Source organism: Chrysemys picta, chromosome 2 (genome assembly GCF_011386835.1).
Source record: "Chrysemys picta bellii isolate R12L10 chromosome 2, ASM1138683v2, whole genome shotgun sequence".
NCBI lineage: Eukaryota > Metazoa > Chordata > Testudines > Emydidae > Chrysemys > Chrysemys picta.
In genome coordinates this window covers 75,576,468-75,803,433 of record NC_088792.1, presented here as the reverse complement: position 1 = coordinate 75,803,433, position 226,966 = coordinate 75,576,468, and the positions used below count along the sequence as shown (strand labels likewise).

Here is a 226,966-nt window from a genome sequence, read left to right as displayed (position 1 = left end):
CTTGTGTGAGATGAGTGACACCAGACAGGAGCACAGTACTCTGCTGTTGAATAGCAGAGGACAAAGGCTGATGTTATAAGCATCCAGGCGCTCGCACCCCAGGTTGACCCAGACAGTTTTCTGAGCAAGTTGTTCCGAGTGTTAACTTTGACTGCTATCTTCTTCAAGTGGTTGCGGTACGTCAATGACCTATCCAATGTCGTACCGAGATAATCCAGGTTTGGGTCGTGCTGCAAGCGTTGGCCATTTAAGAAAATATTTAACTCATGGCTTGCGCTTGCATTATGCAGATGGAATATGCTAGAAACTGTCTTGAAAAAGCTCGGCTGCAGGCACCATTGAGTACAGTAGTCTGCCATGAGCTTCATATCATCATTCAGGACCTTGTCAATTTCTGAGAAGGACTGAGCTTGGTAACTGCGGCAGATGTCGTCAGCATAGATAAACTTGTGCAAGAATGTTGCTGGCAAGTCATTGATGTGCACATTGAACAGTATTGGTGAAAGAACTGATCCTTGAGGAAGACCATTAATCTGACACTTCCAGGAACTGCAGCAGTCACCCATGTGTACTCTGAACCACCTATTTTGGAAGAAGAGCTCTACTACTTTGACCACCCAATGAAGGGCAACTTGAGGGAGTTTCTACAGAAGGCCTCTGTGCCAAACTGTTTCATAAGTGGCAGCCAAATCCAGGAAGATGGCTCCTGTCTTTAGAGTTTGTCGAAAACCATTTTTGATAAAGATGGTCAAAACCAAGACTTGATCACAGGTGCTATGTGCATCAAATGCTCAAACATCTTGAAAAACACTGACAGCAAGGATATCGAGTGGTAACTCACCACGTTGTAGGGGTCCTTGCCTGGTTTGAGAATGGCAATAATCTTTGGTTGACACCAAGTGCATGGTAGCTTCTTCTCATTAATGGCCTGTATATAGAAATTAGTAAGCCACAGTGATCCCTTTGGTCCAAGGAGCTTAAGGAATTCCAGCAAGATTTTATCATTCCCCACCGCTATGCCTTATTTGCTGGAGGTAAGGGCATTATCTAGCACGTCGACCGTGAATGGCTCTGGTTGATTCCTGCCCACGTTCTGTTGTTGAAGTTACTCATAAACTTTAAGGCCAGAAGGAATCATTGTGATCATCTAGTCTAATCTCTGCACATTTCAGGCCACAGAACCTCACCCACTTCTGAAAGAGACCCCTAACCTCTGACTGAGTTACTGAAGGCCTCAAATCATGGTTTAAAGACTTAAAGTTATAGAGAATTCACCATTTACACTAGTTTAAATGTGCAGGTGACCTGTGCCCCATGTGGCAGAGGAAGGTGAAAAACCCCCAGGATCTCTGCCAATCTGACCCAGGGGAAAATTCCTTCCTGATCCCCAATATGGCGATCAGTTAAGCAAATTGATGCCATTCATCATATGCTTTGTGTTTAAATTGCTTCTCTAGTGAAACCTTTGCAAGCATGTCTGTGATATAGGAACAAATTATGCAATCTTACTTAGTACATCATTCAGTAATATATTGTTTAAGTGGTTTTCCTATTTCTTATCAATTTCAAATTTGCTATCTTTTAATTTCAGCACGTCCTCTTTCTTGTAAGTCAGCAAAGGGAAATAGAAACATCAAAATAACTATTTGTAACATTCATTTTATATATATATATTTTTGCGCTGAAAATTTCCCCTCCCGCACCCCAGCACTACTGATGTAAGCAGACAATTCCAGTAAAACCAACAATATTGTTCTTTTTACTTTAATTTTTGAAGCCTTCCTCCCCATAACCCTGTAAACGTTGTTGTCCTTTTCAAAACCTCTTTATGCTGTACTTTGGTAGAGAGGAGATGACCACAACCAGATGTACTCAGAATAAGGACTTGTCACCATTTTTATATAATAATGTTTATAGAGAGAGAGTTTAACATTTTATTTTACAGCGAATAACTATAGAGTATAATCCTGCCCCCACTGAAGCTAATGGGCATTTTGCCATGAACTTCATTGGGGCAAGGTTTTTACCCACATTTATTTTTAAAAAATAAGCCCTGACCGTTAGCTTCACAATTTACTTCTACCAAAAAGTGAACCTCAGCAACAGTCTTTCATTCTGCTGGTGTTAAAAGTATACATATTTGCAATTGATCTTTTTTTCTTTATTAATGAAGATTGAAATTATGCCAGGATGCTCAACACAAGAGCTAAATTCTAGTATCCATGACAGGAGAGTAGATTAAATGGAAGCATCCCTGGTTCTGAGAGCTAAATTCTAAAACAGTCCAAGAATAGTCACGTTTTATGTATGCAACACAACTCTCCGAGGAGAGAAGAGAACCTGTAGGTATCTAAGTTTCCACCAACCAGCATTTACAAAGCTGCCTAAATGTTGCTGCCTCACAGGTAATGAGCTGTACAGTGCATTTCCCAGTGTAGGTCACTCACCTAGGATGCAGGAGTCCCAGGTTCACAATCCCTGCCTCATTCAAAGTAGTGACTTGAACCAGTTTTCAGTTAAAGTAGCCTAACCAGTGGGCTATTCTGGAGTGGACCTTTCTGCGTCTCTGCTTTTGGAGCTGTTCAACTTTTTATAAATAATTAAATATTCATCATGCCAGAAAAACTGACCCTGTGGTCCACGGGTTAGGGCACTTCCCTGCAATGTGGGGTTAAGTTCCTACTATAACTCAGCTATAGCAGGGATTTGAATCCAGTTCTCTCACAGCCTGAGTACCCTAACCACCAGGCTATTCTAACCACTTTGACTCTCATTTTTCAAAAAAAAAAAAAATAATAAAGTTTCATTCTGATGGGTTTAAGTTGCTAAAGAATGGGCATCCTAAGCAGCTGACCTGGGTTAGACACCTAATTGCAGGACAGCATTCACAGCTGAGGATCCCAAGCTGACAGAGATGTGCCTGTCTCTGATGTGGCCTCTAAGCTGCTGTCTTCAGCATTTCACTCCTGACTAGTTTAGGCAGCTCTCCACTCCAGTTGCTGGCTTTTGAGAATCCCTTCCTTAGGCACTTAACATTCCCCATATCTGTATCGGGACTTAGGCACTTAACTTGGGACTGAAGATTCCAGTAGATAGCAGACTTCCTAGGGGTTAGGCATTGCATTGCAGAGTGGAGCTATGCCTAACTCCCTTTGAGGATATGGGTCTTTGTGAAAAGAAATATAGGCGCTTTCAAAAGAGACAAAATACACTTCTACAATTTCCCAGTGTTTTTCAAGCTAGAAACTTATTCATGACTAATTCCTCTGAAACTCAGTTATAAGATTTGATAGCTATAGTAATTGCTCTATCGTAAACCTTATGCTGTATTTCACAATTACAGTTTAATGAGTGATATAATACAGAATTTAAAATTGAGCCAACATGACCCCAATTGAGTCTCAATGAAACCATCTACACTTCTGTTTTAATAGGGCGTACATGAGTGTAACTGTAATTTGGAATAATATAAGCATCAGCTTTCAAAACTTGTGTTAAAGTTTCTTAAATCTTCAACTTTTAGGTCATTTTCCTTTTTTCAGCATAACTATTTGCTTTTTTTTAGTATTAACACTATTGCATCATTCTATTTTAATATTAAAATTTACTGGTTGCTACTAGAGCAGAGTCTTACCATTCTTATCCTTAAACAACAGAAAGCCACTATGTCAATAAAATATAAACTCATCCTAAAATATCTTCCTAATCATAACCAGCCATATGACTTTGCTCCCTCAACCACTCTATTTAACCGCCCCCCCCCCCTTTTCTAGTTACATGGGTGCTCTCATCTCACTTATATCTACTTATATCAAGCCGCACCTGCTTCAGTGAGTCAGCAGAAATCAGTCTGGTGTGTTCTAACTCCAGCTAATAGGGTCATTCAACATAAAAACCGTGCCACCCTGTTATGTCCACCTTTTTACTTAGGCTTATGGGCCCATTCATATTAAAACCTATATTTACTGTGAGTGTAACTCTGGATACCTTATTTGAATTTATTTTTTACATCTAACAAAATTATTGGTGTGTATAAGAAAGGAACAAAGAGTATCAAACATACACCCCTTCACATCTCACTATTTTACTTGGTTGGCTATGGAATTTTTTTAAAAAATCCAAACGCACTTAGATCCTGATCCTGTAATGAGCTCTTCAGGGATACAGGGGTATGCTCACATATTGCTTATTGGAAGATGAGGTCTTTAGACTGTAATTCCAAAACTTTGCACTAAGCATTATATCACATTTACTCAATGCTCCTTTTTGCCTTTGAACAATTTAATAGAATTTCTCTCTCTCATTTTGCATAGGTCTACGTGTATGCCATTTATCTCTAAGAGACTGAAACTCATTTGATACATTTTCATTGTGAAAATTCTGTAAATTACAGGATGGCTGGGATAAATTTAACATTACACTAACTGAATGCTAATGAAGATTTGGGGGAAAATGATATTTAAGTTTAACATCTTGTATTTAGTTTGTCATTTTGAGTATTGTATTTTAGAAAACAAATGTGTTCCTTGTTTTGCAGCAGAACTTGTATTTAATTTCACACTAAATAGTAAGTGCACAATCAGGTATCATCAAATATACTTACTATTTAAATCAGGGGTCGGCAACCTACGGCACATGTGCCAAACACGGCACGCGAGCCGATTCTGAGTGGCACGCTGCTGCCCACTGAGAGGAGGAGGAGGAGGGGCCGGAATGCACCACGGTGTGGGAAGAAATGGGGGAGGGGGAAACTTGGCTGCCGCAGGATCAAACTTCTGCCTCCTACCCCTGCAGGGGAGAGTGGTGGGGAGGGGGTCCCGGTCCCTCCCCCCGCCCACCCCTCTCCCCTGCGGGGGCAGGAGGCAGAAGCTTGGTCCTGCGGCAGCCAAGCTTCCCTCCTCCCCTGCTTCTTCGCACAACGTGGTGCATTCCGGCCCCTCCTCCTCCCAGAGGAGCAGAGCTGAGCGCAGCGTGTTTGCTGCTCCGTAGAGCAGGCAGAGAGAGGTAGGGATGGGCCTGAGGGAAGAGGGTGGAACAGGTCATATCCCTCCCAGCCCCCTGCCATGAGCCGCTCAGGGCACGGGGCTGGGAGCACCCCCACAAGCCGAGCACCCCAGCCTTCTGCCCTGCACCTCCCCACCCCAACACACACCCATCCCTCTGTCCTGCACCCCCCAAACACACCCCAGCCCTCTGCCCTGACCTCGAGTTGCCCCCAACACCAAGCCTTCTGCCCTGCATCTCCACACACACCCCAGACCTCTGCCCTGAAACCTCTCACACCCAGCCTTGTGCCCTGCACCTCCACACACACCCCAGCCCTTTGCCCTAACCTCGAGTCCCCCCCCAATACCCAGCCCTCTGCCCTGAACCCCACACCCAGCGGGCTGAGCAGGCTGGCGGCGTAAGATCAGCATTTTAATTTAATTTTAAATGAAGCTTCTTAAACATTTTGAAAACCTTGTTTACTTTACATACAACAATAGTTTAGTTATATAATATACAAGAGAGACCCCTTCTAAAAAAACGTTAAAATGTATTACCGGCACGCGAAACCTTAAATTAAAGTGAATAAATGAAGACTCGGCACACCACTTTTGAAAGGTTGCCTACCCCGATTTAAATGTTGCTTATGTTTAAAGCTAAGATTTTGTCACAGAAGTCACAGAATCCATGACTTCCAGAGAGCTCTGTGACATTTGCCGCTTCAACCCCAGGGTGGCTGGCAGAGGCCCCCACAGCTCCCAGCCACTGTGAGCAATGGGGGCCCCTCGCAGCTTGTTTGGTTGCATAGTATGGAAGCTCTTTTCAGTTCATTTGTTGTGTCAGTCTCTATTAGTATACTGTGTTCCATTGTGTGTCATCTGGCTGGAAAGCAGTCAGTAAAAAAAAAAAATGCTGAAATTAATTGAAGAATCCACCTCTAGTCCCCAATCCTTTATCAAGAACTGCTAGCATGTACCCTTGTTCCCATGTAGATTCCCATTAAAGTCAATGGACTTCCCAGGGTCTGTGCTAATGGCTATAGTAGCCTCATAGTGGGCTTGATCCTGTAGCATTGAAATCAATGGAAGTTTTGCTATTTACTTCCACAGGCGCAAGATCACACAGAGTGTTACTGCAGAAACCCTGTATTTCACATGGCAGAGCAAGTGTACAGTGAGGTATCATTAAATACGGTAGCTGTTTAAGTATTCCAGGAAAAGCCTAGAGAAATGCATGGTAAAGATTTTAGCTGCTTTATTTAAAATTAATTAGGAGGCATAGTAAGATGGTGGTTCTTACTCCATACTAATTTTTGTAGCATTTGTGAGCGTGCAATCTTTACATATGATTCAGTTATAATTTATGTTACTTGGGTTATTGACATATTTAAGATAAAGACTTTAATGAGTTTTAACATATGTGCACAATTTTATGATTATACATTTTGTATGAATTATGCTTCTTAATATTCTCATTGCTAATTATTTTATTAAATCTAATACACTAAGAAAGAGAGAGAGATTTTTGGAGCCTATGCAGCTCTAATAATGACAAAAAACATCTCTGACCCTCTTATCACCCAAAAATTGTTTGTTTTTGCTCTAGAACAGTTGTTGATTAATAAATACAAAACCTTGTTCAGATATTATACTGTAGCTGTTAGCCATACAAGTTGATATTTCCTAACCTTCCTGTACAAAACCTGGAATGCAAATATCTTCCTGTTTACTTTTTCAATCTTATACTTTGCTTTATTTGTATTCTCTTAATTGTGAAGGAATACATATAAGTTGAGCCCGATCCTCAGTTGGTATAAACTGCCATAGCTCTATTGGTTTCAACTGAGTTATGACAATTTACGCAAGTTGAGGTCCTGGCCCAAGGTGTCTTACTTGGATTGGGCCCTAAATGCTTATTGTTGTATTTAAAGTCCCTAATTTCATACTCAAATCTGAGTATGTTGATGGTTTATCGGATTTGTTTAAAAGATTAAAAAAATAAAGTTGCTATCTTCAGATAAGAATTATGATCTGGTCCTGCAGACACTTAAGCACATAAGTAACTTTACATATGTGAGTAGTTTCACTGAGTTAAAATAATAAGCCTTGATCTTGCAAGTGCTGAGTACTCTGGCTTTAATCCATTAAAACATTTACATTCAAACAATATGAAGCGCAATTGAAATTAATGGGACTACTCACATACTTAAAATTAAGCACGTGCTTAAGTGTTGTATTACTCAGGACCAGAGTGATCAGTAACTTGTGGGATCAAGCCCAAAGAGCATTGTGAGACCCTTACTTCAACATAACATGTTGCTGTCTGTATCTAGTGCTGTTGACTCTGAGATTGGATACATAAATATTGAACAAAATATATTTTTCAAAAAATAATCAGGTCTCAATGAACAAACTCCAGGGTGGCAAGGATAATGACATGCTGAATGCATGTAAATACACATGAAAACTACAAATGATGTCTACTGATAATTTCTCACGTTACAACATAAAAGTCCTGGAATTTTGATTTGTTTATGTTTATTTTCTAAATTTCTGAGGCACATTCATTATTGGAAATCAAAGTTGAAAAACAATTGGGATAAATGGGAAGCTTCAGTTTGTAATTAAATTGAATATACTGTCGTCTTTCAGCAACATTATATCTGATTTTTATATCCAGTTATTACTTTGTATGGTTTTTATCTATATCCCACTCCAGTAGTTTGCATTTATCTCTGCTCTTGCATATTGGAGCAATAACTAGTCAGTTCTTTTAATTTTGAATATATGGGTGCATAAGTCAATATTGGAAGAGTATTTTTTCAGAAAAGTATACAGTATCAAATTAGCTAACCCAGTGATAGTCAGACTGAGGTTCGGGAGCCACAAGTGGCTCTTTAATGTGTCTCCTGTGGCTTTTTGCAGCACATGATATTAAAACACTGTGCGATTTAATTGTAAACCAATCAGGCTGCTTTTACTATGTTACTAACCAATTGTAGTTGATAAAATAATACTTGGTCAGAATAATATATATATTAAATGAAACAATGAATTCACACTACTGTGCCTCTTTTGGGTAATGTTGATCGCTAATTTGACTCCTGAACCACTGAGGTCTGAGTATCACTGAGCTAACCTATCATATTAAGCAGAACAAGATTTGATTTTAATTTAGCATAGATCTAGGATGACCAGACGACCCGATAAAGTTGGGACTGTCCCGATATTTTACCTTTTGTCCCACTTCCCAGCCGATGTACGATTGGGATGCCATTTGTCCCGATATTCAGGTGAGGGGGTGGGTGGTGGAGTAAGGAGGGACACAGCAAGCCAGCGGCAGATGCGGGGGTGAGGAGGTGAGCGGCGAGCCAGCAGAGGGCGGGGGGAGTCTCGTGGCGGGTGGGGGGGGGTCTGGCGGGGGAGTGAGGAGGCGAGCAGCGAGCAGGCAGGGGTGGGAGGAGGCAGGTGGGGGGTCTGGCGAAGGAGTGAGGAGGCGAGTGGAGGGCAGGCGCAGGGGTGAGGAGGCTGGGAGGGGGTCTCCCCCAAGCCAGAGTCCCGACTCCTGGCGATCACTGAGCAGAGCGGGGCTGCCCTCTCCTTGAGGCTGGGAACAAAAGTTGCGCTTCAATTCAGCTGTCACCTGCCAGCAATTTGTGACCAGGCTTAGCACTACGCCGGATCCAAACCCTCTTTGCAAATGAGCTTTGGGATCCAATCCAAAGTGAACTGAAGTTGCACATTTATTTTAAGGGGTGGGGGCAGCACCCTGCAGAAAGCTCTGCCGTCCGGGAGACTCACTCTGCAGCGACAACAGAGAGGAAAACCCATCTCAGCCAAATGAGCCCGAGGGGACTGCTGACTCCCAGCCGAGCCCCAGGGCTGGAGCGTTCCAATGGCTCTTGGCACCCAGGGCTGAGTGACAGCCCTGGAGCGGGACACCTCTGCGCTCGGGGTGCCCCTAAGAAGGGCTGGGTAGGGTAGCTCGCACCCAGAGCCAGGCAGGGAGTCCCCTGGGGCCAGCTCTGTGGATGCAGAAGAAGGGCTAGAACCGCCAGCTCTGAAATGAGATGTGGCTCCATGTTCGATTGGGGAGGCTGCTAGAAGTGGAGCATTGCCATTTCCAAGCTTTTCTTTCTCAACCTGTTTTTACATGGTTGGCGGGGAGGGGAAGGAGCAGGTGCCCTGCAGAGGTAATAGCTGCATCTACCCCCAACAGAGCATGTGCAGACAGACCCACTGAGCTCATGGTGGAGCCAGGGCTGCAAAGGCTGCTGCTGAAGCTGTGCACTTTCTGATTCTGCCCAGGGCAGGCCAGGGTTGAGTGCTGCTAAGCTGCTGCCCAGGTCACTTACCAACACTGGTGAGCAGGAACTGCACCTGGAGGCGTGCACCTGACTCAACTCGGTACGAGTGCCCCACACGTGGCAGCCTTGCTGTTAGCCTAGCTCCCTGACCCCAGCCATTCCCAAAGGCACACAAATCGCATGGCCTTGACATCATGAGTGGCGATCCAGACACTGCCTCTCTGGGCACACGTGGCTGCTCTAAAGGGAACCAGAGTCTTCAGAAATCAACCCCCTCTCCAGAATTATTTTACTGCAACAGGAGTCTCTGTGATCACCACTGACAGACTCCTGCTGTCTCCTTCTGAATGCTCCATTCCAGAGGAAGGGCTCCAAGTGTGCACCAGTTATTGCCCTGGCTTCAGTGGAATCACTCCGAATTTGCGCTGGTGTAAATGAGGGTAGAATCTGAAGTTTCAGGGTGGGTGCTGCCTCAGTCTCTAATTGATTCCCCAGCCTAGGCGGAGCGTGGGATTTGTGATGAAAGACACATTATCACACTGAGGAGGTGAGCTCAGAAGTTACAATTGGTGGGGTCATTACAGACTCCTAGAAAGTCCTTCCCAGTGAAGGTAAATATTTCTAACACACTGTCCTGACCTCAGGGCACAGGTTGGGGTGTGACTGTTGGCAGTAGGGATTTGCTCTGTGGTTTTGCTTTTACGATTGATTCAAGATATTTAGGGCCAAATCCTGATACATAGTCTTCTCTTGGGATCACAGGTAGTAACCTGCTAGCATGATTAGGCTCCCAGGGTATACTGTGATTTGGAAACAATATAGCCTGCTCAAATCCATGTGGCGCTCAAGGACACCAAGAGGGGACATGGCTAAGGGGAAGGGGAAGGGAAAGGTGTATTAGGGGAAAGCCAGGACACTCTATGGGCCTGACCCAAAGCCCATTCAGGGTATTATTATCATTAATCACTTATATTGTCTTGCTGGGCGGAGGGGTTGGCAGGGGGAGTGAGGAGGGACTCAGCAAGCCGGCAGTGGGCGGGAGGTGTGTGTCCGGAGTGACGAGGAGGTGGAGCCTGGGGTGGAGTGGGAGTGGGGCCAGGGGTGGAGTGGGGGCGGGACCGATGGCGCCCCAATGTGTCCCAATATTTTATTGTTGCGATCTGGTCACCCTACATAGATCAGTTCCTTTAGGGTGTTTTTAAACCCATACAGATCTTTACCACAACCTTTGCCAATATTGGCCAAACTCAGGTTCCAGATTGGACATAGATTTTATACTTTAGTTAATAAAAATATTGATTTAATAAGGTTCCAGGCTTGTCACTCTGTGTGTCACTCCAAAGCCTAGAATATCTGTTGAGTCAGTGTGAAACGATAGAAACAGCTACAATCATGGTTGAAAGCTCTTTTTCTTTAGAATATCACCAGGTTCAATTATTGCTGGGATTGATGGTCTGTTATTGTGCATATTTTAAATTGTCAGTAATTTTGACTTTACAAATTACATCTGTGTGGTGTACAGCTACCATAAAGCACATATCTATGCCAGTAGTATAGACCAGTGTGATATCAGAATTAACTCAACCAATCACATTATAGCTAAGTTGCATGCAACCGTTTCATTGGTTGCAGAGGAGAGACTGCACAGATGGTGGATTATTTTGCCCAACTGCAACATCTGTGTTCAGCATGGCGTTAAGCTAGCAGTATTCATTATGACTATGATGAGGTCTTTTAGAAAAACATAACTGAGTGAAAATAGGAGTCTAACATGGGTTTTCTTTACAGTGAACTTAGTGATCATGCATAATAACTGAAGTAACACATCTAAATATAAGGACAACATTGGCAGCAGCAGTGCAAGCTTCATCACATTGCCTTATCAGTATGCCTGCCTCGTACAGAGAGAGGGGCTGATTCTAAAAGAAAAGAACAGTCCTTCATGTCCATTTGTAACCAAACTTAAACTATATAGGCAATTGAACAGACCTCAGTTTTTAATAACTTTTCATCAGTTAGGGCCAGATTTTCAAGGTAGTTAGGCACCTAATAGTACAGAAACAGATACGTAGTGGGATTTTCAAAAGCACTTAAGCAGGTTAGGTTAACCTAATTCTTAACATGTATTCTTAGATGCCCACATAGTTTTGACAATCTGACCCTATCTGACCAGAGCTGATCCTGAGCCAGTGACCTAGAAGTGGAAGATTCCCATTACCACCTCCTTGAGTCATCTCTGTGGCCAGATTTTTAAAGGTATTTTTGTGCTTAAAGATGTAGTCAGGAGCCTCGTGGGACTTTCGGAAGTATCTAGGGCCTAGATCCACAAAAGGACTTAGGCACCTAGAAAATCACTAGAATCCACAAAGCCTGAGTTAGGCCCCCAGGCTCTCTATACAATGTCTGGGGAGAGATAATTGCCTAAGGCCTTGGCTACACTTGCAGTTGTACAGCGCTGTGAGTTAAACCTGTCTTCGTACAGCTGAGTAGGGAAAGCGCTGCAGTCTGTCCACACTGACAGCTGACAGCGCACTGTCGTAGCCACATTTGCAGCGGTATTGGGAGCGGTGCATTATGGGCAGCTATCCCACAGAGCACTCTTCCCATTCTGGCGCTGTGTGTTGTGGGAAGGGGGTGCGGGGTGTGGGGCATTCTGGGTCCTGTCCCAATGCCCCGTGATGCATCGCTTCGCATCCCAGCAATCCCTGTGTTTCCGTCCACATTTGGCACCATCTTTCAACAGTTTCTGTGCAGCGCGATCTGTGTTCCATTTCGGTCTGGGGGAAATGGAGCCCGAACTGCTGAGGAGTATGCTGACGAGTCTCACCAGCACATCACGTTTGGCAGTCGAGCTATTCCTTAAGATCCAAAGTGACAGTGAGTAGTCCGACGATGATATCGAGTAGCGTAACGCGTACAACACGAGATTGCTTGTAGCATTCACAGATATGCTCAGCACCGTGGAACGCTGCTTTTGGGCTCGGGAGACAAGCACTGACTGGTGGGATCACATATTCATGCAAGTCTGGGATGACCAGCAATGGCTGCAGAACGTTCGGATGAGAAAAGCCACTTTCATGGGACTGTGTGAGGAGCTTGCCCCCACCCTATGGCGCAAGGACACGAGATTGAAAGCTGCCCTGCTGGTGGAGAAGCGGGTGGCTATTGCAATCTGGAAGCTGGCAACTCCAGACAGCTACCGATCGGTCGCGAACCAGTTTGGAGTGGGAAAGTCGACCATTGGAATTGTGTTGATGCAAGTTTGCAGGGCCATTAATCGCATCCTGCTCAGAAGAACCGTGACTCTGGGTAACGTGCAGGACATAGTGGATGGCTTTGCACAAATGGGTTTCCCTAACTGTGGAGGGGCAATAGATGGGACGCATATTCCTATTCTGGCACCACCCCACCTAGCATCCGAGTACGTTAATTGGAAGGGGTATTTCTCTATGGTTCTCCAGGCACTTGTGGATCACCATGGGCGTTTCATTGACATTAACATAGACTGGCCTGTTCAGGAAGCTGCACGCATCTTTCGGAACACTGGCCTGTTCAGGAAGCTGCAGGCTGGACTTTTTTCCCAGAGCGGAAGATCACAGTAGGGGAAGTCGAAATGCCCATTGTGATCCTTGGAGACCCTGCTTACCTGTTAATGCCGTGGCTCATGAAACCCTACACAGGGAGCCTTGACCTGAGCAAGGAATGGTTCAACTACAGGCTGAGCCGGTGCCGAATGACTGTGGAGTGTGCTTTTGGCCGTTTAAAGGGCCGCTGGCGATCTCTGTATGGGAAGCTGGACTTGGCTGAACACAGCATCCCCGCGGTTATATCCGCGTGCTGTACCCTCCATAATATTTGTGAAGGGAAGGGTGAAAGATTCAGTCAGGCATGGACCTCTGAGGTTCAACACTTGGAGGCTGACTTTGCACAGCCACAGAGCAGGGCTATTAGAGGGGCCCAGCACAGGGCTGCAAGGATTAGGGATGCCTTGAGGGAGCAATTTGAGGCTGAAAACCAGCAGTAATGTCTAGTGCCCTGCATGGGAGTGAAGTGCAGTGATTTCAATGTTAGTAGGAATCTGTGTTTGCTAATCTGATTTTCAGTGCCTGTTTCTTTCCTGGGCTAAGGTATCTTTTACTTTATGCAATAATAAAGAATGTTTTCAAAGCCAAAAAATCCATTTATTGAAAATAAAATTCATTTATTGAAAAGAAACACAACTGTTTGGGAATCAGAAAGGGCAAGGGGGTGTGGGGGACAGTACAATCACAGATTTGCGTATGTCCTGTCTGGAGTGCTGTGCAATGAGGGCTGCACTTCAGGATGGCTATACTGCATGGTGATGGGGGTTGAGTGCAGTGGATAAGGGTCGTAGTTTTCAGGGCTGGGTGGTGAAGATACAGGTGTTGGAGGCAGCTGGTGGCAGTAAGAACCCGGATGTTGGGGAAAGTGGTTTGGAGGTGACATGGGGGCATAAGGGAAAGAGTTTTGGGACAAGGGCTGCGGGGGGGGGGCGGGGGCGGTAGTGCTCCGCCTGCATGGCGACGAGCGCCTGGATAGAGTCCGCTTGGCGTTCCAGGATGCTTATCAGCCGGTCCGTGCTTTGCTGCTGGTGCTCCGTGCTTCGCCGCCGGTGCGCTGCGTTTTCCTGGCGGATCCTGCTTTCGCTCTCTCTCCACTCCTGTGCTTTTTGATTCTCTTTAAGAGATTGCTGCATCACTTCTTGCAGCATGTCGTCTTTGTTTTTTCACAATCTCTTCCTGAGTTTTCGCAGTCTCTCAGCCAGTGATAACACGGACGGCTGAGGTTTCAAGGTTGCATCTGTAAAGGCAAAATGCAACACTTAAGAGGCAGCATTGTTTATAGCAGACAGAGTAATGATTGCCCGGCACTTAAGGAGGGCACACACAGTCTACACAATAGCATAATTTTCCCGTTCCAAAGAGAGTGCACATAACCAACGGGAGCCCCAAAATGGTGAGTAAGGGGGACTGATTGTTCACGGCTGTACTGTCCTCTGAGTTTCTGTGCCTTGGGGAGAGCCAACAGCTGCAGGGGGCACCTACACTGAACACTGTCCCAACTTTTTCTACAGGAGTTCGTCCTGAACGATATCTCACTGCTGAGAGTGACCTGGGAAGCAAGGGAGGGTCTTCTACTGCAATGCAGCTTCTGCCCTGGCCCATATGCCGCTTGCCTGTGTGCAGCAATGGCCTCCCCGCCCCTCGCGGCACAGTGGCGTGGACACGTTAGCCTGACTGGGACAAGGACCACGGCGGCTCTCCCAAGAAACCTGCGCAAGCGCATTGCTCACGTTCTGGATGACACTTTTGAAGAGATTACCGAAGCTACCATGATGTGATAGACCACATCAATGCGCTATTCCGCATCTAGGCATGCATGCAGCCCTAACCCACCTCTCCCAAAGAGCCCGCACCGAAAAATTCCTTCCCCCCCAAGAAAGCCGCTTACTGGGAACCTGCTCTTCTGTTTGTCCTCCACCAAGTATCAGCCGCTGCGACTGGCTACCTTCCTCCTGGCTCGAGAAGAGCTCCTGGCTGCATGCCTCCAGGAATTCCGGGGTGTTTCCCCCCGCCCCAGCACCCTCACTCCCGCTTTCCTCCTCCTCGTCCTCCTCCCCCCACTTTGAAGTGTCCATGGTGTGCTCGGAGTGGAGGTGGGGTCACCCCCAAGTATCGCGTCTAGCTCTTTGTAGAATCAGCAGGTCGTGGGGGGAGCACCGGAGCGGCCGTTTGCTTCGCGGGCTTTGCGGTAGGCAGTCCGCAGCTCCTTCACTTTAATCCTGCACTGCAGTGCGTCCCGGTCATGGCCCCTTTCCATCATGGCCCTTGATATCTGCCCGAAGGTATCGTAATTCCTATGGCTGGAGCACAGATGGGACTGGACAGCTTCCTCCCACAAAATACTGATGAGGTCCAGCAACTTGCCATTGCTCCATGCTGGGGCTCGCTTGGCATGTGGAGGCATGGTCACCTGGAAAGATTCGCTGATAGCACTACACACCTGGCTGAGCAAACAGGAAGGGGATTTTTAAAATTCCTGGGGTATATAAAGGGCGGGTCTATCGGTTGGTCACCTGAGGCCAGGGCACTAGAGTTCGAACTGATGACCAGAGTGGCTAGAACAGGCATTGTGGGATACTGCCGAATACTTCTGGAGACCAATCAGAGCGCATTGGGCAGCCACGCTGGCGCCGCAGTGCAGCAGTGGTAGCGCAATACTCTTTATTCCTCTCGGGGAGGTGGAGTACAAGCAGCGCTGTAGCCACGGAGATACAGTGCTGTACTTGCCAGTGTGGACGGGGAGTGAGTTACAGCGCTGGGGGCGGCTTTATTGCGCTGTAACTCTCAAGTGTAGCCAGGGCCTAAGAATTAGATCCACAAAAGCCTACATGTAAGGCGGGGAGCTGCCTAAGCTAGCCAATAACAGATGCCACTAAGAGGGGTGTGTTATAAGCCCAGCCCCTTTCATGGAGTTAGGCATGTAAATATGGATGGGAGGTAGGCATCTCCTTCTCCTGAAGTTAGGTGCCAAAGCTGTTTTGTTCAGGGGAAGTGGGTTGCTTGCAAAAAGTAGAGGAGGTACTCACCCAGGATGTTGGCGATCCAGGTTCAATTCCCCACTCTGCTTGAAGGGGAGAAAGGATCTGAACAGGGATCTCCCTTCTCCTCATAGACTTTAAGGTCAGAAGGGACCATTATGATCATCTAGTCTGACCTCCTGCACAACACAGGCCACAGAATCTCACCCACCCACTCCTGTAACAAACCCCTAACCTATGTCTGAGTTATTGAAGTCCTCAAATCGTGATTTAAAGACCTCAAGGTGCAGAGAATCCTCCAGCAAGTGACCCGTGCCACATGCTGCAGAGGAAGGCGAAAAACCTCCAGGGCCGCTGCCAATCTGCCCTGGAGGAAAATTCCTTCCCGACCCCAAATATGGCAATCAGTTAAACCCTGAGCATGTGGGCAAGACTCACCAGCCAGCACCCAGGAAAGAATTCTCTGTAGTAACTCAGATCCCATCCCATCTAACATCCCATCACAGACCATTGGGCATATTTACCTGCTAATAATCAAAGATCAATTAACTGCCAAAATTAGGCTAGCCCATCATACCATCCCCTCCATAAACTTATCAAGCGTAGTCTTGAAGCTAGATGTCTTTTGCCCCCACTACTCCCCTTGGAAGGCTGTTCCAGAACTTCACTCCTCTAATGGTTAGAAACCTTCGTTTAATTTCAAGTCTAAACTTCCTAATGTCCAGTTTATATCCATTTGTTCTTGTGTCCACATTGGTACTAACCTTAAATAATTCCTCTCCCTCCCTGATATTTATCCCTCTGATATATTTATAACGAGCAATCATATCTCCCCTCAGCCTTCTTTTGGTTAGGCTAAACAAGCCAAGCTCATTGAGTCTCCTTTCTTAAGACAGATTTTCCATTCCTCGGATCATCCTAGTAGCCCTTCTCTGTACCTGTTCCAGTTTGAATTCATCCTTCTTAAACATGGGAGACCAGAACTGCACAGAATATTCCAGATGAGGTCTCACCAGTGCCTTGTATAACGGTATTAACACCTCCTTATCTTTACTGGAAATACCTCGCCTGATGCATCCCAAGACTGCATTAGCCTTTTTAACGGCCATATCACATTGGCGGTTCATAGTCATCCTGTGATCAACCAATACTCCGAGTCTTTCTCCTCCTCTGTTACTTCCAACTGATGTGTCCCCAATTTATAACCAAAATTCTTGTTATTAATCCCTAAATGCATGACCTTGCACTTTTCACTATTAAATTTCATCCTATTACTGTTACTCCAGTTTACAAGTTCATCCAGATCTTCCTGTATGATATCCTGGTCCTTCTCTGTATTAGCAATACCTCCCAGCTTTGTGTCATCCGCAAACTTTATTAGCACATTCCCACTTTTTGTACCAAGGTCAGTAATAAAAAAATTAAATAAGAGTGGTCCCAAAACCGACCCCTGAGGAACGCTACTAGTAACCTCCTTCCAGCCTGACAGTTCACCTTATACAAAGGGGTAATTAAACCTGGGTATCTAATATCCTAGGGGAGTACTCTAACCACCGAGCTAAAAGTTATAAGAGAACCCCCTCCTCCAACTGGATTTTGTGGAGGGTCCAATTCGATAGGCATGCTCTGAGAATGCCTATCACAGGCCTGCACAACTCGTAAAGCGGCGAGGGCCATATTACTCCGGCTCACTTGCTCCCCTGCTCGCCTCCTCAGTCCCCGCTCCCCCACCGCCAGCTCAGCTGCCCCCCGCTCGCCTCCTCAGCCCCCCTCCGGCTCACCTGCCCCCCCGCTTGCCTCCTCAGACCCCTCCTCCCCCACCACCAGCTCAGCTGCCCCCCGCTCGCCTCCTCAGCCCCTCCCCCTGCCTCCCCCCGCTCGCCTCCTCAGACCCCCCTCCGGCTCACCTGACCCCCGCTCGCCTCCTCAGCCCCCCCACTGGCTCACCTGCCCCCCCGCTCGCCACCTTAGCCACCCCTCCCCCACTGCCAGCTCACTTGCCTGGTCTCTTACCTCCTGCCACTGGCTCACCCTCACTCTCCGGAGTCCAGCCTCACACTGGCCCCTTCACACCCCGCCCACCTACCGGCCAGTCAACCAGCTGGCTGTTGGCTTCCCTACTCACCTCATGCGGGCCGCACAGTGAGCCCAGCTATTCACCCCCCCGCGGGCTGCACAGTGAGCCCACGCGGGCCGCATGTGGCCCACGGGCCGTATGTTGTGCAGGCCTGGCCTATCAGATTAGGCCCTGCAAGTGAGATAGGCAGGGAAACACCTATTTTCACCGGATTTGTGGGTCCCTCTGAGGCTTAGGTATGCAGTGAAACATTAGAGTGAAACATGATGTATATGACCTGAGGCAGAAACTTCTGGTATGTCTACACTGCAGTTAAACACCCACAGCTGGCCTGCGCTGGCTGGCTCAGGCTCCCAGGGCTCAGGCTAAGGGGCTGTTTAATTGTGGTGGAGATGTTCAGACTCAGGCTGCAGCCCGAGATCTGGGACCCTCCCACCTCACAGAGTCCTAGAGCCTGGGCTCTAGCCTTATCCTCTACATCGCAATTAAACAGCCCCTTAGCCCAAGCCTCTGGATTTTTAACTGCAGTGTAGACATACCCTTAGGCATCCAGGGGTCTCTCATGGCAAAAATTGGGTGCCAAGGAATTCTAAGTGCCTACAGTGTTAGGTGGCAGGTGAGTAGGAGTTTTGAGGATCTTAGTGGCACCTAAATTTTGGATTTAGGCATCTAAGTGGAGAGATAGGTACCTAAGACCCTTTGTGGATTCAGCCTACCTCCCTAACTCCCTCACACATATGTGCTTTTGAAAATCCCACTAACTGTTGATTAAAAAAAACCCTGCATTTTTAGGCACCTAGATATCTTTAAAAATCTGGCCCTTAGTTCCCACTCTATCAACATATGTTTTCCTGATTAATTTTTTAAAGCAAGACTGAAAATTTAAAAAATGTGTGAAAGTAACAATAGATATAAAATTATGCTGTTGATTCACAGAACAAATAGGGCAGGGTAAGGGGAAATACTCTAAAGTTAACTGTCTTATATGTTGAAAATCTTATTTAAAAAAAAAGCAGGCATATTAAAGTAGACAGGTCAAATCCTTAGGTCTTTACTCAGATTTAATTCTGGCTAATTCCCATAGAAGTCAATGGTAGTTTGCCTGATGGTGCCCTGATCCTCAATGTAGAACATACAGATAGACTTCTGCACCTGCTCAGGGCCCGACTGATGTTAGCACATCTGCATGTACAGTGTAAATTGAAGGACAGGGGCTTAAGAACTGATCTCAGGATTTGGTGCAATGGTTTAATAGCATAGAAAAATGGATTCTAGATATAGCTGAAAATAGAGATCTATTCTTCTCTGAGTTTATAAAAAAGTCAGGCATTGTTCTGACCTAAATTTTTGGCAATATTTCTAACTGTTCTTGCACAACATTAAGAAATTTCTTAAAGATATATGAACAATAAAGATTGAAATCTTTTTCTCTTCTTTCCAAAGGAGATTTTTCTAATTTAGAATACTCAGATACTTTTCTCTAAATGAGACATTTTTTTCCAACAGATGTACACAGAAGAAACTCTGTAACCACACTACTACTCTCTGAGACACTATTTCCAGCTATTTTCCCTATCCTTATTCACATTGTAGTGAGATCTTGTGTGGTGGAAAGTTAGGTATGTACAGTTATACGTATAATACGGAGCAATTTCTGTACTCAGATGCACATTCATTTCTCCAGTTCACTTTGTGACATGGTGTACAGTCCCTTTGGGCCTCAGTTGGAGAACTCAAAAGGGACAAAAGCACTCTGCCTTGATTTTGACACAGAAGAAAACTCCCATCAGTCTTTTAAATAGTACAGGACAAAGTGGTGATCTAGGCAACCAGCTGCCCTCCCCAGGGAATCTATGTGGATTGGGTTTGTTGAATAAGGGCTTTCTGGTACCTGGAAGGAAACTCCTGTATAGTGAGTAGGTGGGAATTATTCCCTCTTCATCTTGAAGTGGACTGAGGAAAAGCAGTCATGTTTCTGCTTGACAAAGGTCTGGGCTACGCTAGTGGGAGGGGTTGAACTAAGATACACAACTTCAGCTATGCTATTCGCGTAGCTGAAGTCGAAGTATCTTAGTTCAACTTATCTGGCCGTCCTCACAGCGGCGAGTTGACCGCTGCGGCTCCCCGTCGACTCTGCTTACTCCTCCTGCCGAGGTGGAGTACGGGAGTCGATTCGGGGATCGATTTATCGCATCTAGAGAAGACATGATAAATCGATCCCCGATATATCGAACACTACCCACCGATTCGGCGCGTAATATAGACGTACCCTTAGTCAGGACAGTTGAACCATATTACAACTAACTTAGCACCAGATATAAACAGCTGGGGCCAGATCAACAAAGGGACATAGATATTGCAATGATCAGTGTTGTGGCATTTAACTTTTAGGTGCCTAGAAAATCACAGGAACAACACTGCAATCCACAAAGTTTGCGTGAGGTGCCTAGGGTCCCTATACAATGGATAGGGAGAGACAAGTACCTTAGATGGAGCTTCACAAAAGACATGGCTAGGCGGGGAGCTGCCTAAGCTAGGCAATGGGAGATGCTGATGACAGTCCCATTCTTCTCATGGAGATAGGCACCTAAAGCCAGGCTGTGTGCAGGTGCCTTTTCCTGATTATTTAAATATTTATGGACAGTGGAACAGTCATTCAGAGAGAGAGAGAGAGAGAGAGCTTCTATAGTCCAATGGTTATGCCACCCACCTGGGACATGGAAGAGCCAGGGTCCAGTTCCCCTATTCCAATCCCTCTTTCACTATTTAGCTACAGTGGAACAGCTTCAACAGGATAGATCGAGAGAGTCCTGTATCAGATTATCCAGTACCTCAGTGGCTTGAGCATTTTTCTCAACTGTGGGAGAGCCCTGTTCAAATCCTTTCTCCCCATCCTGATGGGGAGGGAGGAATTGTATCTAAGTCGCTCAGGAGAGTGTTCTAACCAGTGGACTAAAAGGTAGGGGGCAGTTCTACCTCCTATGGCAGCTCGATTTTGATTAGGACCTGACCCAGTAGGCAGTCTCTGAGCACAGCTGTGATGCTGGCAGACCAGGTGCCCCAGTGGAACACTGATGAATGTATAGCTCTAAACCAGTCTGGCTCACCTGTGTGTTAGTATTATTAAAATAGGTATTAGATTTATAAAAATGTGTTTAGTGTTTAGACTTTATAAAGGATGCTGCATGTATTAATCTCACTTAAGAGCTGTACCCAGTGATGAGCTGCCAAAATCTTAGGAACCGGTTCCCTACCGGATCTTCGGGGGCACGGCGGCGGCGGGTTCTTCAGTGCTGGAGTGAGTGAAGGACCCGCCGCTGAAGACCCGGTAGGGAACCGCTCGGTGAGTACAAGCCCCATCCGCCTCCCAAAACAGCCTATCCCCCACCCCATCCGACCCCCACCCATGTCCTGCCCCCGAGGGCCCCCCTCAGAACCCGCAACCCATCAACCCCCCCCGCTCCTTGTCCCCTGACCACTCCTTCCCGAGACCACCCCACCCCCTATCCAACTCACCCTGATGCCTGATCCCCTGACTGTCCCAACCCCATCCACCACCACCCCGACAGACCCCCCACCCTAACTGCCCCCCAGGACCTCCCACCCCCTTGTTTTTATTCAGGCATGGTCTACGCAGTTAGAGTAGCTGGATTAGAAAGTAGCGGATGTTGATTAGATTTATTGTTACCTAAGTGGTTTGTTTTTCTTCTGTTAAATAATTGTTAATTGTATAAAGGGGAATATGGTTTTCTGACTCTCAGCCATGATGATTTTATTTTGAGTCACTAGAAAAAAAAATCTAAATCTCAGGAAGGGAGTTTTTTCTTTTAACGAAGAATAACACTTGTGTATCTCTAATAACAATGCCCCAAACTTTCTATTCACTTCATGAGGAGATGTACCTGATTGTCCAAACCAAAGGCAGAACTTAGTTTGGAATATTTCAGTGGTTGCTTGACAAAAGAAGTGATTGTTGTACCGTATACTTCATTTCCATTTTCTTTATTGTTATAACATTGTGCATAAGCAGTAAAAATGATCGTCACATTGAATCATTGTGATTAAGATACCGCATAATAATTTTAAAAAATGCACAAGCTGTTCTGCTTTAGCAGTCAGCCAAGAAATGCTACTTACAAAATGCTCATCTGACAAGCCACAGCTTCCCTGCAAAAACAAAGAATTTTATATATATATATATATATATAAAATCAATCAATTTATATATACATCAAGGCCCATTTTACAATGTTAGATGCTCTAAAACCAGATCCTGATCCTGCAAATACTTGTGTACCTAACTTCATTAGGTCTATTCACATGCTCAGAGTTAAGCACCTATATAAAATGTCTGCAGAATCAGGGACCTGGAGCAGTACTTAGAAATAGTTTAAACTTTATGAGACCAAGTGGATGTATCAGTTTCTTTAAAAAAAACCTAGGATATTGATCAGAGAGAAATCTTTGTAATCATTGAATACAGGCAGTGGAACTGGAACAAATTTTATAGTAAGGATGCTGAAAGCCATTGAATAAGACCCCCTCAAGCCACACCTCTAGTTCCGGCACCCTTTAATACAGGTATGAAATGGCTGTGTTTGGATAGCCAATTAATAATTTTGTTATACTTCTTTGAGTGTATGTAGTTCTATGAATATACTCATCTACCTCCTTTTAATATTTACCCCTGCCTGTGTGTGTAATGTCACGTGTGAGAGAGGGGTGAAGAGTAATATGTAAGGGGGGGAAGCATGTTAAGGAGTGGGCTGGGAACATATTGAAAGACATGCAGAGGGGGCATGCACGACTTTGGGCGGCGTCCAATGCTTGCACAGGAACACAAAACTGTCCTGATGTTCCAGGGAGCAGCAATATTTTCTAAGGGCCTCGTGTGCTGTTCAAGGGGGTAGCTGTTGCAGCACTCGGGCAAGCGGGGGCGCTGGCGCCTGCATGAGAAGGAGGTCCCTTAAGAAGGGGCGGCCACCAGGCAGCAAAACCGCATAGTTCAGTGGCTACAAAAGGGGGCGGGACTACACCTCCCGGCATGCAGTGCGCGGGAGGGCCGTGAGTGGGTGTAGCACAGCATGCCGGGAGGTGTAGTCCCGCCCCGTTGTCTTCCGGGACCCGCCGGTGCCCTTCGGGAGAGCGCCGTTGGTGTCACGTGAGGGGTCTGTTGACTTCCTCGAGGGGGCGGGAGGTCCTGGTAACGGCGTCGTCAGGCCGGGCCCCGGGCGGAGGTGATGGGAGCCCGGAGGAGCCCGAGTGGACACCGCGGCGGCCGCTGCTTCCTCTTCGCTGAGGCCGCCGCCCGCCAGTGACCGGAGCTGAGCGGAATCCCCCCGCTCCCCGCCAGGTCAGCTCCGGCCCTTCCCCAGAGGGGACAGGGGCAGATGGGCCGGGGGCGGGAGGGGATAGCGGTGACAAGCCTCTCAGCAGGTGACTCGGGCTGACGTGGACCCGCAGCCCCCGACGGCTCCACGCTCGCAGCGGCCTGCAGCGGAGCGTCTCTCTCTCCCTGCCCCGGTGTCTGCTCCAGGCCCCCCGCGGCTTGTCCGCATCGGGGTGGTTATTGTCTCTCCAGCGAGATGCGGGGCGCCGTGCCCGGGTCCGCGCTGACTGCGCAGTCACGGGCAGTGGCGCCTGGGTCGGCCAGATGGCCCCGGGCCTCCACAGGGAAGTTTCCTTTAAATCCACCCAGTGAGTATTTTAAGCTCTTTCCTGTAGAGAGGAAGCTGGCAGGGTGACGGGAAAGGGGCAGCGAATAGACTGTTCTGGCGCTTCGTGTGCGGTTGCCCCCGCCGGAACTGGGTATGTGTCCGGGGATTATGCAGGGAAAGTGGCTGCATCAGAATGGCACCAGGAGAAGGCTCCCTGCAAACGAAGCCCTTTCAGATGTAGATGCATGACGCTCACAATTCCATAGCATAGGTAGTGAAAGGGAGAAACTGGTCAGGGGGAGAAAAATGTTATCAAACACCATGAAGTCATATAACGCACACCCAAATACAACTGTCCTGATGCATTATAAACGTGGGTGTAATACTCATAAGTGTAGAGGAATGTTTATTGTAATGGGCTTGAAAAATTCATTTGCAAGTGGGGAATGAGCATGTGTGAAGGATTGGGGGGATGTAATTTGTCTGATTGTGCAGAATTTAAACATTCTGATAAACTTCGTGTTTGGTCCTTCTGGTTGTCAAGATAACCACCTAAATGTGAGCCTGTGCAGTGTGTGGTTCTGAGTCTGCAGATAGACCTCTCCAGTTTCTCCACTGCTTCTGCTAACTCTTCAGCAGCAAAATTAAATTAACAAGGATGTCAGAGATCTTTGCTGCCCTTCCGAATCCTGTGAGCTGGGGTGAAACTGAAAAGAATCATGTCCATGTCACTGCTAACATTTGGAGAAAGGTATAAGCAGCAGCAGCCAAGGCAGCCACTGGAGTTATTCTCAGAGGAGGAATAATGGAGACTTGGGAGACTCGAAACCCTGCTACCATATGGAGATCATGTGCAATATAGTGCGAGATCAAAAATTTTGATGTTGGAAATTGGTGAATGAATTTTCTGTTTTTTCACTAATATCACATCTATGTGATGAAATGTGGAAAAAAGAGAGAAAGGATAGCTTCTTGTTCGATGTTCAGATCTGATGATGGGGAAGTGGGACCCTTTGTTAAAAGGGAAGTCTAGTCTAAGCACAGGATTAGGAACCAGGAACTTTAAAAAAGTTTTAATTCTGACTGCCACGTGAGTCCTCTGTGCCCTTGAGCAACTTGCTTAATCTATGTTTCAATTTCCCCATCTGTAAAATGTGCATTACACTTAACTACTTCACATAATGTTGATAATTGTGCAATGTGTATAAAGACCTTTGAACAAGAAAAGTGTAAGTGCCAGGTATTATTACTAAACAAAGGAGAAATGATTATGTCCTAAGACAAGTACATGTTAAATCTCAAAAGCCATTTATTACCATTTAATATAAATGATAGAACAACCAAAAATGTTTTTATAAGCCAACAGCAAATCTAGGGAGGCATATGAAGTGTATGATCTACAGGTGTATGCTGGCAACATTTTAATGTCATGTGCTCTTAGAAGTATTTGGTTTAATTACTTGTAAGAGGGGAGAACAGTAAAATAGGATTGGGGTTTTTTTTAGACACAGACTTATTTGGGATATACATAAGGCCTACCAAATTCATTGTCTATATTGGTCAATTTCATGGTCATGGGGCTTTTAAAAATCATAAATTTCATGATTTCAGCTATTCAAACCTGAAAATTCATGGTATTGTAATTGTTGGGGTCCTGATCCATAAAGGAGTTGTGGGGGGATTGCAGACTTTTTGGAGGGGGGTGGATTTTGTAGTACTGCTACCGTTACTTCTGTGCAGCTGCTGGTGGCGGTGCTGCCTTCAGAGCTGGGCAGCTGGGGAGCGGCGGCAGCTGGCCAGGAGCCTAGCTCTGAAGGCATAGCCACCGCCAGCAGCAGTGCAGAAGTAATGATGGCATGGTATGGTATTGCCACCCTTACTTTTGCGCTGCGGCTGGTCAGGTGCTGCCTTCACAGTTGGATGCCCAGCCAACAGCTGCCGCTCTCCAGCCCCTGCCCCTCCCAGCTCTGAAAGCAGTACAGAAATAAGAGTGGCAATACCATGACCCCCCTAAAAGAACCTTGTGGACCCCACTGCAACTCCCTTTTGGGTCAGAACCCCCAATTTGAGAAATGCTGGTCTCCCCCACGAAATCTGCACAGTATAGGGTAAAAGCACACAAAAGACCAGATTTCACAGGGGCAAACCAGATTTCATGGTCTGTGATGCAATTTTCATGGCTGTGAATTTGGTAGGGCCATAGATATACAGTAACACTTCTATTTTGTTTGCTTTGTCTTATCTCTGGAAGTAGGAGTAAAAAAACAAGTATCTTTTCCATTTCTAATGTATCTTTTTTTGCAATGGTGCAACCAGAACTGCATGCAGAACTCAAGGTGTGGGTGTATTGTGATTCATTTCACTAATACTACTGTTTAATTAGATCATTATACTTCTAGTGGAAGGACTTCTTATATGTATAACTAATCTCTGTCTTCTTTGCTCATTACTCTTTAAAAATTTCCTTTCTTTGTATGCCATTTGGGGCAGGTTTCTAATATTTCTCTCACTACTTTATCTCCACCTCAACTGTTTTCATGAAAATGAAACCGCCTCAGAGCACGGATTCGGTTTCATTTTGAGAGACACAACTCCCTCTGCTCCTTCGTTGTGCTGTTTCAGCAATAGCCTTTATAATGTAGCTAATTGTGTACTGTGTAAAGGACAAATGTTGCCCTTGTATATGCTTATAGTTCCTATCCTCTTTAGTAAGAGCTTAGTGTATTAGCTGAGGGTAGAACTCAGTCCCAAATCTTTTTTCCTTATGTCAATTATTTTAGAAGCTTTCTCATGAATTCACGTAGTGTAGACATAAATTAGTAAACTGTTGATTTTGCCAACTGTGAATATTGTGATATCTTTCATAGTGTTAGCTTATTCCTAAATTATGATTCCTTCCCCATCCCAAATTACCATAGAAATCACAGCTAGAAACATAAACGGGGTACAGTGCACTTGGCCAGCTGGCAGCTGTTTAATACAAAATGAATCATTGATTTCAGTATCACTTTTTATTGGGCAAGAATGCATATCACATGTAACTTCACAGTAGGCACCTTTATTGGCAGGTTGAGTAAAGAGAATTCTCAGAGCACAGAAACTGACCTACATTTGCAATTAAAGGAATCCCATTATGGCCACTGTTAGACAAAAATGTGTTTTAGACATAAACTCTTACTTTTTATTTTTCTTTCCCTCTTTGCCTATAATTTGTTACTCGCTTTTGGCATCTTTTCTTAAGTTAGATTTTAAGCTGTTTGGGGGCAGTGACCACATCTTCCTGTGTGTGTGTGTTCTGTTTGTTTTCTAACATTGCTTAGAAAATTGAAACAATAAGTATATCTTAAGAAGGTGGTTCCTTTGAGATTTCAGGGAGGCTTATGCTACCACTGTCAATAGTGTATCTGTTCAGTGGATAAACAGATCTTCAGTTTTTGTGGGTGTCCTGCTAATTTTCAAAATCAGAAAACTCTCTCTGACAGAGCAACTTCCTGCAATATCTTTGGGAGACGATATTTTATTAAGTGTATGAATGGTTTATGAATCATATTGGTTCAGGTTTGTATGCACTCCATTGGGGGAGGATTTCCACAGCTCCTCCAGGAAGTGAAAACAGTAGGGGATTATTAAGGCAAATGCCTCAGATTATAACACCTTGAGAGAGGAACCTCCTCCTGGGGAGGCTCCCATATTCTGCTTCAAAGTGGATTCTGCAGAGACCAACAGACAAAGAACTTTTGGATAAATAGCCCAAGGCTAAACTGACTAAGGGCTTTCTTCCTGATCCAGCAATAGACAAGACCTTCTGTTCAACAGGGTCCCCAACCTTTGTGGAAGGGTTAGAAAAATTTTGGCTTACTGGAGCCCCATAAGACTGATGGATGATACTCTGGTAAGCTGTTAACGTGTGTACAGGGATGTTTATAGTTTTTTATGTTGTCTCTGTAATACTTTTACCTGAGGAATAAATGTGCTTGCTTAGAAAGAGCTCTGTTGTAACTGCTGGCAATTTCTCTGTTCGTCGCTCTCAGAGAAAAGTCAAAGCACAGGTACTAGCCTTTTTAGGCAGACTGGCTTGCTAGGGATCTTGCAGTGTGATCCAGGGGGCTGTGCAGACTTAAAACCCCTGGTCAGGAGGCAGTGAGACCTGAGTTTCCACCTAGGAGAGTTGAAAGCTAGGAGCTAGAAACCTCTATGTGAGTGCCTTGGAGAGGCCATAGATGGGGAAATACAGGTGCAGTTACCCTGAAACTGACACTCGCTTTTCCTTACCTATCTTGTTTTCTTTAAACAGATGCCTGCAGAGCTCTTGTGCAGTGTATGCAAATATTTCAATAGTGCAACAGTAGATTACAAATCAAAGTCCAACTTTAAATCACTTGATTTCATCTATCTATATGTATTATGTGGATGTTTTTAGAATTCTTAAACAGATTCCACTAAACCAAATTTAGTTTTCTATTTATGTAGATTGCTACCCATTTGCTAATTGTGAAAATGGAGTCAATCTGATATCTTGGTTCTATTTCCAGTTCATGTGCATGAGCACTGTGATATTGCCACATTAATGTGCAAGTTTGGAACCTCACTTGTGCTGCTTCCTTTCACATTGTAAAGGATCAGTATTTTTCCTGGTTACTGTGTTTTGGTTTTGTTTTTTTTATGATGCAGGGATATAGTTAAATATGCCTTGTGTTAATTGAGATATTTAATGTTTTTCTTTAATTTCATGCAATGTATATGTTGAGGCAGAGTCCTAACTCTAACTTTCTATCCCTTAGCACCTAGAGGCTCTTAATCCCCAGTTGAACAGGGCACAGTTATACTTCTTTCCTCCGGTGTGCCCTTGTCAATTTCTCTTAGAAGCAAACCATCTAAAAATCACATCTGTCCTCCTGAACTTTATACTTCCTTCTCTGCTCATCACCCTTTCACCAGTTTTCCTCCCCATAATGATCTGCTAATAAACTCCCCTGCCCCCCGCCCAAGGGGATGAAGCTGAGGGAGTTAGTGTTGGCCATCCTAACATCTTGAGAAGTGTGGGGGGGAAGTGCCTGGTTGAGCACCTCTAACTTAGCATAAGCAGGATCTTTCTCATGAATGGATTGTCTTCATCTGCCATGTAGACTCAGCTAAAACATTCCGTACCAGATCTGTTGTTGTAGCTGTGTTGGTCCCAGGATATTAGAGGGACAAGGTGGGTGAACTAATATCTCTTAGTGGACCAGCTTCTGTGGGTGAGAGAGAAAAAGCAGCTTTCAAGCCTATACAGAGCTCTTCTTCAGGTCTTCTCTCTCTCACTAACAGAAGTTGGTCCAATAAAAGATAATACCTCACCCACCTGGTCAGTATCAGATCTGACTATAGTGGTGTTGCATGTGCAACCAATCCTATGCTAATTAAAAAAAAAATACATGTAGCCTTTCCAAAAAAAATTTGGAGGCTAAGCTGGTTGTCTCCTAACTCTCTGGAGTTTGTGGCTTGGATTTCCAAAGTTAATTTCTTCCAGAGTTTAATGATTCTGTAACTTTAGGAAGGATATACTCTATTCCTACATTAGGCAGGGATTCAATCATTTCATTAAGTGTAAAATTCCACTTGGCTAACTAAAGAACCACAACTGTGCTTCCATATAATGGTCAAAGACAAAGCACCAGGGAAGGTGTATGAGGTACCACGTTGCCAGAAGAATCTAGTGTAGGATTTTGAGAATATTTTTTTAGAGTAAAGATCTTTTGAAACAAAATTTTAATGCAGCAAAAAGACTCTCGACATGCACAGGAGAAATGTACAATCCCTGAATTTATAAAGCAGCATTTGTACATGCTATGTCTCTTATTAGGCTGGAGAGTCAGGTCATAAACTTTTTGAAAGAGAGCTCAAAGACAACAATAAAGATTTAATTATCCCCATGCTATTCTCTTAACTAAATATAGGACATGACTGTCATGCTGGCTGGAGTGGTTCTCGTCTGTGAATGACTATCTCAGGCCAGACTGTCAGAAAACAATGGCAGACACCCCAAACTGGTGGCATGTTCTATAATTAGATTTCACCAAGCCAGTAACATATTTGAACTCCTGGATCACTATACCATTCTTACTGTGGAGTCGCAGACAGTTCCCTTTAGCCTCTCCAGCCTGTCTTGCCACCCAGAGAAACCGAACTTTGTGATTAAAAGGTAATTTAAACCTAAAATCACGCCACATTAGGTTTCTCACGGTCCCAAAAAACCAGCCACTCACCCCAGATCAATTGATATTCCAGATCTTACAGCAAAGACAACACTGGCAGTCAGTTCTTTAAAGCTTAAAAAAAAAAAGTGTTTTGAGAGGTTAAAGAAGGTAAAATGTAATAGGTAAACCACTGTTTGTAACTCCAAATGGTGGCAGTGATGTAATAGACTGCTAGTTTCCTAAAAATATTCTGGATAGCCCTGGAAAAGATTTTTGGGGCTCTCCATCTACTCATTCAGTTATTCTTCCCTGTTAGAATCCCAACAGTCCAGAGATAAAGGATCTTTCTTTGAGTTCCATATTTATATCTTCTCACAGAAGACAAGTTGGCAGTCTCTCTACCCACATGGGTTTTTGTGGGTTTTTCCTTTGACAGTGAGTGAGGAAGGCACTTAGACTTTTTACCTTTTGCTTTTGACACAATGGCCACTTGTTGTGAAATTAACAGCAAATGCTAAAGTCTTTAAATCCTTCATAATCATTTCACAAGATTTCTTTGATGGGTAACTTAGTTGTAAGGGTACTTACCATGTAAATATTTGCTATTACATTATGACAGGAATAGATAAGCGAAAACAATTCAAGTAACCTTCCATTAGTGTTATGAAGTTTAAACACCCAAAACACGAACACACTTAAAATCGCTTTGATCTAATCACGCAAATAAATTGACCTGAATACACTCTAGCATGACCTGGTCAGCTAGCGTCACAATGACAATAATGAAAAACAGGAGACCATATCTGAAGTTAGTAAAAGATTATCAGAATGGGTGCTAATAAAGGAATAGGGAGGATGCAGAGCTGAAGGTTAGGACTACTTGAGTATGCAGAGAGAGAGGACTAAAAGCTGACTAATGCATATACGTAGTTATCCGGTCATTCTGGTTTTTCCTAAAGAGATTGATAATTGGATAGGAAATTGTTCGGCTGAATTTGAGTCTAGCCCAACTCAGTTGCTCTTTGATGGCTATTGGAAAGGAGCTGATCTCAGGCAAGCTTTGAAAGTCCATATCCCATGGGATGACCAAATAATTTTTTCTCTAACAGCCAATTCCATAACCATAAAATCCTTCCAATGGCCAAGCAAAGTGAAGTCTAACACTCAACTCAGTGGTGTCTATCTGTAAGCCAATAACTATGCAATGCCACATCCTATCAACTGCAAAATTTTAGAGAATGTTCTAGACATTGATGGATAGAAGAAGCCTATTGATTTTGTTGCAAATTAGAACACCAGAAAAGCCTGATTCACAGGAAAAACAGGGGGCCCAGATTTTCTGGAGCGGCAGGCTGAGGTAGAATCTTTCTTCCATTGCTTGAGATATGTGCCAACACATATCTCAAGCAGCAGCTTGTCTTGCTGCATGGGGATGTCAGCTGTAGACTGGACTCTATTAGAAATAAGAGAGCCTTACTGGGAGGGTTTGGAGGGGGCTAAGCAGGGACTTGCAAGGGAATGAGGCTGGGAAGTGGTGGTAAGAGTAGAAGGGACTCAGAAGTGGGGGAACTGGGTTGTTGAGTGTGAAAGCAGGGACCGAGAGTGGAGATAAGATGGGGAAAGTGGGGCCTAAGGAGGGGAACACCGACTCTGGCATGGGGGGAGACAAAGACCTGAGAATGGAACAGAGGCACATAGAGCCCCTGACATGAGGGAGTGGCTGGGATAGTTGTGGGAAGTCTCTGCAGTAGGGGAGGATGAGAGGGTGGCACACAGGCAGCTTGTGTGGTGGACATTCTCATGGGGCAAAAGTAGTAGTAACCCATTCAGTCTTGGCAGTGGTTCTTCCAGATTAAGTATGAGTAAGGCTAAGATTTAGTCAGGCATGTTTAGTAAAAGTAATGGATAGGTCACGGTCAATTAACACAGATTCCTGGCCATGACCTGTCCATGACTTTTACTGTAAATACCCCTGATCTGCTCTGGGGAGCCGCAGGGCACCACTGCTCCAGGGCTGACCCCTGGAGCCAGTTGCCCGGGGCACCCAACCAGCGGCTGGCCTCAGGACAGAGGTGGGCAAACTACGGCCTGTGGGCCACATGCGACCCACAGGACTGTCCTCCCCGGCCCTTGAGCTCCCGGACGGGGAGGCTAGCCCCGGGTCCCTCCCCCGCTGTTCCCCTTCCCTCACAACCACATGGGTGGCGCTTTGGGCGGCGGGGTTGCATGCTCCTGCCGAGCAGCGCGGCAGCATGTCTGGCTCCGGCCGGGCGGCGTGGCTGCCAGACATGCAGCTCTGAGCGGCATGGTAAGAGGGCCACGGAGTTGGATAGGGGGCGGGGGGTCCCGGGAGGCAATCAGGGGACAGGGAGCAGGGGCGATTGGATGGGGTGGAGGCCACGGGGTTGGATAGGCATGGGGTCCCAGGGGGCCTGTCAGGGGGCAGGGGTGTGGATAGGGGTCGGGGCAGTCAGGGGACTGGGAGCAGGGGGGTTGGATAGGGTAGCTGCAGCAATGTGATCAACAGTGAGAAAATTTGAGGAAAAACCTGAATAAAGACAAATGCCTGGACAGTCAATCCTGACAACTTTCACCAGTACTAAATTAATTTGAAGTGAAAGATTGATATAGTCTGGTGTTGAATATTAAATGCAAGCATCTGGGTCTTGTTCCATCAGTGTGTCTACTCAGAAAAGATAAGTAGAGATGATGTGTCTGAGGTGTGACCTGTGATATGAGCTGCTTTTGTTGCATAGCTGGTTGTATTCTCTTCCCCTCTTTTGTTTGTTTCAGAAAATAATTTGTCATTAACTGTGTTCTGGGGGGCATCTTACTCTAAACACTTAGGGTACGTCTATACTTACCCACTGGTTCGGCGGCAAGCAATCGATCTTCTGGGATCTAAATCGATCCCGGAAGTACTTGCCATCGACGCCGGTAATCCTGCTCCGCGAGAGGAGTAGGCAGAGTCGACGGGGGAGCCTGCCTGCCGCGTGTGGACCCGTGGTAAGTACCTTTAAGTTCGAACTAAGATACTTCGACTTCAGCTGCGTTATTCACATAGCTGAAGTTGCGTATCTTAGTTCGAACTGGGGGCTTAGTGTGGACCAGCCCTTAGAGCAAGAAGTCCAACCAAAGTGTCTGTTTCTCCCAGTATCAGTCAGCATGAGCTAACTACCTGTCAGGTTTCTTTTTAAAGAAAAAAATATTTTGAACCGCAAGAGTCATAAAGCAGTTACAAAATAACAAAATACAATAAAACATTATTTTTCATAAAGTTTTTAACTATTCCAAAGCCTTGTTTATGATGATAATCATTCATCAGAATTAATTCCCCTCTGTAGTGACATGATGAGAACAAAATGTTGTGTTCTGTAGCTCACTTCCATTTAGGGTCCAAAGCTCCAAAGTGCACAGAAATGTATTTAAATGTGCCATTTATTTATTGTGTATTAAGCCACATTTAAATGTGCTTGCAGAATAAAATACATCAATCCAGGATAAAATATAGATGTCTAAGATAAGTAATTTTTGTGTCTGTGTGTGTGTGCATTTGTCACACAGATGTACTCTAGTCTGCTAGGGTGACGTTTATTCATACACTTTAGGACAGAGTATGCATGTCATTAAGTGTGTTCTGCATCTTTTTTGCTGTTGCAAAATAAAGAACGGCTTTGAACTGCTGTGCAGTAGGGCACTTGTGTACTGTGGCCATTCTACTGCTTCAGTGGCCTATAGTAGATGGTTTCAAATTTGGGTTTGTAGATGTTAGTATTTTTGGGTTGAGAATGTGTATTTAGGTTTTTCTAGAATAAAAGTTCTTTCTGTACAAAAAAGTGTGCATTCCTTTTGGCACTGATGCTCCAGTACTATGGTGACTGGTGGGGAGGGGCACTAAATAAATTACTAGATTGCTTAAATGTATACCTTTTTGAAAAGTATTATTATTTGATGTAGTTCAGAGATGTCAGCCCTGTTTCTGTCATGGACTTGCAAAAGCTCCAAAGACTGTTTCTCATTATGGTCCAGATATAACTTGGAACAAGCCAAGCTCTAAAACAGCAATAATAATTGTTCCATAAGTGTTGTTTAAACACATAAGAGATTATGGATTTTGGTCAATGGAAAATATTGCAGACAGTGAAAGTTGTTGAAGTTTATAAGTACAGAAGAGTGTAAATAGGGAATGAGAAATGTAAGCATATGGAAACATCTGACTGTGTAACTTGAGCATTTTGATGAAAAATGGGTGTCATGGATTCTCTGTAAACTTACAATGACATGGCAAAGATAAATAAGAAGGAAATATATTTTTTAAGTGCCTATGGCATTATGCCTGAAGGCTTCTTAAACTGTAGTGCTTTTGGCATGTATCTTTGGTGAGAATTTTTTTAACACTATTATGTCTTTTCAAACAGCTGTCATGGAAGAGCTGGGAGAAGATGACATCTATATTTTGAATCATGAAAAAGCAGATGGTATTCACAGAAGAGAGAGAGAGATTCCTGTTCCAGCATATGCAGGGGATGAGTCCATTGCTTCACATTTTGCACTTGTCACTGCTTATGAAGATATCAAAAAACGACTAAAGGAGACAGAGAAGGAGAACTCCTTCTTAAAGAAAAGAGTAAGACTCTTAGAAGAAAAGGTAAGTGCAATTTTTTTACTACTTTGTAATAAGACTTTTTTCCCATAAAGTTTGGATAGATGAGTGTCAGTTCATAATATCATTAATCCATATATCCTTTAAAGAGGAAATACTGTGTTTGTAATTTTATTTATTTTTATATAGATAGTCTTTTAAAACACAATTTGTTTTCCTCTGACAGCCTAGTTTACTGTTTAAATAGCCTTTGGCTCTTGAGTTCTATAACCCCACTTTTCTATGAACAAAGTTTGTAAATAGCAAAATCAAAAAATGTAACTAGAAATGTAAAATAAAAATATTTGACTCACAAGTTCAGAGCCTCAGAGAAAGGGCCAAAATTGATGTTGAGAGGGAAACAATAGTTGTTCTTATCCTGGTCTTCTGAAACTTTATTTAAGAATGTAAAACTTTACCGAGTTTTTGTGTGTTTGTTTGTTTAAACTACCCAGGCTATGAATTCCCTACAACTTGAGCAGGTATATTATCTAGTCATCTCTCTACCTCCCTATAAAACTCTAAAGTTGCAAGTGGGGAATGTCCTTGTCACAACAATGTAAACATTTAGTGAATATTTTGTTTCACTGGCCAGATGGGTTCTAGATTTGAATAGACAAATAAGATTGTCTTCACATTAGTTAATGACAGGCAGTTTCTAAATGAGTTAGGAGTGACCTGATGATGTATTCAAAGACACTCATTTACCTTTATCCATCTTTTTATAAGGCACTGTAGACTGCTGACACCCAGAACCTTTTGAAGCCTCACGTCACTTTGATTTGTGTTGGAAGAAAGAACTGAGTCGTGCTTAGGGCTTCATAAAAACAAAACAAAATACCTCCAGTTATTGAAAAAGTAATTTTTCTCGAGGGGTAATTCTTGAAATAGTTATGCTGGCAAAACTTTTACTTCAGTGAGGTTTTTTTGCTTTAGTAAGGTCATTATGATTTGGCCCTGAATTTGTGTAAACTTCTTGAGAAATTGTAAAATACTTAATTTATTCATACAGATTTCATAATGGATTGATTTAAATCAAAGCAGTTTAAATCACCAATTTTAATAATGATTTAAATAAGCAGGCAGGAAACCATGATTTAAATAATTTATTTTAATCCAGTTGTGGATTTGTACTTTAGTTGTTTTCCTGAAGAGAGGTTAATTCTTATTGGTTGGTAACCATTAAAAGATATTGATTTGCAGCTAAATATAGCTTTTACGCTAAAATTGTTGCTTTTGTTTTTTTGTGTGTGGGTTTTTTTTTTTTTTTTTTTTCTGGCTAACCAGGAGGGTACACTATATCTATCCATGTTTAAACAATTATATAGTCTAATTTACATTGTATTCAAATTATGACATTTTAGATTTTTTTTTATTATGTTAAGAAATGCATCGTTCACCATTTTCTATTTACTAGATGATAAATCTTAGTCCAAAATTAATCAAGGTCTATTGGGATTGAAATTTTAATTTTTTTGTTATATAAGACTACCTTTAAATGTGCTGAATATATAAGAAAAGTTTTATATAAAAAATAGGGCTGTCAAATGATTAAAAAAATTAATCATGCAATTAAAACAATAATAGGATTCCATTTATTAAATAGTTTTGGATGTTTTCTACATTTTCAAATATATTGATTTCACTTACAACACAGAATACAAAGTGTACAGTGCTCACTTCATATTCAATTTATATTCATTGTAAAAAACAAGAATATTTTTCAGTTCAATAATACAAGTACTGTAGTGCAATCTCTTTATCATGAAAGTTGAACTTACAAATGGAGAATTATGCACAAAAAAATAACTGCATTCAAAAATAAAACAATGTAAACTTTAGAGCAGGGGTCGGCAACCTTTCAGAAGTGGTGTGCCGAGTCTTCATTTATTCACTCTAATTTAAGGTTTCGCGTGCCAGTAATACATTTTAACGTTTTTAGAAGGTCTCTTTCTATAAGTCTATAATATATAACTAAACTATTGTTGTATGTAAAGTAAATAAGGTTTTTAAAATGTTTAAGAAGCTTCATTTAAAATTAAATTAAAATGCGGACCGGTGGCCAGTGTGAGTGCCACTGAAAATCTGCTCGCTTCCCGCCTTTGGCACGCGTGCCATAGGTTGCCTACCCCTGCTTTAGAGCCTACAAGTCCACTCAGTCCTACTTCTTGTTCAGCCAATCACTCAGACAAACAAGTTTGTTTACATTTGCAGGAGATAATGCTGCCCGCTTCTTGTTTACAATATCATCTGAAAGTGAGAACAGGCCTTCACATGGCACTGTTGTAGCTGGCACCACAAAATATTTATGTGCCAGATGCACTAAAGATTTGTATGTCCCTTCATGCTTCAACCATCATTTGAGAGGTCATGCGTCAATGCTGATAACGGGTTCTGCTCGATAACCATCCAAAGCAGTGTGGACCGATGCATGTTCATTTTCAGCATCTGAGTCAGTCAGATGCCACCAACAGAAGGTTGATTTTTTTTGTTTTGTTTTTTGGTGGTTTGGGTTCTGTAGTTTCCGCATCAGAGTGTTGCTCTTTTAAGACTTTTGAAAGCATGTTTTATACCTCATCCCTCTGATTTTGGAAGGCACTTCCAATACTTAAATATTGGGTTGAGTGCTGTAGCTATCTTTAGAAATCTCACATTGGTGTCGTCTTTGCGTTTTGTCAAATCTGCAGTGAAAGTGTTCTTAAAATGAACAACATGTGCTGGGTCATCATCCAAGACTGCTATAACATGAAATATATGGCAGAATGCAGATAAAAAGATTAGGAGACATACAATTCTCCCCTAAGGAGTTTAGTCACAAATTTAATTCATGCATTATTTATTTTTTTAAGGAGCATCATCAATCAGCATGGACGCATGTCCTCTGGAATAGGGGCCGAAGCATGAAGGGGCACACGAATGTTTAGCATATCCAGCACATAAATATCTTGCAACGCTGGCTGCAACAGTGCCATCTGTATTAGATATGTTGTCACCATTTCCTATTGTGCGGCACTGTGGGGATGCTAGTGAAACATAGAAATCATTTAAGGGTAGAAACATTCAGAATACAAGTCACTATCTTTTGTGTGCCATCACTTTTCACAAAACAAACTACAGTATTGTAATAACCCATAAAAGGCTAAATTTTCAGAAACCAACTTGATTGTTCATAAAAGGGTTTTAAAGGTACTAAGCCCATGTGCAACTCTGGAAATATGATTGTATGTATAACTGTTTTCTGTGAGGTGCTGGGCGTTTCTTTAGTATCTGTGCATGTACAATTCCACTTAAGGCAAGTTATGCATCTACCTAGCAACCTGCAGGATCAAAACTATGGGTATTCAGTTTAATCTTGAGTGCACATACATACCTAATTCTCTGTTGTTGTTGTTTTGTTTTTTAATTACAGTATCTGGGTGCCAGCCATTGTGGGCATGCAGTCTTGTCCACATATATTAGAATATACCAATAACTCTGTCATGTTAAATATTGTGTGTACCAATACAATACGTACAATATGTGTCCACTAAGTCTACTGTCAAACTGACAAGGAAGCCATAGTGGTGCTGATTCATTGTAGGGAGGCAAGGTGGATTGATTTAAATCACTGATTTTAATTCTGATTTGATACTCACTAGTTGCAAATCAACATATTTTAATGGTTATCCACCAAATATAGCATTTACACTAAACTTGGTGCTTCTTGCTAATCAGGGGGATACCTAAATAAAGGTGTATAGATACAGTGTAATTGAATAAATGTAAGTTAAGCTCTACAAATTCTTAATTTTTACATTTTTATTAGATAATGGTGAATGATGTGTTCATTTACTAGATCATCCTTCATTTTTTACTTGTGATTTGTGTTAGGCTTTACTTAGATGGAAATTCAGTTAAATTGCATAGAAACAGCATTTTAAATTATTTTAATTAAATGAAGTACTATTTGCCCAAAAGAGGTGGCTTACAAGTCATTAAAAACTTAAAACATGAAGGGATTAAGCATTCGGTTGTAAATGTTAGTAAAAGCTAAAGCAAAGAAGTCATTGTGTAATGCACCTAATTGATGTTTACTGAACTTCATTTTGTCTAATTTTATACTGTAAAGGTGTTATGGCTCATATAACTAGAACTGGGCAAGTGATTTTTCTTTTTTGGTTCAGCTAGAAAACAAAAAAAAAATCAGAAAAAATATTCACTATTTGTTTCTGAAAAGGTTTGTAATTAGTCAGCAAATTAGAAAAATCTGTTTTGGACCAGCAGAGTGTGTCTGAGTCTGTCTAGTCATCTTCCTTTATTCCAGTGATTCAGGCACTTGCCTGAGATGTGGGAGACCCAGGTTTGAATCCCCACTCTGGAGCAGATACTTGAACTGAACTCAACTCCCCCACCCTCCAGCCAGGTAAATATCCTAACTCCCCAGGAAGTGAACTAATGTGGGGTGGGTTACTCTCCATCTCTCCTGTTGAAACTGTTCATTGTGTATAAATACTTAAATGTTCTTTGGGTCAAAGCGAGAGAGTGAGTGACTCTGTTCTGGTGATTAATTTGCTCATCTGGGTGGGAGGAGATGTGGATTCACATCTTCTCTCTGCCTGATTCAGAGAAGGGATGTGGAGCTTCATGCAGGGATTCACGGGACCTTCAAAAGGAGAGACTGAGAGCAACCCACCCCACATTAGTCCACTGCCTGGGGATTAGGATGCTCATCCAGGAGGAGTGAGGAGAGCTGAATTCAAGACCCTGCTCCAGAGTGGGGATTCAAACTTGCACACATGCATTTTCTTTCTTTCTGTCTTTCTTTCTTAGCTACACTAAACCAGGAAATTCAGGAATATTTTTGATTGGCCAAATCTGCATTTATTTATTTTTTTGGCAAATAAACTATTCTTCTGGAAACTTTTGCCCAGCTCTACTTGTGATAAGACACAGAAACTTCTGGATTATCCTTGAATTGAGTTTTTAAAAGGATCATTCTTACATGTAATCTAACCATCACTAGTGATGACTAGGAATAGACTGCAGAAGTCATAGGTAATTTTTATTGCTCTCTTAAAATTTTGGGTGCATATAAATGTACATGTGTGACATGACTTAATGGCAGCTTCATATTCTGGAAAACTAAGTTTACAGTTGCTGGCTGTAAAATATCAATAGTTTGATAAGAAGACAACACTGACTGTTAAAAGCTATTTCGAATATAAAAGGTGAGGATTATTTCTTTCGCCTACTAAACACAGCTTCTTGGCTCCCGTTTGGAAGAAGAAACAAGCTCAGTTGGACGTGAGCAAGTAAACAAGGCCTATCAAGCCTATCGAGAGGCCTGCATCGACAGAGATAATCTGAAAAGCAAACTGGATAAGACGGTATGTCTATTTGCATAACAAATTAAAAACAGATGCACATCATGCAAATATATTCTAGAGTAAATGTATAATAAAGAGGGAATTCTTGGGTTTATTTTACTGACTTGCTGAAGACCTGCATTGCTTAAAAATCTAAACAAGTGAGCATATGTGTTAAATACGTTTTGATGGTGTTTTGGATAGGTATAAGAGATAAAGTTCTTAAATAATGCCTCTGGCTGTGGGCCACCATTGTTGATGGTCTAGTTTAATATTGTGGCTAATCTCCAAAAGCATGCAGGAACTGTAAATAGTTTTGTAAATAAGAGTTAGCATTATAACTAGCAAAGTGCAGAAAGTTCCCTGACACATTTTTTTTCTTAAACTAGATAAAAGAGAATACAGAGTCCTTCAAAAGCTTGAGTGAGCAGTTACAGTCTAAAGAAATGGAGCTCCTACAGCTAAGAACTGAAGTGGAAACTCAACAAGGTATTCGGTTTTGTCACTATCTGCTTGCCTACACAGTATATTAGCTAGCACTAGAGAGGTGTAAATTCTAGTGTGCACAGGATTGTTGTTCACTAATTATCTGATGTGGATCTTACTGGCATGCAGTAAGTGTTTCCTAGTACATGTTAATGTCATCCCATTTGAAACTACATTGGGACTACATCAACATGAACTAGGGAACTTTTAATGCACGCCATCAGGATCCACATTGGGCCAGTTAGTGTGCAGCACACTAATGAGCACTAGAATTCAGTGCTCTAGTGCAGGCTGACACACCGTGTAGACAAGCCCAGCGTCTTGGCATACAACTGTAACTAAGTGTCTCGGCATATGCAATGCAGACTCTTCAGAGCTTTAACACTACATAGTGTTGGCTTGATGTGTTAATGAGTAAGATTGTAGTGCATTGTAATAGTGGAGGAACTTTGGGTTAGCATGTTGTGTGTCTATCCATGGTCATCAGTTTATTTTGTTGTATGGCAAGTCACTTGCGTGAAAGAGTTGAGGCTGACAAACTTTTTTTTACCTCCTCCATTGTTCTAACTTTTATTTACAGAGAATAAAAAACATCAGGTTTAACAAATCAGTGGCAGATACATACTGCATAACTGTTTAGTTTTTAATAGACATCATGGCAAAGGAGAGATTTAAGAAGAGATTTGAAGGAGGATAATGAGGTAACTTTGCGCATGTTTGTGGGGAGCTTCTCCCCATCATGAGGGGCAGCATGGGAGAAAGCAGGAAGGTACTTGCAAAATTTAACAAGCGGGTGATTGGAGGCTAACCTCATGGGCTGATCGAAGGCAGGAGTCAACCTCTCGATACTGAATGATAGAGGAAAGGCTGGGTGGGGATAGGTTGTGAAGGACCTTGAAAGTGAAGACAAGTGTCTTTGGTTTGGGTGCAGTACAGAAGGGGAACCAGTGGAGGAATCAAAGAGAGTGGAGACATGGTCAGAGTGATGGGCTAGGAAAATGATCTATGAGCCGCATTCTATATGGGTTGAGATGCGTGCATTTGTCAAGGTCAGAGAAAAGAACATTGCAGTAATCAAGACAAGATGAGTTTCAGCTGAATGGGTCAGTAGGAAAGTCCATAACTTAGAGATGTTATGCAGAAAGAATTGGCAAGACTTACACATAGCCTGGATGTGAAGATCTGGAGATGGGTCAGAGTCAAAGATGACATTCAAGTTCAGGCCTGAATGGTGATAGCATTGTCCTTAATGATCAAGAAAGGAGGTAGCAGGGAGTCTGTTTTTTTGTGTGGGGATGGGAGAGACTAACCTATGTTTTAGTCTTGCTGAGCTTGAGCTGATGGTTAGACTTCCACACAGAGATTTCTGGCTGAGATTTTAGTTTTGATAAAAGGGGGCAGGTCTGGAATAGAGAAGTGGATCTGTGAATCGTCTGCATAGAGATGGTAGTTGAATTTGTGTTGGTGGATGAGATTACCCTAAAGATAGGGTGGAGAAGGGAGACCAAGGACGGAGCCCTGTGGAACCCCCACAAAGTGTTGGTGGATGAATGAGGAGGATCCACTGAAGGAACAATTAGAAAGCTAGGAGGAGACCAGGAGAGGATGACATCACAGAAGCTAAGGGAGGGCAAGATTTCAAGAAGAGCATGGTTGATGGTATCAAAGGCACTCACAAGTCAGAGGAAGAGGATGGAGTGTTGCTTTTGAGACTTGGCAAGGAGGAGGCTTTAGTTTCAGGGGAGTGGGGTGGAAGCATAAAGGGGTGAAAGCTGGATTGGAGAAAGTCTAGGGTGGAATTGGAGGAGAGGAATTCCAGACAGCAGTTGTAAAACAGAGTGGTAGTTGGAGAGGAAAGTGAAGTCAAAGGTGGGATTTTTAAGGTTGGAGAGACTAATGTATGCTTGTATTGTGAGGGGAAAGAGCCAGAAGAAGTTGAGAAGAGTATAGGAGGGGATAAGAGTGGGCACAGGGAGATAAGAGCAAAAGGGAGAGGTTCACTCGGGGAAGTGGTTGGGTTAGAGGAGAGAAGATGAGAATCTTTTGCATTTGACTGCTGAAGTAGAGAGTTATGGGAGGCGGGAGGGGAAAGGCTACATTATATTTTGTCAGTTTTCTCTTGAAAGAAATTTAGTGAGATCCTGTGCAGAGGAAGAAGTAAGGATTTGAGTAGTGAGTCAAAGCTGTCTGGGAATGTGGGCGTGGGATTCAATTAAGTTGGAGAGGTAGAGTTGTTTTGCTAGGAATATGGCAGAACTAAAAGGAGAGATTGAATTTGTACAGGAGGATGTCAACCTAGTGATGGGATTTCTGCCTGAGATGGTTTGCAGCAGGAGTGGAGGAGATGGATGTTGGGGTAAGCCAGGCCAGGGTTGCCAGGGTGGACTTCGTGATGTGAAAGAGGGGTAAAAGAGATAATGGTGGAGGAGAGCAAAGCTTGGAGAGAACCAACCATATCCGTGGAAGAAAGGAAGAAAAGGGCTGAGAGTGGATGAGAAGTTGGAGGTATAGAAAGCTGTATCCTGTACAAACATTTGAAAGGCTTACAGAAGAACTTCAGAGTTATGGACACCTCGAGAGTGGAGGTTTTCCATAACTCTGAACAAAGCACAATTCGGGCTCCAGATCCAGCAGCTGACACTCCAGGCCAGGCTTCAGAAACAGCAGTGCTCCCTACTCAGCACCTGGCCTGAGTTTGCAAGCTTGTCCTCCTCCTGGCGGAGAGGGGGTGTGTGTGTGTGTGTGTGTGTGTAAAAACAGCGCATCCCCCTCCCGGCTGGGGGTGGGAGGGGTGAAAGCTGCACAGACCCCAACCCTGCGCCTGTTCTGCTGGCTCTGCCTGCCTTGGGCTGGCAGCCCCTGCATCTTCGCCTCCTAGCTAACTGTAGATGGCAGCCCTGCACGTGGAGGTGGGGTGTGCCTATCTTTAAGATGCAATACAGGCACAGTACTGTATTTTTCTTATCTCTGCTGCTGCCTGATTGGTTACTTCCAGTTTCATATGGTGTCTGATTGACCAGTCAGTCTGTAACTCTGGTATTTGTATCTTTGAGGTTCTTATATATATATATATATATATATATATCAGAATACAAATGGCATATACATGAAATTTGGGAATGCTCCATTCTTCCATATTGGAATCATGCTACCTTCTATGGGGAACATTTTGGGGTATTTTTTTTTTAAGTGGTGCTTAGGGAATTATAGTTCAAATTCCACCCTAAGAAAGTTGTTTACAAAAGCCATGTCTATATTTATGGGGACTATAACAGCATAGCTACGGTGCTATAGCTATGCTGGCATAACCCCAGAATATAGACACCTACAACAACAGGAGGGGTTTTTCTATTGCTATAGAAACACCACCTCCCTGACTGATGGTAGCTAGATTGAGGGAAGTATTCTTCTATTGACCTAGCTGCAGCTATATTGGGGGCTAGGTAGTCCATAGCTATGGCACACAGGGGTGTGGATTTTTCACACCTCTGAGCGCCATAGCTATGTCAGTCAGTGTTTCAAGTGTAGAATGGGTCTCAATGTGGATTATTTTTATATTGCACTGTATCGGGGTTCACTAGTCATTGCTGGTGCGCCTCTTTGTGGCTCATCTGGGGATTAGCTCGCCACTGATAAGATGGATGCCCCCTCCTGCAGTGGCTCAGCCCATTGACCCTTCAGGACTCTAGGTAGTTGTTAGGTACTTTTGTGACTCAGCTGCTCCCTCTCTTTGACTTTGCCCTACAGACAGTCACTCTAGTCCTCGCCTTCCAGGGTATGTCAGTCTCTCAGGACAAGCTGTCCCTCTGCCATTGAGGACAGTACTCCATTCTCCATCCACACACACTGCCACTCAGACAGTGGCTGGAAGGGGAACCTGGGCCCACTGTCTACTCTGGGTTCCATCCCAGGGACTAGATAAGGGTCCGCAACTATGGTCTGTGTACCCCAGACCTGTTTCCTACTTCCCTGGACTCTGACCTACTATCCTCTGGCACCGCTGGGTTTACCCCCTCCTCCCCCCCCCCCCCCCCCCGAGTTTCCTCCACTTCCCGGGGCTCCTCTTCTTGCCAGACCCTATCATCTCCAACACACCTCCCTTCTGTCAGGAAGTGACTGCACACTGCTTCCCCCTGCACCTCCTCCTGGTCTCTGCTTCTTAGCTTTATAGAAGCTCAGTCTGTTTCTACCTGGGTGAGCTTCATCCTTAATTAAGCATCATTGACCCCTATCTCCCACTCAGGATCAGCCTACATGGCTAAGTGGTCCATCTAGCCTACCTTAACCCCTTCAGGACTGGTGTGGAGTGAACATCCTATCACGTACACTGTATGATAATTCATTTAAAAACTAAATCCTTCAATTTATCTTGAGTTTGGATCAGTGTTCTGTGTTAACTTATTCAGATAGCTAATCTTGCAGTGAGAGCCTGTATGCTATGGAAAATGTTCTTTTCCACCTACTGCATTGATATTGGGATGTTCTCTACTTGGGATTAAAAAAGCCTTGCATATATATTAGTCTTATTTGTATGTCTAGGCCACCTCTGGATATATATATTGTTTGTTTGTTTGTTTCCAAATAAGAGGCAAACATGACTCAGGGTTCTTTAGCTAAACTTATTCCATGGTAGTGTATTGTGCACTTCTATTTGAAACTTCCCAGTAGGCATAATTGTGAAAAACTTCTAGTAAACCTAGCTTATATAAAACTGAGAGAAAAGGAGCAATATTTTCCTATGCATGCAAGTTGGGCATGCACTAGCTTGAGTATTTGGATCTGATCACTTCCCAGTATCAAATCTGTGTTCAGGTGTTTATGGTGTGTGTGTGGGTTGTTTTTTTTTCCTCCCCCTTCCTTCAATCCTGTTTTTGTATTGAGGCATTTTACAATATGCTTTTGAGAGGTTATGTAAAAGAAAAACGGGGCTACCTGCATTAAAGGGACAATCTATTTTCTGAGTTTTCCTCTGTCAACAAGTTTCTGTTAGCTCTCTTGATAAATAACCATTGGGAAGCCTATTGCTTTCACTTCCTCAATGTGATCTTTGTACAAGGAAGGCTAGTCAAGAAAACGGTTTGTTTAGGAAAGGAGATATGAAATATCAGATGGTAAGTAATGCCATATTACACAAAGTAAGATATTGTCAAATATATTTAAATTGTGATACTAAATATTTTTAAAGTAACTTTATTGATGAAAACAAACAATCTTTGAGACCTTTTTATTTTGTCTGATGCAGATGCTCATCATGAGCCATGACATGATGTCTAACTCTGAAACCTTATAACGGGAGTGGAAATCAGTCTGTTGTTTGTTTGTTTTTTTTTGTAGTGATGAGGAATCTAAACTCTACTCCATCTAGCTGGGAAATAGAGAAGCTGAATAGTGACCTGAAAGTTCACAGTCTGGAACAGGAACTAGAAAAGCTGAAAAAAGAGTGCAGTAGTCTCAGAAAAGAACTGCAGAAGGTACTGTTGAATTATGGAATTGAAACATTAATAGACTTGTAAAATTAAAATTAATATATAATATTGAACCTTGACACTTACCCCAATTATGTTCACATGAGAAATATATATATGAAATATATAATGAAAAATGAAAACTTTTTTCTTCATAGTAAAACTGTAATTGGCTTCCCATGAAATTATTTATCTCTTATAAATAATACTATATTATATGCAAGGCGGGTAGGACTGCCAGTTAAGGTTGCCCAAAACCTGATTATAAGACCCTGTTTTAGTTTTAGTTGCTTATAATTTTGCCAAACTTCAACCATGTGAGCTGAAATTTTCCATGCCCAGTATCTGCCTCAGGTTGAATGTGTGTGTGTGTGTGTGTGTGTGTGTGTGTGTGTGTGTGTGAGAGATATATATAAACAAACTTCTGCCAGTACAGTTCAGCTGTTTCAGACAACAAAGCTAGAGGGAAAATATGTTTTGCCCATCTTTAAAACAAAACACAAAAACAACTGATGACCTTTTATTTGAATACCTCTATCATCCGCATGCTTAATGTAAGGACTTGAAACTTGGCAGAGCAGTGGCTTTGTATCGGGGATATGTTGTGCTATCCCTATGAAAATCTGCCCCAATAAGCTTCAAAGCCTTCGAAATACTGCGGTTTGCACTTGCTGATAGAGACTTCTTAAGATTTATTAGCAGCAAAATTCCCAAAGATTCTGACTGCACTGGGCATGTCTGAGTCTCTCAGCTCCTGGTGCTGACCAGACTGTATGTGCACCATTCCCTCAGAACAACGAGCATGCACCAACCCAGGACTAAGGGGGTAAAGCTAGACTTCCCCTGCAGTGGCTGCTCCCGCGTGCTCTGGGCCTTGTGGGTCCAGGACTTGAACTCTGAGACCAGAAGCCTGTTTCTTCTGCGTTCCCAATTACCCCTTTTTTGGCATGTAGGCAGCCTGAAGTAGGAAACCATCTAATTTTTATGTAGAGGGGTCAAACACTGGACCAAGGGGGCAGGAAAGGAGCAAATTGGGAAAAGGAGTCTGGTGAAACTGGGACTGGAGGCTGATGAGGGAAATGAGGTGTGAGAAGTGGGATACAGTTGGCATGAGGAGAAACACTGGAATTGAATGAAGCACTGGTAGTGAGGGGGGGAGACTGGGACTCTCTGGGCAAAGAGACTGGAACAAGAAGCCAGGGAAAGGGAGAGACTAGGACATGGAAATGTGGAGGCAGTTTGTGGGAGACTGAGAATGGATGAGAATCCTTGAGAGGGAGACTGAGAGCCAGTGGAGGAAGGCAAATTGAATGAGGAGCTGGGAAGGGGGGAACTGGGACTGGCAGGGCAAGGAGACTGGGATTGAGATAGAAACTAGACTAGTGGAGACTAGAACACGGTAGTCAAGGCGAATGGGACTGGGACAAAGAGCCAGAAAGGGGAAAGAGAGAGGATGGGGACAGGGAAGAGGTGGGTCAGAAGGCTTTATGGTTGGGTGACTTGGCAGAAGTCTGCCCACTAGAGCCTGTCCCCTCCAGAGCCTGGAAAGAAACACAGGATTTTTACCATTCTTCTGTTGGCAAATATCATCTGTGAAATCCGCTGGCAAAATATGTGCTTCATCCCCATCTAGTGCAGGTCCACAGAGGTTGTCAACCTATTACTGTCATCAGTTACTGTGTTAGTTCAAGGGCAGAGGCTGTGCAGTGGATCTAAAAGTGTCAACCCTACTGATGAATCATGTAGATGTTCATATGATGCCACAAAATAGAATGTCTGTCTCTTTTTTCATTTGCTATTTTAACAACCCAAGTGACAAACTCAGCTACTTTCAGAACACTATTAAGGTTGTGAAGTTAAGCACGCAAAAGTTAGGAAATGCCAGAATTAAGGTTGCTTGTGCAACCTTCATTTGGCCCCTTCTATGTATGAATTACAATAGTCCTTAATTACATGATAACGTACGAATTTTTTTCCACAGGACCCCTGCCTCATTTAGTACACAGAATGGACCTGCTCTGTGGATGAATCAAAGCTGTGCAGTAAAAGAAGCTGTTGTCTGTAGGACCCCTGCCTCACAGAATTTGCAAGGTATACAGTGAATGAGACAGGGATTGCAGGAAGAAAAAGGACAGTCTCATGGTTAAGGAAGTAAAATACTTTATTGCATGACCCTATACCCAGTTTTACTACACTGCATTCAAACTCAGATCTGAAGACAGAATTATTAATTTCCTTAAGGGCTTGTCTATGGCAGTGGTTTTCAAACTGTGGGTTGCGACCCAGAACTGGGTTGCGGAATGTAAGGCACTGGGTTGCGGCAGCTCTGGTCAGCACCGCCGACCAGGCAGTTAAAAGTCCCATTGGCGGTGCTGCCCTGCTAAGGCAGGCTAGTCCCTACCTGTTCTGACACCACGCTGTGCTCCAGCAGTAGGTCTAGCTCTTGGGCGGGGTGACCATAGGGCTCTGCATGCTGCCTCCACCCCAAGCACTGGCTCCTGGCCAATGGGAGTGGGGGGTCGCGCGGTGCCTGCGGGCAAGAGCTGCGCGGAGCCACTTGCACACCTCTGCCTAGGAGCCAGACCTGCTGCTGGCCGCTTCCGGGGCGCAGCGCAGTCTGCGGTGCCAGGAGAGGCAGGAAGCCTGACTTAGCACCCCCGCTGTGCCGCTGACTGGGAGCCGCCCAAGGTAAGCCTGCGCCCCAACCCCGCACTCCAAACCCCTGCCTGAGCCCCACCCCAAACCCGGAGCCCCTTCCTGCACCCCAACCCCTCATACCCAGCTCCGTTGGGTCACAGGCATCAATTTTCTTCAACTGGGTCGCCAGAAAAAAAATTTGAAAACCACTGGTCTATGGCATTTATCACTATCGAGTTTTTCACAAACATGAATTTATCTTCACAACATCCCTGTGTAGCGAGGGGATGGTATTATCCCTAGTTTATATGTGGGAAGTTGAGACAGAGAGAGTAAGGTCAAAAGTTTTCACTAATTTTGGGTTCTAATTTGAGATGCCAAGGGCCTGATTTTTTTTTTTTTTCCAAAGTACTTAACGTTATTTAGCATTTTATATGTTCAAAGCACTGCTCCTATTAACTTTGGTTGCAGTTGTGAATGTTCATCGCACTTCAGCAAATCAGACCCCAGAGTCTCAAGTTTGGCTCCCAAAAAATGAAGAACACAGTTAGTGTGGAAAGCTTGGTTTAAGTGACTTGCCTAGCATCACAGAGGAACTCTGTAGCAAAGGCAAGGATAGAATCCACTTTTCCAGGACAGCATTCAACTGCCTTAACCACAAGACTTTTCTTTCTCTTCCTGCAATCCCCTGCCTCATTCACTCTACTGCTTCCAGTTCTGTGAGGTAGGGGTCCCACAGACAACAGCCTCTTTCACCATACAACCCTGAGTCATCCACAGGCAGAGGCTCTGTGGAAAAGATAGTAAGTGATCATGTAATTAAAGACAGTATCATGACACATAAGCATAAGGAGGCTGAATTAAGATTGCACAGGGAGTCTTAATTCTGCTATTTCCTAACTTTTGAGAATTTGATTGTGCAACCTTAAATGTTCTTTTAATGTAGTTTTTTGTGCGTAATGCAGTATATTTATTAAATGTTTGTTTTATACAGTTCTGTACATTTACACAGCTCTCTTAGAGTAAGACACATTCCTTGTCCTGAACTTCTTATATCAGACGTGTCTGCATCCAGCAAAGGGAGGGAACGGGACAGCAAGCATAATTTCTTAACTAACCGTATTATATAAACTATTAACAGCAAGTCTGTACTGAAGGAATCTTAATGTTCTTTTCCTTGAAGATGACTCCAGAAATGCAGTCTTGTTAATGAAATGAGAAAGCAGCTCGTGCATCTTAAAGGAAAGACGTTTTCGTCACCTTAACTTCCATCTGTATTCTGTATTGTGCCTCATTTTAGGTCTCCGGTTGAAAGCTACAACTTTCCCGTATTTTTTTTTTTTTATACAGGACTGTATTAGAAATGTCTGTGGAACTAATGGTAATATTTAGACCTTGTTTTTATGCCCAGCAATGCCAGAAACAGCCAACGGGTGCTGAAGCTTTGGTTGATCTCATTAGGAGAGAATCAAGGAATTGAACGCTTCATGTAACAATTTTTCATACTCTTGGTATGTTCCTCTTCGGAGGGCTGACTTTGAGGTTTTTCTTCAGGATTAAGACCAGAGCCCAGAATCTGATTTCTTTTGGTGTTGTAAGAGCACCATTAATTATTATTACTATAATAATAATAATTATTAATATTAATATTACTTTCAACATTTGCTGTAGATGTATTAAGTTACTGTTTGTCTTGGTCTTTAAAACTTGGCTCATGTGGAAGGGATGTGGTTGCTTCTGCACATAGTTTTTTATAGCTGTTCATTAAAGACACTGTTTTGTAGCACACTGCAGTCATGAGTGAGCTCTCAAATTAAGCTACTGATCTGCTAAATGCAGCTACATGCTGCAGATATTAAATTAAAATGCACCTATAATTTTAGAAAAAGGGAAAACGGAGGCAGATGAAATGATTTGACTTTTTTAACTTAAAACAGAGGATATGCTACCTTTGTGAGTAGAGTAAGTTCTCTGTTTTTCTATTTATTAACACTATTAGGTTAGCCCTATGTTAAAGATTAAGCATTCATTTTTTTTGTTAAGATACACACCATAAATACTGGCTATCAGTCTTTGGGGACGTTGTTGGACAGTCTGATCAACTGATTGCTGTCATCAGTCACCTTTGTGCAAACATGACATGGTTTAATGTTTTAAGAGCATTTGAGCTCTTCTTACTGAAAGTGTTTTATTTCTTCAGTATCTACATGCTCATATATATTATGTCCACTAGATGGTGCTAAAGGGAATTGATTACCTTGAATTGAGCGTTTACTCACTGTTTGCTTTCCTCTCCTTAAGCAGGTGGTTCTTGTTTTTTGTTTATATCTAGAGTTATTGTAGGTGCCTTTTCTGACTAACTTAATAAATTTAAAGAATTAAAAAAATTGCAAACAAAATCAAGTATTTTGTTCAAAATGTTTTTGACACACTGAGTTTGAGTAATGGCAACTCACATAAAGGGATTTATTGCTTGTGTGATGCATGCTGGGAGAGCTAAAAGACTTAGGCAAGTTTTGTGTAGATGGTGCACAGAACTCTGAATCAATAATTGTTACAGTAACTTTTGTCTTAAAGAAGAAATACAAGAAACTACTTCCCCTCAAATCCGCTAACCGATCAAGAAAGGAGGCACATAGTGTACCCTAGTTTAAAATCTTGTTCATAATTTACAGTAGCTATTTTTGTAGCACAGACACTGAATATCTTGCACATGAGCAGTAAAGCTTTGGAGGAAGAGGAAAGTGACATTGCCGGTTGAAATATTGAGAGCGCTGTAGGATTTCTTAATACAAAGACCAATTTAGCAAACCTAGTTTAAAACCTAGAATTAAAGAAAAATGGCTGCTATCGTGACATTCTAGTTGTCTTTTTTCTATATTTTTAGTATTCTAGATTTTTTTTGTTTCAGATTTGCATGGTAGGTGTATGGGATACTCATCCTGCATCAACTAAAAGCTATGATAATAATAGAGTGGGGTCTCTTAAAGCCACAGTGATAATTGATAGCATGTTTAACAGAATCTAATTTTTTTTTGCTCTTGTAATTCTACATTATATTTAAAAATTAACTAAATTTTAAATGTTTTTAATGCCACTGCAAGTTAGGGTATCCTACTTCTACAAAACTGCTATAAGCAAAAAACAATTTTTTAAAAATTAAGGCTCTGATACTGTAAACACTACAGCAAGTACATTACCTTATGCAACATTTTATTTTAAATTTATTTTATTTTTTAAAAATTTAGTGGGATAAAATCTGTCAGATGAAAACAAAATTGCTTCAGTGTTAATAGAAAAAAGTAATTTAGATTTTTTTAATAAGTTAGTTATTGTGAACTTTATACAGAAGCCAGAATTTTTCAAATCTAGATGTCCAAAGTTAAACCAATACTTAGGTACCTAAAGGTGGGATTTTTCCAAAGCATGTAGGTGACACAGAAGCACAAATCCCATTGACTTTAATCTGCAAAAACTGATGGAGTATAGCCTGGTTGAAACACTTGAGTTTACATGTCTTGTGGAAGTTGGATATATTGAAAGGTGGTGTCTGCAAGTATAGCCCGGACTATTTAGTTACCAATTTTGTGGTTGGTTTGTTCTCTCAGAAATAATGTTAATGAGACTCTGGATTTGCCTTTTTCTGTATAGATGAGCATTTTGTGTGAAATTTCTTACTAGGAAATCTCTAGACCCCATAATGTTCTGAAACATTCAATGTGGTGATAGTATTGTTGCATTTCACTCATTTTCTCAACACAATTGATCTTCTTGTTCGCACATTAATTCGGGTAGTCACAATCTATGTAGGAAACTTGTGAATTTTTACAAACTTTGTATTGTAAAATGGCACATCAATCTCTTCTTCCCTTCCCAATGTACGTCAGCTAATGAAACTGAAGACCCTCATGCTCGTAAGATTAGATTTTTGTTACAAAGGTTTTGGACACTAAATAGAGTTAACTGTTCGCTTTTTTTTTCTTTTCAGGACCAGGGTCAGGAATTAAATCAGTTAAATGGAGACCTCCTCCAAAAACAAAATATTCAGAGGTATGAATATTTGTGGTGGTTCTACGTTTCGTTTTGTTAGTGTGTGATTTAGAAATGATTCATTGAACTGGTGTGGCAGATGGTTCTGTGCGTGAATTTATTTGAATAATATGCTAACTCAACCAAGGTAGCTTGCTATATAAATAGTTACCAACTCAAATGCACTTGATATTTGACAAAATTTATTATTTTTATTCATGTTGATAAACTATGATGAAAGTTAAATCTACTTATGTGAACTCTAAGATAGAGAAGATAGTGTCTAAATCTTCTGGATTGTTTCCAGATCACATAAGTTAAATATCAGATTTAATAGGCAGTTTTAAAAATAAAAAATAAATAAAGCTTACTACAGTCAAGGATGAAAACACTCTAGAGTCAGGAAGAGAAATGGATGTGTCTCAAAGAGGTGGGTTAGTACAAATTAGAGATCCAACACCCAAGAGTAAACTGAGTAGACAGAAATTCAAGATGAGAAGTTGATTTGATGGAGTAAGGGATTGGATAAGACTATAATGTGAGAAAGATAGTGTAGCAAGTGTGTGGAGTTTTTTTGCAAACTTGTATCATGTTTTGAGTTTGCTTTGGTAGTGGCTTCAAGACTAAATTTGGTGGAGGAAGGGATGTATGGTTCTAATTTTTACATCTCAATAGTATATCTGGATTCCTTTAAATTTAGTGACCAGGAGTTGCAATTACTTTTTGTACACTGTTGAGTAGACAACATGGAACACTCTCTCAGGGAGTGAGTTGGCCCTTTAAATGCAGTGGGCCCAGCTCTGCCTTTGGTCTGGTTTCTTCTGAATCCTAGGACTGATGTGTCCTTGGGTGAAGCATCTGATTGGAGGGAGCATGTGACCAGGAAGGGTCACCTGGATTAAGGTTGGATGCTTAGGCTGGAAGAAGAGCCTGCTAGAAAAGACTGTCTTCTTCTTAGACTGAGACACCAGGATTTGGGAAAAGTTCTGGGTGAGGCCCTTGACAGTGATCAGACAAAAGGCTTGTGAAGGGCTTATCCAGAAGAGGAGTTGGGAATGTGTCTGACTCGGGGTGGAGGGACAGATGTGGACGGGGGGGCAAGGACACATGGGGATGCAGGGACATGAGGATAAGGGCAGATGTGCCTGACTGAATGGGAGAGGCTAGGGGTCAGCCAGGGTCTGCATGCAGGAAGCTCCCTAACAATCCCTCCCCACCCCAAAAAAACCCTGTTCCATACTTTTCCCACCCATACCCAATGACCCTCCAAGTTCACACCCAGGCTCCTTCCCAGCAATTACTTCCCTCTCCCTCAGGTCCTCTGTTACCCCTGACTCCCACAAGCCTTTGCACTGCTTCTGACGGGTGTGGGCAATATGGTTCTGTATTGTAGTTTTAAATGAATTCTTAGTCAGAGTTCTGTATTAATAGGCCTAGTAAGGAATCTATTTGTCAGTGGTTTGAGCATTGGCCTGCTAAACCCAGGGTTGTGAGTTCAATCCTTGAGGGGGCCACTTAGGAATCTGGGACAAAAATCAGTACTTGGTCTTGCTAGTGAAGGCAGGGGACTGGACTCGATGACCTTTTGGTGTCCCTTCCAGTTCTATGAGATAGGTATATCTCCATATATTTAATTAAGGAGAATAATAGTGGAATCACAAAATGGGATTAGGGCTCTGTCTAGAAGTACTTCAGTTTTTGGCAAATTCAATTGTAGTTAGAAGACATTCAAGACAAGCAGATGTGAGATGATATTTGGAATGTGAGTCAACAGACATAACTACGTGAAGCCACATATAAGTGGTGGTGAAGGTAGAAGATAAAGGATCAAGGAATCAGCTGTGGGGTGCTCTATTATGGAAAGTGTAAAGTCTCCACCTGAAACCTTAAAAGGCGTGGTTGGAAAAGGAGCATTCAAGGCAGGAGATGAGCATGCTAGAGAACTTAGCTGCTTGTTCAGTGCCATTGAAAAGGATAGTGTGAACAACACCTGAAAAGCCACACTGATATCAGGATGAGAAAAGGAATCTGAGATCAGAGATAAGAGTAGACTAAATGCTTCTAGTGGTGATATCAATTATGTGCAAAATGCTGTGTCGTCTAAGCACATTATGTAAACTAAAATATTAGCCAGAACTGAGCATATTGTGGAGCAACAATAGCCACCCTCATCAACCACCATAACCTGCCACTTGATCTTAATCTCCATAGTTTTATCAAAAGGTTTAAAAAAAAAAACAACACCTTTTGAGCAAAAAGAATGAGTCTCATGTGCCACCCTTAAAGCCATCTGGAAGTTCTCAAATCTTTTAATAGTAGTCAAGTGAAGTATGTAGAAGATTCATGGGTAGCTAGATTCCAACCTAATATAGGGTTTAAAAGATTAACACCTTGCATCATTCCAGGAAGAGAGAGAAGCCAGCAAAAATTCATGGATGATGGTGACCTGTTCCATTTAAGTATGTGGCCCACTGGAGTTTGCATTGGCTGAAGCTTAACTGACCTTTGTGGCTTGCCCCTCATAGTGCATTGCAACCTGTAGATAACAATGGCATAAGACATCAACTAAAATAGTTCCTGGCTTTCCTATCTACTCTTCTCCAACTTCCCAGAGACGTTCACAGACACTAGAAGAGGCTTGAAGGGTAAAAGAAATTTGTAGCTGCTAACAGGAAGGAGCTGAGTCCTGCTAGTAGTATTGAAGCTTTTGAGGATCTCAAAGGTTTTCCCTCAGTACTCCAGAAACAGCTGTTTGTGAATGTTCTCCCAGTTGAAATTTACCCTTTTCTCAAATATAACACTGAGGTATCTTCAAGCTTACATCGTAGAAGATGGAAGCAGAAGTGGAGAATGCAGTGACCCAGACTAACCTTGCTTCCACTGGTCTGTGCTGCCTGCCTTCACCAAACAGGAAATAAGGAAGATGTTACAAATGATTCCTTCTATTCACTTGACTAAAACACATAGTAGTCCTCTTGAAAAGTGTTGGCAAATCAGATGACTGCTTTTCCTGTTGGAATAGCCCCAAAACATCTTTGCTCCATAATTGTGTGTATTGTAATCTGATACATTGTTATTCTGCTTGACTACAGGGAATGCAGTATGGGGGAGAGTTCAAAAATACTTTGGAAAATATTTGGGTTTAAAGGAAAGTAGTTGTTATACCGATAAATTTGTGAGCTTATTTGTACCTCTTATCCCAACATAGGCAAATTGTGTACTTACATAGTTTTCCACAAGAGGGGGGAATAGTACTTACTAATAAGAAATTGTTATGGAGTCATATTGTGTTGAGTCTTGCTTTGCCTGTTGAGAGCGGGAAGGAAACAACATATTTTAAAGAATGAGTAGTGCTACTGGCGTTCTTTTCATTTACTCTTTAGTATTTTTATTATGACTATAATATAGGGCAGGCTGTATCCAAACTACTGCTACTCACCCTTCATCTTAAACTTGTCACATAGCAAACAGGTTTTTTTTCTTGTGGTTCCAATTGCAGCATCTTGCATGATCAATCTTGCATGTCTGACAGCAGAAGTGTTATCTCAAGATAAAGTAGTTATCTGTCCTTCAGTCTAGTAGAGTAAATTTTGGTTTTAAAAAGCAGCTTCCAGGTAGCAGCCCTCTGCAGGAATTAGCACATGTGCACTGTGGTTTTATATTGTAATGTGAATAACTATTTGTAATGCATATTAATGTATAGAACTGTACAGAGCAGTCAGCAACTCTTTTCACACCCTTAGACAGGTTCCTATGTGAAACATTTATTGTAGCAAACAACCTTATTGTTTACTGGGGGAGGACATATGCCGTTAACTAATTTTTTGTGACGTAATTATTTCACACTTGTCAACCGCTTGCAAAATCTCTGTGATTTAATATACTACCTGTTTTGGAAATCCAGTTTGCTGAAGACTTAAACAGTTGTGTTGGTGCTAAGAGCTTGCCAAGTAGTATTTGTAAAAGGATTGTATAGTGGTGGATGACTTTACTGGTGAGAGGAATATTTTAGTAAAATAAGTTGTAGTATTTCACAAATGTTTGCAGTAAACATACCTTTTTAAGATGTTGCAGTAGTGGGATGTATGTGTAGTGAGTGGATCAGATTTTTTTTTTATGCTAACTCAGTGGTTCTCAAACATTTGTATTTTCACAGCAAGCACACTTTTTTTCAGCAAGCCTCTGAGTATCACCCCCCGCCCCCCAATAAGTTTTAAAAAAACCCTTTTTTTTATATTTAACACTATTATAAACGCTGGCGGCGAAGTGGTGTTTGGGGTGGAGGCTGACAGCTTGCGACTGCATGTAATAACCTCATGGCCTGCTGAGGAGTCACAACCCCCAGTTTGAGAACCCCTGTGCTAAATTAACAGATCTGAGAAAGTTAAAATAAAGGTATGTTTATGTATATCAATACAGCTGCCACTGTTATTTAGTAATTACAATTTACAATCTGGGTATATAGAATACTTAATAACTATGAAGAAAAGGTTTGTAGTAATTAAATAGTTAACCAATACATGCAAGGTTCCATATTGTACATTCTCATCTGGCGGAAAATTGTACATATGACGTGAAATTTTCATAAGTCCCATTGACTTTCAGTGAGACTTTTGAAAATGGGATTTAGGCTCCCAAGTAATTTAGGCATTTCTGAGCATTTTACTCTTAGTCTGTGGCAGATTTGGAGCTGTTTCCAAGTTTTATATAACTTGGATACTGGATAGTTTTTGTTTGGTGAATGAGCATTGATCCAGTCATTTTCAAAGTTGAGAGCTTCTGAATAAGTGAAGCATAAATATGATTATTTGTCCTCTGTTTAAAATAAATAAATAAATAAACTTGAGATAGTTACTTAGTTTCAGTTTTCAGGTGTCTCATATTCTGCAGTAGATATCCACAAATTTAGGATATGCTTTTTTGCTCTCCATGCAAATGTGTTCAGAACATAAGAATGGCCATACTGGGTCAGACCAAAGGTCCATCCAGCCCAGTATCCTGTCTGCCGACAGTGGCCAATGCCAGGTGCCCCAGAGGGAGTGAACCTAACAGGCTCTCTCCTGCCATCTGTCTCCACCCTCCAGCAAACAGAGACTAGGGACACCATTCCTTATCCATCCTGGCTAATAGCCATTAATGGAATTAACCTCCATGAATTTATCTAGTTCTCTTTTAAACCCTGTTACAGTCCTAGCCTTCACAACCTCCTCAGGCAAGGAGTTCCACAGGTTGACTGTGCGCTGTGTGAAGAATTTCCTTTTATTTGTTTTAAACCTGCTGCCCATTAATTTCATTTGGTGGCCCCTAGTTCTTATATTATGGGAACAAGTAAATAACTTTTCCTTATTCACTTTCTCCACACCACTCATGATTTTATAGACCTCTATCATATCCCCTCTTAGTCTCCTCTTTTCCAAGCTGAAAAGTCCTAGCCTCTTTAATCTCTTCTCATATGGGACCCATTCCAAACCCCTAATCATTTTAGTTGCACTTCTCTGAACTTTGTCTAATGCCAGTATATCTCTTTTTGAGATGAGGAGACCACATCTGTACGCAGTATTCAGGATGTGGGCATACCATGGATTTATATAACGGCAATAAGATATTCTCCGTCTTATTCTCTACCCCTTTTTTTTAATGATTCCTAACATCCTGTTTTCTTTTTTGACTGCCGCTGCACACTGTGTGGACATCTTCAGAGAACTATCCACGATGACTCCAAGATCTCTTTCCTGATTAGTTGTAGCTAAATTAGCCCCCACCATATTGTATGTATAGTTGGGGTTATTTTTTCCCTATGTGCATTACTTTATATTTATCCACATTAAATTTCATTTCTCATTTTGTTGCCCGATCACTTAGTTTTGTGAGATCTTTTTGAAGTTCTTCACAGTCTGCTTTGGTCTTAACTATCTGGAGCAGTTTAGTATCATCTGCAAACTTTGCCACCTCACTGTTTACCCCTTTCTCCTGATCATTTATGAATAAGTTGAATGGGACTGGTCCTTGGGGAACACCACTAGTTACCCCTCTCCGTTCTGAAAATTTACCATTTATTCCTACCCTTTGTTCCCTGTCTTTTAATCAGTTCTCAATCCACGAAAGGATCTTCCCTCTTATCCCGTGACCGCTTAATTTAGGTAAGAGCCCTTGGTAATGGACCTTGTCAAAGGCTTTCTGGAAATCTAAGTACACTATGTCCACTGGATCCCCCTTGGCCACATGTTTGTTGATACCTTCAAAGAACTCTAATAGATTAGTAAGAAATGATTTCCCTTTAAAGAAACCATGTCGACTTTTGCCCAACAATTTGTTCTTCTGTGTGTCTGACAATTTTATTCTTTACTATTGTTTCAACTAATTTGCCCGAACTGACGTTAGACTTACCGGCCTGTAAGTGCCAGGATCACCTCTAGAGCCCTTTTTAAATATTGGCATTACATAACCTATCTTCCAGTCACTGGGTACAGAAGCTGATTTAAAGGACAGGTTACAAACCATAGTTAATAGTTCCACAATTTCACATTTGAGTTCTTTTAAAACTTGGGTGAATGCCATCTGGTCCCGGTGACTTGTTACTGTTAAGTTTATCAGTTAATTCCAAATCCTCCTCTAATGACACTTCAATCTGTGACAGTTCCTCAGATTTGTCACCTACAAAGGACACTCAGGTTTGGGAATCTCCCTAACCTCCTCAGCCATGAAGACTGAAGCAAAGAATTCATTTAGCTTCTCCGCAATGATTTTATCATCTTTAAGTGCTCCTTTTTTATCTCGATCGTCCAGGGGTCCCACTGGTTGTCTAGCAGGCTTCCTTCTTCTGATGTACTTAAACATTTTGTTGTTACATTTTGTTGTTACAATAACATTTTGTTATTTTGAGTTTTTGGCTAGCTGTTCTTCAAACTCCTTCTTGGCTTTTCTTATTACATTTTTACACTTATGTGTTGATAACATTTCATACCCATTGACATCACTGATACCCAACAATCTTAGAGCTGGAATGAAGTGAAAACTATTGTGCTGTCACATCTGTAAAGCAATTTTGAATGTGGATTCAGAAATTCTGATTCTTATATAGCACATAGCACAATGGGGTCCCAGTCTAAGACTTAAGACTCCTAGATGCTATGATAATACAAATAACCATTAATTCCCACAAATAAGTTTGCCTTGTGTGTATATTTACTGTTAAGTGGTATTTCTGGTCATATTCTGTTCTGAAAGAAAATGTTAAACACTAATGGTGCAGCTTTCTTTCTGAGAACTTGTGGTGATCCAAGGATTTTGTTAGAGCAGGATTCTTAATTTAAAAATTTCTTAAAAAGCTGGGGATTTTCTGTGGCCAGCAGTTGACTGACAAAAGAGTAGTAGCCCAATGCCTCTACATCAAAGGTAACAGTGCATGCATATTTTAAAATATTCCAGTAGGTCTTTCAAAATGGTTGTTGATATACAGTTGCTGTTCAATATGTGTAGAAGCATGAATGATACTATCTAATTATTTCATTTGAAAGTACAGGGACAGGTTTTCAAACCAGGTTGTGTCTCAGCTGTTCTTCTTGTTTTCAATAGGAGCTGCAAGGTACTGAGCACTCTGAAAATAGTCTTCATGCACTTGCATAAACAGAAATGGAATTCTCTTGAAAATCTGGTCCCGGTTGTGGGTGCTAAGCATTTCTGAAAATCTGGTTCATAGAATTATGTTCTGAAATAATGTGTTTCAGTGGGGCACTAAGTGTACCTTAAGCATTTATTAAATATCAGAAAAATACTCTGAAGACTGAATAATCTGCTTATTGCTTAGATTAATAAATAGCTCTTCATAATTGATATATTTTGCTTAGACATTCTCATAACTCTTTCTTGGGAAAATTTGACTTGCTGATTACCTGTTTAAGTCATCATGGATAATAACTGCCTTAAATAACAGGAATCTTTAGAGGACAAAACAGCTCTGCCCACCACATCCCGCCCCTTCTCTGTCCAGCACCAAAAATGAGAACTGGTTCTTGATAATTTACACTGTCTTGTCACATTGATTTACATTCAACAGCATGAGACAGCCCAGTCAGACATAAAGTATTATTTTAATTTGGCCTGGGCATGTGTTCAGCAATTTGGGTATCAAGTACCTAATTAATCTGAAATCACTGTGGCAAACGGAGTGGTGTGAAGACTAAAATACCAAGTTTGAAATATCAGATGCTTAGTTTTTGACTAATACTGTAGCTCTATTAACATGATCTGTAATATTATGTTAGTTTGTGTGTGGCAATTTGCTAAATCACAAACAAAGCAATTCATATTTGATTTCTTTACCACATCTATTTCAAAGTATCCATTGTGTGTATTTGAAATGGGCACTTAGAATATTTTTGAGGGTATTGGCTTTACATCAGGATTATAATTTAATTTCAGATGTGAACCTAGCAGAGTATTCTTAATCTTAATTTTCCATTTGGAGAGTTTTGGAATTATTGCTTTAGTTCAGTGTTTTTACATACTAGTATGCACAGCATTAAGAGCCACATAATCTGATGGCCTCTGCCTTACTGGCTATACTGTCCTTTGGCAATGTCAGATTGAAATGATTATTTTAGTAAAACTGAAAAGAGCCTATATTACTCATTAAGCAAAATAGGCATTGTTCAGGGTTAATGTTTTTTTGTAACTCTTAAGAACTGCAGTAGAGTTGGGGTGGCCAGTTGCAACAGCAGCAGAAATTTAACTTTTTAAAATGTCTTTCAGTGAAAATGTGCAGCAAGCATACTGGGAACTGAAGAGGGAAATGTCTAACTTGCATCTGGTGACTGAAGTGCAAGCTGAGGTTCTACGAAAACTGAAAACCCCAACTGCAACCAAGAAAGGCAAGTCAGCGTTTGCAGGAATAAGCCTTACAAGTACAAACCACTGATCCAAGCTATACCATTTTAAAGAGAAACTAGCTATCATATCTTATCAAAATCTCATCAATTGAAGTTGATAAGCCAGAGTGTATTATAGTTCCAGCCTAACCATTTACTGCTTTGGCTTCTGTCTCATACTGGTCAGCTTCACACATAAAGGTGTTGCTGATGTGTTTTTTCTTCAGTACTGTATTCTGTTCCCCTTGTGGCTTTTTTCTCAGTCAAGTGTCGCTGATGTGTACAAGGCTGAGGTGTTAAGTTTACTCATATTTGACCTTTTACCACAACTACTTCATATTTAAAAAAAAACAAAACAAAGATTTCACTTTTCAAATGCATTTTCTTACTTTAACAGTATCAAATATATAAAACATTTTGGTAGCATTTTAAAATTCAGGAACAGATTTTGAACTCTTTCCCTATAGCTATAATTTTTCTTACTAGTGATGAAACCATCCTGAAAACTTATCTCCCAGTGAAATAGAACTCCAGATGATGACATTCCCTGTAATCAAAATATTGATGCTGCAAAACTGGTTTACCTCCACCACCCTCTTAAAAACAATTGACAAAATTGGTCTTTTCCATTGCTCTGGGTTTACTGCAGATTTTATACATTGCTGACTGAAATTATTTCTATTTCAAACTCTTGTATGTAATATTTCCTTCCAATGCAGGGGTTTTACAAAAGACCAATATTTGGCACTGTCACCTGTGATCTAATGATTGAAAGCTAAAGAAGAGAACGTTCGGTTAGTGAGTAGCAGTATCCCTATTTTTCACTGGGTAGGAAATTCCAAAATGTAGGTAATAAATAGGATAAGCAGCAGTCACTTGTTTATAGTATGTTTGATGATTGGTGACGACATCTGATGGTGCACTTCTTTGATAAGATATAACCGGTCAGAGAGCTCAGATGACAGATCCAAAAGGCTAAATATTAGAGGAACACTTTACTAATACAGAATTGGATGGTTCAAGGAATTGATAATCGGATTCACCTCTAGGGCACCGGTTTGACTTTGGTCCTGGTCTGTGACTGATGATTACTATCTGAGGTATTCTACAAAATGAGTTGGTAGCTTCAGTCCAGTTTCCAATGGATGCGTGTTTGTCTTAATTGAAAAGATACACTAGTGACACATTTAACATCCAAGTTCAGAAGAGAAATCAAGGATTGCTTGGACTGTGAATAATTCTCTAGTCCTAAGAAGTCTGTTCTGGCCACAGTGTGTGATGGTAGTGTAAGGAAGCATGCATTTGCTGTGCTGTAGTGGTTGTGTGGCTGTTGTCTTTCTCTCATCTGCACAAGTGCTAACAATTCATTTCCTCGCCAGAAAACTCATTGCAGCAGCATTTTCTGCAATCAGTAGTGGAGTTGTGCATCAAGGGATATAGAAGGCGGCATCATAAATTGGTCTGTTGGGTCTGTGGATTTTTGCCAGGCTTATTTTGTAGGTTTCTTTGCCTACAATCATTTATTGGCACATATAAGCATCTGGCTTTATTTCCTGTTGCAAGCATCCAGTCTTAAAGCTGGACTTGGCTTACTGATTCAATAATGTCTTGTATTAATGCAGTGCAGTTATGATGCACCTGTATTGTTAACATGCAGAGTATAACCTTGATTTGAACCATGTCTTGGACTATTCATGGGAGAAAATCAGTTTGCCTCCTAACTGTGTTCATGCTATCCTCATCTCCTTCTAAACATGAATTGGCTTTTAGGGGTCATGATTAGGATAAAAGAAACTTCTAGAATTAAGAGAGCTAATGGACAAACCTGATCCTCACTTTAACAAATGTTTCCAAATATTCCATGACCTTCTAAAATGATATCCTTGCATATTATAGGGTTGACTTGTCACAAATTGGGCAAGTAAAACAGTGATGTAAAGGTGACAAGACTGTGAATTAATATAAGGGAAAACCTGTGACAACAACAAAGTCAATTGCTTTCTCTGCTTTCTTTTACAAGGACCACTGTATTTTCAGAATGTTTCACACATGTAGTATAGTATGTTCCCAAGCAGGCATTTTGTTAAGGAAAAAGCTGGTAGAATCTAGAATGTTTTTGGAGAAAGTCATGAGGCAATGTCTATTGAATCTTGTTCAAAAAGTTATGGGCAGGGGTAGAATGAACTTCCTCTCCTTCCCACAGTGTTTTACTCACTATTGTAAGTTCCATTTTTGAGCACTTTGAAGTTTGTTTTATAACAAGTGAGGCTTTTTTTCAGAAAGCCTTTTACTTTTCAACACCATAGTTCATACTCCTCAGAGAAATAGAGAGGGTAAGCAATTTATAGAGTTCAAAATAATTGCTACACGTTAATCTTGCCAACAGAATGTCAATTGCAACATGTATGTGGATTCCATTAATCTATATACAAGACACTGTTCACAAAAAGCAGCTCATCACTTCTTGAAGCACTTTGGAAATCTTTACCTGTAATGGTGGATGAAAAACAATGAGAAACTGGGGTGTTTTCTGATGCTTTACAGTACCTTAAATTTAACAAATTTAAGATTGAAGCCTATATAATGCTGTAGCTCCTTACATGAATTGGGCATTATATAACTCTTAAATGTTGAGAGAGATCCACCGTAGGAAACTGTCTGAATTGACACACTTTTGCTGTTTGTGTTTAGAAGCAAAAATGTTCTTGAATAAGGAAGCTGCTATCTCAGAAAAATTAACAAAGTTCATTCTTGTTTTGAGTTCTTGCTTGGCTGATACAGTTGGTCAAATCTTGACTACAGCCAGCTTATACTATTTACTATTCAGTTCTCTCACTGCATCATAAGAAGGATGAAATGGAAGGTTTCTCTTTTGTTGCGGTCACTGAGAATGCCCTCTGTCTGTGGAAACAAACATTTTCCTCAGAATTTATCTCAATATTTCAACCATTTGTTTCTGTCCTGAACTAGCTCCAGACCACTGAGGCTCAATCATCATAAAGTGCACTGATTTTTTGAATGCGTTTTCTCATCCTTACAATTTCATCTAGTTCTCAGTAGGCCATTTCCTTGAACGTGAGTATTCCTCCCCCTATGTGTGTGATAGATATAAAATACACACACATGCTCATAAGCAAAATATAGCAAGCTCCTCAGGGATCACTTAATACAACAGGGCACCAATCCTGATTGGGCCTATCCACTGCTACAAAACAAACAGATGGTATATGTTATATACATAACTACTCAATAGTAGGACAAGGCTGCCTAAGTGGCCCTGTGTGCTTCTCTTGTCAAATAATCTTAGTCTTTTAGAGTGTAGAAACTTGGGTCATTTTATTGAGCTGTTAATGTACTTTCAGGTTGAACATCAGAAATATTGACCTTGAAATTTTTATTAAGTTATAACCCAGACTGTTAGTCACAGACAATAGACAGGTTGCATTGTCCCACAATTTTTTAGATTAATAGCTATGCTACTAATAGCTTGGTTGTCAATAGAAGGTTCAGTTTAACTAGAAGTATCCAAGGAGTAATAATACAATTCCCTTTCTGCACTTCTGACTGAATAGCACTTCATCTGCCCTAAAGCTTCTCCAATCCCAGTATTCACAGCATTTGGACTACAGTACGTGGTTGCCATTTGTCCTTGTACCTATGAATAGCTTACATCTCAAGCACTGCTTTTTACACCTATCAGCACAGATGGGGTGAGTCACAAATTTCCTAACTATATCTTCCGGATGTGACAAACCAGCCATTGGAAAGTGCTTTTTACTGAAATTTGCTAATTGGTCACCATTTTTTCACTTTCCCTGGCAGGGTGATACTACATCCTGCTGAGAGGGCACTGACTCTTCTGTTTGTCCTTTATGAGCATTGTGTTTATAAACCAGAGTTTGTATTCTAGATCATAGCTATTATAGGAAACTTCACCTCACATGTGAAGTGCTTAACTTGTAGGATCTAACTGGCAATCCTCATTTAATAATCCTCATTAGATTTGTAGTGAAATGAAGAGAAGTAGAGGTGGTATGGGCAATTCAGCCCTGCCCTCTCCTTGGCCACATGTTGGGTGAGTATGTGACCAGTCCCATTCCCACTTCTGGATAGTTGCTGCCTGTTTTCAAAAGGCCATCCTCTCCTTCTTAGCCTGTTTGAAACCTGGCCCTTGAACAGAGAAGCAATAAGCTCCATGCCATCTCCCCACTGTTGCTTCATGGATTGAGGATGAGTTCAGGACCTGGCAGCAGAAGGAGACTGCTCATTCAGAGACAATAAAATAGGGTGCAAGATTCTTTGCAGGCAAGCAACATTCAGAGATTCCAAGGCCAGAAGGGACCATTGTGAATCATAGACATTTCTGAGCCCACGTAGATCATCCTGGTGCAACACACTCTATACTTGCCTCACCAAACTCCCTAAGATTCACCAGTCCCTCCCACATCTCATAGAATATCAGGGTTGGAAGGGACCTCAGGAGGTCATCTAATCCAACCCCCTGCTCAAAGCAGGACCAATTCCCAACTAAATCATCCCAGCCAGGGCTTTGTCAAGCCTGGCCTTAAAAACCTCTAAGGAAGATTCCACCACCTCCCTAGGTAACCCATTCCAGTGCTTCACCACCCTCCTAGTGAAAGTTTTTCCTAATATCCAACCTAAACCTCCCCCACTGCAACTTGAGACCATTACTCCTTGTTCTGTCATCAGGTACCACTGAGAATAGTCTATATCCATCCTCTTTGGAATCCCCTTTCAGGTAGTTGAAAGCAGCTATCAAATCCCCCCCCTTATTCTTCATTTCTGCAGCCTAAACAATCCCAGTTCCTTCAGCCTCTCCTCATAAGTCATGTGCTCCAACCCCCTAATCATTTTTTTTTTGTTGCCCTCCGCTGGACTCTTTCCAATTTTTCCACATCAATATGGGAACGAGTTGATTTGGTTTTTGAGAACTCATTAAAATAGCACTATAGTGAAACTTGCAAAATATATTTGAATAAAATTTGTGTTAACTCGGATTAATGAGCACTCAAAAGCAGGATATGGGATCCATTAGCTGAAAAGTTGTCCTGTTACACTAGGCACATTTCTGAATGTATGTACACTATATCTTCTAGATACGTAAATTAAGAATTACATTTAGTTGTCTTCTCTCTTCAGCTTCTACTAGTGCACCAGTACAATGTGTTGAAGACGTGGAGAAGAACCTCACAAAGTTATATTTGACTTCTTCTGGGGCAGTCTACAAAAAACCCTCTCTTTCACAAAATGACAAACTTCTCTGCAATGCCGTAGCTCCCCCTCTCCCAAGAGATGTAAAAATCCTGTCTGAACAGGCAAATCTCCAGTCGTGGACAGATGAGAGACCCATCCCGATTGGCAGCACAACCTGTCATGAACAAAACTCATATGGAAAGAGCTCTCTGGAAGATAATTCCTGGGTATTCCCAAGCCCTCCAAAACCTAGTGAGACAATGTTTTGGGAAATGAAAAATAAATCATCCTTGTCAAACTATCCAATAGATTACCTGGATCAGTGTAATCAAAACTGCCTGTACAAGAGCTAAGTAGTTCCTGAGACTGGGGTTGGTTCTGAATAGGTACCTGAGTACTAGAATTTTTTAAAGAGAAAAGTAGTTGGCTGAAATGTGGTGGCAACTACTTTTGTCTTGTTCCAAGACCGGGGGGGCCGGATCACTCATTGCTGTAAATCCAGACTAAATCAAAAGAGCTGTACTGGTAATACAGGTGTAAGCAAATCAGAATAAGCCCCTAAATGCTTGGTCCTCTTATACGGAGCATGACACACACTTGCAAATATTATACAGACTGAATATTGAACTCTTGGAATAAATCAAAATAATCCAGCTCTGCATTTCAGTTCGCTGTATGTACATAACACTGCTCATAAAGGCATTTGGTATCCTGTTATAAATGTCTAAAAGCTGTGAGCTTACCTCTGACAGAAGTGTCTTTCAGATATAGAACTCTCAGGTAAAGAATGGAATTGGAATGTTATTTTTACCCCCTCTGGTTTAGGAATAGTCACTGGATTTATAATGTGTGAGATATGCCAGGAAGAAAAGGTGAGATTTATAGGTTTCCTCCCGCCCCCCTCCCCAAATCATGTTTCTGTAACATGTATAAACCAAAACTGCTAGGATACACTGTTTAGACTGCACCTTTTCTTTGGCCTTACTGTAAGTATTTAAAGATCATAAGTAGATGCTGCTGAAAGCTGAAATTCACGGACATAGTTTTTATTGGTCACCACTGACAAAGGAAATTAATTGTATTCTACGCACACTAGTGCCTGTTATAGAATCACCCTAGCCAAAATGCAATGATCTTTGTGTGCCTCATTTGTATATCACCAAAATCTTCATTTTAACTGTATCGTTTCTAAGGTCACCAATTTTTTTTTTTTGTCGCAAGAACAGAAGCCTTAACTTGAGCAGCTCAGATATTAAGTATTAGTGTTCGAAATACACAACTGTGCCATATTGATAGGGGTTTTTCATCTGTTGTGTAGAAAACTAAAGTGTTTCAAATTATAAATTTGCCAACTTTATACAGTTGAGTGTCCATATACTGATGTATGTGGTTAACTGGGAAAGACCAATTTCTCTTGAAACCAAGGAAGCTTCTAGGCCAGAAGTTCTCGAACTTTTGTATTGCTGACCCCTTTCACACAGCAAGCCTCTGAGTGAGACCCCCCCCCATATAAATTAAAAACACTTTTTTTTATATTTAACGCTATTATAAATGCTGGAGGCAAAGTAGGGCTTGGACTGGAGCCTGACAGCTCACGACCCCCTGAGGGGTCATGACACCCAGTTTGAGAACCACTGTTCTGGGCAGTTTTAGAACTATTTGGCTTCATACACCAGGTTTAAAGTGAAATGGTTGAAATGTACAATACTTACAAGGAAAATTCTACATTGGGTATTTCATATTCTCAGTGAATATGAAGTTTAAGTGGGAGTAAAATGATTAGTACTGGTAATTGTTCCCTGTATACAGGGAACAAGCATCCAAATTCACTGGTCCACCTTAAGGTCAATGTAAAGAAAAAATGGATTTCACAAGAGTTAAGCAGTAAAATATAAAAAAAGCCAGTAACTTCTGCAGGAAAGTTACGACTGTAATGCAGCCATATCAGTGATGTACTATAAAAGTGTGATGAAATGTGGGCACTACGTGACTTGTGGGTCCACTTCCCCCTCCTCCCCCCCCCCCCCCGCATTCAGTACTTCATATGATATCCATCTCCTTTTTATGTATTAGAGTTTTGTCTATCTTGAAGTCAAAAGAATGTCTTTGATACCATCTATTTTATTAGCAAACAGCATACATAAATAATATGCCTACCTTTCACCAGATATGTTTTTATCTTTCTGTTATCTTGCTCACGTATAGTGGTTTGTCTGTGATTAATGGAAATAGTGTCAGATGCTGAAATTTATTCTGACCAATGAACATGGCTGACTCAAGGGAGTACAAGCTCTTGCAAAGTAATAGAACAAACCCCAATATGCATAAAACAAATCCAAGTCACTAGGCTTTAGCTGATAGAACCAACTACCTGTGTAATAACAAAGCAGCAGAAACTATTTCTCATGTGGCTGCACTATATTGTATCTAGTTCTAATGTAATTTACTGGGTTTACTCCCTTGGTTACAAAGATTTTTGGTAAGTTTTAATGTATTCAGCAGCCATCAACCTGATTAACAGTTAAAATTATGCAAGGAAGGAATCCTGTTGTGTAAAATTTTAAATAAATTTATTTTTATTTGAAATGGACTTCACTTATAAATCTCCTTGGGCTTTGGCAAGCAGAGTGTTTCCTTTGTTGCTCTCTAAATTCCTTATTTTTAGGTTGTGTGCAAAACGGGGAAGAATTTTGAATCTGAGCACAGATCAGTGAAAATATAAAAGATTAAATTCAAGGTCTCTTCTTAGCCCTTAGGAGGAGTGTATACCTCCACAGATTGTTCTGACATGTGGAGGAGGAGTATTCTCCTCCTGGGCACATGAAGGTAGGTTCTCTCTCCCCTCTTCTAGAAGTGCCCCTTTCCAATCTTGTCCTACTCTTCACCTGTTTGTAAACAGCTAGCCTGAACTTCAGGATGAAGCTGCTCTGTTCTCTGTGCAAGGAAGTCCTTGGGCCTAGGCCTCTGCTACAGATATGTGCTAAGGCAGAGGAGAGGAAGGAAAAGCAGCACTCAATGAGGGGGACTGCTAGATTCTGACAGATGAGACAAGGTGGGGCTTGCTGTAGGCTGGAGTTGCAGTCCACTAATAGCAACAAGCAGCTCTACCATAACCCTTGAAAGGGAAGCTCTGGGTTTGGAGTAATTTAGGAACTGGCCAGTTTCTGAGGTGGGAAGGCATTTGTTGGACTGACACGTACAATCAAATCTTGACTAAGAGCAATTTAAATCATGCTTTTTGTGGCTTGGAAGAATTCTTCCATTTTCAAAAATCAAAGGTTCTTATTGCACAGGCTCACAAATTGCCTGCTAATGCCATCACAAAAGGTAAAGAATGGCTGTAGTTTTTTGGGGGGTTTTTTTGTATAAGAAATCAAAATTCAGTCCAGTTGATCAATGTATAAGTGGGGGTAGAAAGCAAAAATCCCCACAACACAGAAAAGTAAAAATTCCTCAGAAAATGGGTAAGTTTTATGAATTTAAAAATACTTTTTGAAAAATCAAATGTTATGACTCATGTGAACTGGTCACTGCTGTGGCTCACAGCCCTAATCATCCTTGATGGAAGTAGTATGAAAATGTTACAGAATATTGACACCGTTAGTATTCTGTCCTAAACATGGTTTGTTGCTTTTTATATCAAGTGAACATAAAGCAAGTTGATTCCATACTAATTATCTGGAAAGTCACTTATTTCCCAGGGTTTTTTACTAATTGTTAACACTGGCATAGTATAAACTTAGAGACACTGTCAATTTTAAATTCAAAAGGTAGTAATAGTTTCAGGAACTTATGTCCTGAGTCTACTGACTGGTTTTCTCCTCCCTTGTTGCTGTGTGAAATATCCATGCCCAGAGGGATGAGAAGTGAAGCACCAAAACTAGCTTCCTCTAACAGGTTGTCAAATGTATAAAGCGAACAGATGTTTTTTTTCATCTGTTCTAGTTACAATAAGCTTGGTAGTGGTTGCAACGATAGATTTAAAAAAAAAAAAAGCCCTTTAAGTTGATTGTCCCTTTTTGTTTTCAATGAATAGTACAAATACAAACTAAAATCGTACTTTCCCCCATAAATATAAAGTAGGGAACAGTCTTGTTCTAAATGCTGATCAATGTTTGTGGGAAAGTCTTACACAACTTTAACACTACTGCTCTTCTGAAGATCTAGTACATTTAGTTATAGAGTGAAACACCTGTTAAGTTGCTTAGGGACTTGAGGCAAGCAAGATGTGGATCATGTACTAAAAAAAAAAATCTCTTCATCTAAGGGACAGTATTTTTTAATAAATACAACTGTTCGTGTTGCTCAGAGCAGCCAAATTTGGAAGGTAAACATGCCTGTGTAACCTGAAATGAGAGGTGAAAGTTACAATTGAGGGGGATGGAAGAAATAAGGTGCAACTTACCTGGGGTGGTGGTGTGAGCAAGTTGGGGCCCCTTTTTAAGCTGAGGAGGAAGCATGATTTTTATATCCCTTCCCCTGAAGTATCTAGCCTGACACACTGGAGTGTGCTTGGCTCGTCTTTGACTTTCTCTTCTATTCTTTCTACCTTGAGTCTTCAAACAGGAACTGGGGGGGGGGGGGGGGGAAGCATAGGAGGGCTATGGCATTGCTCCCTGCTTCCATTGCAGGTCGGCAAACTCTGGAGGGGGAAAAAGGAGGCATCTAACTATTGCAATCTGTCTTCTTGAATGATGTGTTTTTTGCTTCCTTACTTCCTGGTAGGTGGGGATTCACTGCTGAGTGAGTGTAGGAAGAGGGGAGGCTAGACAAAAACACTTTAAACATATCAATATGTTCACCTTCCATTAAAACTTAACCAGGTCAGACTTTTCCCATTTCAGAGACTGACAAGCAAGTGTGTTAAACAATCAAATAATGGAAGGGGCTCTATAGGAGCAGAACTATACTGCCACACAGTCTGAGATTGGCTCCTGGGCCAGCAGGAACTGAGCAGGTTGTAAAGATACTAGTGGGGGATGAAAGGCAGAAGCACTTAAGGTGGGTCTCCACTTATTCCATAACAGCTAATGCTGGGAGTAGCACTGAGTGGTGTTGGAGAGGCAGAGTTCAACACATTGTCCATGGTGATGGTAATGTAGTGGGGGAAACTTTCATAGGCAAAAATTAACTGTGCCAACCTTACTGATGTGTGGTACCTACTTACTCCTCAAGCAGTCCTAAAAGGATTTCAACCTAAGCCCTCGCTGCATTGGAGGCTTGCATCTCTCTGCTACAAGTGCTCAAAACAGCTTCTTCTTGACACGGCTGGTGTGGTGGTTACCTCTTATTTTAAGATAGAAAACTTTGCTTAAGACGTTACAGTGCTAAGTGGAATTAACATGTTGGAAAAGTGTACAACTAAATCTTCCATGGTGAAGGGGGAAATCTGAATCTCTTTCACACTTTTATCCTGAACTCAATGCAGGGTAAGAAGGATGGATATGGCTGCATTGTCATTTCAGTCCTGTACAGGAGACATTCTGTGACATACTGCAGAGATGTAGGCAAAAGAAAGTAAACTATAGAACTCTCTAACGTGAGAGTCAACATAATTCCATTGATGGTACTGCTCTTACTCTGCTGGTATTAGTGTCTCTGGCTCACATAAAAAAAACATAACGACAGAGCAACAATGACATATCTATATTCAATCACTACCAACTGTTTGCAGCACCTACTATGTTAAAATAAAAATTGAAGGCTTCATAACGCCTCATTAGGCCAAGTTTTGGGAGATAGTGGGTCTGATTCTGATCTCACACTGGTTTAAGACCCTTGAGTTGACGTACTCCAGACTTGCTCATCTCACATAGATCAATGTATTAGTCTCCTTCACTTTAATGCTTTATATTTAGACGCCATTGTGTTTCTCAACTTAGCTGCTACATTTTCAAAACACTAAGGATGTACCTGCCTTAACGCTTTTGCCTCTTAGAATTGGCAGCACCAAGAGCCAGGTTCAATATCTAGGGCTTTCTCTAACAATACAACACAAAACCACCTTGAGTCCTCACCAAGCAACCTGGGACAACTACAGACCATCCCATGGACACCACTAAGGCAATCCTTCCCCTCTCAGAAATACAGAATGTGAGTGTAGAAAATAAACTTTTAATAAAAGGAGGGAAATAACCTGGCTTTAAGTTGGGAAAACACCACCACAAACATGGTTCATAAACAAAAACCATCAGCAAAAGACCCACCCCCCCAAATAAGTTGAGTAGTGTCCTTTTCAGTCAGGTTCTTAAGTCCAGCAACCAAAAGTCCCTTTAACGTGCCCATCCCGTCTCTGCACCCTACTCACAGTTGTTGTCCTTGGTCAGTGCAGACCCAGAGTCCAGAGGTGCATCCACAGAGTTCACCTGCCACCCTGGTTGGAGGTAGGGTAAGAAGGCACTTCACTCGCTCGTTGCCCTGCCAGCTGATCAGCGCTCTGCTCCTCTTCATTGGCAGCCCTGGCACCGGATCTCCATGCCACCCTGCCGACCACTTACTAATCTGCTGGGATGTCTTCAGGTCCCACCACTTAACACAGCTCTCTGTGATTTCAGCTGTCAGTGGGGGGAGCCTCACTGCTGGTGCACACTGGGCAGGCTCTTGCATTAGCGACACTGTCCCAAAACAGTCTAAAATTTAGACCTAGGTATCAGTGATTTCAGCTTTGTGGTGTGTATCAAGACTCTCAATTGAGTCTAAATTAGCTGTTATTACACAGTGGAGAGAGGAAGGGTCAAATGGTGTCTGAGGCCTCCCCATACAAGTACCTATCCCCACCCTCTCTCAACTCATTGGGCTTTGGAACCTCTACCTAGCGAGTGCCATTTAAGTGAGGGTGAGTCCCTCAATCAGGATATGCCAAGTACAGTTCTGCTGCCCTTGATTCACACAATAAGGATAATAACTGTTTATTACTCCTGCCCCAATAACAAGGAGACTGGGAATCCAACACCAGCCAAAAGTGATCATTTGGACAAACAATCCCATCATGCTGAGCCCCTAGGCAGGGTAGGTGTGCCCATATAAACAAGATCACTAGATGTCAGGGGAGGGCTCATTCAGACTCTGCTTACACATTTATACACACTCTGTTTAGCAGATGCCATGTTGTTTTTCCTAGAGCATTTACATGGCAGCTCCCACTATGTTTAAGATTCTGAAACTTTTCAGAACAGCTTACTTAAAATGCACCAGCCTCCTCCCCCCTCCTCAAATTCCTGAACAACTTCTTACAAGGACAAAACCTGCCTTATCCTTAAAAGATGTAAGGCGCCAAGCTAAGACTGTTCCATGTCACCATTAACACACAATTTACAAGCACTGGTAATACTATAGATTTCATATTTTTATACTGATTAAAATCTAAAGTTGTTTCCTGTTAACTTCAGAAGGAAGGAAGGGCAGTGACAAACAATACTAAACTTGCTGTTGGGAGTTTGACCCTCTTTCATAGTTATTTTCATAAAAGACAGCTACTTTAGTGGATATAGTGACATGATTTCTATGAGTGGCTATATAAAATATATTCAGGTACACACAAAACAATACATTAAAAGAATGTTAAGGTTGCAAAATGCCCAAAACTTACCAAATGCCTAAGTTAAAGTTGCGAGTGCATTGCACTGGAACAGAACCCAGCTGGCATCCCATCCTGGACACTGAATGAAGCAAGGATCTAGTGGTTGACAGTGCAGTCAAGCCAAGGTTTGGAACAGTCAGCATAGATCAATCAATGAGATTTGGGCCTGCCGGCATAGAAACAATGCAAGTGCCAGCTCTGCCAGCAGCGAGCTTGGACAACCCCTCAGGTTCCATATCCATAAAACAGAAGGAGAATGGTACACATAGGAGTGGAAAGGCTTGTTGCATCTGAACTGTGGACTGCACAGAATTAAAACTAATGAATGGAAGGTCATCTTCTGCTAGGCTGCAGGAGAAATTCCTGCTACTGGTGTGTCTGTGTCCCCTGAAGCTCCAGCTCCTACTATGCAGGAGGCTGAGTGGGGGCCTGGGAGCACGCCCAGGGCACCTGGTTAGTAGAACTCCTGTGCATTTGGTGACTGCTGAGGCCAAGTCCCACAGGCCTTAAAAGAATGATCAAGAGTCAATTGTTGGAGACTTTAGCAGCAAGCCTCTAAAGAGCTCTTTTAGCATGTGCAAATGGTGATTTTCAGCAGCTTATAATTGGGCCAAATCTTGATAGATTTTCAGAGGGACAGTAAAAAGCATCTGTTCGCGGGCCATCCTACTGCTAAACTTAAAATTCCTTCTCCAAAGAAATGGTTGGAATTAACATTGGAAAAAAGCTCTTCTCCCTATCCTCAGGAATGGCTTGTCTTCTTTTGCTGAAACTTCCCCCAAAAGATCTGTTTGCGGCAGACAGCAAATGTAGAAAACCTTAGCATATAGTTAATTTGGCAACTGAAAATAGAGTGTTAAAATAGAAAAAGTGATAGGCAATCCTTAATAGGTGTCACTGCCAGCTCTATCTGCAGATGTTCTCAGGCTTCCCAGTTCATTAGGGTACACCTACACCCCATTGATTTCAGTAGTTTCAATGCCATTGAGACAAAAGGGTGGTGTCCTTGATTATTCAGGTAATAAGCATAGACTTCAGAAGGATAGGACTGTAATTTCTACCTATAATTTAAGATATTCACATTTCCAAATGTCAAGGACAAACATATGACCAAGCAGACTTTCCATTTCAATAATTCAGGAGCAATCCATACTTGGTGGTGATAAAAGATACTGACAGGCAACAATTAAATACAAAAATCACCGAACAAATCTCTTCAGTAGGGGAAAAGCATTAGACGCTTCCCAGAGTCTTGCGTACTCAAGTAATTTGTTCATCTGAAATGTACTTACTGGTTTTAACAGTGCAGGTAAGTCTCCGGCTGTAAGAAATGTATTCTCTTCCAAATAAAGTTACAAGCAAATTCTTTACAGGAGAGAAACTCCCCAAAACATAGCAATCCCCAAACTGCCTTTTACTGCTTAGACAAGATGCTGCAGTTTCAAGTTATCTTTTTAACTAACACACCTGTGTAGGGTTTTTTTTTCCTTCTTGGATTTTTCAGATTCAGTAATCCAAGTGAAAGACAGCATTCTAAAGAGACAGCTTCTTTCAAACAGTAAGCAAAGGCAGAGAATGCTATAGAACGTATCTAGAAACAATTCTGGCTTTGTCTATCACTTTCATTTTCTTGATTTATTACTAGACCCTTGCCTTACCCATAGTTTTGTTTCTTATACACATGTTGTTTGGTTGCTTACTTACCACCATCCACAATAATTTCGCAAGTACAGCAACTCAATTCCATTGTGTAAACTAGATTTTTAATGATATAAGCATTATCACTTCTTTTGAAACAGGAAGGTAGGGGAGGAATGATACTAAACTAACTGCAGCTGTTTTGACACTTCAGTAAGCACCCTCTCCCCTTCGAAAGACAGAAGTGCTCTTGGTCTTGATCTAAATTTTTCTGAGGCCAATTTCAGATTGTGACAGCCATTTTCTTATTCTATAAAGCAGTATCTTCGTCTGCTAACACCTTCTCTTCCAGCCAAAGATGCTGAGTTTAAAAATGAATGAAATGGAGTAACACTGCCTGACAGGAAGAGACAGATTACCAGTCTCCGCCCTCTACTGGCTGGACCATTCATTCCATCATGCAAACTTCAAAATAAACCCTACTGCCTCTTGTTTGCTCTTCTCTACCACTCTTTCTTACCTCCTAGCATTATCTTGTTTGGGGCATGGTCTGCTTTTTCTTTAAGCGATGGTTAAAATTCCCATTACACTTTGTGCCTTGTCTCTCTTCTGGAGACTTCTTTAGCCTAGTATGTTCTTGTTTCTTTTCCGCTCTTCCCGTAAGCCTTTTCTCACAATCCAGCTTTCACTAAAAAGAAACCTTATATTGTGAATACCTTTTCCTTAAACTATGCTCCTGCCAGTATCTCAGCTGCATTCTGTCTCTGAATGAGGTTTCCTTAAGATGTGAGCTTCCTGAGCAGAGAAAACTACTCTAAAGTAATGAGCAATGGGGCAGTAGCCCGAGATATAGAATTGGGCAGAAGGGACTGTAATGAAGATTGAGATGGCATGTTCTCAGGAGCAGAAAGTTACCGGTGCTCTGTGCGGGCCTGACTAAACCTTTAGTTATTATATTACTTACTCCTTTTAATGATAATCTCTATTATAGTGAGTTATATTATCATCACACTTTAGCTGAGTAATAAGAAACAGAGTCATTAAAATCATTTGATCCGAGTTAAATTAGTCACAAGTAGAATTTTAAAAATATTGTGTTTGAACAGTTCCTGATAGGGCACTTTTCCCAAGCTAAATTCAGAATATTTTTTCAAGCCTAACTGGTTCATGCATACACAGTGTTTTGTTGTACAGCAGCTGTAACAATGTTAAATGAGAGTAAAGACACACCTTAAATTGTTCTTTTACATAGACAATAGCTGGAATTTATTACCTTGGGTAAACAGAAGCAGAATGTCTTCCTTTGATTCTAAATTCTACAGAGAGGAATATTAGTGGATGGAGGGTAAGTCAGGAGAACGTTCAGTAAGAATGGATTGGTCTAACAACTTTTTACTCAAAATATGCTACACAACAGAGTTCCTCAAACCCTTGGAGCAGGTCAAAAATATATCCTAGTTATTTTGGATTCATTCATAAAAGAGTTTATTCCTAATACACAAAATACAACATGAGATACATTTATTTCAATCAAATCCTGCCTCAGACAACTTGATTTTTTTAAACAAAATTGAGTCTGCTTATTCAATTAACTTACTTATTCCACCAAATCAACGTGTCGATAACTGAAGTAAATTTCCAAACTTCATTTTAGGATTTAGCTACATGCTTGTAGGAAGCTTCTGTTGTCTTTGTTTAGCAGGAATTCCAGTAGCTCTGAATTCTTCCCTTTCCTTCAAGTATTCGATTTTGCATTCTTCATAAAATGCTGGATCATTATAGCTACAAGAAAAACAAACAATATTGTGACTTCCACCTTGATCCAAAAAGTTAACATTTGTGGAACTGAGATGCTACCTACAGCATTAATAACTCTTTACGTTTTGAGTTTAATGACCATACACAAGTTGATTTTGAATTTGCCTCTTTCCAATAGAAATTAGCTTAAATTTGCATGTCTGTCTCCTCCCTAACACTGCCTTCTGCTGGAGAGTATGTTGTTTTCAGACCTCAAGTATGCCACTATGGCTGAAGGACAAAGCCGAGGAACTACTTCTGATATCACAATCCCACTAACCACTGCATTTTTCCTGGATACCAGCTGCTATTTTCTCAACATTTATAGTTGTACAGTTGCTTATCTTAAAATTAAACCACTTTGATAACTTGTGTTTCATGGAATAATATACTTATTTGTAATAGAAGCAGAACACAAATACCTTTTTACTCAAAAGTAGGATTTGTGATTCATGTATACAACCTATTGCTAATAACCTAATCATTACATATTAAAAATGGTTTAATTAAAAAATGACAACTGCAGATCATCTCTTCAGGGGGTAGGTTAGGGCTTCTCTATAAAGGGGTGTTAGTGCAAAATAAGCTAGGGTCGGCATTCAAAATGCAATAGATTTTCTGCACTAGCGGATATTTACTGCACACAAAGACACTTTGTGTGGTTTAGCTTTGGAAGTGGATTTAAGCTAAACTGCACAAAGGTACTCTTAGTGCAGAGCGCTAGTGGGGGCTATTTCCCCACGTCAACAAGCCCTTCATATCTGCAGGAATACACGATTTGTGCCTTTTTTTCAACTAAGGGCTTGTCTACTGGGGAGTGTGATTTCTAAAGCGCACAGTAATTGGTCAATGTAGACCCTGCTGGTGTGCTTTAACATAGTGCTATTTCAGCAGTATCATATTAAAGCCCAAAAGGGAACCTTTAGTGTGCATCAGCAGGGTCTACACTGACCAATTAATGTGCAACACTTCAGTGTGCTTTAGAAATCACATCCCTGAAGAGCACATTTCCCCATTATAACCCTAAGTAACCAAATCTGCCCTGTTATGGTGAAGGGCACAGTGTGTTTGGTCCTGTACAAACAAGACAGGGCCCATAAACAGTAGATTTAACTAACTTTTTGAATTCACCTTCATTTAATTTTTAGAAATACCACTTACAATTTAGCAATAATCTGAATTTCACATTTGTTCTATACTGGTTCCCCTTGTAGCACATCTGCTATACACCCAATACTCAGATCTGAGTTCTCCACAGTCTGCTGCAGAGGCCCCAGGAAATGAAGTGCTTATACAGATATATATACACACACCTCTGAAGGCAGTTTTCAAAATTTATTTTATACAACTTCCACAAGGAAGTCCACAATTAACATACAGATTAATATTTACAGTAATGCAAGCTTCCACTACATAAACAGAACTGTTCACTTGTGCCTGGCAACACATACCTTTGATATAAAGTTGTTATAAAACAATGCTGACTGTTCTGAACACCAACAGAGTAATTGTTACAGTTCCTTGTAAGGACGTTAATGTATTTTTTTTCCCTTTCAGTTTTAGACTTTCGGCCCTAGAGTGACATAATTAATCTTCAAAAACAGCCTGGCTGCAGATACTGACACCTAATAGAGTACAAGAGAGAGACTAAAGAAATTTCCAGAGTCATTGATCACATTCATTGGACAAACAAGAGCTTCAAAAGAGAGCTCAGTCCAGGTCTCTTTGACACCATGGTAGAATATTAATATCTACCAGCACTTTGCCTAAAACAGTGCTACCACCAGCAGAGGTGCAGCAGTGTTCACAACCATGGGAATTTTTTCAGAAAAAAATGCTAGTGTAAAAGGTGCCTTGCTTTCCCTGATCCATGAAGCTGAAGATATAATTGCTTTCCTTCAGAAAATACCCCAACCTAGATTCAGTAGTGGAAGGCCCAAGTCATGAGACCTTGCAAACTTGCTTGAAGTGGCTTAGCATCTCCATGCACTTCTGGAATCATCTGAAGATACGTGGTACCTTTTTGAGAGCACCTTGAAACTACATAACGGACTCAGGCACTGTCTAAAGGACTTGGTTGTTGTTTTTTTCCAGTTTCTCAATAGCATCATGACTATAGCAATATACATTTATTTTTTTTAAGTCTCATGTTGACTTACTATGTAGTTAGACATTCTTTCAATGCTGCATTTTCCTGTTGACATTTCACTATCATAAGAAAGCCAGATTCTTGGCAGCATTTGGTAAAAGCTGAAATTAAAAAAAAATTAGAGTTTAGATTCTTTTACTATGGATCCACATTAACACAAGTACAATACACTATTTTAAAAGGTTATCTGACTCCCAAATTGACCTCTTTCTGGCATTATGGCAAGCTTGGAACTTTTGTAACTTCAGTATATCCACGCATTACACTTAGGTCAGTGATGAACTTCATTCATTTTCTTTTTTTAAGACACAACTGCAGGCTGGCAGAAGTCAAGGCTTCTCATTGATTTTAGTTGAGCATCTTAAAAGCTGATGCTAAACTGTCAGGAGATTACTACTCTTTTAGCTGTTGCAAAAGCAAGCACATACACTGTGTGACTATGGGTATGTCTATGCCGCATTGTAAACCTGGGTCTGTGGGGCACAGGCTTCTGGACTCGATGTTTCCAAGCCTGCGCTTGAGTGTCCATACCAGGTTTATAATTGCTGGACTCAGGTCTCACAGCCATACTAATATGTCCATACTACAAATGACAGGGCTTGGGCCCAAGTCAGAGTGAGACTCAGGTTCTGATCCACCTCCTGAGCAGCATCCTAGGATCTGAGTCCCGAGTGCTTGCTGACCCGAGTCAATCTGATGTATGTATGTGGATAGGAGGGGGGCTTGAGCTCAAACTTGAGTGAGAGCCTGTGCTTAGTGTACAGTGTAGACATACCTATGTAACTTAATCTTTGCCTTTGATGTGGATGATAAATACTCAAGGCCTGATTTGCCTCTCAAACCAGTTGTACACCAGTTTAAGGCCATTTATTTTAATGGCTACACCTGATTGTTGCTGCTGCAAGTGAGAGGACTATGTATTCCAAACTACACATTTTGGGAACACTATGTGCTGCTTGGCCAGGGTGTTCTTTGAGCAAAAGCTGGTTCTGAGCTCTTGAATACCGGGGGGGGGGGGGGGGTCCTCTGCCAAATACAGACCTCACAAACACGCAGCCTGAATGATAGTGAGAGACCTTTAGTATCCAACTAATAATTTAATTGGGTCAAATACCATGCAGATATACCTGTTCTGATATTATCTAATGTCTAAATGATATGGCTCACTCCCCCAGCCACTATGAAATATATCCAGAAATTGCAGTATGTATATTAAGCTGAATAAACCCACCAATGCTGCTTGGTTATATTTTTGTGTGTGTTATGAACAAAACAAACCACATTATAAACATTTTCCCATTCACTGACCGAGTCTGATCTTCAAGCCCAACAACGGCTAGCCTGGAGCCTTAAGCTGTTTGTAAGGTCTTTGTCACTTGTTTAGCAACAAGATTTTAATTAGGATCTTTCCTTCATACTATATAACACATTAACACTCTCATATACAGTGCTGTTGCTAATACCGCCAACCAATTTCTGAAGCTGTGTATTCTGTGACAAATCCCATTTAAAACTCTACTCAGTATGAAAGGCAGAGAGAAGTCAATGTTATTGTGGTGAAATAGCTTGTGTATGTTAAAAACACTAAATCAATGACTTCATTAGTGTTGTTAAATGAAAGTTAGGACTCTTAATGTTGTTTTTCTTCTATGACTAGGGCTTCCAAAATTTGCTAAGCATAATAATTACTACAATCTAGTGTAGTAATGACAGTAATTACTAAACCAATTAAATACTGGATAATTTCCTCTTGTGAAAGAGCCCTTTGGAGAGGAGCTGGGAAACACTGAGGTGAGGTTTACGCCGTGGAGTTTCCAAGCAATCCTCCCTTTGGGTGACAGGTCCTAGGGGACCTGGGAACATACAATGGGCATGGTCTCGCACTCCTACAGCTCCTGAGGCTGCACGAAGAAGGAAACCACTAGTTCCATGGAGAAAATATGCTGCCCTGCTGATTCTTCTCTATAGCAGCACAGCTCAGAGTCCTTGCTACTACTAGCTGTATCTCCTCTGGACTGTGCAGTAGCATGTAGCAGCATTGACTCCAGAATGCATGTCCTCTTTAAAATCCAAAGAGTCAGCAGGAGGTAATGCCAAGGAGAATAGCTGATCTACTGTTCCGCTCCCTATCCCCAAATCCCACCGATCACTCTTAGGGGTGTCTCAAAGAGGGGAGAACACAGAGTAGGTACATCTCCCCGAGAGAGAGAGAGAGAGAGAGAGAGATGATGGATCCCAGTTCCATCTACTTAGAGCAGTGAAAGGAACCACCCAGCCTTAAGAAAAGTATCTTATTTTGTATAACACAAAGACAAACTAAAAATGGAATGTATGAGGTTTTTTAAATATCAACATTTATAAATAACACCCTATAACTAATTTCCTACTAATTAGTTACCCTGTGTAGTGTGCAATTCATTTTCTTTCCATTCAATTACTTTACAAAAAAAAAATCTAAAGAATATAATTGAATAGGTTTTGTTAAAATTAATTGGCATTTGCTTAAAAGTACTTATGACTAGCCTAATAATACGATGCTTACAAGAGGTGGTGGGTTTTTTAAAATGCTGAAATAGAAAGCTACTACGATTGCAAAAATTAAAGCCATTGTTAAGCTATATTTTTATGCTCAACAATTATATGTATTTTTAGAGGCCAGTTAAATGTGTGCAGATATTTTAGTGAATATAATTGGTAAACTGACTTTTCAGAACAGTTATTTCATGCCAGATGAATTTAGGACACCGTTTAACAATATAATAAATATACTGCTGATTCATTAACAGTATAATCTACCAAAGCTAAACAAGAAAGAATAAATCAAATTATGTCAGCTGAAAATTGGAAATATACTCTTTTGTTGAAAAATGTAAAGTAATGAATATTGGAAAACATAATCCCAACTATACAGACAAAATGAGGTCTAAATTAGCTGTTACCACTACAGAAAGAGATCTTGAACTCATTGTTCTCTGAAAACATCCGCTCAATGTGACCCAGCAGTCAAAAAAGCTAACAGAATGTTAGGAACCCTTACGGCTAATAAGATAACAGACAAGAAATATCATAATGCCACTACATAAATCCATGGTACACACACATCTTGAATACTGAGTGTAGTTCTGGTTGTCCCATCTCAAAAAAGATACATTAGAAATGAAAAAGATACAGAGAAGGGCAACAAAAATTATTAGGGATATGGAACAGCTTTCATATGAGGAGAGATTAAAAAGACTGGGACTTTTCAGCTTGTAAAAGAGACGACTAAGGGGGGAGGGATGTGATAGAGGTCTATAAAATCAAGAACGGTATGGAAAAAGTGACTAAGGAAGTGTTATTTACTCCTTCACATAACACAAGAACCAGGGATCAACCAAAGAAATGAGTAGGCAGCAGATTAAAAACAAACAAAAGGAAGTACTTCTTTACACAATGCATAGTCAACCTGTGGAACTCCTTGCCAGGGAATGTTGTGAGGCCAAAACTATAACTGGGTTAAAAAAATAATTAGATAAATTCATGGAGGATAGGTCTATCAATTGCTATTAGCCAAGTTGGCCAGGAATGAAACCCCATGCTCTGGGGGGGTCCCTAACCCTCTGACTGCCAGATGCTGGGACTGGACAGCAGGGAATGGATCACTTGATAGTTGCCCTATTCTGCTAATTCCCTTTGAAGCTTCTAGCACTGGCCACTCTTGGAAGACTGGATTACTAGGCTAGATGGACCATTGGTCTGACCCAGCATGGCCAGTCTTATGTTCTTATCTTGTTGCTCTGATTTTCCATGTTTCTCCTCCACATTTGTACACTAATGTTTTTACTCCCATGTTTTTTTTGCAAATGGTGATCAATGTGAAATAGTTACACGGTAGCAAGTCACTGGATCAAATACATTTTATAAATTTAGTGTACATATAGATACTTTCTTGGGTAGGCTGATGCTGGAAACAAGTTAGACGAGAAGGGAGCTCAAGGCTAGGGCCAGGCTCAAGTCATTGACTGTAAGTGCAAATGTAGCTGAGTATCTCTTCATTTGCATGCATAATCACAGTAATCACATTCTTTAATATAGGTGTACATTTATATGCAGACCCCCAACATAACTCCTTAAAAAATTTGGCCCTGCATATTTGCCAGGACACTATTTCCAGTGGTTCACGTTGACTTACTGAGCAGTTGCTAGTGCAATGTTATTCTGTTAATGTACCCTCCACTGGCTCAGCTCTGCACGATGCTGGTACATAAGGAGTAAATATAGATAGAGTCCTGTGCAGATACAAAATCTGTATCCACAGCCGATCCGCAAACATGGTCCGCGGAAAACCGCATCTGCAGATATTCGTGGCTATAAAGCAGGTATCTGCAGATTTGCAGGGCTTTACACATAGGGAGATTTGTCTCCACAAAAGTAGCAGGGCGAAATCTTGCTGTTTTGCTCAAGAGTGGGCTGGCTGTGGGTTTGATCCTGATTCTGTTGAAGCCCTATCATATTATATACTGACTAAAGAGGGAGTGGGCTGCCAGTTAGACAGTTTCAAGCCATCTGAGCAGGCTAGTTGTGTACTAAAATAAGAAGGACTTCTCCAATTCACAGGAAGGCAGAGAATCTATCTGAAATTTCCCCAAATATTGATGGAAACCTTTTTACAGGCTCATTTTGAGAAAAGGTAAGGTCAAGCTTTACATTTTCTTTTTCTTTACAAAAGATCTGTGAATGAAAAATACAGGAATGATGCACTGCCTATTCTGACCATTTTGGGGGAAATTTTCTAAAGGGCCTCAGACTGCTTTCTAAAATGTTAGATGCTGTTTTGTAGTTTTCCTGGGGCAAATTTCTGCTTGGGCAAACTCAGAAGTGTGTATGCAAACCACTATTTTATCTGCCTATACAGTACCCATCACCATGCTATCTTCAAAATACCCCTGTGAGTTGGGAAAGTATTCATATCTAAGGAAGTAACATAAACAATATCGTTCAGATGTATAATGTACCAATATCACCAGAGGATGGTCAAACCTAAAGGCAGTGCAGGCTATATACTGATATAATGCACTTTTTGAGGGTGAATGAACACTGAAAAACTTTCCAAAATAAGTGTATTTTAAAGTGGGATTTGAGTGAAAAGAAGGTGCCACGTGCCCAAGGGAACATTTTCAGGCAGAAATTGAATACAGTCTTAAAATGCCAGACTACTTGATATATGTACACTAGTTTCAATTTTAGCAAGTTGCAAAAACTTAAAAGTCCACAAAAATGAAATTTTAAGGCTGCTTTTGAACAGTTGGACCTACATGTATTATAAAATGGTGTTACTAGTAAAAATCAGAGCAATATAAGATATGCAAAATGTGCTGTAATAGCACCCAGGTATTTATTAAGCTTCTTTTTAAGATAATGCTATTACTGAATTAAAATGTATAGCTTTTTTGTTATTTCTTGGAGATTTGTACAATGTGGCCCCATGTCACCATTTCATAGCAACGTGATAGCTATAATCAGGATAAAAAATAAAATGTGGTTCTCTCATTAAAAGCCTTCTAAAGCTTAAGACTTGTATAGTGAACAATCTGATTTCTAGTCCCCACAGGCTCATGCCTAAGTGCTGTGCTGCTTTTTTGTAATAATCAGTCCTTCTGGAAGCTGCGAAGTAAAAAAAAAAAAAAAAAAGCTGAAGACAACAGGAGGTCCCTCTCACTTGTTAGCTCACCAGTCTTGATTGGTTAAAGGCGTGATGTCCCAGTGAACAAATCTGGAAATGCATAGCACGCATTCCCTAGCTTCAGAAGGCCCTGCTTCTGGTATATGGCCATGCAAATAGAAAGCATCATTACAAAGTGATAAAACTGCTTCAAGCTATATAGCTTTAATGTTGCCGACGCTTAACACAGAAGGAAAAAAAGGAGCAGGTTAGAGCATATTAGACATCCCCACATGAACACTCACTACTTAATTACTCACCCTAAGCACTTTAAAATCCGTGATAATGGTGTAAGGGTCTACGGTGCAAGACCATTTTAGTTAGAAATATTTACTAGAAGCTCTCCAGCAGCCAGGAAAGCATTGTTCTAATTTTAGTTGTATTCAATTTTATATTTTTTTCATGAAATATCTTATGATCTCTAAATGCAGAACATCAAAAATTCCACTGTTAAAAATCTGCTTTGGGGAATAACTGCACAAATTGGGAGCAGTATTTTCAGACGTAATCTCAAATCAAAATCTACAGAAACAGATATTAGGTTTAGCTGTCACCACAATTTTCTGGTTCTAGCTATTTTCATACTGCAGACCGATAACTTCAAGGTACATAATGGGCTACGACCAAAAAGTAAATACGTAAGATCTGATTAAACTCAAAATAGTTTAATATTTTCACATTTTTAACAGCTACCAATGTAGACTGTAACTCCAGGGGTCGAACCTTTCACATTCAACAGAATGCAGCCTGTTTCCTGATATTACATGCTGAGTGAGGAATAGTTCCTCTTTCAATAATGATCTCAGCTCTGGTGATGGGAGGCACCAGAGTATAGAAATACAGACAGAAATTTGACAATTTGTTGGTACAATAAAAAAAATTTTAAAACCTGCCCACTGGTTTGTGTGTGCAGCTAATGAGTACTCCCCTTCCTGTGGGTGTCAGCCATGCATCAAAAGACCAGGCAGGAGCAAGTGATGAGAAACCAAGCTTGTCCCATTTCAGACATTCTGGGTGCAATCCTGGCCCCACTGAAGTCTATTGTAAAGCTTCCATTAACATCAATGGAGCACTCTCCATTTTCACTCTCCAGTTAATGACTTCCAAGCTGTCAAACAAACCTGGTTAGCCTACACCAGTGGTCACCAACCGGTCGATCGTGATCGTCTGGTCAATCGTGATCTCCAGCGGCGTAGCGGGGCTGCCACTAAGACAGGCTCCCTGCCTGCCCTGGTGGTGGGGGGACGGGGGTCTCCCTCTGTATGCTGCTCCTGCCTGTAAGCACCACCCCCGCAGCTCCCATTGGCCGGGATAGGGAGCTGTGGCCAATGGGAGATGTGGGGGCGGTGCTTGCAAAGATGGGCAGCGCACGGAGCCATGTGCCGCCCACCCCTCCACCCCCAAGGGCCGCAGGGACGCGTTGGCACTTTCCAGGAGTGGCATGGGGCCGAGGTAAGCAGGGAGCCTGCCTTAGTGGCAGCCATGCTGAGCCACAGGCAGGGAGCTGCTGGAGATAAGTGCTGCCTGGTGCGAGGCCACAAACCCCAACCCCCAGCCCTGAGCCCCCTCCCGGAGCCAGCACCCCAAGCTCCAGCCTTGAGTCCCCTCCCAGAGCCAGCACCCCATACTCCCTCCTGCACCCTGAATCCTCTCCTGCACCCCAAGTCCCAGCCCTGACCCCCCTCCCAGAGCCAGCACCCCGTACTCCCTCCTGCACCCCAACACTCTGCCCCAGCCCGGAGCCCCCTCCTGTACCCAAACTCCCTCCCAAAGCTTGCACCCCTCACCCCGTCCTGCACTCCAACCCCCTGCCCCAGGCTCAGCCCAGAGTCCCCTCCCAGACTACGAACCCCTCGGTCCCAGCCCAGAGCCCGCACCCCCTCCCGAACCCCAACCCACTACCCAAGCCCAGTGAAGGTGACTGAGGGTGGGTGAGAGCGAGTGACGGGGGGGGACAGAGTGAGTGGGACGGGGCTTTGGGGAAGGGGCGGGGCCTCAGGGAAGGGGCGCGGTAGATCCTAGGTTGCCCTTAAATTCAAAAATTATCTTGGGCGTAAAAAGGTTGGAGACCACTGGCCTACACTAATCATTCTTTGCCCAACTCCTCATCCCAAAGGGCTGCCTGGGTGGGTGTCCATGCTTGCTCACCAAGCCAAAGAAAGCCAGTTAGAAGGTAAGAAATGTTGTTTGTCCGAGGCTTCTCTCCCCAATGTGGATGATGGATCTGGCTGGCAGTACAAGCCCAGAGAGAACGAGGACATGAATGACCAGCTAGGTGGGCAAAGATGACAGAAAGTGGGAGAAAAAAAGAGTGCCTTGTTGATGGGACAACAGCTCCTTCCTACTAGGAAAGTGGGCAGGATTGTGGCATAATGACTGGAAAGCTCTATATTTAAATGCTACACCTACTGATGAGGGCAGATCCAGTGAAGCTTAGTGAAGATATAGACAGAGTTGCAGATATCTGATCTGCAGAGCTTGGCCATGGAGGCTTCTGGTCTCTTAGTCCAAGGATTATGGCTCTGGGCAACAGGATTTAAATAGATCAGGCTAGGGAGGCTTGCGGAGCCACAGGTAAACCAGATTCAGGAATTAATCCAATGGGCGGAGAGCACAGATGAGAACATTATGGGTTTCTCTCAAGAGTCTGAATGGGGAATAGGACCTTCTGAACTCCTGTGTCCAGGGCAAGTTGGCCTGGATGGGGGGGATGAGTGCAAAGGACTCCAAATCATCGTCCTCCTTGAGGGGTTCTGCTTCCAGGGTGAAGGAATGGGAGGGAGAGACTCTCTTTGGCAGTGAGATAGCAGCAAGCTCTCTGGAGAAAGTGAGGGAGGAGAGAACCCAGGGTGGATAAAAAAAAATCAATGATTTAAAAAAAAAATCATCTTTTTTTATTTAAATCAGATTTTTTTGATAAAAAATTTTTTGAGGAAAAAACTTATCTAAAAATAGTTTTAATTAAGATATAATGTATCTCATAGAATCTCATCATGGAATTATAATCAGGGATTATAAATTCTAATTCTATAGTATGAGACAATATATTAATATAATGTTTAAGAAAAGTTTTGTAAGTGAGTTCCAATAGTTTATGGATTAGGGACCCAATCTTATTGGGTTCCAGGGGCTTCTGTATAGATTATAGAAGCCAATATTTTAAGTTTCTCATGTTGACTTGGCTGACATAGTCGATTTAATTATTATTATTTTTTTAAAGATATTTCATGTAACTATTTTAGTTAAAAACAATTTTAACGAACGCAAACCTGATTTTAAAAAACTTGAATGTTTAACTAAATTCAAAAACATATATGCTTGTTTTGTTAAAATATTATATGTTTGCTCTTAAAGAAAAAAATCCAGAATGCATAAAGTTGTTGTTTTAGTTAAATAAAACAATTTAAATGTCTGTCTGGTGATGTTCTCCTCCTAATACAGCATGGCAAGAAAATCCTCCAAATATTAATGATTAACCTGTTGAATTGGAGATGGTTCACCTCCCAATGACTTCATAAATATCTACTTCAATTACCTTTGGTAAATGAAATAACCAATCATTCATTTTCTGATATAGCTGTAAGACTAATCTGAAAAGTTTTCAAAATAAATCACTTTAAAATTGTATAGTGTGTACCTTCTAAAAATGAAACCTGCATCTATCTCTGAGTTGTGAAGAATATGTATTAAGGTTATAACAACCAACAAGAATGTACTTTTATATAGAAATCCATGATTAAATCGAGTCTTCCTGACTAGTGATTTAAATCAATTTGATTTAAATCAAATCCAACCTGAGAGAACCTGTGGAAAAGGGGCCCACTTCCAGAGTTTCTCAGGGAGGAAAGTGGAAGAGAACAAAGGCCCCCCTTCAAAGGGGAAAGTAGGGAGATGATGTAGGCTCTGTTGACGCAGGCAACGGCTCCAGAATTAAGACTTTGTTTTGAGGGACAAGCAAAGAGTGAGCAAATGGGGGCAGCCCTGGAAGGAATCCCTACTTCCTCTTCCCCTCCACTATCCTTCCAGATCTGGATCTGGAGGAACACTGAAGCAAGGTGAATTCATCCAGTTTCACCCCGGTCCGTGCCTTCTGGCAAGTTGGGTGGCGAAATTGCAGAGTCACTGCTTTGTTGGACCTTAGCCGCACAAAATACACAGGAATATAAGAAAAGATGCTTCTTGTAAGTAATCAGAAAGATGTGACTTCCTGCCAAAAAGCGAGGATGGATAGGACTCAAAACTATAGGGAAAATAGCCTCACAACATGTGGCAACACCAAAACAGAAACAGACCATCGTTAAACGTAATATAAAACTCCATTTCTAGTGTGATACCCTATCCTAGGCAAAGCCACTTTGAGGCATATTGACTTTGGTAGCATTTATTTGCTTAGTCATGCTTAGCCGAGTTACTAAAACTGTAACCACCTCCAGTTTTACTGATATGTATCCAAAGATAACATCTCTGATTCACAAGTAGTGAAGCCATACGAAAATAATAAAAGGTATTTCCTCTTAAATATGCCTCTCAGAAGTTCTTCGTCACAGGCACAAGGGCCATCTCTCATTTTCAACACCAATTTATCACCTCTCTCCATTTCAGACAAAGCTGACTTACCTCATTTTTATTGTTGTAAAGAAATTAAACCCAAATTAACTAAAGCTTTAGACAGATTTCTCATGTATACCTCATTCTGATTCTCTCTCATCCTTATCACACTGAGGAATATGATCTCGAATGCTAGGATAAATGTACTGTCCAATTTAATATCCTTCCTGATTCCCTTATTTCATTTTTACATCTATTACACAACAGTTACTTCACTGAAACAAATCAGCATTTTAACGATTATTAAAACATTTTGTTCCTCTTACGGTTTTAAAAATAGATAACCTAGTACACCATTCTAAATGTCCTCAATTTGGTGGTTTACTTTAGAGAGAATGAAAATATATTACAATATGGATAGTCCTAGTATATAGTGCAAGTACATGTATTTCAGAAGGGTCGAGACAGGCTGAACCAGGATCCAAGTTGAGCCAGAAAGAAATGAGTACAAAATACGAATTTCTAGCCAAAATATCTGTGTGTGTGTGTTTGTTTTAGCACATGAGATACACATTCTGTTTAGCTTTATAGAGTATCATTATTTTTAGTAACAAATTATAAAAGAAATTGGACTATAATTTATGAGGTTTGTTAACATACTGTATTGCATTTCTGTGATGGACAGATTTGGTATATGAAAGAGTTTGGACTGGTGTGACACTAAAGGGTAGGAGGCAATAAAGTACATGCAACTATAATTTTATAGTTTCTTCAGTGCTACATCAAAATGAAAGACTGGAGTTACATATTGTTCCAGTACGTATAGGTACACTAAAGAGTTCTGAGACACAGTAAATGCATTAACAAGTGAATACAAGTGAGTCTTAATAGTCCTCTTTGAATTATAAGCTTAAATTACTACCAATGGAGAAAAAAAAGCTCTCTGTGAACAGTTGACAAGTGGCATGCAACAGAATCACCTATCCATTGAATTATTTTTATAAAGATGATTGATGTGTCAAGGTAATGTGAGAAAAAGATCTTGAACAGGTAAAAAAAAGATCAAGATACTGAACATTTTTATATATATCATGGAAAATGAATATGATTGTGAGACCTTTTGGTCCCATCACAAGGCTTTAAATATAGTTTAATGCTGTTTAAAAAGGGTTCCAACTAAACTGATTGCCAATGCTGTTAGACAACTAATTTAGGATCAAATTATGCTCTATGTTAAAAAACAGTGCTATAGCCTAGCTTGGGATTCATATCAGAAATTGGTTTGAATGGAATCACATTTAAACAAAATTTGAACGTATTTCCTAAACTTTGAGTCCCAATAAGTACTGGGCCTTTGTTTCTGGCTAGATGCAGAAAAATGCATACTAAAACACTAAGGGTGGAGGAGGATGGGTGTGTCGATTATATAACACACACTTGAATTACAAACATTTATTCCATTTATGGTCACATTCAGTGGAACAAATAAAATATTAAAATATTTTATAAAGTTTTAATATGTATAAGTTTTTTTGTTTGATCATATAGAAAAAAAAATCCTTTGAACTTACCGAAGTGCTCTCCACTAAGAGGAAGAACTGCCTGGACTTCGATTTAAATGTGGCAGATCCATATCTGGTGTAAATTGTCAGAGTTACATGACCCTAGATGAGGATCTGCCCAAAAATCTTTAAACCAGGCAAAGGTTGAATTTATGTGAGATTAACTTGCTATCACAGATATTTCTCTTCTTACTGACTGATGGCAGATAACCAAACAACACAGCAGAGAATGACAGCTGCGCAGTAGGGAAAATAAAACAAAGTATTTGTATTGTCTTTTAATTGTTTATCTGCCCTATAAAATTAAGGGGTGATGGATTTTTCCAACACTTTATATATAAAGTGAAGTTCTAATACTGGATTTTAATTTATTTTAAAAATGTTCACTTTGTATTAGATTATGACAGTTTCAGTTAAAGATACACAACAAAAGGATTTTTAATAGGAAAATTACTTTCCACCCAAAAGTAAATTTAAAATTAATCACAGAAGACTAGCATTCTCTGGCTTTAAACGGAGGCCATTCAGAAAGCTAAAAGTGAATTTGAGGGGAACAATGTTGCTTTCTTCATTTTTAAAGTGTTCGTGTTTGAATAATATTATGGATTGAAGAGCTCCCATGTACAAAGATGGTGAATACTAATCCGATTACCTATTTTATTACTACACTTTATCACGTCTGGACAACAAGAAGCACGGAAATACTATGCCCATATATCAATGCACAAAGAATAGCATTATTCTTAGTGTTCAGGCGTTATCAAAAGTCACATTACAGGTGTGTCTGGAAAATTCATTATGTTGCAGATTCATGACAATGAACCTATTAAAATACCTTGCTAATAAATTGTTATAATACTACTACTTTGCACTTACCTAGTACTTTGTATTGTCAAAGTGCTGTGCAAGCTAATTAATTTATCGCAATCAGCAATTATTGTACACCCATTTTTAATATCCATTCAATATATGTAGTATTACCCATTACCAAGGTCAATCGATCCTCAGCTCTGGCTGTAGTTTATTTAAAGACTTTACAATTTTACTACTTAAGAGCAAGCCCTATTGAGGTGTTATCTCACCATTTATATTTTCTCAACACTTATGATACCGCTATCACACTCTTAAAATAAAAAAAAAGCCTGTATCATGATCCAGACCAGGTTTAATGTTCTCTCTTTTTCTTTTTTGGAAAAAAAATAAAATAAGAAATGACATATTTCTAAGATTTGAATCACTCTCTTAGCGCTATCAACACAGGAAAAACCATCAAAGCAGCAATGGTGTTTAGGAAAACAGCAGAATCTAGCTGATATTTAGAAGAGTGCACAGCCAAGGCTTTAAATCCTTTGTTTGTAAAATGTGTACAAGATATTAAAATGATACAAAACTTTGTATATCAATAATTATTTTATGACAGTTATGCTTTTAATTTTGTATTAAATTGTGATTTATTAGCTTGTTACTTTGAAGATTACTCAGTGTGCACAGAACGGATTTACTGGTGCATTTAATGAGCCAAGAAGGTAGTAGGATGAACATGAAAAGATTGTTTTTACATTGTAGTGCATGAGCTATTTGATATTTCTAACACAGTACAAAAGAAAGCTTCTCTGTAGATTGATCATGGTTCAGTTAACATCACTGAATATCTAATACCTCCAACTCAATTAATTCTCACCTGATTAAGATCAGACTGATATTCAAACTAAATCATCTCTCCAGTCAAGTAGAAATCAATATTTCTGATTTTACTTTTAAATTACAATAACAAATAAAATATATGCATCTCAGTATGCCAAGAGTGGCTTTCTTATTCTAGTCTACGATGGCATGCATAACACAGCTGATTAAAGAATTATTCTAATTTGGGCACCAATATATATAAGAATAAGATTAATTTGAATACAGAAAGATGGAATGAAGTAATTAAATACATCTTATATAGGGAAAACAAAAATTACATAAAATAAACCCTGATTCTTTTAAATGGATCTCACTGTTACCAGATCAAATATTTTATTTGCCTCCAAATGTTCATGTTATAACACACTAATAATATTATATTTATATAATGCTTTTCCTCCCAAAGTATCCCAAGCTATATACCAGCTTCACCAGACAAACACCTCCAAACTGGGGGTGGCAGACAGGCAGACAATTAGATCATAACACGCTCCGTGGAAGAGGGAAAACCAAGAATCCTTTGGGGGGGGCGGGGAGGTTATTCACAATATCAAAAGCCACTTTTCCTATCCCAACAGTGCTCTCTCGGCATGGAATGGCAGCCACCTCTTGAAGTGACAACATGATCAGTGGATCCTACAATAAGTTGGAGAAGGTCTCTTATTCTCCAGTATGAAATGTTGAAAAATGTCTCATAGTTGAAAGGGGAATACACACACAGAAAACTGGTAGAGGCAAAATCGGGATTAAATCACAGTGTGTAGAGGAAAATTGCTGGAATCCTCTGAATTAGACTGCCTCTTCACATCCACAGTGTAGCAACTGCACACATCAAAATACAGGAACCAATCTCAAGTAGTTGAACTGCCAGGGACATAAATGCTGCCATATTGGATCAGACCAATGACCCATTTATTCCACTAACTTGTTTCCCTCAGCAGTTAGTAACAGCTGCCTCAGAGGAAGATGCAAGAAATCCTGCAGTAGGCATCTATGGAATAACCACTCCTCAGGGGACATTTCTTCTTTACACTCATCTGGTAGAAGCTTGGATTATGCCCTGATGCATGAAGTTTTCTGTCTCTTCCAGAACACTTGGGAACACATCTTTAGGTTGTGTAAATAGGCATATCTCCACTAATGTTAATAGAATTATGTCAATTTACATCAGCTGAGTATTTGGTCCTTGGCTATTTGGTGGTGATCTTTTAAATCCTTATCCATATCAACGTCAAATCCTTTTTTGAACTCTTGGCCTAAAAGATGTATTCAAAGTTCTAGAACATCCCTGCCTGTATGATCATATCCACTTCCTCCCTGCCTGATCTTTAAAGTAGCTATACAATGGCAAAGAAGTCAGGAGAAGAGACAGCCCATATGGATCTGCAGAGGCAATATATTCACAATATTTCAGGTGACTGATAAACTTTCTCATCTAATTGCCTCTGTGAAGCCCCACCATAGGAGATTAGCAGCAGTAGTAACCATCAGGAGGAGGGCTGAGAAGTTAACTAACTGAAGACTAAAGGACTGCCCTCCTGGAATGAGAACGCAATTTGGCTCTACATTGGAAATAACAGTTGAGTAAAGGAGTAAACCAAACTCTAATGGTGCCCTTATGAATCTCAGAGACCAGCTACAGACAGGGCTCTAATGTCCCTCTGGTAGTGTTACACTAAAAGTTCATAGCAGGGTTGGACAGAATTATATTTGGATTATTGGATAACCTCTGGGCTGAGACAGATTGTTCTTGGCCTTTGAAGAAAAGCCCGAGAGGGAAGCAATCTCCTGAAATGGCTTGGTCATTTCCAAGTAAGAACTCAAAGCTCTTTTGACATGCCATTGATGCCATCTGCCCTCTCCAAGCATGCTAAGAGACTTGTTTCTTTGTCTTGTATTTTACAAGAGACATAAGACAACATGGCATCTCTTCTTTACTTCCCCATTTGCTTACCAGCATCATCTAGAATGTCAGCATAGCTCTGGGAATAGGATTGGTTAATTTTTGCTTCCTCTGCTTACTGGCTGTATAGCTGCTGGGTACAATGAAACCCTACTTTAGTTTCTAAACATGCAAAGATCACGATTCTTAAGCCATGTCTACACTTAAAATGCTACAGCAGCACAGCTGCAGTTGCGTCACTGTAGCACTTCAGCATAACCACTCACTACAATGATGGGAGGGGTTTTCCTGAGAGGATGGAGCTAGGTCGAGGGAAGAATTCTTCCATTAACCTAGCGCTGTCTGCACCAGGATTTAGGTTAGCATAGCTAAGTTTCTTAGAAGTGTGGATTTTTCAGATCCCGGAAAGACACAGCTATGTTGATGTAAGTTTTCAGTGTAGACCAGCCCTGAGTTTGTTTTTTCCCGCCAATAAAAAAGCACTAGGTTTTTTAAGAGATTTATTTTTTTTAAAAACAGTTTGGAGAATTCTCTTAGTTAAATTTAAAGAACCCCCAACAGTCAGACTATGGTCTTAAAACGAGTTGCCTTTAGATAGACATTACAAGACAATGTGCATTTTATACAATGAAAGGAAACAACAATTAGTGTTTAATTTGTGCCAGGGCTGAGCCCCAGCACGTCTAGCTGTGGCAGTGAATAGCCCCAGCACCTCTGGCTTGCTGAATAAATTATGAAAGAAAAAAAACTGTCTGATCCCCGGCACCTCTTTCGTTACAAATTAAGCACCGAGTACAATGTCCATAAAGTTTATTTTTTTTAAAAATCAGGGTAACGAAAAAAAGTAACATCTTTGAAATAAAGACTTTACCATTCAACTACTCTTCTACTTCTCTTTTTACAAAAAGTTTTAGCAAATGTTAAACTTTTCAGGATAGGGCCTCAAATTATTAGAGGCATGGAAAAACTTCCATAAGAAGAAAAAGTCCTGATCTTTTAAACCTATCTGCCCACTCATATTCTTCTCCACTCTAAAGATGTGCAAAATAATTAATGGCACAGAGAAGGTAGACTGGGAACGTCTATTCTCCCGGTCTCATAAGACAAAAACAAAGGGATATTCAACAAAAGCAAAAGGCAGTGAAAGGAAATTTTTCACACAATGCACATAGTCTGTGGAACTGATTGCCACAAAGTATTACTGAGGCCAATAATTAAGCACAACTCAATATTGGACATTTATATAGATAAGAATAACTACAGTTATAACAGTAAGGATTTTAAAAGGAATTCTGGAAGGGCTTCAGGGCACAGTACAGACTTGGATTAATGGGGTTTAGAAAGAACCTTTTGGCAGGACTGGGGTTATTCCATAACTGCCTGATACAAGATTACTTCCATCTTCCGCTGATTCAGCTAGTGCTGGCTGCTGCTGTCAGAGATTGGACAGTGACCTAGATGGATTAAAGGTGTGATGCAGTAAGGCAATTCTAATGGCCATTTTTAACTCTATTGGTGCAGCACCTTGTACAATTGCAACTGATTAATTACTGCTGTAATATTAATACATAATAATTTATGTTTATTTTTCCCACATTACTTGCAAACTCTGTTTATCCTGTGTTTCATACCATCACAGTATACAGGTGCTGAAAAACATGAAAGATCTTAACTTTTTAAATAAATGCTCAAGAAAGAAAAGGAATAGCCCAGTTTCACCTGTGTTTAAAAAAGCAAAATATTTAAAAGACAAGATGTCATGAAAAGCAATCTGATTCAAAATCAAAATGTAAAATTGAACATGAGTGGGGGTAAGTGCTTTACTAAATAACAACATAGCTAGACAAAAGATGTTTTTAAATGTTGTATCTTAAAAATGTAACCGAAGTTTACTTTTTGACTACATCTGATGGTTCAAGGGACACTTGGCAGACACGCACCTATCACTGCTGCTAAAAGGTAACTGGTATATCTCAATAGCACTTCAATTTCAATAGAATTTCAACTTAAACAGTAGCAAAAGAGAGCTGGGGCAGAAGAAATGATAAAGAGGGCAAGAAGCAAATAGTAAAGTGCATTGTCAGGAGTTACCAGGCTCAACATTTGACCTGACCTGATTTCCCTCTATTCTGTATGTGGTTTTTGCACAAAATAAAAACGCTACCATATATTTTCTTAAATTAAAAAAACCAGTCGGTTCCAGCACCTCCACCTAGATGTGCAAATAAACCAAAAGAACAGCGTAAAAAGCAAACACACCCATTCCCCACAATGAAAAAAAAGACTTGTGTTAAACCTTTAAGTCTCATTAATACGAGGAAGAAAGGCTTTTAAAAAATATCATGAAAAACATCTCGATGTTCTTTGAAGTGCACATACTTTACACTTAGTTGCTTAGGTTTTTGTCCTCTCTAGAATGCCTGCTTTACAAATAGGTTTCTGAGGTCAAAATAGCTGTAAAAAGTGAGTAGGCTTTGTCAGGTTGCAAATATATAGTATGCAACAAATGTAGTCATCTTCAAGCCTATTAGTCCAAATTGCTTCAAACAAGTGCTACCTTTAAGAGTGTGGATTTAATTTAATTTTTCTCCCCACCCTATGCTAATAATCCTTGACATCAAATGTTACAATATCAGGCGCTGGAAGAGGCAGAACTGGAACAAATGCAAGTTCCCCCGTGGCTACTGCCCGTCAATGCCTGGTTCTATATAAGCAACCTACATCGGACTTGAGCAGTGCAACGTAGCCTAGGTGCTGATTTTCCCCTCTCCTTTGGGAGAAGCTGTCCCACGCACAGAGGCATCTGAAAGCAAGTGTAACATAGCTGATAAAATACAACCACTTCATAGTGACTGACTCCTTAGCTGAACTCTCTGCCTAAAGGAAGTCATTCTGTAAAAGCAGAGATTCATGGTGAGTGGCTACACTGGCAATAAGCCAGGAGCACAGTCTAAAGAGAAGACCTCTTTCCACCACAAGATGGAGATAAAGCAGACAATTTGTTCTTCTCCTGGAACAGCAGTCACATACCAAAATCTGTACAGCTACAGCAGCTGAGGCTTAACAGTGACTATTTCATCTTTGCTTAATCAAGTTACTGTACTTTCTGTGGAAGGACCTTTTCCATTCAAAATTAAATGGAACACACAGGGAATATAATATTGTGTTTCTTTCTTGTCTGAATGAATAACAAACCTTCCATAGTTGGAGCCAGATCATGTCCTGTGTCCCTGCACAGGTGCAGGGGATAGCCAGGAGTGGGGAGTTGTGGCTGGCTGCAACCTGGCTTCCAGCCACCACGTACCCCCATGCAGGAACTGGGCAATCACAATCCTCCTTTTGCTCACAGGGCCACAAGCCACCCCAAAGTGTTGCATGAAAGAGGTAGGACCATAATCGCAGCCAGGGCTTGTCTACACTGGCACTTTACAGCGCTGCAACTTTCTTGCTCAGGATGTGAAAAAACACCCCCCATGAGCACTGCAAGTTTCAGCACTGTAACATGCCAGTATAGACAATGCACCAGCGCTGGGAGCATAGCTAGCCCCTCGTGGAGGTGTTGGGTTTTTTTAGAGTGCTGGGTGAGCTCTCTCCCAGCGCTATGCCGTGACTACACAAGCCATGTTAAAGTGCTGCCGTAGCAGACGTGTCCCCAGACAGTTGACCAGGCTCTTTGTGGAGTATGTGGCACCATCCTAGAGGGAAGCAATTGTGCATCCCAAGTCAGAGTCCCTCATGGAACTCCCCATGAATTGTTATGGCTCCATCCCCAGTACAGCATGTGTAACATATTATTCTTATCATCTTGCTTTAAACATATAGAGCCAAATATTTAAGAGCAGCCTCCCATTTTACAAATGTACATGGCTGAGGACTGGACTGTTTGTGAAGTAAGCTACTACTCAGTCGAGTAAGAGTGACAGACTCTGGATCATATATTTTAATGTTTCTTTTTCAGAAGCATTTTATGCTGTGCTTACATACTGAAATTTGTCATTAAAAAGAATATTTTGGGTCCTTGTTACAGCTCCCATGTTGAGATAAAATATGCATGTATCATTACACATACACATTATTGAAAAGAATAATGTGTATGTTTGATTATGCAGGGCAGTATAAGATTTATGATTTCCTTAACTGTTTATTTCCATATTTTTAAATAGTTGGGTATTATACATTTAGTAATAGTTGAGAACACTATCACAGCTTAGTAACTTGAACTGCTTTTGAACAAAGTACTTGTGGGTTGGGGATTTTTTAAGTGGTGGTGTTTTTTTTTTTTAATTATACTTCCTTCGTTCATTTACACACACAAAACAAAGGTACAATTTTTAAAAGTTCAAATACATGGCTTGGAGGAGCATCCAGCTTATTAAGAAAGAGTGAATAATACTGGCCAACTTAATAATGATTGAAATTCCCCCAGTAGCTTTGAAATTGTTGTGAAATTATTTTTTCGGCAAAAATGCACTATGAGCAAGAGTGATTCGTATTTTGTAAGGGTTATGGAAAATAGTGAGAATGCACAATATACAAGCAGTATATCACAAGACTTTCGGTCCCTGATTCAGGAAATGACTTTAGAGCACGTTTAACTCTAAGCAGCATGTGTGTTTGTCCTGCTGACATCAATTTGCTCAAGTACATTCCTGAATCAATGCCTGAATCAAAGTGCTCTTAGAGTACTTTCAATCACCTTTCCAAAATACTGCTCAGTTCTGCTTGTAATCAGTGCACTTGGCTCAGTTATCACCCATTTTCTTCAAATATGGTTGCTAATGAGTTTTCAAGGAGATGTAACCAAATGCAATCTTCAAAGGGATAACAAGTTATTTTTGATCTAGAGCGTGATGACGACACATTAGACAAAAGCCAAAATTTCAAACCAGTGTAATGTTTGAGTTACTGGTCACTAAAACACCTTAATTTTTATTTCAGACTTTTCAGAAATATTCTCCTTCAGCATAAATCTGGTTATTTTCAGGCCAAAGCAATTTTCTAAGCCAAATCAGCATGGGGTTTATTAATGGAAGTTTGTGACCAAATTCACTATGGAGTTACCACTGCTCTATAACAAGTTTAATAAATAGACATGTGTGTAAAAATAGGGAGTAAGCCTGAGCTCATCTGCTCAGTGACTCTGATGAGGACCTGCCCTGGTCAGCAAGACTTCTGATGAAGGGGCAAGTCCCCTTGGGGACCTAGCTGAGCTCAGGGTGTAGGAGTTTCCTGCATCACTAGTCCCAGGGCCACAGTCTGGATATGAACTGCCAGGTGGGGATGGACAGGGGAGAGACAGAAGCAGGAAGAGGCAAAACTGCCACCACAAATCCAAGGTCTGCAGCCTAACAGCCACTGCTCAGAGCAGAATTGCTGGGGGAAGTTGTTTGCTGTGACTGGTGGACAGACACAGACAACTGAGGCTGTGATACAGTGCCCAGGCTTATAGGGAATACCACCACACATTCTATCAATGGCTGCTTCTGTGGCATTAGGGCGCATGGTAACCAAACAGTTAGTACTAGACTAAAAGAGTATCTGTATAGGGCTTTATTAATAAAACCTGGTTTTAACTTCGCGACACAGGAGCTACCACTTCTCCAAAATAAACCCAGTTATTAGATGCTTGTATAAAAGTTATGTGAACTGAAACACTTAAAGACAAGCGGAGGGGTTGAAAACAAGCCTTTGTCCCAAAAAAACTTCTTAACTATGAAAGAACCAGATTACAGAAAGATCGGAAGTCTGTTTGTCAAATCATGGCACAGTGGACTTGGGTCTGATCTCACATCAATATAAAACCTGTGAAGTGCCACTGACTAATAGAAATACTCTTGATTTATACCAATAGAGGCAATAGCAGAATCAGGGCCTACAGCTACAACACCCTTAAACCCCCTCATTAACATACAGTTACCTCATCTGCATACAAACACATTTGGGGTTTGGAAGGAGACCAGTGCTTGCATATTCATTGTGAGTGCACCTGTAGTACGTGTTTTAAATATTGGATTCCAGTAGGTTTTTGAAAGCTTTATTTGAAGGGTAGTTTTTTCCCCCCAAAGCTTTTAATTTGAATGACACAAATAATTTTAAAAAATATTATACCCCAAAAGGAATACGTATCTTTTCATAAGAGTAATGAGACAGGAAGAGCTAAAAATGTTTGCATAAACAAAACATATTAAATATTTAAACACACAACTGCACTTTAAAGAATGTAATTGAAATATTATCTATACATCCCATTAGAAAACTACTAGCAAAACCTGCATGTTTATAATTTAGACAAAGAGATGGTATAGCTTTGTTTTAGAAGAGCATTCTGGTCATGTCTCTTTCCACAGCACAAACATTCTACACCAGACAAAAATGAGAAAGACTGCTCAACTCCAACGAATTGCTCTCCAAGCAGTTTGGTAATGAAAAGTCAGTCATAATGATGCCCATGCTGCAATTAAACTACAAAAATGAATGCAAGTTCAATCACAGTTTTAACACCGCTAGGTGGCTTCTATGAGGAAAGATTCAGAAAAAGTTCTCCACATAATGACCTCACTCTGAAACCATAAGATATTGTTATTTCGCAACAGATTTATCTGAGACTTAATTTTTGGTAGACTATAGCTGGGAATTGATACCTGGGTGTCAGAAAGATGAAGATGAGAAGCAAATATGGAGGGGAGGGAGAATGATCCAAAACAGAACTAAAAGACATGAGTGAAAGGGGTTGTTGAGCAACAAGATCATGAACTTGTGGAAAGCGGAGAGCCTTTAATTCTCACAGTCAGTGGGAGTCAGGGCCAGCTCCAGGCACCAGCCGAGCAAGCTAGTGCTTGGGGCGGCAGATTGAAGGAGGCGGCATTCCGCCCAATCCTAGGGCGGCACGGCCACTTTTTTTATGTTTAATTTTTAATAGTTTTTTTATTCCGCTCCGGCCGCCCTATAGGGGGCGGCGGCGCAGAGGACGGGAGCGCCCTGCAGCAAGCCCAGCAGGGCAGTCCTTGTCCTTCCCTCCCCGCCGACTGGAGCGGAGCCCTCCTGGCAGGCAACGTGGCCCGGCGCAGCAGGAGGGGCCGCGTGACAGCACCCTGCTGTAGCCCTGGCCGCCCCCCTTCTCTCTCTCTCCCGCCCGCTCCCTCCCTCCCCCCCCCCCCCGCTAGCTGGTCCCCTTGCACCCACTTTTTTTTTTTTTTTGCTTTGCTGTTCTGGCCACCACATTTTTTGTTTGTTTGTTTGTTTGTTTGTTACTTGGGGCAGCCAAAAAGCCAGAGCCGGCCCTGGTGGGAGTTGAGGGTACTCAGATCTTTGCAGGATGTGAGAGAGAGAGAGAGAGAGCGAGCGAGAGAGAGAAAGCGAGCGTGCAGTATCTAATGGACAGAACACTAGACTGGAGACTCAAGAGATCAGGGCTCTCCTCTGCCACTGACCCGTCGACTGACCATGATCAAGTCACTTCAACTGTTACTCTGTTTCCCTTCCCACCCTTTGCCTATCTTGTCTATTTAGATAAACTCTCTTGCTACGTGAGCTCCAATCATAGTTGAAGCATTTTGGTGCTACCGTAATAGAAATAAATAATAGCTGGGCCCCACTAAAGGATGAAAACAGAGCATTATTCTGAACTTGTTTACAGTTGGATAATACGGGGTAACTCCATTGATTTAAGTATAATTACCATGGATATGTTCCCCCCTGGAAATGAATTCAGAATCTAGCACAAAGTCTTTACTTAACTGCTTCCAGGCGCTGAACCAGATGAACTATTTATTAAAAAAACAAAAACAGAACACCCTCTTCACATGGTAGGTATTTCAAGGATCTCTCATACCTTTCCTTTCAAAATCAAAACCTAACATGTGCTGTATTAACATAAAACCCCTAGAGGGCAACTAAGCTTCAATTTCAACAGTCTTAAATATTCAGCTGCTTAACTAGTTTACAGATTATGTAAACTATTTCCTTCAACCTTCTATTTTTTCATTTAAAAGAAGTGATCCCTTTTCATGCTCAAATCACATTACTGCTGCCCATTTAATATAGATTAATCACTACTGCCCATCCAGAGACAAAGTTCTCAATTTAACAAAGCTCAAATGCGGAACAAACTCCTTTCAACTGCAACAGTGAGCCACAATATCAAGGACCTCATTTAAACAAAAACTCACAAGACTGAAGTCATATTGGCATCATTTCTTTAATATAAAGGTTTCCACAATATGAGATTTATTATTCAGCTCAGATTATTCTGTGGTTTTGTTGTGGTTTTTTAAAAGGTAGTAGCGGGGTGAAAATATATTTGCCTGAGACTGTAACAAGTGTGAATTTGGGTCTATAATGATGGGCTTGCCTTGGAATGATATACAGTTGAGAGGAACAGATGGAGGACATGCTGGGATATTTGTCTGGCCCTCCTTGCACACTATCCATGGTTTAAGTTTTATATAGCAAGTATTTTGTGAGCACTGAAAAGGAAGAGGGGGCAGCAGGTATTAAAATAAAAATCTAGAAAAAATAGATTCATCTCTTCTTTAGACTGTCTTAGATGACATATGCAATGTTATTGTAGCCATGTTGGTCCCAGGATGAGACACGTAAGGTGGGTGAGGTAATATCTTTTATTAGACCAACTTCTGTTGGTGAGAGACAGAGCTCTTCTTCAGGTCTGGGGAAGGTACTCAGGTGATGTACTGAGGGCTAGCCACACAGTGAACTCAATCTAGTCCCATCATTAAAGGTGAACTGAAACACTTGGGGGAAATAACTCTAAAGATCTGGGATCATAAAAAGTCAGATTCTGATACCCTCACTTTGTAGAGTTCGGTTTCTGTTACTGACTAGGGAGCAGAGCATTCTCCTGAGGTTGGTGAGGGGTGAATTCTTTCTGTGCACATGCGAACTCTGTTCATGAAGACAGTAGGAGGATTCATCGGTCTCTGAAGCACCGTCCCCACTTTCCACCAGACCTTGCTGCACAAGGGGGAAGCATGCCAGAAGGGGACATTTTGTCTTCTCAATCCACCTTGCAAGGAATCCGCTGACGTTAATGTAGCTGGGAGATGCATGACATTTCACTGGAGTTCCCTTTCACACTGTGGAAGATCCTTGAAGTGGGGAGAAAAAGGCAGCTCACTGAGGAGTCTGCAGCAGGTGTCCCCAGAGCTCAAGGGCCCCTCTGTGGATTTTGTAGATTCTATGACCCCTACTAGGTCTGTGTTTGTGCTGTGGAAAGAGACATGACCAGAATGCTCTTCTAAAACAAAGCTATACCATCTCTTTGTCTAAATTATAAACATGCAGGTTTTGCTAGTAGTTTTCTAATGGGATGCATAGATAATATTTCAATTAAATTCTTTAAAGTGCAGTTGTCTAGGTCTATAATGTGGAAGAGACGGGAGAACAAAACCTCCTCCACCCTATCTGGCTCCCATTACCATAATATCACAGCTCATCACCATCTTTTTAATGTGTTATCCTCAGAACACCTTGTGATGTAGGGAAGTACTATTATTCACATTTTACAGATGGGGAACCGAGATACAGAGAGACTAAGTTACTTGCCAGCAGTCACACAGGAAGTCTGTGGCAGAGCAGGGAACGGAACATGGGTCTCCTGAGTCCCACACTAGTGCCATAACCACTAGACCAGACTTCCTCAGAACAGTCTAAGAAAAGCCAAAAAAGGGAGCTCTGGATCATACCCTTAATGAGGTTATCACACTGAAATTGGAGAAGAGAGAAGAAGGTACTAAGAGATTTACAAAACTTCATGAGCATCAATTATTGCCAAATCAGCCATTAATTTGAAAAAAATTAATCCTCATTACATTCTGAACTGGTGCCAGAGATCCATACAAAGCTTCAATCAGTGCAGGTTTTAAAGACCTTGAGAGCAAGAGGACTGGACAGTTCAGAGTATTGTTACTGCCATGCGGACCATTTGTACTGTATAAATCACCCTACAGAAATAATTAAAATCAAATGCCCATTTAATGGCTTACGTGAAATAAACTGATGAACAGTCCAATGTCTAATGGAGAGCTGCCCACATCACCAAAATCACTATATACAATTAAAAGAATAAATGTGGAGGGTAAAGAATTGGTGAAAATGCAGACTGAACTATTTCTAACCCCTAGAGGTGATCCCTTGAGGTCAGAATTGAGGTACATTGGTGGGACAGCCTAGGAAAGCTTGCATTTCAGTTTCCAAAGGTCAATAAACAGAAGACTTCACTTTCTAGTGCTGATAATCTGGCAACTTTCATCAGTCAAATAAAGACAACCCCCTGCCCCCCAATCTTTACATTTCCATGTTTCCCTATTCATGATAATAAAAATCTTCCACTTTTTGTCACCAGTGACACTAGTGGGATATTCCAATTAGAGCCTTGATTCACTTAAGCATGTGAGTGGCCCCAATGAAGTGAATGGAACTACTCATGTGCTTAAAGTTCAGAACGTGCTTAAGAAATCTCCGAATAAATATGTGCTTAAGTTCATCCCTAAGAATTTTCCTAAATTGGGGCCTAAATGAAGAAAGGCAAAACAGCAGAGGAGGTTAGGGTTATTATTCATTTGCTGGGAGAGATGACCATGACCAAAACCCATGGTCACAATTAAACTATCCCCACTAAGTAAACATCTAGCGCTGCCATAAGAATTCTTTCTGAGTTGCAGAGTCCATGCTTGGTCTCAGCCCAACAGTGAATGTTTCTGGAAAGTTAAAGCAAACACAGTTCAGCCATTTTGAATTATGTGAAAATCTGGGGGAGAGAAACATCACACTTTATCCATATGTTCCAAAACTCTTGCATTCCCATAACTCCAGCATAGCTGAAGAAATAGACGTCAAAATCGGTTTGTATTGAAGTCCCCACTGAGGAAGGAAAAACAATTCAAGAGTTGAGAAAAATCTGTTCAAGTAATTTTCAATGTTTAAAATTAGCATTTTTGTGCACATCTGCTGGAATTTTATATTCCACCCTCCCCCGCCCCGACACGTTTAACCAACAGTAGTTTACAAAGCTGAGAGGTGCAGATAAGGACCCTTATGCTAAGGACCCCTTCAGTCAATGCCTCCATTAAGGACACCATATTTTAAAGGTCACTGATAAAATGATTTAATGGAGTTGAAGCATCTTTACAATGATTTGGAATCACCCTATCATTTGAAAAGGGAAAATGAAAAACAAAACAAAAAAATCCAGGATATTAGATAGAAGACATTAATATGCCACTGAATACGAGAAATCGAGCACTTAAGGTTTAGGGAGTTCCAAAAGTTAAAATTCCATCTTTAGCCACAATGCACATACAGTATGTATCATTTTGTCTTGCTTGCCGTGTTAAAACCTTAGGGTATTACGGTTTATGAATTAGATTATGCCATTTACACATAGCCCATGTTAATGGGGCAATACAAAGTAGCACCACCACAGCGAGAGCACCAGGACGCATTCTGCCCTGGCAGAGGATCACCCTGAATCCCCTGGCATGCAGAGGGTACACACTTACTATTACACCCCACTATGGCCTGGTCTATAGTGTGCAGCTCCCACTCTGTGGGCCTGCCCACATTGGGAAGGAGGGGGGTACGAGGGTTTTGGTCATGGTCATTCTACCCCACTTGGGGTGTCATCCATCTCCAACTGCCCGCCTCATTTGGGCTGCCACGCATCCTGAGAAAAATGGGATGCAGCAGTCCCAGCACCTCTTGAACGAAGGGAGTGAAATTCTGCTTTCCCCTTCAGGCTGAACTGGGTGGAGGTGAAATAGAAGGCCCCATTAGCTCTCCACTCCCACCCACATAAGGGCCAGACAGTCTAGCCTTATGCTATTTAATCTATACCATAACATTTACAGAAAGGAAAACACGGCTGAATTAATGTTGTGGCAAAGGCCCTAACTTCTGGAACTCCCCGTCTTGAGTGCTCGATTTCTTGACCTTAACATTACAAACTACAAATTGTTACCTCTGACGGAATTTTATGCCAAAAAAATAAAAATTATGCACACAATATTTTAAAATTCTGAAAGTTGTATTTGTCAATAAATAAATGTGGCTCCAACATGACAGTGGGGAGCACAGGCCACTGACTGCATTGAGGTGGGAGATCACCCTGAAGCCCCCCATCTTCGCCAGTACAAGGACTCGGCAGTGAGGCTGCACCTGACCCTAACACAGTGCAAGGGCTGGGCCTGCCCCCAAAACATGCCGGGGCCCTGACCCTCTGCACCATGTGTGGATGGGCAGGCTCAGCCCAGCAGGATCCAAGTGTGGAGGGGCTTAGTGTTGGGGAATCCAGGTGTGGGATGACTAGTTTCTGTGTGGGGCAATCTGGGTGCAGGCGGCTCAATGGGAGATCTGGATGCCCAGGAACTCATCGGGGGGGGGGGGGGGAAGGGGTCTGGGTGCAGGGACAATGGGACTCTACAGGGGATCCAGGTGAAGGTGGTTAGGGCTCAGCGGGGGGGGTGGCGAGATAAGGGGGATGGAGCTCAGAAGGGGGAGGGTCTGAGTGTGGAGGGTTCAGTGGGGGGGGGTCTGGATGCTGGGGGAGTGGGGCTTGATGGGGTGGAGGTCCAGGTGCAGCTGGTTGGGACTCAGTATGTGTGGGGGTTCTGGGTGGGGGGACTCGTTGGCATGGTCCAGGTGTAGAGGTAGGGTGAGGGTTCAATGGGCCTGCTTAATGGGGGAGCCCCAGCTGCTGCCAAGAGGACACTGCATGCCAGGCTCCTGCTTCCCCCGCGATTCCCCCATCACCTTTTTCTTCCCCATCTCATCCCCCTCCCCACATTCCCCTCCTGCTACCCTATTCCACCCCAATCCTTCCTCACTGCCTCTTTCCCCCACCCCCTCACCCTCCTTCCCTCATTTCCTCCACACCTCCCTTACCCAGTAGGGTTGCCAACACTCCAGGACTGGCCTGGAGTCTCCAGGAATTAAAGAGTATGTCAGGTGATTAAATCTCCAGGAATATGTCCAATCAATATAGGCAACCCTATTACTCAGCCCCTCCGTGGGCACTCAGTTGCACAGAAAATAGGAAGGCTCCCAGCACACAGAAGGAGAGCACAACTGGCACTGGGACCCAGGAGGCGGCGTTTAGCTGCAGAGTCAGCGGAGCTGAGACGCAGCCTCCTTCAGATGGTCAGCTTTGCGCTCGCAGAAATGGGGGGGGGAGGGAGGGGCAGTGGCACATAACCCCGTGCACCCCCCATGCCTCGCCTCTGTTTGGGGGGGACAATCTCCTCCCCCCAAACTGCACCCATGGTCACCCCCCAGCGGCTTCACTTTGCTTCCCTGCCATTTTCGGCAGGGAAGCACAGGAATTTTGCAGGGGATAGGGCGTTTTCTGCAGGCATGCGTCCCGCAGAATTCCCCCAAGAGTAAAATTGTGTATCTAAATTAAATACCTGGTCATCGTCATCATCCCCCCCCCACAGCAAGATGAATGGAAAGGAGACTATCAAGAAAGTTTATATATGTTAGCAAGGATTGTTTAAAAAAATATTAGTGAGACAAAAGCAAAGAGAAGGAAGAAATGAAGGAGGAAACCAGAACAAGGGATGGCAAAGATTACCTGGGGGGCGGGAGGGAAAGAGTAGTTTTCACTGTTGCCCTTACCAATTATTTTGACTAGAGTTCAGATTCACGCATAAACTACCCCAAAGCCTGAAAAAAGCCTGAAGCCTAATACTTGAAGTTGCAGGCTAAGAATTCAAATATCCTGCTAAAACTTCTCTATTTTAAAGTCACAAGGTCATATGCCTCTCCTAACCAATAGTGGGGAATGAGCAGTAACAACACCAGCAGCCATCCTGCAAAAATAAATGAACAGTTTCTTATGTTTTTACAGACTGTCCCAAACTCTTCCTTTAAATTTTTGGTTTTTATTCAGACCATTACTGGGAGCCCTCCAGGTGCACAGGAGTGTTTAAAAGTATTTCTATTGACTTATTTTCACACCATAGCTGCTTCATATGCCCCCCCCCACCTCAAGAAATATTGACTGTTTTATTTAAAATAAAACATTTGCTCATTCTTTTGATAATGGAATAACAAAAGGATATTTTTAAAAGAAGAGCCCCTTCAGTTGCAGTAGTAGAGTACAACAGGGATTTGCCACTATTTTCTGCTACTGGTGGAATTTTTATAACACGTAAGGACATTACTCTCAGTGCAGGAAATTGTTGCCTGTTAAAACATGCTGCATTTAAGTCTATTTAACACTGCAATCCAGATATTAGACATACACAGTCATTGACCCTGTTCAATTAGCATATCACACTAACGCAGGGCAGGATCTTCCAACGCACCCTGGATTGGCATAACTCTGGTCCCACAGAAATCAACAGCAGAGTGCACAATTAGGACAATCCTGAGCACTTCTGAAAGTCCTACCTGTTGTCTTTAACTGTTTATCACTGTGAAATATTCATCCACCAATTTTAACTGTAAGAGTAATACACTACTAACATAGTATGTAGACTATGTATTACGTGTAATAAAAGTCTATATGCAAAAAACTCAAAGTTGCATTGTTTGCACAGAATTATTTTCTTCTTCTTGCAGTAGGTGATGACAAAAATTAGGCATCAACACAGATCAACATAAAGAAGTCCACGAGTAATGTGCGTACAAGCTAAAGAACAGTGTCAATATCAACGAGTACAGGCTAGTAATCCTCCCTAAATAAACTAAGATCCCAATTTAGCAAAGTATTTAAGCATATATCTGAACTGAACTGCATTTCACTGTTGCCTGATGGGAGTTGTAATTCTGACCCACATTCTCTCCTATGGGCCAGGGTCCCTGGCTAGATTACATTTCCCATAATGTGCCCAGGGACATGTAATGATGCACAACACAAAGGAATGCACTTTTATGGTTTTTTGAACTGATTCAAAACCAAGCACTTCAGGTCAGTTCAGGACATGAAATATTCCAGTTTGGGTTGAACAGGCCTGAAATGAAATATTTCATTTTTATTTTCCTGGTGGAGGTTTGAAAATTTTCTACAAAAATCAAAATTTCAAGTTTGAGATAACTGGATTTTCCATAGGAAAATCATTCCTGAAGAAAATTCCCAACCAATTCTAGTCCCAATCTTTTCTTTTACCTAGTCAATCCCAGAGGTGATGCTGGGCAATTACTTAAATGCCCCAAGGGTTCTGTAATTTGGCATTCCACAGGGTTCTGTTGGGTCATCCATCCTGTTAAATGAGGTGGGCTGCAGGGGAAAGATTGGGGACAGTTCAAGCTGAAATACTATCAGTAATTGGATGACACAGCACAACCCTTTTTTACCTGACCTGAATGGTGGAGTCTCTTTGCTTTGTGTGTGTCTAGTGGAGACTGGGACTTGAATGAGAGTGAGCTACAGTCACGGCTCAGGCTACATGAAAGTGAAATCTATTTATCTATCTAGGCTCTGATATGGCTTCATTGCTGTGGTAGCTGATGCTGGTGGGGAGGCAGAAACATCTGAAAAGGGTGGTAATGTTGAAGTGTCTTCCCATTGTTATTGAGGGTTTGGAGCACCTTTTGTAAGGGAGGTTTCACAATAAAGTTGATGCTTATGGGTACCCAAGAATCCCAGGATTTTCGGGTAAAAGCTGTAGATGGAAGCATCCTTTTTATTTCTAGTCTGACTTTGGGTGCATTATATCTGCTTTATGAGATCAACTTGTTAGCTATTTGAGAGCTCTTCTGCTATTGGTTTGTAGTTTTGAATACACAATAAGAATCACGTAACCAATGGCTCTTTTGATCAAAAGCATAGTCAATTTTCCACTGTTGAAATAAATCATTTCCACAGCAGACACATTGACTTCAACAGGAGAAAAATAACCCATTTCCAGTGTGAAAGTAACCCCAGGGTAATATTAATAATGTATACAGTATGTAAATATTTATGCAGATACATAGGGAATATAGCACGACCTCTTGAAATTTTAGGTTTATTTACACAAAGTACTAACTGCATTTTTCCTGAATGTAGAGTGAAAGGGGGGAATTACTGTTTAAGTTGCCAAGGAACAGTTTTACTGGTTAAGCAGATGCAGTTAAGATAGCAGTTACTGTGGAAGTCATATGTTGCATTCCATAGTACTGTAGCAAGCACTCATTAACAATATGCGTTACCATGTGCTGCTTTTCCATAGTAACACGTTATTCCAATGTTATTTTCAGAGTAGCTATATGTGACATATGCTTCACATGTCAGAGTATCTGTAGATTTCTATTCCCACCAATGCAAGGTGTAATATTAATTACCCTGAAAGAAAACCAAGCATGTACTCACAAATAAGTGGTAAGAGTGACAGACAAGTGACTACCAGCGATATAAACAAGACCTGAATCAAGTACTAAATTTCTGGGAAAGGAAACTATGAGGAATTAGCCAACACTGTATATAAGCTACCTCATTATGCTTCTTCTAATATCTCCTTAAAACCCTCCTTTGCTGTGATGCCTAAATAAACCCGACAGTGGTTAGGCCACTGGAGTGCTGAAATCAGACCACTTCCTATTATGCTGACCAACAGTGTTTCATTGCTTCTTTGTAGTCCTTTGTCTATCTATAGATATCTGATGTCTTGTTTTATATTTAGATTGTAAACTCTTTGTTGTGTAGGTGTACAGTGCCTACAGCAATGGGATTCTGGTCCATGACTAGGGCTCGTAGGCACTATGGTAATACAAATAAAAAATAACAAACAAACAGACACTATGGAACAGATCCTCCAGCACACTCAGACAGCTTTACATCACTCCACCACTGCGCAAAGCTGTCCTAAAATTGACTTAATTGGCCACAAGAGCATTCCTTAGTATAAGACAGTGGTTTTCAACCTTTTTTCAGTTGCAGACCCCTATAAAATTTCACATGGAGGTGCAGACCCCTCTGCGAGATGGGAGGGTGCCAAAGCCCAGGCTCCAACCCAAGCCTGAAAGTCTACACAACAATGAAATAGCCCCGCAGTCCGAGCCACCTGGCACTTGTCTAGTTCCTGTGTAGACATACCCTAAGTGACAGAGAGGATGGTTGCATTGTCAATAACAATGGACAAATAAGGGAAGGGAAGTGATTTAGGGGGAAATGCAGGGCCCTCAGCTCTCACTGTGTTGGTTTAAAGTAGTGGTGAGCTATCCAAGTGATGACAGAAAGACAGTCAGAATTGAGAGAATGGACAGAAGCAGGAAGATCAGGGTGGAGAAGCAAGACCTGTGAATCATCAATACAGAAGTAGTTGCTGAGCCTGTGGGTAGGTCTACACTTACCTCCGAGTCCGGAGGTAAGCAATCGATCTTCTGGGATCGATCCCGGAAGTGCTCGCCGTCGACCCCGGTACTTCAGCTCGGCGAGAGGAGTACGCGGCATCGACAGGGGAGCCTGCCTGCCGTGTCTGGACCCGCGGTAAGTTCGAACTAAGGTACTTCGAATTCAGCTATGTATTTGCGTACCTTAGTTCGAAGTGGGGGGTTAGTGTGGACCAGGCCTGTGTGAATAGTTGAGTTAAGATGACTGCCCAGGAATAATGTGTAAAGTGAAAGGAATATTTCCCCAGTTCTCATTCTCCCTTCACTGTTTAGTAATTGTTAACTCCATCTCTGATATTTATGCCTTCTATCAATCCAACCATTGGAGAAAGTTATGAAAACCAAACAGCTACCAGTATTTTCTCCCTCTCTTTTTACAGGATAAAAATGCATCAGTTCGGCCAGAGTCCAGGCACTTTTAATCAATCTACGCCCTGGAAGAACAACTTCCCTCCTGAAACTGGATCTCCAAGTTAAACACCTCAACATATTGCTTGTATATCATCACAAAAGCTGAGAAGAAAATGCGTTCATAAGAAATTTACTGTTTAACCCTAAGTCAGCTGGGTCAGAGTTCCTACCCAGGGCATTAATGCAAATACATTAGAGCAATGTCTCAGGCTATAACACCCTCTAGTAAAAGGGTAGTTGTTAACATGATGGCTTACAGTGCCAAACTTACAGCATGTATATTGTGTAGGGAGAAAATTATGTAAGATTCTGATTCTTAAGTATAATCCAAGATCAACTTCTTAAGAAAGCCCAAATGAAAGATTTAATAAATGGAATGTAAATAATCTGACATCAAATGTGTCATCTATGGGCATTAAACTATCAATTCAGATAATTAGGTATAGATAATTAAAATATGATAGAAGGTAAAAGAATCAAAATGAAGACAGTCCTGGTAGGAATACAGCAACCTGGCTGAAATTGATATTCATTAGGGTACTCTTTGCATGAATAGGGAGCATTTGGACTCTGTGGTCTTTATCAGAGCCCCAGCTGGTAATGGCTGAAGGTTAATGCCTTACCCCATTCTGTTCAATTTTCTGTCCTAATTAGTCCTCCAAATCTATAGCTGTGAACACCAAGTGTCTGTGCTCAAAAGAAACTAATTAATGCTAGCAAATTAGATCAAGTCCAAAGATCCAACAGCCAAACTCTTAAATGCTCCTTGTTAATAGGAAGTGTAGCTGTCAATAACTGCTGTTGGTGGCTATAATGAGGCCTCTTTCTTTCATTGAAAGTGATTTCATTTCTCTTTGTCCTGGTAAAAGCTGTTCCATTCCCCCACCTTTCTCCTTCCCCCTCTCCCCCCCAAAAAACAACCTAAGTTGCGGTGGTGAAGCTAGCAGTCTGACCCATTTCTTGTGACCAGCTGGGTTGAAATGACATGAGAAATCAAATAGGAAAAGTTCCCTCCCTAAATTATGTTTTATACAAGTCTTCATGAAAGTCCTATCATTTAGTTAGACTATCTAAATTTTCATTAATGAATAATATACTCTCATATTTCCTTGAAAATTTCTTAATTAGTTAAACAGAGCTAGGCCTAAAAGTATCAGAAGTAAATCAACAGAACTAGGTCCAATTTCTTCAAATTGTAATTTACATATAGCTGTTCTGTTTGCCTAGCTTGTTGGAACAAAACTCAATAACGATAATCCCTCTAGAGGTTGTGTTAATTCACATAGTTAAATGGGATGAGAGTAAATGCTCATTGGAAGTATATGGGGCTGACTCAGTATTTCTAAAATAGAAACTATTCTGCATAAAATGATAGTATAAAGATTCAGCATTGTATTCTCAATAACAATGTTCAGAGGAAAAAAGCTAATTTATAACGACTCACAAAATAAGACTAGACACTACTAACATAATCAAAATGAATCTCAATTATACACATAAAACTCCAACACAATATGTACAATACCATTCACGGTAACTACATATATAAACAGAATGGCCACATTAAACATTATTATAATACAGGCATTTTAATATTCTGGATAATAAATAGAGCAGCAGAGGATAAAGTTTTTCTCCCTCTCTCTACCTGCAGCTTTGTTGCTGGATTGAAATGAAGTTCTCAAATTATATTGATTTTCTTTTCTCACAAAAATCAGACTGCAGATAATAAGGCAGCATACTCTTTTCACCTTCACATGGAAGGCTATACCAATCATATAATCCATGATTTGTCTAATTTATCCAACCAGACTTTGCATTCAAATCTCAATTATGTGTCTTCCAACCAGTCAAAAACACAAATGAGCAACTTCAGATTAAAAAAAAAGAAAAAAAGAAAAAAAACGAGAGAGGGAAAAAGAGCTCTAGCTGCATAATCAAAAAGTGGCAATGTCAGCTGGCTCAGTTTTCATTAAATAATTAACTAGATATTTTTATTTTTATCAGCCTCAATGTCTGATGTTGCAACGCAAGTTACTCAGTTTACTGAATAATCTAAATCCTGAATAGTTCCAATATTTCTATTTTAATGATTAAACAACAATACATTTTCACCACTACACAAGACAGGTGAGCAAATTCCATTTATGATGATGGATAGTGTATTCCTTAACTTTAAAGTCATTATATAGCTTTAATTTTCCCAAGAGAAACAGGATCAATAAAATTGTAAACATGCTAGCTATTGGGCAAATGTATCATAAAACTCTTGGTGCTGTCAGTCATGGACCAACGAACCAATGTCAGCTGTGCTTCAGAACCCTGACTGCAGGAACCAACAGGTTAATTTGTCCCAACACCTGAAGAGTGTTTGCATTGATTAATGGAACTTGGTCCTCTTTATTACAAAAGAGAATGAGCAATGCCAGTGAATAGCATCAAGCTAAGATCTACTAAGTATTTCACACATTTTTTTATCTACATTTCTTGTAAGAGAACATAATAAGCCACTTATTTATATGGAAGTAAGTGCTACTTAAGGTGTCCTTGGGCATTTAAATATACAGCACCAGTGTTGTCCAAGCTTAGGAACTGCTCTCCTTTTGTGGGTCTTGATATGTCAGGTACAAGGGTCATGGTCTGGAGCAGGTGGCCCCTAGAGGGACAGAAATTATCCCAGTGACAGGACTGTTGAGTAAGTGCATATAACTAAAACTATGGTTGACACTGGCCATGCTCTACTGTAGGGAAGCCTGCAGTAGTGTTGCATCCCATCATCTTCACTAAGTATCAATATGGGCCCTGGGCAGAGGAGGGCTAATAGGGAAATTGGGGGAGGGGAATTAGGAAATGCCCTTTGCCAGCAACACTTTCCTAACTCTTCTTTGATAGCACTGCCAAGTGTTTTTAAGAGTTTATTCAGCCATATGTATCTACAGTTGCTCTTTCTAATTATACACTTTTTACTGACCACAGAAGTCATTTTGAGATTTTTCACATTGGTCACTAGAGTGTACCATTAGTGACCAGGTTCAGAGAACGTACCTATGTATATTTCAGACAGTCAGAACATCTTAGCTGTAAAATAGTTTTTCAACGGTATTACTTATTAATTCATACAGCACCTTTCACCAGGAACATTCTTTTCAGTTATATATAGGGATCACTTTAACCCACCATTGAAATGTAGCCAGCTCTGGAGAGATACACAGCAGTCAAAACAGTGTTAGCAATGCCAAACTCTTCAATGCCAGAAATTTAGATATGCAGTGTAGTCATAGCTGTGTCAGTAGCTGTGACAGTCCCAGGATATTAGAGAGACAAGGTAGGTGAGGTAGTATCTTTTATTGGACCAACTTCTGTTGGTGAGAGAGACATTTGGATAGACAAAAGTAATTAACCAAATTAAAACATGGCCAGGTGAGATGCCACCACTCTTACAAAAAGCTGTTAAACTACAAATGCAATCAGGACTAGGGCCGGTGCAACCACTAGGCGAACTAGGCGGTTGCCTAGGGCGCCAAAAAGTGCCCTGGCTCGGTAGGGAGGAGTCGCCTTCCGGAGGCACCGGAGAGCCAGAGCGTTGGCTTGCGGGGGCGGCGAGCCCCAGCCATGGAGGAGCCGGCGCGGCGCAGGGGGGCAGCAGCCCTGCAAAGGTGGCGGCGCCACTAGCAGGAAGCAGCTGAACTCCCTGCCCCTCCTGCCCAGGCTGCGGTCCGCCCTCCCCCCGCCCCTCCTAGGGCTCCTGCAGGCTGCAGCAGATGCATGCAGGCAGCGGCCCTCGTGCACCCCTCAGCTCCCCCCTTGCTGCGCTTGGGCTCTGCGGCTCCCAGCAGTGGCTCACACTCCCGGGAGCCGCAGAACCCGAGCGCGGTGAGGGGGGAGCTGGGGGATGCACTGGGGCCACCGTCCGCATGCATCCAGTGCAGGAGCCCCTGGGGGGGGCGCCAGGCCGCAGCCCGGGGGGGGGGCGTCCCCTGGCTCCCCCCTCACCATGCTCAGGTTCTGCGGCTCCCGGGCGTGTGAGCTGCCGCTGCCCCTCCCGGAGAAGGCTTAGGGCCCTGTGCTCCGGTGGCGGCTCACACGCCCGGGAGCCGCAGTGCCCAAGGACGGCGAGGGGGGAGCCGGGGGATCCATGGGGGCCGGCGCCCGCATGCAGCCGCTGCAGGAAACCCCCCCCCGGGGGGGGGGGGCGCGCTGGGCCGCAGCCTGGGCAGGAGGGGCAGGCACGGCTGCTCCCTGCTAGCGGCGCCGACACCTTTGCAGGGCTGCTGCCCCCCTGCGCCACGCCAGCTCCTCCATGGCTGGGGCTCGCCGCCGCCACAAGCGGGATGCTCTGGCTCTCCGGTGCCTCCAAAAGGGGGCTCCTCCCTGTCGAGCTGCTGCAGCGTCCCAAGCCTGGCAAAGCCAGTGAGTGGACTTGGGGCGGGGAAAGCTCATGGGGGGGGGGGGTGTCTGTGCACCCTCCAGGGGAGTTTAGGGGGCAGGGAGGGGGGAACCTGGTCTGAGGAGCAGCCCCTGGGCACGGCTGGCCCCCCGGGGGTCTATAAAGGCTCATTGGGATTTGCCCCTCAATGAACCGATGTGCAAGGGGGGGGGGGGAAGAGGCACAAGATGGAAGTTTCGCCTAGGGCGTAAAATATCCTTGCACCGGTCCTGATCAGGACCTTGTTTTTTCTCTCACTCAAAAGATGGCAACTCCAACAACATTATGCCTGATAACCCCATAATGGGGTATCAGTTTAACTGTGATTCAGATCAAGATGTATTTAGCTGTGACACTCTGAGTAAGTTTCCCAGATGTGAAGAACAGATCTGTGTAAGCGTCTCTCTCTCACCAACAGAAGCTGGTCCAATAAAATATATTACATCACCCACCTTGTCTCTCTAATACATACATGAGGACTTTTGAGTGCTTGATGATACAATTTCTGTTCAAATAGAGCTTATGCTTTCTTTTTTTTTACAAGGAGTACTATTTACTCTGATTAGCACCTCTCCTTAGGCATATTTCTGTCCAAGAACTAATTTCACAATGGAATTAAAAACAAAAACTAGTCCCCCACAGAAACTATTAATTTAAAATAGATTATATTTGTTTTGCTTAACGATGAGAATGAAAATACACCTCTTCTAGCATTTTATTTTATGACTTATAAAGGCAAGAAAGTAAAGGAGGAGCTGCTGGATGTACTACAGGGGCTCTGAATCTATACTGGGGGGGGGGGGGAGGGTCCTATTTGTAATTGAAGCTTTGCCTTATTTTACATAGAGCAAATTCTACAAAATCATCGTTTCTCTGGTTTATCCCCAACACTCAAGATTAACTAAAAGAAAACAATGCAAAGCAGCTCCTATCTGAAATATTCTTGATATCCCTCTTTGGCAAGAGCATATTAAAAATCACCCCATGACAACTAGTTCATGAGTGAAACATAACCCTAAAAAACTCATATCACAAACATACTGAATTACTATATTTGCATAATGTGAGGGTATCATCAATCATACTTTAACAGAGTTTGAAAAGTTTTTACTCTGAACTCTCACTTTCTCTTTCTGTGACACTTTTCTTCATTTCTAAAGATAAATCCTGGCAGATTTGGAACCTACCCATTACATGATCCCATTTCCCTTTGGCACTCTCAGTTCCTCTCTTGTTCGCAGAACTTGGGTTCTTCTTGCATTTCTTAGAGCATCCCTCCCCTTTTCCCTGTAATTCCAAAATACATACAGAGTAGCTCCTCAGGTTAGGTGTTTGGCCAAACTGACAGAGGTGAGAGGCCTGTGCCAGTTCCTTTCCTTTTCTCAACTGTTTTTTCACAACTGACATGCTCCATTAAAGGAACCTCTTTACTTTAAAAGGGATATCACTTCAGAAAGTATTGTCCTGTTTTGATCAACTGGACTCCAGAGAAGACTATTATTCCAAGAGTGGCCACATATCCTCTGCCATGATCCTCCATGTCCTAAAGCAATGCTGTATTTCCCCTGGTGTGTCCATATCTTTGTAACACTAGTGCAGGTTCTCAGAGTTCATTTTCTTGCATATCCTATCTACTGAGAGAGTGGCTGTGCATGCTTTGGAGGTTTTTTTGTTTTTGTTTTTTAGATATCCATTACCCTATTCATTTATTATATTCTAATGTTTACTTCTTTCCCCTTAATCAGACCAGGCTACTTCTCCACCAGCATAGTTGGATAAGTTGTGTGTAATCTTTCTCTAACTCATGGGTTCCCAGGGCTCCTTGCAGAATGAATTCTTCTTTGGGTCTCCTCCTAGTCAATTCCTTCTTGTTACAGAACTTGATGACAGACAGTGAGCTCTTTCTGTTCAGATCTATTCTCTCTCTCTCACACACCATGAGCACTCATGCCAGATGTACTGTATATCAGAGCTATGCTCAGGCTCTGTGGAGGGCAGGCTCCCTAGACCCCCTCCCTCACGGGTCTCACTGTCCGTCGTTTATCCCCCAGTTTGCAGCCTTTGCAGAATCTCTCTGTGGGCTACACACACAAGCCGGCGTTTAGCTCCTGTTCTTCCCTTCCCTTTGCAGGAGGAGAATGTCTGGCTGGAACAAGGACCAGCCTCTCAGGCAGCCCCTCGAGAATCAGTTCTAAGGGCTCAGTCTCACATAGTCTATTGCCCCTTCATGGGGTTCACCTTTTACCCCTCTTCCTGGGGCCACATATTGCTATCGGTCAGGGCAGCTTCAGCAGCGGTGCATCTCACGGTTGTCCCCTCCTCAACTGGACTCCCTCTGTTACCAGCACTCCCTGAGCGGCACAACCTTCTTACTGTTCACTGCCCCTTCTGGTGGTAAGCTTCCCCCTTTTAAGTTCCTTCCCCTCCAGGCAAAGCAAGCTTTGCAGGTGTGTCTCGTTAGCATGGAACAGGCCCAGAGGAGCTTGTTAGCCTCTTTCATTCCAGGATGAGGGAGTGTCCCTTCACAGGCTCCCATAAAGAAAGTCTTTTCTCACTGAAGATCTGCTTGCTCTTGTCTTTCTCATAGGCCTGGTCCCCACTAACCCCCCACTTCGGACTAAGGTACGCAAATTCAGCTACGTTAATAACGTAGCTGAATTCGAAGTACCTTAGTCCGAACTTACCGCGGGACCAGACGCGGCAGGGAGGCTCCCCCGTCGATGCCGCGTACTCCTCTCGCCGAGCTGGAGTTCCGGCGTCGACGGCGAGCACTTCCGGGATCGATTTATCGCGTCTAAACCAGACGTGATAAATCGATCCCAGAACATCGATTGCCTGCCGCCGGACCCTCCGGTAAGTGTAGACATACCCATAGTGACTTTCTCTACTTAGCTGGAGGTAAACTAGACTATCATTCAGACAGTTCACAAAAGCGTTCCAAGCTCAGGCTTCCTGATTCTTAACTACTACTTATTGTACAGGTCTGCCACTGAGATATATCCCAGTTAAATTTGGACAGACTTGTTGACTATGTCCCACTCTATATCCTTACAATTCCTGGAAGAGAAAATTAATCAACTCCAAAATATTTAGCAAAAGAAATAGCTAGAAAAATTTGCTTTATAACTATTAGCCAGTATTACCACCCAAAAATGTTTGTCATAGAAAAATAAATCCAACTGTTAGCACGAGAAAATAGTCATCTCTCTCTCTCATCTGTCAAAACTTAATTTTTCCAAGGCACATGGAAAGCAGAGAACATCTGCAAGAAACATTCTTTTAAACAGAGGTATGTAATATTACAGCCGGGAAGCCCCCTTGTAAAGTGATTACATGTGGGAATTCCACTTTCACTAAAGGAACACTGAAGAGATTGTTTTGGGGAAGCTATTGCTGTTGTTTTCCTCTTCCATCACACCCTCCAGACAAAGGCTTGGAAAGATTTCCCTCAGCCTAACTCAGCTTCTATCCAAGTGCCTTCTAACTACATTAGGTTGGTAAAGAGTTTATATTGTAAATCAACTAAAGCCAGTCTTGACATTTTGTAAGCTACAATAGTGGTCTCACAGCAAATGGATGAGAAGCAAATCTTACATGATAATTCACTGACTATTTGACTGAGGTGAAGCACTGAAGTCAGGTCTTCTGATAAATATTTGAATCTTACCTTGCACTTTATCTGAACATAGCTCTCTGGCCTTTTCTCTCATTATTTTTGGAATTAACACATCTTTTTCTACATGTCTCAGCTCAGGTTCCTCTGCAAGAGAGCAAAAACATTGCTATGTTTCAAGGAAAGCCAAATTTCTATTTGCAGAAACAACGTAATACTGTTTATAGATGACACACTAAATCTGGCACAAACAAAAGAATAGTGAGGTAGGAGAAGCACATGAAGATATTAAAATCAAGAGGCAAGCAAGTCTGATTATCACAAGGGATGCAAAGTTATATCAGATAGAAATATGAATATTATCTGAACTTTTTTTGTTTTGGTATTATTTACTGTGCATAAGGAACCAGAAACAACTGCTGGTAAGGCTGGTGTCTATTTCTTATTAGCTAGCTTGTTAATATGGTCTGGAGATAAACTACATAGTACTTCAGAAAAAAGTTAGTAAATTGAAACAGAACATTATTTTCTACATTTACTTCCATACTTCATCATTGTATATATTCTGTGGATTTTTCACTCAGGGTCATTGAGAGTGGAGAAATGTAACATACACACAACTTTAAACTGTGTTTCAATTTACTGTGTTTACTCTTCTAATGATATTAGTTTTCTAAAAAGATTGCTTAACCTAAAATCTCCTTTTTTGGATTAATTTAATCAATAGGAATAAATACGAATGACCGGAACTCAATGTTTAAAATACTGTCCCAATTCTCATTTGACTCTCTTTGATGATGGAATTCAGATCTCCAAGTAAAAATAGCATTTCGGACCATGATTAATTCAACATACACCCTTTAGTAATACTATACTCCTTTTCATCCCCAAAAGACATTAGCACTCATCTAACAAACAGAGATACACTTTTCAATCTTTGAGTGACTAACTGAAAGAGATTTGTCAAGAAAAGCCTACTGTCCACCATGGTTCTACAGACCATCATAGTCTGTCTCCTAAATGCACAGTTCTCAGTCTGCATAGATTATTTTTCAGAACAACAGAACAGTAAAACTCACATTACACTGTTATACTTCCCAGATGTGCTCATACTCCAAGTGAGTGTATCTGATTTAGAATATATAAGTGAAAAAGAAGTGAAATAATGAGGTATTCAAGAATAGGCATCCTTGATCAAATATTATATTATACAGATTTTCAAATATCAACTAATTTACTTCTCAGACCGAATCCTTGGTTACTTTGTAGATTAAAGGGCAATACAGAGATCAACATTTGTCAAAAGCTCCCCTCTCATTCCTATCTCACCATCTCTTGACGTTTGCTAACACCATGCGGTTACAGAGTACTGAATCTGTGATATTACTGTGGGAATCTGGCAATGAAACAGAGGATTATAATATAGCTATATACAGAATCAAAGATAAAGACAGTTATCCTTTTGCTCACAAAGCACTCTTACCTTGGAGTTCTAGGGCAGGCATAAAAACAACCCCCAAAACAACCTTCTACAGAGGTGAAGAGGGAAGTGAAAACCCCTTATTTTGATTTGAGTTTATGTTCTAGTTTTCATGACAAAGATCACCATTACAGCTATTTTAGCTAAATCAATATTCTCAATTTTAACTTTGTTTCATATACCAGCATTATTATTCTATATAGAGACTATTTATACTGTTACTCAGTACAAAAGTGATATTTAGGCACCATGAGAAATTATATTGGTCTTGTCTACATGGGTAGTTATTCTGGAATACCTATGGTTGATTAACTACTCCACTTTGGAAGTGGATTAAGCTAATTCAGTATAAGGCACTCTTATTCTGGAATAGGAGCATCCACTCATGGAATTAATCATGAATAGTTAATTTGCTATTAATTCACGTCATATTATTCCAATTAACTTTCATGTGTAGACAAGGCTCAACCAATCAAAATCTATCAATGTAACATTTGGCTGCTGGATAAAGTGTACATGAAGCAACACAGCCCTTTTCAGCATCTTTTTCAAAAAAATATTACCAAGTCAGTTAGTGCTGAGAATGGTACTAACTCTGATTTGATAGTGTTTAATACTCGCTTTGTACAGTTGTAAATAACTATACAAATGCGAAGCAATGGAGAATCAAGGCCCAGTGTCTCAAATTTGAGTAAAATCTGTAACTTCAACACTCTGGGAAAACTTCCACATACATCAATAGCTCCAAGATTTCACCCTAGGAGAACAAATATTCCCCCTCAGCTTTCTAAGTCTTTTCTCTCTCTCCCTGTCCCTCCCCTTTAAAAAACCCAAACAAATAAAAAACTCCCTTTTTTCTATAGGCCATAGGAAAGCTAAATGGTCTAATTATGATTCCCCAAATTAAATTAAACACAGCAGCAAACGTGGAGGAGATATTGACCACTAAGGGCCACTTATGTTACCTGGCTTTGCTCCACTTAGTATTTTTGATTGCCAGCAATCAAATTAATAGTTAAAAATTCTTGTTACATACTACATTCAAACTCTATAACTTTAATACAGTGACCACAATTATAAAGTGTATGCTGCATATGAATGAAAAGAGGAAAAGGAAAATCCTAAAATCATTATCACGTGAGATCAAAGAATCACTAAAAATCTATAGATTCAACCTTTAAATAGAACAGTAAACACACACACACACACACACACACACACACACACACTGACTTGAGTTATTAAGCCAAAGACATAGGACAAACCAATAAACATAGCTGCTGTATATTAACTGACTACGAAATGTACCAACTAAATGACGGATATGTTAGTGTTATTCGCCCTCCTTTTCAGGACATGATCCCTACATAACAGTCCTTCGTTCTGTTAGGGTTTGTCTCTTCTCAATTACACAACTTGTTCTCTTGGTGTCATTAATTTCAAAGTCAACCTGACGTTAAACTGCAGTTTCCATATTTTTAAGTTCCATGAACATTGCACAAAGACAGTTAAATCACTTGTCTGTGCTCTCTCCAATAAAAGCCTAAGGCCTTATCTACACACAATTTGAGAGCTCATTTAAATAAATCTGTAGACCAGGCAGTCCCCTAGGCTACATCTACACTACAGCCAGGATCAACACTCCGAGATCGATCCATCGGTGGTCGATTTAGCGGGTCTAGTGAAGACCCGCCAAATCAATAGCAGATCGCTCTCCAGTCGACCCCTGTACTTTACCCCCCGACGAGAAGAGCAGAGTGGATAAAAATCAATGATTAAAAAAAAATTTTTTTTTAATTTTAAATCTGATTTTTTTTAATAAAAAATGCTTTTTGCAGAAAAAAACCTATCTGAAGATAGTTTTAAGTAAGATACATTATAGCTCAAAGATATCTCATCATGGAATAGGGATTATAAATTCTAATTCTATAGTATGAGACAATATATTCATGTAATGTTTAAAAAAAGTTTTGTAAATGAGTTCCAATAGTTCATGGATTAGGGACCCAATCTTATGGGGTTTGAGAGGCTTCTGTATAGATTATTTAGGTTAATCTTTCTATCTAGCCAATGGGACTCAGTGCTCAGTCTGGAAGATACCATCAGAGATGCTTCGTTTTGCAGTTCTCAAACTATGGATTTGTGTCTCCAGAGATATTATGCTTATTAACAGCAAAAATGTTTTTAAATACATACATACAATAAAATATAGAGGTGAGAAATAACAGACCCCAACCCTATTGTCCCTCTGCAAATTTGTGTACACAGAGTCAATCCCTTAACTCTCTAAAAGTGCAAAGTTTCAAAAAGTTCAATGAATAGAAGATTGTTGGGGGCGGAATAGATCTGGACAAGGAGAAGAAGTGTGGAGATCAATGTGAGAAGGGAGGGACAGGCAGCAGAAACAAAAGTGAAACTGTTTGAGCAGAAGTCTTGAGGTCTTTCCGAGTGTAGCCTTCATTGATTTGAGATCTACCTTACCATTCTCGTATTAGAAGGGAAAACCTATAATGGCCGCAGGCCGTAAAAGAGACCCAGTTTGGGAATATTTTAATGAAGTTCCTCTACTTGTGTGTAAGACAGGCATGCGTGCAAAATGCAAACAGTGCAACAAAGAAATGCAAGGCCTGGTTGCCCAAATGAAACAGCATCATGAGAAGTGTTCCTTCTCAGGAAGAAGCTGCGCTGAAGATGATGAAAGTAATATGTCTGAACATGCAGGATCTTCAGGTTGGTAAACTTTTTTATTTCATACTTCTTTCTTAAGGACTGCCTGTCTTCCTTCTAGACTATTCTTGAATTCTCATGTTTGAGCAAAAAATATAGTTGTTACTCTATGGTACTATCATTTTAGATGCAGTTGTGATAAAAAAATAAATAGCTGAAAGAGGCAGATCTTCCTCTTACAATTTCACCTTTAAAGTAGTACACTCAGTACACCTACTTTAAAGGTGAAATTGTAAGAGGAAGATCAATGAGTGCAAAGAATGCAATGAGTAATACTCAATGAGCAGTATGGTAATAATAATTAAATAACTGCATTGACTTATTTTGTTTAGGAGCATCCATCCTCAACATACAGGACTCTGAAGACTATCCACCTTCAAGATCACCATCATTTTCTATAGTTTCAGAGTTATCTGCCAATGATAGTGTTTCAGTCACATCATGTATGTCACATAGCCACAGGATATCACCTGTAGCAAAAGGAGAAATAAAATCTCCATCATCCAGAAACAACCACAGATAAGATTGTGATAAGAACCAGCCACTTACAAAAAATTATGAAAAAATTGCCCAGTTTGTTTATGCAACAAACTCTCCTTTCCGTATGACTGAGAACCCACACTTCATTAACATGGATCAGTCATTAAGACCAGGATACAGTTCATCCAACAGAGCAGATGTCGCAGGCAAACTGCTGGATAAAGTGTATGAAAGAGAAATTGAGCAGTGTGCAAAAGGTCTAGAGGGTGAAATTGTTAACCTGAGTCTTGTTGGGTGGAGCAATGTCCACAATGATCCTGTTGTATGTGCTTGTGTGACAATAGAAGAAGGGAATGTCTTCCTTACAGAAACAATTGATACATTAGGAAATGCACACACAGGAGAATACTTACAAGAAGTAGCTGTAAAAGCTGTAACAAACTGTGAAAAATAATTAAAATGTCTGACCAAGCTGCGTACTACAGACAATGCTGCAAATGTATCCAAGATGAGAAGAAATTATTTAGAAGAGAGTCCCAAGCGAATAACATATGGTTGCAGTGCTCATTTGATGCATCTCCTAGCCAAAGACTTCAGTGTTCCAGAAATAAAGGCTAATGTTGAAACTGCAAAATACTTCCATAACAACCACTTTGCAGCAGCTCCTCTGAAAATAGTGGGAGGAACCAAGTTAACTCTCCACAATGCAATGGAACTCAGTAGTGGACAGTTTTGAGCACTATATCAAGAACTGGCCTAATCTGATGACAGTTTGTGAACAAAATAGTGAAAAAAATAGATGGTGCTGTCACAGCCAAAGTCCTCAACATTAGGCTTAAGAGAAATGTTGAACACGTGCTGAGTACCCTGAAGCCTATTTCTGTAGCCTTGAACAAAATGTAGGGAAATTGCTGTTTTATTGCTGATGCTGTTGAAATGTGGAAGGAACTGAGTGAGATCTTAAAAAAGAAATATGCAATGATAGAGTTAAATTACAAGCATTAAAAAAACGAATGGGACAAGCACTATCTACAGCTCATTTTCTTGCAAATATTCTCAATACTCGATACCAGGATCAAACCTTAACTGCTGAAGAAAAGGAGTTAGCTATGACATGGACATCCAGCAATCATCCCTCCATAATGCCAACTATAATAAACTTCAGAGCTAATAGTGAACCATTCAAGAAATATGTTTGCTGATGATGTTTTAAAGGAAGTCACACCAATGAACTGGTGGAAGTCACTTAAGCACTTAGATTCAGAGACTGTTGAAGTGATAATCTCACTTTTAACAGCAGTAGCTTCTTCTGCCGGTGTAGAAAGAATAATTTCTTTCTTTGGACTAATTCATTCCAAATTGAGAAATCGTTTGGGACCTGAAAAAGCAGGAAAGCTTGTTTTTCTTTTCCAGATTATGAACAAACAGGAAAATGAAGGTGAAGATGACTGAGTTAGCTGCAGAAGCCAATATTTTACATTTCTCATGTTGATCTGGCTGAACAGTCAATTTAATTTTTTTTAAACTATTTCATTTAACTATTTCAGTTAAAAATAATTCTAACAAAAACAAACCTGATTTTAGAAAATTTGAATGTTTAACTAAATTAAAAAATTCATATGCTTATTTTGTTAAAATATTATATGTTTACTGTTAAAGAAAAACGTCCAGAATAAATAACATTGTTTTAGTTAAATACAACAATTTAAATGTCTGTCTGGTGATGTTCTCCTCCTAATACAGTATGGCAAGAAAATCCTCCAAATATTAATGATTAACCTGTTGAATTGGAGATGGTTCACCTCCCAATGACTTCATAAATATCTGCTTCAATTACCTTTGTAAATTAAATAACCAATCATTCAGTTTTACAGCTATATCAGTTTTACTGATATAGCTGTAAAACTAATCTGAAAAGTTTTCAAAATAAATCACTTTAAAAATGTATAGTGTGTACTTTCTAAAAATGAAACCTACATCTAGCTCTGAGTTGTGAAGAATATGTATTATGGTTATAACAACCAAGAAGAATGCACTTTTATGTAGAAATCCATTATTAAATCGAGTCTTCCTGACTATTGATTTAAATCATGATTTAAATCAATTTGACTTAAATCAAATCCACCCCAGAGAAGAGTAAAATAAGTCGACGGGAGAGTTTCTCCTGTCGACTCCCTGCGGTGTAGACCCCGCGGTAACTCGACCTAAAGTACATCGACTCCAGTTATGTGAATAACATAACTGGAGTTGCGTACCGTAGGTCGACTTACCGCGGTAGTGTAGACATAGCCTTAGATCTGGAGACTCTTAACCCATAATTAAGAGTGTCTGCACCAAGGGGTTGCACTGATTTACCTAAACTAGTTTCTAAACCAATTTAGTTTTGGTGCTCAAATTGCGTGTATACCAAGGATGGCCTAAGTTAGAGTATAAAGGTAGAAAAGGTGGCAGTTGAAAGTATCTGAGAGAACACACCTAATTCATATTTTGTGACAGGGTCTAAGAGAAAAGATTGTCATAACTATTACACTTGAAAAACTGTTTTTACTCAAAAGAATAATTTGTTCATGTTACTCCAATCTTACTCACATTATGCCATATTACTTAGCTCTTTGTTCTATTAGAAAATGAAGTTGTTTTCTTTTAACAGGAAATGAAAGTTGTGACAACACTGATCAACAATCTCCCCAGCTGTACCCCTTGTCACTCTGTATTGGAATTTTAAGGTTACGTGACTCTAGTAAATAGACAGGGCTATATCCGCAAAAGGACCTACATGTGTAATTACCACTTTAGGCACCTAAATCTAACACTGAGATCCTCAAACCTCCACTCATCTGCCACCTAACCATAGAAGTGCCTAAAGTCCTGAGGTGTCCAAATTTCCACTGTTAAAAGTCCCCTAAGTGCCTATGTTTCTGACAGTGGGCATGGACACAGCTGCCTCTCTCATTCCTAAGCCCCAGCAGCATCTTCAGACCAGGCATTCAGTAACTTTGCAAATGTCATGCAGCAAGTCAGTGGCAGAGCTAGACATACAACACAGACCTCTGTCTCCAGTTCTACCCCATTATACAGTACACCCTCCAACACAGTAAACCTATTGGGGCAGATCTTCAGCTGGTATAAGGTGTCCTAAATCAACTATGATAATTTACACCAGTTGAGGATCTGCCCCAATGTGTGATACAGTATGCACTTCTAGAGAAGTTAGTGGCCAAAAGGCAACACTAACCACTTTAGTATCAAGTAAGATAGCAGTTAAGAAAATAAAAATCAGTTGAACAATGTTTGGAAAAAATATTCACTTGATATATAATGTAAATAGTTTTTCCACTTCGAGTCTGACAAATACAATAAAAACATAACTTGTGACCAAGATCACACTCTACCACACAGAATAGCCAGCAATAACTACAGTGAGCTTTACCATCAAAAAGGTTATGCCCTCTGAAATCACTTCATTTCCACTCCTTTCACCTCTTCCCCCACACTGTAGACTCTCTCTCTCTAAGCCTTGTTTACTCAGAAGACCATTAACATCCAGAAAGTCAGTAACAACTGCTGCCATGTATGAAATGCAGGACTTCATAAGGGGATACCTGAAAGTAGAGTCACAACCCATGCTGTTAAGTCCGCAGTGCCTTTTGCCATTTCCAAAGTATTACACCTTCCCAAAGAAAACGCTCACTATTCTGCAAGTTTACTGTTCAGCACTGAGAGCCAGACAACACTTTTTATTCTAACAAGTTCATTACAGAACAGTCCGTTCATAACTATGTTATGACAACATATTATTGTTTTGTGTTACGTTTCCTTTGCAAAGGGACATTGGAAATCCCACAATAGTGTAAATGAAACAAACTGCAGCAATCTAACCATACGTACTCAGAAATTAAGAAAACTAATACCAGAGCTTCAAAAACAGGTGAGTGGCACCGTTCATCTGAGGGAAACTGTGTTGGCTCCTTTCAACAGAGTAACCAAGCACTACTACTTCAGCTAGAGAGATGGTAAGAGAAAGGGTATGTCTACACTATGGGATTAATCCGAATTTATATAATTCGAATTTGGGAAACAGATTGTATAAAGTCGAATGTATGCGGCCACACTAAGCACATTAATTCGGCGGTGTGCATCCATGTACCGGGGCTAGCGTCGATTTCTGGAGCGTTGCACTGTGGGTAGCTATCCCATAGTTCCCACAGTCTCCCCCGCCCATTGGAATTCTGGGTTGAGATCCCAGTGCCTGATGGGACAAAAAACATTGTCGCAGGTGGTTCTGGGTACAGCCTCACCCCTCCCTCCCTCCCTGCATGAAAGCAGTGGACGGCAGACAACCATTTTGCGCCTTTTTTCCTGGGTGAACACTGCAGACTCCATACCACAGCAAGCATGGAGCCCGCTCAGCTCAAGACAGCAGTCATGAACATTGTAAACACCTTGCGTGTTCTCGTGGAGTTTATGCTGAGCCAGGACCAGAAAAACGAGGTGAAGAGGCGGCGGCAGCGCAGCGACAACCATGAGGAGGACGAGGACACAGACACAGACACAAACACAGACACAGACACAGAATTCTGTCAAACCACGGGCCCCAGTGCTTTGGAGATCATGTTGTTAATGGGGCAGGTTCTAGCCATGGAACGCCGATTCTGGGCAAGGGAAACAAGCACAGACTGGTGGGACCGCATAGTGTTGCAGGTGTGGGATGATTCCCAGTGGCTGCGGAACTTTTGCATGCGTAAGGGCACTTTCATGGAACTTTGTGACTTGCTGTCCCCTGCCCTGAAACGCTAGAATACCAAGATGAGAGCAGCCCTCACAGTTGAGAAGCGAGTGGCGATAGCCCTGTGGAAGCTTGCAACGCCAGACAGCTACCGGTCAGTCGGGAATCAATTTGGAGTGGGCAAATCTACTGTGGGGGCTGCTGTCATGCAAGTAGCCAAAGCAATCACTCAGGTGCTGCTACGAAAGGTAGTGACTCTGGCAAATGTGCAGGCCATAGTGGATGGCTTTGCTGCAATGGGATTCCCTAACTGTGGTGGGGCGATAGATGGAACCCATATCCCTATCTTGGCAACGGAGCACCAGGGTACCCAGTACATAAACCGCAAGGGGTACTTTTCAATGGTGCTGCAAGCACTTGTGGATCACAAGGGACGTTTCACCATCATCAATGTGGGCTGGCCGGGAAGGGTTCATGACACTCGCGTCTTCAGGAACACTACTCTGTTTAAAGGGCTGCAGCAAGGGACTTACTTTCCGGACCAGAAAATAACTGTTGGGGATGTTGAAATGCCAATAGTTATTCTTGGGGACCCAGCCTACCCCTTAATGCCATGGCTCATGAAGCCATACACAGGCAGCCTGGACAGGAGTCAGGAGCTGTTCAACTACAGGCTGAGCAAGTGCAGAATGGTGGTAGAATGTGCATTTGGCCGTTTAAAAGGTCGCTGGCGATCGTTACTGACTCGCTCAGACCTCAGCCAAACCAATATCCCCATTGTTATTTCTGCTTGCTGTGTGCTCCACAATCTCTGTGAAAGTAAGGGGGAGACTTTTATGGCGGGGTGGGAGGCTGAAGCAAATCGCCTGGATGCTGATTACGCGCAGCCAGACACCAGGGCGATTAGAAGAGTACACCAGGAAGTGCTGCGCATCAGAGAAGCTTTGAAAACCAGTTTCATGACTGGCCAGGCTACAGTGTGAAATATCTGTTTGTTTCTCCTTCATGAAAACCCGCCCCCTTTATTGACTCATTCTCTGTAAGGAACCCACTCTCCCCCTTCCCCCAGCTTGCTTTCAAACCAAATAAAGTCACTATCGTTTAAAAATCATTTATTCTTTATTAATAGATTATAAAAAGAGGGAGGGAACCCTGGTGGGGTTTGGGAGGAGGATCGGCGGGAAGGAAAAGGCCACTAAAAAAAGATTAAAAAAAATGACAGCCTTTTGCTTGGGCTGTCCACTGGGGTGGAATGGGAAGGTGTACGGCGCCCCCCCGCCCCTCCCCGCATTCTTACACGTCTGGGTGAGGAGGCTATGGAACATGGTGAGGGGGGTTATACAGGGGCTGTAGCGGCACTCTGTTATCCTGCTGCCGTTCCTGAAGCTCCACCAGACGCCGGAGCATGTCTGTTTGCTCACGCAGCAGCCCCAGCGTTGCATCCTGCCTCCTCTGATCTTCCTGCCGCCACCTCTCATCTCGAGCGTCTCTCCTCTCCTCACGTTGGTCCCTCCTCTCCTTACGTTCACTGGCTTCTTTCCTATACTTTGAAACCGTGTCCTTCCACTCATTCAGATGAGCTCTGTCACTGCGGGTGGATTCCATGATTTCTGCGAACATCTCGTCTCGCGTCTTCTTTTTCCGACGCCTTATCTGTGATAGCCTTCGGGACGGAGGAGGGAGGCTTGAAGAATTTGCAGCTGCTGGAGGGAGGGAAAAAAGGAGAGAATTTTTTAAAAAGATACATTTTGCAGAACAATGCTTATACTCTTTCACGGTGACCAACACTATTCACATTACACAGCACATGTGATTTCTGTGCAAGGTCGCATTTTGCCTCTTAATATTGAGTGCCTGTGGCTTTGCTGCTAGAGATCACAGACGCAGGTCCGGGCAACAGAATTCGGCTTGCATGCGGCCATGGTAAGCCATTGTCTTTCAGCTTCTGCGCCCTCCTTTCCCACATACCAAGCAAAGCCCGTTGAGTGCTGCGGTTTTCCTGTTAACATTCAACAGCAGCAGAAAACAAACTAACCCCCCCCCCCCATCCAATTCTCTGGATGATCGCTTTATCCCTCCCCCCACCGCGTGGCTGGTATCAGGGAAGATCCCTGCTAGCCACACGCGAAAAGCTCTGGGCCAATTCCCACCCCCCTGCGCTTGGCTAACTGCATGGAAGGATTTCTTTTCAGCCACAGGCAAACAGCCCAGTAGGAACGGCCACCTCTGTCCCCTTAATTAAATTCCCGTATTTCAACCAGGTTACCATGAGCAATATCACTCTCCTGAGGATTACACAGCAAGATAAAGAACGGATGTTGCTTGAATGCCAGCAAACACCGGGACCATATGCTGCCAGACTTTGTCATGCAATGATACCAGATTACTTGCTGCAAGCATGGCGTGGTCAAGTGTCCTACCATGGAGGACGGAATAAGGCTGCACTGACCAGAAACCTTGTGGCAAGGCTTTTGGAGTACCTCCAGGAGAGCTTCATGGAGATGTCCCTGGAGGATTTCCGCTCCATCCCCAGACACGTTAACAGACTTTTCCAGTAGCTGTACTGGCCGCGAATGCATCCCAAGTCCTCAGGGAAAATTAATCATTAAAAAATGCTTGCTTTTAAACCATGTCTTATATTTTAAAAGGTAAACTCACCTGAGGTCCCTTCCATGGGGTCATGGTCTTGGGTACTGGCTTGGGAGGGTACTTCAGTCAGGCTGAGAAAAAGATCCTGGCTGTTGGGGAGAACGGAGTGCTGGGTGCTCTCTGCAAGCTCGTCCTCCTCCTCTTCCCCGTCCACAGAATCCTCAGGTGTAGCTGATGAGATTATTCCCGCCTCGGAATCCACGGTCAGAGGTGGGGTAGTGGTGGCGGCCCCCCCTAGAACTGCATGCAGCTCGTCATAGAAGCGGCATGTCCGCGGCTCTGACCCGGAGCAACCGTTTGCCTCCTTTGTTTTTTGATAGGCTTGTCTGAGCTCCTTGACTTTCACGCGGCACTGATCTGAGTCCCTATTGTGGCCTCTCTCCATCATGCCCTTGGAGATTTTTTCAAAAGTTTTGGCATTTCGTCTTTTCGAACAAAGTTCTGCTAGCACTGAATCCTCTCCCCATATAGCGATCAGATCCAGTACCTCCCGTACGGTCCATGCTGGTGCTCTTTTTCGATTATTGGCCTGCATGGTTACCTGTGCTGATGAGCTATCTGTGGTCACCTGTGCTCTCCACGCTGGGCAAACAGGAAATGAAATTCAAATGTTCGCAGGGCTTTTCCTGTCTACCTGGCCAGTGCATCCGAGTTCACATTGCTGTCCAGAGCGGTCACAATGGTGCACTCTGGGATAGCTCCTGGAGGCCAATACCATTGAATTGCGGCCACACTAACCCTAATTCGAAATGACAAAATCGATTTTGGTGCTACTCCGCTCGTTGGGGTGGAGTACAGAAATCGATTTAAAGAGCCCTTTATTTCGAATTAAATGGCTTCGTTGTGTGGACGGGTGCAGGGTTAATTCGATTTAACGCTGCTAAATCCGAATTAAAGTCATAGTGTAGACCAGGCCAAAGAGAGAGGAGAGAGCAAGGGCATAAAAGTAAAGAGGTAAACAAAAGAAGGGAGACAAAGAAAAATAAAGTGAATGTGTAGAGGGGAGAAAGGAGACACAGAAACTATAGCCAAGACTGGAAGAGAATACAATGTAAGGGATTAAAGGAAGGGATTCCCTTCCTTTAATTCTAGAGGGGGGAAGCAGATATACTGCTGAATCAGGGCCTAAATTTATTCAGCAACACACCTAAGCAGGCACATAACTTTCTTCACAAAAGAAAAGCCGTCGGTTTTGTCAAATCTCATTGCTTGAAACGGTTCTCTTGTCATATGCACAAGACAACATTTATAATAATCTTCTGTGGTTGATTAAAAGCCTCAGCTGCAAAAATTATTTATTGCCTTGGATGGCAAAGAGCCATGGCCATTTGGTTTAACGGTTTTCATTATTTTTATGAAGGGGGGGAGGAGAGAGGAAATAGATACATCAACAAGAACCAGAGTATCAGGACTAAATTCTAGAGAAGAATAGAAACCACATGGAATTCACAAAACATGGAGTACTGGTAACATCCCCCATCCTCCCTCCCTCCCTCCCCACAGAAGCCAGGAAGCTACAAAGGAAATAATACTGTAGAGGGGATCTTTGCAATAGTCAGGAGGCTCTTGAGGGGGGGAGAAGAGACAAAAAAAAAAAGCTTCTTTTTGCTTCTAGGAGCTGAAGTAAAGGGGACTGTCACATTTAGTAGACAACTACTATTAGCCAAAGGCTGTTATGACAATGAAGACCCTATAAGAACAGCATCCTAATAAACGTCAATACCCTCCCCCATTTCATGGCTGCTGTGGTTGCATTGGAGCAACTCACCAGGGTGTGGTCCCTGAACCTTGCTGAGGGCCTCCCAACCTACCACTGCCTTTCTTATCAACCTCCAGCTGGCAGGGTTTTGGGGGTGAAAGAGGTGGTGTGTTATTGGAAATACATCCTGTTAATTGTTGTCTTCTTCCTGTTTAGTTAAAACTGGCTTCATGGGCTCCTATTTAAGTAACCTCACATCTTTCTTTCCTTTGCTCCTATAAAGGACAAACGAGAAGAAAATATTGATCCGTCTATGCAAGTATTTATATGGTCCTCATTACTGGAGTATCAAAAAGTAAAAGTGGTGGGGGGAGGAAGGAAAAAGAGGGGGGAAATTCTAACAATACTGATTTCTCTCTCACTCACAATGAAACAGAGTTCACAGCATCAGCCAAAAATGGCTAACAAAGATAAACAGAATGGAGAAAACTAAGTCAATTAATCTCTAGGAGGAAACAAGAGGACCAGAGAGGTGTTTTGAATATTTTAGATGACTTTGTATCATGGTAAGAGGAACGAGGAAAGAGAATGCTAGTGTTGTCAACTCTCATGATTTTAGCATGAGTCTTAATATTTGGGGCTTTTCTTTAAGCCCCAGTTTCTGGACTCATTTGATGATGTACGAATTTCAGCTTTCATTTTTTAAAAATAAGTCAGTTTCTAATATTTGGGTTGCAGATAACATGAATTCTAAAATGTTCAAAAAGCAATAAGGGCAATAATACAAATAACGGTAGGTTTCTTTAAAAAATCTGTTTTTATGTCAATTTCATTTTTTGGGGGGACCTGGGTCAGGATTGCTGAATGCCTGGGCTTGGCAATACTGTAGCACAAAGGTAAGTGACAGTGTTTCCACACCTTTCCATTCCCTGCTTCCTATCAGCTGGCATCCAAGATGTACATCTGCCAGTAGCTAGTTTTCCAGAGGACAAGCTGCACTTCATCCAATTCTTGCAGGCATCCAAGGATCAAAGCATGCTAAACAGGTTTATTACAAAGTGACAGACTTTAAAAACATCTGCATTAAAAGAAATAAGATTCATTTTCCTGCTTACTTGTACGTTACAAACAAAAATGGAAAAATTCCCCACAAACACGCATCACATTTTAAACTCTAGATTATAAAGCTGGGAGGAAGGGCTTGCCTTCACCTTCCTCCCACGCCATTTCCCTTAATTGACACGTGTGTGTGTGTGTGTCATATTTTATATATAAGAATACATACACCTCTACCCCGATAAAACGCGACCCGATATAACACGAATTCGGATATAACGCGGTAAAGTAGTACTCAGGGGGGCGGGCTGCACACTCCGGCGGATCAAAGCAAGTTCGATATAACGCAGTTTCACCTATAATGCAGTACGATTTTTTGGCTCCCGAAGTTATATTGGGGTAGAGGTGTAGTATATACATAATTTAAAATGATTAAATTATGAAATATAGTAATTACTTTAAGTTAAAATTGTTCCATTTAGTTGAGTTACACAAGCTTTTTAGATAAATTTTTGCTTTTACATAATTTGAAAATTGACTCAGTTAAAATAATTCCTGAATCATAAGACTCAATATTAAGTTTCAGCCCAGAGCTTTGTTTGTTGTTTTTTTAACCACTGCTCCTATGTTCTAGTTAAAAATCTTTTAATACATGGTTTATTGATAAAAGTGATAGTACGTTAAATACAGACGTACTAGTGGGTACTTCCTTCCTGTTCTATTTTTATTAAAACACATAATCTGCATTATTTAAATTTGGGGAAGGGGATTTTAAAGCTACCAAAGAACTCAGATTTCTTTTAATATTCTCATTACAGTGTTTTTGAATGTACAAGAATGAGTATGTCTTGCTATCCCTCCAGGGAAATAATGCGTTCCTCCAAAATTTTTATCTCCTGCTTACTATTTTATGCCTATAGTCTCAAAATTACCAATTTGTGTGTCAGATCTTATGTTGGAGAATTTACCATGTTTAATTGTTTTAAAACATTGGAGGGGAACTGCACGATGGTGTTATGAAATTATAATTTTCATGTAATTTGTATATGTATGTATGTGTATATATACACACACATGTATACACACACACACACACACACAAGTCATGATTTAAAAACATGTAAATTGTTGTATTAAAAAAATCTCTGCTCCTGATAGTAATTAATATTGCGAAAAATGGGATACAAGAGATTTTTTAAATGAATAATGTTGACTAGATTACACAGATTTCTTAAAGATACGGAATATGAAGATGACATTTCTAAAGTTAGGATTTTTTTCACCCCTACAATAGATAATGATTAAAAATCATTTATGTTTGAACACTAGTTGAATACACAGTTGACACACCAAGGCCCCAATCCTACAGCCTGTGAAAGGATTAGTGTACCCACAGAGAGCCACACTGAAGTCAGAAGGGCTCCATTGAGTGCAAAGGTCCTCCCAAGCGCTACTGGTTGCAAGGCTGGGGCCTTTAACCCCAATTCTGCAGTGAACTCTACCCGCAGTCCCACTGAAGGTGGTGGTGCTCCATTGAGTACAGAGGTCTACCTGTGAAGAGCTCATTGCAGAACTGGGATCTTAGGATCTGAATCTGCAGACACTTACTAAGTGAGCAACTTTAGGCATGTGAGTAATCCTATGGAGTTCAGAGGGCCCACTTGTATATAAATGTTTGCAGGATTGGGCTCCTAAGTAGCTTGCTCTTTACTAATGAAATTTTGATGATTTCATTACCTAAAAACATAAAAACAAAACGAACAAAAATAACACCAACTATACATACAATATGATGGGGACTAATTTATCTACAACTAATCAGGAAAGAGATCTTGGAGTCATCGTGGATAGTTCCCTGAAGACGTCTACGCAGTGTGCAGCAACAGTCAAAAAAGCAAACCGGATGTTAGGAATCATTAAAAAAGGGACAGAGAATAAGACAGAGAATATCTTATTGCCCTTATATAAATCGATGGTACACCCACATCTTGAACACTGCGTACAGACGAGGTCTCCTCATCTCAAAAAAGATATGCTGGCATTAAAAAAGGTTTAGAGAAGGGCAACTAAAATGATTAGGGGCTTGGAATGGGTCCCATATGAGGAGAGATTAAAGAGGCTAGGACTTTTTAGCTTGGAAAAGAGGAGACTAAGGGGGGATATGATAGAGGTATATAAAATCATGAGTGGTGTGGAGAAAGTGAATAAGGAAAAGTTATGTACTTGTTCCCATAATACAAGAACTAGGGGCCATCAAATGAAATTAAGTATGGCAGCAGGTTTAAAACAAATAAAAGGAAGTTCTTCTTCACACAGCACACAGTCAACCTTTGGAACTCCTTGCCTGAGGAGGTTGTGAAGGCTAGGACTATAACAGGGTTTAAAAGAGAACTAGATAAATTCATGGAGGTTAAGTCCATTAATGGCTATTAGCCAGGATGGTTAAGGAATGGTGTCCCTAGCCTCTGTTTGTCAGAGGGTGGAAATGGATGGCAGGAGATAGATCACTTGATCATTGCCTGTTAGGTTCACTCCCTCCGGGGCACCTGGCATTGGCCACTGTCGGCAGACAGGATGCTGGGCTGGATGGACCCTTGGTCTCAACCAGTATGGCCATTCTTATGTTCTTAACAGTAAATCTGACATGAAAACCCTGAAATCCTAATTAAACAACAATTTTAAACAGTCTGGTTAGTGCAGTTGCTCTATACAGCAGTATATTTAGGATTTTCTTAAAACCAATGGTAGTATATATCTTTGTATTTAAAAAGTTACAGATTTTGAGATTTCTCTATCCTATATTCACATCAATTCAAATTAAGATAGAGTACAAGGATGACAACACCAGGGAAAATTTCTGAAGCTCTAACTTCTCACCATTCTATCATCACCTCGAAGTCAATTTTCACCTTTTTCACTGGCTGAATTTGTTATCTTACATTTTGCTTTGGGGCTCATGTGTTCTTGCAATATGGCAGTACTGGATTATAAGAATACTGACAAGCATGTTTGCTAGTACAGTAATCCACAATGGCTATACTGCAGTAAGTCAGAAATCAGTTTCAGCAATACTATAACACTTGGAAAGAAAAGGAAAGGCAGACAAGGCAAAGTGCCATATATTTGTTAATTATAGGGATTTTAAATACTCAGGTATCTGCTTAATAACTAATACAGCCAAACATACTTCAAAGAAGATTCTAAGAAGACAACTTTATGATCCAGAGAGTAGAGAACTGCCAGAGCTGAAGCCATTCTCTATTTGCTTCTTATTAATAGTGAGGAAATAATTAAGGGCCTCATCCTGCAAACACTTACTACACGGCATAACGGTTACTACTGTGAGTAGTCCTTTCTGTTCAGGTTCATCAACAGCTGTCCTAGGCTGATGGAGTTGCTCAGATCTGTCAGGTCAGGACTCCCTCCTGAAGGCTAAGTAGAGGTGATGAGGAGGATCAAGTGGCTGGCTGAAGTTTGCATGAGCAGCCTGGAAAGAGACTGCCCATCCAGCCTACCAGCCGCATATATGGCAGGGAACCTATAGGGAGTATGGCATTGGAACAGGTCTCCACCATGTAATTCCATTCTCACACTGTCTCCTTCGCCCCTCTGCTCTTCTTGCCTCCATGAGGAGCGGAGATAGGGAGCAGGGAGACAGGCTGGACAGCAGGACCATGGAGTACACTGGGACCAGAAGTAAATCTCAAATGCTAACAGATCCATCAAATGAGGCAGGTATCCTATGGAAAAAAACAGTCTTTAATTACATGATCATATACTATCATAATGCATATTCACAAGGGGACAGAATTAAGGTAGCACGGGCAACTTAATTCTGACATTTGCTAACTTTTGTCTTTGTAACTTAAAATTCTTTTAACATATTTTGTGTTATATGTATGACACAGACACACTCTCTACATAGGTGATATTACAGTCAAAAGATATACACAAATACGACAGCAAGAATAAAATGACAGCATCAGTGCAGATCAGGTCCCAGGTACAACACTATTTAACATTCCTGAAGTCAAACCTGAACACTTCAGCTTCTCTTGCCAGAACAGCAGTCCCAAGAGTAACATCCCTATTACCCATATACCCTCGATACACGTGCCACAGTTATTGTTACATTTATTAGCTCATCACCAGCCCCAGATGAGAAATTCTTGGCAGAACATGGCATTTAGAACTCCCCAAAGACAAGACAATGGTTTGATAGTGCAGCTGAAAATATGAACAAGATGCTCTACGTCGCAAGTATGACAGCATGATTGGAAAAAAAGGAGGTATGCAAGTCATATGAATTAATTGGTGTACATAAAACAAAGCCATTCTGCTCCTAACAGGCATGGAAACTAACGGACAACCTGGAATACAGCCTTTTAAATCAGTGACAAACTCTTCAAGAGAAATGCTATATGTTTACGAAAAACAAAGAAAACAGGAACAAAATGAGACTGTAGCATAAAATTAACATCCCAGTGAAAAGCAAAAACAAACAGCATCTGGGTAAACAGAAAAACTAACTTGCAGGAAACGGAAACCAAACTATTTAACGGCATCAGCACTAAATCAGAAATATAAATAAGATGGGGTACTGTTGGATTAGGTCTCACCACACAATAAATCCAATCAGTGACTGAGTGTAATGTTGTATGCACCTCATTCCTAACATACATAATTATTTATGATTTATGCCATCTATTTTATTGGTGGCTTTTATTGATGACTTTTTAATCCATATTCCAAATACTTTTTTGTACAAAGAAATCCTGTCTGAAGAACTATTTGAGTGCTAGACCCTTTAATTTAAGTCCAAAATCTCAAGGATACTTTCTTTTTTAAAATAGTTTTGTCACTAATATATTTCTTTCAAGATCCAGTAAGATGCTACTTAACGAGAGAGCCCTCCTACAGCATATTCTTTCACAGCAGAGATAAGGAGTGCTGTGCATGCGTTTTAAAAATTAAGAGCAATGAAGCGAGTACAGAGGAACCTGATCCTGTTATTTTTGCCTAGAAAGAGAAAGGCCTAAGAGAGGAAATTCTTAGCTATGTGCCTAACTAGCTCACACTTAACTTTGCTTGCACCTACACAGCCTTCCATTTTCTCTAAAGCACAACCACCTTGAATTACAATTACAAGCCACACAAAAAAAAAAATTAAAAATCAAGGATGCCCACAGTAAATATATACGTACACATGTAATATAATAATATTTAAATGCTCAAAACACACTTGGTTGTGACCATCCCACTCTTCACATATTGCTATGGGCAGCTATCCCAGCATGCAAGTGACTGGAACATGCTTTTCAAATGGGGGTGTGTGGAGTGGAGTGTGACAGGGAGTGTGTTGTGTGTATAAGGGGGGAGAGAGAATGGGTTTTTGGGGGGCTGAGAGCATGTCAGCATGCTATCTTGTAAGTTCAGACAGCAGCAGGACCCCCCGCCCCGTCTCTCTCTCTCTCACAGCATTCCACACTAATCTGTCTCGGAGCACACTTATCTGTCTCAGAGCAGATAAGCAGCCAGCTGTCAGAAACGGAGCTTTCAAACAGCATATCTGCATTCCTACAGCGAGTTCAAAACAATGAGAAGAGTGGCCACTTGACTTAAGGGGATTATGGGACATTTCCAAAGGCTGACCAGAGCGCAGTAATGCAACACCTTGTCCACACTGGCGCTCCAGCGGGGGTGCAGCAAACATTATTCCACTCGCCGAGGTGGAGTACCAACAGCGCTGTAGCCGCAGAGTCAGAGCGCTCTATGTGCCTTGCCAGTGTGGCTGGGTAGTGAGCTAGTGCGCCCGGGTAGTGAGCTAGTGCGCCCAGGGCTCCTTTACTGCACTGTAACTCACAAGTGTAGCCAAGCCCACAGTGTCCACACAGGAGAGTTCCACCGCAGCACTTTAGTCCACATTGCTATTCACACCCCTATAGTCCAAACTGCAGAGCAGTGTAGACATAGCCTGAGTTTTATTTAAAAAAAAATTGAAGCAGAGTTACTGGAAAACAAAATAGCAATATACTGAGAGGTAGCAATATGCGGTGACATTGCATAACAGCTGAATCCAGGGCCTGGCCTCATACAGCATAGCAATCCCCCAACTGCATCCTGAGGAATTCTAAAATGTGTTCATTACCATCCAAGCTATGTAACTGTAGAATAAGGGCAGATCAAATGCAGGTTTTTAATACTGATGAATGCAAAGAACAAACAATTTTATTAATCTAACAATGAAGATATAGTTGTATATCACCATTTTCATTGATTCTTCATTTTAAAAATTGTGTCTATGTATATAAATAGCAGTGGAGTGCTGCTGAATGCTAACTCCTGGGGCTGCCCTTGTTTCACATACATCGACCATACCACAGTTGAAACTGAGCCAGCAACAATGCTTCCAGTACCACCTAGAAGAGTACAGCAATTTTTATAACATGTTCTTAAAACCCATTTACACTGCACTTTCTGCTGAGTTTAAACTTGATTTATAGCTATGTGTTTACCATAGGAAATCAAACTTTTAGCAAGAACTATGAACTCTGTTGCATGGACAAGGCCTTAGGGCTTTTCTACACAGGAAAATTTTGCCAATGAAGCTAGGTCTACATTACAATCTTCTCCCAGCATAGCTACATCAGTCAGGGCAAGGTATGACGAAGTGTGATTCCTGACCAACACAGATGTGCTGATAGACATTCCTACTGAAAACACAGCTATACCAGCAATGCAACACTTTTATCAGTATTACTTACTTTACTTGTGGGGGTGGCCTTACTATACCAGTACAAAGTGTAGACTTGCTGATTTAGCTGTGTCTACTCTAGGAGTGCTTTGCCAGTATAAGCCGGTATATACTACACACACACACAATGCAGGTAAAACACTCCTACTGTAGGCATGGCTTTATACTGATATAGTTAAACTAATATAGTTATGCCAAAATAAACCCATGTGGAAGTTATTATTCCAGTATAAGAAATGGCTTTTTGTTTGTTTAGCTTGAACCCCTTCCCAAGCAATATAAACTAAACTGGGAAAAGGCCCTCTTATGCCAGAATAAGAGCATCCACAGGGGGACTTATTATGGTATAACTATATTGGTTTAAATATAACAATATAGGTTTAAATTCACACCTTAACTTGTATCAACATAATTTTCCTGTGTAGACAAGCACTTAGTCATCAATTGTGTTTACACTCGATATTCCCCCTCACATTCCCCAGTATCCCTGCCTCTGGTGGAGCAATAGGAATGCTAACGTAGACCAGATGATGACATTTCAGCCATCTAGTCATCGAACCCAGCCCAAAGCTGGTTTACACAGCACAGTGGTTAAGAGGCAGGCAGCTGCCAGCACCTTGTCTACGCTAAAACTTGACCCCAGTGGTTACTGTTGGCAGTGGCAAGTGAAAGTCCAGCAGGGGAGTCACAGGCCGGTATCAGGAGGTCATACCAGAGCTGCCTTCCCCGCATTTCTAGGCCGGGGAGGGGGGGCCCTGCTGTAGAACAGGTTGCGAATTACAGGTCTAGCATAACCAGGGTCAACGATAACATCAACATCCCAGCCAGGGAGAGGGCGCAAGCTCATACCAGCACCCACCTTGGGCCACGTGGCCCCAAGGCGGGGCAAACACAGGGTTACTTTCACTCCCCAGGGCGCCCTTCAGCGTGACCTTTAACGTCAGCTGGCAGCACCACAGGCCAGCCTACCGGTACGTTTCCCTCCCACCACCGACCCCCGAGGCGCGCAGGGCAGGCGCGGGGCTTTCCTGGTGCCCTCAGCACAGCACAGCACAGCACACCTTGGGGCGGTGAGAGCGGAGCGGCACGGGCAGGCGGCGACGGAGGCGGGAGGAGGCGGCAGCGGCAGGCGCTTGCTGCTGCTGCTCCTGCTCCCCGCACCGGGAGGGGGGAGGGGTACAGCCGCCCCTACCTGCTGTGCCCGGGGGAGGCTCCATGTGGGGCTTCTCACTACAGCAACCGCCGCCACAACATAACTACTCCCGAGAGCCCACGCTCTTTGCGCAGGCGCAGAAGACGAGAAGAAATCTGCAGGCCGCCGTGGGGGGGCAGAAGAACCCAGAAGCGGGCGCGCGCCCGTGGGCCGAGTCGGCGGGCGGAAGACAACTGGCCTCCAGCGGGGGCGCGGACAGAGCGGAGCAGCCCGCGAGAGAAAGGCCGCGGGTAGACGCACGCGCCCTGGCGGGTGAAGGGAGGCGGGGAAGGGGGCGTGTGTGCCGGCACCTAGCCAGCGAGACGAGCGCAAGCGCTGGCAGGCGACTGAGGCGCAGAAGGGGGGTGCGGGGGCGCGTGCTGTGAGGAGGCGGGCGGCGCCCACAGCCTGGTGGTTGCTGTGCTCGGCTTAGGGGGACTCAGCCCCTTAGGAAGCCCGCGCTCGCCCAGTCCGAATCAGTAAAGTGCAAGGGACTTGTGGCCTCGGTGGTGTCTTGGAGCGGGGTGTCTCTGAGTAGTGCCAGGGTGTTAGGGAGCTGATCCCACAACAGCCACCAATTCACTGTCTGACCCCGGGCAAGTCACTTATCCCTTCTGTGCCTCAGTACCACATCTGTACCATGGGCATAATAACACAGCTACCGTGAGGGTGGCGATAGGGAGATGCCAACTAGAGGGAGTTACTGAAGTGTGTTTAATAATTACCACTTATGACTAGTCAGTGGTTAAGGGATACCCTCAAATGCATGCACCTGAGCACAAAGGCCTGGGAGCACCCTCCCTGTTATTATTTAGTATCTGTACTATTAGGGGCTGGGTTCCCACTGTACTAAGCACTGGTCTCAATGAAAAGAGAAAGGATCAGTGAGTTTACAGCAGCGGTCGGCAACGTTCAGCATGCGGCTCGCCAGGGTAAGCACCCTGGCGGGCCGTGCCAGTTTTATTGACCTGCTGACGTGGCAGGTTCGGACGATCGCAGCCCCCACTGATTGCGGTTTGCCATCCCAGGCCAATGGAGGCGGCGCGGGCGAGCGATGTGCTGGCCGCGGCTTCTCGCCACCCCCATTGGCCCGGGACGGCGAACCGCGGCCAGTGGGGGCTACGATCGTCCAATCCTGCCGCATCAGCAGGTCAATAAAACTGGCCCAGCCCGCCACGGTGCTTACCCTGGCAAGCCGCGTGCCGAACGTTGCTGACCCCTGGTTTGCAGTTTAAGGATACGCTGAGCTGTGGATGCACAGATGATAACAAGGAAATGGAGATGATCAAGATGTGTCTCAAGCAGTGGTCAGAACCATTTTTGTATGCATTATAGCATAGGTGAGTTTTAAGGAGAGATTTGAGGTGGACCATGTGCATATATGAAGGGAATTCTTCCATGCATATGGGAAGGCATATAAAAATAGTACTAAAATGCTTGTTGGGAAAATTCATTATTAGCTCTTATGAGAGCTCAAAAATTAGGTTATTTAAAAAGCATAGACAGTTGTTCAAACTCTCTATGTACCTTGTGTGGGCTGAGTTTGGCCCCTTGTGCCTTTTAAAAGTAATTTTGGGATAGTCCATAGTTTTTTGAGAGATGAATGATATTGACACAGTGGGTAGCAAACAAAACAAAAGTGATGCTAGGCTGTCTTCATAGAATCAGAATATTAGAATTGTAGGACTGAAAGGGACCTCACTAGTGTCAAACCTGCTCTTTCTTTAGTTACTGTAAGCATGAGTTAGGATTGCCAACTTTTAGAGAATGAAACAATAAGCTGTTATAAAATATAACATTTAAGGGCAAGCATGGACCCGGACCCTAGAGCGTACTGGAATAGCGAGCTATCATTTTCCCTGGTCCTGCTTGTAGGCTACTTTACCTTCTATAGAGAAGCATGTGGTCAGAGTCTCAGCAGTCTAGAAAGTGTCAGCCTAAAACAAGGTGGGGTGATCTGTGCCCCTTGGCCTTAGGGAGAAGCCTGCTTTGTGTGTCTCTGTTTTGGGTTCTTGTGTGTTATCAGTCTGAATTCTACAAAACTTATTTTGCAACCTGCCAGCAAGAGTATTTTATGTTTTTATCCAACTTCTCTATGCATGGCATGAACATAACACCCACAACATTAAGAAAAATTAGATATTAGGGATACAGGGCAAGAGTTGAAACTTCAGGAACTGTTGCAAGGTATAAAAAACAGGCCACTCTCCTTCCACCCCACATGACCACCCCTCCCCCCAATAGCAAATTGACCAATTGGCAGGAAAAGATACTATACTTGGGGAGTGCTGCAAAAGTGAATTTTCATTTAGCAACTTTTCCATTATTTTGCATGCTTATATACTGCTCCACATAGAGAGTCCAAGCTGAAGAATTATATTTCTGAAGGCTTAACATTTTCAAGCAAGCAGGAAATCTAGGAGTCTTCTCGACAAATTTTTTCCAAATAGATGCAGATGAAGGATCATTTTTGTGACAACCTGTGTTTTTCAGGGTTTTTGTTTTGTTTTATCTTTACTGTGGAGGATCCTCTCCATCCTTGTCACAGTTGGGAGAATCCAACCATTTCTATTTTTTTAAACACCCTAATTTCTTTAAATACCTGTGTGCTTCTGGAAGGGATCTGGGAGCAGATGATTGGGGAATCATGTGGAAAAAATAGAACACAAGGTTAGGGTTATCTATTCTGATCATTCATGTTCATTAAGGAAAAAAAGATCTGAGGCTTGGAACAGCTTATTTTTTTACAGACCCACTTCATTCTCCTCTTATGAGAAATCAAGTCCTTTTATTTGGAAGTAGATTGTTTCAACTTTTGTGGCCACATTGAGGATCAAATTCCTCATGCTTATGCATTCACAGTAATTAGCAGAGCATGAGGTAGACAGAATCTTCCAGCTGATCACTCATGGTCTTGATGACCTAGAGCATTTCTTTTAAGACTATTGTGTGCCCTGACACTTCCTACATCCACAAATTTGAGCTTAGTCCTTTAAGTTGAGTAGAATGGACTTTGTTACATCTTCCAGAGTAACAGCCGTGTTAGTCTGTATCCGCAAAAAGAAGAACAGGAGTACTTGTGGCACCTTAGAGACTAACAAATTTATTAGAGCATAAGCTTTCGTGGACTACAGCCACGAAGAAGTGGGCTGTAGTCCACGAAAGCTTATGCTCTAATAAATTTGTTAGTCTCTAAGGTGCCACAAGTACTCCTGTTCTTCTTTTTGTTTCATCTGTCTCTGTAAAATATGAATTTCACACCAAAAATGGTACCACCACCACCTTGCACTCAGAACCCTCCTGATGAGCCCCACTCCCTCTGCACCTGGACCACCCTGATGAGCTATCGGGATCCCACCCCACTGAGCCCCAATCAGCTACACCTGAGCCACACACACTCAGATCCCCCTGCCAACCTCTATTCCCCCCCCCACCCAGACCCCACCACCATCACTGAGCCCCAACCACTTTCACCTGGACCCCCCTGCAGAGCCCCATTTTTGTTGCACCCAGAAACCCCCAACAAGCCTGTGTTTATTCAGAATCCCCCGCACCTGGATTCCCCCACTGAGCTGCCCGCACCCTGATTGCCCCACACAGAACCCTCTCAACCCATACCTGGATCCCCCCACATTAAGCCCCTCCACACCTGGATCCTGCCTTGCAGAGCCTACCTGCCCACACAGAGTGGCAGAGCCCTGGGGTGTTTCTAGGATAGGGTCCTTGCACTGTGTCACGATTGGGTGCAGCCTCACCCCTGAATCCATGTCCTGGGGGCAGTAAGGGGGAGAACTGCACAGTGATCTCCCACCTCTGCAGCTGGTGGCCTCTACTCCCCAATGTCATGCTGGAGCCTCTACATTTATTTGACAAATAAAATTTGCAGAATTTTAATTTTTGGCACAGAATTTTAAAATTTTTGGTGCAAAATGCCCTCAGCAGTAAGCAGCTTTGCAAATATTTACCATGCGCTCATTCCATGCATAAGGGACAATATGGGAGAAAGTGTAAAAAGGTGCTCAACAGAAAATTTGACAAATGAGCAGTCAAGATTGACATCACTTGTGGAGCAGAGTCATGGGACTGACATCACAATAGTGTATATGAGACAATAGGTTGGGGATTGGCCAGAAGGGGCCTTAAAAATGAAGACAAGTAGTTTGTTTTAGCTGTAGATGGGGCAGCCAGTGGAGTGCAATGGTTGAAGCAGTAAGCCAGGAACATGGCAATTGCAGCAGCATTTTGAATGCATCTAGGTAAGGCATATAGCATTTCTCTAGGTCAGAGAGGAGGCGGTAGTTATCATTACACAAGAGGATGAGGGCCTAGGCAAGCATTTTAGCTGCCTACACAGAGAGGAAAGGCCAGTCCTTCGAGATATTTGAAGGGAGAAGCAGCAAGGTTCGGACACGGCCTGCATGCAGGGGTCTAGAGAGAGGTCTGAGTCAAAGAGTATACCCAGGTTACAGGCCCTAGTGACCCAAAGGAGGGTGATGTTGTCCATAGTGACTGAGAAAAGCAAGATGGGGCAGGCTTAGGAGGAAAAGAATAAGAGCTCTGTTTTTAAGCATAAATGAATAAACTTGATATCTTCAGGTTGGTATCAGAAAGACAGACCAAAATGTTAATTTGGATAGGAGACAGGTGAATGTCCTACAGTTCAGTGGGTGGAAAGAAAACAGCCACATTATGTATCCAGGTATGATTAAATGGTCACATCTACACTGCAAAAAGTGAGTGTGCTCAACTGGTTGCCAGAATCAACCACATGCCAGCCAGTGTCACTAGCAAGGATGAAACACTATTAGGTGCTATAATTAATTGAGTATTAACTATATTGTGTGTCGTCAAAACCCTGCTTAGGGATAATGAGATGTCACTAACAGACTATGTACTGGTTAAGTTATAGCTTAGCCAAGGCTTTAGCAACATGTCACTTACCAGTTTGGGCTCAAATAGCAATACAAAAACTGGAACATGACAGGTATATTATCCTCTAAGCTAAGTAGGTCAAATAACGGTTGCCAACTTCTGATGAACCAGATAAAGAACATGGTAAAAAGTTTCAGCACTACCCATGTTTGATAAAATCTGACTTGCAGTGAAACCTATGTGAGCACCGATGATGATTCACGTAATCAGCATTGAGGGAAGCTTTTAATTGAATTCATTGAGACACCTCACTAAAACATGAAAGTTAACTAAACTGTGATTATTTTTTCAGCATTTACAATATTTCCTGGTAGACAAATTAATTACAAGAAATTTGCGTGATTGATTAAAACATGATTGCTTTAGTGAAGGTCTTTTTCTTTTTATCTTTTTAAGATAAGCACTGCTTAAAGACTACTTGCTGATAACATCCAACTAAATATTTTTAGAAATGACAATAGGCTATGGTTTAATAATTGCATTCTGAATTCAAATAATCACCTCAGGTATATGAAATTTATAAGATAATATTGTAATACTCCATTTCAGAATTATCACATCTAAATTCCCTACAAATACTCAATAGGTCTTTTTGAATCATATGACAAGGTGGCTTACATTGGATTTCTCTTGTTAATTGTGATAATTGTCAACTGTACACCAGTGGTAACCCTAGCTGAAAATTTTCGACTGGTTCCTATTGTCTCTAGCTGGCACTTACATTTTGGATAAGTACATTGATCTATTCGTCCACTGATTGCTCATTTCTGTTGGAAGACTCATAGACCTCGGAGAGACCAGCAGAGACTAAAACAGCGGTTCTCCAACTGTGGGTCAGGAGCCCAAAGTGGGTTGGGACCCTGTTTTAATGGGGTCACCAAGGCTGGTGTTTAGACTTCTGGAGCCTTGGTCCAAAGCCCAAGCTGAAGCCCAAGCTGCACCCCTCGGGGACAAAGTCCAAAGACTTCAGCCCTGGGGGGTGGGAGGCTCGGGCTTTGGCTTCAGCCCCGGCTTGGACTTTGCCCCCCTCCCTCCCTCCCCATCCGCCAGGGCAGCAGGGCTCCGGCGGGCTCAGGCTTCAGTCCCCCTTCCTGGGGTCGTGTAGTAATTTTTGTTGTCAAAAGGGGGTCATGGTGCAATGAAGCTTGAGAATCCCTCGACTAAAAGAAACCAAAAGAGTCCAGTTGAAGGGTCTAATGGATTCTACTGGAATTTCCACTGTGGTAGGCAGGGCCGGCTCCAGCATTTCTGCCGCCCCAAGCAAAAAAAAAAGCCACAATCGGCAGCTCAGTGGCAGGTCCTTCGCTCCTAGAGGGAATGAGGGACCTGCCGCCCCCGAATTGCCGAAGGTGCCGCCCCTCTCCCTTGGCCGCCCCAAGCACCTGCTTGTTAACCTGGTGCCTGGAGCCGGCCCTGGTGGTAGGTTAAAGGAACGTTGTTAATTTGAAAAATCAGATTTTGGTCTGAAAATGTTGGCTCAACATTTTCAAAGTATCTGGTTATTTTGGATTCCCGCATTCTTGTGTGCCCAATTTGAGACACCTTAGCAGAGATTGATTTTCAGAGTGTGTATACTCGGCACTTTCTGAAACCAAGCCACTTTTGGAAGCCTTTAGGCACCCAAATTCACTCACCATTTTGAAAACTTATGCTGTTGTACATACTAGAGTTACAAGTAACACCTACAATTACCATAAAGAATTTAGCAGGAAAAAATATTTTTCTACGGGTTTTGTACTGTTTGACAGCACCCCATGTGTATTACTTTTTACTGTTTCTCCTATATAGTGAGTCAGTTTCTCCTCTGTTAATGAGCTTTACAAAAAATAACAGGGGGACTGAAAAACACAATTTTTATTGTAAGGATTAAAAATATCAATGCATCATATTTAAAGGATGATCTATTAGAAAATGGAATTTAAACTAAATCAATTTGACAATGTCTCCTTAAATACTATAAATACAAAAAATCTACATTAATGAGAGATTTTATATGCTCAGCAGATGCTTTCCACAGCAACTGTAACTTCTCCCCACTATCAGCATAATGTTTGTAATAGTGTGATCCTAGTGTTTCAATTATACCAGGTGCCTGGTTGCAGTCAGATGTAAAGTTGCAAAGCATTATGATCCCTTGCTTTCACAAAATCAAAAATTCACGCACAGTCACTTCCTGAAATGTAAATGTAAAAGAAATAATTATGTATAAAAAGAAATAATTATCAAACAGCAAACTGCTATCTTGACAGTCTGATTATATAGCTTAACAACTGTTAACCAAAAAATATTTCTGAATAGTTGCAGAACTTATCTCAAAACAGTTTTGTAATTTTCTTGCTTTTAGTGTGCATCCAAATGGTGACCTGCATTTCTCCCGTGTTTCAAACTACCTCATCAGACCAGACTTCCTGCTGGAAATTATCAGTAAAATTGACAACTCTTGCTAAGAGAGATCAGCACTATTCATTTGTATGGAGCTACTGGAACATTAGTAGGTAAGAAATTGTTTTGAAAATCCTATTTGAAGTATATATTTTAAATGTAGTAAATAATTATTTGAGTGTGAATCCGCCAACGAGCTCTGCACCCATGTGGAGCCCTGTTAAAAGCTGTAAGGTTCTAGCTGCATAGAACTCGTATGTAAAGGAATTACAGTATGCTCCACTTAACTGGAACATACTTTTCCAGGAAAGCCGCTTAATTGGGAAATCTCCCAGGGAAGCGATTTAAGATCAATGATACTTAATAGCACAACTGTTTTAACAGAGTCTCTATGGGGCAATGACTGCTGCTTAATAGCATCTGCCTGCTGGTGGTCTGATGGTGCTGAGGTCATCTGTCTCGTGGAACTCCTCTATGGTAGGAAAATGTTTGCTAACACCAGTTTAGCTCCTCTGGTGGAGCAATGTTAGGAGCACTAGTATAGATAGACAGCTGGCTGCTGCCCTGATTTTCAGCACTTTTGTGTGGATTACAGTGGGAAAAACCTGCTAATTTTCCCCATATGTTTGAGGAACAATGCTGTTCAAAAAGTTTGAGAAACTGCTTGAGATGACTGAAAAGTGCAGCTTTTAGGGTTTTTTCCTAAATGTTACAAAGAAAAATATAGTCATAAATAGCTCTAGCTTGCAGTCATTTCTGTGTTTCTGTCTGAGATTCATATTGTCATTTGATTAGTTAATCACCCATTTTCTAAGGTGTGAATGTGTTTTCACACTTCTACCAAGACAGTGTTAACTATGAAACTATAGATAGCAATAGAGATTAATTATCTATTGCACAAGTCTCCACACCTTGTTCTTACCAGATAAAGGAAGAGAGAGTATATGTCTGTACACAGGTGTGATTTTTAAAAAACCCCAAATAACCCTGGTCAAATGAGTTCAAAGGAATATTTTCAAATGTCATCTCTTCAAAATGTAAACTATGTTTGACACCTTTGATCTTGTTTCATAAAATATTTGATTTCCAGTTAAAGGCTGTGATTCTTGACTAAGCCTACTTGTGTGAAGTATATCCACTCATAGGTGACATGTGGGGGAGCAAAATGAGAATTAACATTTAGTGGAATCAAAGAAGAATAATGGCTTCTCTCTTTTAAGGGAGGAAAAACTGATGTGAAGCCACTGTAAAATTGCTGATGGGGCTATTGCACTTTCCCTCTGAGATTTCTGGAGATACCCTTCTCAAAAGAAGAAAAAAAACCTAGTAGCTAGTCTCTTATGCTGTCCATGTCACTAAATATTTACCCACCCATATGAGCATAAATCCTAACCCAACTGCTTCTGGTTCTTGGAGGCCCACAAGTTCAGGGTCTTTACAGGAGAAATTGTTGTTTGTGGTGGAAGAAGAAGTCAGACTTGAAGAGCTGGGTCTCCCTCGTCTGATTAACCTGTAGTTAGGAGAAACAGGGTCACCAGACGGGAGAGCAGATGATCCATCGTCACTGCAAGAAGCTGCTGTATGTGCTGAGGAGTGGGTAAAAGTGCTTTGTGGTTCCCTGAAGCCACTGACCTCTGTGTCTACCTGCTGCCCTGAATTCTAAAAGCAGCCCCTGTACTAGCCAGCCTTGTAGGCAGCACATGGGGAAGCAGCTTTCTGCTCATTTAGGGAGGTAGCCCCAAATAACAGTCATTTGTGTCAACCACCAGCAGATGTGATAAATGGGAGGTGGGAGATCAGTAAAAAAATCCCAGGGGAAATAGGTCTGCATCACCTGGGACATTGAGGATTATAAGGGGGTCAGAAGCTTAAGAAGAAGTGAGGAATGCAGAGCTACCAGGTACATCATATGGGGTAAAGGAGAGAATAAGTTAGGATGTTGTGAATTAGGACATCTTAAGTGGGGGACAAAACAAGCATGGAGTGGAATGGCCCTACAGAGTTATGTAGGGGGTCCATTTTGAATATGTTTTCAGAAGCCCACCTGAATATTGTGTATCAGGGCATAACCAATTTAAATGAAACATCTAGTGTAATAGTTCTTAAATCATAGTCTGTGGTCCACTAGCACAGGCAATGTCTCAGAGAAAATATGGAACTCATGGGGGCTTAACCCCCATCTCCCCCCACCCCAGCCTACACCTAAGGAACAATCTGTCACCAGCTTTTGATTCCTTGACATTTCCCTCTTCATTTCAATATTTTCATATGTAACTTTAGCACCCTCATGGCCAAGATGGAATCTGCTCTGCAGGCAGCTCTGGCCAAGAGAAGGTGCATGCAGGAATGCAGCAGGGAAAGTCTCTTCCACCCCAGGGGCACCTGTTCCAGACCTCCCAGAGTGAACACACATTCACCGGAAGAGTACAGTGAATATAGGAAAGAGAAATATTCATTCACAGAGGGATGAGGGGAAAAACAACAAGGGAAATATAGGGGGAGCAGTAAAACAGGGTTGCATGGCCCCACAGGCCCAGTGGCACAACAGGGCAGGCACCGAGCAATGTGTCTGCACACAGAGATCAAGAATCCTGGGCAAAGTTCCAGTCCAGTGGTGAGTCTTGGGTGCTCCTGGTCATCTTTGGCGCCAGTAAACTTTCCCCAACAAACCCCTCCAGTGCCCTCTTCTGGTGCTCTCTACAAAGCCACTCAGAGCAACAACCTCCCCACTTAATTAGCTAATAGCGTCCCTCCTTATTCCCAATGCAAAGTCACAAGCCCTAGTACTCACAGCCCCATGCAGCTCTGGGCAGAAGTGATACTAGGTCTGTCCTTCTCGGGCGATTCCTCCCTGGCACAGTGCTCCTCCTGACTCCTGTCCTGGGGTGTCCACGATCAGTCGTTCTGTTCCTCCCAGGCTTCAGGCACGTTCTTGGCTGCTTCACTCTGTGATGGCCTGCTTGCTGCAGCCCTTCCGTCTGGAGCTCCCGACACACACCCTCTTGCTCTCCCCCCTCTCTCTCTGCTCCCCCTCACAGTTGCCAACTGTCACGTGGTAAATAAGCACCTTGTCTTTCACAATAAGCAAAAAATCAAGCTAATCCCATTTCAAAACAAGCCAATCCCTAAGAACCCCAACACTCTATGTGACTAGATCCCCCTGGTGTGCAGTCTGGGACTGTGGTGGGCCCACTGTGCACCCCGACTCTCTCTCCCCCCCCTTATCCCTGCTTACCCCCCTTTGCCCCTGCTTGCTGGGAGCCGATCAAAAAAAAGAAGCAACAAGCTACAAGTCAAACAAGCTACAAGCCAAAAACTAGCCAACAAGCAACTCACAAGCCAATTAAGCCAAAAACAAGCCCAATTTCTGCGTTTTTTCTGTGGGTTTGGCATATCTGTTCCCCAACAGCACTTCCTCCTTCTGGAACAATCGGAACTTCCCCCCTCAGGAAAAATATTTAAAGGGCCATGCTCTCTGAACCCCAACAGGGTTACACATATTTACCTCAATACTAGGGCATCCAGGAAAAAGGGGTAAAATTAAGATTTTAAAAATTGTGGTAGTTCATTAATGCAAATGAGAGGAGGTCAGGCCACTACTAACCACACTCCCTCCCCCCTCTGAAAAGAAACAAACCTAACCACCAACAGTAATTTGATTTCCTCTGCTTACAAAAGAAATTGTTCTTCACATCATGGTGAGGACTCTTCCTTGTTATACAAGTAATTAGAGCAATGATGGGTGAACCTCACTTTGTTTGAAGGTTCGTTTTGGAAATGTATCTGAACTCCAAACTTTTAGAATTTCCCTGCTTCCTGCCCCTTATGCAGACCCCAAACTTCTCCCGTTTTACGACATGCTCTCATGTAGTAATCCCCCTAGCCATTCCTTTATTTTGTTCTTTCCCAGGTGACAACACAACCTTGAAAGGAGCCAGTTCCTGATAAATATTTGTAGGCTCTTTCCTACAAATATTTATTTCTGTCTGTCTGGCTGATCCACACTCCCTCAGTGTGGGAGAATGACTGATGGAGCCACTTAAATGAGAATCCACTGGAATCATCCATACTATTTTCCTTGCCAAGCCACTCCTCAAAAATCTCCTTTGTACGGGGGCACAGGAAATCCCAATGGAGCATAGGTCTGAGGTACACACCATGGTCTCTTACCCTACCCTTTCTGCAGTGGAACTGCTCTAATTTCTCTGGGTCAGGAATCTCTGTAATCATAGAGGTCGGTGCAGGGTACCGTCCTGAATGACTAACACAGGATATAGTGATTCCTCCTTGAATGGAAAAAAACAGGCACAACAGAGTTCATCAGCAACAAAAAAAAACACAGACTTTTTTAAAAGCAGTACATCCCTCTTTAGAGCTTTAAATTCTGTTTTATTGCTGAACGGTTTTCTGAGGATTATTTGCAGTTTACTTAGATCTATAATTAACATGGAGCCCCCATTGTCTGGAATAGTTGCTGTCCCTTGATTTTAATAATATTAATAATAATCATTAATAATCTTTTCATCTGTAGATCTCTAAGTGCTTTACAAAGGAAGTAAGCACTGTTTTCCTCATTTTACAGATGGGTAAACTAAGAACAAAGAGTTTATAGTCAGTGACTTGTCCTAGGTCACACAGCATGTCAGTGGCAGAGGCAGAAATCAAATCTAGGTGTTCTGATTTATAGGCTGCTGCACTAGCAACTAGGCAACACCATCTCTCTATGTTTAAGACAGAAGAAGCCTAATTTAGTGTGATCTTGGCCATTGGATATGGTTCCGAAGAGTGGTTTACTATCCCTGGAAGAGATAAATGGTGGTGTAAGTATCAGCTATCAGTAACAGAAAATAAACGTGATACAACAGAAGCAACTCATTGGTTGATTGCAAGAGAATTTTGAGGAAGCTATCACAGGTAAGTCCAGTGACTTGGTGATTTCAGTAATTGGATATTTCTCTGATATATTCCTCAAAAGTCTCTTTCCTTCCATTCCTTGTGACTTTTTACATCAAGTGAATTTTTGGATGGATGAATGAATACAAATTTACACCATATCTTTTCCTAGTGTGTAGAACTTCAGGAAGCCTTTTATCTAGCAAATCTCCACTGTTATCCACATCTGATCTTACAGTAGGTTAGTGGTTGTGGCATCATATAATTCATCCTATGCACATCACAGTAGATTTAATATTTGAAAAAAAGATATTGCTGTTTCCTTCATTCTTATCATCAAAAGAACAATCTACGATTTGGTTTCCCTTGTTCATTTATTTATTTATTTGTTCATTTGATTAGATATACTCACTGCATCTTATGTGTTCCAAATTTAAACCTGACACCTAGATAGAAAAGTAACAAACAGGATGTGAGCAGGGGAAGACTCTTTTCCTACCGTGGCTGATCAAAACATGTTGTTTTTATAAAGCCTTCCCTCCCGCCTCTATTTTCTTTGGGTGTATAAAAAGGTGATACAGCAATAACCTATTTTCTTCACATTCACCAGTCTGGAAAATTCAGTCTGACTTAAATTCAGCATCTTTCTGCCAATGACCCTTTGCTGACCAGCAATAATTTCTGCATGTTTGCTTACTAGAACATGAACCTCATCAAGAGACAGTACTGATAATCATAAAACCACATCATTTTAGTCACAGCTAGGCAAAATAATTTCTGCCTCTATGTACTTCTCTGTTGGGCAGAACATTTCAACCATTGCTTTTGAAATGAACCTATTGGGGTTTCACTGACTAGTATGTTTTATATTCTGTATACCTAAGACCCCATTTTCAGTAAGGTACTGAAGCACTCTGACTTCAATAACATTACTCATGTGCTTAAAGCTAATGAGATTCCTCATGAGCCTAAAGCTAGCCAGGTGTTTAAGTACCTTGCTGAACTGGGGACTAAATTCCCTCTGTATTTTCAGCTGAATATGCTTTGTATTTTTTCTCATCCCAACATTTTGTTTAGTGTTGCTGTCTGCTGTTAAAACTGCTGCTGTGTTCCACTCTAGCAGCTGCTGCATTTGAGTAATAGGTAAAGTGATCCACGATACAGATTCGCCTGAGCTGTTAAACTCAGATCTGAATCTGTATTTCCTCAGAGTATTGAGCCCATTTCTAATTGCTTACTTCATAAGGATGTTCTGAAAATTAATATAGGTGCTATGTAAGCCCAATTATTATTATTATTATTACTATCTTTAGTTGTTGTTGTTGTTGTTGTTACTCGTGTTGTAAACTATGATACTGTTTGGAAAAACAGATATCAAGATACTGTTCAGATTACATTTAACTGTATCTAAAAATTCAAAGCTTCTTTGCGGCCCGAGGACCTCTAGGTTATAAGCCTTTAGATTTATTTTATTAGTAGTAGTATTGATTACTTTATTTATTTATTAATTTCTAAAGAACGCTCAGACAAATTAAGCTGTTTTGCCTTCTTACCTTCTTTGCCTTCTTATCTTAGCCCCAGGGTGGCCAACCTGTGGCTCCGGAGCCACATGCAGCTCTTCAGAAGTTAATATGCGGCTCCTTGTATAGGCACCAACTCTGGGGCTGAAGCTACAGGCGCCAACTTTCCAGTGTGCCGGTGGGTGCTCACTGCTCAACCCCTGGCTGTGCCACAGGCCCTGCTTCCACTCCACTCCTTCCCGCCCCCTCCCCTGAGCCTGCTATGCCCTCGCTCCTCCCTCCCTCCTCCCCAGAGCCTCCTGCACGCTGTGAAACAGCTGATCAGGAGGTGTGGGGAGGGAAGGGAAGGCGCTGATCGGCAGGGCTGCTGGGTGGGAGGCACTGGGAGCGGCGGGGGGGGTGGAGGAGGAGGCTGATGGGGGCTGCTGGCTTATTACTGTGGCTCTTTGGCAATGTCCATTGGTAAATTCTGGCTCCTTCTCAGGCTGGCCACCCCTGTCATAGCCCATATTGCATTATTAAGAGCTTAATCCAAAGCCCAAAAGAACTTAATGGAAAAATTCCCATTGATTTCAGTGGGCTTTAAATAAGGTCCTAAGATCCCAGCTACTGTAATGCTTAAATCACAGTTACATTCTTTAATTCATCAAGTGTTTTGCTTTAAATGGGTAAAAGGTAAATTCCACTTTTAATTCTACCCAGAATTGACCAGTGTATCAGGAAGTGTAGTTGAATGAAGCTGATTAAAATCAATACAGTTTGGAAATCCTTGTAGGAATTATTGAAAGAATATTATGAGGTTTTAGAACTGCCCAAACAGTTTTGCATTTTGAGTCATGGTGGCAAAAACTTAATCTGTGAAATTAGGAGATAAGTAAAGATACCATTACTTGGTGTCTCTCAGTAAATAAACAGTACTTAAATCGGAGTGGAAAAGTGATGGTATGTTCAAAATGTTCTTTTTAGCCAACTAGCAGCATTGTGAAGGTTGAAGATTTGACATAGACACTAATGCACTTTACCTTTCCTCAATTCAATCACTATATGTTATATTTAATGTATTTATTTATTTGTATTGTGGTATTGACTGCAGCGAGAGATCAAGGCCCCTTTTTGCTATGCACAAAAGAACATCTCTTTTCCAAAGATCTTACAGTTTAATCATGTAACAAGACACAACAGAGTTAAACAAATGGAAAGGAGGGCTAGGTAACACTAAAATTATCGTATTTGGTATAATAAGGAGCAGTCACAGTATACCCACTGCCTAGCCATTGTTCTCTCATATATATGTTTGTGTATATATTTGAAGGTGTAATTAGCCCTCCTCTTTTCCCCTCCACACCACAGAATGGAAAGGAGCCGAGGACCCAAAGTTCTGTCATTTAAAAGTGACGTGTACCGGAAAAAAACAATTGAGCATTTGCCCTTTTTTGCTCCTGATGTATAGCTGAGGCTTTGCTTTTTTTGACATGTTTTTACATGAAAGAGCTAAAAGAATGAACATTGAGGGGGAGGGGAGAGATTTTTGGTTTAACTAAAACTATTGGACTATTTAAAATTTTTTGGTTCTTGTTTTTTTTTAATTGATTACAATAACTAATTAATATTTTAGAGAAAGGAAAGCTCAACACCTTCACCCCTTCAGTGAAGATGTTAGAGCTGATAACATCTCCAAGACCTATCACAGGTTCTTCAGCAAAATTAGGGAAGACCAAACTTGATATTCCTGATAATTCGAAGGTAAAAAACAAGCAGGGGAGGGAAACAAACAAAAAAAAATTACAACAAACCAAACAAACAATCCCCCTCTTAGTGTTTATCCTTTGTATGCAGCGTAAAGAAGAGCATGAGCTCAGTTTTTAAAAACTCCTTCTCAATTCAACTTTAAGGGAAGTCTGTATTGTACTAAATCCACTGCACATGATAAATCAGTTTTTCCTGAGCGCTGTCTTCTACAACGCAAACATGTAAATCTCTTTCAGTATCTTAATTTGTATTCAGATAAGTACCGAAAGGACTGATTGCAGTGTGATGAATCAATTCCCTTGATGAGACCTAAGCTGCAGAATGGGGAAGCTGATGCCTGAATTTCATCAGTGTCTGATATGTAACATCAGATTATGGGTAACATCTAGATTTTAACCCCTATGTTTTTTAAAAATGACATTTGGCTTTGTAACCAAGTAACTCCCTTTCACTTTAGGGAGAGTCACCTAACTCATCACTGCTTTGAAACTTTAGGAGTAGGGGCTCTGTTCTGAGAATACTTTCTCTGTGTACATGCCAATAAACTAGAGGGTTAGGGATTGGAAAGTAGTTTTGGGGCATTGGTGTCCTAAGTTATAAAAAACATGGTAAAAATAATTGAAAAAACTCAGACCTTTTGGAGAAATCAAACTGCCTTTGCAGAATCACACTTCTAAATATATTTTTGAAGATGGTTTTGGGGTTCTTTTCAGTACCCAAGTGCTGTTTCCCACTTTTCTTTTGTGCTCAGGTTCCTAATTTTTCATTCCACAAATATTATGCGACAATTTTGTGGAATACTTTGCCACTATATATTTTCTTTCACCAAAACTTTTGTAGTCTTATATTTGTCAGTGCTTTACCCTCCATTACAAGCCTCATAGTCTGGCCCTTTTTGTCCTTGCTTTTTACATTGTGTCAAATTCAAAGAAAGTGTAAACCTACACATCAGTAAGTCAGTGGTGTTCAGGCTCAATGCTTTATCTTATGGTTTATTACAGTCTCTTGGCAATTATTTTTCCTGCTATCACCCCATCTTTCCACCCTTGTCATGTTGATTACACTAATTTACACCCGCTGTGATTTACCAATGTAAAACTTACACCACAATTTACATCTTCTCTGAATTTGCCCTATTTTTGGCCTCCTCCACCATCCTTTATAGCAGGAGTGGCCAAAATTACTGACCCCCCAAGCCACATACAATAATCTTCAGAAGTTTGAGAGCCGCAAGACTTGCACAACCTGTCCCACGGGGCAGCACCTGCCAGGGTGTGGGGCTTCTGCCCCGATGCCCACCCACAGGGCTAACGTCCTTAGACCCGCCCCCTCCCTGCAGGACAGAAGCCCCTAGTCCCACCCACTGTAGGGCAGAAGCCCCGAGTGTCCCCTGCCCAGTTTTATAGGCGGAGAATCAGGGGGAGGGTGTATGGGGGACTCCGGGAGCCACACTTTAACTGTAAGAGCCGCATGCGGCTCACAAACCACAGTTTGGCCACACCTGCTTTATAGGCTTGTAGATGTCATAAGATTTTAAACAAAGGAACAGATTTCCAAAAGTGCACATGCACAACCCCTGATCTGCATGGGTATATAAGGATGTATGCGTGCAAATAAGGTTGTATCAATGCATTGAAGTTTCTGCATGTGTACTTTTTCTCACTCACTTTTGAAAATCTGGTCCAGTGCAGGGGCATAGACAACATTTTTTTATGGGGAGAGGAGATAGAGTTAAAAAATAATAAAATGATAGCTGTTGAATATTCCTTTAGTGATGATTAAATTTGTCCACTTTCCATAAGATGAGATAAATGAGCTTCTATTCAACGACCAGTGTATTTTTTCTTTCTTAATGCAATCCCTACATTTTTGGGGGACTAAAGTCCCCGCCCAACCCCACTGTTGTCTACACCAATGCATTGTGCGTCCAACTCTTCACCTTCACGTACACCTGCCTTCTCACTCACCCATTATGATGGAGTATATCAGGTCTTCATGGCCCCTTGCTTGAAGCCCCACTGTTCTGCTGCACCCCAGTCCAGGAAACAATTATCTGTGAAGAAAAGAGCAGCCGTTTTGAAAACTAGCAAGATATGGTTGTCCAGCAACCAGAAGGGCTGGGGACCGGCAACAGCCAATCAAGCCCCAGCGCATACCGAAATAAAAGGAGCTGCATGCTGCCAGTGAGTCAGTTCTTAGCTGGAGCCAGAGGAGTGAGGAGGGAGCTCCCTACGTTGGAGCCAGAGGAACCAGGCTGAGCCAGCACCTATCACTGGCCACCTTCAGTGGCAGAGACTAAGAAGGAGAACCCCTGCTGTTTCTATCCCTGAGAGAAAATTTAACCCAGAAAGGGTAAGAGATTATTTTGTTTATAATTGACCCTGAAGGGCAAGGAACAGTTTCAGGTTTTGTTTGTTATACTCCAGAAAGGGTTTTGGATTGTGTGACTCAGTGGAAGGCTGAGTCACAGAAGACCCACAGAGGCTTGCTGACAGCCTGCAGGAGGTGTTGGTAGCCAAAGAGAATGACAGCACTGCAATTGGATGGCAAGGGTGTATTCAAGAGGTAAGTGAAACCCACCATGCCCATTTACTCACAACTTGCTTATTACGGCACACACACACAATCCTAATATGTCAAAAAGTCATTAACGTAATAATTATACACATTAATACAAAGTTACCATAGACAATAAAGGGGAAGGGATCAGGATAAGTAAAAAACACATCAGAGATCTTCTGACCAATATGAATGAATTCAGATCAGCAAGTCTGGATGCTATTCGCCCGAGGGTACTGGAAGAATTATCTGAAGAAATCTTGGAGCCACTGGCAATAATATTTACAAACTCAATGGATGACAGGAGAGGTCCCAGAAGACTGGAGAAGGACTAACATAGTGCCCATCTTAAAAAGGGGAAAAAGGAGAAGCTATGGAACTACAGACCAGTCAATCTGACTTCAATACCTGGGAAGCTACTAGAGCAATGTATAAAATATTCAATTTGCGAATACCTGGAGGATGAAGGGGTAATCACTAGCAGCCAGCATGGATTTACCAAGAACAAATCATGCCAGACCAGCTTGATTTCCTTCTTTCACAGGATAACTGATTTGGTGGATAAGGGGAATGTGGTGGACATAATATACCTGGACTACAGCAAGGCTTTTGACACAGTGCCACATGACATTCTGATAAGCTGGGGAAATACAGGCTCATCAGAACTACCATTAAGTGGATACATAATTGGTTAAACAACTGCTAAGAAAGAGTAACTATTAATGGAATGATATCAAGTTGGAGGGAGGTCTCAAGTGGAGTTCCACGGGGATCTGTTCTGGGTCTGGTCTTGTTTAACATCTTCATTAATGACCTGGATGTAGGTATAGAGAGCATACTGATCAAGTTTGCAGATGACACAAAGCTAGGGGGATTGCCAATACTTTGGAGGATAGAGCTACAATTCAGAGGGATCTAGATAAATTGGAGAACTGGACTATAGACAACCAAATGAAATTCAACAAAGACAAATGTAAAGGGAAGAAAAACCAAATGTACAAATACAGAATGGTAGAAAACTGGCTTGGCAGCAGCACTGCTAAGAAGGATCTGGGAGTTCTGGTGGATCACAACTTCCAGGTGAGTCGTCGGTGTGATACTGCTGCAAAAAAAGCAAATGCAATTTTAAGTTGCATTAACAGAGGCATAGCATGCAAGTCACGGGTGGTGATAGTACCACTCTACTCAGTGCTTGTAAGGCTGCAGCTGGAGTACTGTGTGCAATTTTGGTCACCAATGTATAGAAAGGATCCAGAGGCAAGCAACAAAGATGATCAAAGGGCAGGAATGTAAGCCATATGAGCAAAGGCTGAAAGAACTGGGTATCTTTAATTTGGAAAAGAGGAGATTAAGAGGGAAATAATAGCAGTCTTTAGATATTTGAAAGGCTGCCATAAAAAAGATGGAGAAAAGTTGTTCTCTTTTGTCACAGAGGGCACGACAAGAGGCAATGGGTTCAAACTGCGGCATAGCTGATTTAGATTAAATCTCAGGAAAAGCTTCCTGACTGTAAGAGCAGTAGGATAATGGAACAGACTGCTTCAGGAGGGTATGAAGGCTTTTTCATTGGAGGCTTTCAAAAGGAGACTGGATCGCCATCCATCTTGGATGGCTTAGACACAACAAATCCTGCATTTTGGTAGGTATTTGGCTGGATGACTGTTGTGGTCCCTTCCAACCCTGTGATTCTGTGAATATCACAGAATCTGGACACTCGTGACAGTGATGGCAAAACTTGTCCTTAGTTCTACCGCAAATAAAAACCCACATACTGCTATTCTTTTATTGCTTGAGCTGATTGGAAAATCTAAGATGTTTTGACAAAAAAAATGGAAAATATTTCCATGTAACTTTTTGAGGATTTTTCTTCATTTACATAAAAGAGAAATATACACTAGTTTTAAAAAATTCCCCATTTAGGGCCAGATTGTTATACCCTGAGGCACACTGAACAGCACCTGGCTCCACAAAGTGGCCCTCTGAATTCAGTTTAGTGCTTCTCAGTGGAAGTAAGGGAAATAGAATCTAGTTCATAACTAGGACCAACTTAAATGAAGAGGAAGAGGTTTGTTGCATACTTTTTTTTAATAAAGGTGCAACTAGCTGCTACAACACACCTCTAATTCAGGCCCCATTTATTCCCAAAATGTTTTCAACAAGAGTAGGCATATTAAAGATGTCCTAAAACCAAAAATCCTAGCTTCTTGTCCCTTCACATGTCGCTTAAAACTAGAATAAACAATACTTAGCTGAATTTAAAATAGCCTGTTTTTTTTTTAACAAACATGCATATCCGCACAAAGGAAAATACTTATAACATTAAACATTTACATTAAATTAGACTTTATGTAGCCTTAGTTCTGATTGCTTTAAACTCAACTAGAACATCATGAATTTCCAGACATAACTGTTTTTCTACCACTGGAACATAAACTAGCCCTTTTATTGCTCAAGTTAAATACAGTAGACAAAGTTCAAATTCCTTCTTTGAGCCCAGATATTTCACATGGGGAAAATAATGTCCATAGGTAATTTTTAAGGCATCACTATTAGTTGTAATTTAGCTCTCTGGGCACAGCAGCAGTGCAGTGCACAGCCATCTGGAAGTCCTGAACACAAATCAGATTAGGCCACTGCAGGTTCCAGCCAGTGAGATCTGGTTCCATCGTGGAGGTGACATTCTCAGTCCCTGGAGAGGGTGGCCACAAATGGTACATTAAAGACACCTCCTAATGGCTACTCTGTGAACCAGCCCTAGAAAGCAGCTGTGGAGAATGCTGCTCGCCAACCTGCCAAGATGGAGGTGTGGTACTATGGCAGCAGAGAGCTTGGGAGAAAGAAAGTGGGAGCTCTGATAAAAGGGGCAGAATCTCAGTGGCAGTGTCATTGGCAGGTTAGGGAATGTGTAACAGAGCAGCTGTTGTGGTAACTGTCATTGTATATCCAACAGTGGCTTTGGTTGCTGGCAGCATGGCTACTAAAGGGGGGTAATATATGGGCTACTCTGATCAGATATTCAGTGAAGGGGGAAAATGAACTTCCTGACATTCAAGTCCTTGTGGGTCTTGCAAAGAGAACAAAAGGATACAGTCATTAAAAGAACTATCACTGGCTGCTGACTTGCCTAACAATTAGCATTAGATAACTGTGGTGCTCTTAAGGTGAAACTATCACATTTGTTTTGATAAACCAATAGTGCCCAATAAAGCAGTTCAGTCTGTAGCAATGCTGATTTATGAGGAGTGTCAGGATGCTGAAAACAAAGAGGTGTTGACCATTCTTTTGTATGCTGAGCTTGGGGGTTCCCCAGGTGACATCATCCAAGATATAATTGCCCTGGAGATGGCAAGGAGCTGCTGCAGGAAGTGGGAGGGAACAAAGGGAAAAAAACTCTCCACTCCACGCTTTTGATCAATACAGGTAAACGTGGATTGTGCTCCAAGAGCAACCACCTGGCCTGCTGACCACGCCCTGGTGCTGATCAATGTGTGGTTGGAGTAAATCATCCTCCACGACTTCTCCCAGGGCAGCAGGAACATCCACCTCTATTGGGAAGTTTCATGGAGGCCAGAGTAAGTGGAGATTGAGCGGACTCCAGTCCTGTGCTGGGAATGTATAAAGCACTTGAGGCTCGTGTACCAGAGAGCAGAAAAAATAACAGTTGCTGTGGGAGGGCTCATCATACATGCACCTTCAACAGTGAGCTGGAACAGGTCATGTCAAGACATTCAGTGACATGGCTCACGAGTCATGACCTCCTCCTCAGCACCACTGGCTCATTGTCTATCAGGATGCCAATGAGGGCCAGGGCAAGGAGGCAGCAGGGACTGCAGAGGATGCACAACATGTGGCTTTGCATCTCTGCCTTGGGGAACTGGTTGATGAAACTCCCCAATTATCCTGAGGAGGCCCCTAAGCCGCAGCAGGAACCAAAACCCCAGGCTGGTTAGTATAAAAGACCCCCCCCCCCTGAAAATATCCCCTCTTGCTTTGGCACTACATTCCTGATTTTAAGATCCCCAGGGCATTTAAAATAGTGTGCACTGATTTTTTCCTCCAGGGATAATATGCCATGTATTGCTATGTCTCCTGAGTTTGAACTGCAGTGCTGAATCCACACCGTTGTCATGCACCATCCCCTTACCAAGCTCCTCCAGTATTCCTTCCCCTCCATCCAGCCCCCAGTCTGCTCCTCTCCAAAATGGTCCCTGAGCACGACACAGCTACAAATCACTGATTTTATTGCTTTCTGATGAAGCACTATTACTCATTTGGCAGAAGCTGTGGCTTAAAAACAGATTATTGATGAAAAATCATTGTATCCCTGTGTTTGTGCATTACTTAGCCAGCAGACAGGCAACAATGGTTACAGGACCACATAGACCAGGGGAAGGGAGGGTCTGGGTTTAAAAAGCTTCCAGCTGGGGATGGCACAGTTGTAAAAAAAACCAACCTTATAGTTGTTTGTTTAATGTTAGTAACAGCTGCCTTTTGTTCCTTGGAAGATTACACTGTTTCACTGCTTCTACCACACACCTCTGATCTTATCATCCCCTTACAAATAGGAGCCACGCGGAATGGAGGAGGTTAGATCTGGGCAAGGAACACTTCGGTTGTCTGTCACAGCAGTCCTTTCTCCCTTGGAAGATTACAAAATTGTTACCATCTCTGTCCATGGTGTCTGGCCTGTCCCAGCACTGAGCCATGCTGCACAAGCTGGGTGGGAGAAGGATACAATCTGGTGGCTGGATAAACATAGTGCCACGTCCCTTTGCAGTGAAGAGGTGAGGGTTTTGTGGTGCTGATCTAAAACTTCAGGGAATGAAATAAGGTTGTAATGTCTCTTTCTTTCCCTGTCATTGCACTGTTGTTAGGCAGGCACAGGGGCAGGATTTTCTCATGATGCTGGGAGTGGGTGGGTGATTTTTTTTGTGGTTCGCATCTCTCTTTACATGGAAACTCTGTATGTGAGTTAAGAATGTAATAAATTTCCAGTCAAATTGCCTCCCAGTCCTGTAAGCATATTTGAGCAAAATTTTGGTGTAGCAGAAACTCCAGCTGGGTCTTGAGGTTCAATGGAAGTGCAAATTTGATTGGTCATAAGAACATAACAGCTGCCATACTGGGTCAGACCATGGTCCATCTTACCTGGTATCCTGTCTCTGACAGTGGCCTCTATCAGAGCTTCAGTGGGAGTGTACAGAACGGGGCAATTATGGAGTGATCCACCTCTGTCTTCCACTCATGGCTTCTAATAGAGGTTTAGGGTCACCCTGAACCAAGGGGTTGCATCCCAGATCATCTTGGCTAATAGCCATTGATGGACCTATCCTCCATGAACTTTTCTAGTTCTTTTTTGAATCCAGTAATGCTGTTGGGCATCACAACATCCCATGACAATGAGTTCCACGGGTTAGTTGTGCATTGTGTGAAAAAGTACTTTTTCTTGTTTATATTAAACCTGCTGAGTGATCCCTCATTTTTGTATTGTGTGAAAGGGTAAATAACACTTCTCTATTGACTTTTTACAAACCATTCATGATTTTATAGTCCTCTAAGATGACCAGCCCTGATGTTTTTAGCCTCTCCTTGTATGGAAGCTTTTTTTTATACCTCTAACCATTTTCATTTCATTCAATCTTTTCCAGTTCCACTATATCAGAGGTCCCAAACTGTGGGGCACACCCCCCCTAGGGGGGCATGGAGGAACATTTGGGGGTCGCAGCTAGGGCCTAGGCCAGCCCCAATGGGGTGGGGAGGGAGTGCCACCAAGCTCCGCTCCTGGCCTCAGCCCTGGCTGCCGACCTCAGCCCCTGACCTTCACTTCATTCCCCTCCACCCTGCCCCAGCCTCGGGCCCCGGCCTTACTCCTGTCCACGTCCTCCCCCCCCTCCCCCACACACATACTCCAGAAGCCATGGACAAAGGTAAGGGGGGCACGAGGTAAAAAGTTTGGGGACCACAGCACTATATCCTTTTTGAGATCGGGTAACCAGAACTGGACACAGTATTTAAGTGTAAGTGCACCATGGATTTATATAGTGGGATTATAATATTTTCTCTTATATTCTATCCCTTTCCTATTAGTTCCTAATGCACTGTTAGCCTTTTAACCACTGCTTCTCATTTGAGCAGAAGTTTTCAGGGAATTATCCATGATGACTCCAAGATCTCTTTTTTGGGTGGTAACAGCTAATGTAGAACCCATCATTATATATATATATAGTTGAGATTATTTTTTCCAGTATAACTTTGCACTTAACGTTGAATTTCATCTGCTTGTTGCCCCATTACACAGCTTTGTGAGATCCCTCTGCAACTTCTTGTAGCCTGCTTTGGATTTAACTATCTAGAATAATTTTATATCATCTGCAAACTTTGCCACCTCACTGTTTACCCCCTTTTCCAGAGCATTAATGAACATGTTGGAACAGCAAAGGTCCCAGTACAGATCCTTGGGGGACCCTGCTGTTCACATCTCTCCATTGTGACAATTGACCATTTATTCCTACCCTTTGTTTACTATCTTTCAACCAGCTACTGATCCAAGAGAGGACCTTCCCTCTTATCCCATGGTCACATAGGGTACACATACACAGCATGGCAACAAGTAGAGTCCAGGTCAGCTGTTTTGGTATAGGGCTAAAAATAGCAGTATAGACGTTCCCACTTGGGCAGGACTCAGTGAAGATGGTGTACACCATCTGGTCCTGATAACTTATTACTATTTAGTTTATCAGTTTACTCTAAAACCTGTTTTACTGACACATCAATTTGGGATGGTACTTCAGATTTGTCACCCAAAACAATAGCTCTAAAGTGGGAATCTCTCCCACATCCTCTGCAGTGAAGACTGATGCAAAAAAATAATTTGGCTTCTCTGCAATGGCCTTGTCTTCCTTGAGTGCTCCTTTTAATGCCTTTATTATTTGGTAGCCCTGCTGCCTTGTGGCAGACTTCCATCTTTTCATGTGCTTAAAAAAAATTACTGTTAATTTATTTCTTGGCCTACCTTATTTTTACATGTTACTTTCCAGAGTTTGTGCTCCTTCCTATTTTCCTCATTAGGATTTGACTTCCTGATTTTAAAGGATGCCTTTTTGCCTGTAATGACCCCCATTGCTTTGCTGTTTGGACATGGTGGCATTCTTTTGTCCTCCTATTGATTGTTTTGGTCCAAACCCCTCCATTCAGCAATATTAAGAGGGGTGACAATTAGCGGAAACATCTCTCTGGCATCGACCGCTGAATATCCTCCACTCTTTTCCATTCTGGTATCTTGAAAATATATGTTCTCCAAATGTTGGCCAGCCTTTAAAGAAGAAATTGCAAACTGGTATCCTAGACCCTGGAAAGAACTGCCACCCCCTTTGTAATACAATGAACATTTAAAATTTTTAAAAACATGAGTACATTTATCTTATCATTAATAGCCTCTGGTTCTTCCCCATGGGCTGCAAAAGTTGTCCAAAAACCAAGTCTAGTCTAACAGTCACACTGTTGAAAAGCTGAAAAGTTTCAAAACTTTTACAGCAAAGTGGTTATCAGAGGAGATTTCTTGGCTTCTTCCAAAGGAAAAAATATATATATAAAGCTACTGTTGTCTTTGAATTGACAGGATCTTCAGCTCCTGAGAGGGAAACCTTTCCATTGGGAGGGCAGTAGCAACACCCCAGAGACAGCAGAGGCAGACAGAGAAGAATCCTGGAAGATCTGCTCATTGCATGGGGAAATCTGCTCATTGCACAGGAGGAACCAGTATCAGTTTGAATTCCTCAGGGAAAGGGAGGATTCAGGAAGAGACACCGATGAAATGGTTCCTGAAGCAAGAGGCACGTCTCAGGAAATGGGAGCCTTCCCGAATGGAGAGGCTCATAGAACTGGTGGCCAAACAAGTTGGGAGTCTGCCTGCTGCCATGACAACTACACCTGTCAATGAACTGCCATCACTACCACCATCTGCTCCTCCTCCGTCTGCTGCCAAGGGCACTGTTGAGGTGAAGGAGCCAACACTCCCAACGGACTGGGAGGAGAACATGGAGGCTGCAGTACTCCCCAGACCAGACGTTCCACTGATGCCCAAAACCCTTCACAGGGGGGCCTCCCTGAGCTCCCAGGCAGGGAACAGTGAGCCTGCAGAAGTCTCTGAATCCGACTAAGTGCCCACCCTCCAAGCCCCATTTAGGAGACATCTTTCTTTGTCCTCAAGAACAATTTTACCATGTTAGTCCTCTTTATCAGGAGGTGGGCAAGGAGACGGGTGCAGAGACATTAACATTTGCCCTGGTTGATGGATTCAGACCCATTATGTTTTAAATATTTTTGCTTTACATTTCTTTAAATAATATTTTACTTATGAGTTCCATGTAGTACTTTTAATAAATATTATAGTTTCCTTGACTTGTGCGATGAACATAAGTGCGATGAATATAAGATGCTTTTCAGGTTTGGGATTGGGCCGCACAATTCAGAGCGCATGAATTGGAATGGTGCAACTGTCTGGTGCCATCTTACTGCAAACACTTTTTTTGTCCTACATCCATAACCTCCTCCCCTCTGCCCCCCCACTCCCCGAGGTTCAGAAATATCGAAATTCCCCACAATACGTGGGATGGATGGGGAAAGTGCAGTTAGTGATATGTGCAAACAGAAAACACTGCTAGTTCTAAATGCAGCAGAACTCACAAGTTAGAAAATGGGCAGATAAACATCTTTATAGTTTAATTCTCATGCAGAAAATCAAAACACAATTCAAGTAGCAATACAGGCATCTGCCATTACCCTGGGATTAAACAGCCCGTCCTTCCCCCCAAAAACCTTGATCACTTTCAACAGTAGTAGCTATTAGTGCTTTGTAACAGCCACTAAGTGCAGCTAGCACTGCTGACAATAAACTATTTTAAAAAATGGCTGCATCCCCCTCACCCAATCAAATGTTGATAAGGTGGCTAAGAGAGATTGAATGCTCCTGATAACATTGGTTTGTAAACAAATGTGAACAGTGAAGATTAAAACATTCCACAATGACCAAATCACAACTCAGCCACCACCTTCTACCACAAAAACCCAACCCTAAAATGATAACCCAGAGGAAGTGCCCTGTTATAATTGTCTGTAATGTGTCACTTATCACAGGAAAAAATGGCTATAATGACCCTTGGTTACACAGGAAAAAAATCACTGACAAAGCTATGTAGATGCATAAGTTGGTACCAGTGTTCCCTCCTGTGCTTTTCCAACAGCTGCACAGTGTGAAGATGACTCATCATGGGCAAATGTCATCGTCTGCCTCCTTACTGTGCCATGATGTGCATGTATGTGTGAGGCTTTGGGGTTTAACCCAGACCGGTAAGGGGTTAATAAGGGATCTCTACCTGCCCTGAGTGTTTTAAATGCTATGCTGCTGTTGCTCACAGCCCCGACCAACAGCCAGCCTACAAACTGGGTTCCACTGCCTACTTAGTCTTTACAAGGTGACCCCAACACCCTCTGACTGCCAAATTTCCCAAAACCATCTTTTGGGGTTCCCAGAATTGTGAGTTACTGTGTCACCCCTCTCAGCCTCAACTGGTGAGAGTTTTGCTACTGCTACTCTGTGAGACAATTCACCAGTTTGTCTGCCTTGCCAGCAAACTCCTCAGGGCTTTGCCAGTCCAAACCTTGCCTTGCGGGTAGTAAACAGTAAACTCCAACTTCTGAGTTCCCCAGATACATCTCCCTGTAGCATCCAGCCCGCTCCTGGAACAGTCACAGAAGTTATTAAGTTTGCTGCTCCTTTAAAGAGACAAGACACTTTGGCTTATAATGTAACTGGGGTATGACAAACATGCTTATTTCAATCACAGCATTGAATTGATTTATAGTAAAAGTTAAATAAGTTTATTTAACAAAAGGACATAGGATTAAACGATGCCAAGTATAAGGGGAAATGATAGAAATAGTTATAAGGAAATAAAAATAAGCTTCTAAGACTAAAAATTAATTTCAGCAAGCTACAATCTTTGTCTAAGTAGGTTTCTCACCTAACTCAGTTCCCACAAACTTCAACCCCCTTTGTTTAAGGATCCAATATGCAGTGATCTCTGGCCCCTTGAATTCCCCAAGTCACAGACAGCTCAAATGTCTTTTTACCTCCCTTATATCACCCCAAACTTTATTGTGTCTGTTTTAAGAGCCAGGATGGCTTCCTGCTGTTCTTTCCTTCCTGTGGATTTATTGTGCGCCTGCTGATTGGTATGTAAATTAGGCTTCCATTGTTTTGATTCCACACTGCTTAATTTACATAGGAGGGAAGGCAGCTGTCTGTCTCTTATCTGGGAGAAAACTTGTTTCTCCTTTTGTTTGGTCACAAACTTTAAAGCATAATATCAATTAGTATCTATAATTTCTCATATAATTTTAATACATATATTTAACAATGATATTAATCACCAGTGTCACCTGCTTTCATAAAATACCTTATTAAATACACTTCTATAGTTGTATACAATCAGTTGATTCAGTTGCTTGTTCTTTGGGGTTCAGCTCCGCCTTGTTTTCCCCCTGGGATGTCTGGACCCTGTGTATCACAATATGGCATCCCTGATTTCCCTTGCCTCCTAGGAACCAGGACCAGTGTGCACATGGGGGGTATATGGCTGTCTGTACAGAGTGCCCACTCAGGATGGAAGCACTCCACCTTTACCCTCATAAATATTATGGAGTGCGCAGCAGGAGATGATTATATGAATGGCATATAATTTGCCACACTGGCATCCAGACGAGTGCATAGGCAGCACCAACAAGAAATCTATCAAATGCTCACTGCATGACAATTCTGCAGCCTTTGAATTCTCTTTTTTCCAGGGTCATTGATGTTGGGATACAGTTTCATGAGCCAAGTTAGGAGCAGGTATATGGGGTCTCCCAAAATAACAGTGAGAACAGACACAACAAACAGACCAGTATTGTTTCTGGGTATAAAGTCTCTTCTTCCCTCTTCAAGTACAATCAACAACCTGGCATCATGAATCTTTCCAGTGTTTCCCACATCTATATTAATGAATCTCCCTCTGTGGTCCACTAAGCCTTTCAGAATGAGTGAATAGTAAGTGACTTTTTTTGGTTTGCATGCTCACTTGGCCATTGCAGGGGGCAAAGTATTAAGATATGGAAGCCATCAGTGGTCCCTGCACAGTTTGGAAACCCCCCATCCTCTCAGATCCAGCTGTTACTTTTGGGACTTTTCTTATGACACCAGCTGCAGGTAGATCACAGTGTTAATTGCCTCACAAACCTGCACAACTGTGATTCCAGCTGTGGACAATTCCAGTCCCAAAGTAGTTTGCAGTGGACCTGCAAATGTCTGGAGCTTCCACAGCTTTCCAGCTTCCACAGGGCAATAACCACCTGCTTCTGCACCGGTATGGCTTCCCTGAATTGAATGTTCTGGGACTGGAAGTTTGGTGCAGGCTCCTCACGCAGCTCCATGAAGGTCTGTTTCCTCATTTAGAAGTTCTCAAGCCACTATGGTTTCCAAAACGATGTGATCCCACAACACCATACTGGCTCTCCTGCATGAAAATGACAGGCCACCGAAGGTTATATCATAGCAAAATTGGCATTCACCATATCTGTACCATGTGAGCTGAATGAATTGTCATTGACCCTCAAGGTCAGCTGTATTTGATGTGTCAGAAAGTTCTGCCCAAATTCCATCCAGCTTCTTGCTGATCACCTACTCCACAGCATAACCATTTGTCCCGCAATAAAGAGCAGGAGCAGAACCACATCATCCTCCCATTGCTCCATGTCTTCCACTCAGTTTGGTAGGGAATAACTGTGAGGGGAGATGTGATCAGAAACTGCCATCCACAAATGGAACAGCAACAGTGTGAACATAAGAATGGCCATATGAGGTCAAATCAGTGGCCATCCACCCACTATCCTGTCTTCTGTCAGTGGCCAATGCCAGGTGCTTCAAAGGGAATGAACAGAACAGGCAATTATTGAGTGATCCATCCTCTGTCGTCCACTCCCAGCTTCTGGCAGTCAGAGCTTAGGGATATCAGAGCATGGAGTTGCATCCTAGCCCATCTTGACTAATAGCAAATGATGGACCTATCCTCCATGAACTCATCTAATTCTTTTTTGAACCCCATTATAATGTTGGCCTTCACAACATCTGCCAATCAGTTCTACAAGTTGACTGTGCATTGTGTGAAGAAATACTTTTTTTGATTGTTTGTTTTAAACATGCTGCCTATTAATTTCATTGGGTGGTCCCTGGTTCTTGCATTATGTGAAGGAGTAAATAATCACCAGTCATGATTTTATATACCTCTATCATATCCCCCCTTAGGCATCTTTTTTCCAACCTGAAAATCCCAGTCTTTTTTCTCTCCTTATATGGAAGCTGTTCTGTATCTTTAATCATTTTTGTTGCCCATCTCTGTACCTTTTCCATTTCTAATGTATCTGTTTTGACAGGGGGTGACCAGAATAGCACACAGTATTCAAGATGTAGGCAAACCATGGATTTATATAGTGGAATTATGATACTTTCTGTCTTCTTATCTGTCCTTTTTCTAATGATTACTAACATTCTGTTAGCTTTTTTGACTGCTGCTGCACATTGTTTTCAATGTTTTCAAAGAACTATCCACAATGTTTCCAAACTTTCTTTGAGTGATAACACCTAATTTAGATCCTGTCATTTTGTATGCATAGTTTGAATTATGTTTTCCAATGTGCATTACTTTACATATATCAACATTGAATTTCATCTGCCATTTTGTTGCCCAGTCACCCAATTGTATGAGATCCTTTTGTGACTCTTTAGAGTCTGCTTTGGACTTAACTATCTTGAATAATTTTGTATTGTCTGCAGGTTTTACCACCTCACTGTTTACCCCTTTTCCCAGATCATTTATGAATATGTTGAACAGCACTGGTCCCAGTACAGATTTCTGGGGGGCACCACTATATACCTCTCTCCATTCTGAAAACTGACCATTTATTCCCACCCTTTGTTTCCCGTCTTTTAGCCAGTTACTGATTCATGAGAGGATCTTCCCTCTTATCCCATGACTGCTTACTTTGTTTAAAAGCCTTTGGTGACGGACCTTGTCAAAGGCCTTCTGCAAGTCCAAATATACTATATCAACAGGATCACTCTTGTCCACGTGTTTGTTAACCCAATCAAAGATTTCCCTTTACAAAAGCAGTGTTGTCTCTTCCCCAACAAATTGTGTTAATCTATGTGTCTGATAATTCTGTTCTTTACTATACTGAAGTTAGGAATATTGATTATGAAACAATTACAACTGTGTGTGTTTTTGGGGAACACCCACCAGCCAGTATGCAATCAGTCTGGATAGACCATTAGAAAGGACAATAGGACTTTGAAGATACTAATCTCCCTCCTTCCTGAGAAGTTTCCTGGGACGCTGCTTTGATGCAGTAGGGTCATGTGATCATGTCACCTGGTACAGGATACCATCTTGAAATGCTGGTACTTTTCCACAGGAAGAGGGTGGGGGTCAAACTGGGAAACCAAGGATTTCCACCATATGCAAATCCTATTTAAGGCTGGGGAGTAAATTAACCCAGGCTCTTCTCCACTGCCTCCCCACCCAAGAAGGAAGACTGCTGAAAACACCTGAAGAAACAAAGGAACTAAGTTGGGGAAGGCAGGAGCTGAGCCCAGGCGAGAAATGTCAGCCTGTGAAAGGTATACCTGGAGATATAAGCTGCAAGCAGTGCAGTTTACCTTCAAGAAACTCTTCAACCTGTATAAAACAACATTTAGGGTAAGAAATTACTATTTGTAGCCAATGTCTTAAGCCTAGTTTGCGTACTTTGTTTTATTTGCTCAGTCATCTGCTTTGTTCTGTTTGGTATCCCTTATAATCACTTACAATTTACCTTTTGTAATTAATAAACTTGTTTTTTGTTTATTCTAAAACCCAGTTTGTTCAATTGATAACTGGGGGGGAGGCAAAAAGCTGTGCATATCTCCCTCCATATTGAGGGAGGTGGTGAATTTCATGAGCTTGTGCTGTATAGATTTCTATACAACACAAGACAATATAATTTTGGGTTTACCCTCCAGAGGGTGTGTGCATCAGAGTGCTGGGCAATCCCTGAGCTAAGTCCTCCCACACAGAGCTGATTGCAGACTCTGCGTGATTCTACAGCTAGGTGTGTCCCTACCTGTGTGTGTGCTGGAAAGGGGCTTGAGAGCCTCTCACAGCAGCACGAAGTACGGGGAACCCAGGCTGGTGGTACAGGTGGGCTCAATAGGACCCCAGCACATCAGGTGGTACCCCGGAAAGGGGCTCCAACCTGTCACACATTCCTTCTGATTCAGGGCAGGAGTTATAGTCTGCTAATGGGGAAAAAATAAGAAAGTGTTATATTTTATTTTACAACTACATGTTTGTCACAGTTCAAAATGGGTAAAGGTTGTGCTGTGGTAAAAGAACTTGAACTAGGAAAGGTGTCGTAAGACCCTCGTCAAGGGAAGAGAGAGATGGTATAGTGGTTTTATTTCTTCAGACCTGAATTTCTGTCCTCATTAGGGTGATAAGAAAAAATGACATTGGTGGTCTCTAGTTCTGACTGGCTTTTGTCCACATCAGAAACCCTCCCTCTTCCACCCCAAACTGTAGTCTCTTCTGATTAGAACTCCAGAATTATTGTAACTAGAGTGCTGCACTGCTCTGGAAATGTTGCCTTGGCATGAGCCCCCTCCCGCCTAGCTTTTCTTACTGTTCTTAGCTTTTCCATCAACGATTTCAACAAATTTGATTTGATATCTGATCATGTGATAGTCTTGTGCTATATGTAAACACGCACAGTACTTCTTTAAAATCAGTTTCTTTAGTTCTTTCCATTCTGTAGCATTCTTCTGTTGTTGTGATGGTTAGTCAAGGGACCACATAAGACTTCTGGGCCTCTGGGAGAAATTCTTCATGCATTTCATGTGAAAGCAGGTCACTGCTCTAATTGATTTCTGTGGGCCTATCACACATTCTCTGTTTGACTGTCCAGTTTTTGGTCTTTTCTCATGTTGGTATTGATAATGAATTGAGTTAAAGAGTACTCTTGTTATATAGGGACAAACTTAGGTAATTTTACTTATGCTTGTTTGAGTATCAAGTATCAGAGGGATCAGAAATGCCCTATTGCTTTAATTTTCCAATGTCATAATGGTGATAGAATATCTTAAGAAAGTTAATTCAAGGGTTTGGAGGCTTTTTTGTTTTTGTTGTTTGCTTTGTTTAGTATTTCTAATAGAAGCCCTATAAAAATGGTATTTCTGGTACTATTTCGGTAAGAAACTGATCAGATGGACTCCTGGAATTTTAAAATTGAGGTCACCAATGTCAGACATAAAAATAGAAGTAGAGAGAGGCAGCAAAATATTCTTGTAGGAAATGCCATCACACAGAAATGATAAAAAATGGCCTTTGGATATGCACAAAACTATATAAATCTGAAACAAGAATACTCAGTAATAATACATTTATGAGTAATCATCCAGTAATATGAGAATCTTCAAAGAACTGCCTCTTATTCCTGCCCAACCTTGATTGCACAGGATGAACCCAATTTTGGAAAACATGTATTTTCAAAGAAGGAGCTTGATTTTTACTTACTAAAATTTTGGATATCTTAATATTACTATTGTAAATCTTATACAATATTTTGGTTAGAAAAAATTATGGAGAATTCTAAGACACTCCAGATGGATTTAAAATTGCGTTAAGACAACTTGGTGGCAGTTTAACTTGACTAAGTTGCAAGTAATTACTTCACATTGTAAAAATAGGTTAATTATCTCCTATACATTGGTGGGCTCTGAACCTGCAGGATTCTTGTAAAAAAAGACTAAGGATGAAATCTCCTTGCCTCATTGAAGTCACTGGAAGTTTTGCCACTGACATCAATGGAGCCAGGATTTCATCCTTAAGAGTTATGGGGTATGTCTAGAGTGCAATCTCAGGTGCTATTGCAGCATGCATAGACATACCTCAGCTAGTGTTAATCTAGCTAGTGTGAGTACCAATAGCAGTGAAGCTGCAGCAGCGCTGACTTTAGAGCAGGCTAGCCGCTTGAGTAAGTACCCAGAATGCTGGGTGGGCTGATAGAGCCTGCACTGAAACCTGTGCTGTTGCAGCTTTGCTGGTATTGCTACTTGTGCTAGCTAGATTAAAGTGCTTAGGTACGTCTACACATGCTGCAATCACACCTCCAATTGCAATGTAGACATACCTATAGTGGTTAGCTCACTGAAGAGATCTATCAGTGTACAGCAGCAGCTAAAGACTGGATGCATTTAAAAATGGAAAGAAGATTACATGAAAAATACTGTCATGACATTATTGTATATAGCTAGAATTTTCAAGGGAATTGTAATGGGCTTTGGCGACTAACTTCTTCAGCCTGTTTTAAAAATCCTAGCTTGTATCATAGGCGGAGATGGTAGTGTTGCTATGTTAAGGTTGCTCAACACTTTCCATTATAAGACCCTGTTCTGAGTATCTTATATCTTTGCAAAACTTTAGCTGGGCTAAAATTTCCCATCCTGGTTGTCTACCTCAGGCTGAATTGTTTTGGGGAAAGTTTCAGTGGAAGTGGTTTAGCCACTTTAGAGAATAAGATTAGGGGAAAATACATTTTGCCCATGTAAAAAAAATAATTAAAACCATTTTCTTGAGAAAATGAGGTTCTAGCATCTCCATGCTCTGGAACAAATACTTTACATTTAACAGAAGTTCACCCTAGTGTAAGGCAACTGTGGTTTACCATCCCTGTGAAAATTTTCTCAAACTTGGCCAAGTTTTGAGCAGCTGAAAAATCTCAGTTCACACATGCTCAATAGAGACTTGTTAGAATTTGGCAGCTAAATTCTCCAGAGTCCATCTGCAATGAGCATGCATGCTTCTTCCTGGAGCTGCAGGGACTGAATAGAAGTTTCCCAGTAATTTCTCTTCCAAGTTGCCAGTGGCTGCTGTGCTGACAAGCATATAAACTGAGAGCAGGATGGCTGTCTCCCCTGCTGTTTCAGTGACCCACTGTAGACACCCAGGCCTCATGGAGGAGGAGGAGGAGGAGGTGGAGAAGCAGTCTGATTTGAATATGGAAGGATGAGGAATAACATTAGCAGTACATGGGGAGAATAGAAGCAGGGGGAGAGGGGCCTACAGGGGCCAGAGATGGCAGCACAGGAGGAGAGGTTTGGGGGCAATATAGGTGCAGAGAAGGAGGGGGCTGGGTCCACGAGTTTAGAAGATTTAAAGGATTGGACACTTCTATGTGTAATGAGTATCCAGAGTTCTAATAAAGATATTAAAACTAGAGATTTGGAAGTTCTATAAACCCCCATGATTCAGGGCAAAAAAACCAAGAGATTCTTACTAATGGGGGTTAGGAAGAAACTTTTTCTGTGGGCAGGTTATAACATAACTGCCAGCTGCAGGGTTTGTTGCACGCTCCTTTGAAGCAACTGGTATTGCAGGATACTGGGCTAGATGGTCCACTGATCCGATACAGTATGGCAATTCCTGGGATCCTATACTGAGTGAAGGTACACCTTAGTTTAGAGTACCATGTACAATTTATTTTCTTGCCTTTTGTAATGTTACAAAAAATATCTGAGCATTTGGCGCACTTACAGAGGGCCCCCATCTCCAGGGAAGCCCCCAACCACCAGAAAAGAAAAAAACTGGGTGGTGGTGCTGTAACCCTGTGCAGCAGGTCACAATGTCACTAACATTTGGTGTGGCTGCCCCCCCGTCATGATAGACGGGTGGCTGAACCAAACCTGAGTGGTGCGGGGCTGTGTAAGTACAGGGTGGGTACTGGGAGAGACTGGAGCTGAGTGGCTGGGATAGGGAGGAGCTGACCTAACCCAGGATGGGAGTGGAGCATTGGGCATGGGGGCGTCAGTGAGTAGCCAGGAAGATCTTGGGAGTAATGGGTGAGGGGGCTGAGGGTGCATTGTTGTGGACTATGGGGTGAGCGGGGAGCATTGGGGCTACAAGGGGAGGATATGAGGGTAAGTGGGAGATGGGGTGAGGTGAGTTGGAGGGGCTGTGGGGGGAATGGGGATCTTGGGGGCAGTGGGATTGGAGGCTGCAATGTTAGGGGTGAATGGGGGATGATGGGGGTTGCAGTGAGTGGGACATATGTCAGGGCTGCTGGGATGTGTGTGGAGGCTGTCAGGGTGAGTGGTGGGGTTGTTGGGATATATGTGGGATGAGAAGGGCATTTGGGAGTCAGTGTGCAGTGGGGGTGATTTAAGGACAGTGGGGGGGCTGTAATTTCCATAGTGCACTGGGCTCCAAAATTCTTTAAGCTGGGCTTGTATCTGAGAATAGAAAGGTCCAGAGAAGGGCAATAAAATTTGTCAGAGATATGGCTGGGTTTAGCTATTATGAAAGATTAAAAAATTAGGATGATTTAACCTGGAAAAGAGAAGAGCGAGACGGCTCTTCCTTGAGGTATTCAGAATTATGAAGGATGTAGTGCGTGTGATCAGATCCTTCTTTTTGCAATGTACTACATAATAATAATAATAATAAATAATATAATATAATTTTAATAAGTTGTATTGCTCAGCGTCATATGGCCAAAGGCATCCAAGCACCTTATAAAAATCTAATTAAATAATGTTGCAAAAAACTAACACAAAATTAATTAACTAGCAAAGCTTGTTGGAGGGACTTTCGGCAGGAGGGTTGTTTAGAATTTATTGTATGGACTTATGTGCAGAGGTAGGATGTTTTGGATAAATACAATCAGGTTAATTAGGAAGATTATTAGTAAACCAGGCTCCTTATGTTGAAAACATCATAGGAGAAACAACACTCTCTTATGGGAGCACATACAGTTTTTCCTGATCGTAGAATATCAGGGTTGGAAGGGACCTCAGGAGATCATCTAGTCCAACCCCCTGCTTAAAGCAGGACCAATCCCCAGACAGATTTTTGCCTCCGATCTCTAATGGACCCCTCAAGGATTGAACTCACAACCCTGGCTTTAGCAGGCCAATGCTCAAACCACTGAGCTATCCCTCCTCCCTCACTACTCTTATGAAGAGATGGGCCAGAAACGACCGGTACCTGCAGATAGCGGGGGGGCAGAGTGAGAACAGCAAATTCAGCAGATGTTACTGAGCACGCTCAGTCCTTGTGAGCATGTTCAGTACAAGCCAAGCAGCAAATCAGGGGTGAGGCGGGGTGGGGAGAAGGGGATGACATGACCCTGCATGCTCCTTTCACGCATTGCCTCTGAGCCTTTATCCTTGTGAAATATACCTTCCAAGTGGGTAACATTGAAGATATCGGTAACAGGGCAGGTTGCCCAGAGAGCTGAAGAGCCCGAGGCTAAGCCAACCTGATTACAGAATAAATCCCACCTGAGAGGCATCAGGTAATTCCCCATAAAGAGCAGACGGTGTCTGCAGTGAAGGGGGAGAGCCTGGCTTAAGTGGTGAGAAAACCCAGCTGGGAAAAGAGCTGGAGAAAGAGCCTGGAAGGAAAGATCTCCAGGCAGTGGGGCCTGAGAGAGAGTCCCTGTCTAAGTGGAGAGGGGATTGAAAACCTCCGCAGGCAGAGAGGCCTAGGAAAGACCCTGTCTAATGCTGGGAAGAGATGGAGAGACCCTCAGGGAAACTTAAGAGGCTGAATAGGGCAGCCCAGGGAAAACTACAGCGTAGCTGTTCAGTGTGGGCCCTGGGCCAGAACCCAGAGTAGAGGGTGGGACAGGGTTTCCTTTCCGACCCCAAGGAAGGGGGCGTACAAACCCACCATAAGGGTTATTGAGCCCAGCAAGGGAGGTAGAGGCTGAACCTAAGATAGGCTGAGGAAGAGCCCCAGAACGGGGGAAAGATTTTTATTTGTGTTAAAGATATTTTGGGGACTTTTAATTTAGATAATTGTGACCCTGGACGTGGTGGGTTTAAGATGGTGACTCAGCTGGAGGGCTGAATCACTGGAAGAGGAACCTCCGGTGTGACCATCAACAGGGGGCACTAGCCCACCAAAAGAACTGATACACCAGGGGTAGGCAAACTTCTTGGGCTGAGGGCCACATCTGGGAATAGAAATTGTATGGCGGGCCATAAATGCTCACAAAATTGGGGTTAGGGTGCAGGAGGGGGTGAGGGCTCTGGGTGCGGGCTCCGGGGCGGGGACAGAAATGTGGAGTTCAGGGTGCAGGAGGGGGCTCCGGGCGGGAGGGTGTGGGGGTGGTGAGGGCTGTGGGTGCGGGCTCTGGGGTGGGGCTGGAGATGAGGAATTTGGAGTGTAGGAGGGTGCTCTGGACTGGGACTGAGGGGTTCGGAGGGCTGGAGGTGGGATCAGAGCTGGGGCAGCGGGTTGGGCTGCAGGAAGGGGTGCAGGCTCTGGGATGGGGATGGGGATGAGGGGTTTGGGGTTCAGGAGGGTGCTCCAGGCCTGGATCGAGGAGTTTGGAGGGCAAGAGGGGGATCAGGGCTGGGGCGTGGGGAGAGGCTCAGGGGTGCAGGCTCCGGGTGGCGCTTATCTCAAGTAGTTCCCGAAAGCAGTGGCATGTCCCTTCTCCAGCTCCTACAGGGAGGCACGGCCAGGCGACTCTGCACACTGCTCCGTCCTCAGGCACCACCCCTGCACCTCCCATTGGAGCACCGGGGGGGGGCCATGCTGTGGCTTCTTGGAGCTGTGTGGAGTGGCCCCTGACCCTGAGCCCCAGCTGGAGCGCAGGAGCAGGGCAAGCCCCAGATCCTGCTCCCCACTGGGAGCTTGAGGGCTGGCTTAAAACAGCTGGCGGGCCAGATCTGGCCCGCGGGCCGTAGTTTGCCCACCCCTGTGCTTCCCCATACCTGGCCACTAAGAGGTGGGGGAGGAGGGGCTAGGGTGCTGCATAGATATGAGTGAATTCGTTTACAGTACCTTATTGTACCAGCCAAACTAATGGTGAAATTCAGACAGAAAACATCTTTTCATAGACTCTCAACCTGAGAAAAGTTTACTGGGAAAAATAAATGAGGAAGGACAATAAGTTTGTGAGGGTATACCACAAATAATGAAGGCATTGGAAACAGATAACATCTGGCATGTTAAGACTGATAATATTTGTGACTCAATCTTGATAGGCACAAAATGTTGTTCTAGGTTTACAGTTGTTTGAAATATATGGCATTTAACAAGGATGACCTATGTGTATGTCATGTGCTGTATTCATCCACAGTTCTTGATGTGAAATATAGTTTGTACTGTGCCCACATACTTTAAGTGTGGTCAAGATCAAAGGAGGTTCTACGATGCATGCGGAGCCTTATTGTAAATGCTGAACCATTCTGGGACAAGTGCTTTCTAAACTGTTCTTTGAATCATTAGCCTTATGTCCCAAAATGACAAACACACTGGGACGAATTCTGCTCTCCATAACAGCAGTAGAACCCCACTTTATTATTTCATTCCACCTTTTTAATTATTTGTATTTTCAGAGCATAATATGAAGGCCATGATTGATGGCTCGTTTGTAATGAAAATGTGCTTTTGTTTGTTCAGTAAATAAATAACTTGCAATTATTTTAAGACCCTAATTGTTGAAGACTCATATTGGGACCATTGGCTATATTATACACTAGTGTGAAGTGCAAAAAATCCAGACTACAGCTAAGTATCAAATTAGAAATAATTTTAAATGACAGGAAGGGTGGGGGAAATCAAAATAATTGAGATTCAAAACCAATTGGCAGGCTACAGTGTGTAAATAAAATGACCAGCTAATTGTATTCCCTGGTGAATCCAATCCAAATGGACCAGACGGGTTGAGTGCATAATAGAACACATGCACTATGGTTTGAAAATCTCTGGGAATACTGAACTACCTTATGCCACCCCAATGGAGCTGAAATTGTAGTGAACAGAATGCTGGAACTATGTTGTATTATCAGAGGACATGGAACCACTTATTTGAACTAAACACTTAGTGCTGTCATGCTGGTGCGACAGAAAATGGCACTAAAGCACAGATGAGTGACTATTTTAGTCTGGATAAATATTCCAGTTTGTCAAGCCATATCCTCAGATCTGCTAAAGTATATAGATATAGTTCAAAATCAGACGTTAACACTTCACTTTTTATAAGCTCAGGAAGAGGTATTGTCTCAAGATTTCTTCTGGCTGCATGAAGCTGTACTGGTTTTTCAGACTGTTCCCCCCCAAAGTGGATACTTCAAGTTGAATTTTGTTGTGTTTTTAAAAAAACATTTTGAAATTTTGTTTAAATCTGCTGTAAGTCTGTCGGCTTTTTCAACTTCCGGCCTTACCATCTGGGAACATATGCCCTGATTCAAGAAAGAATCCCTGTTCAGGATACTGCTTAAGCATGTACTTAAGTATTATTATTATTATTATTATTATTTATTATTTTTTATCATTTACTTTTTGTGTTACCATAGTGCCTAGGACCCCATTGTGCTAGGTGCTGTACAATCACAGAACAAAAAGATAGTCCCTGCCCTAAAGAGCTTACCATCGAAGTATAAGACAGGATGCAACAAACAGATACAGAGTCAGACAGATGGGGGAGTGTACAACAAAATGAGACAGTATTGGTTTGCATGACAGGCAGTGATCTCAGCACCCCAGCAGCCTTATAAAAATTAAGCACAGGCATAAGTACTCCCTTGAATTGGTCCTAAATCTTGAGGTTTTGTCAGGTCTCAGCTCTCCCCTACATGGGAATAACCCGAATAACACTGTAACTTTGACTCATAAAGGACACTAGGAGGAATTCCAGATTTATAAAATGTGCATGGGTGTGTGCGCGTATGCTAACATTTAATCACTTTTGGCCTGATTCTTCTCTCTCACAAGTGTGAACCAGGAGTTATTCCACTGAAGTCAGTGGAGTTACGCTGGTATAAGTGAACTCAGAATCAGGCTCATAGACTTAGCCCTGGTCTACACTACGAGTTTAGGTCAAATTTAGCAGCGTTAGATCAATTTAACCCTGCATCCATCCACACAACAAAGCCGTTTTTGTCGACTTAAAGGTCTCTTAAAATCAATTTCTGTACTCCTCCCTGATGAGGGGATTAGCACTGAAATTGACCCTGCTGGGTCGAATTTGGGGTAGTGTGGATGCAATTCGATGGTATTGGCCTCCGGGAGCTATCCCAGAGTGCTCCATTGTGACCGCTCTGAACAGCACTCTCAACTCAGAAGCACTGGCCAGGTAGACAGGAAGAGATCCGCAAACTTTGGAATTTCATTTCCTGTTTGGCCAGTGTAGCGAGCTGATCAGCACAGGTGACCATGCAGAGCTCATCAACACAGGTGACCATGGAGTCCCAGACTCGCAAAAGAGCTCAGCATGGACCGAACGGGAGGTACTGCATCTGATCGCTGTATGGGGAGATGAATCTGTGCTATCCGAACTCCTGGCATTTCGTCTTTTGGAACGAATATTTGAAAAAATCTCCAAGGGCATGAAGGACAGAGGTTATAACAGGGACCCGCAGCAGTGCCGCATGAAGCCTACCAAAGAACCAGAGAGGCAAACGGCCACTCCGGGTCAGAGCCCCAGATATGCCGCTTCTATGATGAGCTGCATGCCATTCTAGGAGGTGCCCCTACAACTACCCCACCCTTGTGCTTCCCTCCTCCCCCACCCCCTCCCAGGCTACCTTGGCAGTTATCTCCCCATTTGTGTGGCGAATTAATAAAGAATACATGAATTTGAAACAACAATGACTTTATTGCCTCTGCAAGCGGAGATCAAAAGGAGGAGGGGAGGGTGATTGGCTTACAGGGAAGTAGAGTGAACCAAGTGGGCAGGTTTTCATCAAGGAGAAACAAACAGAACTTTCACACCGTATCCTGGCCAGTCATGAAACTGGTTTTCAAAGCTTCTCTGATGCACAGCGCGCCCTGCTGTGCTCTTCTAACCACCCTGGTGTCTGGCTGAGCGTAATCAGCGGCCAGGCGATTTGCCTCAACCTCCCACCCCGCCATAAACGTCTCCCCCTTACTCACACAGATATTGTGGAGCACACAGCAAGCAGTAATAATGATGGGAATTTTGCTGAGGTCTAACTGAGTCAGTAAACTGCACCAGCGCGCTTTTAAACGTCCAAAGGCACATTCTATCACCATTCTGCACTTGCTCAGCCTATAGTTGAACTGCTCCTTACTACTGTCCAGGCTTCATGAGCCATGGGAGCAAAAGGTAGGCTGGGGTAGGCACGACCACGCTGTGCTGCCGACTGGGAGAGCAGCCTGAGGCAGAAGCCTCCAGCTGGCATGATATTCCAGGCAGGACTGAATCTCCATTAGACGAAACTTAAAGAAGAGAATGACCTGGAGTCATTCCCATTTTTGTCCAGGTGCCCCCGACCGACCTCACCGAGGCTGGCCGGGAGCACCCATGTCTGCCCAGGCACCCCCGACCAACCTAACCAAGGTTGGCCAGGAGCACCCACGGGATGACAACGTATTGTACCGTCTGACGTCCACAAGGCAAGGCAAGGGGATGCTGCTATGTAGCACTGCAGTACCATGTCTGCCAGCAGCACCCAGGCGACATACGGTGACAGTGAGCTGAGCGGGCTCCATGCTTGCCGTGGTATGTTGTCTGCATGGGTAACCCAGGTAAAAAGGCGAGAAACGATTTTTTGCCGTTGCTTTCACAGAGGGAGGGAGGGGGGCCAGACGACATGTACCCGGAAACACCCGCAACAATGTTTTTGCCCCATCAGGCATTGGGAGCTCAACCCAGAATTCCAATGGGCTGCAGAGACTGCAGGAACTGTGGGATAGCTACCACAGTGCAACGCACCGAAAGTTGACGCTAGCCTTGGTACTGTGGATGCACACCACCGACTTAATGTGCTTAGTGGGGACACACACAATCGACTGTATCAAATCAATTTCTAGAAAATCGACTTCTTTTAAATTGACCTAATTTCGTAGTGTAGACATACCCTTAAACCTGATGATGACTTAGACTTGATAATGACTTCAGTTCACTTAACAGCAGGATACCAAGGGAGGAAAGATAACTTTTGAAATGGTAATGAGAGTGGTTCATTTCAGACGGTTGACAAGAAGGTGCGAGTAACAGTAGGGGGAAATTAGTATTGGGGGAAATAGGTTTAGGTTTTGTAGTGACCCAACCACTCCCAGTCATTATTCAGGCCTAATTTGATGGTGTCCAATTTGCAGATTAATTCCAGTTCTGCAGTTTCACGTTGGAGTCTGTTTTTGAAGTTTTTTTTGTTGAAGAATTGCCACTTTTAGATCTGTTATTGAGTACCAGAGAGATTGAAGTGTTTTCCTACTGGTTTTTGAATGTTATAATTCCTGATGTCAGATTTGTGTCCATTTATTCTTTTGCATAGAGACTGTCTGGTTTGGCAAATGTACATGGCAGAGGGGCATTGCTGGCACATGATGTCATATATCACACTGGTAGATGTGCAGGTGAACGAGCTCCTGATAGTGTGGCTGATGTGATTAGGTCTGATGATGGTGTCCCTTTGTAACGATGCTGGTTCTGGCGGGACCCAACTGAGAGTGCCAATTCAGGACAAATTGCTTAAACAGGGCAGTTACAGCCCAAGGCTGGGGTTTTTCCACCTCTAAAGCAAACCAAACCAGCCAGACTAAGAGGACTTTGGTCTCATCCCACTGGTTAACCACAAGTCACACAAGCAATTCCCTTAGACACTCCAGTTTCCCAGTATCACCACCAGTGCCACTCATTATGGGGACAAATGGTTATGAAAACCAGTACCCCAGTAAAAGAAAAAAAATGGTTCTCTCAATCCCAAAGGACCAAGCCCCAGACCCAGGTCAATATACAAATCAGATCTTGCCTACAAATCACACTGTTGCCAATCCTTTAGAATCTAAAATCTAAAGGTTTATTCATAAAAGGAAAAAGATATAGATGAGAGCTAGAATTGGTTAAATGGAATCAATTACATACAGTAATGGCAAAGTTCTTGGTTCAGGCTTGTAGCAGTGATGAAATAAACTGCAGGTTCAAAATCAAGTCTCTGGAATACATTCCCAGCTGGGATGGTTCATTCAGTCCTTTATGTAGAGCTTCAGTTTGTATCAAAGTCCCTTCAGAGGTAAGAAGCAGGATTGAAGACAAGATGTAGATGAGGCATCAGCCTTTTATAGTCTTTTCCAGGTGTAAGAACACCCCTTTGTTCTTGCTGTGGAAAATTACAGCAAAATGGAGTCGGGAGTCACATGGGCCAGTCCCTGCATACTTTGCTGAGTTGCAAGGCGTATCTGCCTTCTCTCAATGGGTCAATTGTATAGCTGATGGTCCTTAATGGGCAATCAATCAGGCTAGGCAGAGCTAACACCAACTTGTCTGGGATGTCTCCCAGAAGCATAGCATAAGTTTGAAATACAGACAGTACAGAGCCAATATTCATAACTTCAACTACAAAATTGATACACACATATAGACAGCATAATTATAACCAGCAAACCATAACTTTGTCTTAGACACCTCATTTGACCCCTTTTATACAAGATTTGGTGCCACTACAGGACTTTGGTTGTAACCATGTTCTATATAGTCCCAGTTTATATCAATAACGTCACACCCTTGAATAGATATGTGGACAGAGTTGGCACTGGGGTTTGTTGCAGGATTTGGTTCCTGGGTTGGTATTTTTGTTGTGTGGTGTGTAGTTGCTGGTGAGTATTTGCTTCAGGTTTGGGGTGGGGGGCGGGGGCTGTCTTTTCTGAATGAAGCATACTTTATACAGCCAGATTTCTGCATGAAGATCTATGGGGAAATTTTGACCTCTAGTCAGTTTTATGCTGAGTTCTGGGAAACCTCCTGTTCACTGTCTGCTAAGAAGCAGTCACAAAACAGGGGGAGACAAAAAGTAAAAGCTTAAAGTAAATAGATCAGGATAATATATTCATAGAAGTAGAGTGGAAGGAATTTCATGGGTTATATTTCCCTGTCTTAATTTAAAAAATAGGGTGGCAAATAGAAGATAAAGCAGGAATCAGAATCTGGCCTAATATCTCTGCTACCGTAGCAGTCCAGTTAGAATATCACATTGGGCCAAATCCTACAATCCTTACTCCTGAATCTGAAATGGACTTTGGGATCATGGTGGATAAACAACTGAATATGAGTTCACATGGGTCGGCTAACACAATCCTTCAATTATGTTTAAACAGGGACTATTTAGTAGGAGTAGGGAAGTGGTGTTCTTGGTATTGTTGAGAGCATTACTAGAATACTGTGTCCAGTTCTGGTGTCAGTGCTTTTAAAAGATTGTTGTAAAATTGGACAGAGTTAAAAAGAGAGTCACAGGAATGACTTGAGGTTAGGAAAACCTGATTTACAATGAGAGTCTGAAGTATCTCAATCAGTTTAGTTTATCAAAAGAAGAGGTAACAATGGTTTGGTCATGGCTTATACATGCCTATGTGGGGAGAAAGTATCTGATGTGAGAGAGCTTGTTAACTTAGCAGATACATGCAGAACAAGTTCCAGTGACTGGAAGCTGAAGCTGGACAAATTCAAACTGTAAATAAGGCTCACATTTTAATAGTAAGGGTAACTAATTACTGGACCAACTTACCAAGGAAAGTGGTCTTTTTCCCATCATTTAGGGCTGGTCTACACTTAAAAATTAGATTAATTTAGCAATGTTGTTCAGGACTGTGAAAAATTTTGTGCCGTGATTAGGTTGAACTATCCCTGGGGTAGAAGGCCGCTTTCTTCCATTAACCTAGCTACTGCTTCTCTGAGAGATGGACTATCTACATCAGGGGTGGGCAAACGTTTTGGCCTGAGGGCAGGAGCATAGCTGGGGGGGAGCAGAGGGAGCGGCCGCTCTCCCATTGACCACATTCTTCATAAGTGGCGCCTTAGGCGCCGACTCTCTGGGTGCTCCGGGACTGGAGCACCCATGGGGAAAAATTGGGGGGTGCTGAGCACCCACCGGCAGCCCAGATCCCCGGTCCCACCCAGCTCATCTCCTCCTCCGCTTCACCTCCTCCCCTGAGCGCCACCACGTTCTGCTTCTCCCCCTGGCTCCCAGCGCTTGCGCCGCAAAACAGCTGATTCGCGGCAAGCCTGGGAGGGAGGGGGGAGGAGGGGGACGTAGCGTGCTGGGGAAGAGGCGGGGCCAGGGCAGGAATTTGGGGAGGGGTCCAATAGGGGCAGGGAGGGGGTGGAGTCGGGGCGGGGCCGGGTGAAAACAAAACAGCGATCTGGTAGGAAAGAACATTGAATATTAGAAACATAAAGCTTTTTAAAAATCCATTTCACCTGTCACTATTTTCGTTGTTTGCTTTTTGCATTTCTCTCAATGCTGACAAGGGAAATAAATAAAGTCAGTTCCACCTTTGTTTACAGTCAGATTCTCAGGGCTGTGAAGTTTGCGTTCCAAACACTGCAGGGGAACCTTTATTTGTTTGAAAACCCAAACTGTTTCAATTAGAATGCTCAGAAAAATTCATCCCAAATCTCTCTTCTGACCTTGTTTTTACAAATCTAATCTTGGGTCAAAATTTGAGTTGTGTGGTGGATCACTGTTCTCTCCCACAAACAACCTTTGTTCTGTGTCGTATTGGCACGTATTCCATAGTAATAAAGTCTGCCCCTGCTACCAGAGGATCTGAACCTGCAAACACTTACACACAAGCTTAACTTTACACAGGTGAGGAGTCCCATTGAGTTCAAAGTTATGTATGTGTATATTTGCAGAAACTGGGTCAGAGTTCCCTCTATCACAATTTAGATAATGTCAGGGCAAGCTACAAGACAATGATTTGCTACCAATACTTCAAAACAAGGGCTCCCAAAAAAACATCTCCTTAGCTTGTGTAAAAACTAGGTGTGTGGGTGGCTGCTGAAAGGACATTTATTTGCTTCCTTCCTTATGGAAAGGTCTCAGAATTTAATAGGGATTAAACCAATACAGGGAAGACATTAAATAGGTTTCTATAGAAATTGCTATAAAAACTTATAGCTAAGAATAAAAAACTAGAATGTTTTTTGTAGATGGTTCAAACCATTGTAACCCACAGACCTAGCTTTAGCATTTATTTTATTTAGCAATAATGCAAGTAACCTACAGGACTGTATCCTGTAAGACATTAGCTTAAGCAGTTAGGATGAGGCTTGAGGCCTATGAACTTCGTCCGCCACACTTAAGTTTTGGGGAACTGTGAATAGAGTGTTTATGGGGGAAGTTTATACATAACAACACCAGGCAACCTCAGGAATATGAACTAACACAAGCTTTTGGATATTTAGAGGTTTATTTTTATTTTTTTTTGGACTAAATGGCACACTGGAGAGAGGTGATGGATTGATGACTCTGGTACCTAGAGTCACCTCTGTTCCTGTAGAACAGGAGAGCAGCAGGGCCAGCCAGCCAGCCCCCCCATGATTTCCCAAGATAAGTATCTAATAATTTTCATATGACTTTACATTGTACCTCTTCATATAACCTTGTAGTGGGTCTACCCATGTGTGACCTCTGTTTTCATGAAACTTTGTATCAAAGCCTCATATACAAACCTTATACTGATGAGCTTTGGTATATGAAAACTTTGTATCAAAGCCTCATGTAGAAACTTTGCATTGCCCTTTGTATAATGTTATAGCCCCTAAGGATAAAATAAGATAGAAGAAAAATGTCTCTTTGCTAAGAATAGACTAAGATTTTCCCCCACCCCTTAATCAATTGCCCTGTTGAATGAATGAGGAAGGCATGAAAGGCAAGCACCTCCAGACAGCTGCAACAGTTGGAGAGGGGATGGAAGCCAGACCCAAGGACAATAAAACTTGTCAAGTGGGCTCACATACTTGTAAAATAATATAATTCTTGTGTTTTTATTTTAAGTACAAAATAAATATGTATAATGAATTTAAAAGTATATAATTAGTAATTTGATATGTCGGCTGGCGCCTTTTTTTATGTGTTCGCTCCCCCTGATGTTAGAACCTGGCTACGCCACTGCCCGAGGGCCACATCTGGGTGGGGAGATTGTATTCAGGGCCATGAATGTAGGGTTGGGGTGCGGGAGGGAGTGCGGTGTGCAGGAAGAGGCTCAGGGCAAGGGGTTGGTGCGCAGGAGGGGTGCGGAGTGCAGGAGGGGTGCGGGGTGCGGCAGGGGGCTCAGGGAAGGGGGTTGGGATGCTTGGGGGATTCAGAGTGTGGGAGGGGGCTCAGGGCAGGGGGTTAGGGTGCATGAGGAGTGTGGCAGGGGCTCAAGCCAGGGGATTAGGGGGCTCAGGGCAGGGGGTTGGGGTGCAGGAGAGGGTGCAGAGTGCGGGGGGTTCTCAGGGCAGCGGGTAGGGGTGCAGGAGGGGTGTGGCAGGGGGCTCAAGCCAGGGGATTAGGGGGCTCAGGGCAAGGGATTGGGGTGTGGGCTCCGGCCCAATGCTGCTCCCCTCTAGCAGCTCTGGGGTGGCTGTGGTGCACAGCGGGGCTAAGGTAGGCTCTCTGCCTACCCTGGCCCCGTGCCGCTCCTGGAAGTGGTCAGCATGTCTGGCAGTGGCTCCTGGGGGGAAGGGGGAGCAGGCAGCTCAGTCATGCGCTGCCCTCGCCTGTGGGTACCACCCCCCGAATCTCCATTGGCCGTGGTTTCCCGTTCCTGGCCAACGGGAGCTGCAGGGGGCAGTGCCTGCAGACGAGGGTAGTGCCTGGAGCCTTCTGCCCCCCGTCCCACAGGGTCCGCAGGGACATGGTGCCGGCCGCTTCCGGGAGTGGTGCGGTGCCAGGGCAGGCAGGAAGCCTGCCTTAGCCCTGCTGCACCATGGGGCTGGCAATTCTGCGGGCCCGATTGAAAGCCTTGATGGGCTGGATCCGGCCCGCAGGCCGTAGTTTGCCCTCTCCGATCTACATCTCCAGAAACCCCCCTTCTGTGGATGTAGGAAGCATCTACGCTACAGCTCCACCACTGTAGTGCTTGTAGTATAAACATTGCCTTGGTATTTAAATCAAAACTGTAGGTCTTTCTAGGCAATATTCTCCAGCTCAACCATAAGTTATGCCCTGTGTTATAGATCCATAGATTCTAAGTCCAGAAGGAACCACTGTGATCATCTAATCTGACCTGCTGTATAACACAGGCCATAGAATTTACCCCAAATAATTCCTGTTTGAACTAGAGCATATTTGGGGCACATATCATGCCGGAGGTCAGACTAGATGATCAAAATGGTCCCTTCTGACCTTAAAATCTATTTGAATCTATGCTAATAATGGAAGTTATATCCCCACTGAGAACAAATTAATGACACATCTACATTGGGAGACTGACCATACTGAAGAAGGGGACAACGGATCTGATAGAATACATTCACATTTTAAATGGCTACACTCTTGTCCCATGTGTATAACTGTATTTTTCCATATTGAATTTGAATTGTAGTATTCTCTATCCAGTCTTTGAAGTTCTCGTCATTGTTATTTATAATACAGTAGTGCCAAGAGGTTCCATTGTGGCTCTATTATGCTACGTGCTGTATCATACATAGATTACACTGATAGTGATGTCTATAGTTAAGGTTGCCTGACAGTTTGTATTATAAGACTTTGTTTTCAGTTGTTTATAACTTTGCCAAACTTAAATCATTCCTGCTGAAATTTTCTGTGCAGGGTGCCTGCCTCAGGCTGATTTTTATTTATTAATTTTTTTAATTGTTAGCTAAACCAGTCCAGCTGTTCTAGAATGAAGTTCGAGGGAAAAAATGTTTTGTCCATGTTAAAAAAAAATCTTTACTGCTGTTTCACTAAGAAGTTCCAGTGCCTCCATGTTTTGGAGCAGGAACTTGAAATTTGGTAGGGGGATCACCCTGTCACCAGGGATGTGTTGTGCCTGTAAAAGAATTCACCCCAAATTGGTCACATTATAAGTCTCTGAAAATTGTAGTTCACACATGCTTATGAAAATTTCATTACAATATGCATGTAAATTGTGCCATGCTTCCATTTCCTTTGCCTCTTCTATTCTTAAGAACCACGAGGTATTGAAATAGACAAGACTCTTGCTCTCTTTCAGCTAAATTCAATCCTCAGTTAGCTAGGGTTACCATACGTCCGGATTTTCCCGGACATGTCTGGCTTTTTGGGCCTCAAATCCCCATCCGGGAGGAAATCCCAAAAAGCTGGACATGTCCAGGAAAATAGGGAGGGAGGGACCGGCGGTGCTCGGACGGGGGCCGGAGCCTGCGGGGCCAGCGGTGCTCGGCCGGCGGTGTGGAGCCAGGGGCCGGGCCGGGGGTGCTCGGCTGGGGGCCCGGGGCTGGCGGTGCGGACCCAGGGCCAGCGGTGCTTGGCCGGGGGCCGGGGCCGGGCCTGGCGGTGCGAGGCCCGGGGGTGGCGGGGGCCAGCGGTGCTCGGACGGGGGCCGGCGGTGTGGGGCCAGGCGGTGCTCAGCCCGGGGGTGGCAGTGCGGAGCCGGTGGTGCGCAGTTGGGGGCCAGGGCCGGTGGTGCTGGGCCGGGGGCCGGCGCCCCAGGGCCCGAGCCAAGCCAGGCGGGAGACGCCGGGGCCAGAGCCGCTTGGCCTGGGCCGGCCGGCTGCTGGAGGGAGCCGCTCGGCCGGGGGGGCCGGACTGGGCCGCGCCCCCCCGCCCCAGCTTGCCTGCTGCTTCAGGCTTCCGGCGAATCAAATGTTCGTGGGAAGCAGGGGAGGGGGAGTGGCGGGGGGGGGGGTGAAGCGTCCAGGGGAGGGGGCGGAGTTGGGGCGGGGCCGGGAAGGGGCGGGGCTGGGGTAGGGGGCCGGGAAGGGGCGGAGTTGGGGCGGGGCTGGGGCCCATGGAGTGTCCTCTTTTTGGACACTTAAAATATGGTAACCCTACAGTTAGCAACTCCATGTTGCAGACATGTAACTGAAGGCTCTTTGAGTGCTTCAGAAAATTAGATCCCTCTCAGCTTGATCCCCATTGGCTCATAAGGTCAGAGCAGCAAGGGAGAATCGGACAGTATGACATATGCATGTACTCAAAATAGAATAAAAACCTGAGTTTATGGTTTGTCCAGGTCTGCAACTGGAATAAAAACAGTGGTTAAACTGTTAATTCCTTTATCTGAAGAACAGATTAACAAATAATTTTTATGGGGATGGATTACTAAAATTTGGGCCCATCCACTTTGACAGCATCCATTTTTAATTCAAATCTTCGTTCTAGCCTTAGAATAGGAGATGAAGTCATCAGTTACTTGGCTGCATACTCTGACTAGTAACATTGACAGATACCGTTTCAGAATTATTGTATCTTCCCCAGGACAAACCAAAAGCTAGTGTAATCTTCATTATGTGCTGTATCTTGTACACACAAACAGTTTTTCCACAGGCTATGTAGACATTTCAAAATGAATTCACTCTGATGGTGCACTCGAGACTAACATGATGCCATCCTAGAGGATTGACAGGGGGCATATATTCAGATTCTGTTAAATTTTTAATTTTTAAAGAACATTGTTATGTATTTCTCTACTAGGTAGGATAAAGCATCTTACTAGCAATACTGGAATGCCCTGAGGATCCCCAAAAGCCTTTTAAAGAATATTTTATTTACTGGGAGGAAGATTCGAGGTAAACCTTTTAGATGTCTACCAGATTTGTAAAGTTGGGGGTGAGCCCCAATTGGTAGTGGCTATCTTCATCTCAAACTTCTTGCAAATGGCTTACTCCATTCCAGTTTCTTGATAATGACAATGCAGGTGGCGTTAAGGATTTCTCAGTAATATATATAGTACTCAGAACCAATGGTACCTAACACCCAGGGCTGAAGTTGAAACTGATAGGCACTGACTATAATGGGCAATGAATAGCCCTCTGCCTCTTCTCAGTCAGCCCCACACCAATACTGAGGAGCAGAATTCTATCTTCCCTGCTGCTTTAAGGTCCACATCTACATTTTTACACATTAAATACTAATAATGTTGGGCTAGCTTGATAAGTATTTGATTATGTGCTGATGCTGGCTAGAAGGGATGATTGCATTTTTTCTTTGAGATTTTAAATAGTTGATAGGGTGCGCAGGATGAGTGCTTTCTGTTTGTTCTAAATTGAAAAAAAGAAACAAAAAGATAACTTTGGTCTCTTGCTTCATCAAGAAGCAAATCCTATCTCCAGTGTCCAAACCTTGGCTGCTTGTGTGGGATCTCTGTGCACTGACACTAGTTTTTTTAACATGGAATTATTATTAAATCCTACTAAATTTCAAACAGGGAATGTGTTGATCTTGTTTTTGTCAAATAGCTTCAATAGCTGTATGATTTCTTAATCCAAACTCCTTTAAATATGCTCAGCTCCAGAGAGTGTATAGTAGTGTGTGTTGATTCGTTGTACACTCAGGGCAATTTAGGTTATTTATGAAATCTATTCTGTTTCTTAGATGGTGTATAATATAAATTATATCTGAATGCTTTTATATAGCATATGAATATGATGTGCACAAATTAAAGTTGTGTGTGACTGAGCAAATGCCTTCAGATTCTGGTTATAAAATGCTTTCACCTAAACCTTTCACAAGTAACTTTGATTTTTATGGAGTACTTTGAAGTGTAGTAGTTTACCAAGCAATTGATTTTTGATACTGGTTTTTTACTTGCTCTCTCCAGTGTCCTAATTATATATCTGAAGGAAAACTAGAACTAGAGTTTGGAAAGGAGGCGAGTAAGAACGATGTGATAGTGGTATAAATATGTTGTTAAAAATGTCGATCTGGTGTTTCCCCTCTTCCATTATACAAAAGGCAACTCACCATTGAAAGAAATTAGAATCAAGTCAATTTATAAAATGAATAAAAATACTTTTTATGCAACATATTAATTAGAGGAACAAATTAATTTCCACAGGATGTTTATTTGTGGCATATAATTGAAGTGACTTAAATTACACAGTCATAGGAATAAGTCCTATTCTGTTACGTTTCCAGGATAAATTTACAATGGCTAGCTAAACCTTATACTTTAGAATATAAGATAGTACAGTGCTAAGGTTATGGTTACAGTCTCTCCTGAGTGCACCTTTTGGGGAAAGGTTTCACTACCTTTAACCTTCTCTGGATAGAACCATGTGGTCCTCCGACTGTTTGTCTGCATCTCTGGGCTGCAGCCCCCCAGTTTACCAACCATGCTAACAAGACAGACCCAACTGGATTTGGCATCTGTAAACCCTTTTCCTGCAGGGATCTGTGACCAGTGAGATGATTGAAGTGGCTTAAACACAGCTTCTTCAAAACTAAGTGTTATTTATTCACACAAAGGTACATAGCACATAGTGCAACAGGTAAAAACAATAAAGGTCTGTACACATATTTCCTCTTCCTTTAAACCTTAATGTTTCTTTTCCAGCTTTATTGACTTTCACTCAGACCAGTTACCTCCATCTCTGAGCTGGGAGATGCAGACTGTTCTCCTGCAGAATGTTCTCTGTGTCCCTCTGAGTCTCTCTTTTTTCCCATATGCCAGGGGACCCACCTTTTATCCAGTTCAAATATCTTTGTTCCTTATTTCTCCCAAGACTCCACCCTCCAAGTCCCATGGTTTGCTTTTGGTCTGGGCAGAACTGGTTTATTCCTTTGCATTAGAGAGATTTTCAACGGCCCCTGGGGTTGTTTGCCAGACTTTAGCTGGAGGTGAACTTCAAAAGAATTCGTGTGTATTATATTTACAATATAATGATTGGGCTTATCTAAGATTCATTGTCTTCACTTCTTGCATATGGCCATCCCCAGCTCAGGTCTGATTTAACTCTTTGAGTGTGGATAGATAGCTGTACAAAATTGAGCCGGTAAACTGAGGCACATATAATAGCTATAATATTTTTTATTATTAACTCCCTCATTCTCTATATAGGGCAAGGAAGGAAGTGTTTTACTTGCTATAGTATTGTGCAATCAGGTGTCTTAAGCATTCAGCATTAGCTAATGTCAGAATACACTGTTGACTTGTTCTGACATAGCCATTCCTATGGCTTTATATTCTTAAGCTGTCTTCCCAATGCAAATGTCTTTTCCATGATTCATCTGGCATATAAAAATCTTTGCACTCAATGTATTGGTTTTGAACATCCGTCTCTATTTAAATAATGTCCTTTCCCAATAAACAAATGAGACAAAATTGCCAAATATAAATAAATATCATATAGCCTTAATTCCGTTTTTCCCTTTTTTCCAAGGAAACCTGTCCTTCAAGAATTCATTCTAATTTAATTTTATCCAGACTTGAACTGTTCACATTAAACTTTCTGAGATCTGAACAGCTCTGCTCTCTACAACGCTCTTCCTTTCTTATGACTGAGGTTTTTGTTAATTTATGGTGCATTATTTTGTTTTAAAATAGCTTTAAAATGTCCTTGATTTTTGGATTATGCTGAAAAGCATTTAATAAATATATATTTGATGTAACTAATGCACTGTAATGAACTTGTTTTCTTAAACAATAGAAGCCACAAACTTCTAAATCTGATAGTTCTCCTATGCGAATGGATTACATAATGTTTTTGCATAAACTGAAGCAAACAGTTTTGTAAATGAGCAGAGACCACAGGAAGATATCTGACTGTGTTACAGAGATAGTGTGAGGTTTAGCCATCTTAGACTTTGTGTGTGAAACAGCACACACACTGATTAATCAGCCCGCATTACATATGGAACTGCTCATCTTGAAGATGCATAAAATCAGTGGGTTGATTGGGTTTATGATATGAAGAGCAGGGAAGGATGAACCTATACAGATAACATGTCTGAAATCCTTGCCCAAAATTAAAAGTAAACCTGAACCAAACATTTTTGAGGTTCAAAAAATATATGCCAATCTTTTAAAATTAAACTTTTAATTTCATATAACTCTTCTTAGATCTGGTCAGGATTGGAAGTGGAAGCAAGACTGCTCTTGTAATATGTCTGACTTGAACAGAAGCAGGAAGTACTTGCAGTCTTGCTAGAATGCCTGTTCCCATACAGATTTCAATCCAGTTTTGTAGATCCAAGAGGTTTATGCAGTTTGAATGAAGTTTACAGAAACACCTTAGCTCCTTAGCTGCTGAACTGAACAGCAGAATTTTCTGAGAAGTATCCGTCACTATTATTTCCTAACTTTGGATAACATCATAAAAATTAGAAATGTAAACACAAAATAAATAATCTGGTCCACTCCATATCTCTGCAAGATTCTCCCTACAGTATATGTTTGAGAAGATTATAAAATATGGGGGAAATTCATTCTGATGTAATTCCACTCAGTTCAATTTAAACACTGAACTCAGTGGCTTTACAGAAGGCATGAATTTGGTCCACAATCTTCAATCTCATCTTTCAATATGTAGAAGTTATCAAAATATACTTGTTGGCTGCAGTCAAAATATTTTTAATGCATTTAATTATAGTGACACTAGTAGTCAAATATCCTTTAAACATTTGACAGCAAAAATTAAGAATTTCTGAAATATAGACTGCGATTAGTAAGAAGACAGGATCTGTGTAAAATTATTTAAACCTATTTAGTTCAAGTTTCTGACAAATATTTGTCAGAAAAGTGCTGCCAGAGTACCAAACACCTTTCAGTTGATGGTAGAGAATTCTCCCCCTGCCCGTGCTCTCGTCCTCCAAGCAGTCCTTCAGCAAAAAGAGGAAAGCAAGACTGAGTAAGGTAAATAAAAAAGCCAGAAAAATGTAAAAACAAATAAACAAACTTCCATAATGAATAAAATATCAGCAAAGGAGGGCACAAAAGTATTTTTCTTCCTTTGTAATTCACCATTAAAGCAACTCCCTGAACCATCGCTGCTTCAGATACATGCTCTCTCCATAGAAGCTGCAGGTGTGCAGTAAAAACGTATAGGTTCTAGGATCATTTTCTGGGTATTTGTCTTCATTTAAAATTAAATAACAGAAAATATAGACGTTAAACATTCTACCTGCTATTTTTTGCCAAAAATTAACATTAGAGGGAATAATGATATTAGGAAGTTAAATTGTGTCATTGCAATAATGCATAGCTTGATGCCATCTCTGCCAGTTTTCCAGTCTGTCTTGTAAATTTCCATATTTATACACACATCAATTAATACTGTTAATATTTTTTAGTGGCAGCTGTTCATAAAGTCTTTCACTTCAAGAAAAATACTACTATCAGAAATAATTCAAAATATTCTTTAATTAAAATTGTTAGCTATTACTATTTTGGAATTATTTAGCAATTGTATAAAGTATTTCTCTCCCTTAGCTGTAAAATTTCCTCCATCCCCATTTACATTTATGTGACTTCTGTGAGACTCAGATTCTTTTAAAATAATTTTAAAAGCAGATATGCAAGTTATCTGACCCAGGCTATACAGCATATGGCTGAAGTGAAGAACATCTCCTTTGTTCAACAGATGATTTCCCTCCTCCTCTCCCCAAGTCTTCTACTTTCCTAGTCCTCAAATAAGGCTAATTACAAAAGAAAAAAAAAGTTGGAACTGCTAGAGAGAGATCCTTTAAAGCCATTCCTTTTGCAGAATGGAACAAAGGAAAGTACCAAGGGCATGGATAGGCCTTGAAAAAAAGAAAAGAGAAAAACCATCTAATGAGGATGTTGAGATAAGTGCTTGTGAAGAAAACTGGCAAAAAAGAGCTTTTAGTCTAAAATCCATAAATAAGTGGGCATCAGATGGGTACTAGAACATTTTTAACAAGAGAGGCCACCAAACTGTATCCTCCTATGCAAGCGCTACAACCCTAAAAAAATCTTTTTCTTCGCAAGATTCTTTTTTAAAATTAATATCTGAAAGAAAAAAAGTAATACTTGAAAATTAAGGAGTTTTATTCATGTCTCTGAATCCTTTATAGAAGGGGACACCATCAGACCTGCTTTAGATATAATTATGAATGCTGTAGACTTTCTAAAGGTCAAAGATCTCAAGCAGTATGAAGAAATTGTATGCTAGCTCAGACAGGATTTGTCCTTTGATCTCTCTTTGGGTCTTAAAAGCTGAGGGAAAGAAGCAGCATGTACAGCATCAGCCAGATAGGAGTTCAAGAGTCAAATCATTTGCTCCTCCTCCCACCCTTTCCCTTAATACTCCTGGGTAATTGGGTACTCTGGTCTGGTTGGTATCCAAAGATGTGCAGGGCAGGTGTTTGAGACTCAGTCTAATTATCTGAGAACGACTGTCAGCTAAGCATTGTCTGATTCAGCAGTCACTACTGCTCTTGTAAGAAATAAAGGAGAAAAAAACAAACCTGAAAGGGAGAGAAGATAAAAGGATAGACAGAAGAAAAACATAGGGCCTGATCCAAAGCCTACAGAAATCAATGAAAATAGTCTTGTTAACTTTCATAGAATCATAGAAGATTAGGGTTGGAAGAGACCGTAGGAGGTCATCTAGTCCAATCCACAGCTCAAAGCAGGGCCAACCCCAACTAAATCATCCCAGCCAGGGCTTTGTCAAGCCAGGCCTTAAAAACCTCTAAGGATGGAAAGTCCACCATCTCCCTAGGTAACCCATTCCAGTGCTTCACCACCCTCCTAGTGAAATTTTTTTCCTAATATCCAACCTAGACCTCCCCCACTGCAATGAAACCATTGCTTCTTGTTCTGTCAGACTTTGATAAGCTTTGAATCAAGTTCCTAGTTTTTAACCATGTGAATTTTCTCTCCTACCATAGTTTGGATCCCCTACCTCACCCACTATTTGTCAAGCAATTGACATGTAGTATAGATGACTCTGTTATGGGACTTATGTACAGATAACTTAGTTCACATGTCAAATATGTGATGCCTAGACTCTAGTTCAACTTATTCTGTGACAGAGAAATTGAGTTTCTTAAAGTTTACTGTATGTGGATGCTCCCCCGTGCTAGATGCAGCCCACTTGTCACTCCTTAACACAGTACAGGGGCTTTTCTTATACCTGTAGACCTTCCAACTTGGAATAGTCTTCGATTAATGTGAATACAGACTGACATCGATGATATAATGCCATCGTGCCCTGGAGAGATGACAAAAAGCAATATATGTAGCTATGTTATGGATATGAAGATTTTTTGCATACAATGCTTTTAAATTTCTAGGAGTCTGCTAGAGGAAGCTGCCATTTTGTATTCTGTTCAGATACACTCTGTTATAGAGTGTTTTCTCATTTACCGTTGTTTGTTTTCGGCTTGTTTCCTCTGAGTCTAAAAGAAATAATTCGGACTGAAAGTTTGTGGTGTCCTCCTTTCATATGAATCAACATTTCAGCCTACATAATTGCACCATCATATTGTTATGCTTTCATTCAACACCAGTGTCTTGTTCTGATTCTGATGTCGCCCTTCTGTGAGTAGTTTGACAGGTGTCTGGGGCCTTTCAGGTCAGCTTCCCAGGTCAGTTAGGGTTGCCATGTGTCTGGTTTTCGACCGGAACACGGTTGAAAAGGGATCCGGGTGGCTCCAGTCAGCACCACTGACCGGGTCATTAAAAGTCTGGTTGGCGCGGGGCTGGCTGGCTCCCTATGTGGCTCCGCATGGCTCCTGGGAAGTGGTAACATGTCCCTCAGCTCCTAGGCATAGGTGTGGCCAGGGGTCTCCATGCACTGTCCCCGCCCCGACCACCAGCTGGGAACCGGGAACCGTTGCGAATGGGAGCTGTGGGGGCACCGCCTGAGGGTGGAGGCAGTGCACAGAGTTGCTTAGCCGCCCCTACCCCTAGAAGCCAAGGGACATGTTGCTGCTTCCAGGGAGCTGCTTGAGGTAAGTGCCATCCAGAGCCCGCAACCCGAACCCCCTCCTGCACCTCAACCCTCTGCCCCAGCCTTGAGCCCCTTCCATACCTAAACTCCCTCCTGGAGCCTACACCCCAAACCCCCTCCTGCATCCCATCCCCTGCCCCAGCCCTGAGCCCCCTCCTACACTCCGAACTCCTCAGCCCCAGCCCAACCCCAGAGCCTGCACCCCCCAGCCAGAGCCCTCCCCCTCCCCCCCCACCCCAATCCCCTGCCCCAGCCTGGAGCCCCCTCCACCCCAAACCCCTCATTTCTGGACCCACCCTGGAGCCCACACCCCCAGCCAGATCCCTCACCCCTTCCCATACCTCAACCCCCTGCCCCAGCCTGATGAAAATGAGCAAGTTACTGACGGTGGGGGAAAGTGAGCACAGAGGGAAGGGGGATGCAATGAGTGTGTGGGGGGTGAAGCCTTAGGGAAGAGGCAGGGCAAGGGTGTTCGGTTTTGTGCCATTAGAAAGTTGGCAACCCTGTAATCCCAGTGGAGGAGAAATCAAAGTTGTAGAGTCTGGGTATATTCTAAATGTAACTTGCTTTATTTACACACATACATCAGTCCTGGAACAAGGTGTTCAAACAGCATGCAAGGCAATCCCTTCTTTCAGGAATCTCAGCTCAACACCAGTGTTGGACTCCCAGAGAAAAACTCTGCCTCAGGAACTAATCAGAGACCAAGGCAGAGAACAAACTCTCCTGCTCCTCACACAGCTCCTCCTACATAGAATCTTGAATAACCAAAAAGTAATATCAACAGCATGTCTTCCAAGTCTAAAAATATGTTCACATGCTAAGAACTTGAAACTCTCTGTGTAACATCAGGACTTGGTGCTGCTTGCCTAACAATATTTTTGCTGCTTGTGCTGCTTTTGCTAGCGGTGTGGTGGCTGAGTGGTTAAAGTGTTTGATTATAATAATCAAGGTTGTGGGTTTGAGTGTTGTATGATTTCACACTAAAAATCACCTATAGTTTACCACACTGCACAATGGGTACCTGAACCATTGGGTTAGGGCAGTCAAAGGTGGTCAGACTTAATGCTGGGTACAGCATTCCCTTGTGCACTATTGGCTGTGAAACTGATGTCCTTAACTGTGTCAGCCAGATGAGCCATTAGCTTTGGGGAACTTTGATGCTATTACTGCTTCTTTTGCTGTTGTAACTGCAACTGATTGCAGGCAAACAAACAACAACCAACAATAAAATAACATCAAAGGCCTATGAGAAATATATGATGCTTTATGTATTTGCCTGACCTGCTCTCTGGAGCTGGACAAAAGAAGGTAGTGAATGGTATTAAGAACTACATTGTCATGACCCACAGGTCTCAAGCATGTAGCTTTAGGGTTTATAGGAGCAGCCATACTCCAGCTCTCTATTTGGTAGCCTGCTGATGCTGGCTCACCTAGTACCCATGAAGCCCAGCTTCAGTTTGAGGCTCTGCCCCTCCAGTCTAATTGGTTGTCTCCTGACTCTGACCCCCTGGTATCCTGACCTGGCCTGACTTGTGGTTCTTTTCTACAGTTTGTCTCCTGCTTCTATCCTGCTAGTATGCTGACTCCTGACTGTGACTCTGACTACTAGGTCTGGCTGCTCACAACCTGGTTGTGATATACACGAGCTACATCATTTCACTAATGAAGAATCTTTGTAGTGCTACTGTGTATGTCCAGAATTAGCCATATTCAGTGAATTTTCAATATCCCTGTTCTCTTGAGGTATGTCATGTGTAAGTGAATTTAATCAGTGTATCATCAGTGCTGTGTATAATAATGGTGCTTTTCCTTTCTATGTATGATATATTGGCATCATTGTCTGATTAAAATAAAACAGAGGACTCAGAGAAATGGCTCTAAGCCACTCTCTACTGTAACTGTTTCCACATCAGATGGAGATCCTTTTCCACAAAGTACTGTATGTATCCTGATTTTAGAGCTAGGCAAGGTAGGAATATCAAACTGGCAGATAATCCAGCAGGCTGTAATGGACATGTAATTTACTACTGACTGCTAATTCATATGTATGGTACTTTGAAGACCTCTTCTTCCCTTACATGAGACTGTATGATCTTTCATAGATTTTTAAATCTCCCTGCCATAATTTGACTCTATCTAGGATGCAGTTCATTTTGGCTGGAATAAGACAAGTAACAAAATGCTCAGTATATCTCTTTGAAAACATGTTTCCTAAATGTAGTGTACACTTAGCTTCTTTTCTATTCACCTTAAGTAAAGAAGCTGGCATATGATGCATACTGCAGATGGACCAGCAAAATACACACATCTAGTGCTCAGATGTTTCAGCTTGACTGCCAACTAGCCAGCAGCTTTCATTGTGTTGGAAGATTCGTCCACAGGTGTCCCACACACAGGAGAGTAGTCTCTTGGCACTAATTTTTCATAACTGTCTCCATGCTTGGTCTGCAGCCACTACTCTAGTTTCCTTGTCCCTTTTATCTCACTGACTACAAGATTTTCCACCTTTATCGTCGCTAAGATGACCCAATATGGTACCACAACACTGAATGGCTTAATATAGCTCTTCCAAGTAATTCAGTTGTTTCTTCTCTATGTCTCAGGGTGTACTCACCGCTTGCAGCACCTCCTGCTGGTCATCCTGGGGATTAGTACTGCCAGCTTACACTCTCCCTCTAGTGATGTCTTTCCCCAACCTTTCTGACTCTGCAGCCCCGCTCACTCCCAGATCTGCAGTTTCCTCTTCATGGCTTGGCTCTCCAGCCAGGTCACTAAAGTCCTCCCCTTCCAGGGACTGCTGTATGTCTGGTGTCTCCAATGCCTTTTGCCATTCTCCAGTGGCTGGTAGGGGAACCCAGGCCCGCCTGCTACACTCCAGCTCAGGGACCCTATAACAAGCAGCCATAGTCCCTGTGCAGTCCTACGCCTTGCTGCTGTTTCTGTGGGCTTCTTCCTATATCACTGTCCCCCAACCTCTCTGGGTTTGCCAGTGTCCAACTCCCTCCACACAGGGAATGACTGCAGCCTACCTCCTTGCAGCCTTTCCCAGCAGCAGCCCTTAAACACTCCTCCCCGTTCCCAGGGAGTGACTTTCCTATTTCAGCAACAGCCACCCTTATCTGTAGCCAGCTACCTGACCTTATACAGGCCCTGCCAATTCCTGTACAGGTGACCCTGTGCCTCTAAGTAGGCCTTTCTTTCTAGCCTCCAATCTGCTAGGTTAATTAGCCCATCTGGCCTCCGTTTACCAGTTCTACTCCTGTGTGGCATGGACACTCCATCACACTCTACAATAATTCTTCGTTCTTTAACTGTACAATCAGTGAATTTGGAGGATTAAGGTCATTGGTGGTTTTCAAAAATATCACTGGTTTTCTCAGGCTGGGCCATCAGCGCTGACATTTTCAAAGATTCCAAGGCCAGAATGGACCTGTGATCGTCTAATCTGACCTCTTGTATAACAGAAGCCATATAACTTCCCCAAAATAATTCCTGCTTGAACTACAGCATATCTTTCTTTAAAAAAGAATCCAATCTTGATTTAAAAATTGGCAGTGATGGAGAATCCACTACAACCTTTGGTAAATTATCCCACTGGTTAATTACCCTCACTGTAACTAGATAAATTCATGGAGGATAGGTCCATCAATGGCTATTAGCCAGGATGGGCAGGGATGGTGTCCCTAGCCTCTGTTTGCCAGAAGCTGGGAAGGGCAACAGGGGATGGATCACTTGATGATTACTTGTTCTGTTCATTCCCTCTGAAGCACCTGGCATTGGCCATTGTTGGAAGACAGGATAGTGGGCTAGATGGACCTTTAGTCTGACCCAGTATGGCCATTCTTACGTTATTTCTACTTGTTTCCTTTTGCTTCCTTTATCAATTTTCTACAGTTCCTAGCTTCTGATTTATAAGCATTTTACTGATTTTAAGTGCATTTTATTTTATTGACAATCGCTGGACACAGTTGAAATCATCTCCAGTTGCAGCAAGGGTTAGAGTAATCTCTATCATACCTATCTAACTCAGGTTTGGCTTGATGTTACACAATCTGCCTTTCCTGTGAGTCAGACAGTTTTTTTTGCTCAATGTAATACATACAATATTAATGAGGCATCAGTTGTAACCTAAGTTCCCTCTAAGCTGCGCAGCTGCCTATTAAGCCCCGTGCAGGAGTTCAGGGCTGTGGGGGGAGAGATGCCTCTCCCCCCACATGGACTTGCTGCACTGGGGAGAGGCACCCCTCCCCGCCAGCCCCAGGAGGGATCTGCCGCAGCCGGGGGAGAGGTGCCTCTCCCCGCACCCCAGCCCAGGTGCTGCAGCAGGGAGAGAGAGTTGGGGGGGAGTCCTCTCTCCCCACCATAGCCCCCGGGCAGCCTGAACCCTAAACCCCTCATCCCTGGCCCTGCCCCAGAGCCTGCACCCCCAGCCAGAACCCTCACCCCCCTTGTACCCTAACCATCTGCCCCAGCCCTGAGCCCTCATTCCCAGCCCCACCCTGGAGCCCTCACCCACCCACCCCATACCCCAATTCTCTGCCCCAGCCTTAAGCCCCCCTCCCACACTCCAAATCCCTTGGCCCCACCCCACCACATGAATTTTTTTATGTCCACCAATATGGAGGTGATGTGACACGTCACCTCCATATTGGTGCACATAACAAAATTCATTCCGCACATGCATGGGAAAAATTAGAGGGAACACTGAATTCATAACTCCTTGAAGCTGTGTTGAGTTTTACAACTAAAGCAGGATTATAATCCCCATTTAATAATTGAGTTTGTCTCCAAATTTGGCACAATAACTCATCAGATGCTGACTGAATTTTCTTTGTAACTTAAGAAAAATATTTACCAACTCTAGCAGAGAAAACGTGTAAAAATACTCCTTTTTTGATTTGTTGCCCATTTTCCTCACATATCTTTGAGTTTCTCTAGCTAAACAATCACAGTCTGCACAGACTTTGCACACTTACCTAAACTCTAAGAACATTTTGGCCATAGGACACTTTTTGAACTTTTAAAACTATAAACACTGTTATCTCCCTTATCCATCATAACCTAATCAAGTTTTGCCAAGATTCGCAAATGAAACTGCTCAGCTCTATTAGCTACTTCTGTTTTCTGTGAAAAATGCAGTTTCCATTTTTCATGATAATTTTGTATTCCTAGAAGCTTAATGACCAGCTCTGTTCCCCACTCATCAGTGGAGAACGGTATGTGTATGTGTACTGGCGTATTATATTTAGCTGCATGTTGGTTATTCAGGATGAGGGAGAAGATATCTGTGCTGTAGGTAGTGGAAAGGAGGTGGTTGAGTAGTGAAATGATGAGAAGAGTATAGATGGCATGTTAAATATATTAAAAGCTTATTCCTTTGCTTTTTATGTTTTGCGTTGGCCAGACAGCCTTAAATCAAAGCTAGCAAAAAAAAAGTGTGCAAAGTATACTACAACTTTTCTTTTGTTGAAATGATATGCTCTTTGTCCTAGTCACATTTCTTGGAGTAAAGATTGACAAATATTACAGGAGGCTGTGCTGGAATCATTTTTCAATCCCTTTTCTCCTCGCTGAGAGAAAAATAATTCATTTTATATTATTCTAGTCCCTTTTCTACTTTTGCCAGTGCATAGTCTCTTAATCAGGGATATATTTTAGTGAATCAATAATATGGAACACAACCATTATGTACAGATAGAAGCTGTCTTGTGAGTCATGCAGTAAAAAAATTCTAAAATACAAGCATAGTCTGTTACTGATATAATCCTCAGTCAATTTGAAACATGTTTTTTCAGCAGCTACATCTTTGTTAAAGCTGGGTATTTAATTGTGATGTATCCCATTGCAAGCTGTGTTTTACGTTTTATGCTACATTGTAGTATGTTTTCTGTCACATCATGTCTTGTTCCCTTCCTTCATCTTAGCTGACATGGTGGCATTACCTGGTGTAATGCAGCATGCTAACGCACACATCAAAGGAATAATGATTCACTCCATCTTTAGAGTGACTTTTTAAGGTCCGACTTGACAAAGCCCTGGCTGAGATGATGTAGTTGGCGTTGGTCCGTCTTTGAGCAGGGGGTTGGACTAGATGACCTCATGAGGTCTCTTCCAACCTTAATCTTCTATGATTCTATGATTTCAGCTCAGATACCTGCTGTCACTAAGGGGTGAGAATCCATTCTGATGTGGAAAGTGAAACTGTATTAATGGAGGAAACTGATAAACTTGGTTCTCAAGACTGTTTAACTTATTTGCTGTTTCTGTTGTAAGCTAAAAAAGAACAATCAGTCCAATGATCATTTTCATCCTGGACTCTGATAATTTGTTTCTGTAAAAATAAATGAAAATGAGTGATAGTTATAGAAACATCCAATTGTTTCTGCTTGGGTTTTATTTGAACTTGGACTGGAATAAATGCAAGTCAAGAATTACTAACTTTGCTCTGATTTTGAAGAATGGGCTTTTTTTTCTTTTTTGCTTAATTTTTCATTTAATTTTTTTAAATTAAAAATTCTATTGAGATTGTATAATTAAATGACTATTTTAATTCTTTCCCCAGTTTAGCAATTTATCTAAGACAGTAACATTTTGCACAAAAAAAAAGAATAGGTTGCCACTGTATAGTGTGGCTACAGCCCTGCTGAGCTTGGGAGGCACTTCCAGTAAAGCCCTTCCCTATGTCGACCATAGAAGAGAATTCCCAAAACAGTTAGAAATTGACTACCTTTTTCCAGTGAAACAATGGCATTAATATTCTGTACTATTAAAATTCGGCTACCTTTGCGTATTTATTTGGAATTTCACCCAAAGAAGACAAAACGCAGAGATAGAATGTGATTTCTAACTGTGTGTGGACAGCAGAGACACTGTGTGAACACCTTAGATAGTGCTTCTCCTTTTCCTTCTAACTGGAATCAGTTTCCTTTAAGGTCTCTTGTTGGAGACTAGGCTTCTTTTGGTCTATCGGCTGGTGTTCTGCTGTCTAATACAGAATCCAGAGAAGCACTATCAGCTTCCACCATTGCTGCACTTGCACAGATACAGACAGACATCATCTTCCTCTCCAAATGCAAACAGATGGACATCATACCAAATGGACTGAAGGTAAAAAATCCATTGCAATCAACATACTACACTGACTATGGTGAGAGACTGTGCTACACACTCTCAAAGAAACTGAGGAACCACCTGATCAGCATCCTGTACAGAAGAAGATCAAGAATGAGCTCTCAAAACTGGAGACTCTCATACAATACCAACCTTCCACACAAACTTCCACGTGGCTGGACTTTACAAAAATGAGACAAGCCATTTACAATGCACACTTCACTTCTCTACAGAGGAAAAAGGACAGTAAGCTATCTAAACTCCTACCTGCCACAGGGGGCTACAACAGTGGTACCCTCAACTCATCTAACAACATTGTCAATCTTTCCAACCACACACACAGCCCAGCAGAAGAGTCTGTCCTATCTCAGGGACTCTTTCTGTCCCACCATCCCCACGAACACGATACAGTTCTGCAGTGATCTGGAAGCCTACTTTCATCATCTCTGACTCAAGGAATATTTTCAACGCACCACTGAACAGAGCACTGACCCACAGAAACCCTCCTACCAACACTACAAGAAGAAGAACTCTGCGTGGACTCCTCCTGACGGTTGAAATGACAGACTACACCTCTACATAGAGTGCTTCCGCAGACGTGCACAGGCTGAAATTGTGGACAAACAACATCACTTGTCCCATAACCTCAGCCGTACGGAACGCAATGCCATCCACAGCCTCAGAAACAACTCTGACCTTATCAAAGGGGCTGACAAAGGAGGTGCTGTAGTCATAATGAACAGGTCAGATTATGAACAGGAGGCTGCCAGGCAACTCTCCAAGACCACATTCTACAGGCCACTATCCTCTGATCCCACTGAGGAATACCAAAAGAAACTACACCATCTTCTCAAGAAATTCCCAGCTACAGTACGGGAACAAATCTACATGGACACACCCCCAGAACCCCGACCAGGGGTATTCTATCTGCTACCCAAGATCCATAAACCCGGAAACCCTGGACGCTCCATCATCTCAGGCATTGGCATTCTTACAGCAGTATTATCTGGCTATTTGGACTCTCTCCTCAGACCCTACGCTACCAGCACTCCCAGCTATCTTCGAGTCACCACCGACTTCCTGAGGAAACTACAATGCATTGGTGTTCTTCCTGAAAACACCATCCTGGCCACCATGGATGTAGAAGCACTTTACACCAATATTCCACATGAGGATGGACTACAAGCTGTCAGGAACAGTATCCCTGATGAGGCCACAGCACGCCTGGTGGCTGAGCTTTGTGACTTTGTCCTCACCCACAACCACTTCAGATTTGGGGACAACTTATACCTTCAGTGGCACTGCTATGGGTACCCGCATGGCCCCACAGTATGCCAACATTTTTATGGCTGACTTAGAACAACGTTTCCTTAGCTCTCGTCCCCTAGTGCCCCTCATCTACTTGTGCTACATTGATGACATCTTCATCATATGGACCCACGGAAAGGAGACCCTTGAAGAATTCCACCTGGACTTCAACAATTTCCACCCCACCATCAACCTCAGCCTGGACCAGTCCACACAAGAGATCCACTTCCTGGACACTACAGTGCAAATAAGTGATGGTCACATAAACACCACTCTATACCGGAAATCTACTGACCGCTATACGTACCTACATGCCTCCAGCTTCCATCCAAGACACATCACACGATCCACTGTCTACAGCCAAGCCCTAAGATACAACCGAATTTGCTCCAACCCCTCAGACAGAGACAAACACCTACAAGATCGTTATCAAGCATTCTTAAAACTACAATACCCACCTGGGGAAGTGAGGAAACAGATTGACAGATCAAGACGGGTACCCAGAAATCACCTACTACAGGACAGGCCCAACAAGGACAATAACAGAACACCACTGGCCATCACATACAGCCCCTATCTAAAACCTCTCCAGCGCATTATCCACGATCTACAACCTATCCTGGAAAATGATCCCTCACTCTCACAGACCTTGGGAGGCAGGCCAGTCCTCGCTTACAGATAACCCCCCAACCTGAAGCAAATACTCACCAGCAACTACACACCACACCACAGAAACACAAACCCAGGAACCAATCCCTGTAGCAAACCTCGTTGCCTACTCTGTCCCCATATCTACTCTGGCGACACCATCAGAGGACCCAACCACATCAGCCACACCATCAAGGGCTCATTCACCTGCACATCTACTAATGTTATATATGCCATCATGTGCCAGCAATGCCCCTCTGCCATGTACATTGGCCAAACCGGACAGTCCCTCCGCAAAAGAATAAATGGACACAAATCGGACATCAGGAATGGTAACATACAAAAGCCAATTAGTGAACACTTCAATCTCCCTGGTCATTCTATTACAGATTTAAGTCATTATCATTGAACAAAAAAACTTCAGAAACAGACTTCAAAGAGAAACAGCAGAACTAAAATTCATTTTCAAATTTAACACCATTAATCTGGGCTTGAATAGGGACTGGGAGTGGCTGGCTCAATTACAGAAGCAGCTTTTCCTCTCCTGGAATTGACACCTCCTCATCTATTATTGGGAGTGGACTACATCCACCCTGATTGAATTGGCCCTGTCAACACTGGTTCTCCACTTGCAAAGTAACTCCCTGCTCTCCATGTGTCAGTATATAATGCCTGCATCTGTAACTTTCACTCTATGCATCTGAAGAAGTGAGGTTTTTACCCACAAAAGCTTATGCCCAAATAAATCTGTTAGTCTTTAAGGTGCCACCAGACTCCTTGTTACCATTGCTGGGAGTGTCTCTTGGAAATGCTGAACTTCTGTCTCAGGCTTCACTCTCCCTAGGTTTGTTCAACGATGAGTCCACTGCACTGGCAAATCCAGTTTCACTTATTAAAAATAATCTAAACTGTGTAGCACACATTGTCACCTGCAAGATAGCTGCAGCTAGTTAGATAACTTTACCTAGCTGGTGCTCAAAGTATGAACTGGGTTTTCACTTCCTGAATTCAGACTCTTCGAATGGTGCCAAGGGATTTCAATAAGCTTTGTTTCATCAGTGTTCAGAACCAGAGGTAAAGTATCAGTAAGGTAACAAAAATGAAGAAACAAAAACAAAAGAGAAGGGAGCAGAAAAAATTATTCTGAGATCTCTCTAATGGATTTATCTCCCAACACACATGAGAGGTAGCAACTGGGAAACAATTGAGCTTATTTTCTAACTAGCCAGCAAGTAGACAGATTTATCCTTGTAGTAGAAGGAGGTGGTCACCAACAGTTACTTCACAAAGAGAGAGGGAGACTTTTCCATGTTGTTAGCATTAATTATAATCGACCTGTGTAACAGACTCAGTGCTTGAGCTTGAATCATAATTTTCACCCCTCTCCCCATGCTTTTGAATCAGATTCTCTTCTCCACTGCTGGATGGAAAATTATTTTTGCATTGGTATTAGATAGGCACACGTAGTACCAGCTGCTGCAAGGTCCATCGTTAGTAGTTCTACAGTATCTCTAGGTCCTGATCTTTTAACCCAGGGGTGGCCAACCTGTGGCTCCAGAACCACATGCGTCTCTTCAGACGTTAATATGCGGCTCCTTGTATAGGCATCGACTCCGGGGCTGGAGCTACAGACACCAACTTTCCAACTGTAGGTACGTATAACTTTCCAATGTGCCAGGGGGTGCTCACTGCTCAACCCCTGGCTGTGCCACAGGTCCTGCTCCCTCTACACCCCTTCCCACCCTCCCCTGAGTCTGCCATGCCCTTGTTGCTCCCCTTCCCTCCCCCCAGCCTCCTGCACGCTACAAAACAGCTGATTGGGAGGTGTGGGACAGGAGGGGGAGGCGCTGATTGGCGGGGCTGCTGGTGGGCGGAAGGCACTGGGAGCAGGGGGAGTTGATGGGGGGCTGCTGATGTATTACTGTGGCTCTTTGGCAATGTACATTGGTAAATTCTGGCTCCTTCTCAGGCTCAGGTTGGCCACCCCTGTTTTAACCATTAGTTAAGTGGAGGAGGAAGGGGCAGTGGGCCTGTGATGGAATGAAAACCTATCACAGGTTGGAAAAGGGTTAATTACCTAATTACAGCACTGGTGCAAAAGAGGTACTTAATCAGGTGCTTCTCAGCCGGAAGGGCCGGACAGCGAGGCATAAGGGGATAACTTAATGGACACCTTGACCTCATGAAAGGGCAGGAGAGTCCAGGCTGAAAGGGAGAACCATAGGAAGCAGAGGAGCCTGAGCTAGAGTGTGAAAGAGAGCAGACACCTCAGACAGACTCATGCTGAGGGGCTAGTGCTCAACGGGAGGGGCGGGGGGAAGAAGACTCCAGAGTAGCCGATGAAGGAGATTAAAGACAGAGCTCAGAGAAGGGTAGATTTGTTGAGAGACTCTGATTACTAGTTTTGAGCTTTTGTTGCCCTGAAAGAGGTTGGACTCTAGGCCTGGCCTTCACTTACATCTTAAATTGACATAGCTGTGGCTCTAAGGCTAGGTCTACACTACCCGCCTGAATCGGCGGGTAGAAATCGACCTCTTGGGGATCGATTTATCGCGTCCCGTTGGGACGCGACAATCGATCCCCGAATCGACGCTCTTACTCCACCAGCGGAGGTGGGAGTAAGCGCCGTTGACAGAAAGCCGCAGAAGTCGATTTTGCCGCCGTCCTCACAGCGGGGTAAGTCGGCTGCGATACGTCGAATTCAGCTACGCTATTCACGTAGCTGAATTTGCGTATCTTAAATCGACTCCCCCCTGTAGTGTAGATGTACCCTAAGGGGAGTGAAAAATCCACACCCCTGAGTGCCATAACTATCAGGGCCGGCTCTGGCTTTTTGGCCGCCCCAAGCAAAAACAAAAAAACCGGGGCGGCCAGAACGGCAAAGCAAAGCAAAAAAAAAAAAAACTTGCGGCGCGGCCAGAGCACGGGTGCAGGGGGACCGGCTGGGGAGGGGGAGAGAGCGGGCGGGAGAGAGAGAGAAGGGGGCAGCCAGGGCTACAGCGGGGCGCTGCCACACGGCCCCTCCCGCTGCACTGCCGCCTGCCGCGAGGGCTCCGCTCCGGTCAGCGGGGAGGGAAGGAAGAGGACTGCCCTGCAAGGCGCTCTGGTTCTCCGCGCCGCCACCCCCTACAGGGCGGCCGGAGCGGAATAAATAAATAAATAAATAAATAAATAAAGCGGCCATGCCACCCTAGGATTGAGCAGAATGCCGCCCCAAGCACCAGCTTGCTCAGCTGGTGCCTGGAGCCGGCCCTGATAACTATGCTGACCTAATCCCTGTTGTAGATGTAGCTAGATCAACATAATAATACTTCCATCTTCCCAGCTACTGTTGCTTGGAAAGATGGAGTTCCTACAGCAATAGAAAAACCCTTTCCATTGCTGTAGTCTGTGTTGACACTACAGGTTTACAGTGATATGTCTATGGCACTGTAGCTATGACATTCTATTCCCCATAGTATAGATATGGCCTGAAACACATCTCCGCTGCAGGGCTGAATTGCACACAGACACAGACTACTTGCAGGTGGTGCTAGAGACACTGATTCCTGCAACATCACACCCCAATGCAAGGTGGAGCTCTAATGGTGTTCAAGCAAACTATGGGCCCAATTCTGAAAATAGTCAAGTATGTGTGTTAATCTCACTTGCAAGAGTAGCCCGTAGCCCCATATATTAAACACAATGCTGATGAACAGAAGGTGTTATTCTGAGAGGCTGTTTTCTCCAACTTAGGTTTGGTTGATGACTCCATCTGACCTAGCTCTTATGAAAATAGAAGCATTAAATTAATAATAACAATAAAGTATCTTAGGTGTATATTGTGCCATCCCTGCCTAGTGATTTACAGAAATGAGACAGATTTTCAGACTGTTCCATGAACAAATTTGCAAAAAAGTGCATGCATTTGAATGCTTTAAATGAGTATTTCAGAATAGCAGCCGTGTTAGTCTGTATCCGCAAAAAGAACAGGAGTACTTGTGGCACCTTAGAGACTAACAAATTTATTAGAGCATAAGCTTTCGTGGACTACAGCCCACTTCTTCGGATGCATATATACTTTAAATGAGTATGTATTTACTGCAAATACTTGTTCAATTGATGGTGTAGGTGGGTAATTGTCAATTGCACATCCACCTGACTAAATATATTTGCAATTTAGCCAAGCAAATTCAACTGCATTTCACATTAATATTTGCTTGTCTAATAGTTTGGAAATCTCACCTTTTAGGTACAAGAAACATTTCAGCTGTCACTGAAATGCAGCTACTTTTGGGATAACACAATTCACATCAACATTACAAAACAGAGTAGGATAGGAAGCAATGGCCTGTCCAATGGCTATGGAGAGCTTTCTTTTCTGAAATTTTCCATGTTTTAATTATGTATGACATATCCGGGAGTGAGATTTGTTTGTAGCCTATGGCAATGAGTTGGTAAGATGAGACATAGCTGAGATACAAAACAAAAATGTGTCAGCATATCAAATTACACAGATACTGGTAGTTATTTTAGCTTAGATGTGTATGCTAGTTCAGAGAGGTAGGTTTGGTGTAATGAACTTAAATAGTTGTCCACTGACTTTAGACAGCAACACCATGTTTAAAAATAACAATGAAGAAAGAGCTGGGATAAGGATAAAATCTGGTCTCGTAGAATTGCTACAAAAAGTAGTGAAATATATAAAACAAATTTCCTTGTCTTAAGCTGTCCTCTGCACAAAGCTAACACAATGCCATGAAATGCTACACTACTGATTACACTGTAGTGAATCTCAAAAAGCCAGAAATCTTAGAACTTTCCTTCTCATTCAATAACAAAATGAGCCCATTGTGGTTTTAAGCTGCTGTTAATGTGTTTTCATTTTTCACACCCTTTTCCCTCTTTTGGAAGAGCTTCTCTCCAACCAGACGGCTAACTGCAGAATTTGGAAAAACTCTTTACTCACACAATCCCCAACCCCTTTATAAAAATTAATTGGTTAATTTCCTGATATGGTTTTACCAACTGTTTGTTGTTGTGATGTGTTGGTGGTTCTTTTTCTACCCGATACCTTATTAGAAAAGTTGCCTTTCTCACAGCCAGAGACAATCTGAAATGGCTGCCAGCAGAGTTGTGAGATATTTTTAACACCACAACGCTGGAAGTGGTTAAGCCAGTGGGAAATCTTTAACATTCCTACTCTGTCAGTTTGGGTGCTAGCCTCACTCCTCCTGAGGTGTGAGGTTTCCGAATATTAAGATACCCACCTTACCAATAACCCAATTCCTTCTATCACCACTAATACTCAGAGGACTTAATATTTTCCCCACACGCTCTTCAAGGGTTCACATTGCTGTGATCTTTGTCTATTGAGGGCTGCATGGAACTCACATCAGAACCCATCAGTGCCTCTGCTTAGTTCAGCCGACCGCACTGCAAAGTAATGCAAGATGATCCCTCCCATCAGGGGCTGTGCAGGCCTCCTCTGAAATACTCCCAGTCCCTGCCTGAGTGGTGCTCCTATTTTAGGGGTTATGCAATCCAACAGATCATATCAAAATGAAATTCTCTGAGGACTGTTTCATTTTTAATGTAGTCAGCATTCCAATCCACTCAATACACAAGAAACAATCCGGTTAGATTAACAAGGCAAAGGATTAGGGTAGGTATCATAGTTCTTAGAATACACATGAAGTGTGATTACCAACCTGAAGTCATGTCTGTGCATAATCTGCATGTTTTACAGTTTCTGCTTTCATTGGTACTTCTGTCTGGAGTACCCTAAACTGTGTCTTTTCACATTCAGTGTTGCTTTCAGGAGACCTGCTTAAAGTTTACATAGTCTGTTCTTTTAGTAAGAGTCCTTGGAATCCATGGGGTGACACTAATAACTTCCTCCTTATTGCCTCAGTTTTGTAGCTTTTTCTAATTAGGCTCCACCTTTGCAGAATCTTCTCCAGGTTGACATTCCTCTTTCATTTTTAAATGTAAATTGGGAAAACTCATCATTACTGCTGATTTTATTTTTTTTTTACATTTCTAAAGTGCTTCACCTCTTTTTCAAATGCAGTGTATGTTATGGAGATATACCTATCTCCTAGAACTGGAAGGGACCCCAAAAGGTCATTGAGTCCAGCCCCCTGCCTTCACTAACAGGACCAAGTACTGATTTTGCCCCAGATCCCTAAGTGGCCTCCTCAAGGATTGAACTCACCACCCTGGGTTTAGCAGGCCAATGCTCAATTGCATTGTATTGCTTTTAATGGTTATGTGAAAAGTTCACAAGTATTACAGGAACTATCACCACTTTCTATTTCAGTAACTGACTGTGCTTTACGTTAATCTATTCTCTACTGTGCACAACACTGAGGGTTTGAATTTATCTTTTCCTCTGTCTTCATCTTACACAGTATTAACCCACTTCCAGCTCATTCATAGTGAAAATCTATACTGAAGTACTATATTCTGTTCTGTTCTGCTGAGGTTTTTGTACTGCGCTCATCATCACAGTATCTGAGCACCTTCCAGTGGGGCATTAAGCAATGTGACTAACATCTGTCACATGTTTGTTCTGTCCCTAAGTCCCCAGGGAACGAAATGTGTGCAGTGGAATGTTTTATGTATATAATTAACATGTCTGTGTACATATTTGTTAGAGAAGGCAAGGTCAAAGAAACGCACCTTGCACTTAGAGCAGAAGATGGTGAGGTTTGTGGTGGTCCTTTGTTCCTTAGATACTGGACTTCATTCCACAGTTTTAGGCTGATCCCTGAGACAGATCCATCTCCTGCACAGACTAACTTTAGCTTTATGGTAGAAAGTCCCATTGTGCCAGAAGAGCAAAGTAGTTGACCTGGAGCTTTATTAAATTTTTAGATACCTTGAATCCAGGCTGTTTGAGTGCCTTGAAGATCAGAACCAAGATTCTGAACTTGATTCAAAGTCAGTGTAGGGAGCGGAGGACAGGTTTGATGTGCTCACAGTCAGGGGCGTATTAATCTTTTGTGGGCCCCAGTGCCCAGACTGTGGCCCCACCCCACCTGCACCCTCCTCCAATGCCATGTCCCCTATCGGCCTCTTCCCCCACAAGGCCCCACCTGCCACTCACATGAGAGGGAGAAGGTGGAGAATAGGGTTACAATATTTTAAAAAAACAAAAAGAGGACACTCCACGGGGCCCCGGCCCTGCCCCAACTCTGCCCCTTCCCTGACCCAGCCCCACCCCAACTCCGCCCCTTCCCCAAAGTCCCCGCCCCAACTCCGTCCCCTCCCCCAATGATCCGCCCCCTGCTCCTCCCCCTCCCCTGCTTCCTGCGAATCAAATATTCGCGGGAAGCCTGAAACCGGCAGGCAGCAGGTAAGCTGGGGCAGGGGCTGGGGCGGTGGCAGTGGCGGGGGGGCATGAGGAGGCGCAGCCCAGTCTGGCCCCCCCGGCCGAGCGGCTCTGGCCCCGGCGACTCCAGCTCAGCTCGGCTCGCGCCCTGGTTCCGGCCGAGCGGCTCCGGCCCGGCCTGCCCCGGCCCTGGTGGCCCCGGCCCCGGCGACTCCAGCTCAGCTCGGGCCCCGGGGCACTGGCCTCAGCCGAGCGGTGCCGGCCGGCGGCCGAGCACCCCCAACCCCAGTCCCAGCGGCTCCGGCCCGGCTCAGCTCAGGCCCCGGTTTCGGCCGAGCAGCTCTGGCCCGGCCCTGGCCGAGCACCGCCGGCCCCAGCGGCTCCGGCTCCGGCCCCAGCGGCTCCAGCCTGTATCTAAGCCCCACAACCCCTCCCTATTTTCCCGGACATGCCCGGCTTTTTGGAATTTCCTCCTGGATGGGGATTTGAGGACCAAAAAGCCGGACATGTCTGGGAAAATCCGGACGTAAGGTAACCCTAGTGGAGAAGAGCGAGTGGTAGGGCCTTAGAGAAAAGAGGCTGAGTGGAGGCAGGGCTTTGGGGCGGAGTAGAGGCAGAGTGGGGGTCGGGGCCACAGTCCTGGTGCTGGGGCCATTGGCGCCATTGTAAACCCGGTACGGCTTACAGTAGCCAGCGTTACTGAAGAGACATGCTGCAGTATTATGTACTAGTTGGAGTTCCTTAAGTGTTGAAGACTTCATGCCTAGGTATATTGCATTGCTATAAACCAGCCAGAGGTAATAAAGACATGAATAACTGAAGCCAGGTCATTGTTCATCAGAATGGGATGGAGTCTCCTAGCTAACCTGAGATGATAGAAAGCATTACTCACGGATAGTGCTGTATGAGAGCTTACTGCCATGAGGAATCCAGAAGCATACCTAGCTATGAACTGAATTGACCAATTGTGGATGTGTACCTTCAAACAAAGCAGCCTGCACCATGACTGCAAACACTTCAACAAGTAGAATGAAATACCTGAATGGTTTAATTGTGCAAATTGCAATTCCCATTATTGTGGAACTCTGAGTAATATTTTCTCAGGAAAAAAATAATTCAATATATAAGTTCCACAGGATTAATCAAATGTATCTATTTTAACAGGAGGAACTGTGTTCATGGAGGAAGGTACTACTCAACAGGAGCAAGAGTGGCAGAATCTGGTCCTTAATTATGAAATCTAGCAAAGGAGCTAGGTGAGGTAAGAACAACTTTTAAGCATCGTGCTAAAACTGCAAGAATTTAGGAGTATGGTAAAATTTTGCTGTTAAAAATTCAAACAGTTGCAAATACTGTGTGTGCTTTACAATTGTTTTAAAAGACCTATGTATCTTTAAATTAATGTGAAATGAAAGAAAAATTGGGAAAGTATGGCAAGCATCAAAGCATTTGGCAAGCGGAGATGATCTCTCACTCTCTCTCTTTCTCTCTGAATTTATACTGTGGTCTGTATTCCACATAACAAATTCCAAAATGGAGCATGTTTTTGTCACAGGCATGTGGGATACAAAGACTATGCTTCTCCATAGCAGAGCTGGGAAAGTAGTTCTTGCTTACTCAGTCTATCTCATCCTTTGTGCCTCCAGGAGACACACACTATTTCACTCTTGTTCTCGTGTAGTCTTCCTCCTCTATTACTGTAAATGTCTTCTTGTGGTCTTATCCTGCTATGACTGAGCATTGCAAGATGTTTAATCTCTCCATGCGTAAGTCCATGAACCAATTAGCGCTCAGAGTAAATGATATGTTTAGTTTGCAGAGCACTGGGTTCAGACCCAGGTCAGCATGCTCAGAGCTTTCAGTCAATACGAAAAAAATATAGGCCTGAATTATCAGCCATATTGATTGGGAGAGAGGGTTTTTCATTGTCATTTCATTTTTAAACTTACTTCCTGCTGACACCATTGTCACTAACTTGGTATCACTGTTCACTGCAGAGTTTCTCAATAAAACAAAGGCTGGTTTTAAATAAGTACTTGAAATGTTTAAAAACCTGCATCTCCTATTGACTGTTTATTGAATGTTTTTTTCCTATACATATGTGCATATCTGTTTCTAAAGAACTTGAGTAACGTATTCAGTAGATGAATCTAGTCAGCTTCTATTTTCTCCTAAAGTAATTGCCGTACTTATTTGTAATTTTCTGTTGTTGACCAACCCTTTCCCCCAGGTGATAAGCTTCAAAGACATGTCTAACAAACAAAATTTGTTAAAAATAAATTAACTTTGTATACGCTATAAAAATTACTTGAAAGCTGGAAAAATAAAATAGGACATTTGAAGTATCAATTACTCTACGCCCAAATGGATGTAAATGGGAATCAATTAAATGTATTTAATTTGAAATATGACATTGTTGGCCAAAGTATGCCCTTGCTGACATCCAGTGAAGGCTGTGAGGCTATGCAAATTTACTGAGGGTAGTGTGTGTGTGTGTGTGTGTAGGTGTATCTATATCTATTTATACTGGTTGAAAAAAATTGAATTACTTTTCTCCAAAAATGTGTGTCCTTTTTTCCTCCCTGTTTCTGTTGAAACAATTTTTGATTCCTCCTCTCCCCCCCCCCTTTTTTTCTTTTTGATTGCTGTAATCTATGTTGTGCAGTATGCAAACAACTCACTTGGTCATAATTCTGCCTTCTCAATACCCAAATAATCCAATTGAAACCAATGTTAGGGTGGCAGAATGTGGCTCTGTACAAAGGGTGGGTCACATTCATCTCTGTTGCACTGGCGCAACCATATTGACTTGGAAAATGAGACTAGCCATAAGAATAAGTCATATGATGGATATTTGAACATGTAGTGGGATTAAAAGGTCAGCACTCTCTTTGTTAAAATCCTATGAATTCCCATTTGTTTTATATGATGATGTTTTACATTATACTGTTCATTATTTGTGAGCTCTCTCTCTCTCTCTCTCTCACTCACACACACACACACACATTACCTTGATATTTTCTTTTTTTCACATGCAATCTCAGTTTTATTGTTTGTTTATGACCACAGTTAAAACATGGCACAAATGTAAGTGAAGGGAGAATTTATCCCAGTACTTATGATATATAACTATTTTAATTTTTAAGTGTTAAAATCAGCAAACAGGACTCCATTTGCTACTATTATAACAGTGCAAATCCTAATTAGCTCCAGTGGCTTCACTGGAACTATGCCAGATTTACGTTGTTGTTTTCTTGTCTCATGATAATCATATCAGGCCATGGAGTTCAAGAATGAATTCGGCAATTCGTACTTGGGCCTCTGCAAGAGCTTGATACAAGGTGTCCAATCTGAAAAGCTTCCCTTTCCTTACAATATTACATTCAAAAGCATGGGGAAGTGTTAAAGCCTGCTCCTGACACATCTTGCAGAGTGGCTATATCTTGGTCTTATCTCTGTTGATTTTAATTCCTGCAGTGTGCCCCATTCATATTCTCACAATAGCGGATATTATTTTCTGAGATGCTTTGATATCAATCAAAGGCTGTTTCATCTTTTGACCATTTATTTCAGCTAATATTTTCCTTGATAGGGTGTCAATATAAGAACATAAGAAAGGCCGTACCGGGTCAGACCAAAGGTCCATCTAGCCCAGTATCCTGTCTACCGACAGTGGCCAATGCCAGGTGCCCCAGAGGGAGTGAACCTAACAGGCAATGATCAAGTGATCTCTCCCCTGCCATCCATCTCCCTCCTCTGACAGACAGAGGCTAGGGACCCCATTCCTTACCCGTCTTGGCTAATAGCCACTAATGGACTTAACCACCATGAATTTATCCAGTTCTCTCTTAAACTCTGTCATAGTCCTAGCCTTCACAACCTTATCCTCAATTGTTGTCATTCCAACCTGAGGGTTTCGATCTTCTGATTTGGCCAAGTCATCAGCTACATCACTCTTACATACACCACCATAGAATTCAATGAAAAGTCAGTTTATTTGTCCAATTTACTTATTACTTCAGATTTATACTGGTATATATGAGAGCACAATCTGACCTATAATTCCTGAAAGAAAACAATTGCACATAGCTGAAACATATTAATACGAAAACTGTTCCAATGTATGTGACAGTATGCTATTATTTATAATACTAGTGTTTTAATATTATGAGTATAATAAAGATCCACAAGGGGTGAAATCTTAGCCCCATTGAAGCACTGCAGTGACACCAGGATTTTACCTTAGGATGGGAAACTCTTTAAAAATCTGTGATATTTTATTATTACAGTGGTTAGTGTTGTTGTTGTTTGTTCAGACTGAGAGTGACTTATCTTTTGAATTTTCAGCCAGTGTACCCAAGGAAAATATTTCCTCTTTAAACTGCATGAAATATCTGGGAGCAGAAGTATTACACAGTATCTAAAATTAATTAATCTAATGTAATAATACCGGTCTGCCACAAGCTGCCAACATTTTACATAGAAGTTAAAATCCTCCATCGTGTGTCCCAAATCTGTGTAATATTGTTGATTGCAAATGTTTGCAATGGGGTATCTCCATTAAGAGAGAGAGAGAGAGGCTTACACATATATTTATTTGTTGCTTTTCATAGTTAACTTTAAAAACATGAGTAGTTCCCCTGGTTTCAGTGGATCTATAGAGGGACTTCAGTAATGCTTGGTTTCAATGGGACTATTCGTGTGCTTCAGATGAGGCACATATCTAAGTACTCTACTGAATCAGAAACTTACTTTGGACTAGACTTAGAAAGTGTCATCAGAAGACTGGCCAGATGTGATGTTTTCCTCATGTTACAGCCCCTGCCCTTGTTACTCCTTCCTTCAACTTAGCCCTGGTCTACACTACGAGTTTAGGTCAAATTTAGCAGCGTTAGATCGATTTAACCCTGCACCCGTCCACACGACGAAGCAATTTTTGTCGACTTAAAGGGCTCGTAAAATCGATTTCTGTACTCCTCCCCAACGAGGGGATTAGCGCTGAAATCGACATCACCGGGTCAAATTTGGGGTAGTGTGGATGCAATTCGACAGTATTGGCCTCCGGGAGCTGTCCCAGAGTGCTCCATTGTGACCGCTCTGGACAGCACTCTCAACTCAGATGCACTGACCAGGTAGACAGGAAAAGCCCCGCGAACTTTTGAATTTCATTTCCTGTTTGGCCAGTGTGGCAAGCTGATCAGCACAGGTGACCGTGCAGAGCTCATCAGCACAGGTGACCATGGAGTCCCAGAATCGCAAAAGAGCTCCAGCGTGGACCGAACAGGAGGTACTGGATCTGATCGCTGTATGGGGAGATGAATCTGTGCTATCAGAACTCCATTCCAAAAGACTAAATGCCAAAGTATTTGCAAAAATCTCCAAGGGCATGAAGGACAGAGGCTATAACAGGGACTCGCAGCAGTGCCGCGTGAAACTTAAGGAGCTCAGGCAAGCCTATCAAAAAAACAAAGAGGCAGACTGCCGCTCCGGGTCAGACCTGAGCTGCATGCAATTCTAGGGGGTGCCCCCACCACTACCCCCCCCGTTCGTGGATTCCTGCAAGGGGGGAGTCTCACGCAACAGGGATGAGGATTTTGGGGATGAGGAAGATGAGGAGGAGGAGGGTAGTGCACAGCAGGCAAGCGGAGAAACCATTTCCCCGACAGCCAGGAACTGTTTATCACCCTGTAGACAGTACCCTCCCAACCCTCCCAAGGCGGGCTCCCGGACCTTGAAGGTGGAGAAGGCACCTCTGGTGAGTGTACCTTTGTAAATATAAAACATGGTTTAAAAGCAAGAGTGTTTAATGATTAATTTTCCCTGAAGACTTGGGATGCATTCGCAGCTAGTAAAGCTACTGGGATGCATTCAAGCAACATCCGTTCTTTATCTCTCTGTGTTATCCTCAGGAGAGTGATATCATTCATGGTCACCTGGTTGAAATAGGGGAATTTTATTAAGGGGACATTCATTCCCACATGTTATGAAGGTTAAAGAAGCCAAAAGACTGTGGCTTACCATGGCTGCCTGCAAGCCAAATTCTGTTGCCCGGCCCTGCGTGTGTCTCTCACACCAAACCGGCAGGCCCTCAATACAAGAGGCAAAATGCGACCTTGTACCGAAAGCACATGTCCTATGTAATATTAACAGCGTGGCTCACCGTGAAAGAGTCTACCCACTGTTCTCTAAAATGTGTCTTTTTAAATACTACTCTCCCTTTTTTTCCTCCCACAGCTGCAAATGTTTCAACGCTCCCCTATCATCTCCGTCCCAGAGGCTAGTGCAGATAAGAAGGCGAAAAAAACACACTTGCGATGAAATGTTCTCTGAGCTCATGCAATTCTCACGCACTGAAAGAGCTCAGCAAAAGGCCTGGAGGCAGACAATGTCAGAGTACAGGAAAGCACAAAATGAACGCGAGGACAGGAGGGACGTGCGAGAGGACAGGTGGCGTAAGCAAGAGGAGAGGTGGTGGGAGCAAGATGATAGGTGGCGGCAGCGTGATGAGAGGAGGCAGGATGCAATGCTGAGGCTACTGGAGGATCAAACTGATATGCTCCGGCATATGGTTGAGCTGCAGGAAAGCCAGAAGGAGCACAGGCCGCCACTGCAGCCCCTGTGTAACCGACCACTCTCCTCCCCAAGTTCCATAGCCTCCTCACCCAGATGCCCAAGAACGCGGGGGGTGGGGGCCTCCGGGCACCCAACCACTCCACTCCAGAGGACTGCCCAAGCAACAGAAAGCTGGCACTCAATAAGTTTTGAAGTGCAGTGTGGCCTTGTCCTTCCCTCCTCCCGCACCCCACCTGGTGCTTCCCTCATCCCCGACCCCTCCCAGGCTACCTTGGCAGTTATCCCCCTATTTGTGTGACGAATTAATAAAGAATGCATGAATTTGAAACGACAATGACTTTATTGCCTCTGCAAGTGGTGATTGAAGGGGGGAGGTCGGTTGGGTTACAGGGAAGTAGAGTGAACCAAGGGGGTGGGTTTTCATCAAGGAGAAACAAACAAAACTTTCACACCGTAGCCTGGCCAGTCATGAAACTGGTTTTCAAAGCTTCTCTGATGCGCAGCACGCCCTGCTGTGCTCTTCTAATTGCCCTGGTGTCTGGCTCCGCATAACCAATGGCCAGGCAATTTGCCTCAACCTCCCACCCCGCCATAAACATCTCCCCCTTACTCTCACAGATATTGTGGAGCACACAGCAAGCAGTAATAACAATGGGAATATTGGTTTCGCTGAGGTCTAACTGAGTCAGTAAACTGCATCAGCGCGCTTTTAAACATCCAAATGCACATTCTACCACCATTCTGCACTTGATTAGCCTATAGTTGAACAGTTCCTGACTACTGTCCAGGGTGCCTGTGTATGCTTCATGAGCCATGGCATTACGGGTCTCCAAGGATAACTATAGGCATTTCAACATCCCCAGTGGTTATTTTCTGGTCTGGAAAGTAAGTCCCTTGCTGCAGCTGTTCAGACAGACCAGAGTTCCTGAAGATGCGAGCGTCATGTACCTTTCCTGGCCATCCCATGTTGATGTTGGTGAAATGTCCCTTGTGATCCACCTGTGCTTGCAGCACCATTGAAAAGTACCCCTTTCGGTTTATGTACTGGCTGCCAAGGTGGTCCGGTCCCAAGATAGGGATATGCGTTCTGTCTATCGCCCCACCACAGTTAGGGAATCCCATTGCAGCAAAGCCATCCACTATGACCTTCACATTTCCCAGAGTCACTACTCTTGATAGCAGCAGCTCAGTGATTGCGTTGGCTACTTGGATCACAGCAGCCCCCACAGTAGATTTGCCCACTCCAAATTGATTCCCAACTGACCGAGGGCTGTCTGGCATTGCAAGCTTCCACAGGGCTATCGCCACTCGCTTCTCAACTGTGAGGGCTGCTCTCATCTTGGTATTCTGGCGCTTCAGGGCAAGTTCCATGAAAGTGCCCTTACGCATGCCAAAGTTTCGCATCCACTGGCAATCATCCCACACCTGCAACACTATGCGGTCCCACCAGTCTGTGCTTGTTTCCCGGGCCCAGAATTGGTGTTTCACAGCATGAGCCTGCCCCATTGCCACCAGGATGTCCACATTGCTGGGGCCCGTACTTTGAGAGAAGTCTGTGTCCATGTCCTCATCACTCTTGTCACCACGCTGCCATCGCCTCCACACCTGCTTTTGCAGGTTCTGGTTCTGAACATACTGCAGGATAATGCGCAAGGTGTTTACAATGCTCATAACTGCCGTGGTGATCTGAGCAGGAGAGCAGAGTTGCAGCGGA

General features: G+C 42.4%; 2 protein-coding genes and 2 long non-coding RNA genes across 10 annotated transcripts; 3 read left to right on the top strand and 1 right to left on the bottom strand.

Annotated features, from left to right (window-relative positions):
• Positions 1 to 22,987: 22,987 nt before the first annotated feature.
• Positions 22,988 to 113,137, top strand: AZI2 (5-azacytidine induced 2). Of its 5 annotated transcripts, XM_024107426.2 has the most exons (9): positions 23,008 to 23,628; positions 34,183 to 34,412; positions 39,647 to 39,772; positions 40,141 to 40,240; positions 45,572 to 45,708; positions 52,328 to 52,389; positions 61,120 to 61,238; positions 84,209 to 84,281; positions 112,721 to 113,137. In XM_024107426.2, exons 1-9 carry the CDS (start codon positions 23,517 to 23,519, stop codon positions 112,815 to 112,817), a joined length of 1,056 nt encoding a protein of 351 aa, XP_023963194.1. In that variant the 5' UTR covers positions 23,008 to 23,516; the 3' UTR covers positions 112,818 to 113,137. The 5 variants fall into 5 exon arrangements, with proteins under 5 accessions (XP_005297169.1, XP_023963194.1, XP_065439588.1 ...); XM_005297112.5 differs by lacking the exons at positions 84,209 to 84,281; positions 112,721 to 113,137 and adding an exon at positions 66,396 to 69,035 and having other exon boundaries at positions 22,988 to 23,284; XM_065583516.1 differs by lacking the exons at positions 84,209 to 84,281; positions 112,721 to 113,137 and adding an exon at positions 66,396 to 69,035 and having other exon boundaries at positions 23,014 to 23,367.
• Positions 77,135 to 143,690, bottom strand: CMC1 (C-X9-C motif containing 1). Of its 2 annotated transcripts, XM_005297109.5 has the most exons (4): positions 143,554 to 143,690; positions 120,845 to 120,937; positions 79,623 to 79,713; positions 77,135 to 77,448 (listed from the first exon to the last, which is right to left on the bottom strand). In XM_005297109.5, the coding sequence occupies exons 1-4, from the start codon at positions 143,576 to 143,578 to the stop codon at positions 77,328 to 77,330; spliced, it is 330 nt and encodes a 109-aa protein (XP_005297166.1). In that variant the 5' UTR covers positions 143,579 to 143,690; the 3' UTR covers positions 77,135 to 77,327. The 2 variants fall into 2 exon arrangements, with proteins under 2 accessions (XP_005297166.1, XP_065439589.1); XM_065583517.1 differs by lacking the exons at positions 77,135 to 77,448; positions 79,623 to 79,713; positions 120,845 to 120,937 and adding exons at positions 130,415 to 131,906; positions 132,862 to 139,347 and having other exon boundaries at positions 143,554 to 143,682.
• On the top strand, positions 143,665 to 169,988 carry LOC135981354 (uncharacterized). 2 transcript variants are annotated; one of them, XR_010598341.1, is made up of 4 exons: positions 143,665 to 143,804; positions 150,830 to 150,980; positions 166,154 to 166,372; positions 169,207 to 169,988. It is a non-coding gene; the product is annotated as an uncharacterized LOC135981354 (long non-coding RNA). The 2 variants fall into 2 exon arrangements; XR_010598340.1 differs by lacking the exon at positions 166,154 to 166,372.
• A 32,679-nt stretch (positions 169,989 to 202,667) lies between these two features.
• On the top strand, positions 202,668 to 225,162 carry LOC135981355 (uncharacterized). Its single transcript, XR_010598342.1, has 3 exons — positions 202,668 to 204,041; positions 219,844 to 219,940; positions 224,914 to 225,162. It is a non-coding gene; the product is annotated as an uncharacterized LOC135981355 (long non-coding RNA).
• The last annotated feature ends 1,804 nt before the right edge of the window (positions 225,163 to 226,966 follow it).

What these genes read in the sequence shown, in the direction of transcription:
- AZI2 (XM_005297110.5), top strand. Translation starts at nt 23,517, where the DNA reads ATGCGGGGCGCCGTGCCCGGGTCCGCGCTGACTGCGCAGTCACGGGCA. An exon ending in TAAGACTCTTAGAAGAAAAG is followed by an intron (nt 34,413 to 39,646) that starts GTAAGTGCAATT and finishes TACTAAACACAG; the next exon opens with CTTCTTGGCTCCCGTTTGGA. An exon ending in TCAGAAAAGAACTGCAGAAG is followed by an intron (nt 45,709 to 52,327) that starts GTACTGTTGAAT and finishes TTTTCTTTTCAG; the next exon opens with GACCAGGGTCAGGAATTAAA.
- CMC1 (XM_065583517.1), bottom strand. Translation starts at nt 133,387, where the DNA reads ATGCAGGCCAATAATCGAAAAAGAGCACCAGCATGGACCGTACGGGAG. An exon ending in CCCCATGGAAGGGACCTCAG is followed by an intron (nt 131,907 to 132,861) that starts GTGAGTTTACCT and finishes CCCTCCCTCCAG; the next exon opens with CAGCTGCAAATTCTTCAAGC.